Raw genomic sequence first — 262,653 nt, 5'->3', positions numbered from 1 at the left:
AGACAAGGGGGCAGAAAACTTATTTGAAGAAATAATAGCTAAAAACTTCTACAATTTGGAGAAACAGACAAGATCCAGTACACACAGAGATCCCCAAATAAGATAAACCCAATTATTATGTGTCCTCACCAAGACACATAATAATCAAAATGGCAAAAATTAAAGATAGACAAATCTTTAAAGCAACAAAAGGAACATATAAAGGAAATCCTACAGGGCTATCAGTTAATCTATCAGCAGAAACTTTTCAGGCCAGAATGGAGTGGCATGATCTATTCAAAATGTTGGGAGGAAAAAACATAAAATCAAGAATACTTTACCTGGCAAGGTCATCATCCACAATTGAAGGAGACATCAAGAGCTTCTCAGACAAGCAAAAGATAAAGGGGTTTATCAATACTAAACCAGTCTTGCAAGAAATATTAAAGGGACTCCTTTTTTTTTAAGTTTATTTACTTATTTTGAGAGAGAGAGCACATGAGCAAGTGGGGAAGGGACAGAGATAGAGGGAGAGAGAGAGAATCCCAAGTAGGCTCCACACTGTCAGCACAGAACTCAACGTGAGGCTTGATCTCACAACTATGAGATCATGACCTGAGCCAAAATAGTCAGACACTTAACCAAATGAGTTACCCAGGTGCCCCAAAGGGACTTCTTTAAGTAGAAAAAGAACAGGCTGTAACTGGAAGAAAATTATAAAGGGAAAAAATTTCACTGGTAAAAGCAAAGACACAGGAAAAGTAGATCAGCTACTTATAAAGCTAACATAAAGGTTAAAACACCAGAGTATTATACACAAAAAGATGTGAAATGTGACATTATACACATAAAACAGAGGTGGGAAAACAGTGCTTTCAGAATGGGTTCAAACTTAAGCAACCATCAACTTAATACAGACTACTGTGTACATAAGACACTACAGATGAATCTCATGGCAACTACAAACCAAAAACTTACAATCCATATAGAAAAAAATAAAGAGAAAGCAATCCAAACTAACACCAGAGAAAGTCATCAAATAACAATGGAAGACAGCCACAGAAGAAGAGAGGAACAGAGAAGAACTACAAAAACAACCAGAAAGCAATAAACATAAAATGGCAATAAGTACATACCTATCAATAATTACTTTAAAATGAACTAAATGCTCCCATCAAAAGACATAGGATGACTGAGTGGGTAAAAGAACAAAGACCCATCTATATGCTGCCTCCAGTAGACTCAGTTCAGACCTAAAGACACATACAGACTCAAAGTGAAGGTATGGAAAAAAATATTGCATACAAATGAAGAGTGGGGGCAGGGGGGGAAACAACCTGGGTAGCAATACTTACAGCAGACAAAATAGACTTTAAAACAAAAAGTGTAACAAGAGTTTTAAAAATGCAGTGCATAATGATAAAAGGATTAATCCAACAATAGGACATAACAATTGTGAATATCTATGCATCCAACATAGGAGCACCTAATTATATAAAGCAAATATTAACAGACATAAAGGGGAAAATTGACATTAATACAATAATAGTAAGGAACCTTAATATCTCACATCAATGGATACATCATCCACACTGAAAGTAAAGAACCAGTAGTTTTGAATGATAGGTCAGATGGACTTAACAGATATATACAGAACATTCTATCCAAAACAGCAGAAAAATATTCTTTTCAAGAGCACATGGAACATTCTCCAGGAAAGATCACACATTATGCCACAAACATGTCTCAATAAATTTAATAAGACTGAAACTATATCAAGCATCTTTTCTAACCATAATAGTATGAAACTAGAAATCAATTTCAAGAACTAAAACAAATGCAAACAAATGGAGGCTAAACAATATGCTACTAAATAACCAACAGTTCAAATAAGACATCAAAGAAAAAAATCAAAAAATATCTAGAGAGAAATTAAAATGTAAACACTACAGGTCAAAATGTTTGGTATGCAGCAAAAGCAGTTCTAAGAGAGAAGTACATACCAATACAGGACTGTGTCTAAAGAAAACAAAAATCTCAAAAAAAGCAAGTCTAAAAAAAAAAAAAGTTTAGTCTTATACTGAAAGGAACTAGAAAAAGAATGAAAGAATAAATCCCTAAATTAGTAGAAGGAAGGAAATAATAAAGATCAGAGCAGAAATAGAACCTAAAAAAATAATAGAAAATATCAATGAAACTATGATCAGATTCTTAGAAATGACAAAAAAAGTCATAAACCTTTAATCATACTACTCAAGATAAATAGAGAAATCAAATAAAATCAGAAGTAAAAGAAAAGTTACAACTGACATGAAAGAATACAAAATATTATAAGAGACTATTATGAAAAATTACCCTCCAACAAATTGGACAACCTAGGATAAGTGGAAAAATTCCTACAAATGCACAAACTTCCAAGACTGAATCAAGAAAAAACAGAAAATCTAAATAGACTACTAGTAACGAAGCTAAATCAGAAAGAAAGGAAAGGAGAAAGGAAAGAAAGAAGGGAGGGAGGGAGGGAGGGAGGAAGGAAGGAAGGAAGGAAGAAAGAAAGAAAGAAAAAGAAAGAAGAAAAGAGAAAGAAAGAAAGAAAGAAAAAGAAGAAGGAAGGAAGAAGGAAGGGAGGAAGGAAGGGAGAAAGAAAGAAAAAGAAAGAAAGAAAGAAAGAAAGAAGAAAGAAAGAAAGAAAGAAAGAAAGAAAGAAAGAAAGAAAGAAAAGAAAAGAAAAGAAAAGAAAGAAAGAAAAGAGAAGAAGAAGAAGGAAGGAAGGAAGGGAAATTTCCCCGCAAAGTGCAGGACCAGATGACTTCACTGGTGAGTTCTACCATACATTTACAGAAGATTTAATACCTGTGCTTCTCAAACTATTCCAAAAAGAGTTAATTCCTGTGCTTCTCAAAAGTATTCCAAAAAAAAAATGCCAGAGTAAGAAATGCTTCCAATCAATCTGTGAAGCCAGGATTATCCTGATACCGCAGACAAAGACATTACAAAAGAAGAAAATTACAGACCAATATTCCTGATGAACATGGATGCAAAAGTCCTCAGCAAAATATTGCAAATCAAATTCAAAAATACATTAAAAGGATCATTCATCACAACCAAATGAAATTGATTCCAGTGATTCAGTATTTGCAAATTAAACAAGATAAGTCATGTTGAGAAAATGAAGGATAAAAATCATAGGATCATCTCAATAGATGCAGAAAAAGCTTTTGACAAATTTCAACATCTATTCATTATAGAAATTTTCAACAAAGTAGGCACAGGAGAAACATACCCCAACATAATAAAGGCCATATATGACAGGCCCATAGCTTATGTTATACTCAATGGTGAAAAGCTAAAAGCTTTTCCTCTAAGATTAGCCGCAAGACAAGGATGTCCACTCTCTCCACTTTTATTCAACATAGTACTGGAAGTTCTAGCCACCGCAATCAGACAAGAAAAAGAAACAAAAGTCATCCAAACTGGTAGGGAAGAAGTAAAACTCATTATTTGCAGATGACATGATACTTTAAGTAGAAAACCCTAAAGACTCTACCAAAAACTATTAGAACTGATAAAAACAAATCACAGCCCCAAAATGGTATGACTTAGATTAAGACCCAATAAACTGGAGCTTAATGCCTAATCTAACTGCAGTTTTTACCCCCTCCAGAAACGTTCTCTTAACTGGTAAGTGAGGACTTTTCTGATCATTATCAATGTGTTGATAGGTCACATGGGCCCTCTCCATCCCCAAAGGAAGATGAAATGGTATGCATAATAAGATCTCCTGACTTACCCCATAAGGGAAGTTGATCTTGCCTGAAACAATCCTTCCTTTTATTTTACTAATAACTTTCTTGGCTCACCATCCTTTCTATAAAAACCTTCCAATTTATACAACTCCTCAGTCCCCCTCTGTGTACTAGATGGGATGCTGCCTGATTCATAAGTCATTTAATAAAGACAATTAGATCTTTAAAATTTACTTGGTTGAATTTTTGTTCTTTAACAGATTTGGTGGCAGCAACGGGATCTGAAGTGAACTCCAGCAGCATTCAGGGACTACAAGAAACACAGACATGATACCTGAGAAGCTTTTCAGTTCACTTTCTTGCCATTTTTGAGGGCTGTGGGAAAGCGCCTCTCAATTGCGAGCTCCAGTCACTTTTGCACTTTGACCTCCCAAAGGAGTTGGATTTCCTTTACAGGACAGGTCAGCTTGAGAGGGCAGATGGTAATGCCTGGAGCCCACATGAACTGGCAGTTTTGCACAGAGCCCAACTGAACCATCAGAAGGGTCTGCTAGAGCTAAGCCTCTAGCCTTTCGGACCACATTCCCCAGGTGGAAAACCTCAGTAAGTTTCGATGGGAACTGGTGGGTACACAAAGGGCCTTGTGTCCTGGACACAGTAGTATCTCTCGATTACTTTTGACACATTAAGGTGCCCACATTCATTTGCCTTGTTTCATGTAGATAAAAGCTATGGCTAACAGGGATCTTGGAGACCAAAAAGCTGCAAAAATTGGTGGGCACAGGTCAAATACCTAAAGGACAGGAGGAGGGTGCTCACGACCTCAAGAAAACTCCCATAATGGAAAAATCTGGCAACAGCATGAGTTAGATTGACACTCTGTCTCCCACCAACTTCAAGAAACTTCTGTGTAATGAAGTACACTGTAAATCATGCACAGTCTCCACCCCTAAGGCACATCCCTTCTTCTAGGTATTAGTTTGGTTCTGAGAAACCCAAAGTCTTAGTTAATGGGATCCTTAAATTCTCAAGAGTCAAAAGCACTGCTTTCCAGTACACCTAAGAACTTCAGTCCCGGAAATTGCAGATACCTAGCAAAAATGGCAGTATCTTACTACGCTTATTTCATGTCCTGAGGAACTTGGCTTGGTGACCATCAGGAGGGGGGCCCAAAATTAGGCCAGACAGAAATGTGGGTTAACTCCATTTGAAGCTAGGGTCCTACCAAACTGCAGCTAGCCCTCAGGGGAATTACAACCTAGAAATACAATGGCCATTATGAGAATCGTTCTAATTAGATAATATCACTTAAGAAGTGCACTTGAAAACAAGGGTTCCCTAGTGGAATGGGATACCTATTCAATTGGCATGCAGAAGCCTCCTGAAGGTTTCAAATTTCCCAAGTAGTTTCACTGAAATTCATTCCAAAAAAGCTGATGAAAAAGAGTTGAAAAGATACCTACACCAAAGGACTACAAGACTGATGTAACTCCTACTGTTTCCCTCTATCATTTAGTTGAGTACTCATCCTAGTAATCCTCTGTCTGAACGGCCTTTCCCCTCTGAAGAGACTAGTAAACAGTTACTTTTTAAAAATAAATTTACAAAATAATCAAATGGGAAAAAAATAAAAAATAAAAAAATAATAAAAAATAAAAATTTAAAAAAATTTACCCAAGGCTATAGGTGATCCTGTATCTTTCAGGTATCTTTTACTCCTTAGTCAAAGGCTAAAGCTAAAAGCCACAGTTAAAGTATTTTTTAAACACAGGGAGAATCCTTAAGAGTTTTTGTATATAGGTTACCTGCTAAGCCCAGCAAAGGGGGGCGGGGAATAAAATTTCACATCGTCTCTTCCTTTCCAAATCCAGACCTATTGGTTATTGATCCTTTCTCCCTGCCAAAAATCTATTGCCTTCTTGCTTGTCTTGTTTTACATCCTAAGAACATGGCTTGGCTTTCTGCCTGCCTGATACATGAAGGTTGTTGGCTCATTCACCACCATCAAGTGGGATTTATTCCCAAGATCCAAGTGTAGTTCAATATTTGCAAATCAATCAATGTGATATATCACATCAATAAGAGAAAGGACAAAAACCACACGATTATTTCAATAGATGCAGAAAAAGCATTTGACCCAAAGTGCAACATTCATTCATGATAAAAGCCCTCAAAAAAAGGAGATTTAGAGGAATCATACCTCAACATTAAAAAGGCCATATAGGGGCACCTGGGTGGCCCAGTCGGTTGAGCACCGGCTTCAGCTCAGGTTACAATCTCACGGTCCGTGAGTTCGAGCCCCACGTCGGGCTCTGTGCTGACAGCTCACAGCCTGGAGCCTGTTTCGGATTCTGTGTCTCCCTCTCTCTCTGACCCTCCCCCATTCATGCTCTGTCTCTCTCTGTCTCAAAAATAAATAAACGTTAAAAAAAATTTAAAAAGGCCATATATACAAAGAACTCATAGTAAACATCATACTCAATGAGGAAAAACTGAGAGCTTTCCCCCTAAGTTCAAGAAAAAGACAAGGATGTCCACTCTCAGCACTTTTATTCAACATAGTACTGAAAGTCCTAGGCACAGCCATTAGACAGTAAAAAGAAATAAAAGGCATCCAAATTGGTAAGGAAGAAGTAAAATTTTCACTATTCGCAGATGACATCATACTAAATAGAAAATCCTAAAGATGCCATGAAAAAACTACTAGAACTGATAAATTCCGTACAGGTGCAGGACATAAAATCAGTGTACAGAAACCTGTTGTATTTCTATACACTAATAATGAAGCTGCAGAAAGAGAAATTAGTTAATCCTATTTGCAACTGCACCAAAAATAGTAAGATATCTAGGAATAAACCTAGTAGCCAAAGAGTTGAAAGACCTGTGCCCTGATAACTATAAAGCATTGAAAGAATGTGACGATGACACAAAGAAATGGAAAGACATGCTCATGGAGTGGCAGAAAAATACTGTTAAAATGTCTATGCTACCCAAAGCAATATACATATTTAATGCAATCCCTATCAAAACACCAACAGCACTTTTCACAGAACTAGAACAAAAAAAATCCTAAAATTTTTATGGAACCACAAAAGATCCCAAATAGCCAAAGCAATTTTGGAAAAGCAAAGCAAAGCTGGAGGTATCATAATTCCAGACTTCCAAGTTATATTACAAAGCTGTAGTGACTAAAACATTATGGTACTGGCACAAAAAGAGACACATAAATCAACAGGACAGAATAGAAGATGCAGAAATAAACCCACAATTATATGGACAATTAACCTTTGATAAAGAAGGAAAGAACATCCAATGGGAAACAGCACAGTCACTTCAACAAATGATGTTGGGAAAACTGGTCAGCTACATGCAAATGAAGGAAATTGGACCACTTTCTTTCACCATACACAAAAACAAATTCAAAATGGATTAAAGACTTACATGTGAGACTTGAATCCATAAAATTTCTAGAGGAGAGAACAGGGAATAACTTTTCTGACATCAGACATAGCAACAGTTTCCTCGACATTTGTCCTGAGTCACAGGAAATAAAAACAAAAATAAACTAATGAGATTACATCAAAATAAAAAGCTTCTGCACAGCAAAGGAAATAATTAAATTGCAAAAAGCAATCTACTGAATGGGGAAAGATATTTGCAAATAACATTTATGATGTAGGATTAATATCCAAAATATACAGAGAACTTATACAACTCAATACCCAAAACACAAATAATGCAATTTAAAGTGGGCAGAAGACCCGAACAGACATTTCTCCAAATAAAGACATCTAGATGGCCAATAGATACATGAAAAGATGCTCATAATCACTCATAATCAGGGAAATGCAAATCAAAATTACAATGAGATACCACCTCACACCTGTCAAAATGGCTAAAATCAAAAACACAAAAAACAAGTGGTGGTGACTATAAAAGACACTATTGGTGGTAAAGCAAATTGGTGCAGTCACCAGTGGAAAACAGTATGGAGGTTCCTTAAAAGTTAAAAATAGGACTACCCTTTGATCCAGTAACCATACTACTAGGTATTTACCCCCAAAATACAGAAACACTAATTCAAAGGGATACATGCACCTCTAAGTTTATTGCAGTATTATTTACAATCGCCAAATTATGAAAGCAGCCCATGTGTCCATTGATAGATGAATGGATAAAGAAAATGTGGCATATATATGCAATGGAGTATTACTCAACCATAAAAGAATAAAACCTGCCATTTGCAACAACATGGATGGAACAAGAGAGTATAATGGTTAGCAAACTATGTCAGAGACAGAAATACATATGATCTCACTCATATGTGGAATTTAAGAAACAAATGAGCAAAGGAAAAAAAGAGAGAGAGACAACAAGAAAAAGACTCATAATTATACAGAAAACAACTGATGGTTACCAGAGTAGAGGTGGGGGAGGGGAATTGAAGGAAATTGGGGATGGGGTTTAAGGAGCTCATTTGTTGTGATGAGTACTGGGTGATGTATAGACTTGTTGACTCGCTTTATTGTACACCTGGAACTACATAACACTATGTCAACTATACTGAAATTAAAATAAAATGAAGTTTCAAAAGATTATAAAAATGAAGAAGCAGCCTACTAAAAGGAAATTATTTGCAAATGATACATCCAATAAGGGGCTAGTAGCCAAAATACATAAATACAACCCAACACCAAAAACCATAAATAATCTGATTTAGAAATGAACAAATGATCTCAATAGACATTTTTCCAAAGAAGACGTACAGATGGCCAATAGACACATGAAAAACTGCCCAACATCACCAATTAGGGAAATGCAAATCAAAACCACAATGAGATATCACCTCCCACCAGTCAGGAGAGTATCAAAATGCCAAGAAATAACAAGTGTTGACAACACTTGTTGTTGTGCACTCTAGTGCACTGTTAGTGGAAATGTAAATTGGTGCAGCTGCTGTGGAAAACAGCATGGAGCTTCCTCAAAAAGACTAAACACACAAGTACCATATGATCCAGTTACTCTACTTCTGGGTATTGACCCCAAAACATGGAAAACATTGACTTGGAAAGATATATGCACCCCTATGTTTATTACAACAGTATTTACAATAGCCAACATATGGAAGCAACCTAAGAGTCCATCAGTAGAAGAATGGATAAAGAAGGTGTAGTATACACACATGCAATGTGATATTACTCGGTCATGAAAACGAGTAAACTCTTGCCATTTATGACAACATGGACGGACATAGAGTATACTATGCTAATTGAAGGAAGTCAGACGGAGAAAGACAAATACCATGTGATTCACTTATATATGAAATCTAAAAAAAACAGACAGACAAAAGAACAAAAATAGAAATGGACTAATAAATATAAAGAACTGGTAGTTGCCAGAGTGGAGGACAGTAGGGAGGTAAGTGAAATAGGTAAAGGGGATTAAAAGGTACAAAATTCTAGTTATAAATAATTCACAGGGATGAAAAGTACAGCAAAGGGAATACAGTCAATAACACTGTAATAATTTTGTTAGGTGACGGATGGTAGCTACACTTATCATGGTGTAGTTACTTTCATAATGTGTGTAACTGTTACTTTCATAAAGTATGTAATTGTTGAATCACTATGTTGTACACCTGAAACTAATGTATGTCAACTACAATTAAAAGTAAAATTAAATTAATAAAAACTAAAAATCTCAGTCAACTTAGAAATGAAGTTTTAAATATAAGGGATGTTTACAAAAGACATTCTTAATGGTGAAATGTTAACCACTTTCTCCACCAAATTTAGGAGAATCACTACTTTCCATTATGTGTCTTCTGTATAGCATTGCCCTGTCTAGGTCCTAGCCAGGACAGTAAGACAACAAAAAGAAATAACATGTACGACCATTGGAAAGTATTATGATTAATAATACACAAAAGAATCTATGCAAACATTTAGAATTCATAAGTTAATTCAGCCACTTGCTGAGTTTAAAGTCAATATACAAAAACAATTATATTTTTATAGACATGATACGGCAATTGGAAAATATCATTATCCTTTCCAGTGACATTAAAAGAAATCAAATATCTAGGAAGAAATCCAAAGAACAACATGAAAGTCTCTACACCGAAAACTGGGAAGCACTGCTAAGAGACAAAGGCATAAATAAATACAGGAATATATCATAATCATAGATTTGTATACATAATATTGTTAAGAGTTGATTCCTCTAAAACTGAGATTTAAGTTCAATGAAATCATAAGTGTGAATCAATAAATGTAAAATATCATATTAACAGAATGAAAGAAAAACTCAAATGATTATCCAATAGACACAGAAAAATCATTGAACAAAATTCAATATCCATTCACAATGAAAATTCTTGACAAATGAAATAAAGAAGGGACAGAACTCAACACAATAAAGACCTTTATGACAAACTCACCTCATGCCTGTTAGAATGAATAGCAGTAAATGTCAAGATATAAATACTGATGATGATATAGAGAAAAAAAGAACAATTCCGCACTGTTCGTGGGATTGTCAATTGGTGCAGCCACTATGGGAGAATATGGAGAGTTCTCAAGAAATTAAAAACAGGTCTACCATATGACCCGGCAACTCCACTTTTGGGAATATATCTGAAGGAAATGTAAATACTATGTCAAAAACATACATGTACCCTCACATTAACAGCAGTTTGATTCACAATAACCAAGATACAGAAGCAACCTAAGGATCCATCAATGGATGAACGGATAAAGAAAAGTGGCATATATACATTAGAATATTATTCAGCCATAAAAATAAGGACGTCCTGCCATTTGCAACAACATGGATGGACCTTGACGACACTATGCTAAGTGAAACGTCAGACATGGGGCACCTGGGTAGTCAGTTGGTTAAGCGTCCAACTCTTGATTTTGGCTTAGGTCTAAGTGGTCATGGGTTCAAGCCCCACATTGGACTCTGCACTGACAGAGCAGAGCCTGCTTGGGATTCTATCTCTCACCTCTCTCTCTGCCCCTCCCCCCACTTGTGTGTGCTCTCTCTCAAAATGAATTAATTTTTTTAAATGTCAGAGAAATATAAATACTATATAATCTCATTTATATGTGGACTCTCAAACACACACACACACCCACACACTCATAGAAAAAGTGATCAGATCTGTGGTTACCAGAGTTGGGGCGGGGGGGTAGAATTGGAGGAAGGTGGTCAAAAGGTATAAACTTCCACGTATAAGTATGGAAGATGTAATGGACATCATAATGACTCTAGCTAACACTACTGATGGTATATGTCAGTATATGTGAAAACTTAACTGAGAATTCTCTTTACAACAGGAAAAAAAAAGGTTTTTTTTTCTTTTTGTATATTTATATGAGATGGATGTCAACTAAACTCATTGTGTTATTCACTTAAAAATATATGTAAGTCAAGTCATTATTCTGTACAACTGAACTTCTACAGTACAGTATGTCAATAATAGCCCAATAAAACTGGGGGAGTGGGGAATAAGCAAAACTGATCTATGATGACAGAAATCAGAAGAGTGGTTACTTTTTCAGTTGGCATTGACAAGGAAAGGGAATGAGGGAAACTATCAGGGTACAGAAGTATTCTATCTTTATGTGGGCAAAGATTATCGGTGTATATTCATGTGCATAAGACCACAGCACTCCATGTTGAAGGTTGAGGTACTTTTCTGCACGGAAGTTACACCTCATCTAAAACTAAAAATGAAAATATGGCTGGTAAAAATCTTGCAACCTTGAATAGGGAAAGGTGACATATATTAGACACGTTAAGACAGGGCAGGTGCAGTTGACTTTGACTTTTTCCATTATGACTTCACGATCGACAGTAAATTCTCCTGTTAGTGGGTCCCTGCTCCTACCATTTTTGCTTTCTAGTGTACCTATTTACAGCTTCACAGTTGCTTGTCAATTTTTGTTCTTCGAACACGGATTTTCTTTATGTATTATTTCCTTCAGTAGATCTTTACTGAGCAATTACTATGTACCAGGCATTTCCTTAAGTACCTGGCATACCTCAGTAAATAAAAATTCCTGTCATTGCAGATCTTATTTTCTATCAGGGAGACAACTAACAACATACATAGTAAGTCAGTTATACGGACTGTTATGTGATGAACTGATGGGAAAAAAATTGACCAAGATGAAGTAGATTGGATGTGGGAGTGTGAGGGATGGGATGTAGTAGAAAGAGAATTAAACATCGAGGAGGTGGACTCATGTATACCACTCCAGTCATAAAATGCTCCAAGACTCATTAATTCAGTATTTTAGCAGTGTCACCAAGGAGCCAAGTTCTTCTATACTTCTCTGTCTCCTAATACCTGCTTTGCACTCAGGTTGGCAATCATCACAGTTGCCAGTTGTCTGCCATAGCTCCAAGCCACATGTCCATTTGTGGCAACTTCCATCAAAGAAAGACAAAGAGTTGGGGTGCCTGGGGGGCTCAGTCGGTTAAGCGTCCAGTTCGGCTCAGGTTATGATCTCACAGTTTGTGGGTTCGAGCCCCACATTGGGCTCTGTGCTGACAGCTCAGAGCCCGGAGCCTGCTTCAGATTCTGTGTCTCCCTCTCTATCTCTCTGCCCCTCCCCCACTCATGCTGTCTCTATTAGAAATAAATAAACATTTTAAAAATTTTTAAAAAAGAGAGAGGAGAGAGAATGTTTCTCCTCCTAGGAAATGGAAGGCTTTCCTAGAAACCTCCCAGTTGATTTCCTTTTATGTTTCATTGGCCAGAACTGGGCAATATGCTCAAACCTAAATCAATCACACAAGGAGAATTGAGACCTGTCAAAGGTCTAGACTAATCAGGATTTACACTAAACTGTCACTTAGGTCATCAATTCTGAGGAATGGGCACCTGAAGCAAATAGAATTCAGTTAGCAAAGAAGAAACAGGGAATTGGGATGGAGAATGGAATTGAAGTAAGCAATCTATATAGTGATACCCTCTGCTAGATTCCCTAAGCAAAATGTGTTCTCCTGCTTGGAGACTGATATTTGAGATACTCTCAGAAATATAATTTTCATCAGGTTATGTTGATGGCTTTAAAAATACATATGAATACTTACTGGGTACAGAGTTTCTGTTTAGAGTGACAAAAACTTTTGGAAATAGTGGTACTGATTGCACAGCATCGTTAAAGTAATTAATGCCACTAAACTGTACACTTAAAATTGATTGAAATACCTAATTTTATGTTATGTATACATTTTGTCACAAGAAAGAATTCACATGCAAATTTAGCCTAGCTTTCAGGGCTGAAATGTGGCTAGTGGGAATCAACACATTAAATTGTATCCTTACACAATAATTGACAGCACTTTTTGATAAGAGAAATGTGAAAGGACTAAAACATAAATATGTGGAGAGAGGATAATCAGGAGAAACAGGAAAACACACACACAAATAGCAAAAAAAGAAAAAGAAAAGAAGGTGATTAAGGGAGTTCAGTTCTAGATGGTGACCCAGGAGACTCCTTCACTCACCCCCTCCCAAGGACACACATCATGTACCACTACATATAGAAATCCGGAAACTAGCTGAGCAACTCCAACCCTTCAAGTGAACAACACCGCTGAAAAAAACAATGAAACAAATAGGAGATGAGACACAGTCTTGCCATAAGCCCCAACCCCAGTAGAGCAACATGCAATCAACTGGGAATTCACAACTCCTAACTTCAACTGAGGACTGAAGAGACCGAACCCCATCTGGTACCCCAGCTTTCAAGACTTCCATCTGAGAGATGGGCTCCCAAAACATCTAGCTTTGTAGATTAATAGGGCTTTGGTTCATGAGACCCATAAGGCTATAATGAATTAAGAGACAGTTTTCAAAGGGCTCACAAAATCAGAATCACAAAAATGGCAATAATAAGTCTATACCTATCAATAATTACTTAAATGTAAATGAAATTAACAATCTAATCAAGAGACAGAGTGGCTGAATGGATAAAAACAAAGCAAAGCCCAACTATATGCTGTCTACAAGAGACTCATCTCAGCTTTGAGGACACACACAGATTGACGGGGAAAGAATGGAAAGAGATATTCCATGCAAATGAAATCAAAATAAAGAGATATTATACATTTATCAGACACAATAGACTTTCAGTCAAAGACTATAATAAGAGACATAAAAAGGTCAATATATAAAAAGAGGGGTAATCCAACAAGAGGATGTAACATTTATAAATATGTATGCACCAACGTATGAGGAGAACCTAAATATATTAAGAAAAAATACTAACAAATATGAAATGGGAAATGTACAGCAACACAATAATAGTAGGAACTTCAGTACTCTATCTTCAACAGTGGATAGATTACCTAGATAAAAATCAGTAAGAAAACATTGGACTGAATCTACACGTTAGACCAGATGGACTTACACAACATTTCCAGAACATTCCACCCCAAAGCAACAGAATGCACATTCCTCTGAAACACAATGGAACATAGTCCAGCATAGATCATGTGTTAGATCACAAAACAAGTGTTAATAAATTTATGAGGATTAAAATCATATAGGGGCACCTGGGTGGCTCAGATGGTTAAGTGTCCAACTTTGGCTCAGATCATGATCTCGTGGTTCATAGGTTCAAGTCCCCCATCAGGCTCCGTGCTGACAGCTCAGAGCCTGAAGCCTGCTTCGGATTCTGTTTCTCTCGCTCTCTGCCCCTCCCCCACTCATGCTTTGCCTCTCTCTCTCTCTCAAAAATAAAACATTAGAAAAACATTTTTCACATAAAAAAATAAAACCCTGTAAAGCATCTTTTGTGACCACAATGGCATGAAGCTAGAAAGCAATTACAAGGAGAAAATTGGAAAATTTAAGAAATACATGGAGATTAAACAACATGCTACTTACTGAACAGGCCAAAGAAGAAATCAAAGGAGAATTCAGAAAATATCTGCAGACAAATGAAAATGGAAATACAACATTCAAAAACTTATGGGATGAGGGAATTTTATACCAATCAACACTTAACATTAAGAAACAAGAACAGTCTCAAATAAACGACCTAACTTTATACCTCAAGAAAGTGAAAAAAGAAGAACTAAGCCCAAATTTAGAAAAAGGAAGAAAAGAACAAAGGTCAGGTGGGAAATAAATGAAATAGACACAAACAGAAAACAGAAAAGATTGGTGAAACTAACAGCTGAGTTTTTTTAAATATTTTTTAAGTGACAATTAGACTCACCAAGACAAAAAGAGAGAGGACTCATGAAATCAGAAATGAACATGAAGTTACAGTGGATGCCACAGAAATATAAAGGATCACAAGAGATTATTATGAACAATTATGTGAAAACACGTATAAGAAATGGGTAAATTCCTGGAGACACACAACCTATCAAAATTGAATCATGAATAAAAAATATATTCAGATTCACTACTGTAAGGAGATTGAACTGGTAACTAGAAACCTCCCAAGAAAGAAAAGTCCAGGACCAGATGGCTTCACTGGTGAATTTGGCCACATGTTTAAAAAAGTAACACCAATCCATCCCATACTGTTCCAAAATCAGAAGAGACAGAAAACCTTGCAAACTCATTTTACAAGGCCAGTATTACTTTGATACCAAAGCCAGATAAGGACACTCAAAAAAAAAAAAAAAGAAAAAAAAAGAAAAGCAAACTATAGACCAAAATCCCAGATGAACAAAGAGGCAAAAATGCTCAACACAATGTTAGCAAACCAAAGTCAAGAATTTACTGTAAGGATCACATACCATGACCATGTGGGATTTATCCCTAGGATGCAAGAATGATTCATCAAATACAAATCAATAAACGTGATACACTATATTAACAGAATGAAAGAAAAAATTAATATTAAATTATCCATGATACCCAAAGCACTATATAGATTCAATACAATACTTATCAGAATTCTAATGACATTTCTCACAGAAATAGTGCAAACAATCTCAAAATGTGTAATGAACCACAAAAGACCCCAAAAAGCCAAAGAAATCATGAGAAATCAGAAAAAAAAGACAGAGGCATCACATTTCCTGATTTCAAACTAGTATCACGGCAGGTGGTTCTGGAATGAAAATAGACACAAAGACCAATGGAACAGAATAGAGACAGAAACCCCCACCTATATAATCAACTAATATTTGATAAGGGACATCTGGAAGGGAAAGGATAGTCTTTTCAACAAATGATCATGGGAAAATTGGATAAATACATGCAGAAAAATTAAATCGGACCCCTGTATTACTCCACCAACAAAAATTAACTCAAAACTGATTAAAAACTTAAACATAACATTCCAAAATCATGAAACTCCTAGAAGAAAACATAGGGAAGAAGTTCCTTGACATTGGTCTTAGTAATGATTTTTTTGGATACTTCTCCAAAAGCACAAACAAAAAATAAAATCTACATATGGGACTCTATTAAACTTAAAACCTTCTGCATTGCAAGAGGAACCATCATCATATGAAAAGACAACCTACAGAATGGGAGAGAATATTGGCAAGCCCAACAGATAATGATTGAATATCCAAAATTTACTTTAAAAGAAAACCTCCTACAAGTCAATAAAAAACCCAAACAATTGGATTTAAAAATGGGCACAGAAACTGAATAGACATTTTTCCAAAGAAGACATCCAAATGGTCAACAGGTCCATGAAAAGGAACTCAACATCAGTAATCATTAGTGAAATGCAAGTTAAAACCACAGTATCACCCCACACCTATATGAATGGTTATCATCCAGACGATGAGGGATAATAAAATTGGCAAAGGTGCAGAAGAGGGAATCCTTGTGCACTGTTGGTGGGATTGTGTCCCAATTCAGCCACTATGGAGAACAGTACGGAGGTTCCTCAAAACCTTAAAAACAGAAATGCCAGAAATCCTACTTCAGGGTGCATCTCCAAAGGAAATGAAAACATGTTATCGAAGAGATGTGTGTACCCCTATGTTCACTGTAGCATTATTCACAACAGCCAAGATATGTAAACAGCCTAAAAGTCCATGATTGGATGAATGGATAAAGATGTGGTATACATTTACAATGGAATACTATTCATCCAGGAGAAAAAGGAAAACCTTGCTATTTGTGACAACATGGATGGACCTAGAGGGTATTATGCTGAGTGAAATAAGTCAGACACAAAGGTTGTATTATCTCACTTATATGTGCATCAAAAAGAAACGAACTCATAGACTCGGAGAACATACTGGTGGTTGCCAGAGGCAGGGATGGGGGTGGGGTGAGAGGTGCTTGAAGTGGATGAAGATGGTCAAAAGGTACAAACTCCTAGTTACAAGGTAATTAAGTCCTGGGGATCTAATGTTCAGCATGGTGAATATAACCAACAATACTGTACTATATATTTCAATGTTGCCAAGAAGGTAGATCTTCAACGTTCTCATCATAAGAATAAAACTCTGTAACTATGTTTGGTGATGGATGCTCCAGCAAACTTACCGTGATAATCGCTTTGCAATACGGTATACGTATATCAAATCATTAAATTTTACGGCTTGGACTAATACAATGTTATAGATCAACTCTATCTCAAATGAAAAAGGATGTTAGTGATAGGGACGTATAATACTCATAGACAAACTAAACAAAAGAGACAGGTAAAGGCTAAGGAAACCAACATATTCCTCTTCTCTCAAAATCAACCACTGGGGCGCCTGGGTGGCTCAGTCTGTTGAGCGTCCGACTTTGGCTCAGGTCATGATCTCATAGCCCGTGAGTTCGAGCCCCGTGTCGGGCTCTGTGCTGACAGCTCGGAGCCTGGAGCCTGCTTCGGATTCTGTGTCTCCCTCTCTCTCTGCCCCTAACCCACTCGCATTCTGTCTCTGTCTCCCTCAAAAATAAACAAACATTAAAAAACTTCTTTTTTTAAATCAAACACTAGGGGCGCCTGGGTGGCGCAGTCGGTTAAGCGTCCCACTTCAGCCAGGTCATGATCTCGCGGTCCGTGAGTTCGAGCCCCGCGTCGGGCTCTGGGCTGATGGCTCGGAGCCTGGAGCCTGTTTCCGATTCTGTGTCTCCCTCTCTCTCCGCCCCTCCCCCGTTCATGCTCTGTCTCTCTCTGTCCCAAAAATAAATAAATGTTGAAAAAAAAATTAAAAAAAATAATAAATCAAACACTAATTGCTAAATAAGTAACACGAGATACCATTGATATTTTAGGCTCATCCCAGTCCATTCCAGGAAGATGGACAATAGAGCAGAAAGAACACTGGACTTGAGATCGTAAAATCTAGCTGCTAGACCAGGCAGCGTGCTGGCTACTTAACGGTTGAATTCTAATTCCTCTGCTGTAAAATGGGAATAATTACGCCCGCCTCACACATTTGTTAACAAAGTTAAAGGAATTAAGCTGTGATTGTTCTCCACTCTAATTTACACTCAATAGTAGCCAGTTGAAAACATCTTCTCTTGTTTTATTCCTTAGCATAAAGATTCTTGGTAAGCATCAGAAAAAAGAGGCCAACTAGAGAAAAAAGCCACACCGTGGGTCAAGTTCAGCATTAGTTCCTACAGTGTGTCAAGTATGACCTTCTCAAAGTCTTTCAGTTATAATTACAGATACCACTGTTATGGTGTCCCTGCGTCAGCCACTGGACTTGTCCTAAGACTTTTCAACAACACTAGAAGTTTTCCCATCTTAAAGCGTACTACCTAAAGTTAAGACATGAAGTTACTGCCCATAATCACATGATCAGAACATAGCAAGGTTCAGACGCTAGGCTGGTCTTGTCTCTCCCTCGTACCCTTCCCCTGAATGCCAGTAAGCCATGGTGGCCCTAAGTCCAGAGAACAGTCAATGTCACCCATGCTTTCAAAGACAGGACGACTTTGCACAGCTCAGTACAATGAGATACAAAAAAGCCTGGTCTCATCTCTGAATATTTGCCCCTAGGGTGGATTTGGGCAACCGAAATACTTCTATACATATATCATATGTAAAATGAGGTTGAAAAGGATCTTCATCTCATTCACAAGAACTTGGTGAATACTACACTGCACATACTAAGTAAGATATCAAAGATATCTTCACATACTAGATGATCAATGGATGTTTTTTTTCTTTTCTGCTCACCTCTTCCTCATGAAGAAGATGGAATGTGAAAATCTCAGAATTGCCAGAGAGACCTGGGAAACACTTTGTACTGCACACCAAATTTACACCAGTCCCGAATCTGTAAAAATGACTAATTGGAGAAAAAAAAATGCATCCCATGATTAACTGGCATATAAACACAGTATGTATCCTATCAGCGTATGTAATTTCAAACAATTTTCTAAGCATGAAAAGAAATGTTTGGCTAGGAAAGTATTTTGAGTAGAAGACTCACAGCACAAGTATTTTTTCACCAAGCTCCAAATCAGCATTAATGCTAAACATCTCTACTGAAGAACACTAACTCATTCTATCAACACAGTGGTTATATTATGCAATAATATTTTCCTCCCTGTCAATGCACTTCTTTTCGTGTTCGCACTAACTGGTGTTCCATATTAAACCAAGTGACTAATGCCAAACAAATATTCTGAGCGAGAAAGCAATTGCGAGCAATTGCTAGCTGTCTTGCAGAATTAAATTAAAACATTTTGTCACATAAATGCACATATGATTATGTAAAAATTTAATAGGAGAAATATGCCATGTCAAAATCACACTGCCCCAGAAAAACAAACAAACAAACAAAACATGGTGAGTTTTTTTCATGTGCCAAATTTCCTATGAGGGCACACTTCTCATCTCCTCATTTTTATAATTTCAAGGAGATTGGTACCATTTTTGCCCATGTGGCAGAGCCCCAGAATCCTAACTGAAATACACAATCTTGCCAGATGTTGAAGCCAGAGGTTAAACTAGTGGACATTTCTGAGGTCGGAGTGGACCCCTGGCACAGGTCCTACTACTCAGTAGCTCTGCATCCTTGAATAAGTTGCTTTGTTTCTTTTCTTGTTTTCCTTACCTGGGAAATGGGTTGTCATGGGAATTCTAAATATTTGGCATGAATTTTCTGGCTCAAGGTAAAGTCTCAGTAATGGTGGGTATTGTAATCTTTACTACTGATGTTGAGGTTATTCATTTGCCCACTAATGATTCTGTACCCTGACCAACCAAAAATACTCTTTTTCTAACAACGATGGTGCACACATCTGCTGGGACTACACAGAAAAACTAGAACTACGTTTAAAATATTCAAGGTCCCAAACAATCCAACTTCTTGTGGGACAGGGTCACAGTTGTCATACATTCCCCAATGTGGGTCTGTGACCTCACTTACAATGTTAATAATCACTGCAATAAGTTTTGGGCTTCTAAGACGTAGCAACCAAATCTCACTTACATCTGTAGTTCTAATAACACCTTAATGAACAAACTCAACCGTGGTGTGTTAAATCCTTATTCAATACAATCCCCATTTGTAATCCATTCTAATAATCACCTACCCACTTGAGTAAGGGAAATCTCATGAGCCGAGTTTTCACCCCAAGGTGAAATCCAAGATGGAATTCTTTTCCAACAGCAGGCAGGAAGGCTCTCCAGACAGACAGACAGAAGGTAACCTGGTAGAGTTCATGTTACACCCCTACTACACAGGTGAGAAAGCAAAAACTCAGAGACTGAGGCCCGAGGTCACCGAGCAGGGGCTCAAATGGAGGTCTCTTACTATCAGGACTGTCCCCAGGCCAGAGGCACAGCGAGACTGACAAGCAGGGAGTCTGGTCTCCAGGGGCAGGAGGCCAAACCAATGAGCACCCTTCCTTCTGTAATAAATTCTCTGCCATCTTGACCCCAAAGAGTCTGATACTGGTTTTCCCACGTCAGCAGTGCTGCACGGCTTCACTGGCCACTCTCCCACCACCAACCTCCTTCCTTTGTGCGAGAAAGCAAGAGGAAGGGGAGGAGCAGAGAGGGTCTCTGGGGCGGTCATCCTTGCGGGAGTTCAATATTCAGAGGGCATTTCCTCCTCAGATCAGGTTTGGGAGTGGGTAGGGAGGCTCCCCTCCCTGAAACCAAATGAAAGGCATCAGGAGAAACATGTTTTGTAACAGGGGGTGCATAGGACGATGAAAGACCTCCTCTGACAGCGGTCCCGGGAGCAGGTTCTTAAGCTGTCCTGAACAGGAGGGAAGGGAAGCTGCGACCCGACACTGGAACCACTTTCATTCCTACTGATTCGGGGCACTAGGGGGAGAAGTTGGGCTGGAATTATTTCCAGGTGGCCTCGCTGGGACGGCAGCCCAGGGAGCAGAGCATCTCACACATCAGAGAACTGCGGAAGGGGGCCCCTCAGAGCGCTGTCAACAGCTCATCCGTGCCCCCCTCCCCTTGAGACAACACCACTGGGCACCCCTGAGTGGGAGAATCGATGGCAGGTTAGGGTTACCCAGGAAAGGAATAGCGTCAGCCAAGAGGGGGCTGCAGGACCTTCGGGTTCCGTCCCTTCCCCTCTCTTCCCTGCTTGCCCGGCACATAGGAGGATCACCCCCAGCACCCCCTTCACCCCTCGTCCAAGTAGGCAGAGTCCCAGTAAGGGTGGGGAATGGAGGGAGGGGAGACTGACACTGAGTTTGAAATTCAAGCTTTAGACTAGATTCATTTTAAGTGAGCTGCAAGTTAAAGACTCTTAAAATTATTCTTAACCTCCACCACCACCACCCCCCCACCACACACACAATCAAACCAACAAAGGAGCCTGTCAGTTTTACCTTCAAAATATGTCCATAATCCAACTACTTCTCACCACCACACCGTTTTCATTCTGGGTGCAAGCCAGCATGCTCTGTTGCTGGATTATTCCAAAAAGCCTTCCTCCCCACTTATATCGCGGCTCCCAGTCTTGCCCCCACGACATCTTATTTTTAACACAGCAGGCAGAACAATCTTATTAAAATGCAGTTCAGATCATGTCAGTTTCCTGTTCACAACCCTCCAAGGGTCACCTTTCTTCTTCAGAATCAAAGCTTAAGTCCTTACACCGGCTAATACTGCCAGATATGATCTGTACCCATAACCCCCCATTTCCTCTTTGATCTTACTCCTATGACCACCCTACAGAGACCCTCAGATGTTCCCGCCACAACTGGCCTCTTTGCTGTTTTCAAACTACCATGCACATTCCTGCCTCAGGACCTTTGCACTTGCTTTCCCTTTTCTTGAAATTCTCTTTATCCATATATCCCAAGCCTCACAGAAACAGCAGCCAGCCTGTGAAGGCCATATAATATAAATGTCATCATTGTTTTTGAACGTTGTTACCACCACATAACTAACTCTAAGGCCAACTGATACACTTACCTATATTTCCCCAACAGAATGTAGGCTCAATGAGAACAAGGATGTTTGCTTGTTTTGTTCACGACTGTATCACCAGGGTTTAACACATAGTGGGAAATCAGTAAGCATTTGCCGAATTAATTACTCTAGCGAAGAATTTGTTGAAGGATAGGAAAGGAACATTTGGCAAACTATGGTTTAAGCCAGTGATTCGGGGTGTGGCAGGGTTGGGGGGAGTTAAAACCTTTTGACATTTGGGGTGCTTGGGTGGCTCAGTCAGTTAAGCGACCGACTCCTGATTTCAGCTCAGGTCACGATCTCGCAATTCATGAGTTCGAGCCCCATGCCAGGCTCTGAGCCTGTTTGGGATTCTCTCTCTCTCTCTCCCTCTCTCTCTGCTCCCTCCCCGATCACTTGCTCGCTCCTGAGCGCCCTCTGTCTCTCTCTCAAGATAAATCAACTTAAAAAAAAAAAAAAAAACTTTTGAGATTTATACTACCCCAGAATTATTATCACACATCATAAACCAGTGATCTTTGTGCTTGGTGCATAGCAAATGCTGCATAAAGGCTGTATTATGCTTATTATTATTTGTATGTCAAGGACATGCAATTGAAACTAGGGTAGAAAGGCCAAAGGTGTTTCAAGAAAGGAAAACTATGTCTCAGGACGGGGACCCTGGGATGGGGGGAAATTCCCAATGGCCTTGCTTGTGTGGCTGAGCTGCTGTAGGCTGGCCACCCGGCAGGTCTCCACTCACGTTTCATTAGCTGCTGTTGCAACAGCCAAGGTTAGACACATGGCCAAGTGCAGAGACGGTGAGCAAGGGGACTACATCAGGACGTGAGTGTCGGGGATGTGGGCCATTGGGAGCAGCCAAAGGAACAGCTTCTCACAACCATCTGAGGGAGTGTCTGGACCAAATACAGACTGAACATCCAGCCTTGCAAACTGATCACTTAAGCCAGGTGTGAACTCCTGTGAGATCACTTCACCCAAGCCAACTTCACAAGAGCTTGATTTATAAATGACAATGTCAATTCCCTAACTTTTCTTGGGAAATCTACCTGCACTGAAACTCAGTACCATTCAGGTACAGCCAACAGGTCCTTGTGAGAGATCTGAATGGGAGACCAAATTTCTGATCCCTTGGGGAGCAAGCAACCAGTAAAAAAATAAAAAATAAAAAATAAATAAAAACTCTGCCTTGCCAAAAGGACATTATAGCAAGCTAATAACACCTACGGCTATCATTCTCCAAGCCAAAGAATTTTTTCATCTTAATCACTGGAACTGGTCAATTAGAGTCAAAGCAATGAGTCCCACGGACAATGCTAGACAGGGAAACCAGATTTCACTGTTTAAAAATTTCTACTTTAGGAGCGCCTGGGTGGCTCAGTCGGTTAAGTGTCGGACTTCAGCTCAGGTCATGATCTCCCCGTTCGTGGGTTCGAGCCCCACATTGGGCTCTGTGCTGACAGCTCGGAGCCTGGAACCTGCTTCGGATTCTGGGTCTCCCTCTCTCTCTGCCCCTCCCCTGCTCACGCTCTGTCTCTGTCTCAAAAATAAATAAACATTAAAAAAAAATTAAAAAATTAAAAAATTTCTACTTTAAAGACTTAATAATATTGGCTTGTGCAATTATTAGTTCAGAATTAAAAACCACCAGATTACCAAGGACACATCTACTAGTTTAAATTTAAATGGGTAGTTTCTGGATACAATTCAAGGATACCAGTTTCAACAGCAAAATACATACATAAGATCTCCCGGTTGATCAGTGACTCTAATAGCTAATCACATACACTTCTTTATGCTTCTACTTAGCAACAACTGTACAGAGTGATATTTTTGTACTTGCCTCCAACTCCTAAAAGGAATGTACCCTATTTGGGCATAACATTTGAAAACAAATTTTTAGAAACATGTCTGGCCTAACTCTCCAGAATGTTGGGAAAATATAGAAAGACCAAAGATGGAAAAACAGATCGATGATATGGGCCATGACTAGGGAAGGGAAGGAGGAATCTGAAAAAAAAAAAAAAAAAATCACAGGAAAGAAAGATCGACAGGAATTGCTTTGAGGGTTGTATGGAACACGGGGAACAAATAAAAAGGAAGCAATGGGGAAGACTCCAAAATTTTTACGTAGAGGATTGGGAAAATGCAGAAGGAAGAAAATCACTTGGAATCAGATGGAAAAAAATTGGATGAGGAGTTACTGGAGGGAAGTGGTGCGTTTCAAATATATCTGTTCAGCAGATATGTTTTGATCTCCCACAATGTGCCAAAGGCTGGTCTAAGCTCCAGCCCCAGTGGGGGTTAAAACAAGAATGCTGTCTTCGGGGAGCTTACACTCTGCTGCAGAGAGGCAGACTGCAGACACGTAGGCACATAAGATAATTACCCATAGTAATTTATAAATGTCATATAGGAAATAAAACTAGGAAATGCGGTAGAGTGTGGATGGGACTGATGGGTGGTAACCCCATCACCTTGGAAGATCAGGGAAACCTGAGAGCTGGATGACAAGGATGAGCTAGTGAAGGAAGCATTTGGGAAGGCATTCTAGGCAGAGGGAACAGCAACTGCAAAGGCCCTGTGGTGGGAACTAGCTTTGCGTGTTGGAACGTTGGCACTGAGAGGGATAAGGGTAGGGGATCAGTTTAGGGAAGGTGGGCAGAGGGGAGATAACACAGAGTTTCGGGTCACGGTGAAAAGTTGGAACTTCACTCTGACAGCGATGGGGTACTGGAAAACGTGAGGCAAGGACGTGACAGGATTGAATTTAAAAGATCACTCATTCATGGGGTGCCTGGCTGGCTCAGTCGGTTGAGTGGCTCACTCTTGGTTTTGGCTCAGGTCACGATCCCAGGGTCGTGGAATCAAGCCCTGCCTTGGGCTCTGTGCTGACGGTGTGGAGTCTGCTTAGGATTCTCTCTCTTTCTCCCTCTGCCCCTCTCCCCTGTTCACACTCTACAAATAATAATAATAATAACAACAACAACAACAACAACAGACACATAGATAAAATGAAAAAGACCATTCATTCTGTTGTCAAATCAACATGTTGTACACCTTAAACTGATACAATATGTCAGTTACCTCCGAAGAAAGCTGGGGAAAATAGGTCACTCTGGCTGCTCTATGGGGATGTATCATAAAGGAGCAACAGTGAGGGTGAGGGACCAGGTGGGGAGCAACCGCAGGACTCTGGGTAGCTCCTCATCTGGATTAGGGTGCAAGTAGCCGGGATGAGGACTGTCCTATCAGTGGATACACTCTGATGGGGGAAGACCCATGGATGCGCTTAAGGGGGGAAGTGAGGAAAAGAGATGAACACACAAGACTATCACTCGCACACCCCAGAGAGATACAACGTCAGAGACCCCGAGAGGGACATAGAGAGAGAGACACACGTGAGGGGGATATTCTCTAGGTACCTAGAAACACAGAGCTAGAATTTAGGTGAGAAGTTAGGCTAGAATTTAGGGTTGCAGGTGCAAATTTGAGACTTAGTAGCCTCAGTATGACGGCTGAAATGTTGATGCACTCTGACAGACTATGCAGAGAGAGGGTACAGCAAGTCATGGCAAAGGGAATGATCTGATTTAGAAACTCACATAGAAAAAAAAAAGAGAGGGAGGGAGGGAGGCAAACCACAAGAGACTCTTAAAAACTGAGAATAGGGGAGCCTGGGTGGCGCAGTCGGTTAAGCGTCCGACTTCAGCCAGGTCACGATCTCGCGGTCCGTGAGTTCGAGCCCCGCGTCGGGCTCTGGGCTGATGGCTCGGAGCCTGGAGCCTGTTTCCGATTCTGTGTCTCCCTCTCTCTCTGCCCCTCCCCCGTTCATGCTCTGTCTCTGTCTGTCCCAAAAATAAATAAATGTTGAAAAAAAAAATTTAAAAAAAAAAAAAAAAAAAAAACAACTGAGAATAAACTGAGGGTTGATGGGGGGTGGGAGGGAGGGGAAAGGGGGGTGATGGGCACGAGCACTGGGTGTTGTATGGAAACCAATTTGACGATAAATTTCATATAAAAAAAAAGAAACTAACAGAGTCCCAGGGCCATTCACAGACACCAACGGCCACAAAGAGAGCCAAGTGTATGGAAGCTATGACCGGTAGGCTCTGGGTCTCAGATGATTTTGGCCACTAGCAACGCCCGATACAGAGCCTTGTTTCTTGGTTCGTCTGATCTGAGACCCAAGCAGCTGTTTCTAAAATCTGAGAGGAAGTCCAAAAGGCCTCAGTGATCCAGGAGGATCAGGTCTTTGGGAAAGGCCGGTTTATGTTTTAGAAACAGACTTTTGGCAACCGTTGACAAAAGAAACAGAGCAACAATGAGATCCTGCTGAACACCTACTAGAATGGGCAAAAGCCAACCCACAGACAACACCAAACGCTGGCGGGGATGTGGAACATCACAAACTCACCCACTGTGAGCAAGAACACAAAATGGTACAGTCAGCTTGGAAGACAGTTTGGCCGGTTTCTTACACAACTAAACAACATCTCACTATGTGATCTAGGAATCACACTTTTTGGTATTTGCCCAAAAAAGTCAAAAAGCTGTGTCTACCCCAAAACCTGCACAGGGATGTTTATAGCAGCTTTATTCATAATTGCCAAAACTTGGGAGGAACCCACATAACCTCTAGTAGGTGAATGAATAAATTTATTGTGGGACATCCAGACTAAAGAATATTTTTTTAATATGAAATTTATTGTCAAATTGGTTTCCATACAACACCCAGTGCTCATCCCGACAGGTGCCCTCCTCGATGCCCATCACCCACCTTCCCCTCTTCCCCACCCTCCATCAGCCCTCAGTTTGTTCACAGTATCCAAGAGTCTCTTATGGTTTGCCTCCCTCCCTCTCTGTAATGTTTTTTTCCTTCCCCTCCCCCATGGTCTTCTGTTAAGTTTCTCAAGATCCACATATGAATGCAAACATAGGATATGTGTCTTTCTCTGCCTGACTTATTTCACTTAGCACAATACCCTCCAGTTCCATCCACGTTGCTACAAAAGGCCATATTTCATTTTTTCTCATTGCCAAGTAGTACTCCAGTGTATATATAAACCACAACTTCTTTATCCATTTATCAACTGATGGACAATTAGGTTCTTTCCAGAATTTGGCTATTGTTGAAAGTGCTGCTATAACCATTGGGGTACAAGTGCTCCTATGCATCAGCACTCCTGTATCCCTTGGGGAAATTCCTAGCAGTGCTATTGCTGGGTCGTAGGGTAACAGTCCATAGAATATTCTAATAGCCCAAAAAAGGGAGTGAATTATCAAGCCATGAAAAGACATGGAGGAAATGTAAACGCCTGTTGCTCAGTGTAAGAAACCAATCTGAAAAACGTACCTAGTTTGGGATTCCAACTATGGGACATTTTGGAAAAGGCAAAACTGGAAACAATAAAAAGATCAATGGTTGCCAGGCGTTCACAGGCAGGGAACAATAGGCAGAACACAGAGGATTTTCAGGGCAGTGAAACTATTCTGCAGGATATTGCAATGGTGGATACGTTTGTCAAGACCCACAGAATATACAACACCAAGAGTGAACCCCTAACGGAAACTATGGACTTCGGGTGATTCTGATGTGTCAGTGTAAGTTCATCAATCCTAACAAATGTCCCACTCTGGGGGCGGGGGCATGTTGATAGTGGGGGACACAGCGCATGATGGGGAGCAGAGGGCACATGGGAAATCTCTGTGCTTTCTGCTGAATTATTCTGTTAACCTAAAACTGCTCTTTCAGTTTTTTAATTAAAAAGAAAACAAAATGGAATCAGTAGAGTGGTGCGGCCCAAAGTAAAAGAAACCCAGAGACGTAGCCAGAGCCATCAGTGAGATAAGCATGGTTGCTGTTTGTTAGCTAAACTCCCTTCTTTCAGCTGTTCAGCCCAACACCCTTCCCACTGTCTTCATTCCTCTCCTCCAGCTCATGAGCAAACACTGTTGGCTGTGCCTTAAAAATATATCCAGAAGGTAATCGCTTCTTTGTATCTCCATGACCTTCTTCCTAGATTATTGCAAAAACCTCCAAATGGGACCTCTGCATCCCCTACCTTGACTCATCAGGATCTATTTTCTTTTAAAAAAAAAAAAATTATTTTGAGAGGGGCAGGGGGAGACAGAGAGAGACTCCCAAGCAGGTTCCGCACTCTCAGCACGGAGCCCGACATGGGGCTCGATCTCACCATCATGAGATCATGACCTAAGATCAAGGGTTGGACACTCAACCAACAGAGCCACCCAGGCGCTCCTAGGATCTATTTTCAATACAGGAGCCGAGGCATCCTGTTAAGGTCAGAGCCAACAGTCATGCCTCCACTCAAAATCCCCCAAAGACTTCCCATCTCACTCACGTGGAAACCAACACCCTTCCACGGCCTGGAAGTCCCCTACGCTGCACAGCCCCTCATCCCCTCCTGTCAGTCCCACCTCACCTCCGGGCCTCTCCTCCCAAACTCCATCCACACTGCTTCCCTGTGCTCCAGATCCACTGGGCATGGCCTGTGGGCCCCCCACTCTCTCTCCTGGGAACGCTCTTCCCCAAGATACCCACACGGCTCACTCTCTCAATTCCTCCAATTCTTCACACGCTATCTTATCCGTGAGGCCCTCCTATCAGCTCTAAATCAATTATCGACACCCCCCTACCAACTGCTGACCAGGCATTTGCTATCTCCCTTCCCTCGTGTTCCTTTTCTCCACACCACTTTTTACCATTTGGTATGCGAGGTCTTTCCTGGTTTTATGATTTTTATGGTCTGTCTTTCCTTTCTAGAAAGTAAGCCTTGTGACTTGAAGGACCTTCTACCTACTTTTGTTCTATGCGTCCACCTCGTGTCCGGCACACCTCGGGCACTTGAGAAACATTTGCTAAGTGAATTGATAAATGACATCACAGAAGAAATTCCCAACTTTTAAAAAGGGCATGTGACAAAGATATTGCCAAGTCGGAGGCTGACGTGTCTGTCTGGGTCCATGTGGGCTGCCATAACTAAGCACCAGAGTTGAGCGGCTTATAAACAATGAGAATTCATTTGTCACAGTTTTGGAGGCCGGCAAACCCAAGATCAAGGTGTTGGCAGACTCAGTGTCTGTAAGAGCTCGCTTCCTGGCTCACAGACAGCCTTCGTTCTGCTGTGTTCTCACCTGGTGGAAAGGGCAGGGCAGTTCTGTGGGGTCTCTTTGATGAGGGCGCTCATCCCACTCATGAGGGCGCTGCCCTCACGACCAAAACACCTCCCAAAGGCCCCACTTCCCAATATCATTTCCTTGGAGAGTTGGATTCAACATACAAATTTCGGAGGGATAGAAACATTCAGTCTGGGGCATTCTCGTAGCAGAGTTTTGCCATATAATCTGAGAACCAATGGTGTATTGCAGATTTCTACTGATTATGGAAGATCTGCCCTTTTGATTATTCTGCACTGATGGAACAACCTGATACAGGTCTTATATCTTTCACTTACGTTGGACTTTGAAAGCTGGTTTGCTCACTGCAATCTTTATGAACTAAATTAAGTTCTCAGGATGCATGGAGTGGATTACAAACCCCAAGAAAGCCTGAATTTAGAAGGTCTTTGTCTGGCAGTTGGCTATTTTTGAGGCCTTTGCTTGAACACTGTAACACTGTAACTAAAGGGGGGGGGAATGGTGTACATTCTCAAGGACTAGACCACAGAACAATTGTCCTGTTGATTAAAACCTGATAAGCCTTTCCAACTATGTTTATCATTTGTTTACAGACAAAGCAAATTGCAAACAGGCCAAGCATGTTTTTGTTGACAAATGAATTTGTGGCCACTAAAAAATTATAGCAAAAGGAGGGGTAACTTGTCTTTTTTCTCAGTGCTTTAAACTATATGTAACGAGCCAACCGATAAAACCAGTTGAGGTATTTAACAGCATCACTAACTGAGGAAAAACATTTATCATTACAGTTAAGTAGTGTCCCTGATATTTCCTTTTTTATCTTTACTGTTAATATCATAAAGACAAAAAGGAAAACGTGAATGACTCCACTGAGCCACTTGAAAATGGGACCAAAATGCAACATTTTGTGAGACCCTTACAATTACAGCTGTTTCTTTCCCACAGTTTTCTTGTTGCTGTTCTGTCCTTTCCATCCCTTCAAACTTCCTTATTTAACCAGAAAAGACATGGAACTTAATTAGAAAGAGTGAAGTATGGGGCATCTGGGTGGCTCAGTGGGTTAAGAGTCTGACTCTTGATCTCAGGTCTTTTTTTTTTTTTATTTATGTTTATTTATTTTTGAGAGACAGAGCATGAGCAGGGGAGGGGCAGAGAGAGAGAGAGACAGACAGAGAATCCAAAACAGGCTCCAGGCTCTGAGCTGTCCGCACAGAGCCCAATGCAGGGCTCAAACCCACGAACTGTGAGATCATGACCTGAGCCCAAGTCAGATGCTGCCTGAGCCACCCAGGTGCCCCTCAGTTCAGGTCTTGGTATCAGCGTTGTGAGTTCAAGCCCCGTGTTGGGCTCTGTGGTGGGCATAAAGACTGCTTACAGAAGGAGGGGGGGCTGGGGAAGAGGAGGAGAGAAGGAAGAAGAAAGAGAAGAAAGAAGAGGGAACTGTCTCAGCATGCTCATTGTGAGAGAACACCAGCAGATCAGACAGTGCTGTGCAGCAATAAAACAGACATGAGACTGAAAGTTGTCTGTTACTTCTTTTAAGAACTTTGCAAGGTAAAACCCCATTGTGGGTCTCCGCAGTCTGTCTCTATGGGAACTTTAAAACATCAACACATCTCTTGAAATACACAGTGTTCCTCCTACTGAAACCAACAAACCAGGCTGCATTGGAAACATTCTTCCATGGCTCACTTGTTATCTATTGATCCATATTTACTCTCATATTTCCTACATTAGGGTTGGGATCAATTAACACTTCTGCCCAGCTGTCCTCATAATAGAAACATGATAATGAGGGGCACCTGGGTGGCTCCATTGGTTAAGCATCCGACTCTTGATTTCAGCTCAGATCATGATTTCACGATTCGGGAGATTGAGCCCCACGTCGGGCTCCCCGCTGAGCATGGAGTCTGCTTGAGATTCTCTCTCTCTCTCCCCACCTTGCCCCTCTCACTCTCACTCTCTCCCTCAAAATGAATATATAAACATCAAAAAAAACCCAACTATGATAATTAACAGTGTGATACAGACCCAGCAGCAGAGAGATGAATGTAGTCAAACAGAGCTTGCAGAAATGAGTTCATGAGGGCACAAACACGCATACGTATGTGTGTGGTGAAGATGCGGTGTTTCAGACATGGGAGAAGGGTGGATGATTTATGTGTCAACATGTATCCATGTGAGGGGGAAAAAAGTAGTTGTGTTCCTACCTCACACCTAGTAATAAAATATATTCAAATGCACGTGACAGGAGAGTCCTCGTAAGGGATCCACTTCAAGATGGAGAGACAGGAGCCTTCTCCTTCCATGAACACAACCTATCTGCCATGATATGAATCAACTCTCTCTCAAGGAAATCCAGAAACCAGCTGAGTAACTCCTACCCCTTGGTACAGTAACATGCAATTGGGAAGGAACTCACAAATCCCAGCTTCTCTCTTAGGAGTGAAAGGTTGGACCGAACAACTAGTGCCCCAATTTTTAAGACTTCCGCCAGAGAGAAGGGCCCCCAAGACACCCGGCTCTGAGAACCGGTGGTGCTGGGTCCACAAGACCCACGAGGCTATATATAGCCAATGAGCAGGATCACAAGGAGTCACTGTGGCTGTCCTCCCAGGGCACAGGTGGCTCAGCACAGAGGCAGTAGGCCGAAATGCCTATCTCCCAGTCTTGCCACCAAAGAGGCCTACCTGCTCCTCTTAAAAGCTTCATCCTGAGGTTCAGACTTCTAAATTAATACAAAGCTAGGCATTGACTGCAAACTTCTGCAGAGACTGGGGCGGTCGGTGGACACCATCTTTTTGGGCCCTTGATGGCAATCTTCTCCAGAAACGGGGAGGTCGGTGGACACCATCTGTGGGCCCTGCTTCAGCCAGTTTTAGCAGCTGCCACCCACAGGGCATAGCGCTTGATTCCAAAGGACTGTAACAAACAAAAAAACTGGCTATCCCCCCACCCCAGCGCTCAACGCAGAGGGGGCAGACAGAAACACCTATCTCCCAGTCCTTCCCTGAAAGAGCTCTACTTGTGAACTTTGAAAGTTGCTGCCTATTGCTATCTGTTCCCCTCTTAGAACTGCTTTTGTTGTGTCCCAGAGACTGGGGACCACTGTGTTTTCATTTTCATCTGTCTCCGTGTGTTTGGTTTTTTATGTCTTCTTTGATTGCTTTGTTACCCATTGGCTGTTCAGCACCATGTTGTGGAGACGCCACATGTTTGTATTTTTTTCAGTTTTTCCTTGTGATCTACTTCTAGTTTCATACCTTTGTGGTCAGAAAAGACGCATGGCATGATTTCCATCAATAGACAAATGGATAAGGAAGATGTGCGTATGTACAATGGAATATGACGCAGCCATAAGAAAGGATGAGATTGTGCCATTTGTGACAACGTGGATGGACCCGGAGGATATTATGCTAAGTGAAATAAGACTGAGAAAGACAAGTCCCCGTGATTCCACTCCTACGTGTAATCTAAAAAAACAAATGAATAAACAAAAAGCAGAATCACACCTCTGAATACAGAAGACAAACTGATGGTCGCTGGAAGGGAAGACGTGTGGTGGGATGGGCGAAATGAGTGAGGAGGAGTGGGAAATACAGGCTTCCAGTTATGGAATGGACAGTTCATGGGAATAAAAGGCACAGCGTAGAAAGTATAGTCAAGGATATTGTAACAGTGCGACACAGTGACAGACGGTATCTACACTTGTGAGCATAGCATAACGTGTAAACTTGTCAAATCACTATGTTGTACACCTAAAACTAATGTAACATTGTGTGTCAACTATACATGAATTTAAAAAAAAAAACTTTATTAAAGGAAATGCCGCCTACAGCCCAGCGTCTCATCAGCTTGCATCTAGGTGTTCAGACCCTTCCCTTTTGGACGCTGAAAAGTCTTGTCACACCCTCGACTACTGTCACACCCTCGACTAAGAACAAAGGCAACTTGGGCAATCACAATGTTCAGAGGAAAACCCAAGAGCTAGGGAGCTAGGGAGCTAGGGCAGGGCTGCATGGTAAGGTTCATCTCCTATAGGAGAACACTCTCTCAAGGCTGGGGGTGGTGACCATTTTATCTAATACACAGAAACCACAATGAAAGTCAAGGAAAAATAAAGAAACAGAGGAGTATGTTGCAAACAAAAGAAAAAGATAAAACTCAAGAAACAGACCTTAATGAAATGGAGACAGGTGACTTGCTTGAGAAAGAGTTCAAAATAATGGTCATAAAGATTCTCAGTAACCTTGGGAGAATAATGCATGAATAGGGTGAGAATGTCCACAAAGAGATATAAGCAAGTACCAAACAAAATAGCTGAACTGAAAACTCAACAAATGGGGTCCACCAGCAGAATAGATGAAATGGAACAAAGGGATCTTTTAATTCATACATGGGGCAATGGAATTCACCCAGTGGAAGAGCTAAAAGAAAAAAGAATGAAAAAGATGTAGATTAAGGGACTCACAGAACAACATCAAGCAGACCAGTGTTTGCATTATAGGAGTCACAGAATAAGAAGAGGCAAAATGCTGAAACATCCCTAACCAGGGGAAAGAAACATACATCCATAACCAAGAAGCCTGAGTGTTCCAGTTAAGATGAATACAGAGAGACACATGTAATGAACTTGCAGAAATTAAAGACAAGGAGAGAATCTTTAAGGTAGTAAGACAAAAACAACTTGTTACATCTAAGGGAACCCCCATAAGCTGAAGGGTGTAGCAGAATTCAAAGTGCTGAAAGAAAAAAATTCCAACCAAGAATACTCTACCAAGAAAAGATGTCCTTCATGATTTAAGGAAAGATAAGGTTTTTCAGACAAATGCAACAAGTTAATCACCACTAGGCTGGCCTTACAAGAGAGGGTAAAGGGACTTCTTCAAGTGGAAACAAAAGGATGTTAATTAGTAACAAGAAAACCCATGAAAGTATAAATCACATTGGTAAAGGTCAATATAAATTTGGAATACTCTAACGTCATCTTGGTGGGTAATTAGCATATCAACCTGGCATGAAGGTTAAAAAATAAAACTATTACCTACATCCTTTGCGACAGGGCACACAACATAAAGTGATTTATAATTTATACTGTGACGTCAAAACATATAACATGGAGGAGGGCAAAAATGTAAAGCCTCAATGTGCATTCTAAATAAAGGTGTTATCAGCTTAAAATAAGATGTTTTATAGAAGCTTCATGGTAATCGCCAAGCAAAAACCTGTAACAGATACACAAAAGGTAAAGAGAAAGGAATCTAAGCATACCACTACAGAAAAGTCATCCAGTACCAAAGGAAGAGAGCAAGAGAAGGAGGAACAGACGAATTGTACAACAGCCAGAAAATAACTACAAAATAGTAACAGTAGCTATACTTCCACCAGATAAAATAGACTTTCAAAGACTAACCAGAGACAAACAGGGTCATTATATAATGATAAAGGGGTCAATCCAACGAGGATTAACATCCAATGAGGATATAACATTTGTAAATATTTATATTATATATATTATATATATGTATATAATTGTATATATACATACGTCATATGTAATTATATATTTAGATATGTATTTTTGTATATAATTATATACATTTTTATTTACACTGTATTTGCATATTTATACATTATACACTTGTATTTGTAAATATTTATTCATGCAACATAGGAGCACCTAAATATATAAGGCAGATATAACAAACCTGAAAAGAAAATTAGGCAGTAATACAGTAATAGTTGTGGACTTCAATACCTTACTTTCAACAATCATCAAGATGGAAAATCAATAAGGAAACACTGGACTGAATCCACACATTAGACCAGACGGACACATACATTTCCAGAACATTTCATCCAAAAGCAACAAAATGCACATTCTTCTCAAGCACAATGGGAAATAATGCAACATAGGTCGTGCGTTAGGCCACAAAACAAGTCTTAATACATTTAGGAAGACTGAAATCCTATCAAGTATCTTTTCTGACCACAATGGTATGAAACTAGAAATCAAATACAAGAAAATACTAGAAAACTAACAAATGTGTGGAGGTTATATAACACGCTTCTGAACAACCAATGGGTCCAAAAAGAAATCAGAAGAGAAATGTTAAAATATGTACAGACAGGTGCACCTGGGCAGCTCAGTTAAGTGCCCAACTTGTGATTTTGGGTCAGGTCACATCTCACAGTTGTGGGATTGAGCCCCACATTTGGCTCTGCCCTATGTGTGGACTCTGCTTGGGATCTTCTCTCTCTCCCTGTCCCTCTGCCCCTCCACATCTCATGTGCGCTCACTCTCAAAAAAAAAAAAAACTGTCTACAAATTAAAGTGGAAATACAACATACCAATGCTTATGGGATACAACAAAAGCAGTTCTCAAAGGGAAGCTGATTGCAGTAAGTGTCTACGTTAAGAAACAAAAAAGATCTCAAAGAAACAACTGAACTTTACACCTCAAGAAACTAGAAAAAGAAGAGCAAACTAAACCTCACAGTTAGGTGATATGAAGGGAAACAATAAAGATCAGAGCAGAAGTAAATGAAATAGAGACTAAAAAATTCAAAAGAAGAGCTGAACCTAAGAGTTGTTTCTTTTGAAAAGGTAAAATTAACAAGCCTTTAGTTAGAGTCATCAAGGTAGAAAAAGAAAACAGGGTTCAAAATCAGAAACCCAAGAGATTATAGGTAAAACCACATAAATACAAAAGATCGTAAGAGACTACTATGAACAATTATGCCAACAAATTAGACAATCTAGAAGAAATGGAAAAATGTATAGAAACGTAGAAACTTCTTATAAAATCTGAACACACTGATTACTATTAATGAGATGGAATCAGTAAACAAAAATCTCCCAACGAACAAAAATTTAAGACCATATGGCTTCACTGGTGAATTCTATCAAACCTTTAAAGAATACCAATGCTTCTCAAACTCGTCCACAAAATAGAAGAGGAGAGAATATTTCCAAAGTCATTTTACAAGACCAGTATTATTCTGACATCAAAACCAGACAAGGACACTGTAAGAAAAGAAAATTACAGGCCAATGTCCCTGATGAATATGGATGCAAAATCTTCAACAAATGTTCAAGTGGGATTTATCCCTGGAATTCAAGGATGGTTCAACATCTGCAGATCAGTGTGATACACCCTTCTAACAACACAAAGGATAAAAATTAGATGACTGTCTCAGTAGATGCAGAAAAAAGCATTTAACAACCTCAGTGTCCATTCATGATAAAAACTCTGTGGGTGTACAGGGAACATTCCTCAACATGAAAAAAAGAAAAAAGCCATACGTGACAAGCCGACAGCCAACATTCTACTCGATGAAAACCTGAAAGGGTTTCCTCAGAGATCAGGAATAAGACCGGGACGTCTACCCTCACCACTCTTATTCAACAGAACACTGTGACTCCTAGGCAGAGCAACTAGGCAAGAAAAATAAGTAAAGGATACTCATATCAGAAAGGGAGAAATAACACCATCTCAAGTTGCGGATGATAGGATATTATCTTAAAAAAAACCCAAAAAACAAAAAAAGCCTGTTAGAACCAGTAAGTGAATTCAGCAAATTTTTCAGGTTACAAAATCAACTTAAAAAAATCTGTTGGGCTTCATATACTAATAATGATTCATCAGAAAGAGAAATTTTTAAAAATTCCATTTACAGTTGCATCAAAAAGATTAAAATATCTAGGAAAAAAATTCAGCCAAGGGGGTAATGATCTGTCCACTGAAAATGTAAGACATTGATAAAAGACGACACAAATAAATGCTCACAGATTGAAAGAATAAGTATTGCCCAAAGCAACCAACAGATTCAATGCATATCAAAATTCCAAAGGTATTTTTCACAGAAATAAAACAAACTTAAAATTCATATGCAACTACAAAAGACTCTGAAAAGCCAAAGTGGTCTTGGCTAAGAAGAACAAAGCAGGAGACATCACACTTTCTGATTTTAAACTATCCTACGAAGCTATTATCATCAAACATATCATATTGGCATAAAAATAGATACATAGATCAGAACAGAATAGAGAGCCCAGAAATAAATCATATATGTATGGTCAATTTATGACAAAGGAGCCAAAAACAGCGAGGGGGGAGAAGTTAGTTTCTTTACTAAATAGTGATGGTAAGACTGGACAGTCACATGCATAAGAATGAAACTGGACCTCCATTTTACATCATACACAACAATCAACCCCAAATGGATTAGACTTGGACATAAGACCTGAAATCATAAAACTCCTAGAAGGAAACATAAGGAATAAGCTTATTGACATTGGTCTTAGCAATGATTTTTTTTAATTTCACACCAAAAGCAAAGGCAATAATAAATACAAAAATAAACAAGTGGGACTACATCAAACCATAAACCTTCTGTATAGCAAAAGAAATCAACAAATGAAAAGCCAACCAACTGAATGGGATAAAATATTTGCAAATCATGTAACTAAGGGATTAATATCCCTTATATATCCCTTATATATAAAGGTTTCATACACTTTAATAGTCAAAAGAAACAACAATTTGATTAAACTATGGGCAGAAGATCTGAAGAGACATTTTTCCAAAGAAGACACACAGATGGCCAACAGGTAAATGAGAATGTGCTCAACATCGTTAACCCAGGAAATGCAAATAAAAGCACAATGAGATATTACCTCACACCTGTTAGAAGGGCCATTATCAAAAAGACAATAACAAGTGTGGTGGGCGTGAGGAGGAAAGTGAACCCACATGCATTACTGGTGACGATGTAAATTGGGGCTGCCACTATGCAAAAACAGTATGGAGGTTGCTCAAAACGTGAAAAATAGAACAATTTTTCTATTGTTAGATAGATAATTGTTAGGACAATTATCTAACAATTCCACTACTGGTTGTTCACCTGAAGGAAATTAAATCACGACCTCAAAAAGGTATCTATGCCTCAGGTTCACTGCAGCATTATTTGCAATAGCCAAGATATGGAAACAACGTAAGTGTCCATCGACCAATGAATGGATAATGTGGTTTATATACACCATAGAGTATTATTCAGCTATAAAAAAAGAATGAAATCATGCCATTTGTGACAACATGGATCGGATCCTGAGAGCGCTATGCTAAATGAATTGTGTCAGACAGAGAAAAAAAAATAATGTATTATCTCACTCCTATGTGGAGTCTTAAAATAAAAACAAATTGAACTCACAGAACAGATTGAGTTTGTCAGAGGCAGGGGGTGGGGGGGAGGGCAAAATTTGTGAAAGTGGTCAAAAGGCACAAACTTCCAGTTATAAGATAATTAAGTCCTGGAGATGTTATGTACAGCATAGTGACCACAATTAACAATACTATAATGGATATTTGAAAGTTCCTAAGAAAGTAGATCTTAAAAGTGCTCGCCACAAGAAAAAACTTGTAACCATTGATATGTCGGATGTTAACTAACCTTATAACCATTTTGCAATATATACATATATCACATCATGCTGTTCACCCAGAAATAATACATTATAGATCAACTATACTTCGATAAAACTGGAGAAAATTCTAAATACAACCAGTAAATATTCTAAGTGACTTTATATGGGCTTAGGATAGAAAAAGACTTTCTAAGCATGACATAAAGAGGGAAAATGATAGCACGGACACATAAAATTTTATAATTTCTGTCTATAGAAAGCCAGAAGTAAAATTAGAACAGGAATGACAAGCTAGAAAAAAGTACACAGGTGGCTGACCAAGAGTTGACATTACTATACCCCGTCCCAAAGGGAAAACGCCTTTAGGATGGAACAGGACACTCATATATGACCCAACCGCTCTCCTAGTTTCAGTTTCTCTCTTGAAAATTAACGATAATGATAACACATGTAAAGAACTTAGTGTTGACCTTGCATTCACAGTTTCTAATAAAAGCGGTGTTATTTATTACTGCGTATGTGTGCGTGTGCACGGAGGCACCTGCACAGACCAACTCTACCAGTTTGCCCAGGATTGATCCGTGGTAAAACTGAAAGCCCAATATCCCAGGAAACTCTTCAGTTGGCAAATTGGGATGACTGGTCACCTGACTTCACACATACATACAAACATAGCAAAAGACCTGAGAGAATGTGCACCAAGGTTTTAACAGGGCTTAACTCTGGGAAGGAATTAAGCTTAAATTAAGTAAGATTCCTTTTATTTTCTGTTATGCTTAGTTGGGTATTCTAATTTTTCCTATAAACGTGGGTGTATAATAAAAAAATTATAATTTTTTCATTGAATTTAGACCCCAGAAGTTTAAAAAAAATTTTTCTTTAATGTTTATTTTTTGAGAGACAGAGTGTGAGCAGGCAGAGAGGGGCAGAGAGAGAGAGAGGGGGTCACAGAATCCGAAACAGGCTCCAGGCTCTGAGCTGTCAGCACAGAGCCCGATGCGGGACTTGAACCCACGAACTGTGAGATCATGACCCGAGCCAAAGTGGGACGCTTAACCAACTGAGCCACCCAGGCGCCCCACCCTAGAACTCTTAATAACGGTGGAATGATTTCCAAAATATAGATTGAGTCAGATATGAATACTTCTTGCAATGGGAGAAAAATATTTTGGCCCTGAGACATGATGTGTATCAATTTGCTGGTACTAAAGCAATGTTCCCTGTGCCTGGTTTCTGCCCTTCAATGTCTTGACAATTAGTGTGGGAAACACAATAAAAATGGTTTAGTAAAAGGCAAGGTATGCAGTTAAATTAGCGCACAATGTTTTTAGTGCTGTCAGTAAAAACTGAAGAAGCTCCATGGTTCTGTTGCATTTAATACATTGGCCTTTGTGATGTCATCATTTCAATGACTGGGATTTAAATGCTGAAATTTCACCCATTGGTTGCTAGGATTATGTCATTATATAATGAACTTGATGGCACAATGATAGATTTTGTGATCTATACTTGAGGGGTTTTATTTGTATTTAATTTCCTTAAAAATTTGAAGCGTTCCTAACTTAGATACATGCTTTGAAGCGTCTTTCTTGAGGGGAGAGGGGCAAAGGAGGAGGGCAGACGTGGGTCCCAGAACCTTGATGAGAAAAAGAAAAGATACTTTCATTATTCTTTTAGTACGCACGGAGCTGTAAATTCACAGAAGACAGATGTGGCAGGGAAGGACCACCGGGTGGCCGCCTCTTCCTGTGACCAGGAAAAGTTTAGCAATCCACACAAAGGTTCATCAGTACCAGTGGGATCGTCTCGCATTTCCTTATTTAGTGCCAGCAAGCTGTTAATGGCTTGACTAAAGTCTTTCCAGTTATTGTATTTCTGAATACTTCCACATGAGATTTAGAATGTCTGAGTTGTTAAGAGAAAAAAAATTTGGAACACTGGAAGCCCACAAGAGAGCCTCTGATTCCCTAGCTCTACTTCTTAGAGCTAAATTCAAAACACAGACACACACACACACACACACACACACACACACACAGCTCTTGGCCAGGACCTCATGAAAACAGAGATGTAACCCCATAACTCGGCCCTATTCAGAAACCCGGGCTCTCTGATGGAAACGGCTCACCTATATTCCCAGAGCCCCCTTAGCCATCATTCCAGATGCCTTCAAAACCCTGTCTTCTGAATCCAGCCTGATTCTCAGCCCTATACACTTACGGCATCAGTCCCCTCTACAGAGAGCCGTCTGCACCTATCACGGCTGGCCTTAACTACAGACCCTCAATCAAGTATCTGGGATTGCATTACTGCTCTATACATTCCTCCCTGGCTTTGCCCAAGACAAAGGGTCTCTTTGCAGCAATTGCAACTAATCAAAAACAAATTGAGCTTTGGGCTTTACCGCTCTCGGAAACAAAACAAAACCAAGAGCCAAACCACACCAGAAAATCCTCCTATAGCACCTCAGCAGTGTTCTAGGGACCTTAGGGTTTGCCCTGGGTAGTGCCACCCCTCGCTTCCTGGTGGGAAAGAGAGCAGGTGGGAGGTGGCATCTAAGTGACTCATCCCACTAAAACTCAAGGGGGCAGTTGCTTTTAATAAAAGCTATTGCAACCACTTTCTTTGGCTTAGGGGGCGTTCCCAGACCCTTTGCCCACCCCCTGGTGGCAACTACCTCAACTACCCCAACTACCTCTTTGACCCAGACTCTTCCCAGGGGCTGATGTTAATGCCACCGGATGCCCAGAACGTCTTCTAACACACATTTGGAGATCCAAGGTGGAAAAGGGAATCTTGAGTTTTGGTGATCAAGATGAACATGAGTAGAATGTATGGGGCAGGAAGACCTTGAAGATAGCTTCTCGTTACCTTGGAGATTCAGAAGTCGGGGTCTTCCAGCAGCTGGTGCAGGCAGAATGTACATTGTGTTTGGAGGTAAGCCCAGACTCACAAATCTCCCTGACTCCCTCCCCCAGGGGCCCAGCATTAGCTATGGAACTCCTCATATGTGTATAGGGATAGCTTCCTTAATACCGACCAGCTGTTAGGTTAACAGTGGTGCCAGGGATGGCAGGGGACCAGCAGGAATGGAACAATGATTGATACAAAAGGGAGTGTTCTGGCTAGTGAGCTGTGGTGAGTCATTACAACTGAATTCTGTTAGGAATATGTAGCGCATGTGTCTTTTAGTAAGGGGCTCTACTCTAGAGTTAATATTAGAGTATCAATTGATAGAATCCACATGGCTGATCATCTGTATACAGTGGACAGATGGAACCAGACTTGGAAGGTCTAGAACAGTCAGCTGTTCGGTCCGACAACAGAATCACCTAGGATATTATGACTATACATCAATGGGCCTCCTCCTCTGCCTACTGAATCATAATATTCAGAGGTGGAACTTTAGCACAAAGCTTGAAAACAATACTTTTTGAAACCTCACAAGAGGCACAGCCAAGGTGATGAACTACTGTTGAAGATCAATGCTCTCCAAAAGTGGGAGACAAAATGGGGACTAAGTTCTGATATTACGTGGCCAGGTAATCTATGACATATGGGACCAGGTAACCTATGGAGCGGTTATATGCTTAGCTAATCTGTGAACGTGTTTAAAGTTAGAAATCGATCATCTTCAAAGGTTTTAAAATAGATACTCAACCATATAACCTTGTTCTGGTCAGCTTAGTCCAGCCAGATAGAAAACACTTATTCCTGAGCAGTTCACTTAGGAAGTTAAATAAAGTTGAATCAATAGGATTGGAGTCACTGTTTTTCTTTTTTTAATGTTTATTCATTTTTTGAGAGACACAGAGAGACAGAGCATGAGCGGGGAAGGGGCAGAGAGAGAGGGAGACACAGAATCTGAAACACGAACTGCGAGATCCTGACCCGAGCCAAAGTCGGACGCCCAACCGACTGAGCCACCCAGGCGCCCCTAGAGTCACTGTTTTTCTGACCACACTTGAGTAAACAGACCAATGGTTTGTAAACACTCGCTATCAGAACAAGAGCAACCAGTGGCAACAAGGCTCTGTTCTGATAGTAATGACAAGGGAAGGACAGTGGAATGGTGGGCACTCTAAGAAAGCTGAGTCCTTGAAAAAAAAAAATGTGACCACTACAGGTAACACGTCAATGAACAGAGTCAACTTTCTCTGGATGATTTCCACAGAGAAAGCAAGGAAAAAGATGGTATCTGAGTGAAATCAATCCAGGGTATAAGATTATGAACATCAGCTCTTTTGCCAGCCACATACATCCCCATCCATGAACATGGGAGCTTGGGTAGACGAACAGACTATCTAGTCTACATTACCACCACTTCCTTCTTTGAGCACAATTTCCAACAATTAGGTCACATTTCATTTTAAAGTTCCTGGTATTAAGTGCTCAGTTTGATCGAGAGGAGAATGGGTTCTGACGGTCCAAATTCTTCTGAATAAATCAGTGAGTCAATCAATGGACATGTCCAGTAGTTGGCAACATAGTGTAATGTCATGGCAGACTTAAGGCCACTAAAAGTCTTGTTGGATAACAAGTTTAAGTATCTTCTTTTCAAGTTTATTTGAGAGAGAGAGAGAACACACATGTGCAGGGTGTGGGCAGAGAGAATCCCAAGCAGGCTCCGCACTGCCTGCACAGAGCCCGATGCAGGGCTCGAACTCGTGAACCATGAGATCATAACCAGATGATCTCATCCAAAAACACCCTCACAGACACGCTGAGAAGCCTTGACCAAATACATGAGCATAGAGCCTAGATGAGTTGCCATGTAAAATTAACCACCACAGTGCCAAGTGGGCACCCTAATGAACTTAGAAGGCCACAGATCCTCAAGTGTCAGATATAGGGGTGTTCTTCTTTCCCTCAGGTTATAGATGGGTGGCTGAATGAAGCAGGCATCGATGGGCCCCCAACCAAAAAAACACACCAACCTAACCAGGATGGTATTCATTCCCTCTGGAAATCACAGTGTGGGGAATAATGAGAAAACCTGATGGTGCTAGTTGAAGAAAGTCCTTGTTTCCAGTGCATGTTAGCATAGGGTCCTGAATGAGAATAGAGGGACACACGTCATGTTCTCAATGCATTAAAGCAAGGTGTAGGCAGTGTTAGGACGAAGGAGGAGGGGAATCTCACACGGTTAAACCCCCTTCTGCTGGATTATTTGCCCTTAAAGGCTTTGAAGGCTGTATCCCAGGCTTTGGCTTACCATTTGTTTTCCCAAAAATCAAACTAAAATACCTCTGGAAAAACTCTTACTCCTATTATGGATCACGTCCACCTTTATGAGTTTCACAGGAGCACACACAATTGGCAGACCGTCTATCTTGTACAAGAACTTGGCAAAACAACACTATTGTGACTCCATTCAGAGTCGTTAAGGTTACCACGGTCTCTCTACTGAAAAGTGATCCTCGCAGAGCCAGTAAAATCAACCACGGTAGCAGAGAAGCCACTGTTACTACCACTGAGTGAGCTACGGTCAGGGGCCTTGTCACACACTGGGGGCTTTCAAGTTAAGGAGTTCCAAGTTTGGCTCTTCCAAGCAAACCAAACCGGCTAGGGATAGCACCCATAGGACTTAAAGGAAACTAGAGCAGGCCTAAGAGAAATGAAGCAGGGGACAACGTAATGGATCCTCATCTGCACCCCCTCCAATAGATCACAAACTCCTAAACGTGGGGGCTTTGTCTTGTTCTCAGCCGAATGCCTGGAATCTGACACATAACAATCTGTGCTCGCCGAACACGTTAACTGGCTGAGCGATGGACTGATTAAAGTCCAAAGCAGTTTTCCTCAAAGTATGACACATGATCATAGTGGTCAATAAAGAATGGGACTGGTTTTTTGTTTTTTTTTTTGTAGGAAAACTGGAATGTTCTCAGAGTGATTAATTTTGAAAGGAACGTATGCATAAAACGGCCACCATCTTGGCATGTCTGCTTGTCTCTCTGTCAAGTGCGACTGGCCTGGCATGTTTGCTTAGCGCCCAGACAATGCTCGGGGACATATCTGATAGGTAAATATGGCAGGCTAGGTGGCCCCCAACTTATTCATTCCAACAGCCCTTTCTCTTCCTAGCAAAGGACAGAAGCTCCTGGAACATCTTAACCAGGTTGCTCAATCTGCCTGGATGTTAACTTCTCGAGGGCAGAGACCATGTATCTCATCCCCAGCACATAGCATATTGCCTGACATCCACGGGAATGTGCTCAGGCGATAGTTATCCGATGCTTATGTTCTTGGTTCTTTCCTGCCAAGCGAGGAGATTGGAGCATAGTGGAATTTCAGGAAGCCCGTGATAACAGAAAGCTGGTGAAGCGAGCAAAGATCATTACAGTGGAATACCAGAAAGAATTAAGAGTAGCAGAGGACATTGGCAGAGACATTAACACTTGAAGAGAGTAACTAGAATATTGAATAGCTGGGGGTAATCAGAAAACAAAAGGGAAGAAAGAGAGACTACCCGTGAGTAGTTATTCTGCCCAAGTATAAAATGTACTATTATGACCTCCATAAAAAGATGGAGAGCAAGAGACTGGATCTTTAGAGAATTTCAAAGAATATGGAAGGTAGAGGTGCCAATCCTGAAGAGCTTACACAGTATATTTTTTCGTTAATAACAACCTGGACCAAGTGTCATAATAAGAAATATTAATTTCATCATCTGGGATTATCATTAGCTTGGGTAACTTACATGCATATTTCCCTTCAATAATGCCTAAAATATAAATATTATAATATTCTGTGTTAGGTATAAATGTTATATATTTACAACATTTCTCTTTTGTAAACTGCTAAGATATACATAAAACCCCCACAAGTATATTGAAGTTTCTTGTCATCTGCAAACAAGAATTATCATTTTAAAAAAAGGAGTTTAGTCCTTGCAAATGAATAAGTCTCAAGGTCACCATTTTGAACGCTGCTGAAAAATCTCCAGTTCCTCTCCAAACTTACAACTCTGAGCAGACCAAAAGGTGTATGTAATTTATTTTATTTTACTGAAAAAGGGTTTTTGTTCACAGTGACTAAATATATAGAAATGTACTTAGGTTTTTCATAGAAAAGTTAATGTGTACTTCCTAAAATTGAAATTAAAATTCACAAATAATACATAAAATTTTAACTCTGCTCACATTTCAAAGAGAAATTGAATTTTGTTTGCCTTGAAAAGGAAAATAAGATGATGACAAGGCCTTTGTTACAGTGAAGTTCGTGTCAGGTTAATATTTGACATCTATTCGATTTTGACTTCTCTTTAGGTGCTGAAAATTCTAATATACACAACTTAGAGGTGTTGGGCAAAATCAGAAAAGACTAGGCTTGTGTCCAGATTCACTGAAACCTCCTAGTTCTTTGAATTGAATTATGCCCTATGATTTCCTATGTCTATGAAATGACCTTAGGCAAAATCTATATCCTGATATCCTCAAAGAATTTTTTTAAGTGTATTTATTAATCTGAGAGAGAAAGAGACAGCATGAGTGGGGGAGGGGTAGAGAGAGGGAGAAAGAGAGAATCCCAAGCAAGCTCTGAGCTGCCCACGCAGAGCCTGACGCAGGTCTCAAACCCAGGAAACTGTGAGATCATGACCTGAGCCCAAACCAAGAACCGGATGCTTAACCGACTGAGCCACCCAGGTGCCCCGAAGATAAGAACTTTTAAAAAGGAGAGGAGCCACAGGGCACCTGGGTGGCTCAGTTGGTTGAGCACACAACTCCTGATGTTGGCTCAGGTCATGAACTCATGGTTCGTGAGATCGAGCCCTGAGTCGAGCTCCATACTGACAGTGTGGAGCCTGTTTGGGACGCACTTACTTACTTACTTTCTTACTTTCTTTGTTTCTTTCTCTCTCTCTCTTTCTTTCTCTCTCTCTTTCTCTCTTTCTCTTTCTCTCTTTCCTTTCTTTCTTTCCTTTCTTTCTTTCTCTTTCTTTTCTTTTTCTCTCTCTCTCTCTTTCTCTCTCTCTCTTTCTCTCTCTGTCCCTCCCCTGCTTGTGCTCTCTCTCAAAAATATACTTTTTTTTTTTTTTAAAGGAGAGGCGTCATAAGCAGAGACCTTTGGACTTGCCTATTCCTACCCATCAAGGACTTTCTCCACACTACTCTGCTATGTCCCTATGGAATAGCCAAGAAGGACCTCAGTCCCGCTGCATCCAGGGAGAGGGACAGCAACCTAGTGTGGTCTGAAGCATTTCACCCCAGAAGCACCATTAACATCATGGTTGCGTTTTGTGGCATACTGTTCCATTACAAGGCCATTGTGAACAAACTAGGTGGGCTGGTTTTTTGACAATCACATTCGTTCCCATCAAAAACTATGTTCCAAGTTCCATCCAACTCAAAAAAACTGGCTTTGAGGGCACAGTCTGTCCAGAGCCTAGGCACTGCTTGTATGTCAAGTTATACTTGCACTAGACATGAATTTCACCCTCATTAGTTTTAATAGAACAGGGCAGAGATTCAGATATATTTTCTTCCCATGGGAATAAATATATGATTTATGCCCATCTATGTCCCACTTGTCAGAGACAGTGGTTAATATTTTTTAAAAAATGGAAGGTAAAATCTTCTAACCACTTCTGTTTTTACCACTGGAGCCAGACCTCTATTTTCTTAATATTTTGTTCTAAGAGGAGAGCGGAAGGCTGCCGTTTTCACTATTATTCCACAGGCATCTTGGGCCAACAAAGCTAATAGGGAAACTAAAAACTACGCGGTTACTTCCTAACAGAGCGCTCAATTCTCTCCAGACTGTGTCTTCCCTATTTGGTAAAAGTCTGTGCTACATCTCAGCTGATTGTTGATTAGCTTTGGTCTTGAATCCTCAGAGGGTGATAGCTGCATGGAACATGAAATTGGACATGGAGGGAACGTCCTTGGATGTGTGCTCACCCTTAGATAGAATGCAGTTTCCGGTACATTTTCAAGTCCTAATCACATCACTATTACCTTCACTCGTAGCTACTGGTTACTGAGAATGAAGCTGGGCTTTTGCATTTACCGGGTAGGAGGTGATTAATTGAAGGCATACAGACTCATGTCTTGCCTCTCACATTATTATAATCTAGTGGTGTCTCGTGGTCCCACCGAAAGGACAAACTTTCATCACAGCAAGCTCTCTGTTTGTGGTGGCAGGCCTCCAAAAGAGTGTTGTTTGGCAAAAACAGGAGTGTTTTTAGCAACAAAATCCAACACAACTGTAGGCTACAATCTGAAACCAGCATACTGTGGGCCAATTAACTAAGCATCTGTTACATCTGACCCCAAACTCTTACCCCACAGTCTTATCTTCACGTGTGGAACCGAGCAATCCCTGGGCTAGGTGGATTTTATCTTTTTTTTTTTTTTTTTCACCTAAGTCAGAGATTCAAGTTTGTCTGCAAATGTTCTCCGAATGTTCAAAGCTTTCTAGATCAGTTAGTGGCGGGGCGGGGAAAGGCAGGGGGGGTCTCCTAGTTTCTAGCGAAATTTGTTTTGAAAAACGTCCGTATTGAGAATTTATACGCCTAATATAAAAATTATTTTGTATCGGATGGCACGCGTTCCGATGAAACTAAAAGAAACTCCAGCTCAAAGTGACTTAAACAATAAAGAGTATTTACGACTCACATCACAGAAAAGCTGAGGAGCCAGGCAGATGCAAGGCGCGGTTCGGCCAGAACTCTGGCTCCATTTACCTCTGCTTCTCTTGGTGCCTCCTCCATGACGCCGGCCAGCAGCAATCAGGACAGGTGCGTGCTTCCTCCTTCCTAATCTGGAGGAAAAGACGCGCGATTGGTTGACACCTGAGCACTAACCTCACCCCTACCAATCATGTGGCCAGAAAGATGTTACAGGCTATCTGGCTAGCGCCAATCAGAACCTATCCTGACGTCCATCCCACCTGAAATGCCTGAATGTTCTGTAAGGCGGGGGAGAGGGTCAGAAGGTAGAGGGGGTGCGAGGCCCCCCATGGAAATGGGAAAGACAAGGGACGGATGCCATGCCACATAAGCAACTATTGAATGCCAACTGCATCATTTTCCTTAGAAGAGAACTGCTTTTTCTTTTCAGAATTATAATAGACATTACAGATACATACATAGTCTAAGGAGCATGTACTTTTTTTAGATTACAGAAAGAACCAGGACAGTATTTATCTACCCCCAAAGAACAATTTTTACCAATGTTTATAACGGTTAGGGATCCAAGCGTTGTGGAAACTGAGCCCTTGGATTTAAATTGCGTCCCCATCACTGACTAGCTGCATGACGTTGGGTAAGTCAGTCAGCATCTGTGTGTCAGTAAACGAGGATAACAATAGCGGCCACATCATCAGGACTAAGTGGGATCACACAGGCAAATAACGCTTGTAGCAGTAATAAGTGCTTCGTGGTTGTCGCCCACCCGTTAGACAGCAGCTTCTACCTGGGCAGGGACCCCCCTCCCCCGCCTTATCTCCTGCTGTAATCTCAGCGGCCAGTGTAGCCGCGTGTTGATAGACATTTTGGGGTAGAAGGAGGTAATCCCTCTCCTCTCTCTCCAAACGTAAAGAAGAGGAAAGGGTTAAGAGAATGAGAAGCCGGTACAGCTGGAGCAAGTTTTTGGTTGAAAGCCAGCACTAAACTCCAGGAGGAATGGGGTTTGGAGTCGTAGATTTGCTGTGAGTGCTATTGGAACAGCGCAGCTGACGGCGTCTGGAAGGGAAGAGGTCGAAGTGTTTGTTGAATCCCACGGCATGGGCTTCTTCCTTTTTTGTTTTTTTCCTTTGGAGCCCGAGAAGCCAAGGATGAAGTTGGCTCATCTGGTTCAGTAACATAATCTTAAAATGAAAAATCTGGGAGTCTCTCTGTGGGAAAAGGGAGAACAAGAGGATTCAAAGGAAAAAAGACAATAGAGGATTTAATCCAAAACATCTAAAAGCAAATATTGTTTTCAGGAGTTTTCAGGGATTGTCTACAAAGGGAGAAAGAAATTGATGACTAAGGGAGAGAAGGACGAAGCTGTGGAGACCTCAAATACAGGGACGGCACAGGCATCTTTTAAGTATACCTGCAGGAGTGCCTGGGGGGCTCAGTCCCTAAAGCAACGGACTCTTTGATCTCAGCTCAGGCCATGATCTGTCGGTTCTGAGTTCGAGCCCCGCCTCGGGCTCTGAACCTGCTTGGGATTGTGTCTCTGCCTTTCCCCTGCTCGTGCACTCTCTCAATCTCTCGGTAAGAAACAAACTTGAAAAAAGCAAAAAGCAAAAGGTATACCTGCGGGGATTCCTCATTAATACACATAAACCTGCTTCATTTTGAGCCCTCCCCCCACCCCCAACCTTCCTTACCTCCTGGGCTTCTGCCAAGACGTGGCATAATATGAACTGCGAACATGGGTGCATGAGAAGAAACTAAACTCTCCTCCCAAGATAAATAAAAAAAAAAATCCACTTTGCGGGCGGAGGGGGTGCCTAGGTGGCTCAGTTGGGTGGTCTCTCTCTCTCTCCAAAATTAAATGAATAAAACACATTTTTAAAAAATTCACTTGGGAATATTCAGAGACACAACGTAAGATAGAAGCTATAGGGAAGATATAAAAAAATACGTAATTTTGCATGTTTGTTTTAAATAGACTTAAAAATTTAGGATAGTTTTCGATTTACAGAAAATTCGCCAAACAAAATAGTACAGAGAGTCTCTGTAGAATGCTCTGTGCCCAGTGTCCCCCATTGGTAAGAGCTTACATTAGGTACCATCCATTTGTCAGACTTACCAAACAAATTGATACATTACTAACCGAATCGCGTACCTTATTCCGATGTCTTTCATTTTTACCCAGTTCTTTCTCTGTTCCAGGCCACCCAGGGTACCACATCACACTCAGTAGTCATGTCTGAGGCTCCTCTAAGGGGTGACCTTTTTTAGGCTGCTTCTTTTAGCCGACCTTGACACTTTGGAGGAATACTGGCCAGATATTTTGTAGAGTGTCCCTCAATTTGGGTTTGTCTGATGGTTTTCTCTTGATTACACTAATCCCAGTGGAATTATAGTTTTGGGGAAGAAGACCACAGAGGTAACTATGGTCATGAAATGACTCATCACATCATGTCAAAGGTACATACATTATCAACATGAATTTCCACTGATGATGTTAATCTTCTGACCATTTACCCCCTTTCCATACTGGGTAGAAGGTCACTGCATACAGTCCACACCTTAAGTGGAGAGGAAGTTATGCTTCACCTTCTTAAGGGGACAGTGTCTATATATATATATATATATATATATATATATATATGTATGTATATAATTTTTTTTAATTCTATATGGGAATTTGTCTCTTCTCCCCACTTCTTTACTTATTCAATCATTTATTTATATCACTATGGACTTGTAGGAGTCTGCTGGGGCTGCCATTACAAAATACCACAGACTGGATGACTTAAAAAGAAATTTATTTTCTTACAGTTTTGGAGGCTGGAAGTCTAAGATCAAGGGAACGGTAGGGCTGGTTTCTGATGAGACCTCTCTTCTTGGTTTGCAGATGGCCATCTTTCACTGTATCTTTACTTTCCTGTGTGCACATGCAGAGAGAGAGAAAGAGAGCGAGGGAGAGAGATTGAGATCTCGTGTCTCTTCCTCTTCTTATTGGGTTAAAGTCCTATGGAGTTAAAGTCCCGCCCATATGAGCCATAATTTACCATCTTAGAGGCCCTATTTCCAAATATGTACCCCCTGGGGGACAGGGCTTCAACATATGAATTTGGTGGGGTTTGGGGAGGGCACAATTCAGTCCATAACAGGGATTATGATGATTTCTTTTATACTTTGGGTTGTAATCCAGCACTATATTATTTATTTCGTTGTCCAAGTGGCCTTTGGGAGCTCTTTAAGTTGACTCTCGTGTCCCCTTGACACGCCCCCATCTGTTTGTTTGTTGAGTCCTCCCTTAGTTTCTACACTACAAGACGTTCCAGTTTGGTCTTACATATTGCCTCCCCCAGCCCTAGAACAGCCACTTCTCCAAGGGGCCCTGACTCCTTTTATTGGAGAATGATGTCGGACATACAGGCTGGTCCCTGGGTCTGCTCGTGGCTACTAGGTGTTGTCTCGAGGCCCACACGGTGCTAGCACTTGTTTGAACGTCCCTTATGTTGATTTTTCAAGGAGTCTGATGATAGTTTCCTACCCCACATCTAGAAAATAGAAATGAAGTAGTAGAAAAAACTAAGTTACTGAGAATCAGAGAGACATTCTGTGATTTATCCTCAAGTTTTACCACTTTGCAGACATGTGACCTCCTGTAAGTTACTTAAGCCCATATTCCTCATTTTTAAAATGGAATATTTAAAAATATGTTAAAGAGATTATATATATATATACATATATATAGAGAGAGAGAGAGAAAGGGAGAGAGAGAGGGAGATAGAGACAGAGAGACAGAAAGAGAGACAGAGACAGAGACAGAGAGACTACATATACATATATACACACACACACACACACACACACACACACACGGTAAAGCGAAGCATCAAGTTCATGACCAATAAACATTAGTAACCCCTTAGGATGCAAGTCATCTAATATTTCTGCAATTTGGACCTTTGAGCAAGAGATAAATGCTTTGGTAAATATTCTTCTCCACTGGCAAAATCTAATGCAAGAATCAGTTGACTTATTTATCAAGATTCTCTCCTGTATTTCAAAACAACTATTGGACAACTCTATATGTGTGTATAAATATTGTCTCAAATTCAAAATATCTGAAGCTAAATCATTTTCCCTAAACTAAGTCCCACATTAGAATTTTACATTTCTAAAAGGAGCCACATAATTCACCCAAATTATCTAGACTCAGACTCTGGTAATGCCAGAGTAGATATTTCAACTAACCCTCCTGCTAAGTATAATTTTAAAAACTTGACAAAGTATTTTTTTCCCTTAGTCTTAAAGACATTGGAGCATTTATAAGTCACTAAGGAATTGTCGAGCCAATGTCCAGAGGAGTTGGTAGCCAATATCGATGGCCATGTTTCCCCAAAAGAATCTTCTATTTTTCTTTTTTTTAATGTTTTTATTTATTTTTGAAGGGGAGAGAGAGACAGAGCATGAGTGGGGGAGGAATAGAGAGAGAGGGAGACACAGAATCTGAAGCAGGATCCAGGCTCCGAGCTGTCAGTACAGAGCCCAATGCGGGGCTCGAATCCATGAACTGTGAGATCATGACCTGAGCTGAAGTCGGACGCTTAACTGACTGAGCCACCCAGGCACCCCGAATCTTCTATTTTTCTAAAGGACTATACTATGAGAAGGTCAAACATACCCTAATTGGAGTCTCAAAACGAGACAACAGTGGGGGCACCCGGGTGGCTCAGTCAGTTGAGCTCCTGACTGCAGCTCAGGTCATGATCTCATGGTTCGTGAGTTCAAGCCCTGCATCAGGCTCTGTGCTGTCAGCACAGAACCCAACTTGGATCCTCCGTTCCCCTCTCTCCCTGCTCCCCCCCCCACCTACCCTCCCTGTCTCCAAAACTAAAATAAAAATATTATTTGAAAAAAGGAGGTAAGAATGGAAAAGAAACAACACTTGAAAACATAATAGCCAAGAGGTTTTTTTTAAGACATTAAACCAGAGATTCAAAGTTAAAACTCAAAAGTATAGAAGCATAAATTTTTAAAAATCACAACTACACACATCACACTAAAAACAGAACTTTTGACTAGCGACAGCCATTGCCTTGTACCACCTTACTTCTTTTGTATTTTTTTAATATAATTTTTTAATGTTTATTTATTTTTGAGAGAGACAGGGACAGGGCATGAGTGGGGGAGGGGCAGAGAGAGAGGAAGACACAGAATGCGAAGCAGGCTCCAGGCTCTGAGCTGTCAGCACAGAGCCTGACGCGGGGCTCGAACTCACAAACCGTGAGATCGTGACCTGAGCCAAAATCAAAAGTCAGACGCTGAACGGACTGAGCCAGCCAGGTGCCCCTGTACCACCTTAATTCTAATCTTTATTTTTTCACATGTAGACTAATTATGTACCAACTATCCTCTGTTTTTCCCTCCTTTACATAACTTTTAAATTAATATGCCTAAAACATCATTTGTTACCCAAAAACACCTCAAGATTTTTTTGATAACCTCTCTCCAAACTGCTTTTGCCCAAAGGAGTATTAATTAAGAAAGCTCAACCACGACAGAAGGGCACAGTGCTTAAGAGTATGATCATCTCCAGGGGTCCCTGGGTGGCTCAGTCAGTTGAGCCTCCGACTTCGACTCAGGTCATGATCTCATAGTTGACGAGTTTGAGCCCCGTGCCGGGCTCTGTGCTGACAGCTCGGAACCTGGAGCCTGCTTCGGATTCTGTGTCTCCCTCTCTCTCTGCCCCTGCCCTGCCCCTGCCCTGCTCCTGCTCTGTCTCTCTCTGTCTCAAAAATAAATAAACATTAAAAAAAAAAAGGTATGATCATCTCCAGGTTAGGGTCCGGCCCACAGTGAGTGCCTGAGTACTCCTTGGTGAAGGGTAGGCACGTGCGGATAATTGAGAGGAAATGATGTCATTCTATAACCAATTAGAAGTGTAAGTAATAATAGTGACTAACACTTACATTGCTTTTCTTTTTTTAATTGCTTATTTGTTTATTTTTGAGAGAGAGGGAGAGAGAGAGAATCCCAAGCAGGTTCTGTGTTGTCAGCACAGAGCCTGACATGGGGCTCAATCTCACGAACCCGTGAGATGGTGACCTGAGCCAAAATCGAGAGTCGGATGCTTCACTAGCTGAGTCACTCAGGGACCCCTTATTTCTTTTCATATGGGCTCTCCTATAGGTTTATACATTTCGGCTCTTTGAATCCCCATAAATCTTTGTGATATACTGTTAGAATCTTCATTTAGCAGTTGGGGAAACTGAGGCATAGAAGTGGTAAGTAACTTGCCCAAAGTCTTGCAGGTAAGTGGCAAATTTAGGCTCTGGACCCAGATATCTGGCTCTGGAATTCATGCTCTTCATGCCCATGTTATGCACGGCCTCAACACGTATGAACTGGTTTTCAAAGAGAATCATACCATGACTGAGCTCACGGCAGAAATTTAGGGTTCAAGACAGAAATGTTCACTATGTTTAGGGTTAATCTGTCACCTTGCAAGAGTGAGATGAAATGTGTGAGATCACACAGGGACTAAGGGCTGGACACCAATCCCAACATTATTATTAAAAGAATCACAATTTAGGGGCGCCTGGGTGGCGCAGTTAAACGTCCGACTTCAGCCAGGTCACGATCTCGCGGTCCGTGAGTTCGAGCCCCGCGTCAGGCTCTGGGCTGATGGCTCGGAGCCTGGAGCCTGTTTCCGATTCTGTGTCTCCCTCTCTCTCTGCCCCTCCCCCGTTCATGCTCTGTCTCTCTCTGTCCCAAAAATAAATAAACGTTGGAAAAAAAAAAAAGATTTAAAAAAAAAAAAAGAATCACAATTTAGAACACATCTCTTTCTGGGACTACCGTTATTTCCCTGATTTTGTATGATAATAAGCAGTGACAAAAGTTTTTCAAGGATTTTACAGGAAGTTACTCTACGACCTACCTCGAACAAGTCCTCCTTGCAAAGCAGCTGAAAACTGGGCTAAGCGTAATCCATTTGGTTTACTTTTCTCCTTCCAGTAACGCTATTTGGCATCTTTCTTTTCCCTTTATGAGGGTATTTGAGCTTTCATCTGCTGGTTTTAATTTAACTTGTCATATTTCTATTTTTTTGTGCATGTGCCCAGAGGCCTTTGGGAAAAGGACATATTTTTTAATAATTCAAAACAATAAAAACCAGAAAGGTCAACTTAAGTCAATTAGTCACGTTTTAAGCAATCTAAGTAGAAGACAAGAAATTCACTTCCAACCTTCAAGTTGTTCTCTTGAAGGCTGCTAACACTGGAAATAGACAAGGGCATTCCTGAACAGAGGGAATTGAAATGATCAAGGCCATGGGCACGGGTAACTCACTGTTGTGGTAAGGAGGAGGCTTTTATGTAATGCACAGATGACAAAATACACTGGAATTCTAGGAGCGCTGAATGCCCTAACTTGATTCTGTGTACACCAGTGAATTCTACTAAAACTGACCTTTTCTTTTTTTCAAGCTTCTTTATTTTGAGAGAGAGGGAGACAGAACCTGGGAGGAGCAGAGGGAGAGGGAGGCACAGAACCCGAAACAGGCTCCAGGCTCCGAGCTGTCAGCACAGAGCCCGACGCGGGGCTCGAACCCACAGACTGCGAGATCATGACCTGAGCAGAAGTCGGACGCTTAACCCGACTGAGCCACCCAGGCGCCCTGACCGTATGTGTTTCTTCAAGTCGTGGCCTGAAGAGTCCGTTTCGTTCTCTGGCTTGTCACATGGCTGTATTCTTTGAGGAAACATATCTCATAAGAGCTTAACCACCTTATATTTTAGAATATAAAATATTCACCCCCATTATCCTCTAAGCACACCTTCTTAGTTTTGCTCCTGACGCTTATCAGTTTAAAAATCCATTAATTATATTGTTACCAGGTTGCTACCTTGTCTGCCACCTACCTCGTCACTAGATCACGGGCTCCATGAAGGGAGAAACTATCTCAGCTCACGACTCTATCTCCAGCACCGACACAGCACCAGAGACATAGCCCCAGCTCATACTTGGTGAACGGTTGACCTTCCTTCCATCCTTATCTCTCTTCTTTTTTTCTTTCTTGCCTAATGATTTGCAAAGCTGTAATAAGGGGGGGGGAAAAAGATGGTGATGACTGTAGGAGAGATCAACGCAGTTTGGGGAAACACTTTAATGAAAAAAAAGTCATCTAAATGGTTGTGAGATGAAACCACTTTTCCTGAGAAAATTCCATAGGATCCCAGACACTAGAGGGCAGTCCTAGGCACCCTTGTGGTGTCTTCCAAAGGGAATACACACAGCAATCTAGCCTGGGGTTTTAAATACACTCATACTAATAAACCAGATGCCCCAGCATTCCCCTCCCCCTGAAACTGGAGGACTTCCTCCATGGCTTCCCACCGACTTTAGGAGAGCGTCGATGCCTCCCCTGAGTCCTTCAGCCTTCCCCACGGGCTATATGAAGGAGGTGTCTGGCTGTTTCGGGCCATAGCTGCTGTCTCTGGCCCACACCATTGCTCCTTTGTCTTATCCTGGGTCCACGGGAAAGCCTCTGCCTTCCAGTCCTGGTGCAATGACCTACATGTTTGTGTCCTCCCCCCGCCCCCCAAATTCATATGGTGCTAGCTCCCAGTGTGATGGTGTTAGGAGGTTACCTTTGGGAGGTAATTGGGGCCTCAAGGAGGATCCAAGTCCTCTAGAAGGAACCCCAGGGACCTCCCTCACCCACGTTTGGCCATGTGGCCATGACAGAAAACAAGAAAAAGGCTGTCCACGGCCTGCTAAAGGGCTCTCACCAGAACCCAGCCATGCTGGCAAACCAATTTCGGACTTTCAGCCTCCAGAACTGTGAGAAATAAATTTCTGTTTGTGATAAGCCACCCAGTCTGCGGTATTTTGTTTTGGTAGCCCAAAGGGACGAAGTCATCGGGCATGTGCACAGGTGGGGAAATTGCCTCGTTCCCCATTTTAAGTGACCCACTTTCCCCAAGACTAGCGGGGTACGTGCCCTGAACCACGTTACGGTGTTAACCTTATTGAAATTTAATAATAATCACAAGCCCCCTGGATATATCCCGACAGCCTTACTTGGCACTGGGGACGTGGGTGGCAAACATAAGCTCTGGGAGAACTGGATTCCCAGTTGCCATACTCCAAGTTTACAGCTAAGATGTGAAGTTCCCCCCAGAAGTTTGCTTTAGTCACTGCGGCCAGTAGTAAGCTAAAAAGGCCCACCTCACCAACCCATCAGACAAGCGTAGGTTGGATTCAGGAGCCAAGGGTGTCCCTGGGACTTTGCCTCTTAGGAAGATTTCTTTAGGCCCAAACCTCTAGGATTTGAACGAGCACTATTTTCCCTAGTTACCTTTAGAGGAAGACGCGTTTTATTTATTTTTATTTTTGTTTAAAGCAGAGCCGTATTTAAAAAGGCTCATTCTAAAAAGAGATCAAGTCAGAGTCTGTTTTTGACTAGTGGGAATTTTCCTTCAGCTAAACTATTGGCTGTGCTTGAAAATATGCCAACACGGGGACCATGTCTGCAGAGCTTTGAACTTAAAAGCGGCTAGTAAAGTGGTGAAGGGAGATCACAAAAGAGAGCTGCCAACAAAATTACCAAAAAGATAATTACCGTAGGGAGAATCGCCCTCCAGGTACCAGAACAGAAAAGTTTCAGACATAAGCTTATGTTAGCAGAGACACGACAGATTTCAAAGTTTGCCCTCAGTAAGTTTAACTGACCAGTTTCTAGTAACAGTTGTTTCTAATAATGCAGAAAAACTGAGCATCGTGGAGCAAATGAAAAACCCAAGATCGGGTGCCTGGGTGGCTCAGTCGGTTAAGCAACCGACTTTGGCTCAGGTCATGATCTCTCAGTTTATGAGTTCCAGCCCCACGTCGGGCTCTGTGCTGACAGAGCTTCTGATTCTGTGTCTCCCTCTCTCCGCCCCTCCCCTGCTTGCTCTCTCTCTCTCCCTCTCTCCCTCTCAAAACTAATAAACATTAAAAAAATTAAAAAACAACAACAAAAAACCCAAGATCACCTCCATTACCCAAGATACAAGATGAGATTGAAAAACTACCATTTGTTTTGGGTGCATTCATTTTTAAGGCTGATGGAAACTTCAAGAGCACACTGTTGTTACGTCGCTTTATTTTGTAAATGGTTTAATTAACATATTGAAAACATGGTTGTATGAATGAAATAGTCCTGTGGGGACTCTCCTACCCCCTGATTTGAAGGCAGGATCGCAACTGATCCTTTAAAGAAATAGATTTAAGGGGCGCCTGGGTGGCGCAGTCGGTTAAGCGTCCGACTTCAGCCAGGTCACGATCTCGCGGTCCGTGAGTTCGAGCCCCGCGTCAGGCTCTGGGCTGATGGCTCGGAGCCTGGAGCCTGTTTCCGATTCTGTGTCTCCCTCTCTCTCTGCCCCTCCCCCGTTCATGCTCTGTCTCTCTCTGTCCCAAAAATAAAAAAATAAACATTGAAAAAAAAAAGAAAAAAAAATTAAAAAAAAAAAGAAATAGATTTAAACATGGTAGGAATAACACTTGGTTATTAAGTTACAAACGTATTTGGTCTTCTGTTAAAAAATATGTATGCACTAATGGTCAAATGTTTTGGCATCTCTATTTTTAAGTACTCAGTGCATGGCTACAACCCAGAGATCATTTTTTTCCTGTGGTGCTTTTTCCTTATTTATTTTTGGAGAGTTGGGGCCAAATCCTTTCCATCTTTGACCTTTGGGTTCTTTTCTTTTTCAGGAAAACAACAATGTATACCTTTCCCAGGATTAAACATACACACGTACTCACATGCCTGATAAACAGTTCCCAGACTTGCTCTTCTGACAAATAAATCACTGCTGGTAGATCTTTAAAACGTCAAACTTCTCATTCAGCCTGAGACCTGTCACTGTTCATGTGTTTCTTAGACAGCACCCCAGGCCTTACTGATTGGCATGGTTCCACGTGTCAGAGTCGTGAAATGTACAAGACACCTACGCAGACTTACCCTGTCCCTGCGATTGTTACAGGGTTTTGTTTGTTTTGTTTGTTTTTTGGCTTTTTTCTCCCCCTGTCTTCTTGGGGGATTTACTGCTCTCCCAGGCTTCTGGCCTCCCAGGGAGGTCACAGGGCTTCCAGTCTTTGGACACCGAGGTGCCACCAAACCTTGTTCCAGGACCTCCTGGAGAAGTATTCATCTGCTTTATGCCACCTCTCCACCACTACTCACAGGCAGGCCCAAAAGGTTAGCCCAGAAGAGCTTACTAAATCTAGAAAGGTGACTCCTCATTATTATCCTAACTTTAAAAAAAATTCTTACAGACCTAATAATAGCATGGGGAACTGGTTTTGATATCTGACCTTGCTCTGCAAATATGTATATTGTTGCAATTCCCCAAACCTTAATGGGCAAATATGTATATTGCTCTGTAAATATGTATATTGTTACAATTCCCCAAACCTCTCTATAGAGTGCAAACTGACACTATTAAAAATGTAGGCATGTTGTGTAATTTAAGAACAAGTGTGTATTAGAAAAGACGAACAGTACATACCCAATTGTATGGCAATGAGTAGAATTTTCCTTCCCTACCTACTCTATCTTGAATAAAAAGATAAAGAATACACTGGAAATACTGCAAAGCAAGGGGATACCTTGGTGATAGGCTGCCATATAGAAATCAAAGCATTTTATAATATATAGCTACTTCTGTCTACGAAGTCAGTATGGGGGCCAAGAGCTCGTCTGATATAACATTAGTTCTTTCTACCAATTTAGGTATTGTTTTCCTACCAAAGACTTGCCTACAGTATGAGGAATTTCCAAATTTCATCATGTCAGCGTCAGCAAATAAGGAGTTGAGGTTATTACCCCCTAGTCTCAGTGTTAGCCACAGCTCTGAATGTGCCCCTGTGTATGTTGCATATGAATTACTCATTGAGATTTACTACAGAGAACATCACTTTTATTAACATTGTAACCTGACCTGAGTTGCAGACTCCCTGTCCAACACAAAAGGACTCCTGGCCCGAGAAAAACGTTGTCTACCATTTACTCTTAAGTCCTTGTCTGGGAAAGGACCATCCAGTTAGGAAATCATCAAGATGTGATGATATTGCCAGGTAATCAGATAGCCTATTAATTTTTACTATTGTTACAGGGATAAGACAAGAAGGATAATGACATAAAATTCAAATCAGTCCACCAAGTGAGGTCTGATGCGACAGAAATGAGAAAGTCCAGCTTTCCAGTGGGCTCAGAGTGTTTCTGTGGATAGCCTCCCAGACCTGCACTGCCAGACTGACTACTGCCTGGGATGTACGCTTCCAGAGCCTCTGGGGGCTCCCACGCCTGTAACTCAGATTCAACAAAGGCAGCCTCTGACTCACCACGTGACCCCCATCCTCTCCTTGCCCATTGCTACAGTTTGTAGTCTTCTCTTCTAAGTGGACACTTTCGGACTCACCTTCGACTCTCCTTCACTTTCATTCTGCCATTAATCTCTGACCTTTTCCCTTCTCATTAGCATGGTGGCCTTCCTTCCCTTCTTTCTTTAATCAGGTCCAGGTCCTCGTCCCCTGTTAACATCTGGGCAAGAGCTTCTTGGCTTTCCTTGCCTTCTAACAACGGCCACGCCCCTCCGCCCCCGTCCCGCCCCCTCCCCCACACCTCCCTGCCAGGAAATGTTTTGAATCCCTGTGGGTATGTCATGCCTCTGCTCTAGAACTGGCTCTCTTAGGCTCAGTAAATGTTCTTGTTTCTAAGATCCTCTGTCTCCGGAGATCCATCCTTATTTCCTGACACTCCCCACTCCTCTCTTTTATTCTATCCCTTACACAACAGTTTCCTCCCAGCCTGGTGTTGCTAACACTTTTCCTCAAGGTCTCAGCCCACGCTGCCTAAATCCCAGCCTCCTATTCCAATTGCAGCCCAAGTCTACATCTGCCACCAAATCACCTTCAAATTCTTTGGAAACTGCTCACCTCTCCTTGCTGTCTAGCCCCAGCCCCACCCAGGTTGACGCTTACTCGCTCTGTTGGCGCATTAGCCCTGTGGGTCTATACCACGTTTCTCTCTTCTCCCTCTTCACCTACGCATTCTTCATTCCCTCCTCCAGACCGAGGGCACAGAAAGAGATCAATAATGTCCCTGCTTTGGAACCGAAGTTTGAATTCCTGCAGTTTCCAGTCTATTACCTTTTATCCTCCTCCACCCCAGGGTATATTTTAAATTCGAACATTTCTGACTTTGTTACTCTTGATCACAATTACACCGGGTCACCGAAGGAAGATTTAGCACCAAGTCATTTACATGCCCTAAGACCTAAATAAAGCCTCGAGGTTTTGTTTTCTAGCTAACCTCTGCGGGGGGGGGGGGGGGGGGTGGATAGGGTGGAGGTGGAGGAGAGTATTGCTGGATTTAAACCCTCAGCCACAGATGAACACGCATGGACCCTGAGGGGTCATCAGGCTGCAAAGGTGGTGCAGAGACTCGCCTGGCTTTATCTCGCTGCCGGGGCGGGGGCGGGGGGGAGGCTTTCACATTATTCCATTTGGGAGAAGCTGGAGCATCCTCTCGTCCTATGCGCGTGTGGTTGGGGGGGGCGGCGCGTAGCTTCCAAAAGCAATGGCCCGAATTGGTATGTGCGAGATTCAGGGCTTCCTTGAGATGCGACTGCGGGGGGACGGCCGGGCGGCCGAAGCAGGCGCCTGGCGCCGGCCTCCAGCAGGGGCGCGGGCGGCCGGGAGTCACCCGCTCCGGCCCCCGCAGCCCGCGGAGCCGCCGCTAGGAGGCGCCGCGAGCGCGCCGGGCCCCCCGCCCGCTGCCAGAGGAGGGCCGGCATCCCCTGTCGGCCGGCCCCCGAGCCGGCCGGGGAGCAGGCGGGGAGCAGACCGCGGAGGACGCGCGGCGGAGCGCCCGGGGCTGTCACCGCGGACGCGCCGCGCGCACCGACCCGGGACGCGAGCATCGGGGGAGCGCCGCCCGCCGCCGCCCGCCAAGGAGCCGCGCCGGCCGCCTGGGCTCCCGCTCCCCGGGTGAGCATCCGCCGGGGCGGAGGGCGATGTCTGCCCGGGCCCGCCGCGGTCCCCGGGACGGCCGGGCGCAGTGGCTCGCGCCCCTCTGGTGCCTCTCGGCCGCGCTGGGCGTGCTGCGGACCCCCGCCTCGCAGGCGTTCAACTTGGACGTGGACAAGCTCACCGTGTACAGCGGCCCCGAGGGCAGCTACTTCGGCTACGCGGTGGACTTCCACATACCTGCCGCTCGCACGTAAGTCGCCCCGCGCGGGGAGTTTTGCGCAAAGGGGGCGAGCCCGGCCACAGGTTGGGTCCCTGCCCCTCTGCCCCGGGGGACCCGCGCCTGTGCCCGCAGCCCGATGGAGGGAGGTTCCTGAGATTCCGTCCCGCTGCGCACTTGGGGTCCCCTCGGGCTCCCCGCCGCTTGTCCCCCCCCCTTCCATGCTAGATGTGCCTTGTGAACTTTGAATTAATGATGTGCCACTTTAAATTAATGATGTGCCACTTGTGTAGAACTCGCAAGTCCGGGGCGGGGGGGAGGGGGGTGGCTCCCAGGACTCGAGCAAAGACCCGAGCCTCGTACAAAGGGGAAAACGGGACCGAACAGATCCAAGTCTGTTTATGCGTAGCCTGTAACAATTAAGCGTCTGGGCGCAAGTGCGGTCTGCTGCAAGCGGCTGGGCTCTGCCCTTTGCTATTTTTTCCCCTTCTCTCATCTCGCTGCATACACAGCTCCACCTAGAGAAGAATTGGGACTATTTGCACCCTCTTCAAAACCAGGTTTCCGGCGCCCGTAGGTTTCCAACGGGAAATCAAGTTTGACAGTCGGTCTCCATCAGAGATACGTTTCTACCCCCGATTCCCCGCCCCCGCCCCTAGTCTCGGCGAGCACGCGGCTACGGAGACTGCATCAGACGCGCACGCTCTCATGATTCCCAAGGAGTGATTTTCTCCAACCCTTTCGCAGAGCGAGTGTCTTGGTGGGGGCGCCCAAAGCCAACACCAGCCAGCCAGACATCGTGGAAGGGGGAGCGGTCTATTACTGTCCCTGGCCCGCCGAGGGGTCTGCACAGTGCAAGCAGATCCCGTTTGACAACACCAGTAAGTGATCTTTGTCCTTCTCAACGTGGGTCCTCGTTTCAAAGAACCAGAGCCATCGTGGAGTTAACTCCCCCACTTTGTTTCTCCTCATGCGGCCCGTCTGATGAGTTTGTGTTGTGGGCTGTCCAGGTCCCTCCACTCGAGCCTGAGTGAAGGGGAGGAAAATGAACGGTGAACCCCAGACAGGGAACCTTGGTATTTTGACCTTGAGTATTTGGATATGTCCTAGTAACTTCTGTTTCCTTACTGCCCCAAGATGAGCAGTTTCAGGGTGAGCGGATGCTTTGAAGACATACAAGCGTTCCACCCTAATCTTGATTATGGAGAGAATTTGGTTGCTTCCCAAGGACAGATCTGGGAAAAGACAGATCCTTAGCGTTTCCAGTGCCCAGACTCCGGAGGCAAGACTCAGCTGCTATAGACCCAGACATCGCTCCATGTTGCTGTTTAATTCTTTACAGAAAGAAAGAATTTTCTTTCAAAATATTGGACATTGGATGCAAACTAGTACAGGCAGAGTGTGGATGGATTACATTCATTTCCAAAATCCCTAGACAGATGTTTCTTATTTAATTAAAGGGCAAATACATTTTAAACAATTCAGGCTGGTTCTGTTTCCTCTGGTGTTTTCTCTTTGGGTCCTGAGAAAATAATTTAAACGTAATGCTTTCAAAAGCATTAACACTGGATGTTTTCATTTGTACCTCTAAAACTCTATGAATTCAAAAGGAATACATTATCACAAACCAAATATCTCTTTTCAGAAAAATGTGGACTCAAATAATGGTCTTGGATGATCAACCACTTAAAATACCTTTTGCTATAAAATACCACACAACTATTTTATGACCTCATTTTTCGTTATTGTTACATTAGAGTGCATTTAGAATGTATGTAGAAAATTCATCTTCACAGCATTTAATGAAATTGGATGGATGGTATTTACCTGTTTTTAACCGATTTGCATTTTTTTAAAAGAGAAAATAATTTCAATTCTTTCAATATGGAAATCATTTCAAAGAAAAAATTGTATGCAAGGCTTACCTTGAATTATGACCAAATAAGGAAAATATTTTATAAAAGCATTTTCAAATTATGTCTTTCATATGTATCTATATATAGTCACAATAGCTCAGTTACCATAACTCAGTTATTTCATCCCAATTTTTACAAGCTTTAACTTTTAAATTTATTAGAAATTAGAAAAATTAAGCCACTTGATGTTAATTTGTAATTATAAAACAATTAGTTGTTTGATTGGGATTTTAGATGCTTCTGATTACTGACCTCCAGCTTGAGAATAAATTTCCTCATTTGGAAGAATTAAGCATCAAATTAATGGCATTTTTAATAATCCATATCAAAATCATTTGTATTTTTCAAAGTCTTTAAAACTTAAGCCTTGATAAATAAAGACATAAAGCATTCGTATTATTTGAATTTAAGTTAAGGGAAATAAATATTTATACTTTAAGATATGTTAATGCCTTTTTACCGAGAAGCAATCTATAGTCATGGACATGAATTTTGTAACCTTCTAGAACATTCCCATAACATACCAAACCAGGATCTGGTTAGTATATTTTTCCTTTGATAAAAGAAGAACCGATGTCTGCCCGGATAAGTCACATCTGAATACCTTTCTAAGTGCTAATCCCAGTAGATGTCATGGTTCAATAGATGAAAACCAGAGAATACAGACATCAGTATGAATTTTTAAAAACTGAACACTCCCAGCCCAAAATTTCCAGTGTTGAATTACAAAAGGTAGATTTTCCAAAAGTTCCTCCTCAAGCAACTGCTTGGAGATTTGAATTCACTTTCCCATAGAGAACTAATGCTGAAAGACTGTGCTTTGGTTTCCAGAATAGCCCACAGGAATGCACTTAACCCTTATTGGAGCCGAATTGTGTTTGCAGTGAAACAGTAGGGGACAAACTAGTACAATTTTAGCAATTAAGTAAATAGAAAAATGGTAAGGATGCCGAGCAAAGATCAGTGTTACTTGGAGAAAGGGCCAGGGGTGAATGGCATCTTCTGTGCAAGTTCTGAGGAAGTCTTCTGGATATCTCAAAGGGCTTTAGAGATTAACGCTTGTGGTTCTCCGCTATGTCGTAGTTTACTTCTAAATGAATGGAGGTTTCTTAGGGTGGTTTTTTTTTTTTTTGACAGACAGATGTCCTTATCCTACAATTACACTTAGCAACCCTAACCGCAATGATCTGGGGACTCATAAAAGGAGTAAGATAAGGGGTAAAAAGCAAGGAGGGAGATAGACGTTTCTGAAATCACTGAGCAAAAAGTGAAGAACAAAAACAGCTTAGGCAACCACACGTTTGTGAGAAATGAATGGTCTGTGATGGAATGAGCAAAGCAGTGGTCTGTGAAAGCTTGGGCGAGTCGCCCTGAGAGAAGAGCCTTTGAGTAAAGAAAGTTCCCCGTGTTAGCCATCAGGGGGTACTGTGGGCCCAGGAACCTTGGTTGCTGTTGGGAATGGCCTGGGAACGGTGGGGCGAAAGGAATCTGGGAACCCCAGCCCGGCTTGACCTTGGCTACTGAGTGGGTGCTGGCAAGCACAGGACACCTCATTTCTACCGGTTTCTTATCCAGGTGCCCCAGACGACGGAAGTGCCAGTGGCTGCCATTTGCCGGAAAGCAGGGAAAGAGAGGAGGGGCGCCGGGCGTCAGTGTAGCGATTTCCAGTTCAAGCCTCTGTTCTCTGTGCAGAGTGTGATCTTGGAAGCAAGGATGAAAGGCAGAAACAAAGGGGTTGCTGACTCGGGCGTCTGGCTGTCCGTGTTCCCACATGCTTTACATGTTTTGATCACCTACTGTATACCACTTATTTCTAATCCATAACATGCGTTTTATGAATAAGGAAATTGACATCAAACGTGTTGAAAAAAGATACACACAAGGCCACACCGTGATAAACGGTCGGTGCACGGTTGGAAAAGAGGTCTGCCTGCTATAGAGCCTGCCTCTTCACCCTGCCTTCCTTCCAGGAAAGGGAGAAGCCTGGTCCTGATAGGGTGCAAATTCAGGGTCCAACCCTGTGGAGCTGAGACATGGCTTGCCCCCCCCCCGCCCCGTTCCATTCCCTCGCCCCCCAGTTACCTTCACAAATTGCAATTAAAATGATCTTCTAGAGAGGATCTGGAAGGGAAAAGCGGTTTGGGTCAGGGGTTGCGGAAAGCGGAGGTCAGAGGAGTCTTTGTCTCCATGGGAATGACAGGTCGTACATGCCCCTGGTTTGCCAGAGCTCCCCACAGCGGGCTGTGTCGCCTCACTGTCCCCAGTCACCTGCCTCCTGTCTTACTCTCTGCCCATTGACGGCAATGTAGTTTTCCTCTGCTTGACCTAGTAGTGGCTCTGAGTGCTGAAGCTGCCGTTCGCGGACTAGTGTGATGTCTCAGGCAGAAATACAGATTATATTGCAAATATTCCTCTGAAAAGATAGTCCTGACTCCCCCTGTGTGTTAGCTCTGGGTCTGCTTTTACTATTACATCTGAATTCAAGGTGTTCTAAGTGAATTTGACCTTTTAATGACATTGCTTCAACGTGTGCAGGCCCCTGGGGTGTCTACAATTTCGTGTTCACAGTGGTAACCAACTAAACTCGGCTTAGTCGTTGAAGGAGACTGGCCTATAATTCAGTCCCTGGATCTGGTTGTGATCTTGAACTTCAGTTTATGTAAGGTCAACTGCCTTTTTTCTTTTTTCAACTTCCATTTAGTTCATGTTATTATTTTTTTTTCATTAAATAATCGTTTATTTTATTTTTACCTCATCATATAAAGACTGGATATTACCATATCTTATTGGATTTTAAAAATTCCTCCTCACCATAAATTCAAAAACAGGAAGCCAGGAATAGCCTCACACTTCAAATGCATGAATACTATTAAAATCTGTGGTCCTTTCAAGTACGGAGAAAGGAAACCTTAGGGAAGCATATGGCAGTGGGGGAGGGGCAAAGTGCAAAGAGTAGATAATTTTCCTGCTCTGTATAAAATCACGGAGCTGCAGAAAAGCACTTCTCTCATCTCCCTTCTGTCTTTCCCTCTTACTTCACTGGAGTAAAATTCCCCCATCACCAAATTGATCTCTTTCACTTCTGCCTCAGAAACTCCCTAACCTGTGCCCCATGCCTCAAACAATTTAAAACATCGCATCTGCCAAATTCGTGTTTCATCCTTTCTAAATCGACTCCCAGGTTCGTTAGTTCTCTTTCCGGCGGTTTCTAAGCCCATGTGTGCGGTAAATAAAGCTGCTACGTTTCAGCCTTCCTGCCCCCAAAAGGGGGGAAAAGTGACATAGAGTCAGTGAAGCCTCATCTTTGGAATGATGGGCAAATTGCAACAATAGTAGCACAGGCACGGTGTGCAAATATCTAATTAAATACACAAGTGAGACATTTTGAGCAGAAAGATAATGGCATGAGCTAATTACCCATCAGAGTCATCGTATCGCTAAGAATAACGGGGAGGCAATGCAGCTGGGAACCACTGGCAATTAGGGACCCACCGAAAGAAGGAACAGGAAGAGGTGGGGGGTGCCACTGAGACTCATGGAACGCTCTGAGAAAAAGTACCAGAATTTGCCTGGCCTTTATCTAGTATCTTTGTGTTTAAACAACAACAACAAAACAAAACCTTGAAATGGAAGACGGTTTGGTTAGGATTATCTCAAACTCTGAAATGGTACGACTTTTCGTGGGAGTTGTGTTTTAGCTTGGGGACCGGAAGGAAGCCTTTGTGTTGGGGTCTGTTTTATTTTGTGTTAAGTGAGCCCGCAATAAGAAGGCAGCTTCAAGCATCTGGCGCTGTGACTGGTACAGGGGTTGCTTTTTGATAATATTGGGTGTGCCCTCTCTCATGGGAGGGGTTGGGAAACATATTGGTCGCATAAGTCTTGCTTTTCCCAGCTCCCTCAGAAAGAAATCAGGTTTTGTTCAGGAACAAAGAGAAGAAAAACGGAGGTCGGAGCTATCAAGTAAATGACAGAGGAAATAACACCAATGTGACAGAACTCACGGGCGGCAGAAATCTGGGCTTTGGGAAGTTCAACTGCAAGTGGAAAAGGGGAGGAGGCAGCCTCAACGTGACCTCCATTAAGAATTAATCATGCCATGATTAGTATAAGTTTTGCTAACCAGAAACATACATGTACATATACATGGAGTGTGGATCCCACGGAATCGATGAGGGTGGTTTTGCTGGATGGTTTACTTATTCTGGGAGCAGCTCGTGATGGCTACCATGCCTGACACACGGCCCTTGACAGATGCAACCACCTTCCCTAAGCTTGTCCCGATTGGCTCAGACTCTCAGACGACAGAACGCACCCGAGTCCTGATACGAGAAGGCAGGAGGCCGTGGTCCCTACAGCACATAGCAACCGAGGAAGCAATTAGAAAAAGGAAGTCCTTGAAACTCCAACTAGAAATGGGAAACAGATCTGCTCCACGGCTAGTTGAGTCGTATGAACATTAGGCGCCTGTTGTTGCCTGATCTGCAAAATTCTTTTCAAGAAGCTAGAAGTCTGCGTGATGGAACAGGCTTCCAGGCTTTTGGCAGGAATAGCCTGTGTAGCGGCTGCAGCGTTCTGGGAGAAAGGTAGGAAATTGTCTTAAAATTATTCTGAAAGCGGACAAAAGCACCTGGACCCTTAGGGTGACTGCTTGAGATGTGTGCCTTCAGACTTTAGCTGTTGTGTATAGAGAGCCCGGTAGCTATGCAAGTGCGAATAAAGAGCGTCGCCGATATTCCGAGAAAAGCTCAGATCAGATGTGCCCTGACTGACGCCAATAGGGATGACACAAATAAGGGATACACAAATGGGGATTTTCGAGGAAGATAGATAGGAGACTTATCATTGATCCCACTAAAAGCACTCACTTAGAGAATAATATTTAATTTTCAAAATTTGGTTTAAGTATATCCTTAGCAAAAACACATTGAAGGCATCAAGCAAGGTGCACCTATATAATGAAATCCAAAAATAGATTAAACATAATTTGAATTCTGTTATGGGTAGTTAAGGTACGTAAGAAAATCGCAATTCACCAATAGGTGATTTACACTAGAAATATTCTACCTAATACACTGGTGTTATTTTGTTGGACGTGAGCCAGGCACTTCCCACACCAGTTTGGAAGAAACGGAGCTGAATCTCAGTTCTGCAGAGTCCAGTTGCTGAACCATTGGTATTTAGTATATGGCCCCAAAGGTCTGCCAAATTTTCTAGATCCATAAACATTGGTAAAAGTGATCATCTCGCCTTTTAATTGTTTTCCGTAGAAACAAGGTATAGATTACAAAACAAAGTCTTTGTAAAAATGCCAGGCATTGGGGTTGGAAAGGAGGTGTTGACTCCCCAGAGGCGCAGAACAAGCGAGTTTGGTGGGTAGGGGGGTCGACGCACGGTGGAACTTTCTATGCCTTGATTGTGGCAGTGGGTACGTGGCTAATGTGTTTTTGTCAAAACCCAGAGAATGATCCATTACCAAGAGTGGATCTGACTGTTTGGAAACGAAAAAGAAAATCTTTATGGAGAATGCCAGAGAGTTGTATATTCGATGTGGAGATGCAGTGTGGTTTTGTGACCATTGCTATGAGCATGTGGTCTTTAAGTTCCTGGACCATTGGAACTAATAACTGGCAGTATAAGGACACACGTTATCGTTGAAGAGCTTAGGCCACTGCCTCCAAATAAGGGGGGACCATTGGTCCAAACAACTTGTAGGACCTTCTTTAGTATTCTTTAAGTAAAGGATTATATATTCAGGGGCACTTGGGTGGCTCAGTCAGTTAAACATGTATGTGACGCTGGCTCAGGTCATGATCTCATGGTTTGTGGGTTCAAGCGCCACGTTGGGCTCTGTGCTGACAGCTCAGAGCCTGGGGCCTGCTGTGTCCCCCTCCCTCTCTCTCTCCCCCTGCCCAGCTCGTGCTCTGTCTCTGTCTCTAAAAAATAAATAAATGTTAAAAGCAATTTAAAGGATTACATGTTCGGAGTATGTTTGGTAAGAGCACTGTCAATGAAAACATGCTGAGTAAGAAGAAATCTTTGCAATGAAGCATCATACTTGTGTAATTTTCTTATCCTTACTGAAAGTCAGCATGGGACCCCTCACTGGTTTCATTAGGCTAAGGAGACCCCACCTCAAACATTTCCTGTAGTTTTCACAGTCAGCGTTAAGTACCCTGCCGGGCATATACATAAGAATATTCAGTTTTATTCTTTACCTTAGATATCTGACATAAGGACGCAGATTTGTGTATGATGTTGCAGAAGCCTCTGTATCCGTCTGCCCTGGTTTCCAGGATGTGTGGAGATTGGAAAGGCACACACCATTGCTACAGGAATAGGTTTATGCAGGAACCTCGCATAGCCCACCTTCATGCAGAGCACTGGCCCCAGGTGTAGCCGGGTGAACCCGCTCCCACTGGTCAGGTTATGGCTCCATTCACAATACAGCACAGGACAGGGTGTCTCTCAAACGTGTGTTACATACACACCCATGTCCCTACTCACCCTGGACCCACACCCTGGTGTCCCTGACCATCCAGAGCACCTTCTCTCCCCGTAATGACTTTCTGGTACTTTTGGCTTCTCCCTTCCTACCATTCCCAGTGGGAAATAGACTTTAGACATTAATTGCGAAGTTGCTGCCAATTGTTTTTTAGGAGAACGGAGGTATAAACACTAAAATATAATGTCTTCAAACATCCCCGATCTGGGTGGTCAAGTAAATTGTGGCATAATCGTACAATTAAGTATTATAATCATAAAACATGAAGCCTACCGAGAATCGGTATTAATATGGGAAAATGGTTTTGTTTTAATGTCAGGTGAAAAGCATAAAATTCAAAATTGTATCTAGACATGTCGAAGAGAAGAAAAATGGATATACGTTGAGAGGTTGTCCTCGGAAAGTGGGATTGAAACCAAAGTTTTTTCTTCCTTTGTAATTTTTTTAAGTTTATTTATTTATTTTGAGAGAGAGGGAGAGCACGAGTAGGGGAGGGAGGGAGAGAAAGAGAGAATCCCAAGCAGGCTCCATACTCTTAGCACAGAGCCCAACACAGGGCTCCATCCCACAAACCATAAGATCATGACCTGCACTGAAATCAAGAGCCGGATGCTTAACCAACTGAGCCACCCAGGTGCCCCTTTTTTCCTTCTTCTTTTTTAAATGCATTTTTACCTCATTTTCAAAACTATGAACAGGTATTTATGATCAGGAAAACTAGTAAAATTAAGCACGCAAAAATTTCTAAGTGAAATTGTTGAGTTCACTGAAGTATTTTGAAGACTGAGTGTAGATGGTAGAGTAGATTAAAAATGTACTATTTCTATCGGTGTTGACATTTAAAAAAATTTTTTTAACGTTTTTTTTATTTTTGAGACAGAAAGAGACAGAGCATGAACGGGGGAGGGTCAGAGAGAGAGAGGGAGACACAGAATCCGAAGCAGGCTCCAGGCTCTGAGCTGTCAGCACAGAGCCCGACACGGGGCTCAAACTCCCTGACCGCGAGATCGTGACCTGAGCCGAGGTCAGACACCCAACCGACAGAGCCACCCAGGCGCCCCTGTGGGTGTTTCCATTTACAAATACTGAAGACTAAGGATGTGTTCAGTAACCCTTATATGTGTAAAAATAAGAAGATGGAGTTGTATCGCCTGTTTTCATTTTCAAGTTGTCCCTGAATCATCAGGATAGTGGACTTGATGGTCTGACACATAGAAGGGGCTGCACCCTTCTATGGTGGGTGCACCATTGTACAGAACCTACCAATTCAAATGCTAATTTCATGTGGAAACACCCTCACAGACATATCCAGAAATAATGTTTAGTGAAATATCTGGACACCCCCTGAGCTGGGCAAGTTGACACGTAAAATCGAAGCCTCTGTGAGACTGTCAGTGCACGTTCTCCTAGGAATGGCACTGAGAATTCATGAACTAAGGAAACCCACGGGATTCATAGGTAGAACATTTATTGGTTGGTCACTATTGATCTTCACGTGTCTTAGGCCAAAGCATACCCAGGAATTACTGTAGTAACGAATGACTCCCAAATCTCTGGCTTCAGACAGCCCAGGTGCATCGCTTGCTCACACTGTGTGTTTATTTTTTAAAGTTTATTTATTTATTTTGAGAGAGACAGAGACAACATGAGTAGGGGAGGGGCAGAGAGAAAGGGGGAGAGAGAATCCCAAGCAGGTTCCGCACCGGAAACTCACAGCCAGGTGCGGGACTCAAACTCAGGAAACTGTGAAGTCGTGACCTGAGCCGAAACCAAGAGTGGGGCGCTTAAGAGACTGAGCCACCCAGGCGCCCTTGTATGTTTAATGTAAGGTGGTAAGGAGGTTCTTACGAAGGATGCAGGCTAATGGAGGTGCCTCATTGATGAGCGCTTTCAAGATCACTCCAGCTATAAAGGCAGGTAGAGCGTTGCACACTGTTTGTTAAAGCTTCTGCCCGGAATGGACATTCACCACTTCTCCTCACATTTGGTAGGCCAAAGCATGCTCTGGAGGTTGGCCATGCCAACTTACTTCACACTTTTTTTTTTTATCCGCACCTAACAAAATTGTATCTACAACCTGTAGAAGAATACCAGGTAGGATAGGAAATGTAGTAAAAGAGGTTGGCTTTGAAAACTGTGATTAAAACTGATTTTTCTTCTATCCCTAATGGACATATTTTGTAGGACATATTTTTGGGGGGGGACTGAAATGGCATAGCTCTTCGGGGCTGCAGTCCCAACCCTCACACTTCCGGTAGAGAGCACATAAATGGCAAGGACATGAAGGTGTTTCTGTCAGCAGGGATTTGAGTGAAACTTTCTACCAAAAATCAGTCCTTAACCTGATCTGCCTGGACTCCATTCTCTACCACAAATGTTGTCCGGGAAGACCGAATGCCCTTCATCCTTTCAGTCAGCCTTCTTGGGATACGTGCTGTAAAATCAATGTCTTTTCCCCCCTCAAAGCACATTTCAGTTCACTTTTTAATATCAATTTATTTTTGAGAGAGAGAGAGCACGTGAGAGCGTACCTGCATCCAAGTGGGCGAGGGGCAGGGAGAGAGAGGGAGACATGGAATCTGAAGCAAGCACCAGGCTCTGAGCTGATTAGCTCAGAGCCTGACCTGGGGCTTGAACTCTCCAGCTGTGAGATCGTGACCTGAGCTGAAGTTGGATGCTTAACCAAGTGAGCCACCCAGGTGCCCTGCGGTTCATTTTAACCCACCTTTACTTCTAAAAATATTATCTTAAGACAACAGTGGAAGCGAAAGTGAAGCTTCATGTTAGCAGGCAATAAAATCAAATTTCAGTGACTAGAACAGGGTTAGTAGCTTTCCGTAAGCAGACACCAGTCTAAAGAGTCGAAGTGTGGTCATGAACAGAGCCCAAGGCCTTCCTTACTTTTGTGGGGTTTATGGTGCACAGCCAGTGACAGAAAAAGAAAGGTAAGGCCAAGGTGACAGAGAGCGGTGTGTCCCCACCCGTGTATCTATTTTTGATTGGGCGGGTATTAGTTTCCTGGTGCCGCTGTAACAAATTACCATACACTTGGTGGCTTCAAACAACACAAACTGATTATCTTATGGTTTTGGAGGCCAAAGTGGAAACTAGATCCCACTGGGCTCAAATCAACGCGCTGGCAGGGCTGTGTTCCTGAGGGACGCTCTGTGGGCAGAACCTATTTCCGGTTTCCAGAGACTGCCCACGTTCCTTGGTTCAGAGCCCTCGTTGGTTTTCAAAACCAGCAATGTCAGGCTGAATCATTGTGCTCTCAAGTCTCTGGTTCTCCTTTCCTGCTTCCCTCTTCCACTCTCAAGTACCCTTTATATGACATCGGTCTAGATAATCCACGATAATCTCTCTATCTCAAATTCAGCTCCCTAGCAACCTTAATTCCACCTGCAGCCTTAATTCCCTTTGCCAGGCAACCTAAAATATTCATAGGTTTGGGGGCAGGGGGGAAGGTTTAAGGTATAGACATTTTGGGCGTCTATTATTTTGCTTACCACAGGTGTTTAGACTTTTATTGAGGAGGTGGAATATCAGAACAAGGACCTAAAGTAATTAAGTGAGGGAGGGAACCAAGTATGGAGGGTCGGGTGGTGTTCCAGCCTACAGTAAAGTCATTGCTGAAGTCTGGAGATGAGAGTATCCTTGGGAGATAGATAAAGGGCACTGAGCTGGACCCAAGTCAGGGGAAAGAGTGACAGAAAATGAAGCCAGAGAGCCCAGTAGAGGAAAGATTACATAATAACTGAAAGGCCAGGGTCAAGGCTTTGGATTTTATTCAAGGAGTGATGGGCAGCCCCTGGTGGTTTTGAGTAGACAAGTAAGATAATTTGAATTACGTTTCCCCAAGGATCGGGTTAACAGACAGTAGGCAAGCAAGAGCGGAAGGAGACTGGGGTTTGGTGACAGCAGCTGGGGTTGAAAAATGGTTGGGTCTGGGATTCATTTGAAAGTGCAGGCGGTAGAATTTCATTATGGATCGGAAGCAAGGCGTGGAAGAAAGAGAGAATTTTGACCTGAGTCATAGGGGAACAGGACAGAGACAGGGAACAGTGGGGGAAGGAGCAAGTCTTGGGGAAAAATAATCAGGAGTCGAATCCAGACAGGTGACATGTGAGCTGCTTATTGGACATCCGGGTGAGGTCACGTGGGAGGGCAAATGAAGAAAGCTGGAGCTCAAGCACAAGGCTTGGAGACTGAGATTGGGAAGCCACGAGTGTGCGGACGGTATTGGGACCGTGCCTTGGGGCGTGAGTGCGTGAGTGTGGCCGGAGAAGCGGGAAGCAAAGGACAACCAAGAGAGAAGGGAAGGGAACAGAAGGGGGGAGATCAAGGTTGAGATAGAGTCGTGGGGCACCTTGACATTTGGGGAAATATTGGAGGGATTGACAAGGAGAGCCACGGAGGCAGAAGAAGTCATGAAGCCAGTGAAGCAAGTTCTGTGAGGTGGAGTAAAGGGAGAATGGGAAGTTATTGCTGTGGAACAAAAGGGGTTGCCGTGGAGGTGGGGAGAGATAAGAGGAGAGGACCCACCCGGATAGCGGGGGCCCGGGACCTTCACTATAAACGGGCTCAGGGAAATGGAGTTGTTGAGAAGATACTAGTGCGTGTTTGCAGTCTAATAGGAATCATCCTGTTGAGAGGGAAGCAGCAGCGACTGAAAGACGCTGGAAGGGGACCTGTAGGAACAAAATCCGGAAAGGATGTAAAGGGGTGGGTGGGGACTCTTAGACGGAGGGGACAGGGGCAGCTGTTCCTCGGGGACAGGACAGCAGCACAACAAGGGCACCACTGAGAGGAGCTTGGTGGGTCTGGAGACAGGATGAAGACAATGACCTTTTCTCACGTCTTGCATTTTCTCCGTGAACCGGGAAGCAAGGTTATGGGCTGATGAGAAGGGAGCAGGAGCAGGTTAGCAGAAGGAGGAAGGGTGAAGAGTAGTCCCGGGGCAGAATGAATCGAGCAGCGAAGTCACAGGATTGAATCGCAGGCAGTGCGCAGGGACCGTGCAGATTTATCAATCTGAATTTACTGGTGGCAGGAATAAATTTTTTTTTTTTTTTTTTTTTTGCCTCTGCTCACCTTATTTTATGGTTCTACTCTTCTGGGATAGGATTTAAGATCTCCCAGGGAACAAGTCCATCCCGAGTGTTAATCTCCCGCGAGAATACACTGCAGACACAGAAGGTTTGAGTTCTTTCTGAAATGCCTATTTTAGGTAACATTAGGAATGGTGATTCTTTTTTTTTTTTTTTTTTTTTTTTTTTTTTTTTTAACCAGAGAGTGAACCATTTTGTTAGATGAATGGTTGGGATCCTTTTTACTACATCTTCTGGCCACAAAGATGAGATCCCAAGGAAAAGGGAAGCATATGACAGGAGTTAGCATAAATACATTTTCAAACTCTATTGGGAGGCCAGTTTATGCAGTCTTCATCCTGAAACCCAATCATATCCTGTATTTAAAAGCATTGCTTTGAGGTCATATTGAAGAGATTTATGTCATTTAATCTGCTTCCTGAGATTCCCCTGCCGAGAGGTTTTCATTACTTCTTGAAGCAAATAAATTGTTGGGCGCTAAACAGAAGCATGCTGTGTTCCTGCCAATCCGAAGGTGACATATAAGCCATATTGAGACTTGTCAGCTCCCCAGCTGTTTCTTGGCCAAGACATTTGAGACCAGGGAATTATTCCGAGTGTGAGAAAATCTAGAGCCGAGAGAAAGCCTCAGGCATTCAAGGAGCTCAAAGAAAATCACTGTGGTTGGAAATGAAGGGATGACTCTGGAAGGTAAGGGTGGCATGAGATCTCCGGCTTCAGGATAGAGAATGAATTTAAAAGTGTCAAGCCTTGGGACGCCCGGGTGGCTCAGTCAGTTAAGCGTCTGACATTGGCTCAGGTCACGATCTCACCATTCGTGGGTTCGAGCGAGCCCCGCCTTGGGCTCTGTGCTCACAGCTCAGAGCCTGGAGCCTGCTTCGGATTCTGTGTCTCCCTCTTTCCCTGCCCCTCCCCCACTCACACTCTGTCTCTCTCTCAAAAATGAATAAACATAAAGGAAAAAAATCATAAAACTGGCAAGCCTGGAGGAAGAGAAACCAGTAGGAAGCTGTTGCAGAAACGGAGCCAAAAGAAAGGGCGGTCACAATTAGGGAAGTAGCAAGAGGGATAGAAAGAAATGGATGGACTTGAGAGAGGGCTTCGGAAGGAAGAGTGGACAGGAACTGACTAGCGAATGGAATTTGGGAGGATTGCTGATTGCCAAGGATGCACTCCAAGCTCCCGGCTTGGTTCATGGGGCTACCATTTTATTAGGTATAAATGGCGAACAAGACAGACATAGTCTCTGACCTTGCGATATTCAAGTCCAGTGGATGAGAGCCTCAACGCCTGGCAGCGGTAGTCTATGGTCATGTGACGTGACAGCAAAAAGTAAAGGCTTTAAGTGTGCAGAAGAGGGCTTCTTTCCCTGCCTGGAGGGGGACTTGTGGGTATCAGGAGAGGGCATCATTAACGGCCAGAGCTGAAGAGAGGTGTGTGCATGCGTGGGTGTGCCTGTGTGACCTGTGTGTCCCAGGGGGCCGGCGAGCTTCGAGAGAAGACTCTTCCAGCTGGGGCACACCAGTGGAGTGTGTGGGAGCAGATGAGGTCAGAGGTGATGGCTCTCTACAATTGCTCTGTCCATCCCTGCCTTTCAGACTTTCATTTCCTACCAGGGAAGTTTTCTTTTCTCTCGTTTTTAATCTGGTCTACCAGATTAAAGAGATGGCCTACCATGTCCCTTTGGAGAGATGTTCCCCTAGCTGCATCATGAATTAGCAGAATATCCCTCCCAAAATCACTTGCATCGTACCACCAAAATTCCATATGTATTTCCAGAACAAACCTTACATGTGACCTGGGTTAACTTGCATACGAAAAGCATTTCAAACGATATTATATGATGTAGAAGACTCATTCAGATTATTACGAAACAAAAGTCTAAAGAACGCTGGCTAGGCACTATTGGCTGTGAAAAACATGAACTTGGAAATGCGACCTTTATTCTTGGCAAGACAATATAGATGTGGAAATAATTGTAGCAGAAGATGTATATTCCCATCTAGATCAGGAAAACTGTATAATATGTATGAAACAAAGCATTTGAATAGTGATATGAAAAAAATAATTTAAAATAAAACTTCCATGGGGCGGCTGGGCAGCTCAGTCGTTCAAGCGTCTGATTTCTGCTCAGGTCATGATCTCATGGTTTGTGGGTTCGAGCCCCATGCCAGGCTCTGTGCTGACAGCTCAGAGCCTGGAGCCTGCTTCGGATTCTGTGTCTCCCTCTCTCTCTGCCCCTCCCCTGCTCGTGCTCTCTTTGTCTCTGTGTCTCTGTCTCTGTCTCTCTCTCTCTCTCAAAAATAAACATTAAAAAGATTTTTTAAATAAAACTCTCATGATTGCCAGTAAAGAAATGGCTTAGACTAGAGGAATGAGCCAGAAGCCTCTCAAATTCTAAAAGGTTGGAGGGGTTTACCAAACTTAACAGCTACTATGTCCAAGGGGTAAGATTCCAGTGACCTTCCTCTAAGTACCTTATGTAATTCTTTTTTTTTTTTTTTTACTAACTTTGAAGCCCTTTATGTAATTCTTTATACAAGTTTTGTTACTTTATATTGTTTGACTTTTTAAGAACAAAAATCTGAAAAAATTTCAATTTGAGAAGAAAGAGTTTTTGAAGCTGCATTTTAAAGCATTTTTTTTATGACAGATACATTTGACTTAATAGTTTGGTTTATATCGTTTCACTATTTATTTATTTATTTATTTTAGTTTCATTTTTTATTTTGTTTTTGTTTTTTAATATGAAATTTATTGTCAAATTGGTTTCCATACAACACCCAGTGCTCATCCCAACAGGTGCCCTCCTCCATGCCCATCACCCCCTTTCCCCTCGCTCCCACCCCCCATCAACCCTCAGTTTATTCTCAGTTTTTAAGACTCTCTTATGGTTTGCCTCCCTCCCTCTCTAACTTCTCTTTTTTCCTTCCCCTCCCCCATGGTCTTCTGTTAAGTTTCTCAGAATCCACTTAAGAGCATCATTTCACTATTTAGACGTAATGCATGGGGTCCATTTGTATTCACTTCATTATTTTATTTAGTTGCTTATTTACCTATTTATATTTGATAAATTTGACATGATAAAATTCATAAACTTAAAACATGTTATTTTATGCGTTTATATGTTGTAATATGGTTGCCACTGAAGCATATATATCGCATTACATCATTATAGAAAAGTCATATTAATCATATTCATTCCACCATGCACTAGATCTCTGTGGCCTGTTTACTACTCAGTACAAGTGTGTGCTGTTAAACACCATCATTCTTTTCCTCCGTCCCGCCGTCACCTGGTAACCACCGCTTTACTCTCGGTAAAGCAGGTTTTTAAGGAAGTGATTTCGATTAGTTGGCAAACAAGGAAGAACACGATTTTGCAAGAGAAACATCATGTATGAAGTCTAGGAGTGAGACTCGACAGGGAGCAGAGAGGACGTTACCTGGATGGAAGGAAATGCCATACCGGGAGATCAGGTGTGGTTCCAGAACTATGCTGTGGAGGGCAGGGCATTTAGATTCGATCTACTCGATAAAGACAGGAAAACTGTTCAGCGCATGTCTGTGTGCATAGACACCTATTTGTATGTTGTATACATATATGGTATACGTCTATAAATAAATGTATAGAATATTCATTTAATCAGGATAATGCATTTCTGTCTGTCAACGGATGAATGGAGAAAGATGCGGTATATATACGCATTGAAATATTATTCAACCATTAAAAAGGGGAAAGCCTTGCCATTTGTGTCCAACGTGGCTAGAACTGGAGGGCGTTATGCCAGGTGAATTAAGACACAGAAAGACGAATGCTGTATAATCTCACTTCCACGTGAACTCTAAAAGAAAACAAGATTAGAAAAAGAGAGCAGGTTTGTGGTTACCAGGGGTGGGGGAAATTGGACGAAGGTCGTCAGAAGGTACAAACTTCTAGTCGTAAGATAAACAAGGCCTGGGAATGGAATGTTCTAAGCGATGACTAAGGCTCACGCTGCTGTATAGCATATATGAAAGGTGTTAAGAGAGTAGATCCTAAGACTTCTCACCATCAGGGGAAAAAAAATTTTTTTTTTCTTTTTTGTATCTGTGTAGGAGATGGTGGATGTTCCCTAAATGTGTTATTGTAATCATTTCACAATATCACATAAAATCACGAGGCTGTACACCTTAAACTTCTCCAGTGCTGCATGGCAATTCTATCTCAATAAAACTGGGTGGAAAAAAGAATGACACATGTCTTGAACATGACATGGAAAAATGAATGTGGTATTTCCTCAAACACTTAAAAAACCACAATAAAATGAGCAAGAGTATGAAAGCTACAGAGCTGTTCTTTAATGGTTTAAAAAAAAAAAAAACATGCTTAAAAACACGTCTATTTGTTTTTTTGTGGCGGCAGGGGGTGGGGGAAGCAGAGAGAGTTGTCAGCCCAGAGCCTGGGGCTCAAATTTTCAAACCGTGAGGTCGTGACCTGAACCAGAGAGACACCTAACTGACTGAGCCACCCAGGCACCCCTTTAATGTTTTTTTTATTTTTTTATTTTTTAAAAATTTTTTTTTTTCAACGTTTATTTATTTTTGGGACAGAGAGAGACAGAGCATGAACGGGGGAGGGGCAGAGAGAGAGGGAGACACAGAATCGGAAACAGGCTCCAGGCTCTGAGCCATCAGGCCAGAGCCCGACGCGGGGCTCGAACTCACGGACCGCGAGATCGTGACCTGGCTGAAGTCGGACGCTTAACCGACTGCGCCACCCAGGCGCCCCTAATGTTTTTTTTAATAGTGGTTTTAGGGTATCGGGAATCATACATTGGGAAGTTTACTTTTCCGGGACATAAAAATCAACCCAGGTTTTTTTCTTGGACTTGTTTCTTTTCGACAAGGGGTGCTCCTGCCACAGCTATATTATTTTGAATCCTACAAAGGAGTAGTCCCTGTTCTCAGATACGTAGTTTCAGTTTGAAGGAAACTGTTACAGCACACGCTGATTATGGGAAAGATTACAGACAAACGTTTAAAGATTTCTTTTTCCCTCTTCCTGATTAGAAATGTCTGGACAGCTCCTGCAACAGCTTTAAGAAAATCCCTAAGGCTGTGCACTCCAAGTGGTGACTGAAGGCATAAGGAAGCTTACTGTCTTCCAGCACGAGGTCGAGGACTTATCTATAAATAGTTTTCAAAAATCCCCTCATCTACCAGAATGTTCCGCGGCACCTCTGTCGGTTTCAGCTCCTGTCTCCCCCTGGGTGATCTATCTTCACTTTTTATAATTCCTCCCATTTGACTAAGCCAAAAGATTAGAAAAACCTGCTTGGAGCCCACATGTGCACCATATTCTACACTCTCTCACTCCTGCTCTGAAATGAATACTCCCGTGAAAAAGGAACCAAAACCTAGTAGGCTTGCCACCCACTGGGATTTGTACCCAGATTGCCCAGAGACTGAAGCTACTGATTGACGAAAGTCGGCTTCAAAGCCCAGAAATGGAAGACAGGCCAAATCAACTTGGTTACTACCACCCATCTAAGTGTTCCAGGTTGGCCTACAAATCTGGTTTTTGGTGGTGGTGTTTTTTTTTTAATGTTTATTCATTTTTTGAGAGAGATGGGGTGGGGCAGAGAGAGAAGGAGACACAGAATCTGAAGCAGGCTCCGGGCTCTGAGCTGTCAGCACAGAGCCTGAGACGGACCTGGAACCCATGAGCTGTGAGATCATGACCTGAGCCAAAGTCGGACGCTTAACCGACTGAGCCACCCAGGCTTTATGTTTCTTGTTTCTGTTTTTTTTTCCAGATCACATTTTATCTTATTTCTTAAAGATTTTATTTTTCAAAGTAATCTCTACACCCAACATGGGACTCGAACTCACAACCCCAAGAGCAAGAGTTGCATTGCTCTACCCACTGAGCCAACCAGGGGCACCACCCAGATCATATTTTATGCGATCTGAAGAGAAACCAGAGTATCACCCAGATCATGTTTTAAATGAAAGGGAGATCATAGTAAACAATATGTTAGACAGACTTCTGAACGAATACATGGGGGCTTTGGTCATTCATTCAGCAAACACTCATGCAGGGAATACTGTGTGTCAGGCACTGTCCTAAAAGTGGGCAATACAGACTTGAAGCAGAGAACGTTCTACTCATGGGATTTACATATATTCTGAAGGAGACAGACAGGAAGCATGCCAACCAACAAATCCGATCATCTCAGATCGTGCTCAGCCCTGTGGAAAACTGTGGCAGTGAGAACAGTAAACGCAACGAAGACACAGCAAAAGCTGAGCATGTTCAAGGGACAGAAAGTCGATGTGTCTGCGACTCACGGAGCCTGGGCAGTTGGAGGACCTGGGAAAGGATGGGAACCTGGGAAAGGAGGATGCTGGAAAGGCAGGCAGGGGCCAGATCATGTCAGGAGTTTAGCACCGCAATATGGAATTACAACTCTCCAAGAAAAAAAGATGGATTGTTCTATAGCTGGTGTGGTGACGACTGGCCTTACTGAAAATAAGTAAGAGGGGCAGCGCCTGGGTGGCTGTGTTGGTTGAGGGTCCAACATCGGCTCAGGTCATGATCCCGTGGTTCATGGGTTTGAGCCCCACACTGGGCTCTGTGCTAACAGCTCAGAACCTGGAGCCTGCTTTGGATTCTATGTCTCTCTCCCTCTGTCCCTCCTCTGCTCACACTGTCTCACTCTCAAAATAAATAAATAAACGTTGCAAAAAAAAAAATCATACTTTGCCATGTCATATTAAAAAAACAAATTCCAGACGGACAACAGCCCCATAAGCACAGTTAAAAGACTAGTAAAAATTGGGAGAAGATATTTGCAACATATACGTAAGCAAAAGAATCAATCCTCAGAATATATGTCAACTTCTTACAAATCGATAAAATAAATCAGACAAGAAAGTGAACAAAGGATGTGAACTGGAAAGTCACAGAGGTAAAAAGTATGGGGGCCATAAACAGAAAAAGATGATCAACTTGCTAATGATCAGGGAAACGCCAGTGAAAACAGAATTGGCAAAAACTTTAAAATCCTACAATGACAGGAGCTGATGGCCCTACTCCTGTGTGCCGCTGCTGTGTTTGTGGGTTGTAGCTACTCTGGGAAAGCTGGTAAAGAGGATGTGGTGACTCTCTATGACCCAGCAATGTCATCTCTAGGCTGGTGCCGGAAAGGTACTCTTCCATGATCTCGTGGCTCATGGGATCAAGCTTGGGATTCTCTCTGTCCCTCTTTCTGCCCCTTCTCTGCTCTCTCTCTTAGAATAGAATAGAATAGAATAGAATAGAATAGAATAGAATAGAATAAAATAGAATAAAATACATAAAATAAAAAATAAAAATAAAATAGGCATCTGGGTGGCTCAGTCGGTTAAGCGTCCACCTTCAGCTTAGGTCATGATCTCGTGGTCTGTGAGTCGGAGCCCCGTGTCAGGCTGGAGCCTGCTTCGGATTCTGTGTCTCCCCCTCTGTCTGCCCCTCCCATGCTTATGCTCTCTCTCTCTCTCTCTGTCAATAATAAATAAACCTTAAAAAGTAAAATAAAATTAAGTTAATAAAATTAAAAACCTAACCTAACCTAAACTAAAAAAATAGAGCTGGGTATGGAGCGGGATACAATACCAAGCAAGAATTTAAAAGAATGAGCTAAATGTATCTACCTACCTAGCTATCCACCAACCTACTACCTATTTTCTAGCTATCTATCTACCCACGGATCATGCAGCCAGCACAGAACCATTTTTTTTTCCAGTTTCAAGGAACGCACAAACTACTCAATAACAAACCGTTGTCAGACTACAACTAAATCTGACCCCATTATCTGTTTTTGTGTGGCCAGTAAGTAAGCTAAGAGAAGCTTTTACATTTTGTAGTGGTTTGGGAAGATCTTGTGAAAGAGTAACATTTAATGACACATGAAAGGTCTGTACCTTTCCAAATTTCTGTGTCTGCCCGTCAAGTTTAATGGGGACGTAGCCAAGCCCATTCTTTTACACACTGTCTATGGTTGTTGCTGCTACAGGGGCAGAGAGAGTGAAAAACCTGAAGTATTTTATTTTATCCCCTTTAAGAAAAACAAATTGCAGACCGCTGTCCTATAGGATTCATGGGCATTCTTTTTTAAACGGCCAGGAGTACACACATCAATTTCATGATGGTGGACGCCTCTGGAGAAGAAAAAGAGGGCAATGGAACTAGGGATAGATGTTAAAGAATACTGTAATGTTTGTAAATGTGAAAGACCCGAGTTGTCAATTCTGCCTAGTGGGAATGGAAGTGTTTGTTATATTAAGAAAGTAGACAAAGGTACAAGGACTTAAGGCCTTGGGAGAGCTCACAAAAAAATGTATATATATTTTGTAGACATTATTCTGTATCAGTGCATACAAATCTGTCACATATACTTTAACAGTAGGGTAGTGGTCTGTTTTATAGATGACAGAAATTTCAGTTTGAATCCCTTGTGTATAAATATTTAAGTTCCAGTTTTCTATCACAACCAGGATGGCAACTATCTTCACTTTTGCATCTTAAAGCATCTATGTAATTATTCCCTTCGAACCAAATCCTGGAAGTTGAATTCTTTCATTAAAAAAATGTGTATTTAAGGGGCGCCTGGGTGGCTCAGTCGGTTGAGCGTCCGACTTCGGCTCAGGTCATGATCTCACAGCTCGTGAGTTCGAGCCCCGCATCGGGCTCTGGGCTGATGGCTCAGAGCCTGGAGCCTGCTTCCGATTCTGTGTCTCCCTGTGTCTCTGCCCCTGACCCACTCGCATTCTGTCTCTGTCTCTCTCAAAAAATAAACATGAAAAAAAAGGTTTTTTTTTTAAATGTACATTTAAAACTTTGGTATGTGTTGCCAAATGGCCCTTCCAAAATGCTGTGTCGAGTTACTGTCTTGCAAACAGAGTGAATATTAATATTTTTTGCCCAACTGGTAGGTGACAAGTGTTAAGCCATTATTGTTTTAATTTGCGGCTCAGGACCTCTCTAGGAATTTACAGGCTTTTAAATTTCTTCTTTATTATGTAATGCCCATTCAAGCCCTTAGAGCTTTTTCCTGTAGAATGTTAATCTTTTATTTTATTGATTTGGGAGCTTTTTACAAGTTAAATCTACTGACCTTTTCTTTGAAAAAAACTTTCACCTCGATTTTCATTTATTTACTAATTTTAATAGTCTTTTTTAAAATGTTTACCTTTGAGAGAGAGAGAGAAAAAAAAAGTGTGAGCAGGGGAGGGGTAGAGATGGGGGGAGACACAGAATCCAAAACAGGCTACAGACTCTGAGCTGTGAGCACAGAGCCCGACTCGGGGCTCGAACTCACAAACCGCAAGATCATGACCTGAGGTGAACTTGGACGCTTCACTGACTGAGCCACCCAGGCGCCCCATTACTCTTTTACTGCTTAGAAAGACTTAAATCACATGCATTCACTATGAATTTTTTCCCCTAGCTTTTGACTTTGTTTTCTCCATAGTTTGCGATATGCCAAGGAGAGAATTGCTTCTTAGGTGACTATCAGTCTCCACCATCTCCCATGATCACAGGCCCTTCCAAGAGTTCTCTGGGGTTGACAGTGCATGTAGGGTAACCAGTGCCTTTCTTCTGCTATAGATCTACGTGTCTCTATCCTAACTGTTTACCCCTTGTCATCAGTGTATCAGCGGGAGTTTGGTCAGAAAAACAAAAACCACTTTGAGTAGTACAGCTGGGAAGGGATCGCATCCAGAGATGAAGGGGCTCGCCTGGCCCCTGGAAACACTGGGGGTGTGGGGAGGTCAGGAAGGTCACTGCCTGCAGATGAAGCAATATGGAAGTTCAGGACTTGATCTCCGCTGACTGACGCACCAAGAGGGGATTATTATCAAGGGATACTTTAAAGAGCTGCGGGAAGAACATCACAGCTGTCACAGCTGATGCCCACGTGTGTGCCTGCACCTGCCACCAGAAAGTAATGGCTTCTCCATCTTCTCTTTCCTGAGCCTCTCATTCCAGAAGGGTCCTACTCATAAGAGTGTCTAGAAAATGTATGTTCCAGGCTTTCAGCCCTTGGCCCTATAGAGGAGGGCTCAGCAGGGCTGAAATCATGCTGAGTGTTTACAGTTATTACCTGGAGGGTGTTTTCAGTAAAGATCAGATTGAATCAAATCGAAAACATTGTCCATGCATGGGAGGTTTCTTGAGCACCAGTGGGCAAGAGATAACACAGTGCCTTGTGTTGGGGTATTTGGCATGAAAGACTCTTGCTCAGAAAAGGAGGGTGAGAAATTGACTTTCATAGTCCATCTGAATAGATTCTATTCGTTTGAAATTTTATGACATTCTGACACGAGATTTAAAATCAGACAACTTGTAAAAATAGTGAAGCAGAAGTTTGAAAAGGTGATTTGCCCTCCTCACAGATCAAGGAGTGGCTGGTCCGTCTAGACTAAAGCTCATCTCAGTAAGTAGACCCAGGACAGTGGAATTCTCTGTTGTAATCCTTGGGTATGGAATCCTTGGGATTGGGTATGGAATTAGTGGAATTAGTGAAGCCAATTCATTTGTATTCTTGGTCCAGAAGAAATTTGTTGCTGGACAGTAACCCACAGTTGACAGTTTTAATCTAGTTATTACACAGTTCAACCTCTGAACAGCAGAAAGGACGTCTCAGGAGTCACAAAGGTAAAGTCACATCATTTTCTCTAGCAGAATGAGGCCAATTTAGAACTGGCTTCTCTCTTTCCCCAGGATCCATTTCCTTCCTCCCGGCAGGCTGTTTTTCTAAGTTCTTTTGGGATCTCCTTTAAAGATTTTTGAAATATTTGAGGTGCTGGTCTTTTCATGGCTTTTTAGCAGGTTGGACATTCCAAAGCCACTGTGTAGCCTTTTCTCTCCGTAATGAATCAGAGCCACATGGACAGTCTTGAGAGGTGTCACTAATTTCGCTGCTGAGTACCAAAAATCACTAATAATAACATCATACGTGTGTGTCAGCAAGGTCCTTTCCAGTTCTTGGACTTGGGTTGAGTTTCCAGGTTTCGAATTAAGAGATATTTGCAAAGGGTTTGGATTTTCAGTTAGATGGCTACATGATTTCTGAGCGTACAGCTTCTCAGCTTATAAAGAAGGCACTTTCGAGTTTGTGTAGCTCACGTCATCTTTATGACTTTGAACACCTGTGAAAGAGGAAAGGGAGAAGGTGTTCTCAGCCTCATTTTCTAGAAGAAACCCAAATTCCAAAGACTGAGTGAATTGCCCCCATCACCCAGTTCATGGTGATAAGATTCATTGTCTCTGAGGTCTATAATCTTCCACAGTGCCTAGATGTAAATATAAATGTTTATTTTTTCAAGTTTATGCTGTAATCTGTAAAATGCTCCGTTCATTGCCAGTTGTATGCATTTTGGGTAAGGATTTATAGAACCTTTTTTAATTTTTTTTAAATTTTTTAAAAAATGTTTATTTATTTTTGAGAGAGAGAGGCAGAGCATGAGCAGGGGAAGGGCAGAGAGAGGGAGACACAGAACAAGAAGCAGGCTCCACGCTCTGAGCTGTCAGCACAGAGCCTGACGTGGGGCTCGAACTCACGGACCGCGAGATCATGACCTGAGCTGAAGCCGGACGCTCAACCGACTGAGCCACCCAGGCGCCCCTAGAACCTCTTTTTTTAAAAACAAAACAAAACAAAACTCAGAAACAACAAAAGCATAAGATTTTTAAGAAGGAAATTCATGATTTTCAACTAACATGTAAAAGTCAATTTTAGGTTAAGATTGACTATATATAATTTTTAAAAGTCTGTAATCATATGGAAACTCAACTTCATGTTAATTACATGTGTATTTTGGCCTCACTTAAGAGGCGTTAAAAGTTCGTTTTGTAATGCCTTTATTATAGAGTCAATGAAGAAAAATGAAACGCATACCAAAGGAAACACATATAAATAAGATTCCCTGGTGCAAATGTCTTTTGAAACCCATTAGCTATTACCCACGAAGCTCCAGTGACAGCCATGTGGTTAAAGCCACGTGGGAAATACGCTGAGTGGGAATCAAGAGTGAAAAGAAAGATATCTGCTTTTTATTAAAACCCGAAGAGTGTTATAATTGGGTTGAGTTTCTACCCAGATGGCCCCCCTTCTTATGACATCTGCAAAGTGTGCCTAAAACTACGTTGAGGTGTTATTTTCTGCGGCTGCGTGGACACATGTTAACTTTGTCAAAAACCAAGACCTTGGAGTCCTTCACGATCTTTCTTGCTAACTCATGCCAACTCAAGGGAGGAGCTAACTCATGTGCTTCTCCCCTCAGGGAGATTCCTATGGGTTTCCCTATTGGGAAAGATTTGAAATTCCTTGAGGCACTTGTAAGTATCTGGTCTTCGATCTTTTGCAAATCAATGACAGTTGCATAGATTTGAGGCTATTAGAGTTCATGTCAACTTGACAATACAGTTATCTCTGAAAATATTAAGTGGTAACAATAAAAAATGCTTCCTGTAAGTGAAGTTGTGAAATGTCATGTTCAAATGCGATTTTCATTTGGTATTTTCCTAAATGAAAAGGCTTGGTGAGAACTCCCCACCCCGTGTCTGAACATTGTTTTTTTTTTTTCAAAGAGTTTTAACGGACGTGTTCATTGTTACATATTATATTTGGCTGCTACGGTTTACGGGTTCTTAACAGTTCCATGTCCTCCTTGTCAGACAACAGAAAGATCAGAGTTAATGGAACCAAGGAACCTATAGAATTTAAATCGAATCAGTGGTTTGGGGCAACAGTGAAAGCTCACCGAGGCGAAGTTGTGGTAAGTATGAGTCGTGGCGATGCTGTGCAATATTATGTTCTCAGTTTTTCAAAACTGCTTTCATGTAAGGACTTCTATTGAGAGGGAGAGAGAGAGAGTGTGCGCGGGGTGGGGGGAGGGGCAGAGAGAGGGAGCCGGAAGCAGGGCTTGATCCCACCAGTGCCCCAGGACATGTCAGATTTTTAAAGACAAACTTACCAGCATTCTAAAAAAATAAATTTAGTAGCCCTTAAAATGAAAGAATTTATTCTAGTGTTTAAAGTTATAGGAGATAAAGCTTGTTTTCCATATCAGTTAGAGATTTTTAAATATTGCAACACTTGGACGCATGAGTGGCTGTCGGTTAAACATCCGACTTCAGCTCAGGTCGTGATCTCTCAGTTCGGGAGTTTGAGCCCCACGTCAGGCTCCTCGGTGACAGTGCAGAGGCTCCTTGATATTCCCTCTCTCTGCCCCTCCACCCCCAAATAAATAAACTTTAAATATTTTAAAATATATAACTGCTAATTACATAGTTCTCTGAGTACATTAATAATTTTTTAAAGTAAAAAAAACCCCTCACTTTCAAGTAGATATCGTTCAGCTTTAAAGCGCTATGGCTTCATGATTCTCTTATTTCAATCATCTACGTGTCTAAGCTATTGAGAAATAAGTGACTATATTAAGCTGATCTGGAAATTTTTTTCTTGGGGGAATTTTTTAAACCATTGGCTTTAATTTCCTTACAACAATAAAGCAATAACTTTGGCTTTTAGGATTTGTTTAAAGCTTCTTGAATTATGTTTTAATAAGTATTTAAAGGAAATACCTTGCTTTATTTGGTCTGTGGTTAACCCCCCCATGGAGATTTTGACATAAGCAGGTAATGTATAAGATACAGACAGCCCTCTCCAGTTGCAAATCCAGAATTTACAGTTTGGTCTCTATAGAACTGTACTTGCATTAATATGGTTTTCATATTCCACAGTTGGTAAAAACTTTTTTAGCCTTTAGTGGCATATGACATGTGAATTGCTTTGGAAAGCTAATTCTATCTAATGACTATGTGGGATTAAAAAAAATCTTCTGGGTACTGTATTGATATTTTTAAGTCTTGAAAACTTATCTGTAACACATTATGCATCTCTGAAAATCGTATGCCACGTTCATAATAAAAATAGTTAATTTGGGGGCATGTTTCCATTTTCAAAATTATGTAAAAGGAAATCCGAGAATATTAAATATATTTCAAGTTAATTTTTTCCTTTGAGCACTGAAATTTAGGGTATCACATATGCCCTACGTGATAATTATTAGGACTTCGAAATGCTGAAGTATCTTTTTGACTATCCACATGTCATGTGTGTATGTATTAAGTTGGGTCAAAGTCCAAATTTATCTTATCAGTGTATTTCACATCAGTGTGAAACTGAACAGATATAAATAGGATAACTTTCTAGGCAAGAACTGGGAAGAATTTTCTTGGCATCTAAGTGTGGGGGTGGGGTGGAGGGGTGAGATCCGGCAGGTGAGGCCGGTTTTCAGAATACCTCACTGCATAGGTGAGCGCCCACACTGCCCACGCTACTGCCTTTCACCGTTGGAACCTTACGTTAAACATATCAGCACATAGTTTGTTAGTTTATTAAGAGGTCCCTAAGATGAAAGAATGTGGATGAGATCGATGGTTTTTAGGTTATCAGCCAAGACCTCACAATACCAAAAGAGTCAAGTTGTGGAAACACTCTTCTTACTTGAGAATAGAAATAAAATATTTTCACTAAAAGTAGTTGCGCATTGGGCGGATTACCAAGCACACATTTGGAATCATGAAAGGACTTTATTTTTTTTCAATGTCTATTTTTTTTTTTTTTTTTTTTTTTTGAGAGAGAGAGACAGAGACAGATCGTGAGCAGGGAAGGGGCAGAGAGAGAGGGAGACAGAATCTGAAGCAGGCTCCAGGCTCTGCACTGAGAGCACAGAGCCCGATGCAGGGCTCAAACCCACAAAGAGATCATGACCTGAGCCGAAGTCAGATGCTCAACTGACTGAGCCACCCAGGCACCCCATGAAAGACTTCAAAATCAGTGTCTGTCTTCATATTCCTGGCATTTTTAAATTTTAAGAGTGATATCATCAAAATCGGAGGTAGGCCCGATTCCATATTCCAGGCATCTGTAATTCTGTGTCCTTGGAAATGAGTGCTTGAATAATCAGGTAAAACACACTTGTGGCGGATTCATGCTAGCAAACAAGTCAAAAAGATGCCTATAATTTTCTACACATTTATTTTATTGCCTCTCTCATTTGTAACAAAATTAATGTTTGTAACAAAATTAATTTACTTAAAGAGGACTTCATATATTCTCTTTTGTATTTGATATCCTTCCAAATATCATGCTTTTGTTAAGAATCCAAGCTTATGAAGAAGCAACCAGAGTATTTCATGCAAGAATCATATTTCCTTTCTGTTGCTTAAATTAATTTTTGTTTTGTCATGAATAAAAACCATTAACTAAAAAATAAAGTCAGGAACACTGCGATAAGGGAGTAGCATGTCCAAATGAAAGTCATTGTTTAAAAAGTCATAAGATATGCCATCAGCGATAAGCCAGGGAAATCCATAAAACAGAGGTTTACAAACTTGTCTGCATCTTTGAATTCGAAAATAATTTCTTAAAGCAACAAGCAGACCAAAAAAGGAGCTCTCAGTTTAATACATCACACTGATTTACTGACTGAAATGATCGTTTGAGTCTAAGTAGGTCCAACTGTTTTAAAAAAGACAAGAAGATGTGAGTTCTTTGCTGTTAGGAAATAATTACTTTTGCCAGGTTATACATATTTAACTTTAAGTCCTGTGGGGGGAGAGCTCATTCCTTTCTATATGTTTAATTTATTCTGATGCTATTGTGGATTAATGTTGGGGGGAAAAGAACGGTTTTGGAAGTTTCATTAACTCTGCCTACTGAGGTACTTACCAGCATGCTGGAGGCCACTTAAATCGCCACTAATTTAACATAGTTTGTGATGAATGTAGACACATTAGTCAACAGGTTCAATCATATCATAGCATGAGGAACTGATGCCACGAAAATATGTTTTGTCTTCGATGCATCACAGGCCTGCGCCCCCTTATACCACTGGAGAACTCTTAAACCAACACCGGAGAAGGACCCGGTCGGCACCTGCTACGTAGCAATTCAGAATTTCAGCGCGTATGCGGAGTATTCGCCTTGTCGGAACAGTAAGTGACTTTATTCTTTGAAAGGGCACTTTAGCTCCAGAGCCCTTCTATGGTAGGCAGGGCAGGCAAGATCAGAACCTCACTGACAAGGAAAAAGAGATGGGGTGAAGATTATGGGCGGCCTTTCAGGACGTCTTGCTGCGACACGAGGGCCAAGACCCAGAATTCTGTGGGTCCTTTTCCGTGTTGTAGACATTTCTTTAGTAGAATTGATTGGTTCCTTAGTTGAGGCCTTAAACTCTCAGCGGCTATTCAGAATTCACACCGCAATCTAAAGAACGGTGACCACCCACTTGACTCGTTCACGGCAGGAGTGGTGTTTGCGAGTGTGCTTGGAACTGGGGACCCTCTCACATCAGCTTTGTGTCCAGCCTGTGTTCCTGCCGGCTGTTGCTCTCTTTGGCAGCTGTGTGCTCGGGTTATCTGCATGGTGGGCTTTTCTCCCTTAAATGTTTAATCCCTATTTCTCAAAAGGGCTCCGCACGCTTAGAGTATAAGTCTTATCTGGCCGTTCTCGGGATCTTCCAGCAAAGCATCTTTGAAAGCAAGCCTGGCGAGTTCCAACTTTGGGACACTGCTGTTTTAATCACTTCTTGCTGGAACACCACGGATTTGGGACAGCAGTTCTGACTGCTTGGATCTACTCAGTCCTTTTGTGAACTCTTCCAGTTTTCCGTGTGTCGTTGGAGATCAGTGGGATTTGTCAGGGAGCAACCACGGGATTTTCCTCCTTATTCTCGATAGTTCGCAAAATCACAATGAGGAGAGAAAGGTCATTAGAAGGAACATTCTAGCAACTGATTTCGGGAAATTGATTTTTCAAAAACCCAATCCCAAATTAGATTTCCAAAACCATAAGTAATATTTCCCCATTTTGCATGAATATTTTTTATAAATTTTTTTTAAAATTTACTCATTTTTGAGAGACAGAGAGCATTGAGCAGGGGATGGGCAGAGAGAGAGGGAGACACAGAATCCGAAGCAGGCTCCAGGCTCTGAGCTGTCAGCACAGAGCCCGACACGAGGCTCAAACTCGTGAACAGCGAGATTATGACCTGAGCCGAAGTCGGACGCTCAACCAACTGAGCCACCCAGGTGCCCCCCGCATGAATATTTTTTAAGTCCAAGATTAATTTAGGCAAGATAATGAGCAAATATCAGAAATAAAACAACGCAGATAAAGAATGGATCAGTGATATTAGAGGGTTAATAAAGACGCCGCTGAGATTTCCTCTAAATAACAAAGTGGAACAGCTAACTCAGATGGGGGTAGGATTTTGGCAAGGGGCAGATGATGGCTTCTGTTTTAAAATATTGACATAAATTACCCACTTCCTCACATTACGACAAGTGTTGGCCGAATGAATAATCTGTGAAATTAAGATTTTATTTTAAAGGCTTGAAAACAGAGGTTCCTTGTTGATAATGAGACTCGATTATGTATCCATTCAACACGCTAAGCACTAATTATTCTGTGTTTAGGGAATAAAGCACAGAACAAGAGAAAATAAAACAGTCTTTAAGAAACTTACATTCTAAGTAGGGGAGACAGACAACAAACATGTAGATGTTCAGATCCAGCAATTCCACATCTGGGTGTAGGTCCAGAGGAAGTGAAACCAATATCTCAAAAAGATATCTGCACCCCCACGTTCATAGCAACATTATGCACTTTAGGCAAGACATGGAAACAACCGTAGCATCCATTGATGGGTGAATGAATAAAGAAGATGTTGTGTGTGTGTACAATGGAATGTTATTCAGCCATAAAAAGAAGGAAATCCTGCCATTTTCAACCACGTGGATGGACCTTGAGAGCGTTATGCTAAGTGAAATAAGCCGGACAGAGAAAGACAAATACCAAAGAAGAACGCCACTTACACGCAGAACGTAATGAAAAATAAAACAAAAAACAAAAACTCCAAACTCAGGGATACGGAAAATAGATCAGTGGTTGTCAGAGGCGCAGGGTGAGGAGATGAGTGAAGTTGGTGAAGAGGGTCAAAGGTGCAAATTCCCGTTTACAAGATAAATAAGTCCAGGGGAAGTAATGTCCAGCAAGGTGACTATGGTTAACAATACTGTATTGTGAGGGTGCCTGGGTGGCTCAGTTTGTTGAGTTTCTGACTCTTGATTTTGGCTCAGATCCTGATCTCATGCTTCGTGGGATCGAGCCCCGCGTTGGGCTCTGTGCTGAGCTTGAAGCCTGCTTGGGATTCTCTCCCTCACCCTCTGCCCCTCTCCCCCACTCACACACTGTCTCTCTGAAATAAACAAAGCAAAACAAACAAAAAAAACCCCACAATACCATATTGTGTATTTTTTATTTGAGAGACACAGAGAGCACACGTGGGGGAGGGGCAGAGAGAGAGAAGGAGAGAGAGAATCTAAGCAGGCTCCACGGTGTCAGCACAGAGCCTGACATGGGGCTTGATCTCAGGAAGTGTGAGATCATGACCTGAGCCAAAATCAAGAGTCTGACGTTTAGCCAACTGACCCACCCAGGCACCTGCTGTGTTGTATATTTGAAAGTTACTAAGAGAGTAGATCTTAAAAGCTTATCACAAGAAAAGAAACTATAATTGTATGTAGTGCTGGGTCTGGCTGTTAACTAGAATTACTGTAGTGATCATTTTGTAGTATATACATGTATCAAATCATTCTGTTATATTCCTTGGACTAGTAATAACATGTTATACGCCAATTATATACCAACGAAAAGAAAACTTCTAAAAAAGAATACATTCACAATACAAAGGCAGCGAAAAGTGCAACAATGAAAAACATAACAAAGCGAGAGAGTAGGGAGTGACCTGGCCCCCGGTGGGGAGAGGAGCTTTGGGAAAGGACCATGGGAAGGGCTCTCTTAGCAAATGGCTATTGGAGCAGGGCAGGGGGACTGTCCCGTGCACGGGCAACAGCCCAGAGAGGCATATTTGGAGTCGTGTTCCGCTCAGGGTGTTGTGTTTTTTGGTTCCATGAGAGGCCATTACTATTACACGAAAGATAAAAGTCAGGTAGAGGGATAAAGAAAATCCCAACTTAAATCAGAAAACTAATGGGATGGCTGAGGTTTAACAGAGAATGTATTTCATCAATCCTGTTCATATCCTACTTCTCCCGATGTGCTAAAGATGCTTCCCCATCTCAGTAAACTATGAGAGCTGAAACGATGAGTTCATCCTTCACAGTCCTCTTGCCTGGGTGATCTACCGTACTCTTCCAGCTAATGTGGAGGGTGATCGTTTATAAGACCCGTCACTGCCTTTTGTTCTGCCTTTTAGACTGAGTGCCTCTGTAACGAGAGAACTCAGGTTAAAATACAGTACGTGGCACCAAACCATGAGTCTGAACCTTTATCTGAAAATAACAATCGTGGTCGGCTTGTGTCTTGGGTGACCCGGGCACATTATGATGCCAATTGACTCACTGTTTATTTTCCTAAATAAACGAATAGCTTGACACAGGTAAAAATGGAGTCGAATTGCAGAATTGCTAAGTCAATTCCCAAGAATCCTTTTCCACTCTGGTTCACATCAATAGTTCTCACTTTCCTCGTGGCCGCTCTCTTACTACAAAACTTTTTCCTCCAGAAATTCACCCAAGGAGCTGACTTCCTGTCTTTCCCCCAGGAGTTTACAGTTCATTAACACAAAGCCAGCTTGTTCATGAGCATATGGTCAGTATCACAGAACAGGAACATCAGCAATATTATTTTCAAAAGAGAATTTAAGGAGCCTTCTCCTGCTCATTCCGTACCACAAACATACCCCACTGATACGCTGAGCAATACGGGAACTAATCTGTTCATTCATATTCATGACATGCCTCCTACTCTTATTATCATTCATAATTCAGGTGGGGATGATTTACACACCGCCTTCCCTTCTACTTTGAAAACCAACAAATAGTAGTGGATGGTCAGCAAGATTCCCTGGATCCTGGGACATAATTGTAAAGTTTCTAAATGCTCTGAAATTCCAGGAAGATAGATTCCTTCAGCTCTCATCAACTATAACCCTAAGAGAAAAAAAGCTACCTCACATTCGGTTACAATCACTGCTTCAAATAAACATTTGAAGTTGGTTGTTTCCTCAGTGAGTTTCATGAAAAGTATTAGTATTTTCTTTTAATTTTTTGTTTCCTGTTTTGGAGCAAAATAATTTCAAAGGATGGTCATATTTCTTCTTTGAATAATTTACAATATTAAAAATGAAAAGGAAGACTTGATTTAAAAAGGATTTCTAAAGAGGTTTGTACATTAGAAAAATACGTTTCTTAAATATACTCAAGATTGCAGATATAGGCTTACATAATCATATATCAGGTATTCGTATATATCTCTGGATGCATGTAAGTATTTACACACATGAACTTCCAGAAAACTGGTAACCAGACATTTGAGGTTATACAGATGAACCTTTAGGAAACTTTATAGCATTCAGAACTACAAACCACAAAACATAGTTTAAAATAAGGAGTAAATTTTATAAAAATACAGTGTAAGATGTTGTGCACTTAAAAATTGCAGGGCCTGGATGGCTCGGTCGGTTAAGCGTCCGACTTAGGCTCAGGTCATGATCTCACAGTTTGTGAAATCAAGCCCCCCCCTCCCCGCCCCCCATCGGGCTCTGTGCTGACAGCTCTGAGCCTGGAGCCTGCTTCGGATTCTGGGTCTCCCTCTTTCTGCCCTTAACCCACTTGTACTCTGTCCCTCTCTCTCGCTCTCAAAAATAATAAACATTAAAAAAATTGTTTTTAAAAATTGCAGAGAGTAAACCTCATGTTAAATGTTTTTACCACAAACAAACAAACAAACAGAGGGACACAAGAAATTTTTTGTAGGTGGTAGAAATTCTTATTACTTTGATTTTGGTGATGGTTTTGTGGGTGTATGCATATGTCCACACTCATGAAAATGTATCCGTTAAGATGTACAGCTTTTTGTATATTAAGTATATCCCAATAAAGCTGAAAAAAAAAAAACTAAGCTTAAAAAACACACGAGAGGGGCGCCTGGGTGGCGCAGTCGGTTAAGCGTCCGACTTCAGCCAGGTCACGATCTCGCGGTCCGTGAGTTCGAGCCCCGCGTCGGGCTCTGGGCTGATGGCTCGGAGCCTGGAGCCTGTTTCCGATTCTGTGTCTCCCTCTCTCTCTGCCCCTCCCCCGTTCATGCTCTGTCTCTCTCTGTCCCAAAAATAAATAAACGTTGAAAAAAAAAAAATTTGAAAAAAAAAAAAAAACAAACACACGAGAGATTAACGGACATTTCAATTAAAAAGAGGTATTGCCATTAAAAAATACAGTGTATGTGATAGAACAGTGTATTAAAATATACAGGGAGCATCTAGAGAAGAACGGATGATGACAATGCTAAAATTAGTTAAGTACTAATCAAAGGGAAGCAAAAAACAAAAGACATTCCAGTCGGTTAAGCGTCCGACTTCGGCTCAGGTCATGATCTCACAGTTTGTGAGTTCCAGCCCCGCGTCTGGCTCTATGCTGACAGCTTGGAACCTGGAGCCTGCTTTGGGTTCTGTGTCTCCCTCTCTCTCCGCCCCTCCCCTGCTCGCACTCAGTCTGTCTCTCTCTCTCTCTGAAATAAATAAATGTTAAAAAAAAAAAAAGAAATGCAATTTGCAAAGGTACCTAACTAATAATAGAATAATTTAGAATTACTTTCCTCTTGGAGATCATTAAAATTGGAATCCTTGTGGGTGCCCTCAGCAGAAAGCCTCCGCCCAGGTGACCATGTTGACCCCTCTCTTTCTCAAGGCATTTCTTTAGGAATGACCTATGTGGCTTCATGCAGAACACACAGGCAACTCAGAATCCCGTTACTGCCACTTGCAGAATTCAGAACATAGGTGACAGGAGAGTTTACTTCTTTAGACAAACACGACTTGTAAAACCCAATGTAGTAACTCCAAGGGATGTTATTCCTAGTGGTCTTACTACAAAATCATGATGATATTTGGGACAAAAAAAATAAATTATGTTTCATAAATTATGAACATATATTTCATAAATTGTTCATGATGAATTTAAAAGTAAATATAAAGTGGGGCATCTGGGTGGCTCAGTTGGTTAAGCCTCTGACTTCGGCTCAGGTCATGATCTCGCAGTTTGTGGGTTTGAATCCCGTATCCGGCTCTATGCTGACAGCTCAGAGCCTGGAGCCTGCTTTGCATTCTGTGTCTCCCTCTCTTTCTGCCCCTCCCTCGCTCATGCTCTCCCTCTCTGCCCCTCCTTGCTCATGCTCTCTCTCTCAAAAAATAAACATTAAAATTTTTTGTGATGTTAAAAAAATAAATATAAAGCACATATTGATCATTAAAATTAAAAAAAAATTTTTTAATATTTATTTTTGAAGGAGAGAGAGAGACAGAACATGAGGGGGGGCGGGGGGTGGCCAGAGAGAGAGGGAGACACAGAATCAAGCAGGCTCCAGGCTCTGAGCTGTCAGCATAGACCCCGACGCAGGGCTCAAACTCACAAACTGCAAGATCATGACCTGAGTCAAAGCTGGAAGCTTAATAGACTGAGCCACCCAGGCACCCTGATCATTTTAAGTTGGGAAATCAATAGGGAAAACGACAAAATATCCTAGTTGTTATTAAAATATATATCGGGAATGATGATGTGATAACATTTCTATATTTTGGTCACTCTAGGTAATGCTGATCCCGAAGGCCAGGGTTACTGCCAAGCAGGATTTAGTCTGGATTTTTACAAGGTGAATTAGTTTGGGCTTGTAGCTTCTAGCAGTTGTATTATCTGTTTGATTTTTTCTTTTTTCTTTTTGTTTACTCTCTGCCTCTGGCTCTCATCCCCACCCCCAATAACTACCACCAACAAAAGAACCTTTAGGTATGTATCCAGCCTGTTTTGACAACTTCCTTAAATGTTTTTGCTCGTTCTTATTAAAGCAATCGATGCAGATGACAAACTTATTAAAATAGCACAGAAATACATATGATGAAAAACAACAGTCTTTCTCCCCACCTCAGTGATAATCCTTTACATGGAAAATCTGAACAACTCAGTGAGAGAAATGTGTTTCTAAAAAAAAAAAAAAAAAAAGATAGAAAAAAATTGCTTTATCTCTTAGCTGTAATTGACTGATTAGATTTAACACGAGTGTTAAAATTCACAACATCCTTTCACAAAGTTACAGAGATGATAAGGGACCAAGATTTTGTGGGTTTGAAAACAGTGTAGAAAAAAATTCATCAGCATACAAATTTTGCTCTTTCGTGGCCTTTTTTTTTTTATTATTATTGCCTTTTTTTTTTTTCCCCACTGAAAGTTGGAAGGAGGATGGAAGGAGGTGGTAAGGAGAAGGGAAAATCTATATTTGCTAGTCTGGGGTGTTTGCTCTCTCTTCTGAGAGGGGGGAGGGGGTGGTTGCAGATGTATGGAAAAAATAGGCATTACTGTGGCCTTGAGATAAATAGAAACCATATTTTCTTTTGTTACCAAAGCTCACAAGACCATGTCTGCTAAATTACACAGCATTAAACATGTACGTTATTTTGCTTACCTGAATCAGTGCCAAAAATCTGAATTTCTGTATCCTCAAGGGAGAGAATTCAACTTAGCTAATTGAGGCAAAAGAAAATTATTTAATATGCTAACACACTAAACAGTGGAAAGCAAAAAAAAAAAAAAAGGCAAATAAAATGCACTGCATGACCCAGATACAAGGGCCTCATTTAAAAATTGCTTTTCTACGTGTAACAAATTGTTAGCCATGCTTGTTACCAATGATTTGTCACCTTGAAAAAGAAAAAAAATACCTGTTTTTTTTTTCCAATTGTTGCTGTTTCTGTTTTGTAGAATGGAGACCTCATAGTGGGAGGACCCGGGAGTTTTTATTGGCAAGGTATGTTTTGTGAGCAGAGAAGAAATGCCTATTTGTGGTTACTAACGAGGAGGGGAAACACCGTTAACACCAAATGTTGACGCTTTGTTACATGAATTGTAGGTCTGGATTCAGAGTTTCTCCAAGGAATAAGGCATCATTTCCAACTGTATATGAATGCTATTTTTAAACACTGTTGCAGCTTAATTCATTTGTTCACCAAGCATTTATGGAGGCTGTGTGAGACTTTGTGCTAGATGCTGGGGATACAGAGATGAGTAGACTAGACGCTGTTCCCACCCTCACAAGGTTAACACCTGGGGGGAGATGTAGACATTAATCCAATATTCACACAAATACCTGATACACTCCACACGTGATGCTCGCTGTGAAGGAAAGGTACGCCATGATGGGGCCATGAGAGTATAGGAGTCTTCTCCAGGGGTGGCTGCGTGCGCGTGTTTTGTCCTCTGAACAACCTGTGCTGTGCTTAGGGAACCCTGGACCAGGTGTAGGACAGCATCTGCCCAGAGGGGATGATGCCTTCTAATTCTTATAAAGGTGCTGCGCAGGCCAGAAGCTGCCCAAAGGTCACTAACTTGGAAACAAGCACCCCTGAACTGAGATCTGAACTTTGCTAGGAGGTAACTAGCAAAGAGAGAAGGGGCTCTATGGAAAGGTTTTGTGGCCTGAATTGAGCAGTCAGGCGAGATGGAGGGAAGCCGGGGTGAACAAGGGGAAATCCTTGGTGGATTGCAGGAGTGTAAATAGATAGCCTTAGCTATAGTAAGTATTCGTTTCTTGTCTCGAGAATCATGGGAAACCAGTGGAGCGTTTTTTGCATGGGATGCTATGATCAGATCTGTGTTTTGAAAAGCTCACTCTGGTTGCCGTATGGAAGATGAATTGGAGGTTGGCCAAAGTGAGGTGTGAGCAAACTACAAGTTTTTAAGGTAAACTAGCTCTAAGGTTCAGATGAAGACGTTTGCTTCTTAGAGTGGGAACAGTGCAGAAATGGAAAGGAGGAGAAATTTGAGAGATGCTTTGGAGGAAAACAGACAGCTTAGTTGTTATGTGTGGGTGAGGAAAGGGAGGAGGCCCAGCATACATTTCTGACTTGCGACTGCATGGTTATAAGTGGGTCCCACTGTCTGAGATGGGGAACCCTGGAAGAGAACAGGTGGGAGTGGGTTGGAGAGGGAAGATCGTGAATTTGCTTTTGGTTATGTTGAATGTGAACATGTGTGAGATATCCAGGGTTTTTCATGTCTGCATATATGGGCTTTCACTCAGAGAAGATATCTAGGCTAACGTACAGACTTCCATCACTTGTATATTGGTGACAATTAAAGCCATGGATGTGGATGGGATGCCTACATAGAGATGACGGAGAATATTCCCTGAATTTTGGCTGCGAAGTTTAGGATAAAGATAGAGTAGACGATGAGAGAGATGAAGAGTGAAGTGAAATTTTTTTTTTTAAACTGGAAGACACCTGATCATATTAATAAGCCAATGGAAGAATACAATTATTGAGAGTCTGGGAAAGATGGGAGCGTAGGACCCTAAGGTCACCTTTTCCCAAGGATACAACTAAATAACATTCACATCAGTGTAAATAACCCAGAAAACAACCCCAAATCTGGCAGAACAAACTCCAGAACTAAATGTAGAGAAGCGGCCACATTGAAGAGGGTAGGAAGGGCGGAGATGTGGTAGGGAGCTAACCAGACCCACGGGGCTGTCCTTGGGAGGGAGGGACACTGCACACACAGAGACGGGAGAGAAACAGACTATCATGTCAGGGATCCCGCAGGGGGAAGATGAGTCCCCATTATGCCTGGCTTTGAAAACCAGAGGGGCTGCCTTTTACAAGTTCTTATAACTAGTGAGACTTAAAAACTGGAACTTTACAAATCAGCAGGCTCAGCTCTGAGAGAGCCAAAAGGGCTTGAGGAAACGGAGTCCCTGCCCCTAAAGAGACAGTACAATAAACAGCCCTGTGGAGATACAGCATAGAAGCAGCATCTTGAAAAATACCTGAAGGGAGAGTTGTTTACTAAACTCAGAGTGTGTGCTGAAGGAGCAGAGATCACTGGGGGACTTGTCCAGAAACCGAAGAGCTGGCAGGCACCATTTCCTCTCCTGACCCCAGCATAAACATGGCCGTCTGCAGGAACCAGCATGGCCGTGCCACTGCTCACTACCTAACTTGCTAATACCGCCACCACCCTATGCACTTCAGCAGATCTGTCCCCTCCAGCCAGACCTACCTCAGTCCCAGTTGCTGCAGGTCCCCTCCCACAAAGGACCAGCAAAGCACTTGCTAACACCTTGCCTCCTGCCCCCTCCATTTTGAGGATCCGCCCCTTTCTCACCCTTGGCCAGAGGACATCCGGAGTGGTGTCACAAGCCTGGCAGTGTGCAAGCAGCCCTAATGGGCCAGCACTACTCCAAAGTGACTCCTGGCCTGGGGAGAGGGAAAGAGAAAAAGAGAACCACACACACCAGTCAGACGGTGGCCCCAGACAGCTGGTCTGACAGAAGGACCTGCCCACCAAAGAAAGCTTTCAGAAAACAATATAGAGAAAGTACTGTTCAGTTCCGTGATAGTAAATCTCTGGCAAATGCCTCGTCTGACTCAACTCAAGCCCAAGGCAGCATCAGACTGGCCCACTAACAGCACAGGGACCAAACACGGCCCACAACAGGCAAAGAGAGCCACTGCAGAAGACTGGACTGAAGGAAAAAGTGGCTCAGCTACAGCAGCAGGGCACATGCAACACACATAGGAGACAACTCTGAAGTAACAGGTTCTTGTGAACAGGGGACACTACACTGTGGGGCACTACGTGACCTCTTCTTCATAAGGCCACTACTTTCAAGAACAAGAGATGTGGTTGACTTTCCTAACACACAGAAACAGACACAGAGAGTTAGACAAAATGAGGAGACAGAGAATATGTCCCAAATGAAATAACAGGACAAAAATCACTGCAAGACACCTAAGCAAACAGAGATAAGTAATATGCCCAATAGAGAATTTAAAGAAAGAATCACAAAGATGCTCACAGACTTCCGAAAAGAGTGGAGGATATCAATGATCCTTATCAAAGAGATATGAAACACAAAATAGAACCAATCAGAGATGTCCTTAATAAATGAAATTTAAAATACATGAGATGAAATAAGTAGTAGACTAGAGGAAGCCCTGGAGAACACAGTTATGGAAAGCAATCAAGCTGAACATGTGAGGGAAAAAAGTAATGCAAAATCAAAGGGCATAGGGAATTCAGTAACACCATCAAGCATAATGACATTTGCATCATAGGGATCCCAGAAAGAGAAGAGAGAGAAAAGGGGGCAGAACATTTATTTGAAGAAATAAGAGCTGAAAACTTCCCAAATCTGGGGAAGAAAACAGAAATCCAGATCCAGGAGGTGCAGAGAGTCCCCAACAGAATAATCCAAGAATGTCCACATCAAGACAAATAGCAATTAAAATGGCAAAAAGTAGTTATAAAGAGAGGATTTTAAAAGCACCAAAAGAAAAGAAAACGGTTACATACAAGGGAAACCCCATAAAGCTATCCACTGACTTTTTAGCAGAAACTTCGTAGTCCAGAGGGAGTGGCATGATATATTCAAAGTGCTGAAAGAGAAAAATCTGCAGCCAAGAATACTCTATTCAGCAAGGCTCTCATTCAGAATAGAGGGAGAGAAAAAGAATTTCCCAGACAAACAAAAGTTAATAGAATTCATGACCTCTAAACCAGCCCTACAAGAAATGTTAAAGAGTAGAAAGGAACAACCTTAAGTAGGAGTAAGAAAAGTAGGAAGCAAAAAGCAGTAAAATTAAGTATATCTATAAAAATCAGTCAAGGGATTCACAAAATAAAAAGAAAGTATGACAGCATATATATCTAAGGCTTGGGAGGGAAAGGAGTTAAGAATGAGTTCAAACTTACAGATATCAATTTAATATAGACAGCTTCATGTATAAGAGGTTATAGATAAACCTAATGATAGCCACAAATCAAAAACTAGTAATAGCTATACAAAAAATAAAGAGAAATGAAATCCAAGTATATCACTAAAGAAAGCTGTCAAACCATGAGAGAACAGAGCAGGAGTAGAAAGGAACAGAGAAGAACTATAAAAACAACCATAAAACAAATATGAGATGGCAGTAGTATAAATCTATCAATCATCACTTTGAATATAAATGGACTAAATGCTCCAATCAGAAGATGTAGGGTGGCAGAATGGATAAAAAGCAAGATTCATCTATATGCTTCCCACAAGAGACTCATTTCAGACCTAAAGACACATGCAGATTGAAAGTGAAGGGATGGAAAAGAATTTATCATACAAATGGATGTGAAAAGAGAGCCAGGATAACAATACTTATAACAGACAAAATAAAAGTTTAAAACAAAGATAGTAACAAAAGACAAAGGAGGACACTATATAATCATAAAGGGAACAATCCCACAAGAAGATGTAACAATTGTAAATATTTATGCATCCAACATAGAAGCACCCAAATACATGAAGCAGCTAATAACAAACATAAAGGAAGTAATTGATATTACAATAATAGTAGGAGACTTTAACATGCCACTTTGGACAGATCATCCAAACAGAAAATGAACAAAGAAACAGTGGCTTTGAATGATATATTCAGAACAGATAGATTCAAAACATTCCATCCTACAAGAGCATAATACATATTCTTTTCAAGTGTTCATGGAACGTTCTCCAGAATAGATCAGTATTAGGCCACAAAACAAGTCTCAACAAATCAAAATGATCAAAGTCATAGCATGCATCTTTTCTGACCATAGTGCTATCAAACTAGAAACCAACAACAAGAAAAAATCTTGTGAAAGAGCTCAAATACATGGAGGTTAAATACCATGCTACTACACAATGAATGGAGCGGCTCAAGCAAGAAATCAAAGAGGAAATAAAAAAAATACATGAAGAAAAATGAAAATGAAAATGAAAACCATGGTCCAAAATCTTTGGGATGCATCAATAGCTATTCTAAGAAGGAAGTTTATCTATCTCAAGAAGCAAGAAAAAAATCTCAAATAAACAACCTAACTTTGTATCCTTTTAAAGGAGCCAGAAAAAGAACAACAAACAAAACCAAAAACCAATAAAATGAAGGAAATAATAACAATCAGAGCAGAAATAAATGAAGGAGAAACTAAAAAAACAAACAAACAATAGAACATATCAATGGAACTAGGAGCTGGTTCTTTGAAAAGATCAACAAAATTGATAAACCTTTAGCCAGCCTCCTCAAAAAAAAAAAAAAAAGAATAAAATAGAGGACTCAAATAAACAAAATCAGAAATAAAGGTGGAGAAATAAACTGAACAACCTAGAAGAAATGGATGAATTCATAGAAACGAATAACCTACCAAACTGAATCAGGAAGAAATAGAAAATTTGAATAGACTGATAACCAGAAACAAAATTGAATCTGTAATAAAAAAAAAACCTCCCAACAAACAAAAGTCCAGAACCAGATGGCTTCACAGATGAATTCTAACAAATATTTAAAGAACAGTGAATACATAGTCTCAAACTATTCCACAAAATAGAAGAGGAAGGAAAGCTTCCAAATTCATTCTGTGAGGACAACAATACCCTGAAACCAAAAGCAGATAAAGACACTACAACAAAAAGAGAAAACAGGCCAATATCTCTGAAGAACATAGATGAAAAAGTCCTCAATAAAAATATTAACAAACTAGATCCAACAATACATTTAAAAAATTATTCACCACAATCAAGCGAGATTATTCCCAGTATGCAAGGGTGATTTAGTATTCACAAATCAATCAACATGATACATCACATTAATAAGAGAAAGGATAAAAACCATATGATAATTTCAATAGATGCAAAAAAAAAGCATTTGATAAAGTACAATGTCTATTCATGTGAAAACCCTATACCAAGTAGTTTTAGAGAGACTATACCTCAACATAATAAAGGCCACACATGAAAAATCCACAGGTAACATCATGCTCAATGGTGAAAAACTGAATTTTTCCCCTAAGCTCAGGAACAAGACAAGGATGGCCACTCTCACCACTTTTATTCAACATAGTGCTGGAAATCCTAGCTGCAGCAATCAGACAAGAAAAAGAAATAAAACCATCCAAATTGGTAAGAAAGAAGTAAAACGGTCATTCCTTGCAGATGACAAGATACTATATATAGAGAATCCTAAAGACTCCACCAAAACACTACTAGTACTGATAAGTGAATTCAGTAAGGTTGCAGGATACAAAATCAATTTACAGAAATTCACTGCATTTCTACACAATAATAATGAGGCAGCAGAAAGAGAAATTAAGAAAACAATCCCATTTACAATTGCACCAGAAATAGTAAAATAACAAGGAATAAACTTAACCAAGGAGATGAAAGGCCTGTTCTCTGAACACTGTAAAACATTGATGAAATAAATTGAAGACAATACAAACAAATGGAAAGATGTTCCATGCTCATGGACTGGAAGAACAAATATTGTTAAAATGCCCATATTACCCAAAGCAATGTAAAGATTTAATGCAATCTCTATCAAAATACCAACAGCATTTTTTTTTTCACAGAACTAGAACAAACAATTCTAAAATTGGTATGGAACCACACAAGACCCTGATTAGCCAAAGCAATCTTGAAAAAGCAAAACAAAATCGGAGGTATCACAATTCCAGATTTCAAGTTATACCACAAATCTGCAGTACTCAAAACAGTATGGTACTGGCACAAAAATAGACATATAGATCAATAGAACAGAATAGAGAGCCCAGAAATAAACCCATGATTATATGGACAGTTAATCTTTGACAAAGGAGGGAGGAATATCCAAAAGGGAAAAGACAGTTTCTTCAACAAATGGTGCTGAGAAAGCTGGACAGGTTACATGAATGAATGAATGCTGGAAAAATGAATGCATTTTTCTTCATGTATTTTTTAGTTCCTCCAGAATGAAGCTGGACATTATCTTACACCATACACAAAAATAACCTCAAAATGGATCCAGGACCTAAATGTGAGACCTGAAGCCATAAAAATCCTAGAAGAGAGCACTGACATCATTTCTCTGACATCAGCCATATCAACATTTTTCTAGATATGTTTCCTAGGCAAGGGAAATAAAAACAAAAATAAACTATTGGGACTACATCAAAATAAAAGGCTTCTGCACAGCAAAAGAAACAATCAACAAAACTAAAAGATAACATACTGAATGGGAGAAGATATTTGCAAGTTATATGTGTAATAAAGTGTTAGTATCCAAAATATATATATATAAACTTCTACAACTCAATACCAAAAAACAAATAATCTAATTAAAAATGGGCAAAAGACCTGAATAGACAGTTCTCCAAAGAAGACATCCAGATAGCCAACAGACACATGAAAAGATGCTCAATGTCACTCATCATCAGGGAAATGCAAATTAAACCACAATAAGATATCACCTCACACCTGTCAAAATAGCTAAAATCAGAAACACAAGAACCAACAAGTGTTGATCCTCAATCCTTTCTTTGGAGAAAAAGGAACCTTCGTGCCCTGTTGATGGGAATGCAAACTGGTGTAGCCACTGTGGAGACTTCCTCTAAAAATTAAAAATAGAATTACCCTAATGATCCCATAATTTCACTACTGGATATTTACCAACGAATACAAAAACACTAATCAAAAAGATGTATGCACCCCTGTGTTTATTACAGCGTTATTTACAAGAGCTGAATTCTGTAAGCAGCCCAGCTGTGTAACAATAGATGAAGGGATAAAGAAGTGGTATATACACAACGAACTATTACTCACCATAAAAAAGAATGAAATCTTGTCATTTACAACTACATGGATAGATCTGTAGGGCATAATCATATTTCACTTAGGCTAAGCGAAATAAGTCAGAGAAAGACAAATGCCATATGATGACACTCATATATGGAATTTAAGAAACAAAACAAGTGAACAAGTTAAAAAAAAGACAAACTAAAACACAGACCCTTAACTATAGAGAGCAAACTGATGGTTACCGGTTGGGAGGTGGGAGGGGGAATGGGTGAAATAGGCGAAGGGGACTAAGAGTACACTTATTTTGACAAGTACTGTGCGACGTATAGAATTGTAGAATCACTGTATCATATACCTGAAACTATATGACACTATATGTTAACTACACAGTAGTGAAAATAAAAAAATATAATAATATAAAACCACAGACACTTTTTAGAAAGCCAAGAAGAGATCCAGGATATGGGTTTATGATAAAATGGTATGTGAAATTACTGTTAAGCTTAATTCATACATGTACAACTATGAATATCAAATAATAAACATTTCAGTCTTAAAAATTATTTTGCAGATTGAAAAACAATATAATTTATGGAGTAGGTGGTTATGAAATAAAAAGTATGTGTTTAAAAGATTTGCTTCTAATTCACTCAGAGAATTCTTTTCTTTCCTTAAGTTAAAAAAAAATATCTGATACAGATGATTTGCTGAAAAGTAGCCATACCAAGGAGATATAGAAGCATTGTCTGTAATAGGTAATGTAAAAATCTTTTTAGGCTTCAGGTTATAATGTTTTTAGAAGCAACTAAAGAAAAAAAGCAAAGACAGTGTGTATGTAGGAGGAGGAAAGGGAGGATTTAGCCTTAACCCAGAGAAAATTGGCAAATTCTACAGACATTGTTCAGAAGTACATGTGTGAATATCGTTGTCTTAATATCAGAACAGTCATTTCAGGCAGAGTCATTGGGAAATATTTATGGCCAGATTTGATAGTTTTATTCCTTTTGGACTTCAAACAGAAAGACTATGAATTATCAGTGAAGTCCCAAAGAATCATTTGGCTTTAAAATTACTATTAAATGTAAGTTTCTTAAAAGCATATCTCCAGTTTTCTCCCCAAAAGAATGAGATCACACTTTTCCCTTAGATATCCATCATAAATATGAGAATGCATGGAAATTGTGGAAAATAGCTGGCTATCTTTTGGATATTTGACCACCCCAGATACAATCATATTTCAAGACTTTTAATAGTGACTTTATTTGGGAGATATTAGCCGAAGTTCTTACCCTATCATTGTTGCCAGCCTTGGATTCCATTTTTTTGTTTTTTTGTTTTGTTTGGTTTTTTTTTTTTTTTTTTTTTGCTAAAATTCTGGATCTCGCGGGACCTCACTGCCTCCTGTTGTCATAATTTTATGCTCTCTGTATACATTTTACCATAAAAAAATAAATGGCTCAAAAACTATGCAATTCCTTCCTTTTTTTTTTTTTTTTACATTTTATTTATTTTTGAGAGAGAGAGAGACAGAGCACAAGTGGAAGAGAGGCAGAGAGAGAGGGAGGCACAGAATCTGAAGCAGGCTCCAGGCTCTGAGTTGTCAGCACAGAGCCCGATGTGGGGCTCACACTCACAAACCGTGAGATCATGACCTGAGCTGAAGTTGGACGCATAACCAACCGAGCCACCCAGGCACCCCTTTCCTTCCTTTAACATAAGTGATAGATTTCATAATCTATTTATTAAGTATCTAGATTTAATCTGTATTTTGTGAGACTACAAAAAGTCTTAATAGAATGCCAAAGGAGACCTTGTTTGTAATGCCAGATACCGTAATAGCAAAACCACATGACCTTAGAGAATGCATTCATGCTCTTTGCGCCTCAGTTTCCCCACCCATATGAGGTTATATCTGGCTAGATGATCTCCAAGTCATATGATGCTTCTTCTATCTGCAATGTTCCAGATTAAAATTTTAATCCATAAGCTTTGCCTACAGGTATCTTTACTCAGATATTTTTATCATTTGGAGGTAGAGGGAGTATGTATTGTGAAGGCACCAGGAAGACAGATAATATTATGTAGTGATCTTTGGTTCTTCTGTCAGAATGGAAGGCTCTACCAGCCATAACCAACTTTACCTGCAGTTCTAGTAGCAGGTGGGAAAATTCATCTTCAAAAACGCAAGCAATTCCATTATTGTTTTCAAGGGAGTATGTGTTTTTCAGATGTTCTGTGTCTGCTCAGAGAGGGCCTGCCTCTTGCATTCATTCAGCTAATGCATCCATTTGTTTGGACACAGGTCAGGTGATCACTGCCAGTATTGCAGATATCATTGCGAATTACTCGTTCAAGGATATCCTAAGGAAATTGGCTCGAGAGAAACAGACAGACGTGGCTCCAGCTTCCTATGATGACAGTTACCTTGGTGAGATTCATTATTTAGCACATTTGTTGTTTCTCAAAAGGCAAACTTATTAAATGTAGGTGCAAACTTTGTTCCTCACTTATCCGCTGTTCTTTGGCAGCTTGTGCAAATTTTCTTTTCTTACTAGCTGAGAATAGACTTTCCTTTTATTCAGCCATGGCATATAAGTCTTCTCTTTTGGTTCAGCCTATTTTATAGGCTCTGTAACAGACTCTCGCTTCAAATTCAGCAACCATTTTTTATTTTAAAAATTTCAATAAATTACTCTAGAAGGATATGACTTTCACACAATAAAACATTGGCCTCAGCCCCAAAGTCAATTTCTTATTTAATGGGGGAATTTTGATGGTTACTTTCAATGTTTTGATTTGGGCTGTAGTATCCAGTTATGCAATCAAACACTAACTGTAAAAGTGTCTTGCACATAAAATATTTTGCCAGTTGTAGAGACTATGAATTAGTGGGGCTGCCCAGTGCTATAGGGGCAACATGTTGGCCGTCCTTTCCAGCTTTTAGAGCAACAACAAAAGACCTTCCAGTTGCTTGAATGTTGTCAAAACGTATTATGCGGAAACCATACAATGTCAATGTGCCGCGGTTGTCTCCCACCTTTAGTATCCTATAGGCATTTTGATTGCTTGATAAATGAAGCAAAATGCAGTTATGTGTTTCACCTCACCTCACTTTAGAGCTAAGTGACATTTGTGGAAAACCATCATTAAAGAAATTAGGAAATATACCTTCTTGGCGATCAGAAATAGCAAATGTTGAGCACAAAAGATACTTTCCGAGTATCATGTCTGATCCTGATGAATCAGTGACCTTCAGGTACAATGGCCACCATTTACTCTTTAAGGGGGATGATGAAGTATTCCTCACAATCTGATTGTGTTGCCATGTTCAGAAGAAGCGGATCGTTTATGCTTCCAGGATTTAGTACGGAAGCGTTCGTTTCACTGTTTTTTCCCATTACAGAACCCTAAGCTTTTATGTGACAATATTTGTTGAAATTTCTGACCAAAGCAGTACTATGGAAGTTCTTTCATTTTTCTAGATAAAGCTCATTTGTAAAGCCTTCAAACATGTGACTAGTTTTCCTTTTCTTAACCCAGGATATTCAGTTGCTGCTGGGGAATTCACTGGAGACTCTGAGCAAGGTGAGAGACATTATTGGATGTAAGTCATTTATAAAGCACGGGGAAAGGTAAAAGGACCTGAAAAGCCCTGTTATAAATGTGATTTTCTTTGCTACACAAATGTATAATAATGGAATCCCAGAATGTGTATGATAATATTATGTAGAAAAACAAACCAAATACACTTCAGCACAGCATTTTAAGTCTTAAATAACTTCATAATACTGAATGTCAATCGTTATAAAATCGAGTTAAGCAATACAAAACAAGTCCAATAATCCCATATTATGCATGAGAAAAATACAGGTGATTAAATGGCCCACAGACGGGCGCCTGGGTGGTTCGGTCAGTTAAGTGTCCAACTCTTTGATTTTGGCTCAGGTCATGATCTCGCAGTTTGAGAGTCTGAGCCCCACATTGGGCTCTGGGCTGACAGTGGGGAGTCTGCTTGGTATTGTCTCCCTCTCTCTCTGCCCCTCCCCCATTTGCTCTCTATAGCTCTCTCAAAATAAATTAAAAAAAAAAAATAAACTTAAAAAAATGGCCTACACAAAAGCCATGGTATTAGTGACAGATCACATTTGAAAAGTCAAGATCCCCCATCTTTAATTTCTGGACATTCACATTGGACATGTCCCTACTAAACTCCCTCCCGGGCTCCAACCCAACACCTCTACATTATTTCCTTTTCCCCTTTGGACATGCTCAAGCTCAAAATAACAGAATGAATTAACTCCTGTTCTCATATAAGCCCCTCACCTCTGTCCTCTATACCTTATAATGGCTGCCATCTCTGGTTTCCGTCCCCTGAATCTGTAGCTACTCTAATTTCGACAGGTTAGATGCTACTTTTTTTTTTTTTAGTACAATTTCAAATGTCATCTCCTTCTTTCACTTCCTTCTGTAAACTCCTGTATGATCTCATTTTTCTCCCTCCTAAGGAATTTGCCATTCATTCATTCTTCCAGTTTTTCTTGAGCACCTGCTATGTGCCAGGCTATGTGTTAAATGTTGAACACACAGAGGCGAAAAGATGGTCCTCAATCTCAGAGTTTATAGTCCCAGTGGGGCTGACGGGCATTAAACGGCGAGCACAAAATACCTGATAAACAATTGTAGTAAGTGGGAGGATAAAGTTCTAAACATAAAACTAATGTAAGCCCCATGACCTCATCACCTCCCAGGGGCCCTGTCTCCTAAGACTATCACATTAAGGGTTAGGTTTCAACATACGAATTTTGGGGGTACACAAACATTCAGTCCCTGGCAATACCTATCCTATACAAGACTGGTAATATTTATTGAATGAATGAATCATCAATCAATCAGTATTTCCATCTTGTTTCATATGAACCTTAACTGCTTTTCACTAGTGTGTTTTAATGAATTCACAAAGAATTAAGAGTAAATGAAATGTGGGCCATCCCTGGAAATCATCAGAGCGTATTGTATTGTATTGTATTGTATTGTATTGTATTGTATTGTAGAGAGAGAATGAGCAGGGAGGAAGGGCAGAGGGAGAGGGAGAGAGAGAGAGAAAGAGAATCCTAAGCAGGCTCCAAGCTCAGCATGGAGCCCGATGTAGGGCTTGATCCCATGATCCTGGGATCTTGATCTGAGCTGAAATCAAGAGTCAGACGCTCAACCAACTGAGCCACCCAGGCGCTCCAGAGCTCTTTTAACTGTTTCATCTCAAAAAGATTTACAAAGCATAAATTCACAGAGAATAAAACATTCTTTATGCCGTGAGGTAGGGATTGAACACAGAGATTTTGTGTTTTTTTTTTCTTTAAAAGAATACTTTTCTTTTAAATACAAGATAGTTTTTTTTTTAATTTTTTTAAACCTTTATTCAGTTTTGAGAGACAGAGCACAAGTGGAGGAGGGGCGGAGAGAGAGGGAGACACAGGATCTGAAGGAGGCTCCAGGCTCTGAGCTGTCAGCACAGAGCCCGACATGGCGTTCAGACTCATGAGCCATGAGACCATGACCTGAGCCAAAGTTGGATGCTGAACCAACTGAGTCACCCAGGCACCCCTAAATACAAGCTAATTCTTAAAGGCTCTCTCTTTCCACACATTTTTTTCTTCAAGATTTTAAAAGACAATCTGTTGTGGTAGTTAAAGCATAGACTTTGGAGCTAAACCACTTGGGTTTCAACCCTGACTTTGCCATCTACCAGGTCTGTGACCTAGTTACCTAACATCTCAGTGCCTCCATTTCTTTATTTCTAAAAGAGAGATAGTGGTGATGGTAATGATGATGATGTTGGTGATGATGATGATGGTAATAATGCTGAGGAGGAGGATGATGGTGTTGATGATGACAACAATGAAGATGATAGTACCATCTATATCATAGGATTCTTAGGATTAAGTGAGCTAATCCTACATTCATAGAACAGTATAATACTGATACGTAACAAATACTATTTAAATATTAGCTATAATGAGAAAGAAATCTTGGGTTAGAGTCCATCAGAGATAAAATTAAATTCCTAGTACCTTAGAAAAGTCAAATCTTCTAATCACTCAGTGATTTAGCAAAGGAAATTGTAAAATATGCCAAATGATTTTAAACATGGCATTAAACTCCTGTTGGAAAGTTCCCCAGGAGAAAATTCAGTCCTGACCCAAGGAAATTATTAGAGGTGCATGACAGCACATCACAGGGAAGCATGGTAGGAAATCATAGTGGTTTTCCATTAGATCAGAGAAATATCTAGAAGACGGATCCAAGTTTTAAATGATATGTAAAGTAAAGGCACTATCAGGGAGTGATCCATTGGTCAGAATGGATCCATTCATCAGACCACACCAAGTCCAAGACTGCCCATGTTCACTACTTACTTAAGCAGACTGGAAAGAGTTGAAGTTCTTTGAAACCTAGTGAGTGACCTGATGTACTGTAGATTAGAAGCCCTTAACGTGGGATCCTTGTATTCCGGGTGGTACAGGGATGGATGGACTTCACAGGGTTTGAACCCCTAGAAATTATATGCAAGGTCTTATATATATATGAATTTTTCCAATGAGAAGATCCATAACTTTCATCTATTTCCCAAGTGTGTTCATGACTCAAAAAAGGTTAAGATCTTTGGTTCTTGTTTTAGAGTCCAACGTGGTGAGCTAAAACCAAAAAAGTGATATGGCCCTCACCAATCCTAGGAAAGTCATTTGGTGTGGTAGAAAAAATGTTGACGTGGCTCTCAGTTCTTGAGTCTTACTGCTCACCAACTATGTACAGTGACCGAACCTTTCTAAGCCTTATTTTCTCCACACGTCCATAGGGGTATGAATGCCTACTTTTTAGAGGTTAAATTATGGAAATATTATAAAGCTTGTGGCACATTGTCTTAGTGGGTGGAAAACATTCGCTAAACACTAGCTTCCTTTTTGCTTCTTGCTGGTGGGGTTGATGCCCAGGTCATGTATTTCAAGGCCAGGGATATTAAGAGATCTTTGAAGGTTTTCCTATGAGTTATTGAAATGGATCTGAGAAAAGTCACTTATTTTCTCTCCCAACTGATTTTTTGTAGTTGAGTGATAGTTCTAACTTGTCTTAAAACTCCAAACCATTCTATTTATTTATTTATTTATTTATTTATTTATTTATTTATTTTTAGCGTTTATTTATTATTGAGAGACAGAGAGAGAGAGAGAGAGCATGAGCAAGGGAGGGGCAGAGAGAGAGGGAGACACAGAATCCGAAGCAGGCTCCAGGCTCTGAGCTGTCAGCACAGAGCCTGATGCAGGGCTCGAACTCACAACCCGTGAGATCATGACCTGAGCCGAAGTCGAACGCTTAACCCACCAAGCCACCCAGACGCCCCCAACATGACCTTTAATAACTTCTAAGTGCTGTGACTACGTGGGGTGACAGACTCCAACGTTACTGAGTGTGATGGTTGATTTCTTTTAAATGAAATTCTGAAGGTTTGCGGAAGGCTTAGTAGTGGTTGTCATGCATCTCAAATGGGATAGTCCCTTCAGACTCCTCTGGTTGACAGGCCTGATCCTGGAATCAGTCAACTCCATTATATTTGATGGTGGTTTGTTGTTAGATGCCAATTTAATTCACGCCAAATAAATATTGTTGAAAACTGAGCAGCGTGCGACCGGTTCTGATAGCTTTCCTGGAAATCTGTCCAGATAGCTTAGTTTTTCTGAAACCAGTTTTATTCTTCAAGGACATGCTTCACCTTCCCTCCCATTGCTGTGGTTGAGCAGTCCATGCCCCTGGGTAAAGTTAACCTCTCCACTTTGCACCACACCCCATTGCCTCTCGTGACTCAGAGAAGGGACTCCAACCATTCCCACATCATGATTTTCTTTGGATCATTCCCACCACTGTACAAACATACTTCTCTGACCTTAAGAAGTAAATTTGTTACTCCACTCCCTCCTCCAGCAAGCACCTATTGACTCTGCTTCAAAAGAGCTGTCACTCTTCTCTGCTGTATCTCTGTCCGCTGTATCTACTGCCTTCTCGTCTTCAACTCACCACTCAGCTGAAATGGCTCCTGTCAAGCAAACCAGTGGCCTCTATGCACCTCCTCTTCCTTGATTATCATGAGCATTGAAAGAATTCATTATTCCCTCCTCATTTCTTCCCTTGGCTGCCCAGACACTTGTAGCTCCCTCTTCCCTCTCCCTCCCCCCTTCCCTCTCTGTTGTTGATTCCCCTTTAATTTCTCTCATATCATTGAGGTGTCCCAGGGTTAAACACTTGGATTCTTTCTTTCCTCTTTGAGTTCTTGGTAACCTCATCCAGTCTCATTGTTTTTCCAGCTTCTACTGAGTTCCAGGTTCCAGGTATTTCTCCAGATGATGCTGAATTCCAGGTTCAGGGATATGTGTTCTAATATCTGGAACCTCAATTCAGTACTCAACATCTCTGTTTGAGTAGTTCTCTCAAACTTAATGTGCTCATGAGCAAACTTCTGACCTTCTCCCCAGAACACGGTCCACCAACCTCTCAATTGCTTGAGCCACATACCTTGGAAGTCAGCCTTGTACTGTGCTCTTTCTCTCACACCCCATCCATACCCAATTTATGAGTAGACCTGCTAACGAAACTCTCAAAATATGACCAGAATCTGACCATTTCTCACCTCCTGCACAGCTTGTACTCAGATTCAAGTCCCCCAACTTTATTGCAGTAGCCTCCTCCCTGGTCTCTCTCTCTCTCCCCCCTTGCCCTCCTGTAGTCTGCTCTAAATTCAGCAACCAAAGTGGTCCTTTAGACACAGAAGTCAGATCACGTAACTTCTTTGATCTAGTGATTTTTCAACTCCTTCAGTCTGAAATCCAAGACTTTATAATGACCTAAAAGTCTCCATTCATAAGATTTTGATCTCATTTCCTACCCCTTTCCTCCTCACTCCCTCCCCTCCAGCCACCCTGGTCTCTTTACTATTCTTTGAATACTCCAGACACACTTCTACCTCAGGACCTTTACAGTTGCCATACCTTCTGACTAGAACATACTTTTCCAATACCTCCATAATATTTACATCTCCACTTTCTTCATTTTTGGCTCCAATGTCTTTTTCTTGCCAAGTCCTCTCCTGCCAGTTGTGCCCTAATAAGGCCTAAGTCCTTTCTCATCCCACCTCCATTTCCCCCTGTACCATTTTACTATTCGGTTTTTCTCCACTCACCATACTCACCCCCTTCAAATATTCCATTTCATCAACTCTGTTTTTTAAATGGACTGTCTCTTCCAACCAGAGCATGAGCTCCGTGAGAGCAGGGTATTTTTGTCCAATGTGCTCACTATTTTTTACTCCATTTGCCTATAAATGTTTGTTGACTGAATGAGTGGATTGACGGCTGAAAAGTCCAACATCTATCCCCAAACGAACCTTCTTTGATTGTTCACGCTAACAGCATGAGCACCCAACTCTGCCAGAGCACAGCACATCCGATGTAGTTGAGGCCAGAACTCGCGCCAGACCTTCCACGGCAGGTGAGGGGAAGGGGAATTTAAATAGAAGGGGATTCTCTTCCAGGCCCTTCCTATTTAAATTAAACTAAAAGGTTAACCCTGATGAATCAAAGGATAGTTTAGATTTGTAGAAACAAGAGCCAAAAGATCTTTGATAACCAGCCAGTCCCAACTCCCACACTATTGCAGGTGACCGGAAAAAGTGGGGGTAAATGATTCATCCCAGGCATATGGCAGACCCAAGAATAGAACCACTGTCTTCTGAATCTAGAGACGGATCACTATGCCCTGAATTATATGGACTTTTCTCCCCACAGTTGCCTCTTCTGTTTGTGTTACCGACGCTTCCTTTCTGGGGGACCCTAAGCTGCCAGGTCACCCACTAATTCTGCTGCCAACAAACACTTGCAAGGGGGCCAGACTCGTATCATTTATGATGGCTTTTCTTTAGGTAACCGAACTTGTTTTGCCATGTGAGGGTGACAGAAGCTGTACTTTTCACACTAGTACAAAAGATGTCACCACAGTGAAAGCCGGAGAAATCGGACTCAGAGGTTTAACTTACAAATCACATGCAGAGCTGAGAAGTCAGGCTTCTGCTACGCAGGCAGAAACACATTGGAGACCGGTGGTGAAGGCTAGGAAATCTCACAGGACGACTTCTGTCCTGTTTTCCGTGGTCTGTAGCAGAAGCAAAATGCAAACCCGTGACCTCACACTTCTAGCTCCTCAAGTGATGGTTACTCACGTAAAAAGCACTCTCTTTAACTCATTTCTTGGGTGGCTTAAAAATATATGTGATTCCCCTTCTAAATGAATATTTTTATCCCCAGAGCTGGTTGCCGGAGTTCCAAGAGGAGCACAGAATTTTGGATATGTGAGTACTAAGAATGCATCATACAATATTTTCTTCTACATGCAAAGAAATGTTCCCTTTTATTTGACTTTTTTAATGTTTATTTACTTTTGAGACAGAGACAGACAGACAGAGCATGAGCAGAGGAAGGTAGAGAGAGAGAGGGAGACACAGAATCCGAAGCAGGCTCCAGGCTCCGAGCTATCAGCACAGAGCCTGACGCGGGGCTCGAACTCACGAGCTGTGAGATCATGACCTGAGCTGAAGTCGGACACCCAACCGACTGAGCCACCCAGGCGCCCCACTCCCATGCAACTTTTAAGTGGCTTACCATGTCTTTTAATCGTGAGCCCCTACAGATCCATGCTTGCTTGCTTGCTTACTAAAAAGGAAGAAAAACAAACGAGGCTAGATTTTTTTTTTCCTGATCTATGTACAGGATGTACTACATAGTTTGTGGGACCCAGTGCAAAATGATAATGCAGGGCCCTTTGTTCAAATTATTAAGAATTTCAGGAGAGCACCAGCTGGGCATTAAACCAAGGGTGGGGCCCATTGGAACATGGGGACCGGAGCACAGGTCCCCACCCACGAAGCCAGCATGATCCTTGTGCATAATCTAGGACAAACTGCAGAAGACACTGTCGCTGACAGGCTGAGCATTTTCATACGGCTCCTACGACAGAAATAAGAAAATCGATCGCTATTGCACTAGTGTGTTAGTTTCCCAAGACTGACACAACAAAAGACCACAAACTGGGTGGCTTGCAACAACACGGATTTATTTTCTCACAGGTCAAGAGACCAGAGTCTGGAATCAAAGCGTCAGGCAGGGTCACGCTTCCTGCAGTGCATCTAGAAGCTCTTTCTTACCTATTCTGGCTTGAGGTGGCCACTACCTGGTTTTGGTGTATGTCAGCACGATTTCAGTCTCCGCCCCTGGCCTCGTACGGCCATCCTCCAGCCGTGTCTGTGTGTCCTCCCCTTTTCTCAAGAGGACATCAGTCACTGCACATAGGGCCTACCCGAAATCTGGGATGACTTCATCTCCATTTCCTGAACCTGTTTCACCTACAAAGACCCTATTTCCAAATAAGGTCACCTTATGAAACTCTGGGTGTTGTGAATTTTGGAGGGACACTATTCAAACCCATTAGAGCTAGTTACCCCAAAGTAGGAAAAGAAAATCAAGACACCTTGTGACCAGAAAAGGTTATATTTTAAATAATGTTTATTATTTTAAAACTCCAGTAAATGTAATATCTGAAGAGAATTAAAAGTAATATTTTTGCTATCTGGGTAGCATTTTTAATTTTAACCTTTTTTTTTTTTTGCAAAGAGCCATAATCATCAATTTTTCATAACATAAACACAGAAGTGAATTTGGATAAAAATCATAATTAGGTGAATTAACTGGCCAGCAGGTTAATTGCTGTGAGCATTCAGTTGAATTCAATTTCTGTTTTCCCTTTTCAGGTTAGTAAGCATGCATTTTATCTGAGAATGTCAGAGACTTAACCATAAATAAAAGTTCAGTTGGATTTTTTAAAGCTCATTCTTATGGGATTGCATTTTTGTTTTACATAGCATTAACTGTTTACCACTCTTCCCCCAAATTTAAAACTGATTTAAGTTATAATTTAAAATGTGGGTTTTTTTCTCCAATTCTGTCAAATGATATAACCTATCTCATTTCTATGATTTCAGGTTTCAATCATTAACTCTACAGATATGACTTTTATTCAGAATTTCACTGGTGAACAGGTGAAGACCTTTTAATATCAAATAATGTCACTCGGTACTCATAGTAAATTGCAATGTTCATACCATTTATTCATTCATAAAAGAAATGTTTACTGAGCACCTACTATGTGCTAGGAACTGTTGCGGGCCCTGGGAATATAACCATGACTTTGACAGACAGGATCCCAGCTCTCCTGTTGTAATGTCGCTAACTGCTAGGATCTGAGAGCAATCCTGTTATGTTCTGGTCCTGTATGGAGCGTGCTTGGTGGTGAGTTCCAGGTATATGCCTTCCCTCTGAGAAGACAAAGGTTTCTCCTAGGTCTCACTGTATCAGTCGGAATCAATGGGCTTGTACTCTGTCTCTCTTCCTCACTGTGACTGGAGCCTCCACCAAAGCAACGTTATGTGGGGGTTCACAAGCTTCCTGATTCTGATCCCTTCCTTCCAGGGGCCAGATATCACTCCTCACCCACTGTTACTGGCCGAGGTCTTATTAAGAAAAGCTTAATTGCCTGCCATTCTCTGAGGTCATACTTCATTCACCACCCTGAGTTTTCCTGGGTACTGTGATCTGTGGAAATTTGGCACATTTCTTTAAACAACGAGTGTGATACGGTTTAGGGAGCCATCATGAGTGAATCAGTTTCTCTGGGCAACCCATAACCAGAAACCCACACTGCTGAATTTCTAGGAAGCCTCACATTAGAGTCTGGCCAAGTTACATTTGGCCTCCTGGATCATGGTTGAAGATCCTTAGATGCTCCCCTCTTAGCTAGAGATACAGATTTGCAGTCATGTCATTGTCAAGCAATTTTGATTGATAAGAGTTTTTTAATGAGCACGGCACATTTTTTGTATTCTCCCCCCAAATTGGGGCTTTAGTCTATCCATTACTCCGCAGTTTTCAACAAAGTGTTTGGCAATGTCTCTCATGCACTGTTACGGTAAATATGGAGACGGAAGGCTGGGACAATAGTGAACCTGAATGAACTTACAACTTTTTAACTATTCTCAAGTGACGGTATTTAATGGTTTATTGAAAATGTGGCAAGACTTCTCTTTTGCCCAGCTCTGTTTCACATTTTTATCATTAGAAGGTCTTTAAATATTATTAAATTTGGCCTGTCTATAACTTCGTGCCCTCCATACCATCTAGCTGTTCAGTCTTGAACTTCAGAATTCAGTGCGTGAGGGATGAAATTCCTCTGAGTGAAGGTCACACAGTGCCACACTAGGAGTAAGAATTTCACTGTAGATGGTTGGAATAGAGAAGTGAGGTGGGAGAACTGAGTTACTGCACAGTTATCTCGTGCATTTGTTCCCTCTGCCAAGAGCCTTTTGCACCTGGTACCTGTATCTTAGTCTTTAGAATACTATTATAAAAATGCCACAGATTGGGTGGCTAAAAAAACCAAATGTTTGTGTCTCACAGTTCTGGAAGACTGGGAAGACTGGGATCAAGGGGTAGGCAGATTCAGTATCTGGTGAGAGCTGGCTTCCTGATTCATATACATGGCCATAGTCTTATGTCCTCAGATGGTGTAAGGAGGGCTTCAGAGCTCTCTGGGGTCTCTTTTATAAGGGCACTAACCCCATCATGAGGGCCCCACCCTCATAATCTCATCACTTCTCAAAGGCCTCACCTCCTAATACCATCATATTGGGGGTTAGGGTCAATATTTGATTTTGGGGGGGGAAGGGAGAGACACAAGCATTCAGTCTCTAGCAACCATGTATGTTTGGAGGGGAGAAAAGAGGTAGGAGACGTTAACTATTGAGTGACTCTTGTTAACCCATGTATTTAGTCCCTCTGCAAAGAGTATCTGGCACCTACTCTGAGCTGGGCCGTGGTCAGGCAGCGCAGACAGAAGAGTGAACAACACAGACCAAAGTCTGCCCTCTGTGGAGCACCCTTTCTCGTGGAACGTAGACTAATTAAATTAGTAGATTATGCGAGACTAAGTCAGCTAAAGCACTCGATGCCGAAATATGGAAACAAAAAAAAATCCTGACAAGGTCAAACGATGGGCCAAATCTGAAAAGACAGTAAATGTTGAAAACATAGCTTAAAAAACAACATCTTAAGAGCTAAAATGTGGAGAGATTGTGGAACACTACTTATACTCAGAAGAGACTTAGAAACCTTAGTGGACAATAAACTCAACGTGAATTGATACTGAGACATGATTTCCCTTGAAATTAAAGTCACTTTTATATTTCAATGATTTAACCCAAAGCAAAGAGTGTAAATCCTACTTAAGGCTTCTCCTGGCTGTGCATTCAAGGGGTATCATCTGTTCTTTGGTATCACATGTGGTAACTCTAAGAAAGAAGCTGGTGCTCCAGCTGCAAATATTTCCATATGAAATTTCTATGGAAGTGGAATTAAACTTACTCTATGAGGTTCAAGATTGCAGAAGTAGATAGGAGTAAGGACTAGAAGTCACAGAGCGGCCAGTTTTGCAAAGAAAATTCTGATAATTGTGTCCACAGATTGAATGAGTGGATTGTTGAACATCTGCAGAGGATGTCCAAGCAGATGTCAGAGGTACTGAGAGGGAAATTATGCGTTGGATCAGACTAAATGACTTTAAGTCTCTGTCCATGTCCAGGACTCTATGAATGCACTGCAAAAGTCTGCCGCAATGAGATTCATCCTTCAGGGAAAATTGAGAGAGGACTATAAAAATTATTTTTGAACATAAACTATGTCATCTTCTGGTTTCCCTTCACAGATGGCATCTTATTTTGGATATACAGTCACAGTGTCAGATGTTAACAATGATGGGTAAGTTTATAAGAACTTCCTCACTCACCATATGTTATATTCATCCACAGAGATGTTGTATTTTTTTTTCCTTCATGAAGTAGATCCTTCCATACTTCCTCAACAGAACAGAGACTCTCTTGTTTTAGTTGTTTTTTGGTTCAGGAGAAGAGGACATAACCCTCCTATTTTATGTCTTTCTGGAGACTTTCAACGTCTATTTTCTTTTTTTTTTTCCCAACATCTATTTTCTAAAAGGACTATTTTACTTAGCTCTATCTTTAATTTAATAAATTGGATAGTCTTTGGCCATTCAAAATCCAAAGCCATTGAAGCATTTGCTCATCTGTCTGTCGTTACCCCTTAGCATGTGATACATTCATAAAACATGTGCACATAAATAAACATTTTTTTCTCCTGACATTGCTTTAACCAACAGACTAGTAACACCCATGGAAAAGATGAAATAATATTAGTTTTTCAGATGATAGCAGTAAATCATGCTTGAGTTTGGACCAAACACCGTAACAAATTATGGTTGTGTTTAAGTCATTACTTCAAAAATAAACTATTATTAAACATCTCTTTGGTTCACTAAAACCACCTACTCGATAGATAAAACAAATGATTAAATAAGAAAGCCAATACGTTGAGATAGAATGATTATCCATCCAATAAATATCGTTGGAACACCTACTGTGTGCCAGGCATTATTCTCGGTGCTCAGAATATAGTGGCAAATGAGGCAAGATAGATCTCTGCTCTCAGAGAGCTCACATTTTTATAGAAATCAAGTACCTGCAGAAGTCTGACTACATCCCAGGGTCTGGATTAAGCAAGCATTTTAGATAACATCTTTGAAAGACATTAGCTATGACCTTCGTGTAGACAGAAACGTACTTTATATATTATGTGGTGTCATATGAATGGAGATACATTTAGTCACTTTTGTACCTTTTGGAAAATATCTTTTTTCTTCCATTCAACATATACTTCTTGAGCATCTAGCATCTAGCATCTAGCACACTAGCACTGTTCGAGGCACTGGGATATGGCAGAGAACAAAATAGAACCCCCCCCCTCATTAGGGCTATACTAGACATGGGGAAGTGGAAATTCCAGACAGAAAACAAATGAGTCAAATAAAATGCATTGAGATGATGATGAGCACTAGATAGGAAGAAAAAAACAAAAACCAGAAGCACTGTTCAGTGCTAAAAAGAAATGAGCTATCAAGCATGAAAAGACAGGGAGGAATCTTAAAGGCATATTCCTGAGTGAAAGAAACTGACCTGAAAGGCTACATAACTGTATCTCTCCAACTAGATGACATCCTGGAAAAGGCAAAACTATGGAGACAGGGAAAAGATTAGTGGTTGCCAGCGGTCAGTGGGGAGAAGAGGGGTGTTCAAAGGCCAGAGACGAGAGGATTTTTAGGGCAGTGAGACAACTCTGTAAGACACTACAGTGTGGGATCCAGGTCATTACACATTTGTCCAAATCCACAGAATGTTCAGGGCACTTGGGTGGCTCAGTCGGTTAAACGTCCAGCTTGGGCTCAGGTCAGGATCTCAATGCTCGTGAGTTTGAGCCCCACGTCAGGCTCTGTGCTGAGAGCTCAGAGCCTGGAACCTGCTTTGGATTCTGTCTCTCCCTCTCTCTGTCTGCCCCTCCCCCGCTTGCCTCTCTCTCTCTCTCAAAAATAAACATTAAAAAGTTTAAAAATCCACAGAATGTTCAGTCCAAGAGTGAGGCCAGTAAACGATAGGGTCTGGGTGATGATGATGGGTCCCTTAGGTTCATGGACAGTAACACACACACCACACGAGTAGGGGACACTGATGGGGGGAAGGCTGTGCGTATGGCAACAGGAATGTACAGGAACTCTCTGTATTTTCTGCTTAAGTTTGCTCTGAACTGAAAACTTCTATAAAAGACAGTCTATTAGGGGAGGTAGGGAATATTGGGAAGGTGGTGATACCAAATGGGGTAGATAGGGAAGACCGTGGTGTTAAGGTTGAGGAAAGATCTGCAGGAGCTGGGGTCAAGGGGAAAGAGTGCTCAGGTTTCTGGAGGTGGGGGCTGCTAGAAGCCAAGGAACGTGAAAGAGGCTTGGAGAGGTGATGAGGGCACAGGATCAGAAAACTTTGTGAGCCACTGCATCTATAAACTGCCTTACCCAGTGCCTCGCAGACTATGCTATGGACAGGATGAGTCTGTTTCCAAGAAAGACACATCTCGTGAGCCACTGGGGGATTCTAAGTAAGGGAATGGCCTCTGACTTGGGTTTCATCAGACACGCTCTGTCTGGTGGGTCTCGGCAGCCGTGAGGCCTTCTGGGGGTCCACTGCCCTAAGCCAGGTGGGGCAGGACAGTGCCTTGGGCCAGAGCAATAGCTGTGGCAGGAAGTAAAAGGGTTGCACTCTGGATGTATTCTGAAAGTATATTTGAATGCCAATCTTACTTTACCCATCAGCCGAGCTGTGAAGAGAAAGTAACGATCAGGACCGCCATTCATAATTTCCAACCTCAATGGACTGGACTTATCAGAGTGATTTAGGGGAAAAAAAAAAAAAAAGGAGAGGTGGGACTGAAAAAGAACGTGAGTCCACGACATGGTGTGATGTCCCAAATAAGGAAGCCCACGCTTTAGTCAAAACAAAACAAAACAAAACAAAATCCCACAGCGGTCATTGGGATATGCGCAGACACGTTTCTTTCAACAGACGGTAACACAACACACACAAGGGCTTTTCCGGCCCGGGAGCCACGTGGTGTTTTATGGGGCCCCGAGTAACTCCGTGTGTGCCCTTCCTTTACTTCACCCTGTCCTGAACCCTTTCGGCTCTCCCTCGGGTCAACACTGTGCCCTGCAGGATACTGCCTCCTTCCTGGAAACACGTTCGTTCCAGTCCATAGCAAAGCTCTGTGACAACACTTAGAGTCCTTTTTTCTTTTTTCTTTTTTTTTTGGCCACGTTAATAAAAAAACCAAGAATACTTGTGAGGAAAGGACCTTTTTGGCCCCCTGCTGATCAAATTTAACATGGTAGTTACAAACACAGGAATAGTCCAGGGATAATTTGTGATTTCTCGATGTTCTTAAAAATTACTATGCACGTTATTTCTTTTTTTATTAGGCAGTATAGTCTTCAGTCTTTAGACTGCATCGAAAAAGTGAGTCCATTATCTTAATATTGCCGTTCTTTTTTTTAAATTTTATTTATTTATTTATTTATTTATTTATTTATTTAGAGAGAGAAAGCACACACGCAAGCCAGGGAAGGGTAGAGAAGGGAGGGAGAGAGAGAATCCCAAACAGCCTCCGCACTATCAATGCAGAGCCCGATGTGGGACTCAATCCCACTAAACGTGAGATCGTGACCTGCACCGAAATTCGGAGTCAGAGGCTCAACTGACTGAGCCACTCAGGTGCCCCAACATTGCCATTCTTTTAAAAAAATTTTTTTTTAGTGTTTATTTATTTTTGAGAGAGAGACTCGAGCCGGGAGAGGAAGAGAGGCAGACAGAATCTGAAGCAGGATCCAGGCTCCAAGCTGTCAGCACAGACCACGACATGGGGCTCGAACCCACGAACTGCGACATCATGACCCGAGCTGAAGTCAGACAGTTAACCAACTGAGCCACCCAGGCGCCCCAACCGATGTTGCCATTCTTAAAGATAAAGTGCCCACAGATTCTCAGTCTGGATGTCATGTGCCATTCTTGGTTACTGTAATGCTATGTAAATTCAAGGCCCTATTATAAATGAGTAAGCTATAGATGCCACTGAGAATCTTTCACCCCAATAAAAGACAGACAATTCACATGAAGTCTGAAATTACAATAACAAAACTACAATTTGCCATCACCTTTGTAGCACCTGTGTTTCTGGAAAAAATCACTTGATACTGTTGACTTTCAAATAGACATCTTATGTGTCTAGCTTTATACTTGATCTGAAGATAGGGGCCTGAAAACCACTACTAAATAGCAACAGCAGCGTCCTCACTGGGTGGGTATTTGTCCCCAGGGAAGGCACAAAACAACCCATCAGGGCAGAGACATAAACTGCTGTCCCTCAGAAATCTTAGCAGAACCAGAAAAGAGAGGCAGTAAATCATGCATGTGTCAGTGACTTTTCTTAAGCTCCATGTGATGGCTCCATGTCAAGAGACATGTGCCCCGATTTTGAGAAAGCATGCTTTTGTCGTTCTGACTTCTGACAGTATTTCTAGCAGAGATCAGAAGGCTGCGTGGGATTTACAGGAAACCCGAATCCCTATCTCAAATAAAGTTTTCCTGGATACGATATATTTGGTGCCCCCAATTTCTTAGCCATTTCAAATGCAAAAATGTCTATTATCCACTGAAACTGTTGAAAAACCCAATATTGCTACAAGCAACAAAATTTTATCATGCATGATTGGCAGACAATGTTTTTTCCCTTCTCAAAGTGTCTTCCTGTGTAATATATGTCTAATAACATAGGACAACCCAAACTACAGTCCAGTGAAGCTATCTAAAATTCACACATGAAGGGAGGGTGTCTGGGTGGCTCGGTCAGTTAAGTGTCTGACTTTGGCTCAGGTCATGACCTCACGGTTCATGAGTTCAAGCCCCATGTCAGGCTCTGTGTTGACAGCTCAGAGCCTGGAGCCTGCTTCAGATTCTGTGTCTCCCTCTCTCTCTCTCAGTTCCTCCCCCTCACTCTCTGTCTCTCTCTCTCAAAAATAAGTAAACATTAAAAAAAAATTTAAAGCTTGGAAATTAGCATATTTGTCCTTGAAACACTCTATAACCATTTTTATTTTTATTTTTTAAAATAAAAATTGTATGTTTCAGGTATACGGCATGTTTAAGGTATACATAGGCACAGTGAAATTAATCACTGTGATCAAGCTAATTAAGACATCCATCTATAGGCTCCATCTATATTCACCCAACTGTGCAATCCATCCATTACAAAGTTACTTCTGTGTGTGTGTGTGTGCGCGCGCGCGTGTGTGCGCCGGCGCGTGGTGATAACACCAGAGATCCACTCTCTTAGCAAACTCCTAGTAACAGTGTTATTAACTGTACTCATCATGCTATACGCTAGATCTCTAGCATACGTCCTACATGACTGCAGCTTTGTATCCTTTGACCAACATCTCCCTTTGCCTCCATCCCCGCCTCTGGTAACCACTGGTCTACTTTCTGCTTCCATGAATTTGACTATTTCAGATTATACATATAGACACACACATATATAGATCTATTTAACTATCTCTATATACATATATGTGTGAAAACATATAGATGCACTCTCTGCACATATATTGATCCAGATTTACATATATGTATAGAATACATATAGATTCCAGTAACCTTAAATAAGGGTTATGGTCGAAGAGTAACATACATATGTGTTTAAATGTTTTACCCTATTTTTTGTAAGAATCTACATTCCTATTTATTAAGTGTACATTTTATTAATTTCCATTATTTTTATAAGGTCTTACTTCCACTTTATGAAAGTATAAAATCCCAATTTCAAAGTTATTTTCCCCTATGAACCTTAAGATTGACTTTAGTGATTCTAAAAACAACTGATTCACGAGAAAAAATTCAGTTATAGTTTTTTGTGGCATGGCATATAAGAAAATTCAGTCTGTATGGTTATATTAAAATGGCCATACTAGTCTGCTGCATTTTACTGAGTCATTAGTAATGATTCATAAATAATTTTACAGTCTATAAGTATATATGTGTGTGTGTATATATATATATATATATATATATATATATATATATATATATGTTGAAATTCACAAAACTCTTTCTAGCTTATCCAGCATTTATCAGTCAGTGATCAAGGAATTATCAGTGAGCATCAATCACCCATCAAAGTTCAATACTAAAACTGAGATGCAATTCCCATTTTTTACCCAAATTTCTAGTTTCCCAGAAGACTTTTTTTTTTTTTTTAAGGCCTGCCTCTTTTAAACCTTGGATCTGAGTAGATGTTATGCAGTGACTCAGAATAGGATATTAAGAAGAACACTTGTCTAGTTGAGTGTTCATGGTTCAGAAGTTAGGACTCCCCATGTTCTGTGATATTAAACCAGACTTTCCCTTCTCCGGCCAAGAGATAATTAAGTACTATTGTGTATCAGACTCCCTCATGAACATTCTCTGACAGGATATATCATCTGTACCCACCATGCAACAAATGCAAGGTCCCTCCAAAACTCGATAGCAGGGGTAAAAAAAGACAGTGTCATTAAGTAATGATGACCAAATTAGTAATTTGGTGGAAATCTTCGCCATTGTTTTTTTTAATTAAAAAAAAAAAATCTCCAGGTATTGTGAGGGCACTCCAAAAGTTTAGACCAAACAGTGGTGTGCATGCTGGTTGGTAGTTGATATTATCAAGCCTGTGACTGTTTTGAAAATATAAACAAGCTGGTGAAATTAACTTTAGTTTAGTTATCTTAAGATAGCCAGAGCTATAAACTCTGCCAATGTAAACTGTTAGGAATTTCTGGACAAACTTAACAAAGGGAGACAGAATATTTCATCTTGAGCCTAAGCAAGCAAATTAGTTTTTTTCTTAGGGCTTTTGAAACTTACAATATTTAAACTATTTCAGAAACTTACAGAATTACAATTTAATCAATTGGGTTGTGTTTTCATCTCTGTGGGGCCTAAAGGAGTTCAATTTAAAGAGGTTTTAGCAGTTCGTTAACTTGAGAACGTTTTAGAGAAAATGTATTGGAAAGGAATCAGCTTTGGGTAACTATGTTTTTGCCGTAGATTTAGTCCAAGTATGTTCTGTCACATGGGTTTTATCATGATGATTGAAATAAGTAGAAAATCTGGAAAACTAAAGCAGAAAGAAGAAAATTGAAATTGATTTCTGTAATGTAAATGATAAGCAATGTTAGTTTTTGCCCACCATAAAACAATTCAATTGATATCAGCTCTAGAATAGTGCCTGCTAATCTGCATTCTGCTAAATGACCACATTCAAAACATTAATCCTGGTAATTAATGTGCAATATCTACTATTGGGAAAAAAGAAACATAAAAAAATTCATATATTAAATCAACACAACACCATCTGACTCTGAAAACTTGAATCTAGATAGAGTGTATTGAATATTCTCATTCGTGGGTCCTCTCTCTGTCTCTCTCTCTGCCTCTCTCTCCTTCTCTCCCTCTCTCTCTCTCTCTCTCTCTAATGTATTTTTGTTTTGCTTTTCAGGAAAATAGTTATAGTGTCTCTGACCCAAACAACATGTGAAGGATGAGAAATTGAGCCTTGCATTGTATTATATTATCAGAGTGGATTTAAACATAAAGAGACACAAATAAAACCTGTGTATGCTACCCAGAGATTTGAAAGAAAATTGTGCTTAAACATTAGACATTTCGGATAAAATAAAATTTAGTGTATATATATATCCTTTCATAAAGCGCCTTTACATAATAATTTAGGTCTCATACAAACCACCAACATGACCCAAACAGAAAGAGTGGATTTTAGTGAAAACTTCATCATTGATATTATTTCCTCATCATTAATTGTTTTAAGATAAAAAAAATACAGGCTGGGTGATATATATATATATCATATCTCTATCTCTATAGCTTAGATATATATATATATATATATATATATATATATATCATATCTCTATCTCTATAGCTTAGATATATATACGTGTATATATACGTGTATATGTATATATATGTGTACATGTATATATATGTATATAGATCTTTAAGAGAATATATATATCTTAGAATGGCACCCAGCCTATTACGTAACTATGTATTAGAAGGTCACTGAAAAATATCTTTACTAATAGATATTTTAAAACTTTAAACTTGAATTGGGGGGCATTTTCAAAACCAGGATTTGACAAAAACCAATTGTGAAATAGTCTAATAGCACACATAGCTTACTGCGATGGTTTTTTTCAGGGTTTTTTTTGCCTTACGGTCCATGATAAGAAATACATTTGACATTGCAGCCCAGCACACTACACAACTGAAACAAAAATTACATGGAACAATATTTATTCTCATGTGTAATGTGTTCACTCTGTTTGCTGTTGTTTTCTGTTTTGTTTTTAAAAATTGATTTTGCAGTCCACTAATGTATTGCCAACCAAGCTTTAAAAACGCCAGCCTAAACGATAATATATATTGTGGCTCTTAAGCAGTATTGCTGTAATAAAATAATACTGACACTAAGTGCAAAGTATTCTATAAAGCACATTGTACCAATTAAATCCAACACAGTTATTGTCTTTCAACCTTATGAGAAACACAATTATAAATGAAAAACAAATGTCTTTCTCTGTTTTTATGGCATTTAGAACATTTTAGAAGACTTATACTTAACTATCTAGGGAATATATTTCTAACAAAATAAATCAAGGTTGTCATAATACTTCCAAGAATCCAAAGGTCCCATGGGTGTGCTAGTCTGTCGCAATGATGCGGTGAATAATTTCCCATTTCTAGAACTTGTGTCGGCAGGGAGAAAGGCACTGCACCAACCGTGCCAGTCCTGCATCATGTTGGCACCCTTGGGGACCAATTTTATGGCTCGTTCCTTCTTTACAGAATGAGAAAATGGCCCCCACTCCATCTCTACAGTAGAGACCAGTGACTTCAGACATTTTTGAACCACAAGGCAGCAACACAATTAGGTGTTTAGCGAATGGCCCTGCCTACTGGCAATAATGATAACAGAAAGAGAAGCAACCACAGACCTGCGGGGGAAGATCAAGGCAATAACCCCAATCCCTGCTCTCCTCTGGTCTTGGAGCACAGCAGGATGGCAAGCAATGGGAATTGTTTTTTTTAAATCAATGTGCTTGTCCTATTTTTAAGAAGATGTTTTGGGGCACCTGCGTGGCTTAGTCGGTTAAGCATCTGACTTCAGCTCAGGTCATGACCTCACGGTTCATGGGTTCGAGCCCCGTGTCGGGCTCTGTGCTGACAGCTCAGAGCCTGGAGCCTTCTTCCGATTCTGTATCTCCCTGGCTCTCTGCCCCTCCCCCACGCATGCTCTAGCTCTCAAAAATAAATAAAAACCAGTTAAAAAAATTTTTTTAATGTTTTACCTAAGTATAGTAATCCAACTTGGGTTTTGGAACGTGAGACCCAAATGAGAGCCATTCCTATTTACCCATCCCCCCACTCACCTCCAGAAGGGCACTTGTGATGAGCACAAGGTGATGTGCATACAGAATGTTGAGTCACTATGTTGTACACCTGAAACTAATATAACAATGTATGTTAACTCTACTGGAATTAAAATACATTTTTTAAAAAACAAAAGAAAAAATAATAGCCATTCCTCAGGTCTATCTGTAACCGTCCTCGCCCCCCTCCACCCCCCCACCCCCACTCCTTCCTTCTTACAAGTCGGCCAAGTAACACTCAAGGTGTTTCTTGCTTTTCCCTGCGATAGGTCTCCTGCTTGGGAGACAAGTAAGAGCCTATTCTTGAAGTAGCTGGGAGCCCCAGACTATCCCAGAGTTACATTTCACCTTGTTTCTGGCTCCTACAAGGTAGGAGAGGGAGAGGGGGGATGCATTGTGCTTTTTTACCAAGAGCTCTTTCTGTTTACATTGCTATAATGTAAAAATATTGTGTATTCCCTCAACACCTAACCCAGTGCCTTCACGATACCTATCATTTATTAAACTACTATAGTATGACCTGTCTGTATACGTGTGTGCGCACATTTGGAAGGAGACATACAGAGAGAGACAGAGACAGAGACCGAGGGAGATCTTCAGTGATGTATCCAATGATGTAGCCTATTTCTACATTCACATTTTTGAGGAAATGTAACTTGTTCAATACGGCACAGCTTGTTACTAAAAGAGCCGGCTTTTAAATCTAGATCAGGAGAACGTTAAAACTCATGCTTTTTCCATATCATCTGATTCAACTTACTTTTTCAATTATCTTTTTTTTTTTTGGTAGGTCTTATTTTTTTTAGAGCAGTTTGGGTTTATGGAAAAATTGAGTAGGAATTAAAGAGAGTTCACATGTATTCTCTCTCCTCTCCACCCTCAGTTTCCACTGTTATTACCCACTTGCATTGGTGTGGTACATTTGTTACAATATTGTTACATTATTAACTGAAGTGCACGGTTTACATTAGGGTTCACTCTTTTGGTTCTATGTTCTGTGAATTTTGCCGAATGCATAATGTCACGTATCCACCTACAGTATCCTACAAAATACTTTCCTAAAAACACCCCGTGCTCTATCTAGTCCTTCCTGTCCCTCCCCTCACTCCTGCCAGCAGCTACTCGTTTTTACTGCCTCTATAGTTTTGTCTTTTCCAGAATGTTATACGCATGGAATCATACAGTATGAAGGCTTTTGAGACTAGCTTCTTTCACTTAGCAAAATGCATTTAAAGTTCCTCCCTGTCATTTTGTGGCTTAATAGTTCATTTCTTTTTATTGATGAGTAATATTCTGTTATATGATGTGCCACAGGTTATTAGTGCAACCAAGAATATCTTGGTTGCTTCCAATTTTTGGCAATTACAAGTTTTTTTTTTTTTCTGGACCTAAGTTTTTTTCAATTCACGTGCGTGACCACCTAGGAGTGTGATTATTGTATCATACGGTAAACCTGTGCTTCGTTTTGTAAAAAGGGCAATACTGCCTTCCAAAGCGGCTGTCCCATTTTTCGTCCTCACCGGCAATGAGTGAGAGTTCCTGTTGCTCCGCACTCTTTTCCAGCATTTGGTGCTGTCAGTATTTTGGATGTTAGTCATTCTAATAGATTCGTAGCAGTATCTCATTTTTGTTTTTATTTCCAATTCTCTAATGATATTTGACATTGGGAATCTTTTTATGTGCTCTTTGCCATCTGTAAATCTTCTTTGATGATGTGTCTGTTCAAATCTTTCGCCCCATTTTTAATTGCGTTGTTTTCTTATTGCTCTATTATATATCATAAACATATAATATTGGTTATATATAACAACATGTATATATTACATGTTATGTAATCTATTGTATATCCCATACATATAATATTGGTTATATATAACAATAACATATGCTATGTAATATATAATGGTATCGTACTGTATATGTTATTGTTATTATTATTACTGTGATTTCATATTATTAAGTTTTAAGAATTCTTTGTATATTTTACTTTTCCCATTACAATTTTGGCACCCCTCTAGCACGGAGCCCACCTGGATCGCTCTCTGTACCCTGACTCCACTCAGAGACACTGCTTTGGGCTCAGGGTACTGTCACCTGGAAAGCCTGCCTCTAGAGCCACCTGTCAGAATCCCACTCAGGTCTAACGCTATCCCCTCCATGAGCATTGCTTAACTCTCTCAAAGTACCAGTCCTCTCTCCTACCCAGGATCTCTAGGATTTAGTTTGGATTACTTGTGTGCTTTTTTCCACCCTGCCTTGTCTGTAGTTAAATGAGCGGCAATTTGATTTCACTTGTAAGTTAATTAGGACCGGGGTTGACCTAATTGTCGCTATATTCCTTGAGTCACTTATCACAATGTCTTAAATACAGTTGTTACACAGAATGTCTCCTGAACCTGGGTACTAGTTGACCACTGCAGGGAAGGCAAGAAGTTGGAGAAAGAGGTGGTCAGGGTGAAGTTGCAATGTCTTACAGATGCCTCCTATCTTAAAGGATGATTTCTTTTTGGTTTTCAGTAACTGATCACCCTCATTCCTGCCTTTTAGATGAATGGTGATATTTTTAGTTTAGTTGGCAAGTTTCTGCATGTTGCCTAATCTATGTCAGCATAAAAACCAAAGGCAGATTTTTCTTGGGATTATTGCCTCTCCCAAGATTGGGGCATCTTCAGAGGTCATTAGTATAGATCACATTTTGAATTTTGGTTGACGTGACTTTTCCTAAGATTTCTAAAATAAAATAATGTATGCATGTGTTCTTAAAAACTGAAATAGTTTAGGTAGCTCTGTTGTACTCTTCTTCATGCCCATTGGCTCTGTGAAGGGAACACTTTTAACCACTTTTGTATTTTGTTCTCTTGGGGGCTATATCTTTATCTCTAGATAATGCGCATAGGTATTTGTTTCTTGAATTTTTTTCAACCTTAAAAATTATGTATTAATTTCCTGCTAGTGTACCTCCATTTACAAAGAATAACTATCAAGTCCTATTTGGGATGAAAATTTGTTTTCTATCTTTTTAGGTAGTACTATAACCCTCTCTGGTCTCTGCTTTATTTATTTTTGAGACAGAGAGAGACAGAGCATGAACGGGGGAGGGTCAGAGAGAGGGAGACACAGAATCTGAAACAGGCTCCAGGCTCTGAGCTGTCAGCACAGAGTCCTACATGGGGCTTGAACTCATGAACCGTGAGATCATGACCTGAGCTGAAGTCAGACGCTTAACCAAGCCACCCAGGCATCCCCCCGCCTTTTTTTTTTTTTAACGTTTATTTATTTTTGAGATACAGATAAAGACAGAGCATGAGTGGAAGTGGGGCACAGAGTGAGGGAAACACAAAATCCAAAGCAGGCTCCAGGCTCTGAGCTGTCAGCACAGAGCCCGACACGGGGCTCAAACTCATGGACCACGAGATCATGACCCGAGCTGAAGTCGGATGCTTAACCGACTGAGCCACCCAGGCACCCCTCTGCTTTATTTAAATGGAAGTAACAAGAGGAAAGAAGAAGGCAACATTTATGTTAAACCTTATTACTGCAAGAAAACTTCATAATTTATGTGAATCATTCTGTTGTTGTAGACAAACACTAATCCACTTTGAGAGAAACCCTTTTTAGGTCCTTTTGATATGTTTTGCTTGTCTAGCTACATTTTCTGGAAATGCACTAAAAATCTTTTGAAAAGGGTGAAGTATCTGGTTTTCTTAAAGTGGTCATTTGTAACACAGTCTAAAAGCTCAGTGTAACAAGTCTTCTTTTTCTATAACATTCTATCCCATAGACATAACAAAGCAATGAAAGAAACACGGTGATTGTAAAATGTACCTGGGGAAAGGAAAAATACCAATGGAAATGTACTAAGCTAGTTGGTTAAAAATGTATCCACTGGCGGGGGGGCGGAGGGGGCAGCACCTGGGTGGCTCAGTTGGTTGGGAGACCTCCCGACTTCAGCTCAGGTCATGATCTCATGGACTGCGGGTTCAAGCCCTGCATCGGGCTCTGTGCTGACAGCTCAGAGCCTGGAGCCCGCTTTGGATTCTGTGTCTCCCTCTCTGTCTTCTCCTCCCCCCACTCCACCCCATGTTCTATCAAAAATAAACATTAAAAAAATATGTCCCCCTGGAATCTCACGTCTGTCGGTGCTCTGACCTCTCTCTTTGTTCCCTGCAGAATGGATGATGTATTGATTGGGGCCCCTCTCTTCATGGAACGTGAATTTGAGACCAGCCCTAGGGAAGTAGGGCAAGTTTATCTGTATTTGCAAGTGAGTGCTCTTGTCTTCAGAGACCCACAGATCCTCGCGGGCACCGAGGTTTTCGGGAGATTCGGTAGTGCTGTGGCACACTTAGGAGACCTGAACCAAGATGGATACAATGGTAATTTTTACCAATACGTGGAATTGTTTATGTGTTGTAATTCATGCTACTGTTACATGAAGGAAGCAATGACGTCTTAAAAGTATTTACAGCAGTGTAAATACAGGGTACAGTTCTTATTGTTGATTTTTTAAATTTTTAAATATTTATTTTTGAGAGAGAGACAGAGCATGAGCGGGCAAGGGGGAGAGGGAGGGGGAGACACAGAATCTGAAGCAGGCTCCAGGCTCCGAGCTATCAGCACAGAGCCTGACGCGGATCTTGAGCCCGTAAACCGTGAGATCATGACATGAGCCAAAGTCAGCCGCTTAACAGACTGAGCCACTCAGTGCCCCTATTATTGATTTTTTATGAACTATTAAAGAAATCTCAAGACAATTTAAAGTTAAGTTGTCATAGATCAGCTCTAAATAAAGGCAGCTGTTATTTTTTAAATTAATATTTGGAGTTAATGACTCAAAGAAAACTAAAGAATCTTCCGTATGTACAGTCAAGACAAAGAAATGCATGCTGATATATGAACAAGAATGATGCCTTGTGATTAACCCATTTGAGTTACATATAGGCTTTGCTGAATTTTAATTGGTCGGTAAATTTCAGCTTAAAGCAACTTCAGTGTTTGCAGTAGTGTTAAATTCTTGGTTTAAGATTATGATTCTTTAAAGTAGGAATTTATGAATCCCTTGCAAGTACCCTTTCCTCAGAAAAACATGCAAGCTCACACAAAGCTTGCTCGAATTTCTCGAACAAAATAGCCTAGGGAGTGTTTGCATCAGATCAGTATTCATTAGTACCTTTGCCAAGGGGTATTGTAAGGTTAAGTTTTCTTTGAGAAAAAAGACATCCCAGAACTGTATGGTTAGTAATTTTTAAAGTGCCATAAAACAAAAATGCATATTACAAGTTCATGTTTCCAGGAAAATAATAAAAAGAGAGACAAGTTTATCTTTAACTGATGAGCTGCTTTCAAAACCTGCCCTATCCCTGGGCACCACGCAAAATATATTTATTTTGCTACATTATCTGTTGAGTCATCCTTATCACCATATTTTCCTCTACGTATCTTTTTTTTTTTCTCAAACCCTTCATGATATTTTTAAAAGGTAAGAGAAGCATTTGTAATGGCAGAAAGTGTGTTCTGCCTCTGATGTCACTGATGTATAAACTGGGTAAAATAGGGGCACCTGGGTGGCTTGGTCAGTTAAGTGACTGACTCTGCACAGGTCATGATCTCACGGTTCGTGAGTTCGAGCCCCGTCTTGGGCTCTGTGGCAACAGCGAGACTTGGGATTCTCTCTCTCCCTCTCTCTGCTCCTTCCCCGCTCATGCTGTGTGTGTGTGTGTGTGTGTGTGTGTGTGTGTGTGTGTGTGTGTGTCTCAAAATAAATAAACTTTTTTAAGTGGGCAAAATAATGCCAGATTGGGATGAAACATGACACCGATGTGGACCGACCTAGAGGAAGTGAAAGAAGGGTCCCTTTGCACCTGCCACGTGATGCGATCTTCATTTTCCACAACAATCTGAGATTTGGGATAGTTTATTCTTACCTGTTAAGTGAAGCTGGAATGATAATCCTTGTTATGTAGTCAAAATCCATTCACGATTTACTTAGTCTTGTCAAACTTAGGAGCAAAGAGAAATAAATGACAAAATGGGGATACATAATTGTCACCCGCTGTGGCGAGCTATTATGTTATTGTGTTATTGGTGCTCTTTTTTTATGTAAAACTAAATATACGAGTGTTTTATGTTTTTTAAATTTATGTATTTATTTTGTGAGAAAGAGAGAGAGAATCCCAAGCAGGCTCCCACTGTCAGCACAAAGCCTGAGGCGGGGCTCGATCCCATGAACCATGGGATCATGACCTGAGCAGAAATAAAGAGTTGGACGCTTAACCGACTGAGCCACCCAGGCACCCCTTGTGTGTATTGTTTAGAACAATTCTGATGGACACAATGTGTGGAAGTTAACTTTCATTCAGTGCCATATTTAAGTGGGAGTCGAGTGGTAGGGTCCTTTCCGGGTTTCTCTGTATCCTCTACTGTAAAATGGGTCCTGCCTACCTCATGGGTTGATGTAATCATTACATTAGATAATCTCTGTGAAAGAGATTGTTTTTTTTCCTTTTAACAAGAAACTCGTAAGTACCCTGCAAAGGTGTCTCGCCTATTCTACTCAGCCTAGTGATGGGACCCAGCCCTCCCTGTGGCTTGTTGCTAAGTTCCCGTGTAGATCATCCTCTGCCTTGCTCCTCCAATGGGCCAAGTGCTTTCCAACCTTGGACCTTTGCACACCAGTTCTTTCTGCCTGGAGCGCTCTCCCCTCTGATTTCACATGGTTGGTTTCATCTTGTCCTTAGATTTCCATTTCAGCGTGAGCCTTAATGACACCTTGCCTGATCCCCTAATCTAAAAATAATAACCTGACAGAGCGCCTGGATGGCTCAGTTGGTTAAGCAACCTACTCTTGATTTCAGCTCAGGCCATGATCTCATAGTTCGTAAGATCAAGCCCTGCGTTGGGCTCTGAGCTGACAGCATGGAGTCTGCTTGGGATTCTCTCTCTCCCTCTTTCTCTCCCCCTCTCACGCTCCCTCATGCTCTCTCTCTCTCTCAAAATAAATATTTTTAAAAAGATATGTAAAAATAACAGCCATTCTCCATCACATTAATATTTTTGGTTCTTCTGCATAGAGTTTGTCACTTTCCATATCTCCTTGATTGCTTCTTTATTCAAATTGTCCACTACCTGCACTAGAGTATGAATGTTCGGAAAGCAGCATCTGATTTGCTGTCACAACTGCTGCGTCCAACACATAGCAGTCGCTCGATAAATATTTGCAGGATGGATAAAAGGCAAACAAATAACTTATGGTTGCTGCAGTATTATGAAATTTTCATGGAAAGCTTAATAAGCCCTTTGGATTTTATGATACGGCTCTTCTACATCTCAAACATTCTTCCTGACTTAAAAAATATGTTTATGTGTGTCCGTTTGTAGACATTGCCATCGGGGCACCCTTTGCAGGCAAGGATCAAAGAGGCAAAGTGCTCATTTACAACGGGAACAAGGATGGCTTACACACCAAGGCGTCCCAGATTCTGCAAGGATTGTGGGCCTCCCAGACCATCCCTTCTGGATTCGGCTTTACTCTCAGAGGAGATTCAGACATAGACAAGAATGATTACCCAGGTAAGGGTTTCTTTCTTTTCCCATGAGAGCCCACTTCCCAGAAGGAAGCCCGTTCTCGGGACAGCGCATCATGTGAAAGTGGTTCCACTCCTGAAGGGGAAGGCCAAGCTTACCCACAGATGGCCCCGGGCTTTTGTCCATGATTCCCAAGTGACAAAACAGGGAAGGCGGACAAAACAAACACTCCCCTTCCCGCCAAGAAACCATGTGAGAAAGGCAAGGTGGCTTTTGAAAACCCGCACTGGATGCAAAACTTGTCAACTTTGCGACAAAAGTTTTTGTTTGAAACCCCTCGGTAAGCTGTTGTCCATTGATGAAGACTTGCCTCAGGGCCAGCTAGAGCAATTTATTTTAACCCTGTAATTCCCTTTTGAGCTCATAGTTCCTGTTAATTAACTCATGAGCCTCAACATTTCTGTCATCAAGCTCATGCTTTTGGAGCATAAGTATTTTCTAGCCGTCTTTTGGGGTTTTTCAAAATAGATTGCGTATTTCAAAGTGAAGCAAAAGGAGCTTGTTGATAAGAAAGATGGTAAACTGTTCTTGGTGACTTCACTCCGACTGAGGGCTCGTGGAAATTATACCACCCAGCGAGATAATTCACGGTTTGTGCGTGCCGGAGGAAGGCACAGTTTGTCTTAAAGGATTGTTTTGGGAATCCCAGGGTTTTCAGCAGAGAGCATCAGACTTCTTGGTTTTATGATGCAATTGTCACTTTTATGTTAGTTATTTTAAAATGGTTTCAACAAATACTTAGAAATTACTACTAGTTAACCAACAGCTTCAACTATTTATTAAAACCTGTCTCATTCCACCACGTTCACGCTAATTGGGTGCTTTCCATATGTCGAGGGTTTTTTTTTTTTTCTGGTTTGGGGCAACATTCCAATACACTGACTGCCTAAACATACATAACTAATTCCATCCTTCCGTTTTCTCTTCCCCTCTGGCATCAGGCAAAAAGGATACTGTATCATCTTCTCATAAATTTGCCAGAAATCTTTCCTGGCACCACCAAAGACGTTCTAATGGGCTCAAAGCAGATTTAGTTTTATATCGTATACGAATACATCCTACCTCAGCAATTTCAAGAGCGTCTAGTTAAGTTTATTTTCTTAGGTTATACTATACTAGTCTAATCAATGAGGTTAGTGGGGTTTTTTTGGGGGGAGGAGGGTGTCATTCATAATCTATTCTATTTTAAATAATCCAAAAATTAGTCCCTTATGTGATTTCTTCCCAAAATATGTCAGGATGATTCATGAAATTCAACTCATAGGCTGTAATCTTAGATGAAGAGTTATTTTTGGAAAGCTGTTGCTATTCATTATGCTTGTCATATACTTACCTTAGTACCAGGGAACTTGACAGACAGGTGGCTGTACCTTCCGCCAGGTAAAGGAAATAAGGGATGTATTGTGCGCCTAGGAAGTTCATCAACTTTCTTTCAAGTCTCCTAAATAAAAGCCAGGAAGGAGAGGATCATGAGACAATTTTTATCTCAAGGAATATGTCTTCTGGGGGTGGGTGGAGGGTTGAGGGAGCGGGGAAAGAGGAGGCAGACAGGGAAGAGAGAAGCTAAAGTAGGTAGATGTTGGCAACTAGTTACCTCTTAATTACGTCTTCTTTTATCCCTTCTTAATCGGAAAAAGGTCATTTGAAGCCATTCGTTAACCGTACCTACTGAGGCTGATTCAATTAATACTAATTAATGAGGTTAATGCAGTCTGTGTATCTGTCTGTAAAGTAAATGTCTTTCACTAAGGCAGGACCATTCGTGCCACTAATTGGATTCTTATCCCTTGAGATCATCTCAAGGCATTCGGTGTGTGACTGTACATCTTCTCAGTAGACTTGGGTTCTGGTCCCGGTTCTGCCTCTCGAATGCAAATGTGGATGTCTTGTGATTCGTGATCCTAGAACATTTCCCTTGATCCCCATCTCTTTACAAAAGAATGACATTCAAAGAATCTTCCTTAGAGTGACGCCAAGTCCCCAGAGATCTGTGCAGAGGCAAAACCCTAATGGGGGGGGTAATAACTACATTCTCTTCCCCACTACGATGGATTTGAAATCCACAGGCATAATTCAGGAATCAGTTGAGCAGATGTTCATTTAGATTCAAGACTTTCTCCTTTCCTGTCTCTGAGGCCACTCTTTCAAGGAAGGGAGTGGCAAAGGGCGTGCCTGTTGTCCAGGGACTAGGAAAGGGACATCCGGCCCAAATGCATCATCTGTTTTTACTAGCTTCTGCCTGAAGGATAATTCAGTCTCTCCTGGCCTTTCAGGCAGTGCTCAAGTTTCTGTGGTTAATCCCATGGCCTCTGTAGTGGCCACTGCTCGAAAGTTCCATGGGTCATGAGTCCTCATTCTATTCTGGCCTCTTCTGGTCCGTTCTTAGCGTGTGCTTCTATGCTATGGTTAGGACCCAGACATTTACAGGTTAGGTTTTCAGGTTTCTGAGATTGTTTATCCACCTGGATTATTCCTTTAGCCATTGCTAAGTTATCACCAAGACACCTTATTACTCCAACCTAATGGAGTTTCAATCTTCTTAGGTTTTGCCTGGGAAATAGCAGTGTTCCCACCTTGAGGCTATTGGGTGGCATGCGTTCCAAATCCTATAGCTCATTTTATAAACTGTATGTCCTGGTCCCCCATGGTCTATCTTGTGATTTTTTCCAAACCAGTTCTACCTGGAACTTACAAAGAAGTAAGTTTTCTTTCTCTTTGGGGTCCTGCTCTCCCAAATCAAAATTAATCTTCTTTCAGATTATGGTGCCTTCCAGGAGTCTCAAAATCCATTTAACAAGTTGACTTTCTTCTAAGATATATCTGGTGGTCTTCAATAAGCAGTGATTCTCAATCTTAGCCGCACATCAGAATCACTTGGGGGAACTTTATTTTTTTTTTTAATGTTTTTATTTATTTTTGAGACACAGAGAGACAGAACATGAGCAGGGGAGCGGCAGAGAGAGAGGGAGACACAGAATCCGAAGCAGGCTCCAGGCTCGGAGCTGTCAGCACAGAGCCCGACGTGGGGCTTCAACTCACGGAGTGTGAGATCATGACCTGAGCCGGAGTCGGACGCTTAACCGACTGAGCCACCCAGGCACCCCATCACTTGGGGGAACTTTAAAAACTCTGTCTGCTCAGGTCACTCTCCAAGCCTAGAGTCAAACTCTCCAAAGTCAGAACCTCTGGGAGGGGGGTAGAGCTCAGACCAGAGTAACATGGGTAAGTCACTTGGGTGATTCCCATGTTCAACCCACCTGAGAACTAATGACATAGAACAAAGTTCCCCCTTTAATGAGTATTGAATCAACGGGCATCTTGTTAGAATACAGATTCTGATTCAGGTCAAAGAAGTGGGAAAGACTCCTCCTTTCTACCGGCTTCCCAAGTTATATCACTGCCTCACGGCTTCATACTACATCCTGAGTAGCAAGCTATTTTGACCTACGGAGTCTGAGATGAGGTTCTTACCCAGGACCTTACTGTGAGAAACAACGCTCTCAAGGCTTTGTGCTCAGTTCCCAAGCCTACGGTAGTTGGATATGCAGTGTTCTCTTTTGGCAAGGACCCGTTCACTAAACTCTGCCATTCCATTTATTCTTTTCAAGTTGCCAAACTAACCCGAGGGTCTTTTCTCCAGGTCGCCTCTGTGTGGTTACGGCCATTGGGATGCATGGCCCTGATACATGCTCTGGCCTCATCTGGAAAAAACTAAGGAAGGTCCATTGAAAATACTCAGGGGTTTTTTTTTGTTGTTTTTTGGGTTTTTTTTTTTTTTTGCATGCACTGCTCTGCATCTCCTGGGAGTTATCTGTGCATTTAAAATGATGCCTCATTGGCTTCCATTTAAAATATAGGATCCATTTGTTAGGGATTGGCCCACCTTAACCTGGTTTAAGCCGTAGAGGGAGCCATTTATATTAAGGCTATAGGAATATCTCAAGGAAACCTAAAGACAGCAACTCTCCTAGGCCTCTGGATGGGACTGACTGAGATCCTGGATGGCCAAGACTTCCTTTATGCCTCTCTCTTACTCTTGCCTCTGCTTTTCTTTGCACATCTGCTTCTCTCTCTTCCCCCCCCCCCCCCCTCACTCCCCTTCTCTCCCTCTCCCTGTCTGGACCACAGTTCTCTGAGCACAAAGTGAAGTGTAGGCTCCAGGCTTTGCATGTTGCAATTTTACTCACTCAAGGAGACTGTCTACAATTCATCTCAGTCCCACATTGTAGGGAAGGGCATCGTATAGACTCCATGGCAAAGGGTGACATCTTCCAAAGAAAGCAGGCGTTGACTTGTGGACTGGGCAAGTATGCCAGGGAATACAGGCCTTGATGCCCCTGTGAAACAAAACGAAACAAAATGGCCCTAGGAAATACGAAGGGAAGAAGATAATTGAAAACAAAAATCTTTCGTTATAAAAATTAAGTAATAAAAGTGGTTGTTAATTGCTCATCGCTCTTTGAATGTTTGTTCCTTTTGTTTCAAGGTCCAGAAGAAAAATACGTAAAGAAATTCCTTCATGCAGTCAAAACATATGTATTAGTGTTTGCTGTGTATTAGACATCGTGCTGGGGGTACAGTGGCAAGGCGTCCACTGTCACTACCTTCCCAGAGCTGACATTCTAGGTGAGAAAGACAGTTACATAATTACAAAAAAGTGTGAGCATCGAAACACTGAAGGCTTTAAACGTTAAACCGGTTTTGGAACACAATAACATCTGAAAAAATTCAAGCATGGCTGCTGAACATTATGCTTATGAATTTTAAGTCTATTATGATAAAAGTATTGTTGGCCTTTGGAACTTCTGTAATGATTTGGTCTTCATTAAACGAATCAGCTGAGGAAGAACTATGAGCTCTGCGGTTCCTCAGATAGGCACCTCCACTCCCCCTGACAAACTTCCAGGAGCCAGGCTAACTCCATGATCAGGGCTACAAATTATGTCCAGGTTGTGTCCAGCCAAGGGGCAGGTGAGGGCAGATTCATATACCAGGGAGTTCCCTTCCTGCAGGATGGGGCAGGGCCACCTTTTTAAAATTTTTTTTTTTTCAACGTTTATTTTATTTTTGGGACAGAGAGAGACAGAGCATGAACGGGGGAGGGGCAGAGAGAGAGGGAGACGCAGAATCGGAAACAGGCTCCAGGCTCTGAGCCATCAGCCCAGAGCCCGACGCGGGGCTCGAACTCACGGACCACGAGATCGTGACCTGGCTGAAGTCGGACGCTTAACCGACTGCGCCACCCAGGCGCCCCAGGGCCACCTTTTTAAATGCACACACAGGCATGGTGGGATCTCAGTGGCCCTCCATTCTAAATAGATCAGAAACAAAAATCCCAAAACTCTTCCCTCTTTCTACTTGGTCACCTGCAGAGTTCAGGTAAAGACAAGTGCCCAAGCAAACGGTAGATTTGACATTCTGCATTGAAATCAGCCAAACCCCTTGGAGTTGCTGTTAAACGGAACACACTTGAAAACCTGGGCTTACCCAAACTGATGGCTTCTGAAGGGGTAATTTATCCCCTTTTTACCTCATTTTAGGCACCAAGTGTTAGCAGCCGTGTCTGCGAGCAGAGCCATGTTGGCTTCCCCTCGTCTTCACTGCCTGCCATCTACCCACTTCCAGGCACACTGATATGAAACCTACCTGTGATAATGGCAGGCACACATGTTGCCCATTCCTTAGATAGCGTGCTCTCTCTCTCTAAAGATAGATACACTTTACATGTTTGTGATACAAGCCAGCTGCCTTTTGCAGGAAGAAAGAGTAAGGTTGATGGTGATGTTTGATGTGCGTTTCTTTGCAAATTACAGCTGTTTCACCTTCCGGACTGACAAAAAATCAGGTCACATAGGACCCGAAATAATCAAAAGCACAGACGTGCAAAAGGTGGCTTGATTTACTACTATGCCATCCACTGCATAGCAGAGAAATACAGTTCATATCCTCTGGAATATTATTTTTGAATATTTCTTTTTTTTTTTCCAACGTTTATTTATTTTTGGGACAGAGAGAGACAGAGCATGAACGGGGGAGGGGCAGAGAGAGAGGGAGACACAGAATCGGAAACAGGCTCCAGGCTCCGAGCCATCAGCCCAGAGCCTGACGCGGGACTCGAACTCACGGACCGTGAGATCGTGACCTGGCTGAAGTCGGACGCTTAACCGACTGCGCCACCCAGGCGCCCCTATTTTTGAATATTTCTTATGCACACACGTACATACACTCACACTTATATGTGCATGTGTATATATGCATGCGTATTTTGTGTGTGTGTGTGTATGTGTACCCCAAGAGAGTTTATAGGGTAAGGTTAGATGATACTCCATATTTTTCTTTTTGGGAAACATCAAACCCGTATAAAAATAACCTATTAATAAAGTTAGCAACGTGTCTGGGAACAGGAGAAGGGAAATCAGACTGGCCAGGTTAAGATTCCCATCCATCATTGATGGGCTGTGTGGCAATGAACAAATTACTTGAGTTCTCTGAGTTTCTATTTCCTTATCTGAAATTACAAGGCTAATAATATTTCCTTCACTTGGTTGTGTGTGTTTGCACTTTCTAAGTCTGGAAAAGGTGTTTACAAAATGTTGTGAAATGGCTTAGAACAAAAAAGGAAATCCATCTGATTGACATGAATACAAACAAAGCTAATTTACTTCACAGACATATTGGGCCACATAAAATGCTAAAAAGCTGCATTCTAGGATTCTGGAGATGGGCGAAATGGGTTTCAAACTTGACCCCACTGTTTCCTAGCTATATAAAAGCATAAGACAATTTCCTAACCTCTCTGAACTTCGATTTTCTTCTCTGTGAAATTGGATATAATAAGTTGGTTTAAAGATAAAATGGCATTATTTATATACTGTGAAATGAGATGATGTGTTTAAGTTAAAATGAGATTACATAGAACATAGTTTAATAAATGGCAGCTCTCCAATCAAGTTTTCTTTCTTTCTTTCTTTTTTTTTTTTTTTTGAGAGAGAGAGAGAGAATGAGCAGAGGGGGGCAGAGGAGAGAGAGAGAGAGAGAGAGAGAGAGAGAGAGAGAGAGAATCTTAACAGGTTCCATGCCCAGTGTGGAGCCTAATGTGGGGTCGATCTCACAATCCTGGGATCATGACCTGAGCCAAAATCAAGAGTCAGTCGCTTAATCTCTGCTTTGTTCTTTTTTTTCTCTCTTTGTTCAGGGTCTCACTGATGTCCTCCACTCTTTTTTTTTTTTAATGTTTATTTATTTTGAGAGAGAGAGAGATTGTGAGAGAGAGTAGAGGAGGGGCAGAGAGAGAGAGAGGAGAGAGAGAGAGAATCCCAAGCAGGCTCCTTAGGGTCAGCACAGAGCCCACCCCTGGGCTCTATCCCATACACCATGAGATCATGACCTGAGCTGAAACCAGGGGTCAGACACTTAACTGATTGGTTGCCCCCCAATTAAGTTTTGAAACAAGACTATATTTTGGAGGCATTATTTTCTTATGCACACTATTGATATTATTTTCTTTTGCTTATTTAATTCCCATAGTCCCCATATATTTTCTTCCCCCACCCAGACAAATAGGAATATGAAAGGAGGAACACTGACATTGAGACTCTGTTGGGTTGGCAATCTCTTGTAAAAGTCCTGTTGCTAGGCCCTCACTAGAATCTTCTGCTAATGTCATGTGGTTACTGCCCTGCTATGATGTAGCCCCACCACTCACCCCATCCTACCTCCCACCCCTACATGGAAGATGGTGCACAAGGGACTTCTCCCATTTCTCACTACTGTGATTTATTGGATGCCAAGAATGGAAAATGTTCTTCCTTCTTAACCTCTTAACCCGTTAAAGGCATTTAATTTCATATAAATTGGGCCTGAACTAGGTGACAATGGAAACTGAAAGGAAGGAATTAAAGAAATCATGTAAATGAAAAATAGTCAAGGCTTGATAATGACTGGCCGTGATAGAAGGTAGAGGAGGTGGGGTTAGTAAGGAAGAGATGTTAAAGATGACTCTGGAATTTTTATCCAGTGTACCCAAGAAAAGAATGGCATAATGGACAGACATGGGGAGATTTAGTTACAGAAATAAAGAGATTCTACTATAGAAATAGTATTTGGAATAATTTTCCTAATATCTAGATTAACCATTCAGTATTTTTTTAGGTTTCTTACAGTAAATAGTATCATCAGTACACATATATAAATAGGAGTCATTAGTATATTGATTCCTGGCACCAAAATTCTTTTTCCTATTCCAAATATGGATGTATTCAGGTTTCTGTTCTGGTGCTGATTAGAAAATGAGGGTTGGGCAGAGGAGTATCTTGTATACATTAATTGAGTGAAAACATTTCAGAGAAGAAACAGCTGTGATGGTCAGAAATCCCTAAAATTCAATGATCTAGCCTAATCCTGTTAAACATGATTGTATAACAAGACCATCTGCTAAATGCATAGCCCAGACTTTGGAGAGCGGAGGAGGGGAAGTACAGATTCTGTTGAGGTGCAGAAATCTTACAGGCAATGAAAACTAGGGGAAAACATGGGCTGAATGCCAAGACTATCATTGTCTTGTTCAAGCCCATAATGCATGATGATTATACCATGAAGCCATCTCAGACAATTATACCAAATGGGAAAAAAAAATGACCCATTATTTGTTTTAATGAGTGCTGTGTGCATGAGTGTGTGTGTGTGTGCAAGCAAACAACCAAGCAAAAGAGAACCTACACATAAGAAATAAAAGGGTGGTTTTAACCAAAGGGAATAATGCATAGTCATACCTTGAACTCCTTGAAATTGATTTGAAGTTTAGTTGAAGTAAGTTCAAATCTATAGTCAAAGTTTATTTCTACTTCTCAAACCCCACTATTCAGGTTTTCCTGAAAAGGAAAACATTATGTTCCTTACTGAGCAAGATTTTCATAATTTCAGTATAAATACATTGTAAATTAGAATATTAACATTTCTTATAAAAAAAAATCTTATGAGTTAGATTAAATGGAATTAATTAAGTCAACCGACAGAGTTCCTGGGCTTTAATTCAGCCGTCCGTAAAGTGGAAGTAAAAGTGAATGCAGAGATAAAACATTTGAGTTCCAGAACCAGTTCTCCCAAGATAATGTTATTTTAGTAACTCAGCTTCTCTGGGCCTGACTTTCCTCCCCTGAACGTGATATGGATGAATAGAAACCTTCTCCAAGCTTTCTGATTCTATAATCAGATTTTATAATCCAAGATCTAGACTTACTGCCTTCCAGATACAGACACTACAAAAAAAAAGAGAGAGAGAGAAAGCGAGAACTGTAGGCCAATATCTCTGATGAACATAGATGCAAAACTCCTCAACAACTGAACCCAACAATACATTTAAAAAATCATACACCAAAATCAAATGGGATTTATTTATGCAAGGGTGGTTCAATAATCCCAAATCAATCAAAGCGATACATCACATCAATAAGAAAAGGGATAAAAACCACGTGATCATTCCAATAAATGCAGAAAAAGTACATTTGATGAAGTACAACATCAATTCATGAAGAAAACCCCAAACCAAGTAATTTTAGACAGAACATACCTCATTATAATAAAGACTGTATGTGGAAAACCTGCAGCTAACATCATACTCAATGGTGAAAAACACAGCTTTCCCCCTAAGCTCAGGAATAAGACAAGGACGGCCAATCTCAGTCCTTTTATTCAACATAGTACTGGAAATCCTAGCCACAGAAATCAGACAAGAAAAAGAAATAAAAGGCATCCAAATTGGTAAGAGAGAAGTGAAACTGTTACTATTTGCAAATGACATGAAATTATATATAGAAAACCCTAAATTTAGACTCCACCAAAAAACTACTAGAACTGATGAATGAATTCAGTAGTGTCTCAGGATACAAAATCAATGTGCAGAAATATGTTGCATTTCTAAATGCTAATAATGAGGCAGCAGAAGGAGAAATTAAGAAAAATTATTTTTACAATTGCACAAATAATAAAATATCTAGGAATAAAGTTGACCAAGGAGGTGAACCAAGGAGGTGAAAGGCCTGTACTCTGAAAACTAAAACATTGATGAAAGAAATTGAAGACAACACAAACAAATGCTTTTTCTGCATCTATTGAGAGAATCATATGGTTTTTAGCCTTTCTTTTATTAATGTGGCACATCACATTGACTGACCTGCAAATATTAAACCAGTCCCACAGCCCGGGGATAAACCCCACTTGATCATGGTGAATAATTCTTCCAATGTACTGTTGAATTCAATTTGTTAGTGTCTTGTTGAGTATTTTTTCATCCAGTTTCATCAGGGATATCAGCCTGTAATTCTTTTCAGTGAGGTCAAGGTAACGCTGACTTCATAGAATCAGTTTTGAAGCTTGCCTTCTGTTTCTGTTTTTTGGAACAGTTTGAGAATAGGTATTAACTCTCCTCTAAATGTCTGGTAGAATTGCTCTGGGAAGCCATCTGGCCCACAACTCTTGTTTGTTGGGAGATTTTTCATTACGGATTCAGTTTCTTTGCTGGTTATGGGTCTATTCAAATTTTCTATTTCTTCCTATTTCAGTTTTGGTAGTTTGTATATTTCTAGGAATTTGTCCATTTCTTCCAGGTTGCCCAATTTGTTGGAATATAATTTTTTCATAGTATTCTCTTATAATTGTTTGTATTTCTGTGGTGTTGGTTGTGATCTCTCCTCTTTCATTCATGATTTTATCTATTTGGGTCCTTTCCCATTCTTTTTGATAAGTCTGGTTAAGGGTTTATCAATTTTGTTAATTTTTTTCAAAGAATCAGCTCTTAGTTTCATTAATCTGTTCTACTGTGTTTTGTCTGTTTTTTCTATATTTATTTCTGCTCTTATCTTTACTATTTCCCTTATTCTGTTGACTTTAAGCTTTATTTGCTGTTCCTTTTATAGTTCCTATAGGTGTAAGGTTAGATTGTGTATTTGGTACCTTTCTTGCTTCTTGAGATAGGCCTGAATTGCAATATACTTTCCTCTTAGGACTGCCTTTGTTGCATCCCAAAGGGTTTGGACTGTCATGTTTTCATTTTCATTGGCTTCCATGTATTTTTTTTTATTTCTTCATTAATTTCCTGTTTAACCCATTCGTTCTTTGTAGGATGCTCTTTAACCTCCATGTATTTGAGGGCTTTCCAAATTTTTTCTTGTGGTTGATTTTGAGTTTCATAGAGTTGTGATCTGAAAATATGCATAGTATGATCTTGATCTTTCTGTACCGGTTGAGGGCTGATTTGTGACAAAGTAGGTGATCTATACTGGAGAATGTTCCGTGTGCACTTGAGAAGAATATGTATTCTGCTGTTTTAGGGTGAAGGTTCTGAATATATCTGTTAAGTCCATCCAGTCCAATGTGTCATTCAAAGCCATTGTTTCCATATTGATTCTCTGCTTAGACAATCTGTCCATTGCTGTCAGTAGGGTATTAAAGTCCCCTACTATTATTACATTATTACCAATGAGTGTCTTCATATTTGTGATTAATTGATTTATATATTTGGGTGTTTCAGGTTGGGGGCATAAATATTTACACTTGTTAGATATTCTTGATGGATAGAACCAAAGGTGTAATCATCAAGACAGCATGGTACTAGCACAAAAACAGACACATAAATCAATGGGACAGAATAGAGAACCCGGAAATGGACCACAAATGTATGGCCAACTAATATTCAACAAAGCAGAAAAGAATATCCAATGGAAAAAAACAATCTCTTCAGCAAATGGTGCTGGGAAAACTGGAAAACAACATGCATCAAGGTGAAACTGGACTACTTTCTTACACTATACACAAGAATAAATTCAAAATGGATGAAAGACCTAAATGTAAGACAGGAAACCATCAAAATCCTAGAGGAGAAAATAGGCAGCAACCTCTTTGACCTTGGTTGCAGCAACTTTGTACTAGACATGTGTCTGGAAGCAAGGGAAACAAAAGCAAAAATGAACTATTGGGACTTCATCGAGATAAAACGTTTCTGCACAGCAAAGGAAACAATCAACAAAACTAAAAGTCAACTGACGGAATGGGAGAAGATATTTGCAAATGACGTATCAGATAAAGGGTTAGTGTCCAAAATCTATAAAGAACTTACCAAACTCAACACCCAAAAAACAATCCAGTAAAGAAATGGGCAGAAGACATGAATAGACACTTTTCCAAAAAAGACATCCAATCATCACTCATTACCAGGGAAATACAAATCAAAACCACACTGAGATACCACCTCACACCTGTCAGAATGGCTATAATTAACAACTGAGGAAACAAAAGATGTTGGCAAGAATGTGGAGAAAGGGAAACACTTTTGTACTGTTTGTGGGAATGCAAACTGGTGTAGCCATTCTGGAAAACAGTATGGAGGTTCCTCAAAAAATTAAAAATGGAACTACTTTATCACCCAGCAATTGTACTACTAGGTATTTATCCAAAGGATACAAAAAGGCTGATTCAGAGGGGCACATGCACCCCAATGTTTATAGCAGCACTATCAACAACACCCAAAAGATGGAAAGAGCCCAAACGTCCATCAACTGATGAATGGATAAAGAAGATATGGTGTATATACACAATGGAATATTACTCAGTGATCAAAAAGAATGAATTCTTGACATTTGCAACAACACGGATGGAACTAGAATGTATTATGCTAAGTGCATTATATTAGAGAAAGACACATATATGATTTCACGCATATGTGGAATTTAAGAAATAAAACAGATGGACATAGGGGAAGGGAAGGAAAAATAAAATAAGATAAAAACAGAGAGGGAGACAAAACATAAGAGACTTTTAACAAACTGAAGGTTGCTGGAGAGGTGTTGAGTGGGGGGATGGCTAAATGGGTGATGGGCATTAAGGAGGTCACTTGCTTTGGTGAGCACTGGTGTTACATGTAAGTGATGAACCACTAAATTCTACTCCTGAAACCAATACTGCATATGTTAACTAACTTAAATTTAAATTAAGAAATAATAATAATAATTTTTTAAAAAAAGAAAAAGAAATTGAAGACAACACAAATAAATGGAAAGATATTCCATGCTCATGGTTTGGGAAAACAAATACTGTTAAAATGTCCATACTACCCAAAGCAATCTGCAGATTTGATGCAATCCCTATCAAAGTACCAACAGCATTTTTCACAGAACTAAAACAAATAATCTTAAAATTTGTGTGGAACCACAAAAGACCCCAAATAGTGAAAACAATCTTGGAAAAGAAGAACAAGACAGGAAGTGCCACAATCCCAGATATCAAGTTATACAAAGCTGTAGCAATCAAAACAGTATGGGACTGGCACAGAAATAGACACAAAGATCAATGGAACAGAGTAGAGAGCCCAGAAATAAACCTGTTATTTACATGGTCAGTTAATCTTCGACAAAGGAGGCAAGAATATCCAAAGGGGAAAAGACAGTCTCTTCAACAAATGGTGTTGAGAAAACTGGACATCTACATGCAAAAGAATGAAATTGGATGACTTTCCTACACCATACACAAAAATAAACTTGAAAGAGATTTAAGGACCAGGGGTGCGTGGGTGGCTCAGTCAGTGAAGCGTCTGACTCGATCTTGGCTCAGGTCATGATCTCATGGTTTGTGAATTCGAGCCCTGAGTCAGGCTTTATGCTGGCAGTGCAGAGCCTGCTTGGTATTCTGTCTCTCCCTCTCTCGGACCCCCTCAAATGAATAAATAAACTTAAAAAAAACTTCACAAAAGGGATTAAGGACCTAAATGTGAGAACTCAAGCCACAAAAATCCTAGGAGAGCACAGGCAGTCATTTCTCTGACATTGGTCATAGCAACATTTTTCTAGATATGTCTCCCAAGGCAAGGGAAACAAAAGCAAAAGTACACTATTGGGACTACATCAAAAGAGAAGTTTTCTGCACAGCAAAGGAAACAATCAACAAAACTAAGAGAACATACTGAATGGGAGAAGATATTTGCAAATGATATATCCAATAAAGGGCTAGTGTCTAAATACATATAAAGAACTATACATAACTCAACATCCAAAAAACACAAATAATCCAATTAAAAATGGGCAGAAGACATGAACAAAGATCTCTCCAAAGAAGACATAGATATGGGCAACAGACACATGACAATATGCTCAGCATCACTGATCATCAGGGAAATGCAAATCAAAACCATAATAAGATATTACCTCACACCCATCAGAATGGCTAAAATCAAAACACAAGAAACAACAAGTGTGGGTGGGGATGTGGAGAAAGAGGAATCCTCATGCATTATTAGTGGGAATGCAAACTGGTACAGCCACTGTGGAGGCTTCCTTTATAGATTAAAAATGGAATTACCGTATGATCCCATAATTTCACTGCTGTTACCCAGATAAATATAAAAACACTAATTCAGGGCGCCTGGGTGGCGCAGTCGGTTAAGCGTCCGACTTCAGCCAGGTCACGATCTCGCGGTCTGTGAGTTCGAGCCCCGCGTCAGGCTCTGGGCTGATGGCTCAGAGCCTGGAGCCTGTTTCCGATTCTGTGTCTCCCTCTCTCTCTGCCCCTCCCCCGTTCATGCTCTGTCTCTCTCTGTCCCAAAAATAAATAAACGTTGGAAAAAAAAATTAAAAAAAATTAAATAAAAACACTAATTCAAAAAAGATAAATGCACCCTTATATTTCTGCAGCATTAATAGCTAAATTGTAGAAGCAGCCCAGTGTCCATCGATAGATGAATGGATAAAGAAGTGGATAAAGAAAGAATATTACTCAGCCATAAAAAAGAATGAAATCTTGTCATTTGCAACAACATGTTTGGATCTAGCGAGTATAATGCTAAGTGAAATAAGTCAGAGAAAGACAAATACCGTATGATTTCACTCATACGTGGAATTTAAGAAACAAAACAACCAAGCAAAAAGAAAAAGAGACGGACCAAAAAAAAAAAAAAAAAGAGTCTTAACTATAGAGAACAAACTGATGGTTACCAGACAAGAGGTGGGAAGGGGGGTGATTGAAATATGTGAAGAGGCTTAAGGGTACACTCATCCATGATGAGCACTGAGTAATGTATAGATAATGTATATTGTACACCTGAAACTAATGTGACATTCTGTGTTAAATATACTGGAATTAAAATAAAAAATAGTTTTTTTAAGAAAAACGATGTTTCATCTACCCATTTAATTTTTTTAAATCTGTATGATTTCATGGATGTTTATTTTGGGGCTATAAACTATTACTACATTTGTTTATATTTGTTGCCTATTGTGTTTGATATTTGGCCATTGGGAATGCTTTCCAGTTCATTCCTGTATTCATTTTATTTTTTTAATTTTCATTTATTTTTGAGAGAGAGACAGAGGGCAAGCGGGGGAGGGGCACAGAGAGAGGGAGACACAGAAACTGAAGCAGGCCCCAGGCTCTGAGCTGTCAGCACAGAGCCTGACATGGGGCTTGAACCCACGAACTGTGAGATCATGACCTGAACCGAAGTGCAGCGCTTAACTGACTAGCCACCCAGGTGCCCCAAATCATGTGTTCTTTTAATATTTCCCATCCTCGTATAAGCATTTCCTCACTGTATAACATCACAGTATGCTCCGAGCTCATCTTGTATTTTCGGTGCTTCAGCCCTGGAATCAACCTTTCTTCAAAACCTACAGTTTCTTTATTGATTAGAAATCAAGATCTGGACACTAGGTTTTATCATGGTAACGAGCATGTCAAGACTTGTAATGCATGGAATTCTGTAGATTACCATGTTGTCATATATTATAGCTCCATTGCAAACCATCAATATTGCTTGAAATCAACAAATCATGTTTTCATTATTCAACCTATGCTTTGTAAGTCAACATTTTTCATTTTAATTGCCAACAACAGGTATTTGGGCAACATTAATATTATTCGGCTAATGTTGAGAACAGCCACCATTTTTCTTCATTTTTAAGGATAAAGGTATTGTAATATTTACTAATTATATGATACTCAAGAAATTGTACTTTTGAAATACAATTCATTAATTTATTCAACAAATACTTACTAAGTGCCATTCACGCGTGCACTCTTCTGGGTTTTGAGGATATAGCACTGAATTAAGCAATGACCCTGTCCTCATGGGCCAGAGTTCAAATTCTAGCTGTTACCATGGCTAACTGTGTAAGCATGACAAGTTACTTTAAAGGGATGTTGTGAAAGTTAAGCTAGATACGTATGTATAATATGTATAAAGCGGTTGACACTGTGAACAAAACCTAGTAGGAATTGCTAAATATTAGTTATAAGTGACCTATTGATACTATTTTGACTTAATCCAAGCCTTTAAGAAACAATCCAATCTTGGAGATAAAGCATCCAACAATTAACTATAGTACAAACGGCATATAAGAAGATTTTTAACAGGTAAAAAAAAAAAATTAATATTGAATGAGTTAAAAATAGAAGCTTCTTGTAGCTAAGTAAAGTGTTCAAAGTAAGCTTCCTGGGGGAAGTAATGGTTAAGCAAGGTCTTCAGATATAGGTATGATTTTAAGTATTATAAGGAGACAGCTTTCCAAAAGAGGAACACGGCCTGAGCAAGGCTCAGAGGTAAGAAAAGGTGATTTTGGAAGTTATTTGGGTCAAACTCATGGGAGCATAAATGGAGGGATGAAAGGTAGATTTGGGGCAGGTAATGAAGGGCCTTGAATAGCATAAATAATTGGTACTTTATTAGGAAAATAATGGGGAAAAGAGATTGTATTTTATATTTCAAAATGACACTTCAAATACTTCAGTCTTCAGCAATGATCGGAACGAGCAGTAATAAAAAAGAAACTTAGGGCAAAAGCCATGAAAATATCTCAGGTAAAGCCGTGCACTGAACCAGGAGAGTCCAGCACTAATACCACTGCAGCCTGGAGGTGTGTTGGGGTCAACAGGCTCAGGGTCACCGTCAACCTTTTGCATTCCCACAAGCAGTGAGTGAGAACTCCTATATTTTCACACCCTCACCAGTGATCTGGATTTGGGTCTTCCTTTTTTTTTTTTTTTTTTTTCAACGTTTATTTATTTTTGGGACAGAGAGAGACAGAGCATGAACGGGGGAGGGGCAGAGAGAGAGGGAGACACAGAATCGGAAACAGGCTCCAGGCTCTGAGCCATCAGCCCAGAGCCCGACGTGGGGCTCGAACTCACAGACCGCGAGATCGTGACCTGGCTGAAGTCGGACGCTTAACCGACTGCGCCACCCAGGCGCCCCTGGATTTGGGTCTTCCTAATAGCTGTGTAGTGATATCTTGTTGCTTTAATTTGCATTTCCCTGGTAACTTATAAGGTGGAGCATGTTTTCATAGGCTCACTGTTACCTGAGGTGTCTGTGAAGGACTTCGGCCCATTTTTATTGGGGTCATTGTCTTACTCTTAAGTCTTAAGAGTTCTTTGTGTATTTTGGATAGCATCCTTTATCAGATGTATCTTTTACAAATATTTTCTCCAGTTGGTGGCTTATCTTCTCATTGTCTTGACGTTGTTTTTCACAGAGCAGAAGTTTTTAATTTTAATGAATTGTATCTTATCAATTCTTCCTTTCATGGATCGTGTCTTTGGTATCGTATCTAAAAAGTCATCACCATACCCGAGGCCATCCATAGGGTTTCTTCTATGTTATCTTATACAAGTTTTACAGTTCTGTGTTTTACATGTATGTCAGTTTTCTGTTCTGAGTTCATTTTTGTTCAGAGTATCAGGTCTGTATCTAGTTTTGTTTTGTTTTGTTTTGTTTTTACATGTGGATGTTTAGTTTTTCCAGCACCATCTGTTGAAGAGACTATCTTTGCTCCATTGTATTTTCTTTGCACCTAGGTCAAAGATCCATTGACCACATTTATATGGGTGTATTTCTGGGTTCTCAGTTCTGTTCCATTGATTTGTTTATTCTTTCACCAATACCATACTGTCTTGATTACACTAGCTTTATAGTAAGTCTTCAAGTAAGGTAGTGTCAGTTCTCCAACTTTGCTCTCCTTCCATATTATATTGGCTATTTTGCATCTTTTGCCTCCCTGTATGCACTTTAGTTTGTTGGGAGCCACAAAATAACTTGCTAAGATCTGGATTGGGATTGCACTGAATCTATAGAGCAATAACATCTTAACAATACCGTAAAACCTTAGATTGTGGGTGATTTGTTGTGCGAGTGTTCTGCAAGATGAGCAAACATTCCTAATAAATTTTAATTGATAAACGAGCGATGTCTTGTAATACGAGTAGTACATGACACTGAATGTCACATGATCATAACTGAGCCAATGGTCCTTGAAATTCGCTTTGATATTTGAGTGCTTTGGATTATGAGCATGTTTCCAGAACAAATTATGCTCACAAAGCAAGGTTTTACCGTATTGAGTTTTCCTATCCGTGAGCATGGGATATTGCTCCATTTATTTAGTTCTTTGATTTTTTTTTTCAACGTTTATTTATTTTTGGGACAGAGAGAGACAGAGCATGAACGGGGCAGGGGCAGAGAGAGAGGGAGACACAGAATCGGAAACAGGCTCCAGGCTCTGAGCCATCAGCCCAGAGCCTGACGCGGGGCTCGAACTCCCGGACCGCGAGATCGTGACCTGGCTGAAGTCGGATGCTTAACCGACTGCGCCACCCAGGCGCCCCTTAGTTCTTTGATGTCTTTAATCAGAGTTATTTAGTTCTCCTCATACAGATCTGTACATATTTTGTTAGATTTGTTCCTAAGTATTTCACTGGGGGGCGGGGGGGATGGTAATGTAAATGGTATTGTGTTTTTAATTTCAAATTTTACTTATTCATATGTAACTGCTATATAGGAAAATGATTGACTTCTGTATATTTGCCTTATATCCTGCAACCTTGCTATAATCACTTATTAGTTTCAGGAGTTTATTTGCTGATTCTTCTGGATTTTGTACTTAGATGATCATGCCATCTGTGAACAAAGATAGTGTTATTCTTCTTTTCCCAATCTATATACCTTTTATTTCCTTGTTCTGTCTCATCGCATTAGCTAGGCCTTCTGTTGTGATCTTGAAAAGCAGTGGTGAGAGGGGATATCTTGTCTTATTTCTAATCTTAATGGGAAAACTTCACGTTTCTTACCACAAAGTATAATGTTAGTTGTTCGGTTTTTGTAGACATTCTTCATAAAGTTGAGGAAGTTCTGTATTCCTAGTTTAGTGAGAGTTTGGGTCTTGAATAACTGTAGGATATTGTCAAATTATTTTTCTGCATCTACTGGTATGATCATGTGATTTTTTCTTCTTTAGCTTTTAGATGTGATGGATTACATTAATTGATTTTCAGATGTTGAACTAACCTTGCTTACCTGAATCACCTTTGGTTGTGATGTATAATTCTTTGTATACATTCTTGGTTTCAATTTGTAAATATTTAGAAGACTTTTGTATCTATGCTTATGAGAGGTACTGGCCTGTAGTTTTCTTTCTTTGTATTGCCTTTGTCTGTTTTTTTTTAAAATTTTTTTAATGTTTATTTATTTTTGAGACAGAGAGAGACAGAGCATGAACGAGGGAGGGTCAGAGAGAGAGGGAGACACAGAATCCAAAGCAGGCTCCAGTATCTGAGCTGTCAGCACAGAGCCCGACACGGGGCTCGAACTCATGGACTGTGAGATCATGACCTGAGCCAAAGTCGGCCGCCCAACCGACTGAGCCACCCAGGTGCCCCGCCTTTGTCTGGTTTTGATATTAGGGTAATGCTGGCCTAGTAGAATGAGTTAGGACATATTCCCTCCACGTGCATCTTCTGGAAAAGAATGTAGATAATTTTATAATTTCTTCCTTAAATCTTTGGTAGAATTCACAGATGAACTCATATTAATTGTTAGTTCAGTTTATTTAATTGATACAGGCCTATTCCAATGCTCTCTTTCTTCTTGTGTTCGTTTTGGCATATTGTTTCTTTCAAGAAATCATTCCACTTCACCTACCATTATCAAATAGGTGTTGAATACTTTAATAGTGGATTAATCTATTTCTCCTTTAATTTCTATTAGTTTTTGCCTTGTGTATTTTGACACTGTGTTGTTAGGCACATACATGTTAAAGATCATTATGTCTTCTTGGAGAATTGACTCCCTTATCATTATGTAATGCCTCTCTTTATTTCTGATAACTTTCCTTACTCTGCAGCTTGCTCTGTCTGAAATTAATATAGCTACCCCTGCTTTCCTTTGATTAATGTTACCATGGATATATTTCTCCATCCATTTACTTTTATTCTATATGCATCTTTATATTTAAAATGTGTGTCTTATCGACAACATATAGTTGGGTCTTATTTTTAAATCCACTATGACAGTCTCTATATTTCAATTGGTATATTAGACCACTGAAGTTTGAAGTGATTATTAATATAATTATATTAAGTTCTACTGTATTCATTCCTACTTTCCATCGTTGCCCTTATTCTTTATTCTTATTTTTGTCTTTCACTCTTTTTATGCCTTTTGTGATTTTAATTGAGCATTTTATGATTCCTTTTTTTTTCTTCTTACTAAGGATATATACTTCCTTTTGACTTTTAAGTGGTTGCCCCAGAGTTTGCAGTATACTTTTACAACTAATCCAAATGCACTTTGAGATAACACTGTAGCACTTTACAGGTAGTATAGGTACTTTATAGTAACAAAATAATCCTAATTCTTCCTTCCCATTCCTTGTATCATGGCTGCCATATATTTATATGACATACACGCATAACGTGTAAATAAAATGTATATACGTGCTAAGTTATATATATGCGCACACACACACACACACACACACACACACACACAAACACAGTCAAATACAGTGTTGCTATTACCATTTTGCTATTACATGTTAGATTCATTTAGGATAATGAAAGTAAGAGTTTTTATTTTACTTTCACTTATTCCTTCTCCAGCTCTTCATTTCTTTATGTGGATCCAAGTTTCTGACTTATATCATTTCCTTCTTTCTAAAGAACTTCTTTTTAGTATTTATTGAAGACAGGATTATTATCAATAAATTCCCTCAATTCCTGTTTCCCTGAAAAGGACTTTTTTTTCTCCTTCACTTTTGAACTGAATTTTGAGGGATAATTTTGCAGGGTGAAGAATTCTAGGTTGGTGGGGGGTTTTCTCTTAAGATTTCAAGTATTTCACTTCATTCTCTTCTGGTTTGCATGGTTTCTGGAGAAAAGTTGGATGCAATGCTATCTTTGCTCCTCTATAAGTAAGGTATTTCCCCCTCTGGCTTCTTTCAGAATTTTTTTCTTTATTTTCTTATTTTTCTTTATTTTTTTTTTTTGTTGTTATTTTCTGTAGTTTGAAAGTGATATGCACAGGTGACCTATTTTGCCATTTATCCTTCTCAGTGTTCTCTGAGCTTCCTGGAACTTTGATTTCAAGAAAATTTTCATCATTATCATTTGAACATTTCTTCTATTCCTTTCTTTCTTCTCTTTCTGGGATTTCCATTATGCATATGTTACACCTTTTATAGTTGTCTCACAGTCCTTGGATATTCTGTTCTGTTCTTTTCCACTCTTTTTTCTCTTTGCTTTTCAGTCTGAGAACCGTCTAGCTCAGATATCTCCCCTGCTGTGTACAGGTTACTAATAAGTCCATCAGAGATATTCTTCATTTCTGTTACAGTGTTACTGATCTCTGTCATTTCGTTTGGTTCTTAGAGTTTCCATCCTTCAGCTTACCTTGAGCAGCTGTTCTGTATGCTGTCTATTTCATCCATCAGAGCCCTTAGCATATTAAACCTAGTTATTTTAAATTCCAAGTCTAATCATTCCAACATCCCTGCCATATCTGAATCTGGTTCTAAGGCTTGCTCTTTCTGTCTCCTCACTGCATTTTTTGCCTTTTGGCTGTGTCTTGTAACATTTTGATTACTGGGCATGATATGCTGAATAAAAGGAACTGCTATAAACAGGCCTTAGCAACGAGATGGTAGGTGTTGGGGGAGGGGAAGTGTTTTATAATCTCGTGATTAGGTCTCAGTCTTTTAGTGAGCCTCTGGACCGTGAACTTTATACATTCTTCTTAGCACCCTCGCCTTTATGTTGAGCAGAATGTCAAGAGTGGGTTGGAGTTAGTATTTCTCTTCCCCCAGCTCAGTTAGGCTCTGATAATACCCCAGCAGGTTCGGCTCTGGTTTAGTTTTTCCTGAGGGCAGACCTTGCTAAGAATGAAGCATATATCCGGGTGCTTGGGTGGCTCAGTCATGATCCAACTTAGGCTCTGGTCATGATCTCCTGGCTCATGAGTTCGAACCCCGTGTCGGGCTCTGTGCTGACAGCTCAGAGCCTGGAGCCTGCTTTGGATTCTGTGTCTCCCTCTCTCTCTGCCCCTCCCTGCTCATGTTCTCTCTCTCTCTCTCTCTCTCTCTCTCTCTCAAAAACAAATAAATATTAAAAAAAATTTTTTAAAGAATGGAGCATGTATCTCCCCTCCCCCTGCCAGAAGCGTAAAGGAATTTTTCCTCTAATATTTATTGTGAGAACCTGGTAGAGACGCAGGAGATAAAACTCACTAAGGTGTACCTCCCCCCACCCCCCAGTGACTGGGTCCCCCCCCAGAGTTTTTAGTCTTCCGAGTCCTCCACACTGGGCCTCCAGCAATTCATCAGCTGCTGGTCAGGTTTCTGCATCCCGGCCCTGGCTCCCAAGGGAGCTGCTGTTCCAGTAGGCGGTTCGCTGTATCCGCCTGTCAGTTTCTCCACTTCTGCACAGCTCTTTGCCCTGTGACGTCACTTCTCTTGTGGATATCAGAAGAGCTGTTGGTTTTTCCAATTTGTTCAGCTTTTTTTTAATTTTTTAATGTGTATTTATTTTTGAGAGACAGACAGAGCGTGAGCCGGGGAGGGGCAGAGAGAGGGGGAGACACAGAATCCGAAGCAGGCTCCAGGCTCCGAGCTGTCAGCACAGAGCCTGACGCGGGGCTCGAACTCAGAACCGTGAAATCATGACCTGGGCCGAAGTCCGACGCCTAACCGACTGAGCCACCCAGGCGCCCCCAGTTTGTTCAGCTTTTGACTTGTTGTTAGGATGGAGTAGTGACTTCCAAGCTTCTTCTGTGCCAGACCAGAAAGGGGAGATGCTGGCTTCTTTATGAAACCCAGGGCACCAGTAAATATGACAGGATATCATGTATACTTGATCTTACTTGTAGAGATATAGCTAATAAAAACTTGATGCCTTGCCACGGTTCCTGTTATGGGCGGGGGGAGGGGGGGCAGGATGTGGAGGAGCAGGAGGAAGCTCTCCCAGACTTAGAACCTCTGCATTACTTCTGACCTCCCACTGCATGTTCTTTCTGCAAGTCATTTTTGATTTATTAATATGTGATTTAAAAGCCATATTTCAGAGTCATTCACTTGAAGCATCCCTTCTGTCTTTATGCACCCTGGACATTTTCCCGGGAGTTCACTTCCCACTTATGAACTCGGTTCAAAAGTCACTTCCTTAAGAAGTCTTCCCTGACTGTTGACTTTCTCTAAGAACACTTATCTCCAATTGGAAGTACACATGTGTGAGATGATTTGATAAATATCTATTTCACCCACTACACTGGACCCTGTATTAGGTGAGGGCGAGCACTGGTTTGGATTTGCTCACTGTGGAGTCTCTTGTGCCCAAGGCAGTGGCTGACACGAAAAGGCACCTAGTAAATATGTGTTCAATGAATGAATGAGTGAATCACTCAATCAATCAATCAGTTTTCTCATAGCCACACACCTTGGCACACACACTATTGCCCTGACCATTACCTTCCAGCTCCACTTAGATCCAGTAAACGATTTTATTCCTGTGCGGAATGAGAATGGAAATGTACACAGAGATGATGAGCCCCTTTAAAATAAACCTTGACATCCTCTCCTGGGATCACGGCAAGCCTGATTCAAGTGGTGCCCTCATTCTTGGCAAGCAGAACCCTTGACCCTAGTTCTGTATTTGCTGGACATTTGACCACCACTTGCTGTTCAAACTGCTAAGCCAGGAGAACCAGTAGCCAGCATGATAGAAACCTCAGCAAACTGGAGTCAGGGTCATTATCACCTCTGTAGCCTGGGACATACCACCTACACGTCTCCTAACCTTGGCTTCACGCCCCGTCGTGAAGACAGTTTGCAAACTGTGAAGGCCTCTACGTAGTCGATTGTTGTTATTTCTTAACACACTCACCAAACAGAGGTGGGAGGGATGGGCATCTAGCTCTCAGGCAGAGATCCAGGCTCTTTGAGCCAGACCTACGCCTTTGCCTTAAGGTGATGACTTAGGTAACTTATGCCTAAAGCCTCCTAACAAGAAAGGGATGAGAAATTTTCAAAATAACTAACACGAGCAAAATCCTTCTCAGTACCTTCTCTTTGCCAACATTGCTCATGTGATGCTCCTCTTTCTATGTGGCCATCATTTTATATTTCCTTACTGACATTTTCCCATGGTGACATTACTAATAGCTGGTTTCCTAAAAACTATCAACCCTGATGGAAATTCACAAGAGCATGAAGGTACAACAGAAAGCTCAGGGTCTGGCCAGCCCTCAAGCTAAATGGTGAAGTAGGTGAAGCTCACTGGGGGGATGTTCAGCCCTTCTCGTCCCCCTCTTCCTTTTCTTTCTGCCCCCAATCACTCCTCCACACCAGCTACAGAAACATACACTCTTTCCTTTCCTCAAATGTGTGGTGGGGGAAGGAGCTAACACTCTCATTCTTATCAGGATATAAGTGACCTGGGGAAGTGGGTCACACCCAGGAACTCTGACTTAGAGGGCACTGGCCTGCCTTTTTAACAAGTCCCCTCAGAGAGATGGCTGACAGACTACAGGTGCCTCACGGGCAGCCAATGTGTCTTCTTGCCCTCTGCTGAATCTTTGGTAGCGAGGACAGGACTGGGCTCATGGCAGGTGTTCAATAGCAAGTCTGAATGAGGGAGCCACTGCATAAATGTTCTCTTCTTCCCCTCCTACTTCCCTTGCAACTCTATAAATGTGTATCTTAGTGTATCAGTTTGCTATGGCGGCCATTACAATGTACTACCCGCTAGGGGACTCAAACTATAGCAATTTATTTCCTCGCGGTTCTGGAGACTACAAGTCCAAGATCAAGGTGTAGGTAGGGTTCATTTCTTCTGAGGCCTCTCTCCTTGGCTTTTAGATGGCCGTCTTCTCTCTGTGTCCTCACATGGTCTGCTCTCTCGGTGTGCCTGTGCCCAAATTTTCTTATAGGACCCCAGACAGATTAGAATAGGGCCCACCCTTGTGACCTCGTATCAATTTAATTACTTCTTTAAAGACCCCAAAAAAGTCACACTCTAAGGTACTGGGGGTTAGGACTACAACATGTAAACTCTAACAATTAGCGACCTTATAAAGCCTCACAAGGTTTGGAACCTAGACTTTTATCTATCAGGCTGCATGTGGGGCAAGTGCCTTGTGAGATACCACACTCTTCTGGAGACTATGAAATCACTCCCAATAGGCAGCCACTTGTAAATGGGACTGGTCCTAAAGAAACAGACTTTTCTCCAAGACTTTGAGCAACTGACTGGACGGCACACATATTGTTAACGTGGCCACACCAGGGATAAAGTGAAACGCCTTTGATTCGGTGACAGAACGCAACAAGTAAAACATCAAGGAACAGCGGAGGGAAAAAGGTGATCCTTGCCGCCCCAAGAAGCCAGTAATGTTTGGAAAACTGTTTTCATAAGACAGACTCATCATTTGATATTTCACTCGTATTTTTTTGTGGGACTCTTTTTTGAAAAAAGGAAAATAAACTCTCCGTAAATTAGAATGTTGCAACCTAATACTGCATTCCAGCTCATAAATGTTTTTGTCCAGAGTTCATTTGGAAGCATTTCAGACAGATTGTTAGGATTATTACTTTCTGGGATAAAACCAAGCAATTTTTTTTTTCAGGCATTTCTTCCTCAACTCATAACCTCCCCTCTCAGTAATATTTTGCATGTTGCAATAAAAAAGCAAGGAAGAAAGGCAGCCTCTGTCTATTTTTAGATTAACACGTTTGCCAAACTCGAGGAGACTTATCTTAATGCCTGCTTCCCGCAGACATGAGCTGTTTCTCTAGTGCTAAACGCTGAAGCCAATTTCATAACCTATTTACAAGTCAACATTGCCATATTTACTCGCCACCTTTGACCCCGTCATTTTATACATCATCTGTAATCCCACCGTTTCTCTGAATGGCGTCCTTGTAGGAAAATGAGGAGAGCCTGGGCGGGGCCGGGTATACAACTCTATTGGACAACCTCCATTCGTCTTGGGGACACTTGCACGCTGTGGGGAGGGCTTAGCAGAGATGGAGCCTGGACAGTGAGGAGAAGGGCCTGGAGGGGATGTCGGGAGCTGTGAGCATCACTTAATGCTACGACAGCAGCCAGAAGTCTTTGAACGAAGAGCTCAGGCAGCTGAGTGACGGAGGTAAGCAAGTCGCAGGCCTGAGTCTGGGTAAGTCAGGAAGAAAGGCAGAAACTGGCCCTCCCAGAGTGAGGGCAAGGGGAGATAGAAACTCTGTAGAAGCAAGGTTGAATGACAGGCAAGGGAGAGGCCTGGACAGTAAAACAGAGCACGGGAGGCACAGTCATGGGACCCCAACCAACTCTACAGAGCTTGTGGCTTTCTCGAACCACGAGAACGTTGAAGATTTTGCCAGACACCCGTCAGAGAACAGTGACTTGCCCAGAGCCATTAGGAAACCAGTGGCAAGATGAAATGGAGTCTAGAATTCCCAATTTTTTACCTTTCACTCAGTGATTTTCCACTTGAATTAAAACACTGCTTTATAAGGGAGATTCAAGGATGTGAGAGAGATTCAACAAGACGATTTACAAATCAAAACCAAAATCCTGTATACGCATGTTTAGAGTGATCTTCCCCACACGGGAAACAACTCAAGTGTCCCCTAGACGGGGATGGCCAAACTCCGGGCCACCCACACGGTGGAATACTGCTCAGCAATAAAAAGGAATGGACTCATGACACAGCATGGTGGGTGTCTCTCGTAGGCACCAAGCTGAGTGAAAGAAGCCACACCCAGAAGGCTACACACTGTACGTTTCCATTTCTCTGACATTCTGGAAAACAGATTAGTGGATGCTGGGGCTGCAGGTGGGGTGGGTGTGATGACAGGCAGCATGGGCGGCATTGTAGGATAATGGAACGGTTCTATGCCTTGATTATGGTGGTGGTTATATGGCTGGATGCATTTATCAAAGCTCTTGGAACACGACTGCTTAGAAAGGAGGCAATTACTCTAGGAAAAATATACCTTAATTTGAAAAAAAATTAAAGAGAGAAAAAATGGCCTGTAGACGTGCTGCTGGGACGCAATACGGTAGAACGGGAAATGGATCGGCTCTGCAGCCAGACTGCCTGTGTTTAAAACTTGACCTTGTCACGTACTGTATTCAGCTTCTCTGTATCTCATTTTCCTCATTTGGAAATGACAATAAGTAAAGGATGCATCTCTTGGAGTTATTGCAGCAAAGGAATTTGTATCTTTAAAGTGTTTATAGGGACGCCTGGATGCTCAGTCAGTTAAGCACCCGACCTCGGCTCAGGTCATGATTTCACGGTTCATGTGTTCAAGCCCCACATCGGGCTCTGTGCTGACGGCTCGGAGCCTGAAGCCTGCTTCGGATTCTGTGTCTCCCTCTCTCTCTCTGCCCCTCCCCTGCTCACAGTCTGTCTCTCTCTCTCTCAGAAATGAACATTAAAAAAATTTTTTTTAAATAATAAATAGTTTATAAAGTTAGCTTATGTCTGACACATCTCTGCACAATTGTCCAATATATCCTCAGGATATATATATATATATATTCCTGGAAGTGCAAATTCTGGGTCAAAAGTTTGCATTGTCACAGCCCTCTGCAAACTACCTCCCAAGAAAATCGTGCCCATTTACCCTCCCTCCCACAGACAGCATGACTTCAGTCCTTTGCTCTCCACCCATCACTGCCTGCTACTAACCTTTCATATCTTCCAATCAAAAGGTCAGAGTGATACCTCATTGTCCCTTTCCTTTGGATGCCTTTGCTGACGAATGAGGCTGAACATCTTTTTATAGATTTGTTGGTTATAGCTGTTTATCTTTATGTGCATTGCCTCTTTACCGTCTTTTTACTAGAATATTTATAGCTTTATTATTAATTTCTATGGGTGTAGTATGAATTGGGGTTAATAATAACTACTATGTATTTTTCACTCCATGCCAGACATTCTTGTAAGCATTGAAAAATACTCATTCACATTTGATCAAGCATATACATTGTAAACATCTTCTCCTGTTTCTTTTGACCCTGCTTCGATTTTTTTTTGCAAAAGAATTTACACTTTCCAATTCCTTTGTGATTCCCACATTGTTTTGGTCACGTTTGAGGAAGCCTTCTCTCTTGAGTAATTGTAATCTTTTTATACAACTATTGGTTGTATGTTCCCATATTTCTCAATTGTCTGGAAGTTATCATTTTTTAAGTTTGTTTATTTGGGGGGGCGGGGACGAGAGAGAAAGAGTAGGGGAGGGGCAGAGAGAGGGAGAGAGAGAATCCCAAGCAGGCTCTGCACTGTGGGCACAGAGCTGGACGCGGGGCTTGAACCCACAAAGTGTGAGATCATGACCTGAGCTGATACCAAGAGTCCGACACTTAACTGACTGAGCCACCCAGGCTCCCCCCCCTCCTTTTTTTTTTAAGTTAATTTATTTATTTTGAGACAGATGGAGAGAAAGTTTGTTTGGAAGCTCTTTATGGCAATTCTCATTGTGCAGAAGTATTCTAAAATAGTAAATGCTTCTTAATTCCAAAACATAAAAAGAGTGGTCTGATGGCATTTTTGTAAGCATTGGTACATTCTTCAACAAGATGAGTGTGGGAAGGAAAAGTGAGAAGGTGGCTGGTAAGAGGCTCACATCTTGTGAAATGGCGGCACTTGGATGGCCAAGAGGACTTCTACTAAAGGATTCTGGGTGATCCTTTAACACAGCAGGGTCACTCCTCTTCCTGCTGTCTGCCCTCCCACAGACTCCCCTCTGTCCCCCCTAGGAAGTTTCCACTCCCTCCTGCCCACCTACATCCATACTCAAAACCAAGCTGATGTTTTCACGTAGAACGTCTTCCACCTCTAAAATTTCCTTCCAAGTACCACTTGAGAAGTTTGGCTCTTTTCTTCTTCCTCATTTAATAATCATAATTGCGGAGAAATAAAATACAAACCGGAGGTGTAATACATCTCCTACGACCTCACATTTTTAGGGTTATTTTTTCTTGCCAACTGATCCTGCATTCATGCTAATGTCCCCCTTCTTGTATCCTTAAAAGTACTCAGCTGTTTCATCAAAAGCCAAAAGGAAAATAAACTATGTTTCTCAGGCAATGTGAGGTGATAACAAAGGACTCCAGCATTTTGGGAACAGTTTTGGATTAAGGGGAAAGAACCAATTTTAGTTGCCAGCTGTTTCTTCAAGAAAAAAAAAATGGCTGTGTCTCTATATAAAGAAAGGCAAAATTTTTAATTTGTTTTCAGAATCTGCCTCTAAGAAGTTTCTAGAAGAAAGGAGAATATCCATCAAATAATAGTATAAGACCTGTTATCTCAAAGGGAGGAGGTTATGAATCCAAGTGTCAGTACTCAAATTACTTTTTCTTCCAATTATCCTTTAAATTCCTAAGCATGATGGGATTACACAAGGTTAAAAAAAATTATGTGTTCACATATATATGCATATATATATATATATATATATATATATATATATATATACATACACACCCACACCCACATGTATATCTGTATGGACATATATGTGTGTATATACATACATGTGTGTACATATATACACAAACATCAATATATGTATGTATATATAAGGATAATATGGGCATGTGTGAGTGTGTGTGTATATATACATATACACATATGTGGAAACTGCATAGTACTTTTTAAAACAAATCCCATATTTTGAAAGGACAAATTGATTAGGAAAAAAATTGGAAGATCAGTTCTTCCCCCTACAGAGATCCCAGAATTTTAAGGTCCTGAGCCTAAATGTTTCCAGCCTTTTCCAGCAGGCACAATACCAAGATGGTGTCTCCAAAGGCAAACATACTTTCCTGGTAGATAACTGCTTTCTTGGTCTCTGAATAACTGTGGCCACATTCTCCTGAAGAAAATTGTGGCCTATTTTGCCAGTTACTTTGTTTTTCCAGAGTAGTAAAATTCCCACCCTGAGGCACAGGAATGAATCAAAGTTCCTAAAGGAAAAGGCCCCTTGTTCATTACTGTCAGGACGGTGTTTCTCACCTTCTTGTCTACAACGATGATCTAGTCATGATGCAGCTTCTGTACCGCTTTCTGGAATTTTCTAGAATCTGGCTGGGGCCTCTGTGTGTGTGTGCGTGTGTGTGCATGCGCACCTATACAAAACTCTAGCAGAACTTAACCATTGTTTTCCATTAGCTAGTCTGTTGCACTTCTTCATCTCTCTTATCTTTAGTATATTATCTCATTATTACTTATTCTCCTAGTTCAAGCATTTATAAAGCCCCCGTTCCAAATCTGGCCCTGTACCTGGTGCTGTGCATCCCAAAATTATTTCTATCTTCATTTATTTCAACCTGTACCATCCCATGAAGTACTTGTCATGTGCAAGCCTGAAGAAAGATTCTTGCCTTGGAAGAGCTTCTAGTCTTATTTTCTTTGCCATTTCTGGACAGTCTGTTCTTAAAACCCATCTTTTATAAAATGTCTAATCTTGGCATATTAATATTTAACCTTATTTGGAGCCAAAAACAAAGCACACAATTCCTCTTGAGTCATTTTTCATAGAACTCTCATCTGGTGTCATTTCAACAAATAGGAATCACCCTGAGGACTGTGTGGCCCACACTTGTCTGAATACTGGAGTCTGTATTTTCAAATCAGTAACTCTTTTTCCTCTGACATAGCAGAAATGCACGGATATGCTAGAAAAGAAGAAGGGAACAGAAAAAATATATGTGAAAATACTTGAAAAAGTTGAAATTCTGATAAAATTTTTAAAATTGGTAGACTCAGAAACTTTGGTTTCTGGCTTTCAAAGACTTGGATCCTTGGAAAAGGCTATTTTATTCCATGAGCCACAGTTGTCAAATGGTCTTTTTTCCTTTAAAATTTTTTTTTCTAATGTCTATTTATTTTTGAGAGAGCGAGGGAGGAGCAGAGAGAGGGGGACACCGAATCTGAAGCAGGCTCCAGGCTCTGAGCCGTCAGCACAGAGCCCGACGCGGGGCTCGAACTCACGGACCGCGAGATCATGACCTGAGCTGAAGTCTGACACCTACCCGACTGAGCCACCCAGGCACCCCCAAATTGTCTTTTTTCTTTTAATCTGTGTCTTTTAATCTCACAAATACAGAATCCTTTAAAACGACCTTCATTCACCTTTCTGAACATTAGCATGCACACTTTTTTAGATGCGGAGCTTTTGGAGTCTTGAGCCTATTATCTGAATCGGATTCTGTGGCTATAAAACACGAGGCATTTTGACTGTGGTTTTAACCTTGAAGATGTCGGAGTCCATTTCTTTCTTTTTTTTTTTTTGAAAAACCAACATTTTTCACAAGAATTATTGTTGTCTTAGGTTGGGTTCTTCCAGCACTGACCTTTAAGACAAGGATTGGAAAGCAAGCAGTTTATGTGAGAAGTGGTTCCAAGAAACGTTGCTAAGGCAGGAGGGAAGAGGGCTGTGGGAAGGGAGAACACCATAAAGATGCTTATGAGCAGGTTGATTCGGTGGACAGCGGGAGCTGGGGACATGTGGGAGACGGGGCAGAAGATGCCTCAGAGTTATCCCACTGGAGGGGTGAGGAAGTGGGCGTCCCCAGTTATCATCGGCATCCATCCATCATTAGCTGAGGGCTCAGGCCAGGGCACTTCCGTCCTCCAAGGGGAATCATCCCTGTTCACAGCCCCATGTTGCTCCTACATCCAGGAAAGGTGAGTGTCTACAAATCATTTTCCTGCAAAGTCCATTAAACCCATTTAATTCCATGATCGGTTTTCCATATGGACCGGCCAGATACGTTCCCCTCCTTTTGTGTGTGTGTGTGTGTGTGTGTGTGTGTGTGTGTGTGTGTGTGTGTGTGTGTTTTCATTTCTGTTCTGCTAGGATTAACCACTTATGGTCTCAACTATTGCAAGTTTCCTTCTGTGGCCATTATTTCTACCAGGTCCAGTTTGCTCACATCTGCATCGAAATTTTGCTCCTCAGATTCAGCCACTGTCATTTTTATTTTTGTTTGGTTGCCGTCTACCAAGGATAACCATGATACATTAGACTTAGAAGCCCAGACTGCTTTACCTGTGTATTAGCCGATCACTGGGATCAGTGTGAACATTACCCCTCAGACCACCTAAGCTTGTTCTATTACTCAGCACGGCCGTAGACCAGCCCCAGTGAATTCATAGTTTCACCTTTTTTTAAAAAAATTTTTTAACGTTTATTTATTTTTGAGAGAGAGAGAGAGACAGAGCATGAACGGGGAGGGGCAGAGAGAGAGGTAGACACAGAACCAGAAGCAGGCTCCAGGCTCTGAGCCATCAGCCCAGAGCCCGACGCGGGGCTCGAACTCCCGAACCGCGAGATCATGACCTGAGCCGAAGTCGGACGCTTAACCGACTGAGCCACCCAGGCGCCCCCATAGTTTCGCCTTCTTAAGCCTCAATGTACTCACCTGCAAAACTGTGCTGATAATTATAGAGACTTCCTAACTTGTCGCAAGGAATCATTAAGGTCAACCCTTCAGAAGAATTCCTGGCCTAGAGGAAGTGTTCAGCACGTGCTATTTATTATTACCAACGTTATTGTCATTTAAGATCGTGATAATGACACATCGGTTACTTCACAAACTACTAATCGCTTTGCCAAGAGGATACTCACCATCCACTCTATTCCTAAAGAGCGAATGGTTGTGTCAACCTGACAGTCAACATGTATCGCTTCATGGGTTATAGTACCTACCTCACAGGTGCTGGAAGGAATGGGAAAACAATGTGTGTCACAAGCCTGGTACATACAGGCACTAAGCACCAGTTTTTTCCCCTTTTGCTTTCCTTCACACGTAGGTCTTAAGTCCAGAGGATGGGAGAAAGGGTGTTATGATGGATTTCTAAAGCACTTTGAGAAAGTTGGCCTTCCTAAGTCCAGAAGGGTACTGGTCTGTGTGTCCTCCTGGGTTACAGTGATGTTCCAGCATCCTTTCCAGAATGTCTTCAGGACGGTGCAGTTTGCCACTCTCATTTGATGAGCTTCACTCTCTACCATCAGCATTTTGGGGTGCTAAATATGCTCTTTATGGTTATGACCTGAGATTGTTTCTGTAAAGTGTGTGCATGTGTTTTGAGTTTTTGTCTTTTTTTAGATTTGATTGTAGGTGCCTTCGGAACAGGAAAAGTAGCTGTTTACAGGTACGTGCTTTGCAGTATGCAAGTGTTCTTTCCATTGTTTCTTTTTGCCTTAGAGAGTACATCCCAACTATTTATTTTGGAGAACATGTAGATGCTCTTTTTAAAGTTTGGAGGAATTTTTGCTCTCAATTGCTTTCCTTCATCTGTCTTTTTTTGTTTGTTTATTTTTGAGAGAAAGAGAGAGAGATAGAGCATGGGAGGAGCAGAGAGAAGGAGGTACAGAATCTGAAGCAGGTTCCAGGCTCTGAACTGTCAGCACAGAGCCTGACGCAGGGCTCGAAATCACGAACCCTGAAATCATGACCTGAGCCCAAGTCGGACACTCACCTGACTGAGCCACCGGGCGCCCCTCATCTCTCTTTTTATTCTCATACCTTATGACCAGACTTCCAGCCCATACTCACATAATGTTAAATTAAGATATGAATCTTAGGGGCGCCTGGGTGGCGCAGTCGGTTGGGCGTCCGACTTCAGCCAGGTCACGATCTCGCAGTCCGTGAGTTCGAGCCCCGCGTCGGGCTCTGGGCTGATGGCTCAGAGCCTGGAGCCTGTTTCCGATTCTGTGTCTCCCTCTCTCTCTGCCCCTTCCCCGTTCATGCTCTGTCTCTCTCTGTCCCAAAAATAAATAAACGTTGGAAAAAAAAAAAAAAAGATATGAATCTTAGGAGAACTTCTAAAACGATACGCTATGTTTGAATTTTTCTCTTTGCTTTGAAAACGCATTGAAAGGTGCTTATAGAGGAGGGCTACCCGTGGGGAAAGATTACTATTTACCTGCCTCGCAGGCTGACGCCTGGCCGCCAGGCTTCTCCCTCCCTCCCTGTCTTTCCTCATAGGTATTTGCCCCAGTGGTTGTCTAACTCCGGGCATGTCTTACTCGGTCTTACTATCTTGCTTTTTCAAGGCCTGGAGCTAACACAATATTAAAAACAAAATTATGTAACAAAGTAGAGGTAAGGAGTGTAGGGTAAACTCCCGGTGGGGCCCATTGTGATAATCATGAACACACACTGTCCCAAGGCACAGCCCTCCCTCCTGTCAAAGGAAAACTTACCCAGCGCGACATCATTTCTTGTTGTCATCTGGGGACTTGGCTCTTAGCTCTTGAATCTCGGAGCCCAGGTTCGAAACTTGCCCTGTCCCCTCCCCTAATGAGTTACTTGCGTCTCTGGTTAGCCTCACCTGGGTGGGTGGAACTCCATTTGCTCTACATTCCTCCCTCTCCTCAAATTTGGCCGAGCATTAGAACCACCTGGAGAGTTTGTTTAACATTCCCGTGACTGGCCCTGACCCCCTGAGGAGTTGATGCACTTCATCTGTGGTGGGGCCTGGACCTATTACTGTTTGGAAACTCCTGGAATGCTTATATTGTGCAGTCAGGATCGACAGCCACTGCTCTGCGTGAAGTCCAGAATGATCTTGTCAACCCACCCTTATGAGTTTAGCTAAATCTGCAAAGCTTGCATAGAACATTATCAATCAAAATAAAACACCATCAGCCCGTAAGATGAGAGAATTTGCAAAACTCAAGTACTTACAGGCACGAGTGAATGCAGAATGACGCATTTGCTCCGATAGGAATAGAGCAGATTCCAGAGAGGCAGTGCATGGCGATAGCACCAAATACCCTGAGCCCCCTCCATAAACAAAGCGAGTCTGTGAACACAGTTTTGCTTGATGGGGCCCATAGCATCCTTCATTTGGAGTCATGAGCGACGACATGTGTTTTAAGGTAATTAGTTAAGTCTGGAGCCCACCTGTTCATGCAGTGAGGCAAATTCTTGGCCTGAAGGCTGGGAACGTTGGCAGTGGTCCCTAGAAGTGCAGTGTTGCTCATGTGGCTCATGGAAACCTCTTGTTTTCTCCCTGCAGAGCAAGGCCAGTCGTGACTGTGGATGCCCAGCTTTTGCTGCACCCGATGATTATCAATCTGGAAAATAAAACATGCCAGATTCCGGAGTCTGTGTCACCTGTGGCCTGGTGAGTTAGTCCGCCGCTTCTCAAACTCCGCTGTGGATTCAAATCACCCGGGCATCTCGGGAAATGCAACTCCTGGGGTGCGGCCTGAGACTTTGCATTTCTGAAAAGCTCCAGTCAGATGTTGATGCCGTGGGTCTGCACACCCAATCTGAGTGGCAAAGAGTTAGTCTTTCTGAATGGACGAAGAAAATGTGATGTGTATACATACATACACATTCCTACTGTATACACATATGTGATATATTGCTACATGTACAAAATTACAATATATTACAATATACGGATATATATATATATATATATATATATATACAATAGAATATTACACAACTGTAAAAAAGGATGAGATCTTGCCATTGGAGACAATATGAATGGGCCTAGAGGGTAATTAAGTCAGGCTGAGAAAGACAAATAGCACATGATTCCACTCGTAAATGGAATCTTTACAAGAGATGAACAAGGAAACAAAAAGCAGAAGCAGAACTATAAATCCAGAGAACGACCCGATGGTCGCCAGAGGGGAAGGGGGTGGGGGTGTTGGACAAAAGGGGTGAAAGGGAGATGGCAATACAAGCCCCCGGTTATGGAACGAGTAAGTCACAGGAATGCAAGCATAGCATAAGGAACGCAGTCAACGATATTGACCATGAGAGCCGTGTAATGGGACACATGGTAGCTCTACCCTGGTGAGCGCAACGTATAAACTTGTCAAATCACGAAATCCTGTACCTGAAACTAATGTAACATTGTGTGGCAGTGATGCTCAAGAAATGTTTTTTTAAGATAACGATATTCAGAGAGATTGGAGATGTAAGTAAGTATGATGAGGAGAATGGTGGCAATATTTCTCAGCATGGGAGAAGAAAGGTACAAACACAGAAAAGGAGGGAATTTAGAATATTTCTTGTGGTGCTAAGCTGGAATGGGAGGCCTGAATGCGAACTCATGTTTTTCAACATATAGAGATAGAAATAAATACAGATAGAGAAAAAAAGAGAAGGATCTATGACATAATGCTGATCTTTTGTTGTTAACCTATCACCTGAAGGCTACTTCCCCAGTCTACAGGCTCCAGGTGAAAGGAGAAACATAAAAACATTTGGGAAAATTCCCAGTGTAACAAATCTTGGTGATCTCTTTTGGATTCTTTGCATGCTGAAATAAATATTAACTGCACTGCAAATAGGAGAAAAGATCTTGACTCTCATATTTGTGTATGCTTATGGAGACCCCTTTCCAGACATATATGTCTCTCTCTTTTAGTCAGGCTTTAGTGAAACTACTCAGTTTCCTGTGCTGAAAACACATGTCAGTTTCGTGATTTAGCACGCACAATTTGACAGGAGGTAAACATTATAAAAATAGTGATTTTCCTGCTCTAAACTCTGTGGTTGTGGCTGTGATCGCATTATCAGGAATAGCAGTAAAATTACGGTTCCTTTGGTGGGCCATAGGAGAACACAACTTATGTGGCTTCTGGAAGTGTTCCTTCTCAATCTTGCCGGGCATCTGAAGGAAGTACAAATGGAATTCAGTTGTAACACGGCTTGGGAACATGTCACTTTGTTTCTCAGTATGTAGACCTCAGTATGGAGGTCTGTCTTCATTGGGTAATGCCAACAGGGCATAGCCTCTGAAAAATCAACAAATACTTGGGAGTGTTTGAGATTTGCCCTCATTTTCCAGAAGGTGTGGTCGAACTCAGTATGTTCAGTTCCTGAGAATTGTTAGAGGCACAACAAACCAGTGTTGACTCAGAGAACTTCTTTCCAGCCAGTTTCAGCATGTTGTTGATGGCCTTTTGACAGGAGTTCATACCAGAGTCAAAGCCATCGTGGGTGGAGGGTGGGGAGTGAGGGGGACCCTGAACAAGTCTTTGAAGAATGTCCTTTGCTGGGCAAAGGACTCTGCGAGGCATGCCCTCTCCTTTGCCAGTTTTTGGACAGAGCAGGGAAGTGCCCTGAGCACATTTTCAAAGGGTTTAAAACCATAAAATATTATAATGAAAACCTGATCTGAGAAAATATGTGAAAGAGTCAGCATCTATCCTTACCCTGGCGTGATTAACTGAAATGTTCTGTGGGAGCTACTTGGGCAAGAGTGTTAAGTCTTCAGTTCCCCAAAGAGTCTGGTGTTCCCCGGTTCATGGCTGAATGGACCCTAGGCTGGATTCTTTGAAGTATCTGTGTGTGGCACACTTTGATATAAAGTGTTGTTTTGAACTACATCATTTTTTTAAAGGATTTTTAGGTGTTTTGTTTTGTTTTGTTTTGTTTTGTTTTAAATAAGAGACGTGTGGGTGGCTCAGTCAGTCCAACTCTTGGTTTCCTGGCTCAGGTCATGATCTCAGCGTTTGTAGGTTCGAGCCCCTGCATCAGGTTCCACGTGGTACCTGCTTGGGATTCTTTCTTTTCCCCTCTTCCTTTACCCTGTTCATGCTGGCGTGTGCCCTCTCTCTCTCTCTCTCTCTCTCTCTCTCTCTCAAAATCAAGAAATAAACTTAAAAATAAATAAACAAATAAATAAAATATAAGTATTTTTAACAGAGATGGGGTCTGTTTGGTTTTATGGAAAGGGTATTACTTTATTATATTTATTATATATTTATTATACATATATGCTTATATATATTATTTATTATGTAAAAGAACATATTTCTTTTCATGAGCCATTTTCCTTATTGCACTACATCATATTAAGGTAAAATGCAATTTGTTATGTGGGAAAATGCATAGTATATGTCTTTATAATTATTTATTTCATCCTATTGCATGCATTCTCTGCAAAACATTTCATTTTCACATGCAAAAATTTGGAATTAATGGTGCCTCAGAGTACTAGAAGATGCAAGTTAACAGCTGGCTCAGTCTAGAATGTGTTTCTCTGACACTTTGTAAGTTTATTTTAGGAATTTCGGTCAGTATTTCCAAAATAATTGACAGGCATTTGTTGATGTGCTTTCCTGTAGTTTTGTCTGTAGGTAATCGAACTTTGTATTCTACATCTGAAAACTATTTGAGTGAACCCGGACTGGGAAATAGTTCTTCATGTCTGCCAATGTAAATTTCTTTGTCTTTCAAACAGCTGTGTCCTTTTATAAACGATCTGCTACTGGTATTTCTAAATTAGAAAAAAAATGGCACAACAAATATTAACAGTGTTACTAATCAATTAGAAAAATAAAAAGCGGGGCGCCTGGGTGGCGCAGTCGGTTAAGCGTCCGACTTCAGCCAGGTCACGATCTCGCGGTCCATGAGTTCGAGCCCCGTGTCAGGCTCTGGGCTGATGGCTCAGAGCCTGGAGCCTGTTTCCGATTCTGTGTCTCCCTCTCTCTCTGCCCCTCCCCCGTTCATGCTCTGTCTCTCTCTGTCCCAAAAATAAATAAACGTTGAAAAAAAAATTTTAAAAAGAAAAATAAAAAGCATTTAGTAAGATACTTCATTTGATAAATGTAAAAGATCATCCCTATCCACTTTTCAAATCTGAGGAAACCTTTTCCAGTATGCCTACCTTTATGCAAAATCTGATATTTGCTGTCACTGAAATCGAATTAAATTGCATAGGCTGAAAACTGAACTGCTTTGTACTTTTAAATCCTGTTTCACATCCGCCTCATTCTTTTTCCATCAAGCATGGCTACGCTCACCATTATACCACAGCATCATTATTCTAACTGTACATCGCGTTGGGGCTGGTGTCAGAGGATTTATAACGTATTGTCCTGCTTTCTGATATGTTAGAAGCACTACAGACGTCAGTTTCCTTTAGAACTTATGTGATGAGGGATCTGGGTTGATTTGTTGTCTTTGCTCCAATCAGACCTATTCAGACTAATGTACCATATTGAATGTGACCATAAATTCAAGTTTGCAGTTTTAACTCTAATTAATTATAGGTCACAGCTTTCCCTGAAAATGCAAGAGTACTTTATAATTAGGTGTAGACCGTGAGTGGACCAAATGTTTTGGCAGATAAAACACATAGCGAATATATGTGTATGTTTACATACAATATATAGTTTGCTAAATTCAGAGTGAATGCTTCAACAGAAACACTAATTCGAAATGATATATGGATTTCTATGTTTATTGCAGCACTATTTACAATAGCCAAGCTACCCAAGTGTCCATAGATGAATGGATAAGGAAGATGGGGTATAGATACACGGTGGAAATTGCTCAGCCCTAAAAGAATGAGATTCTGCCATTTGCAACAACATGGATGGACCTAGAGTGAAATAAGTCAGACAGAGAAACACAAATAACATATGATTTCAGTCATACGGGGAACCTAAAAAACAAAGCAAATGCATAAACAAACAAAAAAAAAACCCAGAAACAGATTCATACAGAGGACAAACAAGTGGTCGGCAGAGAGGAGGGAGGGACGGAGAGATAGGCAAAATAGATGAAGAGGAAGAGTAAGAGGTACAGACTTCTAGTTAACAAAATAAGTAAGTCACAGCGATGAAAAGGACAGCAGAGGGAACAGAGTCAATCATTTTGTTGTAAGTTTGGTGGCAGATGGTAACTACACTTATCACAGTGACCACTGAGTAATGTATAGAGCTGTTGAATCACTGGGTCCTTCACCTGAAACAAATAGAACACTGTATGTGATATTACTATATTACTGTATTACTGAAATATTACTATATTTCAGTAATAAAAATTTTCTAAATGTTTTATTTATCGTAACTGGATGACATTTTCTGACTCCTGATAAAACTAGGTCTTTTTAAAATTTTTTTAAGTAAGTTCCACACCCAGTGTGGGGCTTGAACTCAGACCTGAGATCAAGCGTCTCATGCTCTAGGGACTAAGCCATCCGGGTGCCTGATAATAAAAATTTTCTTTAAAACAATGAATATTTTTGTCCACGACTATAAAATTTTGAGGTTTTCCTTTTAGATCAGAACCAGGGGGCTTGGAACGTTTTGATTTGGTAACTTTTCTGTGAAAGACATCTACAAACTAGCACATTTAGGTTGAGGTGCTACTAACAATAACTCGATCAGTTGTACCAGTCATTTTAAACCTGTATAAAGATAGTTACAGGGGCGCCTGGGTGGCTCAGTCGGTTGAGCATCCGACTTCGGCTCAGGTCATGATCTCACGGTCTGTGAGTTCGAGCCCGGCGTCGGGCTCTGGGCTGATGGCTCAGAGCCTGGAGCCTGCTTCCGATTCTGTGTCTCCCTCTCTCTCTGACTCTCCCCCGTTCATGCTCTGTCTCTCTCTCTCTCTCAAAAATGAATAAAACGTTAAAAAAAATTAAAAAAAAAAGAAAGTTACAGTCATCCAGTTAATGATTTGAAGGTAACAGAAAGGGGGAGTTAAGAATAACACTGACAGGTAACTGATACAATTCATAACTCAGCTGCTAACATCATTTGTCGATCAAATACCTCCACGCAAAGAGACAATCATGTTCACATTCATAGTTTCATTTATTACTTTTTCAAAAACTCCATTGCTTTTGAAATCTTCATGTCAAACAAAATCCTATCTATAAAATTACTTTAACGTAGCTAAGTTGACAATCTCATTATAAATAGGAATTTATCTTGTAAAAGTTAATGAACTTTGTCTATGATTTTAACACACAGCCAAGTACTTCCCAAAAAAAAGTTGGACACAGAAAATATTTCAGTTTTGAAAGCCATACCTGCTGCAGAATTTAAAGATATGGTTAACTACTCATCTTTCTTAAATAATTCTAATTAAAGTCGAAGTGGGCTGGAATTTGTGATTTCTCTGGGGAAGGGGTACAAACACTTGTAATAGCAGAGACATCTCAGGAAACTATTGGCTTAATGGCATGTGGCAAATTATTTACCCTGAAGGGAGACATTGACTGAGGTCACGGTAGATAGATGAGTCCCAGATGTGACACATTTTCATTATATTTGACACAGGAAGCTGATACATAATTAAAGTATGATTGGGGATTATTTACAGCTTTTGGATGCTGTAGAAATATTCAAATTGTACTATAGTATTTTATTAATGAAAACATCAAGAGTGTCCTTAAATCATTGTTAAGTAGTCTCTTCTATTTTTACTTTCTTAGAAATGTGAAAAAGCCCCATTCCAAATGCTGGCTGTTAGGGCTTACCATTGTTCAGGAGGGACGTGAGCACATTGTGCAAAGCCAGGCAGAGACAACTGGCCATTTCTCATTCCCTCTTTGGCCACAGAACAGGTCCGAGTGCCGGTCATCCTACAAACCATGGCAGACATCTCTTTGGAGTTTAGGTCAATTTCCCAGCAAAACTATAAGGTGTTTCTTACGCACATCTACCCTCTTTTTATAGTCTCTCTACACCGTATCATTGTGCCTACCCAGCTTGAGACAGCCACGCTCAGCTCCTTGTTCCTTCTCTCTCCCTGCCCTCTTGGAATGTCTCTGCCTCAAATTATACCCACACCCAGCAAGTTACCACCAGGTCCCCATCTCCTCCTAAGCTGGGTGGGGATGCGGGTTAATCATCCCATAGGGCTCCGTGCCTCTTAGGATTAACATGACCTTCAAAGCCCTGTTCCCCACAGATCAACCCAACCAGCCTCCCCTCCTCTAGCTTCCGGCCTTGCTCGAATGCACCAACCATACTGAATTTCCTCAGGTTCCTCAAATGGAGTCATGTTCTTGCTTATCTCCAGGCTCTATGACTGGCTGTTCCCCAGCTGCATTGCCTAATTCTTCCCTCCCTGGCACATGGACGATATTCATTTGTATTTGTTGAATCAAAGCAGCCAGTAATTAACTAATCCAATGATTAAATCAGTTAGCTGCTAGTAATGCCCTAAAGTATTACCTTCCTATGTATTAATGTTAGTTGTCTTAATTGTATTATGGTCAACTGGTGAGATATGTATATATATATATATATATATATATGTGTGTGTGTGTATGTATATATGTATATGTATGCATATATATGTATATGTATGTATGTATATATGTATGTATGTATTTTTTTACAAATATGTATATTTAGTTAGTTGTGTGTGTGTATACTGAGAAGTATAAAGGAAAAATGATGTATACATTTGACCTGGGGTGAGGTGAAGTAAGATTTCTATTTCAGATTCAAAATGTTATTAACCAATACATTGTTGACTATTATTTTCCGTAGCTTTTCTTTAAAAGTATGTGCTTCAGTAGCGGGCCAGAGCATTTCAAATACAATAGGTGAGCATGTTTTCATTTTTACACTCCTATGCTCCACTGAGAAAAGTTAACAATAAATGTTCCTCTGCAGACCCTATAAAACTTTCAATGAGCCCGTTTCTAATATTAAGATTTCTACTGTATATATGGAAACCTCTCTGTAAATATTCCTTGAATAATTGGTGTTAATATTATCTATAAAAACAGATATCATCATGGGGGAGGGGGAAGTGACTGTGTCAAACCATTACAAAACAAGTTTCATAGCTTGGGGAGTATTTTATAAAACTTTTGCAGCTCGTGTATTTGTTTTTGATCCCAACTATGAAAACAATGTTTTCTGAATAAGCAAGTGGAAATAGAAATTCATTCGAGCACTGCATTCACTGAATACTTTGCCTTTCCTGATTATATTTGCTCTATTTCTGTCCCTTAGGCCTGACCGCCGAGGTATACTTGGATACTCTGAAACAAAAAGGGGCCGTCAAACGCACGCTTTTCCTTGACAACAATCAGTCACATTTCATTTTCCCTCTCACCATCAAGCGGCAGAAATCCCTCCAATGCCAGGACTTTGTCGTTTACCTCCGAGTGAGTGTTCCAGAATCACCCTTCTGGCCTCCTAACGTTCAGACTCCAATTCCAACCTTTTTTCTCTACCGGACCATCCTTCGGGTCCACAGAGATCCACATCTATTTTCATTTTACAGGAGGAAACTTTCTTCTGAGGGCCACAGCCTCCATTTTTGAGCTTTTCTTCAGCTGACCGAACAGCATGTGGCTATTAATTCCCAAAGCTTCTTTCTGTCCTGCACACTAGCCTGATAATAGTACTCGCTCAGGTGGTTTTTATATCTCACTGCCTCCCTCCCAAAAAACCATAAACATTAAACGCAATTTATTCGAATTTTTCTCCTGCGTGAGGATGCTTGGCCAGATGTTATCGATGTGCATTTCAGAGCCAAGTTGGGAAAACGTTCAGGCATTCAGTGCCTTTATTGAAAGTAATTTATAATTCTGTTTTTAAAGAAATGTATATTTACAGTAACTCCAAGACCTACCGTGGAATAAAAGAGCCGAAATATATAACACTATTATCCCAGCTTTTTTACCAGTCGTGGGGTTATCCTCTTTCTTATTTTGTCTCCGCCCTTCGGGCCTTTGGGGGTACGACCCTCTCCCCCTGGAGGGTTTCTGTTTGTTTTTTCCGAGGGTGCTGAAGGTGTTTTGCAGTTCATGCAAGCTGAAAGAGATAATAAGAGAGGAAAAGAATCAAGATGTTTTCTTCTCCTGAGCCCAAGAGGACTCCTAAATGCGGCCAACCTCATGAAAATAAAAATTCACGAAACTTTCCATGACATTTATTGCGTATATGAGTATGTTTTTTTCCTTTGCAATTTAACCAATTTGTGTGAGTCACTGAGATCTGCAGAACCTGAAAATTGCCTCCAGAAGCATCTATTTCAACGAAGCCACAACTCTAAACGGTTTCGTTCCCGAGCGTGTGTTAATTAATCCTATATACCACCTCAGTCAGCGTGTACCTAAGCCCGCTGCCGTGATAATTACCTCCTTGTTCACGTCCACTGACTGAGGTCACATGTTGCCTGCTTCTCGCAGACTAACATCATGTAGCTATTTCACAGAGCCTTCCTTGCGTTTGTGATTATTTTCCCTAGGATGAAACCGAATTCCGAGATAAATTATCTCCAATCAACATTAGTTTGAATTACAGTTTGGATGAATCCACCTTTAAAGAAGGCCTGGACGTGAAACCAATATTGAATTACTACAAGGAAAACACTGTCACCGAGCAGGTAGGTCCCCGACGGTCTTTGATGGTTGATTCTCAGTCAGGCCCTGGGCAGCGCTCCTGTGACCTTAACACCAAATCCAGCCTCTTTTGTTTTTGTTCCTGCACACAAACTTGAAACGTTTGGGAGATTTTCCTAACGTGTTTCCTGAAACGCTGCATCACTGTGTTTTCGGAAGCCCTTCCCCTTGTGCAACCAAGACTTAATTTGTTCAAAATGTGGCTGTAATGGAATCAATACAGCCTCTGATCCTCAAAGTGCTGCCCGAGTACCTTCTTTATGGACATTTCCGAATGAATGGGGATCAGGCTATTATGTAAACGAAGTTATACCGGAAGATCACTGCCTTGCTTCGGGTTTTTAGCTGGGCAGAATTCACGCAGAGAGAAACGAAAGCCTTGGTTTAATTTGTGGAATCGTTCATAGTTGTCAAGAAAAAAGGATGTGATTCAGGTTTTCCGAGATTATTCCTGATGCCTGTTTGCACAACACAGGCTCACATCCTGGTGGACTGTGGAGAAGACAACATGTGCATTCCTGACCTGAAGCTGTCAGCTAGACCGTAAGTTTAAATAAATAAACTTGTGCGTTTTATCTAATGGAATACAGGTGTTTATTTAAAGCTTCTCTGGAGAAAGTATACACTTCCAACGACTACAAAAAAAAAAAAAAATACCCTGTGTGAAATTCTTGAGCTTGGCAACACTTCGGGTCAGCCTGTGGTTTGGGTCAGTCCTTTGTCACCGGTGTGAAATGAACACACCCTAAGATTTCGCTTGGGCTGTTTTCATCTTTCAGCAAAAGCGGGAAAAAAAATGTTTTTGTTCAAAGTAAACTCATCTGGGGGGTGATTCAAGTTGTACGTACTTGCCTGAGTCCCGCGTGCAAGAGACTCGGGCCGGTTCTGTTTCCGCCTTAGCCCGAACCAGCTTGTGCGGGGCTCAAAAGCATCCTTAAAGTTGTCAAACCGTAATCGCTTTTACTTTGCTGAAACAACTATTTTAATGGCACTCTGTGGAGTCAGGCAGAAGGTGTCCCCAAGTCAAATTAAGAATCAAAAGTCTTTCCGGTTGCCTGTAATGGAGAGTCACCAGTCTAGCACTGGTAACTACATTGCATCTTGTGAGGGCAAGAAACAAGAGTCAGATGTACAACATCCTACGTCGGGAAAAGCAGATTCAGGCTTCTCATCCCCAACACACACCCACCCAAGGCCCATCTCGCCGCCAGTGTTTGGAATCCGCTTGGCAGTCTTTTTAGGGGATGTTCTTCCCAAACTTCACGATTGAGCCAGTGTCCGAAACAACAGCTGTGATTGATTAAGGGTTAAAAGTGGCAAAATCGGCTCAGTTTGAGGTTTGGAGAGAAGGAAAATTCCTCAAAATACCTCAGAATCCTCCACCGGCTGAGATTTTATTGTATCTGCCTCTTTCCTTCCCTCTTACGGTTCTCTTGGCATCCACACCTCCCCCTGTCCGTTTCTAAAACGACTCTGCCTTTTCACCCACTGCTCATCGTCTTCCTGTCGGGTGTGTTGAGTGATACGCCAGGGCTGCCTTATTCTGGCTTGGGAACCAATCATCCGATTTCCTGGATTTCTTTCTGGCAGATTAAGTATGTCAGTAGCCTGAAATTGACCACAGTGGGAGGATTTATGCCGCTGGAATCAGCAAATGCTACACATTGGTACTCTTTTTTTTTTTTTTTTTTTTTTGGTAATGTTCAGCGTTACCAGCACACCACTGGAGGTCCTCCTGCTCTGCCCATACGGATGCGGTTCTCTTACTTCTTCTCACCACCCCCTCATGATGATCCATCCATCTTCTTGTCCAAGTCTCATATTTCCCCATCTTCCTTCTTTCCTTCCAAGTCCTTAGATAAAATATCTGTGAATCCAGAGAAGTATGGTGACTAATATTCCTTTTAAACTACGTTTTTAGAGATAAGTATCAGGTCATCATTGGAGATGAAAATCATCTTATGCTCGTAATCAATGCAAGAAATGAAGGAGAAGGTGCCTACGAAGCTGAACTCTTCGTGATGATACCAGAAGAGGCAGATTATGTTGGGATTGAACGCAGCAACAAGGTAATGCCTTGCCCAGTATTTGAAGTCGGAAAGAACTCAGGTATATATTTGAAGTCAAAGCGACATGAAGTAGAGCCATCTTAGCTGAGACTTTCTTCCCAAATGAAGGAGAACAAAATGGCACCCGGCTTTGCTAATCATAATAGCAGTGAGCCAGGAAGGGGAGGTGGTCTTAAGCAATATTAATATCTTTCTTGGCCATAGTACAAAGATCAGTTGGCCAAAGATGGAGAGCTGAAGCAAGGAAGAGAATACAGCCGGCTGAGAGAAGAATCTCACTAATGCGATCTATCAGCTAGACTCCCCTGTTAACTCCCACCCTCGCTGGCTGTTTTCAGGCCTTTGTTTTTAGTTCCCTTCATTTCAAGCAGGTCCCTGGAGCTCTGGTTTTCATTATTGCTTATAGAGGAAGGTCTGACCAATCCCAGCTGAGCACTGATAACAGCAGAGACAGGCACTGGAAAGGAAACACGTTCATTTTTCTTTCTTCGTGGCCCACCTTTTGGGGACCAGGACCGAGAAAAGCCAGGTCTTTGTCATTATTTGCTGGTCGGGCAATGCCACCATTTATTAAACTGACAATGCTTTTTACGATCTTTCCTCTCCTTTATCAGAACATGAATCTTCCCACTCAGGGTATCCTCAGGTTCTGCTGTGTTTTTAATCACTTGGTCTAAAAACACATTAAAAATACATTGCAGGACAGTGGGGAAAGTCCCTCATTTTCAGAAATGTATGGACTCACAATCAAGGACAGAGACCCACTTTAACATTCCCTCATGGCCACCTCTGTGCTTCACATAGAACGAGGCACAACGGGAACTCCTTTGAGACACGCCGATGGATTTGTTCATTGAACTACTATTTGTTAAATGTCTTTTAATTTCCAAATACCACATACTTTGAGGCGTATGAACATTCTAATGACTAAATAATTTTTTTTTAATTTTAAGTTTATTTATTTATTTTGAGGGTGTGGGGGAGAGACAGCAAACGGGGGAAGGGCAGAGAGCAAGACAGAGAGAATCCCAAACAGGCTCAGCGCGGTCAGCATAGAGCCCAACATGGGGCTCAAACTCATGAACCACAAGATCATGACCTGAGCTGAAATCAAAAGTCAGTTGCATACCCAACTAAGCCACCCAGGTGCCCCATAAAGACTAAATAATATAATGAAAAACAATTTCTCTCAAGAGATGTTAGCAGGGGTACCTGGCTAGCTCAGTCAGAAGAGCATGTGACTCTTGATCTCAGGGTCATGAGTTCGAGCCCCATGTTGGGTGTAGAGATTACTTTAAAAATTTTTTTTAATGTTTTTTATTTATTCTTAAGAGACAGAGAGACAGAGCATGAGCGGGTGAGGGGCAGAGCAAGAGAGGGACACAGAATCCGAAGCAGGCTCCAGGCTCTGAGCTGTCAGCACAGAGCCCCACGAGGGGCTCAAACCCACAAGCTGTTGAGATCATGACCTGAGCCAGAGTCAGACGCCCAACCAACTGAGCCACCCAGGCACCCCTAGAAATTATTTAAAAAAAAAAAAGTAGACAATAACTTAAAAAAAATTAATGTCAGCAAACTGTTGCAATGTTGATACTTCATAGGCATTTATAGATGCAGAGATTATTAAATTCTCTACTCACCCCTCTAGGCTTGCGGTTTCTGTGTTGGTTAAATTATCTTCTTAGTGAAAAATAGATAAATAAATCCAGGTGAGTGATCATCACATATCTTTGACAGTCACAGAATCATTACGAGTTTCTGTTGGAGAAATTTATGGAAAAATATCACCTGTACACACTTACATGCAAATACTATGTAAACAAACAAAGAAATGAGGCTCAAGTATGTTATTTTTAAAACTGTTCCGTGGCTTCACTCATGTTTTCATTTCAGTTCCTTCGTGTCATTCCACCCCCGACTTCGTTAAACAAAGCGTCTTTTCTAAAATGTTCTTTTAGCAAAACATCCAGTTTACCGTGGACTTGGTTGCATGGAAAATACGGGAGAACGCTTATCGTTTCCATCTCTGGCTGTAAACATTACAACGGACATCGTCCACAGTCTCAAATAAGCCCCTTAACTTTTTTTCTTCCATCAGCTTCCCTTGGGCAGAGACTTAGCTCAGTCTTTGAATCTTGCATGACTGAAGCCACATTCTAATTTGTTCTTTCTCTCTAAGCAGTTTGAGGTTTGCGTACCTTTGTTTTTGAACTCAGCTCAAGGGTTTTTTTTAGACAATCTTCTCTCAGGGGAAAACGTATTAGGATTATCTGATTGTAAGTTTTGTTATTCTTTTGTTGAACACATTCATCATTTCAAAAATATAAATGCTGACCATCTCCTTCTCTGGAAACCTTCACCGAGCCAGACTTCATACTTCCCTTTGCTGACTTTTTCTAAAATGTTCTAGGAATAAGGGCTTGTGTGCTTTATGTGATGATTATGATTGGCATTATTATTATGGCAAAAAATATGTAATATATTTTAGCATTTTAACCATTTCTAAGTGTGTCATTCAATGGGATTAAGTGCATTCACATGATTGCGCAACCTTTACGTAAAACCATCCAGCAAAGAACTTTTTCATCTTCCCAGATGGAAACCCTGTACTCACTCAACGCTAACACATGTTCCCCCAGCCCCTGGTAACCACAGGTCGGCTTTCTGTCTCTGTGCATTTGGTATCCAGGGGACCTCACGGACCACCTCCCCTGCCTCCTGGCCACCTCACATCCAGCGTGTCCAGAACTAGATTTGTCAACCTCCCAGACTCATGCTTCTCCCGCCTCCATGGCCTGGGTCAGAGAAAGGCACCAGGAGCCATCTTGTTTCTCCAGCCCACCTCTGTCCCCAGTTCATCTCTTCTCTCCACCTGCTGCCCCTGACACCGCCCCTGACACCTGCCTTCATCAGAGCTGGCCTGATCTTCTGCCGAGATCACAAATGTCTCCTAACTAATCTCCCCATCTCCCTGCCTCCCCTCCCCTCTCTACAAGGGGTCGTCCTCTCCCTAAAATGTAAATCTGACCACAGCACCCTCTTGCTGCAACCCCTCATTAAGTCCCCATTGCTTTTAGGATAAAGCCCAAAGCCCCTCAGTAACTACCGAGGCCCTTGCTTCTGTCACCCCTGTTCACCTCTTTAGCCTCTCGTCCCTGGGCTTGGATCCTTTCCCTCCCCCCGCACCCTACATGCCAGCAGGACTGAATTTCTTTCCAGTTCCTGGAGTACACGTGTGCTCTGTTGCCACAAGAGTTTGTGGCTGCTGCTCATTCTCTCGGACGCACCAACTCCACTCCCTCCTCCCCTTTATCCAGCTCACTTCTTTCTCTTTATCCTTCAAGTCTCAGCTCGGTCATGATTGAGGCTGCAAACGTGTATTGAAGAATCGGGCTGGGCACTGCTCTGAGATCTTATATGGGTTTAATTTACTTAATCTTCGTAGCGGACTTGTAGCAAAACAGCAAGGCTATCGGTATCCCCCACTTACAGAGGAGGAGAGATTTACTAACATGCCTAACACAGCTGTTGCCTAGCATACACTTCACTGGTGGGTCCAATCCCGTGCTCTTAACCATCGGTCTGCACTGCCCCCCAGCAGCCTTCAATCTGCTACTTACATCTAAGTGCATAACCTTCTCTATCACTATGAATCTCTCCTATCGTAAAACTGAAACTGCAGTGATTATGTTTCCATTGCTTTTCACAATGCTTGTGATTACTTATTACGGTTGTTACAGTAATTGGAAATGCGGTGAGGACGAGGAGTTTTTATCAGTTCCTGGTAAATAGCAGGTACACAGTACATATTTTTAGTGAATGAATAATGTGTTAAGAGCTATAAATGGATTACAGCAAGAGTGTCCCTGGAACAGCTAAGGAAAATAATCTAGAAATATCTAGAAAAACAATCATTGTTCCTCTCACTCAGAGAAAGGAAGTAAAGGTTAAAAAAAGAAAAAGGGTGGGAGGGACTGGGGAAAGAAAAGATCTTTGATTGATGTGAAAAAGCTATTTCTAGAAAGCTGGGGAAAATGTACATATAACTTTTAACCTTTAGATAAGATAAAAATATTTACTATAGAAACTAACTTTGAATTATATATTCAAAGGGCTCGTGGACATTTTAAAAAACGTTTTTGCTGGGTTCTTTTTTTCTGTTTTCAGGATTGACTTAATAATTTGAACACAAACATCTCTGTACAATTAGGGTTAGTTATAGATCCTTAAGAATTTAAAGGGGTGCCTGGGTGGCTTGGTCGATTAAGCGTCCGACTTTGGCTCAGGTCATGATCTCACGGTCCATGAGTTCAAGCCCCGCGTCAGGCTCTGTGCTGACAGCTCAGAGGCTGAAGCCTGTTTCAGATTCTGTGTCTCCCTCTCTCTCTGCTCCTCCCTTGTTCATGCTCTGTCTCTCTCTGTCTCAAAAATAAATAAACGTTAAAAAAAAGTTAAAAAAAAGAATTTAAATACATGCTAATGCTATCTTTCAGAGGAGAGAGCATTACCAGCTTTTTGAAAATATATTTCTTAGCTGCCTAGATACTAATGTGTCATGCAAGTTATTTAGAGAGAGCATATATTAAGGTGCCTCCAGATATCAGTCAGTTGCTCCTTTCTGATCATTCTGAACAGATTTTCAGTGGGTGTTCCTACCTGGTTGACTGCAGGAGGGAGGATGTGTGTGTGTGTGTGTGTGTGTGTGTGTGTGTGTGTGTGTGTGTGTGGTTTTTAATTTATTTTTGAGAGAGAGTGTGAGCAGGGGACAGAAAGAGAGGGAGACACAGAATCTGTAGCAGGCTCCAGGCTCTGAGCTGTCAGCACAGAGCTGGACGTGGGGCTCCAACTCATAGACTACAAGATCATGACCTGAGCTTGAAGTCAGACGCTTAACTAACTGAGCCCCCCAGGCACCCCCAGGAGGGAGGATTTTATAGTTAGTTGTGTTTCCATTCATTTCAGCCCCGTATTAGCAAAGCGTGTGATCCGCTTCTGCAGTCTTCTGACACCATTTACTGCTCTGTGCCCAACACGGCTCCAGGCACTGGGAATAAAAGAGATACAAAAACCCCTGTCCCCCTGAGGTTAATTTTCTCGAAGCAAAATTAACAAAATTTTTCACCTTGATGTCTGGTTGTTTGTCTAGCTTCTCATTGTTTTGGTGTTGGATCTTGGTTTTTCTCAATGAAGTGGGAAGAATGGGATAGAGGGTGATTTCTGAAACTTTTACATGAGAATTCACATTACTTCCTTAAATGAAATTTCAGCAGAGCTGACAGATGGACAGACGGTCCTCATATTCAGAACGCTCTTCCTTCCACGGACCTCTCCTGGGGCGGAAATTCCCAAAAGGTTGCTCCTTTTGAAGGTCCTCCTGTTGTCAGCTTATCTCTTGGTATGAGGATGATGGGTCATGTTAGTGGCACTTCGTAAGTTAGAGGGAAATAAGGGGTGAACGTTTGTAGCTATCACCGGAGGTGGAGCAGGGCCACAGGGACATCAGGTTTTGAAAAATGGAAAGGGACTAAGGGTGGACAGCAAGGTGTGGATTTCGAGGCAGCTGGGAGTAGCATCAAGACACGAGAGAGACCTGACGCAGAGGGAAGAAGTTCAAAGACAAAGCTCCCTCACTTCTCCCTTTCGTTTGCTGTAACCTTGAGAACTTGTCCCGCACAGAGCTCTAAACGCCTCTTCAAACTTGAGTTTTTATACTTTCTGATGAGAACAGGCTATAAGGAGAAGAAGGGAGACGGGAAGCACTGGGGAAACACGAAAGCGTTCTCTTCCCCTCTTGAGTATTTAGAGGAACGAACAAAGATCGTTGTGTCACCTCAAAATTAGGATCATGGTGTGTAGGAATCTGTGTTCAGAGCAGTTCTCTTGCACATGCTCACCGAGGCATACGATACCCTCTGCTAATAGCCGCCATTTCATCTTGGCAAGAATAAATTTGTTCCATGGTGGTTACTCATCTGTGATCCTCCTGGCCCAAATTTAACATTAGCAATAGTGCAAATAATTTCTAAAACGTTCCTTGTTGCACGTGGTAAGCATTTTGCTCCTCCGTGAAACACATCGCGCTTACCGCTCCAACCTCCTTCTAAAATTAAACTCTGATCTTTTTGTCTCCCAAGCTTCTCTTCCGAGTTAATGGTCACCCGTGAACTCCTGGGCACGGTGGCCCACACAGGTGTTTGAAATCAAGGGAAGCTTGCCGCCCACACCGAGTTGCCTTTGTGACAGGATGTAACTTATTTGCCACCCCCCACCCCCACCCCGAGCTCCATGCTGGTGTTCTTTCCCACTGCAGGGGCTACGTCCACTGAGCTGTGAGTACAAGATGGAAAATACAAGCCGGATGGTGGTGTGTGACCTTGGCAACCCTATGGTGGCTGGAACAAATGTAAGAGAAACCCAGAAGCCCTTCCTAAGTTCTAATTGCATTTTAAAGACAGCTCGTGGAAAGCGCCCCCACTGGCACTCAGTTGTTTAGCACCTGGTGATGAAAACAAATTAGGCAGGAAATGACCAGGGTGGTGGTGGGGGGGGGGGGGGGGATTATATCCTATACAGGGTGGGAACCCTGAGGTTAAACACACGAAAAGATGGATACTTTTATATGCTTTCTCTTTTGATTTTACTCTTAACATGTCTTTTAGATGGTACACATCTATGAAGACTTTTTTTTTTCTTTTTTACTACAGATCTTTTCTTGGGATATTTGTTTCTTTGAGTCTCACAGCAGTTCAATTATTTCTTGGTATTCCGTAAATGACTTAAGAAATAACATAAGATTTTAGCAAACGTGATTAAACTTGGATTTTTGACATACGTCCCGTATGGGTATCATTCACAGGATTTTCGTATTAAAAATGTTACCATGATCTAGGTTTTGAGTCATCTTTGCCAGGTCTATATTTTCCATGCATTTGAACTTGAGAATAATACCGACATGTGTTTGTAGCAAGAAAAAGAGTTAATAATGATCTGTAATGTGAATTTGGAAGAATAAAGACATGTTTTTGTTCTTCTTTCCTTGTTTCCAGATTTAGGAACTTCTCATTCGGGTTTTCTTGTGGACAATAAAATAAGTTAATTTTATGCAATTGCCATTTAAGTACACATAGTAACTCGTTGTAATTAATATCCCAGTGGACATACTTATTATGAAGTCATAAATCAGAAAAAAATTCTGAAACCTGCAAATACTGAATATTTAAATGTTTCATAAACTAAACATATGTATTCCTCTGTTTTAAATTAGATATTTATGATTATCAATGAAGTGGCCTATTTGAAAAAAATTTCATAAAAATTCATAATTGCATAGGTTTGTATTAGAATAGCTTCCCAAAGTATATTCCAAAGAGTGTTGATCCCTTGAGATACGGCTTTAAAAGGGAGTTCTGTGGTCACTGCTGGGTATCATATTCTCCTCTGGAACATTTAGGTGCACATTCGCATTTTAAAGGTGCTTAGAAGTCCTGCAGTAAATAAACCTTTTAGCCCAAGATCTCTCACATTTATTTGAGCATTTGAAAGTATCAAGTAATTCCTATTCCCAATTTTTACTTTAGGGTATTCTGCTACAATATTTTTGTTTTTTAACACTCTAAAAGTAAATAATATTTTTGCTTTTTTACACACTTTTTACACTCTTTATTTAAACTCCCAGTTATTTATAAAGTGTGCCAAGCTATAGTCTGGTAAATTCACTTGTTAGGCCAAAAGAAGTAACTATTTAAATGAAAGATAAAATTTTATAACAGTTTTTTATTAGCTAACATATAGTGATTGCTCTCTGTGTTATAAATGCATCACTAAGTACTTTTTTTATGTTACCTCGTTAAATTTTCACAACCAACAATCCCATTAGTTGAGTATTTCTCCTATGTTATAGATGAGGAGATTGAGACTGAGAGATATCAAATAAATTTCCCCATATCACACAGATAATGAACAACGAAACCAAGATTCGAACCAGGACCTCACACAAGGTCCATGTTCTGTCTGGTCTGCAAAATTGGGAAAAGTATTTGGATAAAAACTAATGAATAACAGACAAGATGAGATTTTTAAACGAAGCCATGAAAGACAGAATGGGATTTCTCAGCTGCGAAATTGGGACATTTTCCATTAGAATCCTTTTGTCCAGAAACTAATAAATCCTTTTGCTGGTTATCAAGAAAAATCCAATCACCTAAGTTAGCATGAAGAAGAGGTATACCTAACACTAAAGAGGAACAGATTGACATGGGAACCGTGGCATTTGCATAAAAATTTATAAAAATGACCAGGCACTCATTCCTTTTTCAGTATTACAAGTGTTCAATCTCAACCAGAGATCATCCAAGATCATTAATAACAAATAATAATCTTGGAGCAAAACTGGCCACTGGTGTCATTCAAAGTGGAGGGTAAAAATGCAGTGTGGTCTTGACCATGGATGTGTTTATGTGAAATGATGTCTGCCCATTTTACCAGCAAATAATTTTTGGAAGTCAAGGAGGTAAATTGTTTGTATTCATTTATCTGTGAGGTCTCTAGTGGAAGAAACCTAATAGCTTTCTTATCTCACCCTTTAATGCCCTTAAACACATCAAATTTTATTGCATTCTGTTTTCTTTTAAAACACTTTGATTTATTTACTTCTTCATTTCATACTTAAAAAAAAATACTCTCAGTGGATCGTAGTAAAATTCCAAATATAAAAGCAGCCCTAAATATTAAAAAGCATCATAAATCACCAGAAACATTTAGTTAAGTCCCACCCAATATTTAAAAAAAAAAAAGTTTTCGAGTGACATTTTATTTTAATTTAACAAAACATTCAAGGTAGTATTCAGAAGTATCACTCCTGACTTGTAAGTAGTAATGTCATTTTCATATAATAGCTATAGTCATATAAAATAGGTGCCAATAGGATTTATAAAAACTTGGAAAATCTCTCAAGCAGGAAGACGAGTAAGTGGTGGTTCAGCAAAGTTCCTTTAGAATCAACGCCCAGATATTTGGTGTTTGGTTCTAGCTGAGAACACATGTGTCTCTTACAATATGAAATTGTCATATCTTTATTGTATCTTTGTCCCAGGCTGAATTGTTCTGTAATGAGGACCGACATTAGCCAGGCTTCATCCCAATAGAGTAAGATCCCCACCACTGGAACTGTTGTAGTGCATCCCTTCTGTATGCCTGGTTCCAAGCTAGAGTCTGACAATATCAAGATGAAAATATACAACGCCCATTCAATAAGAAACTCAACATTAACACTATCGGAGGTTGCAAAGAAGGAGATGGGGGAATAAAGAGAAAATTTCTGCCTGACTGGGCCTGTGGGATCAGATAGTATGTTGCAGGAGGATCTCTCCTCCTGAGCTTTGAAGCATGAGTAGAATGTCTTCAAGTAGAAGAAAGCAGAAAAGTTTTAAGGTTTTCAAAGAAGGGGGGAGTGTATGTGCAAAGTCCCAGGGGTCTGACCAAAAATTGCACATTTGATATCATAAAAGAATTCATCATGGCTGGGGCATAAGGATGCATAGGCTTAATAGATACACATGGGTTTAAATCCCAGCTTTGCTGCTCATCAGTTGTGATTCCTTGGACGAGTCACATTGAAATGGGAGAATCACCACATTTAGGAAAGTTTGGAGCAGTGCACTGACATGATATATATAAAGCCAATGGGGCAGTGCCTGGCTTGTAACGCATTCAGTAAGGGCTAGGGAAATGATGACGATTTATGATTAGAATGATGATTTATTATTAGTTCATATTACTACTGGTTCATATTAACACGAGTTTTTAATCAATGATCTGAGTCTCAGGGTGTAGTGGCCTTGAGTGCAGGTTCCAGAGTCAGCTTGCGAGAATTTCAATTCCAGCTCTACAGCTCATTTGCTGTGCACCTGGAGGAAGGCACTTGATCTCCCTAATCCTCAGATTACTGCTCAGAGTGTAAAATGTCACCAATCAGAGTACCCACCTCATGCGGTGGTTGTCATGATTATGTGAGACAAGGCATGTAAGGCTTTAGCACAGTACATAGGAGAGTAAGTGATAGAATTATTGGCTCTTATTTTTACTTCCTTATTAATATTATCATTGGACTAATTTTCCCCAAAGTTTTAAAAACCTGTCCTCAGATTAAAAAAATAAGAGCAGGTTTAAAACTTCGGGAAATCAAGAAAGGTAGAAAAACAATCCCTATGCTCATAACCTTAATATTATTACCATAGCATAGTATTCTGGTATATTTTTTTTTTTTTACAATACACCCTCACTCCTGTACAGTCATTTTTCCACCAACAAACTTTTAAAACAATACCTGAAACACACTGCATGTACAACTTTGTAACCTTTGTCTTTATCGGTCATCGTTCCATAAGAAGCATTTTCCACGTATGTGCGTAGGCGTCCCACCAAATGACCCAATTCGCAGTCAGTTTCAATGACGCCGTAAATGTGCATCAAACACAAGCATTACAGTTTTCCAAATCAATTGCCTCTTGTATATTTAGGTTGTTTTTAATTTAGCACATGGGAAGGTGGCAGGAGAATTCGTACAGGACTAAATGAAGAGAATGAACCACAATGTAGAGGGACTTGAATGTCTGGCCTCTGCAGTCTTAGTTCCGTGACTTCCTCTAGGCAACCCCCGGGATGGAAGCAGGGAAAAGGGCAGCAATATGAGATAGGGATTTGCAGGGATGATTTTTATTTTTTTATTTTTTTGAGAGAGAGAGGGCACAAGTGAGCGAGGGGCAGAGAGAGAATCCCACCAGGGGCAGAGAGAGAGAGGGAGAAGTGCAGGGATGATTTAGAAAGATTTTTATGCTGTGTATATGGTCCCTCCCTGTAATAACCTTAGTGTCTTGTGATTTTTTTTCTTTTAGTACTCTCTGGGCCTCCGATTTGCAGTTCCACGTCTTGAGAAAACAAACATGAGCATTAACTTCGATCTCCAAATCAGAAGGTTAGATCTTTAAATGCCTAAAATCATGGTCAGCATCCACTATTAGAGAGATCCATAGTGAGATGAATGGCCACGAATCAAACTCCTTAACCTGAAATTAGAATCCAGACTTTTCACAGATCATTTTTTGTGTCGGTTTTTTTCAGTGTTGTAAGTTTTTGTTTGTTTGTTTTTGGTTTTTGTTTGTTTGCTTTTGAAAAGAGATCCATTCTGTAAGCCAAGTTATTTTAGTAAAATTTTGTCCTGGGTACCCTCGCACCCTGGTTTACCTCCATTTTTCCTGATTCTGATTTACATCCTTTCTCCCACCCTCACCAACACCCCAACAATATCTCTGCCAGGCTCTGAGCTGGGGGTCATTAAATCCCTGAGAATAAAATCTCTGCAAGAAAGCATAGATTATGCGTTTGCAAACTTGAAATCTAACTTGTCAGGAATGAATGGGTCTCTGACGGTTTCACTGTGAGCCCCATGGCAGGAAGCAGGTGAGATTCAGAGGACAGAGCCTTTTTTGGTAAGTGTAAGACAAAGCATATAGGTAGCTGCCCCTTTTTTCTAAGACTGACACTTTTCAGAGACTCAAGTGTGACTTATCTTTTCACTGTCTATTCTGTTTGTTCCTTCATGGCCAAAAACAGTATTTAATGAGTGGAAAGACTTGGAGGTAGCAGTGTGCATAAAAGCCCAAGTGTGGACTTAAACCCATTAGCCAGTGATGGGATAAATGTAATGACTCCAGGCCACTATTAAAAGAAAAGGAAAGTGAATGGAATACAATATATCACAGTCTTCTTCATGAAATGATCCAATTAAAGAAATGTAAATGTGCACAGTAAGACACCCTGTGAAATACAATAATTTTCTGTGGTCTGCGATTTTAAAAGTTTGAACAACATTAAAAAAAAAAAAAGTTTAAACAGCATTGATGTCGACAGCACATACTCAGCTGGGTGAACCCTTGTTCTATAACACAACTCTGAAGTCAGTATCTACAATTTGGTCCTCAAATACTAGTGTGCAATATGGATAAATCTCTACACTTATCTTCTATCCTGTAAGAAGTGATTAGAGAGTGATGATTTTGTGCAATGGATTACTTTTTAATAGCTACTTGGATTAAAGGTTTCTATTTTTTTTTTTTTTAATATATAAACTTGGGGGCACCTGGGTGGCTCAGTCAGTTAAGCGTCCGACTTTGGCTTAGGTCATGGTCTCATCGTTTGTGGGTTCCAACCCCATGTTGGGCTTAGAGCCTAGAGCCTGTTTTGGATTCTGTGTCCCCCTCTCTCTCTCTGCCCCATCCCCGCTCATGCTTTGTCTCTCAACAATAAATAAAACGTTAAAAAAAATTAAAAATAGTAATAAAATAAAATATATAAACTGTATAAGAACACAGCAGATTTTTAAAATCTGCAACCTGCGGGACGCCTGGGTGGCTCAGTCGGTTAAGTGTCCAACTTCGGCTCAGGTCATGATCTCATGGTTCGTGAGTTGGAGCCGCGTGTCGGGCTCTGTGCTAACAGCATAGAGCCTGGAGTCTGCTTCAGATTCTGTGTCTCCCTCTCTCTCTGCTCCTTGTCTCTGTCTCTCAAAAATAAATAAACATTAAAAAGAAATCTGCAACCTGTATCACAAACCACATCCCCTAAATTTTGTGATAGATTTCTAAGAAGGAAGGTTTTTCTCACCTACCTTACGTCCTTTCCTGACCTTAATTAAGTCTTTTTAAAAATTTAACTTAATATTTTCTGCTGATTCTTAAGAGATTTAAAAAATTTTTACCCATATTAGTGATGAGACGCTGACACAATGATTTCTGTAATACCATTTTACCAAAAGCATATTAAATCACTTCTTTATGTCTACATAAATGTATATTTTCCAAAAGGTTTAGGTAGTCCTAAATATTTTTACTTGGGGAATCTTTTGCTTATATTTTTAACTTTTTCAGAAAAAAAAAGTAAAGGCACCCTATACTGAGAACCATCACTCCAGACAGCAGCTTAAAGTTTCTGTTTCTTACCATTACTGTCTGTGATGTCAGTCCCACAAATGGTATGAAGATACATCCTCACAAAATAGAAATCATTTATTTAGAAATAAAATCTGTTACAAAGATGCAAAGCAAATTCCTTGACACATCCTTCTTACTTTTGATTGCAGCTACAGATAACAGAATAAATGAAACTAGTAGTTCACTCTGGGGACAAAGGACAACAACTGATATTCCAAATGCCTTCCCCAGACCCATCCTGGAGATCATCCTCCAACCAGTGAATTTAGCAACAAAGTGCTAAATTTGATGGAAGATAGAAACGGTCACACTTCTAACATCTCGCTTCATCTAAAAGAGTGGACCATGATGATATTCCATCCTTACGTGCTATAGAAACTCATGACTATTTTTAACATTATTCTGAAAAAAACATAAAAATGTGGAAATGAAGGAAGAACCAGAGAGGCTACAGGAACATACATAAAGCATCAAATTCCAAAAACAGACATTTCCAAGATAAAAATGTTTGAGAATACTTAACACTCAAATAGTGAAGTATTCACGAGTGAGCATTTATCTCCATGCCTCGTTGGCAGACTCCAAAAGCATAAATAAATATTTATGGATGGTGTGCGTTCAATTTAGATGTGTTAAAAACAAAAGTAAATTAAACCAAATATTCTGAAATCTAAGTTCTTAAGCTTTTGACCATATTGATCGCCATTACCCACTTTTAATGCCCCTTTCCACAAACAGAACCCAAAGAGAAACGGGCTTTATGTATTAATCAACTTAAAATATTTCATGTTACCAAATGTTTTCATTAAATGGTCTCTTCATGCCGCAGCTCTATGTGACATGTAAACATTCTCCTCCCTGTGTAGAGCGGGTCTCAGATAGCAGTTCCCACATACAAACAGGTCTTTTGTGATATCAGTGAAACTGCTTCCTCGGCAGTGGTGAAATGAACATCGTATTGTATTTGCTAACATTCCAAAGACCACAGAGAGTACAGAGGGAATGTTAGAAAAGAGGGAACAGTAAAGAAAAGGAAAATAGCATCAGAGTGATAAATGAAAAACGTGTTTATCCTTGGTGCATGACATGGGGCGTAGTTGTGGAGAGGAAATCCATTATTCCCATGCAGAATTAGCACCGACAGTATAAATAGCTCAGCATCCCGGACGGTGATGGATTGCTTGTTTGGATGTAGCAGTGGTGTTAGTGAAGGAGGTTTCCTTCCAGGAAAAGAGGTCAAGGAAGCATCTAAGTTGTATATCAAGCCTGGTGCCTTTCTTACCGGGAGATTTTGTTGACACCACTGGCTGATGGCAGTACCTAGTGTCGTGACAAGGCTGTGTGACAGAAGATGATTTTGATTAGCCAACCAGGTTTCGTCTCCACATCTGCCATTGCTTTCATTACATGGTAAAATAGCCTCCGTAAGCTTCATGTTAGACTCCTGTCCAAAGATGATTTCAGGGCTTGACATCTGCTGGCTTTTTTTGTGAGTAAAGACAATTGTGTCATTTAAACCACGTGGAAACAAAACACAATGAAGTTACAGGATCGCTTAAATGAAACGACTTTTTTTTCATCATTTTTACATTCACTGCTGCAAAGCAGTGTGAACTAGAAAATAGAACCAAGTCTGGGTAACGTGTGCAACAATGAGACCTAAATTTCCAAACTGAAGAGTTTCCCATAATGCATTCAGAGCCATGCAATGTACAACAAGTACACTTAATGACTTCTTGCTGGTAACTAAGAATTCTGCCTTTAAAAAAAACCCCAAAAACCTTTTTAGTTAACTGATTTTCCCCAGATGTGATAATAATAAAGTGGCCTGGAAACTGGGGTTCAAACTTTGGTGAACAAGTCCCCCTAGGCTCATCACTAGCTTAGTAGTGATGCCCTATTGCAGGAAATGAGCCTGACATTGGCCTGTTTATATCTTTTATGTGTGTTTGTGGTTTAAGTGGCCTTATCAGTATATACAATCAGACAAGACTTTTCAAAAGCATTGTGGGGATGATTCTGTCTCCTCCTCCTCCTTTGAAAGCTGACTTTTACATCTCCTTTCCAGCTCCCACATTTGGGAAGCTTCAAAAGCTAGTCAGAACATACCCTATTACCACTCCTGCAGTGTTAAAGCATTATCCATTGAATCTGTGTGAAAGTCGATGATGAAAAGCGGACGCTTTCTCTTCTTAATGAGACCTGGATATAAACATGACCTGTCAGTGGTGGTGTGGCCACATCTGTTTGCTGAAAGCTGCATAATCTTGGGGATATGAGGGTGACTTCAGTGAAAGCACAAGAGAGTAATAAAGGCAAATGACATCTGCATTCAAAGCTCAGCTACTGGTCAAGCCTCTCATGAGACCGTGTTTCATTTTCTTTACTGCCCGCTTAACACGGGCATCTTTTTTTAATTTTTAAAATATTTTTATTATTTATTTTGGAGAGAGAGAGAGAGAGACAGAATGCGAATGGGGAAGGAGCAGAGACAGAAGGAGACACAGAATCTGAAGCAGGCTCCAGGCTCTGAGCTGTCAGCACAGGGCCTGACGCGGGGCTCGAACTTGAGAACTGCGAGATCATGACCTGAGCCGGGGGCATAACCAACTGAGCCACCCAGGTGCCCCAACACATGTATTTTTCAAAAGCTAAATTTCATACGTGATTATATTTGCTTGAGAGGAAAAAAAAAAGCAGACTTAAAAATAATTTTGCCACTGTTCTAAGAAACATCATTAAACATTCACCTTCTATCTTGAGATTCTTGATGCCCTGGAAAGCATCGATGGCCTCTCCTAATTGCGTCAGTCTGAGCTGCCAGACTTCCTGGGGTCTTGCTTCTTCCTGCCATCGTCATTGGCTATGCTTCCAATTCAGTCCCTGCCCCCCACCCTAGTCAGCCAGTGAGCTTATTTTAATATTACTTCAGAAATAAACCATAAGGAAGATAAATTTGCTGCCAAAACAATGTATGGTATGACGCATTCCAGAGCCAAATGCAAACGCTTTTTCCATTATGTGTGCTCTTGGATTATTCTTGCCAGTTCTCTTCTTTATTAGCATGGAGAATCAGGAGTTCACTGTGCCGTCCTTTCCCATTTGATGGGCAATAAACATGATGCACAGAGAAGTTAAGGAATGTGTCCAAGGCAGAAGGTGGAAAATGAATTCAGCTCACTGCCTTTTTGGTTTAGCCATTGAAACAAAAAAGCATTAGCTTTCCTAGATGTCTGTTGTGTTTTCAGATAAGATGCCGCCTCATGGAAAGTTACATTATTTTTACCCATAGAAAATCTTAGCATTTCCACTTTCAGATGGTTGTGATTTCGTAGAATGGATACGCCATTGTTTTCTGAATGACTGTATTAGTAATGTTTGTTATTCTTTTTATATATGGAATGTTTTTTATGATCATATGTTGTAACATGGCTGAGAAAATATACTGAAATCATATTGTCGCTGTGTTTTAGTTCCAACAAGGACAACCCAGACAGCAATTTTGTGAGCCTGCAAATCAACATCACTGCTGTAGCTCAAGTAGAAATAAGAGGGTAAGTAATAATCAAGATATTGTAGTAGTTATACTATAATAATGGCTTCCTGTATGTGAGAGTTATGAAAAACACTAGGAAAAACTATATGGAATTTTCCTAATGCATTAGCAATCACAATTCACTCTGGTTATAAATTTCATGCTTTTCTACCCTTCATTAGCCTTCCATTAAAAACTAGAGTAAACCCTGTATGGTAATTGACTCGAAGGATATCAAAACAAGAGATCACTTTACTCCCCAAACTGACAGTTCAGTAATCAGACTATAAAAACTAGTGGTAAGATGCCAGATAAAATAGACAGACAGGTGATACCCTGAGAGTCTCACTTCTCCAAAAATTATTCTGGAAATATAATGAAAACCTAGCCTCACCATACCACATCTTGAGTTTAACAAATGGCCAGCTCGTAGATGTGAGGGTTGATGAGATCTCCGTCTTATATCTTTTTCCTTTTGTCCTATTCCTTGAAAAATGTACCAATAAGCAATCAGTTGAGAGATGAGAGGAAAGTGGTCAAGTAAAAGGCTTAGAAGAACTACTATCTTGGGAAATCCATGCCTGGGGGATGAAAAGACATTAGAAATGGAGGGCATAGAGTTCTTACCTTACACAAATGTGGACCTCATTGATTTTATTGTAATTCTTATTCCTTCAGGACAATCTAGGACTTGGTATTCTGGGCCTGTCTTTGGGGCTCCGGCAATCCCAGTTCCCTTATCCTTTTCATAGTCCTGAGTGGTTCCCACTTCTCCATGTTGGCAGCTAGGGCCACTGCATTCAGAGCCCTTGTCTCCAGGATACTGCAGCCTCTGGCTGCCCTCTGTGAGGGTGGGGGAGGTCGGGAGGTGGGGCCCTGCCTGTCCTCCTGGGACCAGTGAGGTGCCACTTAGTGGATTAGAAAAGAATAATACCTAACATGGATTGATCCTTCCATGTGCTACCCCAACCCATTGGCACCTCTTAATGTGGACCAGTATCCTTGCTGTACAGGTGAGGGAATTTGGGGGTTGAAGGCTACCCAGCTAGGAAGTAGGGAGGTACCATGGAAGTACAGGCAGCCTGCCTCCAGGTGCATATTTATAAATGATCATGCCGTGCAGCCTGTGAGAGAGTTCTTTGAACCTTAGCTACTACGCAAAATCTTGTTTGTTTATGCTTCTGTGATTTTTTTCATTCAAATGAGTGTTTTTTTTTTTTTAATTTTTTTTTTTCAACTTTTATTTATTTTTGGGACAGAGAGAGACAGAGCACGAATGGGGGAGGGGCAGAGAGAGAGGGAGACACAGAACCGGAAACAGGCTCCAGGCTCTGAGCCATCAGCCCAGAGCCCGACGCGGGGCTCGAACTCACGGACCGCGAGATCGTGACCTGGCTGAAGTCAGACGCTTAACCGACTGCGCCACCCAGGCGCCCCTCAAATAAGTGTTTTTGACATTCACCCACTCTAGGGAAGGTGCCTATAGTTCATTCATTTTAATTGCAGTAGGGTTTAACATTGTAAAGCAACACGATACTTGCTCATCCATTCCACTCTTGATGAACACTGGGGCTTTTCTTTTTCCTTTGTTACAGACTTTCTTGTGCATACCTCATGGTACACATGTGGAAGAAGGTGGGAAGGGTACCTGCTTAGAGGTAGAATTTCAGGATCAGACAATGTACACTAACTTTACTAAATAGTACCAAACTTGGGGCGCCTGGGTGGCTCAGTCGGTCGAGCGTCCAAATTCGGCTCAGGTCATGATCTTGCGGTCTGTGAGTTCGAGCCCGGCGTCGGGCTCTGTGCTGACGGCTCAGAGCCTGGAGCCTGCTTCGGATTCTGTGTCTCCCTCTCTCTCTGCCCCTCCCCCCCATGATCTGTCTCTCTCTCTCTGTCAAAAATAAATAAACATTTAAAAAAATTTTTTAAAATAGTACCAAACTTTTTCAAAATAATTATATCACGTTATCATTCAAAGAACTCTCCACTTTGTTAACTAAACTCACAGAATGGTCGAGTTTTTCATTTTGATGGATAAGAAATACTATCTAACTGAAGGTTCAATTTGCTGTTCCCCGGTTCCTAAATGAGACCAAGTAGCTTTTTCATGCATTTGCTGACTCCATTCTTCCCAAATTGGGTAATTTCTGTTCATTTTTAAAGACACATTTCTACTAAGAGACTTTTTTTCATATTCATAGGAACTCTTTTCTATTTTTTTTAATTTTTATTTTTAATATTCATTTATTTTTGAGAGACAGAGAACGTGAGCGGTGGAGTTGCAGAGAGCGAGAAGGGGACAGAAGATCCGAAGCGGGCTCTGTGCCGACAGGCTCCGAGCCCGAAGCAGGCTCTGAGCTGATGCAGGGCTCAGACTCACAAGCTGTGATATTACGACCTGACCTGAAATCAGATGCTTAACCAACTGAGCCACCAGGCGCCCCTCTTTCCTATTCTAGAGTTGAGACACTAATCCTTTATCCGCTACGGAGGTTGCAAATATCTTTTCAGTTTATGGGGTTCATCTTTTTTTAAGTCAGGTTTATTGAGGTATAAATTATATAAAGTAAAACTCACCCTTTTTTTTTTAGATGTTCAGTTTGAAGCGTTAAGACACCACAAGGACGTTCAATGTAAAACAGTTCTGTCACCCCACATAGCTTCTCATGCACCTTTGTAGTTGACCCAGCCCTCACTCCCAGGCTCTGGAAACCTTGATCTATCTTCTGTCACTGTCTTTCCAGAAAAATAATATAAATCTACTCCTACAGAATGTAGCCTTTTGAATCTGGCTTCTTTCACTTAGCATAATGCATTTGAAAAAAACACCCATGTTCGTACATGTATCAGTGGTCTGTTTCTTTTTATTGCTGAGAAGTATTCCACTATACAGAAGTCCCGTGAAATGTTCATCCATCCACAGGTTGGTGAACATTTGGGTTGTTTCCAAGTTTGGGGCTATAAATAATAAGCCTGCTAGAGGCATTCACATATAGGTCTTTGTTGGGGTATTTGTTTTCACAAATGGAGTGGAGTTGTATGGCAAAGGTATGGTTAACTTTACAAGAAACTGCCAACCTGTGTTTCAAAGTGGCTGTGCCATTTTCATTTGACGTTCCCACCCCCCCCGCCCCCCCCACCCCCGGCAGATGAGAGTTCCAGCTGTGCCGTGGGATTGTAGGCATGTGCTTGAGGTTTGGTTTTTGTTGTTGTTCATTTTTATCCATTGTAATAAGTATGTGAGAAGAATCTCATGGAGTTTTAATTAGCATTTTCTAATGACTGGTGATATTGAGCATCTGTTCACAACTCATTTGCCATTAGGGTTCTCTTTGAAGTGCCTTTTACGATTCTGCCCGGGGTGCCTGGGTGATTCAGTCAGTTGAGCATGTGGCTCTTGATTTTGGCTCAGGTCATGATCTCACAGGCTCTCTGGCAACACAGAGCCTGCTTGGGATTCTCTCTCTCTCTCCCCCACTCTCTGTCCCTTCCCCCAGTCACATTCTCGCTCTCTCAAAATAAATATAAATTTATAAATAAATAAACATTAAGAAAACCAACCTTATAATTTAAAAAATAATAATTTTTAAAAATAAATAAAATTTTGCCCATTTATTATTGTCTATCTTATTATCAAGCTGTAAAAGTTCCTTATATATTCTGGATGCAAAATCATCTATCAGATATGTGTCCTGCAAATATTTTCTTACTGAAATATTCTTTCAGTTTATGGTTTGGCTTGTTATTTTCTTAACAGTTATGTTCAAAAAGCAAAAATTTTTAGTTGTATGAAATTCGACTTTAAATATTTTATAGTTTGCACTCTTTTTGTCCTTTGTAAAAAAAAAAAATCTTTGCTTTCTGCAGAGTCGCAGGATTTTCTATTGTTTTCTTCTACAAGTTTTGCAATTTTACATTTTGGTCTATGATTAAATTATTTTTTAATCTGATCTGAGGTAAGGTCCAAGGCTCACTTTGGTATAAGAATATCCAATTGTTGCTATGCTATTGGTTGTCAGACCATCCTTCCCCCATTGAATTGCTTGACACCTTTGTCTATCTGTGAAGCTGTTTCCAGACCTCCCATTCTGTTCCATTGATCTACATGTATAATAAGTCTTGAAATGCAAGCAATGTATCCTGAGATCTCATAAAGTCACTTACAAATTCTAGTAGCTTTATTGTTTGTTGATTTCCTAGAATTTTCTATAACATTCCTATGTCATCTGTGAATACAAAGTTTTATTTTTTATCCTGACTAATCTCATCTGTATGTGCAAAAGTTTAGCCAACTCCAAAGTTCAAGGGAATAGTACCCACAAGAGATTACCCTTACTTCTTTTAAAAAAAATTTTTTTAATGTTTATTTTTGAGAGAGAGAGAGAGAGAGAGACTAAGTGCAAGTGGGGGAGGGGCAGAGAGGGAGACACAGAATCTGAAGCAGGCTCCAGGCTCTGAGCTGTCAGCACAGAGCCCGACGCAGGGCTCGAACCCACGAACTGTGAGATCACGACCTGAGCCGAAGTCGGCGCTCAACCGACTGAGCCACACAGGTGCCCCAAGAGATTACCCTTACGTCTGACACCAATTGCAGATTTGAGTGGTTCCCCAAACCCCCCTCAGGTTTGGTAATCCACATAGAAGAACTCACAGAACTCACTGAAAGCTCTTATACTCATGGGCTCAGTTCATTACAGGGAAAAGATAAAAATTAAAATTAGCCAAGGGAAGACGTGTATAAGTTGGAGCCTGGGGACAGTACCACCAGACACAAGGCTTCTGTTGTTATCCTCCATGGAGTCAGCACATGTTAATTTCCTCGTATATAATAGTATATATGGAGTATCCCCAACCCAGGATCCAACTGTGATCCCCAATCACAGTTTTTATTGCCTACATAGGCATGACCGATTCATTGACCGCTTAATTGATCTCAGTCTCCAGGTTGTCTGATATGATGTGATCAAGCTCCCACCCTGAATCACACTGTTGGTCTTTCTGATGTGGGCAACTCTCACTCTAAATCATAGTTAGAATATCCAGTGGGACCCAAGACCCCCAAGAAAACAAAGATACTTCTTCCTCTCAGGCATAAAATTTCTAGAGCTTAGATTTTACCTCTCAGAAGCTGAGGCCAAAGGCCAGACCAGTTTGGGGGAAAGGTTAAGTTGTTTACTATGTAGTTATGCCTTTTATTTCTTTTTCTTCTCATACTGCACAGTCCAGGAGTATCAAGGCAGGATCAAATAGACATGGTGCAAAAAGACATCTCTGCCTTGTTTTTAGATCCTACCTTGATCTTAAGGGGAAACATTCGGTTTGTCTTTCAAGGAAGTTGTCTGTTTCAGCTAAGTTGTTACATGCATGGCTCATGATAATCTCTCATTTGCCCTTTAATGTATGTAGGACCTCATCATTCCCCATATTGGCAATTTGTATCTTTTACTCCCCCGCTGCCCCCCCTGCCGCCAGTCACTCTAACGAGAGTTTAAAGACCTTTCCAAAGAGCCAGATTTTTGGTTTCATTTTGGTTTCATATTTTTTCTTTCGTTTTTTTTTACCCTCTCTTTTTAATTTGTTTGTTTGTTTGTTTTCTATTCCATTGGCCCTTGCTTTTGTTATTATTACTTCCTTCCTTCTGCTCACTTTGGGTTCAATTTTCTCTTTTTTTCTGGTTCCTCTATGTAGAAATTAAATCATTGACTGGAGACCTCTCTTCTTTTCTTACATAAGCATTTAGTGCTGTAAATTTTCCTCTAAGAATTGCTGGAGCACATACCAAAATGTGAATATGTTGGGTTTTCAGTCACAGCGTTTGTAATTTCCTTTGTGATTTCTTCCTCAATTCATGAGTTGACTCACAGGAAGTGAGTTTGATTTATAGATAATTGGAGCTAATCCAGATGTTTCATTTTTGTGCATTTCTTATTTAACTCCCCTGTCTGAGAAAATCACTAAAGAAAATCAGAGAAGAAATAAGCATTTTTGTACTATCTTATTTTGACATATTTTTAACATTTATACCTTAGAATACATGAAATGTTGTCTACTTCATTAAGCTTAGTTTTTCTTTGTTTTGCTAGCCAAAAATAAATTGAAACTTTTTAAATTCCAAAACAAATTTTAAATTGGGATCTATTTTTATTCCATAAGACATAACTCAGTCCAAGGTGGCACAGTGTGTAAAATAACTGTATTTATTCTTATATATCCAATTTGTAAGACAAATATTTACAAGTGCATTTCTGCCATCATTTATGATGACACCAATGTTTCTAAGTTTAAAAAGAAAGACATTTTCTATTCATTTTACCAATATTCAAAGCAGGTCATTAAAATTGGATTTCTCATCTGGGTGCAGGTTTTTTAATCGCTAGATAAATGTCCAACATTTGACCACAGTTTATTCTCTAACATAGTGTTAAAGTTCTTTTTAACCATTTTGCAAAATAAAACTCTTTATTCCAAATACTCAGCAAAAATATTAGTTCCAATGTTTAATTCTTCAAGGAACAAACAGCTGCTGTGTTGAAAATCTTCCACACTCAGTCTCCAGAAAAATCTTTTTTTTGTTGCCAGTTGGTTTATTCCAATATATTTTATCATCCACCATCTCTAGGAGTTCTTATTTCATTTTTATAATTTTAAAAATAAACTCAAACGGGTTGATTTCTTTTAATGGGGAAAAATACTGAGAATTGTTCTAGTGATTTTATTTATTTTTTTTATAATTTGTTTTAATGTTTATTTATTTTTGAGAGAGAGAGAGAGAGAGAGAGACAGAGCATGAGCAGGGGAGGAGCAGAGAGAGAGGGAGACACAGAATCCCAAACAGGCTCCAGTCTCTGAGCTGTCAGCACAGAGCCTGACGCAGGGCTCAAACCCACAAACCGTGAGATCATGACCTGAGCCGAAGAAGCCGGATGCTCAACCAACTGAGCCACCCAGGCGCCCCATGTTCTACTGATTTTAAAGCCAGATGGTGTCAACACTGTCTTTCAGCAGATTTACATGTCATTTGTTGGGACAAAGGATTAATTTAGCATTGAGGTCTGTAAGAAGTAAATTGGCCACAAGAGGCAGCACCACATGTACTGAGCTCACAACAAGTAATAAAATCATGTCCTTTGTAATATAATCAGGATTGAGTGGGTTTGATTAAGGGACACTGCCATCATGAACAACCATGGTCTGTATGGACACTGGCCATTGCGGTCAGAGCCACTGTTGCTCCACACAATAAATAGTAGTCTGCTATTTAGGACTAATAGTGTTTGAAAATAGGATTACGAAAATAGGGTCCCTACCATACTACCGCAGCATCAGATTTGAACATCCAATAGCATATAGACTTTAACTGATCAAAAACCTAATTCCTTGCTTCCCCAATCCCTTCCTAATGTCTAGTATTACCATTGGTGCCCCACTCTTCATATTACTGGTGCATCTCCATGGAACAATGGTCTGTCCTCCATCTTAGAATGTGAGCACTATTCAGTAAGGGCTGTTTGGGCTGTTTATCCTAGGCGAATAGTTGATTACACTCTTTCTTCCTTCTTAAAAAAAAATAATAATTTTGGAAACCAGGAATAACCTTTCACTTATTTATTTGGAATCTTTAGAGAGTCATTGTTTTTGCCACGGCTTCCCCAGATTTGAAAAAGTCTTAGGGGCACCTGGGTGGCTCAGTCAGTTAAATGTCTGACTTCAGCTCAGCTCATGATATAATGGCTCGTAGGTTCAAGCCCCACATCGGGCTCTGTGCTGACTGCTCAGAGCGTGGAGCCTGCTTTGGATTCCGTGTCTTTGTCTGTCTCTGCCCCTCCCCTGCTCATGCTGTGTCTGTGTCTCTCTCTGTCTCTCAAAAATAAATAAACATTAAAAAAAATTTTTTTTAAAGAAAAGAAAAAGTCTTAGAGGGTAGATAACTGAATTTTGTGAGCCATACCTTTTGAATGATTCTGCCATGCCCTATAATAGACTATTTGTTTCCTTACAGATTTCTATTTGATTTTGTTACAGAAATGGGGCAGGAAGTTTAAGTTGTCCTTGCTAAAATCACTGCTGCTTAGTGGCCCCTGTTGGTGCATTAACACAGTTGACCTCTTAACAACACAAGAGTTAGAACCACCAACCCCCTGCCCATGTAACTTTTGATTCCCCCAAAACTGAACTACTGTTGACAGTAAGCCTTACCGATAACTTAAGCAGTTGATTAACACATATTTTGTATATGCGTTATATACTGTATGTTAATAATAAAGTAGACTAGAGGGAAAAAAAGTCACCAAGAAAATCATAAGGAAGAGAAAAAAAAACATTTACAGTACTGTATCTTATATATGGAAAAAATCTGCATATGAATGGACCCTCACAGTCCAAATCTGTGTTTTTCAAGGGTCAACCATATATTGGAAGTAAAACGGAGGGTACTGAGTAAACCTGAGCTCTGGTCTTCACCTGCAACTAACCTCTACTTTTCTGAACACCAGTTTTCCTTTCATGTATAAAATGAGGGGTTTTGAACACATCACCTCCATAGCACCTGTCAAGTTCCAAGTATTTATGGTTCTGTGATACTGGAGCATTTATGACCAGTCTTACAGGATTGATGACCATAAGAACACACTTTTTCAGAAAAAAATTTTCATACTTGTTCTATACGTGTCCTATACTTGTTCTCTATGCCAAAAACAAAAACAAAACAAAACAAACAAAAGTTTTCCCTAGAGCCTCACAATGGATGTGGAGCATGGAGTCAGCTCTCTGTGGCCTTTGCTAAGAGCAAAGAAAAGTTTTGGGTGGTTAGGTTGTGAAAACTCCATGGGAAAGCAAGCCCAAACTCTCTGGGCTTCACTCAAATGAAAGTAACCTTCTGTGTTCTGTACTCTTCTCCTCGCCAAGTTCCCAGAGTTTGGTCTGAACATGGATTAATCAAATCAAGTCAGAAGGGGGAGTATCACATACCAACAAAGCAATACAAGGGTAGGCAACATTGAGGTACCAGCCCCGCAAGGCTGTGCCCTGCACTTTTTGTTGAACAGTTGCCCATTAAGGATGAAAGCAAAGCGTTTTATAATTTAGTAGAATTTCTGTGGGTTGTCAGTTGAAAAAATATACTTACTTCTACCACTCACCCCCAGAAGACAATGCAGCCAAATTAACTTGGACCAAGAGCATTTGAGTTGTTTTCCAATCATTTGTGGTATACAACCCGAAGAGTTTATCATAATTTTCCAGATGAGGAAATAGGGACACACAGAAATTAAGTTACTTGCCCTTGGTATTTAGCCCAGTAAATTTTGCTTTCTGCTTTAGAAAGAGATTAGTCAGAGGGGAAAATAAAGATAGCTGTTTGAAGTTGCTAGAGGCTGTGTTAAGTACTAATGCCTTTGAAAGGGCATTTAAGACATCTGATTGCCAAAAGAGGGATTTTCTGTTCGAGTTGCTTTTAACAGTTCTGTTCAAGGTCTAGGAATTCTTTTAAACATACCTTACCTAAAAATTGCTAAAAAAAAATGTTCTTTTGGGAATTCACCTTTTTAAGCTTATATAAAAATAACAATTTGGTTTGTAACCAGCTTTTACTGTAGAATAATGCCAGATACTGTACTGTATTCACCCAGTGCTTTCTAAGTGTATATGGCAGGCAAGAAATATCCATGTATCAAGTTAATATCCTACTTACATGATTAAATCATGTGATTCTCTCTTACCCTTAACTTATCTAGAAGACAACTCTAGAACTCCATCAGGCTTTATTTTGGCTCTGGGCCTAGCTTTGGGGAAAGCCCAAGAAATCTCAGAAGGAGGAGTATACAAGTGGCTGCTTTTCTCCTCTGAAGTATTTAATTAAAAACTACATTTCTTCACAACTCATTATTTAACACACCACACGGTATTCTAGACTTTTATCCACAAAAAAAAGTCCCAGTTCTTGGTATGGCTTGAAGCAGGGATTTATATCCTGTACACACACACACACACACTCATACACTTGCACAGGACCTATAGGTAGTTTTATACATTTATATGTGTATATGTTTAATTATCCATCTCAACTCAGGAATGCTCTCCACTCTGCCCCCTAGTGCCCAAGAGATGAGATACTATAAAATAGTCCACCTCTGAGCTAGAGACTAGGAATTAAGAGCCTTCGGAAGATGTTTTAGATCCTTTACTGTTCCTTTAGCTGTTTTGCTAGACGTCACTTTCCATACTTTTTTTCCTTATAGACAAATAAGTCTATAGTTCAAACAGTCTATAAGTCTATATAGACTATAAGTCTATAGTTCAATAGTTCAAATAAATTGAGGGCCACTTTGTCCAGTTGCTGTTCGTATACCGTCCACTAGTGAAGCCTTCTTCACCTGTGTCATCAGCAGCAATTAACAAAACGCTCCATGTTTCAGAGTGTCGCACCCTCCGCAGATCGTTCTGCCCGTTCCTAACTGGGAACCAGAAGAGGAGCTCCACAAAGAGGAGGGAGTTGGACCAGTGGTGGAACATATTTATGAGGTAGCTTTCGTCTGTCTTAAAGCTGTGTTGGGAGTGTTCTCTTACACTCTTTACCAATAAACTCTTAGTAACATTTTGAAAGACACCGATCCAAGATCTGAGCTTTATATGCTGCTATCATATTGGAGCGGGGGACTGTATGAGTTGCTTGCTTTTTAGTGGTAAGAGCCGTTATGTAGTGAGACTATTTTATCTTGTTTCTATTCTCTTTTTATTATAGATTTTTTTTAATGTTTTTATTTTTGAGAGAGAGAGAGAGAGAGAATGAGCAGGGGAGGGCACAGAGAAAGGGAGACACAATCTGAGGTAGACTCCAGGCGCTGAGCCTGATGTGGGGCTTGAACCCAAGCACCACCAGATCATGACCTGAGCCAAAGCCAGATGCTTAACCGACAGAGCCACCCAGGCGCCCCTACTGTTCTCTTTTAAATGTTCCTTAATTCCTCTTCTTTTAACGTTTGGACAGCCTAAGCATCAAAATGATTAGCTTCCTAAACTGTGTTTTGCCTCTTCCTACATTTTCAAATGTAGAAACATTTAAAACCTACCCACCTCTTAAACTGAAAGTCACCAACCAGAAGGTACCAGACAGAGAAAATTTTATGGATTATTCACTATTGTACAAAAAAAAAAAATATATATATATATATATGTATGTATATATACACACATATATATATACACACATATATACATACATGTATATATATATTAAAACCCATATATATAACTTATAACCATATATATATATATATATAACTTATTCTGAGATTTGAAGTAGTCCTCAATTAGAAAAATATTTTCCAGAAGGAAACCAGCAGCTCATGAAAAAGCCCTGATGATCTTTTTCTACTTCAAGTGTTAAATTGTGAATAGGGAGTAACTTTGTTGACACATCATCTGAAACATAAATTTCTTAGGGGAGTCTGGGTGGCTCAGTCAGTTAAGCAACCTGACTTCAGCTCAGGTCATGATCTTCCAGTCTGTGAGTTCGAGCCCCATGTCGGGCTCTGTGCTGACACCTCAGAACCTGGAGTCTGCTTCAGATTGTGTGTCTCCCTCTCTCTCTGCCCCTTGCCTGCTCACGATCTGTCTGTCTCTGTCTCTCAAAAATAAATAAACATTACAAAAATTACTGAAACATTTAAATTTCTTAGAGTTAGAAACTAATATGTAGTAAAGGGCTAGTTCAGTAGTTGTTCTTTTTTTTTTTTTAATAAAATAAATACCATTAGTGGAGAGTAGTTATTCCTGTTCATTGTCAAAGGATCAGGAATAGAATTTTGGTAAAAATGATGCTCCAAGCCGTCTTCTGTTTGAGGTCCCTTTTTATTTAATGCTGTCTGTTTCCTGTATAACTCATTCCACTGACCTAATAATCCTGACTGTGACTTTCATCTCAAGCTACAAGGGACATGAATAGCATTCTCTAAGGTTAACAATGAGGCCATTTCAAAACTGATGAGCTGTTTACATATGTGGGAAAGAAGCATCAACTCCTGCACAGCGTCAACACGAAAACCTCTGTCATCTGCCCAACCTGAGGTTCAGAATCAGCCCTGTCCAAAGCTGGATCAAAGCTTTGCCCTAAACTGTCTTGATAGCAAAAGGATAACATAGTCCCCAAGGCCACTCGGATTAAGAACCTCGCTGGAAAAGAAAAAAAAAAAAAATGTCAAATAATTGATTAAACTTGTGTGCACCAGTTTCTGCTTAAGAAGGGTGAAACTTTAAAGTCTGCCACAATATTCAAGCTCAGTGATTCTCAGGGAAGCCCTGCTTCTAATCTTAGAAGAAACGGATCATAAGATTTTAGGGTAATAATCCGTGGTGACAAAGCAATTGTCACATGTTTCTTCCATGCTATTCTCATGTCTCAAAATATACTGTTATCAGTGGATGTCATGTTGCTCTGATAATGTGAACTAAGTGAGCCGTCTAATAAGCAAAACCAATTATAAATTGTTTCATTGATCAGTATAATGATCAGAACTGTGAAAAAAAAAGGGGGGCAAAAGTTTCCTGCTAACTTTGAAGTGAATTTTCAAAACCACAAGAAATTTAAATACATTTAGTGAACTTCTCAAGCTGTTTTTTGTGTCCTGTGAGTATAGGATTCATGTGTTTAAAATGCTCATCTCTTTATGAGATGTGGCCTTTCTTTGAGATTCACTGATTAAAACAGAAGAAGCCCAGCTTTGAAATGCACACTTGCAGTGAACTGTGGTGAGGCTGGACGGTCTTCAGCATTTGATGGATAACCATTTTTCCAGAGGGTGAAAGACAGTGCACCACAGATGGTTACAATTGACAAGTCGGTAGTCAGGAAAACGGCAGATTTCAATGTAAAGAAAGAGTAACTAGGTTTTGAAAGCGCATAATTAAAATTGCATTTCTAGCACTGTGATTAAATTAATATAAATTTAAGGTAAACATCATCATCGGACCTGGTCTTTGCATGGTCTTTGCTAAGGAAATCTGCCCTGAGAGCTTCATAAAATGGAAGATTCTTGTCTGAGCACCAGCACCTGTTTTCGGAGCATCTCTGGCCAATAAAGATTCTGTTTTCGTATAGCCACTATCGTAGCCCAGATGCATTAAAGCCAAAAATACGTGCTTCTTTAGGCTGGGCATGAAGTATGTGGCGTTTGGTTTCATCTTTCTGTTTTGTGCTGTACCATCATTTGATGTGTTCCTTGTTTGTAGCTGCACAATATTGGACCGAGTACCATCAGTGACACTCTCCTGGAGGTGGGCTGGCCATTCTCTGCCCGGGATGAATTTCTCCTCTACGTTTTTCATATTCAAACTCTCGGACCTCTGCAGTGTCAAACAAATCCTGACATCAACCCACTAGATATAAAGGTAGGAGCCTGGTCCAACTAAGCTGTTCTGCTTGTTTATTAGGGTAAGGAAAAAAAAAATGAAAACTGTAGCTTTTATTTTTTAAGGCAAAATAATTACAAGAGTAAGTTCTTTCAGTGATAATCTGTCCAGCCTTTTCTTTTCGTTTTATGGCTAAAATGCCAGACCTAACTTAAACTGTCACTCCTAGAAAACTTACATTTCTCTTGGTTCTGTTGCTCATGGCGACCTGTCATTTATTTAGTCTATTTGAATGTGTACCTTTTGCATATGGTTTGACTTGCAGCACAACCAAACCAAAATCATAAGTAGACATGTCGTGTTTTGGAGAATTCATACCAAATGCTATTTTTGGAGTCCTTTTGGTACATTGCCAAAAGATATAAGGATCTTTGCCAACATGGGCTTCTCCAGATGTTGCCAATAGCAAGTAGTAAAATGCGATAATTTGCCAAAGGCCATCTCAGTGCCCTGAGAACCCCCAGACTGGAAATTTCTGGACCCCATTCTTCAGTGCAGTTTATAGAGAAGCCTAGAGCAGTGTTTTTCCAATTCTTAAGCATAGCCAATCACCTGGAGGTCTGTTTAGAGGCAGGGCCTGAGGGGGGCCTGAAACTGCCCCTCTGCAACCCCCACCTGACATCCATGCTGGGAGCTCAAATGTCCAAGGAGCTCATCTCATTCAGATTAAGATCCAAATCTGGCTTTAAGTTTCTTCTGGGAAGAAAAGAACATAATTAGCATCAACGCTGGAGAATATCACATTTGAATGGAGGGGGAAAAAAAAAAGGTTTGTAACCCGATGTTATCCTCAAAAGAGAACTTCGTGTTAAGAATGAACATTGTCTAGCAGCTCAGGGAGACAGTGTCTCTGTTAGAAATGGCGCTTCATGAAATACTAACTCAACGATTTGGAACGCGGGTCTGCCTCTCCTCGAACAGGTGGCGCTGAGACGTGGCCAGTTATGAAAGGCTTTCTTCTTCAACCCAACGTGCCTTCTATTCCAAGAGAGGAAGAGTAAAAGGGGTTCAGTATTAAAGGATTTATAGGGCAAAAAGTCTCCTTCTTCAAGGGGAAATAATAAATAAGGCCACTTGTATTCCACAAAATTATTTAAAATACTGCCTCCCTGATTTTTTTTTTTTTCCATTTCCTCTCTCTTGGCTCTTCATTGAGATGATTTTAATGTCTTCAAGGACAGTGGCTTACTATAAAGTAACATCTTCAAATGTTAATAATGTGTAACATCTAAGCAATTAAAGCTTTCACATTTCATGTGCTGTAGTTACTGGGTTCTCTACTTCAGTCGTGGATTCCTGGAGCACGTGATCATGGGGAAGGTTTCTAAACTCCCGAGTGTAATGTTTGGTTTATATATGACACTATTTATATATGTTTGTATATTTTATGTAACCTGTGTGATATGACCCATGTTGGTTATGAATTCTTTTTTCTTGTGATTTAACAATTATTCGCAGTGACTGGAACAATACCAATAGATAGTTTGCCTTCAGTGTTGACAGATTCGTGCACCTGCATTCCCTGCCACACAGATTTTCTTTAAAGTATAGCCTTTGATTAAAACTTTAAGGCTAGGGGGTGCCTGCGTGGCTCAGTCAGTTAAGCGTCTGACTCTTGATGTTGGCTCAGGTCATGATGTCACGCTTCGTGAGATCGAGCCCCGATTGGGGCTCGGGATCTTGGGGTTCTCTCTCTCTCTCCGTCTCTCTCTCTCCGTCTCTCTCTCTGCTCCTTGCCCACTCAAGCATGCTCTCTCTCTCTCAAAATAAATAAATAAACATCTTTTAAAAACCTAAGGCTAGTAATTTTTTAAATGCAACCTAATTATGCTTTTATAAAACTCTCAATTTGTGGAAATTGAATATAAGAAGATTTGATTACAGGGTGAAGGAATAGCTCCCCAAAATAACAAATGATAACAATTCATGAATTCTTGAAATTCAGAATAATGAAAAACTTGAAGTGTTTTTAATTTCAGTTACTTCAAGTACCTTTACTTATATGTAGCATGTATAACGCGGACAGTCTAAAAGGGATTTTATCAGTGAATAGATTTTAAAAATTAATTATCAGTAAATTTTATATCAGCAGCTATCAAAAACTGAGAGTACCTGAAAGTTATTTTCTGCTTAAGATATTAAATAATTTCTTGGTGAAGTTGCTATAAACTTACTTGGCAATTTATTTCTTCCTAGATAATACAGAGCTAAACATTCTTTTCTCTGTCTTAAATATGAATTGAAATTAGCAAAGAACAAATTATTTATTAGATCTAGAATAGGTGTGGGAAACTTTTTTAACTTAGGTATCAATTTCAGATCCTTACATCAAAGTTAATTGCTATATTTTTAATATAGATATTTTAAAATAAATATACTTTTTTTAACTTAGTTCTTTAGGAAGCAGAGAAAGAGTGGGTGTAGCAAAAGGTAAAGGCAGTCAAAATACATTCATCTAGGCAAAAATTAAATCCTAGTAATCAATAATCAATCTCATTTGCCCACCAAGGTAAAATTCCTTATGATTCGGTTCTATAATTTCTTTTTTTTTTTTTAAGTTTATTTATTTATTTTGAAAGAGACAGAGAGAGAGAGAGAGAGAGAGCTTGAGCAGGGGAAGGGCAAAGACAGAGGGAGAGAGAGAATGCCAGGCAGGCTCCATGCTCAGTGCTGTGCCCAACTTGGGGCTCAATCTCAGGAACCGTGAGATCATGGCCTGAGCTAGAATCAAGAATAGGATGCTTGGGGCACCTGGGTAGCTCAGTCGGTTGAGCATCCGACTTTGGCTCAGATCATGATCTCACGGCTCAAGAGTTCAAGCCCCACATGGGGCTCTGGGCTGTCAGCTCAGAGCCTGGAGCCTGCTTCGGATTCTGTGTCTCCCTCCCTCTCTGCCCCTCCCCTACTCGTGTTCTGTCTCTATCTCTCAAAAATAAACAAACATTAAAAAAAAAAAAAAGGACTAGGATGCTTAACTGACTGAGCCACCCAGGTGCTCCTACAATGTCTTTATAAATAGAGCAATAATTAGTGAGTGCCTCCTAAAACATCTGCATCTACAAGCAGTTCATTTTCTCTAAGTTCTTCCTGAGGATACTGCAGTCCCCACTGGATAAGCCACCACAATATCCCAGGCCAGCCACGGGTCTGTCAGAGGGAAAGCTCCCACAGCAACTTTCTCAAGTATCCTCTGGACGATTTTCAAGTTCCCCACCATGTTTGCCTCTCCAACCATTCAACTGATTTCCCCGCAGCAAAATCCCTTTCTCTCAGGGTCACAAACACCTTTTTGTCCACTTCCCCCTTCTGTATGTATTCTCATTTTTCCAACTTAACTACTGAAGGTAGCTCCCTTCTTCATTGCTTCTTTGCAGCTCCCACAAATGTCTCAGGAAATGTGCTGATAATAAAGAAACTGTCCAGATTTCCTTAGAAGCATTTTCTAGGCCATCCGCTCCAAGTACCTACCACCACCAACTCTAAAACCTTTGCAATTCCCCAGATATCCCCTGCAGACGCTCTACAACATTTCAAAATAATTTCTCCTTTCTGCCTAATTAAATCTAATAGCATTTAATATAACTAATGTATTTAACACAATATGGCTTCTTTCTGCTTTTTTTAAAAAAATTACTCCTATAGCAACCTCCTGGCTTTGTTTTTTATTGAAAATACATAGTTTTACTCATCAAAGCCATATTGTAGATAAAGTAAGGGTTTTTTTGTGGGCTGGCCTGAAAACTGAACCACCATTTAAAAGATTGCTTCTAAAGAGAAATGCATTCGGAGTGCCAAACACCTAGTCTAAAATCATCTGAAATATAACCCATCTGTAAATTGAACATGCATTCCAAATGTGAGTCTCCTCACATAAACCTCAAAGTCTGATAAGGTCTGAACAGAATTCAGTCTTCCAAACAGTGACCGGTACAGTTTCATTATCCCACCAAGTGGCCCAAATGTCCCCAAAGTTTGAAGAGCAGTCTGCCTTTGAAAGTCACCACCACGATCATGGGAGACAAGGGGCAGAAGTTCTCACCCGCACTCATTGCCCAAATACAGAGCATCAGTGACTTAATTTGGGGGGTGTGGGGTGCAGGCAAGGACACACTCAAATGCCTCTAGAAGTTGTGAGTTGTTTTTTAAATACTTGCCTCATATCAGGCTTTGTGGGGATTTGCTTAGCCTGCTTTGCTGATGCTGTTGAAACACCCAAGTGTGAAGGTAAATGGGAGCGTGTGCAGGTGATGGGGTTCAGGAAAAGTGAGTGAGCCACACAACCCAGCACAGGGGGACCAGAGGGTGGGGCAGCACCTGGGGTACATTCACTCCTGTTTTCACTTCTGCCACCCAGTGAAATGGTTGCTGTGTTTTGTTTTCTGTTCTTCCCATGATGGTTTCACTTCATCAAGTTCATCTCTCTGTCTTCTAAGAACTTAGGGGCATGAGCAGATGGCCATGAAGGTTCTGCCTCCAGGCTTCAGAGACAGGATTTTTTTTTTTAATTTTGTTTTAATGTTTATTTATTTATTTTTGAGAGAGAGAGCACGAGCAGGGGAGGAGCAGAGAGAGAGGGAGACAGAATCCGAAACAGGCTCCAGGCTCCAAGCAGTCAGCACAGAGCCCGATGCGGGGCTCGAGTTCATGGACCGTGAGATCATGACCCAAGCTGAAGTCGGACGCTTAACCGACTGAGCCACCCAGGCGCCCCCAGAGACAGGATTTTAACGCGGCAATCTCTTCACGTTGCACCATCTAAAACATTATGAAACATTCGACTGTCTGCAGCATTCCCAACCAATCCATTACATCTAATTCATTCCAGATCCTTCTTGAAATAAATTTTTACAGTTGGATACAGCATTTCTCAACCATTCTAAAGGCAGTCAAAGAATGATTTCAAACTATCCGTTATCTTATTTTGGTGAACTTTATCCTGGGGTTTGAGGAGTCCTCCAGACAAGCTATGATCTCTCGATAAGATGGAGCTGAAAAAGCAAACGTTATTTAGGAACCAAAGTTGCATAAAGAGTAAAGGATGTTTTTTGAAGTTGGCAAGGTTTCGTCACCAACAGCCAAGTATGAGAACTGGACAAAAGGGCTGCGCAATATCAGACTGTACCCCGGGGAGGCGGGGGACAAGCGAGGTGCCGGAATTCAACCTGCACGGAGATCAGGGCACCACGTTCTGGGCCCCAGCTCAAGAAAGAAGCCGGAGGCACAAACGATCGGACAGAGGCTGGGCTAGGGTGATGGCAAGAAGAGAGAAAGCCACTGTTGCCCAAAGAACAGACCTTGGAGCCTGGAAGGCAGAAGGTTACAACTGTCTGGAACCAGACCATTCTCACAGAAAGCCCGAATTACAACCAGATAGTACAAACGTGGACACAGAAACACAGAGGCCGTTTGCCAAGGATTAGAGCTCTACAACTAGTTGTTGGTTTTTCTATTTCTTTTTTTTTTTAATCGGTGAGCACACAGACTGTGGCTTGGCTTGGCAAATTTGCAGTTGTGTCTTACACTTAAGAGAATTTTTTCCTTCATTACTGCCTCCATTTACTTACTGCTTCTTATTAATTCAGAATGCAGGAACACTGGTTATAGCTCCCAACCCACTTGTGTTCTCTCCTCTCTCTCTCATGTTCCCCTTGATAGAATTATTTCATTCACTTTAAAAAATTTTTTTAATGTTTATTTTTTGAGAGAGAGAGAGATTGAGCAGGGCAGGAGCAGAGGAGAAAGGGAGACAGAGGATCAGAAGTGGGCTCTGAGCTGTCAGCACAGAGCCCGATGTGAGGTTCAAATTCACAAATATGAGATCATGACCTGAGCCAAAGTCGGACACTTAACCAACTGAGCCACCCAGGTGCCCCACCTTTTATTTTTAACAGTGCCTATAGGTCCGATTTTCAGCCACCAAAGGGAATACACTCTCCAGGGTCAATTTCTCTTTGCCTTATCTTCTCTCTCTCTTTTTCAAATGCTTACTTACTTTTGAGAGAGCACAAGTGGGGGAGGGACAGAGAGAGGGGGACAGAGGATCCAAAACGGGCTCTGCGCTAACAGGCTGACAGCAGTGAGCCTGACGCAGGGCTGGAACTCAGGAACGGCAAGATCAAGACGTGAGCCGAGGTCAGATGCTCAACCGACCAAGCCACCCAGGTGCCCCTGCCTTATCTTCTCTTTAAGATGGTCTTCAGGTCCTCCTGTAAATTTTAAAATGCAAAAACATGTCCCACAACTAAGAAAAGCTTCAAAATCGCCAATGGAGTGAATGGATTCTTTTAGTCATTCTTCGCATGAACTTTTCAGAATGTTTTAAAAAAAAAGTGGATTTTTTTTCCTCTCCTGACAAATCCTTAACATTTATGTCTTAAGGAAAATTACATGGTAGACTGACCTCCATGGTCTGTCCCTACTTCGACTTAATTGTAGACGAAGAGTTATATGAAAGAAAGTCCACCATCTTTTGTGAACTAGGACTACCTGAGGTGCAAAGACAAATCACAAACAAGAAGACGAGAGCACGCGTTGTGTTTGTTTGGGTTCAAAGAGCCCTTAATCTTATCTCACCCAACTGTGTTCTTCAAAAGCTGCATTTCCAGCTGTCTTGCGCAATCCAACCATCCAGTATCCCTTTAATTCATAAATTTAAACGTAGCCCAGAGTGAAGAGCTTGGTGAAGAGTCATGAAAATAGAAAACTCCTGTTGGAGTCAAAATCTGAGTAGCAGCTGGGGGGAAAGAACCGTATTTACTAACAATTGTTTCCTTATTACAGAAAGGAGCAATTTTCACATTTGTTCTGAAGAAGATACTTGAGTGTTTGCCACCAGCTGCTCAGAGCACTTAGCAAATTGTATTCTGCACCGAACGTCTGCCTAACAGGGGTGCTAAGAGGCCCTCACCGCTAAGGATTTCAGATTAAGGAAACACATGACCTGTGGCTTCACAATCGATTGTGAAACAGGCTCCAAAAGTTCACCTAGAAAATAGGCTGTACCTGTTGTTTACATTTCTTGGATAACTTCTCCCTTGTTTTTTTTTGTTTTTTTTTTTGTTTTTTTTTTGGTTTTGGTTCGTTTTGTGTTTTGGGTTTTTGTTTTGTATCTTGAAACAATTTCTGGAATGCCACTTCAGAGCACTGGTTTGGAAGTCACTGGAAGATATTCTCAGTGTGGTGTTTAGGAGGGACATTCCTCTATCTGTAAAACAATATCGCTAAAAGAAGGAAGCATGTTTTACCAGCCCCGGCTGTGGGTCTCGTTCATTCTCTGGCTCAGAGTAAGTCCTGTGTTTTGCTGAGAGACCACTCCTAAGTATTTGTAAGTGCTGACGCACCAGGGGCCACCACAAACGTGTTATTTATCTGTGCACAAGCTGCATCTGATGCAACCACACAGGAAGCTGAAGAGTTTTCTTCTCTATGGGCTATTATTTTACTGCTACTGCGACCGCTACAGGAATAATACACAGCGCGATATTAATTGTAGTCACTATGCTCTACATTCCACCCCTAGGACTTGTTTATTTTATAACTGCGAGTTTGTACTTTTTGACCACTTTCACCCATTTCACCCCCCTCCCCAGTCCCCCAACTGTGCAATCACCAACCTGTTCTCTGTATCTATGAGTTAGAGGTTTAGTTTGGGTTTGGGGGGATTTGGGGTGGTCTTTTTTTTTTTTTTTTTTTTTAGATTCCACATGATATTTACCTTTCTTTGTCTTAGTTCACTTAACATAATGCCCGTGAGGTCATCCATGTTTTCGCAAATGGCAAGATTTTCTTCTTTTTCTTAATGTTTGGATAATATTTGTGTGTGTGTGTGTGTGTGTGTGTGTGTACCCCACATCTTTATTCATTCATCTGCCAATGGACACTTAGGTTGCTTCCGTATCTTGGCTACTATAAGTAGTGCTTCGGTGCATAGATCTTTTCAAGCTCGTGTTTTCCCTTTCTTCGGATGAATACCCAGAGGGGAACTGCTAGATGATGTGTCCATAATTTCTTATGTGACAAACTTAATGACTCCTTTTAGTCCTAATTCTTTACTTGGCTGCAGGATTGGACATCCTCAGTCACTCTTTATTTTTGCAGCTTCCTTTTCCTTGGGCTTCCCTAGATCCATACTTTCTTCGATTGTCTCTTACATCCAATTTCCCCCATCTTACTTTTCCTCCCTGGATCTTCTTCCTCTCCCTGTTTCCTGATATTTCCTTCGATGTTATATGGAACCCTATCCTTATTATTTTACATCTTCTCATTGGGCAACTCATCAGCAGTTACTATACAGCTTGATGGGTACTGATGGGGGAGTGGAGCCATCATGTGGGATATCAAACAGGGGCTCGGGAATCAGCCTGGTGCACATCAGGAGTGGACGGAGGTTCTGTGCATCCTGTGCAAAGCAGGACGTGAAGGGCTCTTGGTTAAGAAATGAGGCTGGAGAAGTAGGCTATGCATGGCATACTAAGGAGTCTGGACTCTACCTGTTTATCCACTAGATTTTTCTAGGTTCTTACGACACACTGAGCACTCTCATTTCATCTTTTGTGGTGCATCCTACATCTGCAATAGAAGAATATCTTTTTTCATCCCATAGAAATAAGCATACTATTATTTTTCCTGGGACTAGAAAGGAAAACATGTGTTTGGGGAGCCTAGGGAGACAGAAAATTAAGGTTCTATATTCAGTTGGTTTAAAATGAAGAGTTTTAATAGGATATTGTGTGAGATTTATTGGAACTTTAAAAATATTTATTCAGCTATCAGATGTACCCAGCATGGAGCCTCAGATAAAAATCATAAGTTCTAGAACACTCACAAAACAAACACAGGGCTAAAAACAAGCTCCCTCACAGCACAGTGTTCATGTGGCATGCTTTGGAAAAGTCGTTTTTATTAGAACACGATTCACTCCTGAGGGAGAATGTTTTACAACTGTAGGAGTGTGGGGCTCAGACATGCCAAAGTTGGGTCCCTGACCGCATCACACTGTTTCCCTATGGCCATCGCCTCACTTTCCTGCCACCTCAGGATCCGTCTCACCACACAGAAGGTTCCTGAGTTTCACCAGCCCCAATATACAACGAGAGTAAAGTAACAAGTAAATGACTCCTGCTTGAAAAGTCACTCCCTTATGGGGAAATCACTTCTGCTAAAATTGGACCCTTACGAGATAAATTTTCCAGGAATGCATTCCCCATCCTTCAGGAGTTCCTATCGTTGGAGAATGGGAAGCCTTGGTCCTTGTCAGAGCAGTTCATTTTGCTGTTGAACATGCTGCTGGTAAATCAGGACAGGTCTGACTTCTCATGTGACTCATGGCCAGTTGAGGGGGAAAAATGCCTCAAGTTCAAGGCTGATGGAAAGGAGGCAAGCATTTATGAGACTGACATGCCATCTCTTGCTTTCTCTTTGCAGCCCGCCACCCCCCCAGAGGACACCCCCGAGCTGAGCGCCTTTCTGCGGAACTCGACCATCCCTCATCTTGTCAGGAAGAGAGACGTGCGTGTGCCAGAGCCCCATAGACAGAGCCCCGCAAAAATCCTCGTGAGTTGTCTCAGTGTGCGCACATGGGAGAGGAAAGGGTGGATAGGACAGAACTCCCAAACACAGATGGTTTTAACTTCAACTATAGTTTCTCCTTGTCAGTCAGTGCTCAGATAGGCCCACCATGTCTTGGCCCTACACGAAGTGAGCCACGAAAGCGACGTTTCCATGGGGACAAAGGAGTATTTGCATTATAGTGTTTTCACTCTTCTCCACCTGCCATGCAGACCATGTTAGAGAAATAATGATGAGAACGTAAACCATGGCGGGGAATGCATTTGCAGAACACAAAGCTCTCTCTGTGAGCCTGTCCCCAGACATTGAGCACAAGAGTGCGAAAGAAGCTGTGGCCAGCGGGTCCTGGGAGGTCAGACGTGCCCCTACATCTCACACTCCTCTGCTCGTCCAGAAGAGATGAGAAGGGGGCCTTCTGATTTCCTGGGCCAAAATCCTACAGAGTCTTAGCACTGGGGGACGTCAGAGATCCGTCCTGAGTTAGTCAGCCCTTTGCAAAACTGAAAGAGTGCTCAAGAGTCAGTTTCTGTTCAGTTCTCTCACTCCTTCCAAGGTCAATGTTAATACCACCAACCTCTACACTTAAAAGAGGCTAAAATGTGGGATACCTGGGTGGCTCAGTCAGTTCAGCGTCTGACTCTTGATTTTGGCTCAGGTCATGATCTCGCAGTTTTAAGTTCGAGCCCTGTGTCAGGCTCTGTGCTGACAGCACAGAGCCTACTTGGGGTTCTCTCTCTCCCCTCTCTCTTTGCCCCTCCCCTGCCCTTGTGCTCTCTCTCTCTCTCTCTCACTCTCTTTCTCTCTCAAAATAAATAAAAACATTTTTTTAAAAGGCTAAAAAATTTTTAATGTTTGTCTTGAACATGTTCTAACATTCATAAAAAGTTTCAAACGCGGAAATGGACAGAAAAATACAGCAAGCAAGTCTGACTTATTCAGTTAAACTGAAATCAAGGGAAGAATGTTTATTATAATAGAAGTACCTGAGGTAACCTGGCCAAAAGTCATTGGCAGATTTTTTTTCAAGTCTTTAAAATTTTTAAGTCATGTATACACACACACACACACACACATATATATACAGTGTGTGTGTATATATATATATATATATATATATATATATATATATATTGAGCAACAGAGAGAGAAAACACAAGTGGGGGAGGTGCAGGGAGAGAGGGGAACAGAGGATCCGAAGCGTGCTCCCCTCTGACAGGCTGACAACAGAGAGCCCGACGTGGGGCTCAAACTCAGGAACCACGAGGTCATGACCTGAGCTGAGGTCAGATGCTCAACTGACTGAGCCACCCAGGTGCCCCCGAGTCCCTATAAATTTTTATGGCATGGTCATGTTTTTCAAAACCCAAGAGTAGGGAAATTGATACGCTCTTCAGCTTAGGATAAAATAATACAATTTTGCATATTATTATTTTAGGGAAGCTTCCAGGAGGGACAAAAGAACAGAAAACAATGATTTAAGTCCTGGGGATGTGACATACAGAATGGTGGCTACAGCTAATAATATTGCACTGCATACTGGACACTTGCTAAGAGAGGCAATCTTACAAGTTATCATTAAAAAAACTGTTAACTATCTGTGAGGATGGATATTAACTAGACTTATTGTGGCAATCATTTCACAATATATACAAATACCAAATCATTTTGTTGTATGCCTGAAACTAATACGTTATGTGTATTATACCTCAATAAAATTAATCAATTATACCTCAATAAAAAAATTTATAATTTAATTTTTTTTTTATTTAAAAAAAATTTTTTTTAAACATTTATTTATTTTTGAGACAGAGAGAGACAGAGCATGAACGGGGGAGGGGCAGAGAGAGAGGGAGACACAGAATTGGAAGCAGGCTCCAGGCTCTGAGCCATCAGCCCAGAGCCCGACGCGGGGCTCGAACTCACGGACTGTGAGATCGTGACCTGAGCTGAAGTCGGATGCTTAACCGACTGAGCCACCCAGGCGCCCCTATAATTTAATTTTTAAAAAAGAAAAACAACGATTGGCATCTACAGAGTTCTAATTTGCAGTACCAATGCGAACGCCCTCTGGAGAACCAGTGCCCAGACCTATATGGGAACCAACAATTTAGAAAAATCAACTTCCATTATAGTGTATGTCTCATGAGTTCACAGAGGCAGTAGGGATCAGTAACTAAAATTCTCTTGAAAATTATATGCACTTCTGTTGTAGGGTTAGGTTTTCTTCCCCCCCCTCCTGTTCTTTCTCATTAAGGATTTTTAAGGCAAGATGATTTTTAATTTCTGAATATCATAGAAACTTATTACTTGCAGATGACAGCAAGGCAGTTTTTGATTTCCATGTCTGACCTTATGAACTCATGCTTTATTCTCTTTCTCTCTTATTGGTTTGAAAATTGCAAATCCTCTGCCTCCCCATGTCCTCAAGTCAAAACAGTCCTGGATAGAAAGTGATTATACAAAGTTTATTCTAAAATCAAAAGTTAAATAAGACCTCCTATGGTTTTTGTTTAGTTAAAAACAACTTACTGAATCCCATTTCTGATTAGGAATTTGAAAGTGCAAAATGCCAACATCCTGTGTTGGGATCATAATTTCCACTTTGCATAGGAAAAATCTGTATCCGTTAGCACTGAAATATAATTTCTCCTCCGCCTAAGAATGTCCTTGCCTTTCTCATCCTGGGCCCCTGCTGCTCTTGTAGTGACCACCCCATCTCCTCATCTCCAGGCTTTCTTCTTGTCCTTTCCCTACTCAGCTTACAGAAACCTTATCTTTCAAACCTTCTTCTGCGTAGGACACTATTAACTGCTTCCTGCAACAGTTGCATCCCTTGGCCTCCCCCAAAAACCTTCTCCCCTGGTTCTCTTCTAGCCTGTTGGCCTGCGTCGTCTTAGAATTGTTCTTGGGCTTCTTATCCGCCCCTGTACCTCTGCATTCCATCCTTGGGCCCCACCCCTCCTCCACCAACTTCACTCTTTAAGAGAAATGTTTTGCAAGATCATAACTCCAGCCATACCCACGTGCCTCCTGCCATCTTAGCCATCCCTGCTGCGCTCTGGACCCGAGGGGTGCAGCGTGTATGTTCATCTGGATGTCTAATAGCCACGCCAGTCCCAACATGTCCAAAAACCTGTCTCCATGATCCCCAGAATGTGCTTCTCTAGAATTCCCAATCTCAGTAATGCCGGTGCCCATCCACTCAGTTCCCCAAGCCAAAAGGGCTCCCCCGCAATCCTCCCTCTTCTTCATCAAGATCTCCAATTTGTCACCAACCATCCCATTCTGCTTCCTGAGCTGCCCTTAACTTTGTCTTCCTCTCTCCATCCCCATAGCATTGGTTCAGAGCCTCCTTGCCTCCCACTTGGACTCTTGCAACAAGCCCTTATCACCCTCCTTGCTTCCTGCTCTCCTCCCGCCATTCTTGCCTCACGTACCACCTGCCCCTAAAACACACACCCAATCATAACTCTTGCTTAAATGGGATCTTCTGAATACAATTCCTTGGCTCAAATAGGAAAATTCTTTACCACCTAGACTTTCTCTCATTCCTATCTCATTTCCACCTGTCCACCCTGCCCCAAATACCCTTCTCTCCTCTTTTCTGAACGCGCACTGGTCTTGTCCTCATCTGCCTAGCTCACTCTTTCTCACCCTTCAAGGTTCATTCTGAGCACCACCGTCTCCAGAATCCTCCAACAGAGCTAGCTCACCAGGATCAACAGCTCCAGGGATTTATAAGAATCACCTCCTTCCCACTCCCCTCCTCTGCCTCCAGAGGGTGGGACTGGAGATACACAGCTTGTCAGTAATGGAGCGCAGGTAAACATGCAGGTCCTCACAGGTGACAGGGACTGCAGGGACTGCAGGACTCCTGCTCCTGCTGGAGGCACAAAACCCCAAACACCTCAGCACCCAGCCCAAGTAGAACAAAAATCCCAGCCACCTCAATTTGGAAATACCATGTAGAAATCTGGCCTTCCCAGAATTTACCAGATACACATTACTGACTGCTTTGCTTTTAGAGAATTCTGAGATTCTTGAAAAAGATTTTCATGGCAACATGTACCTCTGTGGCTTACCCATTACTTAAAGTGAAATGCCTCCATTAAATCCTGCACATAATGTCCAATAAACTGATGTTTACTGAGCATCTAGAGGCCAGTGCCCAGTGCCTGAGACATGAGAAATAGAGTATAGCCTATGCATTAAATTAAAATCAGCAAGGGAGTACAATTCAAGAAGTACCATCCTACACATGGGTACACAGAAAATGGAGGTGAGTTGTCCATTTATTTCCATACTGGATCCAATCAGAAAATATGATTTGACAGGTAGAATGTCATCAGTTTAATGAATACTTCCCAGAAAGATGCATCTCATATAGGAAAAGTTACCCATTATAAATTGGCAAACCTAGGAACTAGTTTAAAAACAGCTTAATGGATGGAATCTGCAAGATTCTGCTTTATAAGCAGGAAGTAATTTAGGGAGAAGAATGTTATAGAGATATGCTTGTCCATGAGTTGCTAACACTGGGTCTTTGAGATAATCTAGACACAGGGAGCTTTGTCTGAAGCCATTTCAGGGCTTGCTCAGTTTAGGGTCAGGTGTTGTAAATGTCTATAAGAAATGTCTTCCCAAGTTCTGAGAAAATGAAACAAAACAGTCTAATCACTGCTGCAGGAAGACTGTTTTAAGTTCTTAGGGGGAAAAAAAAAGCTTAAATTTGATTACCAGTAAAATTGATGCATCATTACTACCAAGCTGTTTCACTGTAGTTGTTTGTTATTGAAATGAATAATTTATGGATTAGGTGGTGACTTCTGAGAAAATGCAATGTAGATAAACTGACTTCAATGCTGATTTTCTACCACAATTTAAAGACATCGCTGTTGTGTTTTTTGCAGAATTGTACAAATATCGAGTGCTTACAAATCTCCTGCGTGGTGGGGCGACTAGAAGGAGGAGAAAGCGCCGTCCTAAAAGTCAGATCACGGTTATGGGCCAAGACCTTCCTCCAGGTAACAACACTGACTCATATGCACACACCCTGCAGGGAACCTCTTCTCAAAAGCTCAGCAGGAAGCTCTTCTAGAAAGGATTTTTAAATGTTGTCATTTTAAAATTTAAAACAGATTGAATTTTTTTCATTTGAAAATTTTGATTTGTTTAATTTTTAACTTAAAATTTTTATGAATATTTTTAAGGGTTTCAATTTTAGAACATTTTTAAGAGAAGTGTCTATGAAGGAGTTGAGCCGGTCGTCTTTCCCATCAGCTGAAGACATTATTTTTTCCAGCTTTATTGAGATATTGTTGACATACAATGAATGTAAATTTCAGGTGTACAAGGTGATGATTTGATACACGTATACATTTTGGAATGACTACGACACTGAAGTTAGTTAATACCTCCAACCCCTCACGTAATTACCTTGGCATGTTTGTGGAGGGCAGGTGGTTAACTTTTAAGATCTACTCTCTTAACAGCTCTCAAGAACACAAGACCGTATTGTTAATTATACATCAGATCCTCAGAACTTATTCATCTTATAGCTGGTAGTTTGTACCGTTTGACCAACTTGTCCCCAATTACCCCACCCAGCCCCTGGCGACCACCAATCTGATCTACTCTATTTCTGAGTTCTGCTTTTTTAGGTTTCACATGGAAGTGATTTCACACAGTATTTGCCTTTCTTTGTCTACCTTATTTCACTTAGCATAATGGCCTCCAAGTCCAGCCACATTGTCACAAAAGACAGGACTTCCTTTTTATGGCTCAGTAATATTCCTTCACCAGCTTTGAGGTGAAGACCATTTAAATACCCTGTGTCCCTAAGACCTTTAGACAGTAACTTAGATTCAAATAAATCTCTTTAGCTCACCTCTTTATACCCAGTGCCCAGCACACAGTAGTTCTTCAATAAATATTAGCCAGTGGGATGATGGTGAGTGTAAGAGCACAGTGCAAGCCACAGGCCCAGGAGGGTCAAAATAGAACCCAATTAAGAAGGGAGAAGGGAGACTGCCCTAGAAAGTTGCAGTTGTTTAGTGTTCCTACAGTCTGGGTTCCAGCCAGGAGGCATCTCGGTGAAGAGACACCTATGTGTGATTCATAGATTCTTCTTCACTGCTTCGGCCTCTCTGTACTGTGGCATCCCACACTGCTGCAGATAATTCTGCTGGTTGTGTGCATTGTCAAGGTTTTAAATCTCTTTTATACTAAGCAGATTAATTTCTCCGTTTGGAAAGAGCTGTTTATTTAAATGACACTACTTTGTTTGTGACCTTGTTGTTTGGAAAGGATTTAGAAAGGGGGAAATGAGCTAAAATAAAAACCCCACCAAGTCTATACGTTCTTGCTCATATTTTAACTACTAAAAAATTCATTTGGTTCATTGTGCATAGAAAATCAAATGGTAGAATCCTGTTGAGTGTAGCTATTAAAATATAGAATTTCATACCTCGGGATTTTCACGTTTTCTGTGATTGAAAATACCTCCATGGTCTCATAAATCTTATTTAATTTAAATAAAAAGAAGATAAATAGAAAGTTAAAGATATTTTTTAAAAGGTCGTGAAGTTTTTGTTTTTTAACTTAAGGCAGGATTTCTTTTTTTTTTTTAATGTTTATTTATTTTTGAGAGAGAGAGAGAGACAGACCACTGGTTGGGGAGGGATAGAGAGAGAGGGAGACAGAATCCGAAGCAGGCTCCAGGCTCCGAGCTGTCAGCACAGAGCCCGACACGGGGCTCGAACTCCCAAACGGTGAGATCATGACCTGAGCTGAAGTTGGACGCTCAACCGACTGAGCCACCGAGGCGCCCCCCTAAGGCAGGATTTCTTAATCTCAGCATTAATATCTTGGATAATTCATTGTTGTGGGGGGCCCTGGCCTGTGCATTATAGGATGCTTAGAAGCATCCCTGGCCCCTGCCCACTAGATGCCAATAGCAACTCACACCCCAGTTGTGGCCACCAACAATGTCTCCAGACATTGCCAATAGCCCCTGGGGGCAAAATCACCCCAGTTTTGAATGCCTAAACCAAGGAGAAGTGCAGTACCCAATTCATTTGATTTTTTTTAAGCTAAACCATTATTTATCCATTCACTCAACAAATATCCATGGAGTACCAACTATGCACCAGGCACTGCTTTCTAGTAGCATGTATTTTCCATCAATTTGCTCATGGTCCCTGTACTTTGGGGCTGTTACTTCTGATCTCAGCGTTGAGGAGTTGAGAGGAGGAGTCTTGCTGAATTCCCAAGCCCATATGCTCTCAATGATGACCATCCATCCCTTCTATTACTTTGGGTATCATCACATCCTACTGAAATAAGGGAGAATAACTTCGGTGGAGCAGGACTAAAATCATTACAACACCACAGTCAAGGGAAACATGATTGTTTTTGATGTCATGTGTCAGTTCTGTGATGTTAATCTATTCCAGCAGGAGGACTTCAGAGGGAAAGTTGCATCTTGGGGCTGGGCTCCCAGGTAGGTCAGTAGGTTAAGTGTCCAACTTTGGCTCAGGTCACAATCTCACAGTTCATGGGTTTGAGCCCCACATCAGGCTCTGTGCTGACAGCTCAGAACCTGGAACCTGCTTAGGATTCTGTGTCTCCCTCTCTCTCTCTGACCCTCCCCTGCTCACACACACACACACACACACACACACACACACACACACACTCTCTCTCTCTCTTTCAAAAATAAACATTAAAAAAAAAAAGAAAATTCCATCTTCATTTTCCTGTTAAGGATGACCCAGTAAGTCTGGAAGAAGTCAATACCAATTGAGGAAGTTTGCAAACTATAAATATTTAGCACAAGCAGAGTCAAAAACCAGAACAATCTGCAGGGACGTTCTTAAGTCCTATCGGAACAAAGTACCACTTTGATACCAGATACCAGAGAGAGTGGCCCAAGTCACCAGCATTTACCCTCAGCCATAGCCCAAATTTCGGTACCCCCCCCCCCAGTTTCTGCTTATTCCTGTCTTGGAATGTGACTGCCAAAGAGGAGTGTTTTATTGCAATCTCTCTCTCCCTCCCTTCCTCCCTCCCTCCCCACCCTCCCAAAGAATATACTATATACTGGAGGTCATGCAATCCAGAAGGAGGTAAACATTTTCTGCCTTCCTAATCCAAACTAGAAAGTTTACAACTCTTGCATGACATGATTTGCTGCATTGTGTTTGTTTCTGTCCACTTGGTGAACGTGCAAACTGGTCAGAAAAAGATTTTATTTAGGTTAATCCTAAATGACACCCTGTCCTGTGACTGTGGCTTAAAACAATCCTTCACAGTGTAAGATTTTACCAGTAAAATCTTTGTCGTCTCACAAGGCTTTGTTTCTGGTAAACGTTGAGAACTTACACATGGGCTGTGTGGTCAAAAACAATTCTTGAGAAGGAATTAAGCAGTGGGAAGGTGGGAAGGAAAGAACTCATGATGTTACTAGCCACACTCTGTATTTAACCAGTTCAAAAGCCTCACTCTCCGTTTGTTACCAACTAGAGGACTTTTATTAGTACCAAGACCATAAGCAAATCATTGTGCACAAGTGAATAACAGAGGCAGCTAGTGAGCTGAAAACCAGGGTATAAATGATGCAGCCATAACAGGAATAGGGCATTTTCTGAGGATTAACTGCTAGCTGGGGCAGGTTGAAGGTCTGAGATATTGTCGAGGGATATTAACTCCAGCTGCTTTTTCAATCCTATTGCAGTTACATGAATAGATTGCTATATGGAAGAAGAGCTTTTTTGTTTTGTTTTGTTTTTTGAGAGCGATAGCAGGGGAGAGGGGGAAGGAGAGGCAGGGGGAAGAGAGAGAGAGAGAGAGAGAGAGAGAGAGATTGATTGTGCAGAGCCCGATGTGGGGCTCCATCCCATGACTGTGAGATAGTGACCTGAGCTGAAATCAAGAGTCAGACGCTTAAGCAAGAGCCACCCAGATGCCCTATGATTTATTTTAATAATAAGAATAATGGGGGCGCCTGGGTGGCTCAGTTGGTTGAGCCACTGACTTCGGCTCAGGTCATGATCTCACAGACCGTGAGTTCGAGCCCCGTGTCGGGCTCTGTGCTGACAGCTCAGAGCCTGGAGCCTGCTTCTGATTCTGTGTCTCCTCCCTCTCTCGCTGCCCATCCCGCACTCGTGCTCTCTGTCTCAGAAATAAATAAACATTAAAAAAATTTTTAATAACAAGAACAATGTAGTTATGTAAAGACCATGGCTGAAAGCATTCACCTTTAAACATGGAATGAATCTGCTCCCAACTATTGTTCACGAATTAAATACTTAACCTGCACCATGCCTTTGACCTACATCCACAAGAGGAGCGAATCTTTGATGTGCCTAGCTGATCGTAGCCTAATAGCTGACGTTTCTCATTCCTTAGTGCTCCAGAGCATCTTAGAAAAATGGGCAAAAATACATTTTCCTACTGAAAAGAGTGGAAGAAACGTTGTTTTGGAGAATAAAGAGTAGATCAGGGGCGCCTGGGTGGCTCAGTCAGTTGAGTGTCCAACTCTTGATTTCAGCTCAGGTCATGATCCCAGAGTTGTGGAATCCAGCCCCACACTGGGCTCCACGCTGAGTGTGGAGCCTGCCTAAGGTTCTCTCTCTGTCTCTCCCTGTGCCCCTCTTCCCTGCTCACAATCTCTCTCACAAAAAGAAAGATAAAAAATTAAAAAATCACCAAGTGCACACAAAATTTTATTAGCCAGGTTTTCCACATTAAAAAAATTTTTTTAACTTTTATTTATTTTTAAGACAGAGACAGAGCACAAGCAGGGAGGGACAGAGAGAGAGGGAGTCACAGAATCTGAAGAAGCCTCCAGGCTCTGAGCTGTCAGCACAGAGCAGGAAGCAGGGCTCCAACTCACAGGCTGCGAGATCATGACCTGAGCCGAAGTCAGACACTCAACCAACTGAGCCACCCAGGTGCCCCAAGGTTTTCCACGTTTTAAAAGACACTTCTCACATAAACAAACAAAAAATCCAGCTTTCGGGTAAAATGGAAAAGCCAGGAGACAGCAGCCACCAAAAAAAGAATTTTTTCCAAATGAATAAAGTTACTTATCCTGGAATGTTAGGGTAGAAACAAAGAAAAAGTCAAAGATAGAGTGACTTTAAGTATTTAAAAGTTTCGCATGGTCTAGCCTATGCTAGAGGAAATGGGGTTTATTGAAGGGAGGGAAAAAATTCAGCCACAGGGGGAAAAAAAAAGAACTTTGTAAAAAAAATGTAAACAAAATTATTACAATCCAACCTGATGGACTGGCCGCAAGCAACCCAACATTGGATTATAGGTGGGGAAGTGCTCGTGAATGTTTAATAAACTGCTCTGGGGGAGCGGGAGAAAAGCTCCAATATGTAGCATTTGCTGATTCCCATGGTGTAAATATCCCCCCACCATGGCCGATTTCAAGCTGCCAACACAATGTCACCAAATACGGAATTGGGAGGTGAGGCTCCTGTACACCATAACGTAGTATTTCCACTCCCAGGTCCAATAGACCTAAATAATATCCAGAGCACAGATACCAGTAAAATATAATAAAATAATTAAGAAATAGTGAGCTTTGAGTGTGTATTACCTTTTTAAAAATATAATTTTCTGAAGGTTATGTATATTTAAACTTTAATAATGGTTCTGTTTAACGACTGATACTCAAAACTGCTGAAATTTTAACACTCTGCTCTCAAGAGCCTTGCGAGCCAATTACAGCCCAAGACTGGATAGCTGTAATCACTGTCTCAAGTTAAATGGAGGAGAACCACAGAGGCTTACATTCTCAAAACGGCTCTCCTTGACTTGCTCTTAAATATTTTCCTTTGGCTTTAATCAACAGTTAATGTGAGAACCAATTAAACAAACAGACAAAAACTTATGCTGAAAAGTTCTCTCAAAAACGCTATGGCTCTAAGTCTGTGGTTCTTAACCAAAGGGATTTTGCTTCCCAAGGGACATTGGCAATAATTACAGATATTTTTGGTTATCACACCTGGGGTTGAGGTGCTACTGGCATCTAGTGGGTAAAGACCACAGCTGCTGCTATACATCCTGCAGTGTTCAGGACAGTCCCGCATTCAACCCAAATCCTAACAGTACGGAGACTGAGAGAGCCTTCCCGGGTCTTCTGATAAGATGAAATGTGATAAATTCCTTTATAATTTAGTACCAGTCTCTCTCCTAAAACGGTTCCCTCTATCATATAGTAAGAGTTTTGTAACTCACTATACCTGCCTTTTGTTCTTCACTCGCAGCAACTGTAGTAATCCTTGTGCTGACTCCTTTTAGGGACTCTGATGTTCTGCTTTTATTCTAACATCATTGTACCAAGTCTTTTGTTAATAAGACAAATTCTTTTCAGAACGAAGAAGAGGATGGATTGTTGGGGGGACGGTTAGATGGACAGTTGCATGGATATCTACAAAGATATCGGGATGGATGGATGGACGGATGGATCATTGGATGGGGAAAAATTTATTTAAAGAGAGAAAAAGAAGAAAGAAAGAAAGAAGGTGGAATTTTGCTTTGGAAATGGGAGACACTGAAAACAGTTGGCTGCCATTGTAACTTCTAAAAGATTTACCTGGAATATATTTAAATATATATTTTTAATTTCAGAGAAAAAATGATCCCTATTCTCTTGCATCCCTGGTGTCCTTCAAAGTTAAGAAGATGCCTTATCAAGATCAGCCGGCAAAACTCCCAGAGGGGAGCATAGGAGTAAGTATCTGAAAAATATAGACGCACAATAATTTCACTGAACTAGTCATTTTTTAAATCACTATTCAACTTGTGCTACATTTAAGTGCTCATTACATTAACTTGAGAAACTTGAGAGTGCAGGACTAATACCACTTTTCTTTAAGTTTATTTATTTATTTTGAGAGAGAGAGAAAGCAGGGGAGGGGCAGAGAGAGAGGGAGACAGAATCTCAAGCGTGCTCAACGCCGTCAGGGAAGAGCCTGAGGCGGGGCTTGAACTTCACGAACCATGAGATCATGACCTGAGCCGAGATCAAGAGTTGGATCCTTTTTTTTTTTTTTTAATTTTTTTTTTTTCAACGTTTATTTATTTTTGGGACAGAGAGAGACAGAGCATGAACGGGGGAGGGGCAGAGAGAGAGGGAGACACAGAATCGGAAACAGGCTCCAGGCTCTGAGCCATCAGCCCAGAGCCCGACGCGGGGCTCGAACTCACGGACCGTGAGATCGTGACCTGGCTGAAGTCGGACGCTCAACCGACTGCGCCACCCAGGCGCCCCAAGAGTTGGATCCTTTATCACCTAAGCCACCCAGGTGCCCCAGACTAATATCACTTTTTAATCAAGCCATTTTGTTTGAAAGGAGTTCAGATGGCAATGATCATTATAATGAAATTGCCCCGATTATTTAATTCTGTTTATTTATTTACTTATTTTCTGATTGTTTAACTTTAAGGACAGCATGGTGAGTGAGGTGGGGAGGAAGGAGTCTCTTCCTTAGGGACAGCTGGATGACCTTAGACAGTCATCTTTCCTTTCTAGGCAAAGAACTATAATTTTCACCTGAAAAGAAAAGTACACTATGAGCTTCATTTGAATGAAATGTTATTTTCAAATTGAGGCTATTAAACATTACTGACACCCAACTCAGACCTGCTGAGTTAGAATCTTCATTTTCTCAAAATCATCAGGGCATTGTGTACCCACAACAATCTGAGAAGCACTGCTGTGGATGGTATATAAGTTGATACTATCATAATGTGTCTTATCAGCCTAGCTCTTAAATGTAATTACAAAATTTAATCTTTCTATAGCCTGATCTACTTTTAGTCATTTATTTTTTTTTTTTTTAAATTTTTTTTTTTTCAACGTTTATTTTATTTTTGGGACAGAGAGAGACAGAGCATGAACGGGGGAGGGGCAGAGAGAGAGGGAGACACAGAATCGGAAACAGGCCCCAGGCTCTGAGCCATCAGCCCAGAGCCTGACGCGGGGCTCGAACTCACGGACCTCGAGATCGTGACCTGGCTGAAGTCGGACGCTTAACCGACTGCGCCACCCAGGCGCCCCTACTTTTAGTCATTTAAACTAGATGAATCCATTGATTAGTGATTTGCAACTCCTGAGTATGCAGAGAAGCATCACTCATGTGACTTTAAAGATAAAAACATGCTAAGACCTCACCCCAAACATCAGGATTCAGTAGGTCTGGCACTGTGCTTTAAAAGCGCCTGGGTGGCTCAGACAGTTAAGCATCCAACTTGTAATTTCGGCTCAGGTCGTAATCTCGCAGTGGGTAAGACTGAGCCCCACGGTGGGCTCTGTGTTGATGGTGTAGAGCCTGCTGGGATTCTCTCTCTCTCTCTCTCTCTCTCTCTCTCTCTCTCTCTCTCTCTGCCCCTGCCCTGTGCTCACTCTTTCTCTCAAAAAAAAACAAAACAAAAAACCCCCAAAACATTGAACGCACTGAGAATCTCTAGCATCTAGTCTGGCAGCACGGAGCAAGACCCACATTCTCCGGGGGGCGCCTGGGTGGCTCAGTCGGTTGAGCGGCCAGCTTCGGCTCCGGTCACGATCTCGCGGTCTGTGAGTTCGAGCCCCGCGTCAGGCTCTGTGCTGGCAGCTCAGAGCCTGGAGCCTGTTTCCGATTCTGTGTCTCCCTCTCTCTCTGACCCTCCCCTGTTCATGCTCTGTCTCTCCCTGTCTCAAAAATAAATAAAACGTTTATAAAAAAAATTGAAAAAACAGTTTAAAGAAAAAAAAAAACAACACACATTCTCTGGGCTTCACCCTGGCTCTGCCCACTCTAATTAAGAAACTTTCAGGAAATCACTCTGCTTCGCTGGGGCTGTTAACCATATTCACCTGAAAGCATTGTCGAGAAGGTTAATAAAATGATGTCTGAGGAGCCCAAGCATTACACCTAGAACAAGGTATTCAAATCAGTAATAGCAACCCTCCCAAAATGCCTTACCCTCTCCCCCTAGGTTGAGGAAGCCCAAACTGGAAATGTCAAAGTATTTGAGTAAACTTTGGTGGCATTTGAAAGTAAGCACTGCCACATCTTTCTTTATGTGGCTCATCTCTCTTTCCTTAGCAAGATGTCTACCATAGTTTGGATTTATGTTCAACCTAGAAGGCAGAGGCTTTGGGTTTTTAATGTAGGATGTTCTTCCGAAGAGGTTCAAAGGCTTGTTGCTCTAAGGGAGATAAATCTGGGTCCCTTTGTTTTCTCCGAGCATGTGTTTCATAAAAGAAACATATGTTACAGTCAGTCCCATCAACAGTATTGTGTCTTTCTGCACTGGCCACAGGTGACAGCCTGCTGTTCTCAACCCATCTCAAAAGATCCACAAAATCATCAGATACATGTGCTTCCCCCATCCCCACCACTCCTGTCATTGCATTTTTCAAAAGCCTTGTTATCTGGGGTGAATGATTTACCACATCATGGATATGAAGGTTATTGGGAAAACATTTCGGAATGAAGGTTCTCTGAGGTCTCGCAGATCTGCCCCACCCCACGCTCAAGGGAAATGATTTTCCTGTGGCTTGCTTTGAGAGGACTGGGCTTTGGGCTGGCTGATGTTTTCTTCTAGCAAGTTCTTCTCAAAGGTCCTTCTTATATGGAAAAGAAAGCAGCAGAAGAGAATTGCTTTAAGGCGCTAAATCAGTTGGAATGGGTAGTTGGGAATCATAATTATGAACCCCAATCCCTACTCTGCCATTGGGTAAACCTTCTTGGATACTTTTTTTGTGACGAGACTAGAGACTGGTGGCTTGTTTTCCTAGGCCCTTGTGCAGGTTGATTAGTTTGTTTGTACTTCCTTGGCAACAAGGTCATGATTCAGCCATTTTTTAGAGCCCGGTGCGAGCTTCTTTGAAGAAGAGAGCAGTCCCCATTTGCTACCTGCAGCATGTCTGTTTGTGACAAATGAACTCATGAAGCATGACTCTTGCCGTGTTCAGAGGTGAGGGAAAGGTTGCATGAGGCAAGGAATAGACTGAACACAGAGTCATTACAGTGCAGCAGAGAAAAAAACAGGATTCAGTTATTTGAACACTTTGCTTAATAATCATCTTTGGCATTTGTATGTGGTGCCACTAAAGCCAAATTCTATAATTTACATCCAGAAAGGGAATATTATTGTCTAGTAACTCCAACTGTAGTTATTAGAAACTAGTTAATGAAAATCTTTCCTTAAACCTCATACAGGGGTGCCTGGGTGGCTCAGGTCACTATCTTGCGGTTTGAGTTCAAGCCCCGCATCGGCCTCTGTGCTGACAGCTCAGAGCCTGGAGCTGGCTTTGGATTCTTTGTCTCCCTCTCGCCCTCTCCCCCGTCCATGCTCTGTCTCTCTCTCTCTCAAAAATAAACATTAGGGGCGCCTGGGTGGCGCAGTCGGTTAAGCGTCCGACTTCAGCCAGGTCACGATCTCGCGGTCCGTGAGTTCGAGCCCCGCGTCAGGCTCTGGGCGGATGGCTCGGAGCCTGTAGCCTGTTTCCGATTCTGTGTCTCCCTCTCTCTCTGCCCCTCCCCCGTTCATGCTCTGTCTCTCTCTGTCCCAAAAATAAATAAAAACGTTGAAAAAAAAAATTAAAAAAAAAAAAATAAACATTAAAAAATATTTTTAAAGAAAAAACCTCATACAGAAACTGTAAATCCATTTCATTGCTAGCACAGCTTTAGAACCTTAAAATAGAGTTATTATATTCAACAATTATTTGTGGAGTTCAAACTGCTTATCTCATAGGGGCCATTGAAATGTTAAAATGTGTGTTCAGCTGGTCCACTTTATGTTATTATTTAATTCTAAATGGCACCGTAGGTAGGGTATCTTGGTACATTTAAACCATTCTTGCGACCCCTATGAAGTATGTTTACACAAGATTTTGTGAGACATAAATACAGATGTCAACATTAATTACAGTTGCAAATGCAAGGGAGCTTTTTCCTTCTACCTTGGTATTTTGTCAAATATACAAAAACATATCATAAATGTCAATGATAAAATGTAGGCATATTAAAAAGTTATATATGGTCCTTCAACCGTAATAAAGAACAACGAGATTTATGACATGATGAACGTAAGATTAAATGTTCCCTACTTAGCATCACTTTAAGAAAGTTTAAACTCCATTTATAATTTATGGATCTCACTTCCTAAGATTGCAGATAATTATACTAAGTGAATTGTTAAAATTTTATACTATTTCTTTAAATAGCTACAGGTTCTTGATAAAGATGAATTGAAACAGTTTGTTGATTGGTTGGCACACACTTAAGTTTTTTTCACCCTAAATTTTAAGTACTTCAGTTAGTCAACATTACCCTTCTTTCTTTTATTTTTTAATGTTTTTTTTTAATTGATATTTGAGAGAGAGAGAGAGAGAGAGAGAGAGACAGAGCACGAGTGGGGGAGAGGCAGGGAGATGGAGAATCTGAAATAGGCTCCAGGCTCCAGGCTACGAGCTATCAGCACAGATCCCGACACAGGGCTCAAGCTCACGAGCAGTGAGACCATGACCTGAGCCAAAGTCAGACGCTTAACCGCTTACCCGACTGAGCCACCCAGGTGCCCCTACCCTTCTTTTGAAAGCAGCTGAAATATATAATCACTTGCATTTTTAAAGGAAACCTTTAGTCCTCAATACACCCTTTCTGCCATCGGACCACCTTCTAGATGAATGATTCTTACAAGGAGGGGCTTAGGTAATCGGGCAAATCACACCTTTGTGTGAGACTATACAGAATGTTCTAGAGCTGTGTAGTCCAGTATGGTAGCCATCAGCCACAGGTGGATAGTGAGTACCTGAGATGTAGCCACTGTGACTGAAGAAGTAAACTAGAAGTTTGACTTCATTTTAACTCATTTAAATGTAAACCTAAAAACTGTAGCAGTCTAAGATTTTTTTGTCCATTAAATGCAGCTATATTTTTTTGGTGAGACTACATTTTGCTTTTACCACTGAAAATCTGGTTTGTTGTTATATGCTGCAAATATCAAATACACACTGGATTTTGGAGACTTCGTTAAAAAAAAAAAGAAGAATTTAAAATGTCTTGTGGAGGGGCGCCTGGGTGGCTCAGTAGGTTAAGCATCTGACTTGAGCTGAGGTCATGATCTCACGGTTTGTGGGTTCGAGCCCCACGTCAAGCTCTGTGCTGACAGCTCAGAGCCAGGAGCCTGCTTCACATTCTGTGTCTCCCTCTCTCTTTGCTTGGGCTCTGTCTCTCAAAAATGAATAACGTTAAAAAAAATAAAAAATAAAAATAAATAAAATGTCTTGTGGATATTTTTATATCAACTACATGTTGACATAATAGTTTGGATATTTAGGGTTAAATAAATTATTAAAATTAATGTCTCATCTTTCTTTTTCCTTTTTCAAAAAATTCCTAAGTTACACATGTGGCTTGCATTATATTTCTGTTGGACAGCACTGATCTATTGCAGGGTTATACAAGGTTCCAGTTTGGAGCTGGTGATAATAGCTACAGAGCTCCAGAGAACATTGGGGTGTTAAATAAGTCTTATTTGAAATGAGTGAAAAATTATTACAGTAAATTAGTGTTTAGTCATGACAAACTCTGACAATTAAGACCTATTTTTCTTACTATTTATTTTCCAATGGATAATGTAAGCTTCTTGTGGGCTTATCAAAATGAGCTGCAAGATGAACATAAACAATGAGTAACAAAGCTTCAGTATTTTCCAACATTTTATTTTGTGCCAAGCTTTCCCAAACCATTCTGAAATTTCCATAGCACTGATACAGATTTAAATAAGCTTTGGTCATATAAAAGTAGTCAATTAAGTCTTTCCCTAGTAAGTTTGCCTGTGCAGTTCAAGTTTCTAATTTATACAAAGCATTGAGTTTCACGAAAGGCTGGGCTTTACCTATTTCCACCCACGGATGAAATGCCCCCATTGCCATTTATAGACATGAATATGTCACATGACTCCCTGATCAATGTGTTTTCAGAAAGACTTCTCTTTCCAAGACATGTGTGACTCTTCCAATGACGTGTTACACTTGACTCTTCATCCACCTCTTTCCAGCAACAACCGATGAGCTCTCCTGCCCTGGAAATCTGGAGAGATGCTCTGGGGCAGTGTTGTTGATTTTCCATATTTCCACTGGCCTTGGTGTAGTGACTTCTTGACTAGGCAGCGAAAAGCCTAGATAAGTTTAGGAAAACACCAGGGGCCAAGGAAGGTCTTTGCAGCTGCTCCCATTTTAGATTGAGAAGATTGGGCAGCCTCAGTGCCACATGGATGTCCTAAAGGCAGCTGGCAAGCAAAGCAGAATGCAGGCACTGGAGGAAAGTTTTTGAGTTTGTGTTCTTTTAGAACTCTTTGTCCTTTCCTCCTGGTTAATTACATATGATGATTTACAGGAAATGTACATGACATGTGTAATCTTAACGTTTAAAATACCCAGAGAAGGGGAATGGAGTGGTATTATTTTTTTAATTTTTTTTTTTAACGTTTATTTATTTTTGAGACAGAGAGAGAAAGAGCATGAATGGGGGAGGGTCAGAGAGACAGGGAGACACAGAATCTGAAACAGGCTCCAGGCTCTGAGCTGTCAGCACAGAGCCCGACGCGGGGCTCAAACTCACGGACCGTGAGATCATGACCTGAGCCAAAGTCAGACGCTTAACCAACTGGGCCACCCAGGCGCCCCATGGAGTGGTATTTTTTAAGTGAGCATAATGTTACTGGGAGAAGACTGATGACAGTTTGGGTGATGAGAATTTCAGAATTTTGGAACTGAAAAGGACAGTAGCAATCATCTGGTCTCAGACATTTTTAAGACACTACTGTCAGCATCTTTGGAAGTGAATGCAAACAAAAAGCCAATAGATTTTGTAATTGTACCTATATGCTGTTCTCTGCTTCAAGAGACTCTAGTAAGCATATCCTGTTCAATTTAATATTTTATTCATATTTTTCCATCATTGCTGCAAAAAAAAGTCTTCATATGTAGCATTATTCTTCGTAAGTGACCTCCCTACCTGTTTCTACAAAATGAGAAGTTTATTTTTTTTAATGTTTATTTATTTTTGGCAGAGAGAGAGACACAGAGCACGAGCAGGGAGCAGCAGAGAGAGAGAGGGAAACACAGAATCCAAAGCAGGCTCCAGGCTCTGAGCTGTTAGCACAGAGCCCGATTCGGGGCTTGAACTCACAGACCGCGAGATCATGACCTGAGCTGAAGTCAGTCGCTCAACTGACTGACCCATCCAGGTGCCCCAAGAATGAGAAGTTTTTTAAATAATAACATCAAAGCCTACAGTAGCCAAGAAACCCAGCAAAGTTGTTAGTAGCTCTTCTCCCAATCCATTGCTTTTTATTAAGCTAACAATATGAACAGAATAGTCTATGGACTTTCTTTCAACCCTTTCAGCTGTATTACTGTAAAGTACCTACTAGTAAATTTTGGCAATCTCTAACACATGCACCAAATATAGCCTGAAACTATGTTGTTTTCTCAGTGAAATTAGAGCTCGGGGGGAAGAAACATTTATAAGAAACCCCAGAATTGGCCGTGGCTCCAGATTTTCTCTTTCCTGGGCCACCCTAACTGGCCAGTGAATACATACATGATCCATACCATCCCTGGTAGTTTCAAAATTCTGAAATTCTCATTACCAAAACTGTTTGAGTCTGCTTCCAGTAATGTTATTTCATTTTGAAAGATCACCTCATGTCCTTCCTCCAAACACTTTAAGAGGAGGATTGAGCACTGACTTCATAGGTATTAGATGTAATTTACTAAGGGAAAAGAATATAAAGGGAAGTGATTCAGAAGTCATCAGTCCCTATCTTGCTCATGTAGCCATATACATGCAAAGGATTGTTTTAGAGTAAGTCACTTAGGCTGCAGAATCCAGGTGGCATTGTGACTGCTTTCAGTCCTTCAGTGCATCATTTCTTCACATGCCGTGTGTCCTGTCCTTAGACTGCAACAAGCAGGGCGAGGGTAATCCCATCATGGTCATGGAATTGTTGCACTTCCTGCTGATGTGCTGGATGAAATAGGGACTGTGCTGGCAATGGGCATTAACGGGCGAAGGAGGAAGGTATAAATGGTGAGGAGGTTATGGCCAGCCTTTTCCTCACTGAGAGCAGGGAGCAAGTCCCTGGCACTAGTGTGCATGTGGAATGACTAGCAGTCTCACTACTGTTGATGCCTTTGTTTGGTCTGGATATCAATGATACTTGGGACCGGAGAATTGAGAGAATTAAGTCATCAGTATGTCCGCTGCATAGGGGAAATGGACCAAGATGAAAGAGCAGTGAAAAGCCTAATAAGCTGAGAAAACCAGAGGCAGGATGCTCCAATCTAGTTAAGAAGGCAGAGGAAAGAGGTGATCATGGTCAGGGCCCAATACTTGGGTACAGGCTATGAAAACACCCATACATTTCCAGCCAAGACACATTCCAGAGCCACCAACCTTTGCTATGAGTCCATCATCTCTTGACTGGTGGGTTACAGAATTGTGACCTAGAGGTCCCAAACATGTATCAGAACTGGACCTATGATCCTTCCAAGCAACACAGTTAAAACGAGGAGCACTCTGCCTGGTTTAACTGAGGCAGTACTTACTTCTCTCTAAAACCAGATAGACCTGCCTGGATGAATAACATTTCAGATCCAAGAACATTTTCTTTTCTATTTTCTTTGGCAGAGGTGTTAGCAGCGTGACTGGGTCTCTTGGTTTTGTCTGGGGGTCTACAGCTTCTTTGCCGTCGGGGTCTCCAAAGACACATTTCCCCAGCACATGGGCAATAGGGGAGCTGCTTCTGCTCATGGGGGGAGGGGAGGGGTGGTTCACGGACACTGAGCATGCAGTCCTGCTGGGAAGGTCTCCTTTTCCTCCAAATTCCCTTGCAACAGTGGGGAATGAAATGAGTTCTAACAGCAACCGAAAACTGGATCTAGGATTGAAGGCAACCCCAATGCATCCAGACAATTAGCACTCACTTTGCTTACTTCCATAAACTCCAAGATGGCTAGTGAGGCTGTGGGCCATCATAAACACAGAAGCTAGAGATAAAGAGGTGGTGGCATTAATTAGTTGTGTGACTCACTTAGCTCCTCTGGGACTCAATCTTCTCATCAATAAAATGGCGGGGGGGGGGGGGAGTGGTGGTTATATTAGGTGATTTCTAATCTTCTTGCACATTCAACAGTCCAGTGGATCCAATTCAACTCACTTCTCAGTGAGGTTAGCCCAGTTCTGTAGAGGAATGTGTGTGGACAGACTTGGCCTTTCATAGGGTCAATGGCAGTCATTACTGCCACAAAAGGTCCAGCCCAATTTAAGGTCATTCCTTTTCACCTTGTTGGTTCTCAGTCTTGATCCACTTCAATTCCATTCCAGGGTTTCTGGGCTGTTCTAAGCCAAACACCCACCAAGTGTCTGTAATTAGATCTTCCATTCAACCTAGGAGACCTCAGAATGTGCTGTTTTTTAAGAGTTTATGTTTGAGTTCTGTAGACATTCAGATTTCCCCTAGGATGATTTCAACTATTATATGGATCTTTTCAGAACTACTCCCAGTATTGTATGGTAATTACTACTTTATTTCACCCAACAGTTTTCAAATTTGAGGTCATTTGCTTTATTTTCCATTTCAGATTAAGACATCAGTTATCTGGGCAACCCCAAATGTTTCCTTCTCAATCCCATTATGGGTAATAATACTAGCAATACTTCTTGGATTATTGGTTCTGGCCATCTTAACCTTAGCTTTATGGAAGGTAAGTTTATTTATTTTGTTTTTCTTTTTGAGTAGAGAGGCCACTGAGGGGATTTACAAGGATACACCTAGTGATTTGAAAAGACAATGCCAGAGGCACGATTTGGGGATTTTTAACAGACATAAAGGGAAAATTGTGTCTTGTTTGTCTTGGCAAATTTACCATGCCTGTGTAGCTGACATTTAAGAAGACCAAGAGTGTTTAATGCTGCTTTTATCTGGAGATTTCTTGTAAATAAATACAGAGAAAGTTAGACTTTCTTAGCTAAGACCTGTGATCTTCTTTCCAATATACTTGTGGTTAAAATGTTACTGTGAAGCCTTCTTTTTCTTGTTTAATTAATCAACATCTCAAGCTTTTTGCTGACATGGTCCCATCAGCAATTGTTTGAGATGTTTCTTTTTAAGCACCACAAATGCAATTAATATAGTAGTTAACTGATACTTGGACTCTTGGGCCAAATAGATCATGCATGTTATATGCTTGGAATTTTTTTTTTTTTTTTGATCTTGCCAATAAGTCCATCTCCATTAGGAAGGCTTAATGAATTCTTTCATGTGTTTCTGGCCTGAAAACCAACACGACTGCCAAGTTTCACAGACCTTTCCATTCCAAAAAAGAAACAGTGGCACAATTACATGACTGTAAGAGTAATTAATCTAGTCACATCTTAGTTAACCACTATTGTTGGGGTTCCCCAAAATCATAGTGTATTTTTATTTTAAAACAATATGTGGCATGCTTAAAAACTGGAGAAAACCTTGCCATGTGAGTTAAGTAACGGCTTTCCTGATCATTATCAATTGTTTGGTGCCATCCTGAGCCTACACGGTCTACTGAATTTTTTACCTTTTGAAATAGACCTTTGTGTTATTCTGTTATTTATACCATCTTTGTTTCCATAAATGACAGTGTGGCAATTGACAGAATATGGTCCTAGTCTTGCAGAAAAAAAAAAAAAAAAAAGACAACTCAATAGTTATCAACAAAACCCAATGCATTTGGCTTCTGGTGTAAGAAGCAATAAATAAGGATTGAGGTCAAGATTTCTAGGGAAAGTTAGATTCTCCTAGACCAAATACTAATTTGAAATTCAGGAGGATTAAGATTCTAGAATCACTTCTTCCCCACGTTGTTGGTTGATCTTTAGAAAGTTGCTTAGATGTTCTGGGATTTAAAGGAATGACCTTTCTAGACAAAGAATGACAATCTACTTTTCCTGTATATGCTCTGTGTTCCACAAGTACAGAGGGATGTGCAAGTTTCTCCTCTCTTTTTCCTAAATTCCACCCTGAGATAGCCTATGACACACTTCAGGAGAGAGTCCCCCTTCCCTGGCCAGCAGCAGTTAGGACTTCTGCTGGCTCCAAAAAACATGCAGAAAAGCAGAGAGGAAATCTTTGGGCCTTGTTGCTATAATCTCAGGAAAAATATACGAGGTCCCTAAGTGGATTATATAACACAGGGAAATTCTCCCACTAGCACGAACACTCTGCCTTATGCAATAAATTCATCACCGCAGGTAAAGGATCCTCGGCTTTCCCCTCCGAATTCAGAGAATTGGCCAGATAATATCCACAGAGCTTCAGTTTCTTATAGAAAATACAATAAAGTGAAAATTCTTAGAACAAGGAGTTTCACACATTCCCAGAACACCTTGATTGTATAGCCCGTTTCTCTTTTTCACAGTGCGGATTCTTTGACAGAGCAAGACCACCCCAGGATGACATGAATGACAGGGAACAACTCACAGATGAGAAAACCATTGAGACATGAAAAGCAAAAGCAAAGTTCAAGACACTCGAACACTGGTCCTGTTCAAAGCAAAGAAGGAACATAAAGGTTAAACAAAGGTTTCCCTGTACCCGCCAGCGACCTAGGAAATGGAAGGGCCCCAGAAAGATCACCTCATCTGTGCCGCACTTTGGAGAAGACGCCACGGAGCCCAGAGACCCTTCTGGGAGAGGTAACGTCCTCAACACTGTGGAAACCATTAGCCATCACGGAAGACATCTTTTGCTTTAGTCATTCTGCCTTTGGCAGACACTCTGAAATGGGCATGGGAACTCAAGTTGCTTTCCAGGTAAATCCAACTCAAGTCGCAGAGATGAACTATCGGAATTACGGTCAACTTCAGAAGGTGAACTAGGACTGAACCTTCCAACACTACTGTATCCAGCGGAATATTTGACACCTCCCTATGGAAAAGAAGAATTTCTAATGAAGTTATGGCTCAGGGAGACAAGCATATGTTGTTGGTACTGTGAAAGTACTTTTGAAACGACAAAGATAATCTTGTAACTGAGGATAACAATTTATTTATTTATTTTCCATGTCTCTGGGCAGATATCCTGGTCATCTAGAAGATTTGGACATTAAGATTTGGTTAGCTGGTTCTCAAAATCACTCACTAAATTTCCTTCTAAGGTAACCATCTGGTGCAGATAAATTCACAGAACATCTTTAGACAGCGCTAAGAAAAAGCAGACAGTTTCCCTTAATACTTAGCTGCCTGCCACCTGAAATCACTTGGATTCACACTTTCCGAGGACTCACATCTGCTTGATTTAGCTTGGCAAAAAGTTGTATTTATATTTCCTTTCATACAAAAAAAAAATGCTTTCTATTGACTTAATTAGCAATACACAGATTTCAAGGTCCTCTCACACCTGTGTGGTGTTTAAAAGTAAGGGTAAAATTTCTGAGTCCATTGATACAAAAACAGTTTTACAATATGGGTAAACATTATTTTTAATATCTATAAGGAAAAACAGAAATACTTAGCTTGCGATTAAATAACCTATTTCTCTACTATTCCTCAAATCTATATACACAGAGAAGACACATCAAGCATACATGGGAAAGAAATACAAAGTTATGCAGATGTGAGATGAACCCAGAAAATGGATTCCTAAGAATTTTATTTAGAATTTCCTATTCTAACCTTACTACTCATTTTTACCGCTAATCTTTATAATACTCAACTTCGGAAAATAACCTTTATTTAAGCTATTCTCCCATCACCTAAAATTTAACCACCACAGAAAGTTGATGTTTAAAACTCTTGTAAATAATCCATAGTCGTGTGTAATGTCATCGTTTCTGAAGTAAACTTGACCAGCCAAAGTTATATAATCTGCACAGTTTTGTAGCCTTTTTATGATCATGAAAAATTACCATGAAGAAATGCTGAACAAATTTTATATTTATGTGCAATATTTTATAGACCTACGTATCTAAAGCATGTATGTTTACACTGGCATTAGTTATTTTTTTAATTAATATCCTATTACATATAATCGAGCAAGTGGACCAAAATCCTTAGGTTTACAAAGCAGTTGGAAAAGTTGTATTCCCAGCGTCAGCAATCACACTTTATTTGAAAGATGAGCCAAACTCACAGACACTAAATTTTCTGTTGTGCCTTAGCCTGGAGGCCAGCCATTTGGCTACAGTTGCAGATCTTCCTTGGAAACCAAATGCAAGGCTCATGGAAGGATACTCTGACGCAGTTCATATTTTTCCCAGTTGTGAATTAAATCCTGTCACGGTAGCAGTTTCAAGTCTGTAAGGACAGAAGTCTGGCTCCCAGGGCATATGGCCGACTGTGGGTGAGAACCGCAGGTGCCTCAGAGAGTTTGAGGGTCCCACACCAGCCTCTGCAGGTCTTCTGTGTTAGTCCTCCAGGTAGAATTGGTTTGGCAAGGAGGTGGCTGTCTATATGTGATTGGAGGAGTGCCAAACACGTTTCTCCGCCCCCACATAACACCCTAACTCTTGTCATTATGCCTGACTTTGGGCCAACAGAGGTTAGCGCCTAAGGATTTGGGGTTCTAGAAGGACCCTGAGAAAACCCACCCATTGCCTTTTAAGTTAACATTCGTGAAGAAACTCAGAACCCCTAGGGCTACATAAATGTAGGACCCCATGAGCTGGGTCACACAGACACCCGGAGGAAAGGACAGATGCCAGGAACAAGACTAGGACCCGGAACGGAGCGAGATCTGAGGTTTCCTCACAGTCTCAGCCAAGAGTGGTCCTCTCTGCAGAGACGGACATTTGACAGAGGACCATCACACACACAGTGGCCCCCTCTGCCACCTCAGATGTGGAAGCAAATGGAGGAAAGGGGGCACCTGAGGTCAGGTGAACCCACCGGTCATCAGTTCCCGAGCAGCACCGCCGCTTAAGGAACACTCTGTCGATGCACTGAGAGTATCTGCTTCTCGCCATAACACTGCCGATCACTTTCATAATTCATGTTGTACCATGCTTCTGTTAGAGTCTATGTATATCTTAGGTATCCCTTTTGAAATTCTTACAGCTGGCTTAGAAGACGTGGAAAAAAGGGGCAAATCAAGTTTTATACACTTGGAGATTTTTATACAGTAAATAAACATGGACTCGTCACCACTGAAACCCCCACTTTTTCAACTCCTTTTTTTTCTTCTTTTATTTAAATACATGTGTAGATATCTGTGAAGATTTTCACATGCCTATTAACCTTGTCACTAATAAAATGAAAAATTAAAGACACGATGACGTACTTGTGGTCTGTTTTGCACACAATGTACAGCTTTCCCACAATAGCACAGATCAAACGTTTCTGTTTTTATGCTTTGATTTTTCATTATTATAAAGACATTTAATGTTGGAAGAAATCTGGAAGAGTGAGAATACAACATTTCTTTGGGATGATGAGAATGTTCTAAACTTAGATTGTGGTGATGTTTGCATAACTCCATGAATACGCCAAAAAATACTGAATTGTACACTTTAAATGGGTAAGTTTTATAATATGTGACTTAAATCCCAATAAAGGTATTTAAAAAACATTTTTAAGTTACTTCTAATAACTCTACCCTTATACAACTGATTACTTTTCTCTACGTTGCCTTTCAAATTTTGCCCATATAAAAATCTTGGCACCTTTTTTAAGTTTATTTATTTATTTTTGAGAGGGAGAGAAAGTGCACACAAGCTGGGGAGGGGCAGAGAGAGATGGAGAAGGAGAATCCCGAGCAGGCTCCAGACTATCAGCATGGAGCCCAATGTGGGGCTTGAACTCGTGAACCGTGAGATCATGACCTGAACCAAAATCACGAGGCAGACACTTAGCCGACTGAGCCACACAGGCTCCCCAAAATCTTAGCTGCTTTATGAAGCTCTCTTCTGTGTCCTCAGCTGCCTAATGGCATTTTACGAATCACTACCCTTTTCCTTTTGTTGGCATGACTATCCCAACTGCACTGACCCTTAATGAGAGCAGGAAACATAATCTTTTTTTTTTTTTTCAACGTTTTTATTTATTTTTGGGACAGAGAGAGACAGAGCATGAACGGGGGAGGGGCAGAGAGAGAGGGAGACACAGAATCGGAAACAGGCTCCAGGCTCTGAGCCATCAGCCCAGAGCCCGACGCGGGGCTCGAACTCACGGACCGCGAGATCGTGACCTGGCTGAAGTCGGACGCTTAACCGACTGCGCCACCCAGGCGCCCCGCAGGAAACATAATCTTTTCACCTTTGTGTCTCCAGGACCTAGGACCAACCTCTGCTATATAGTCAGTGCTCACAAACATTTCTAGAATAAATAAATAAATATACCTATGCGTATAATAATAATCACAGGGAACATGTACTTTTGTAATCTACTTCCATTACAAAGCCCCAGGGTGCACACATTATTCATAGTGTTCATACAATGTTATTTTAATAGTTACCCCAAGTTCTTTTCAATTAGTAGGCCATCTTTTGTTTAAACATCCCCCCTCTCATCAGAAATAGTTCTTCACAGATTCATTTATTAAGAATAACATTAAATTGAGGGGCACCTGGGTGGCTCAGTCGGTTAAGCGTCCAACCTCAGATCAGGTCATGATCTCACGGTTTGTGGGTTCGAACCCCACATCCGGCTCTGTGCTGACAGCTCAGCCTGCTTTGGATTCTTGGTCTCCCTCCCTCCATCCCTCCCCCACTCATGATCTGTCTCTGTCTCTCTCAAAAATAAATAAACATAAAGGCGCCTGGGTGGCTCAGTTGGTTGAGCGTCCAACTTTGGCTCAGGTCATGATCTTGCGGTTTGTGGGTTCAAGCCCCACGTCGGGCTCTGTACTGACAGCTTGGAGCCTGGAGCCTATTTTGGATTCTGTGTCTCCCTCTCTCTGCCCCTCCCCTGCTCATGCTCTGTCTCTCCCTCTCTCTCAAAAATAAATAAACATAAAAAAAGTTTAAAAAATAAAAATAAAAATAAACATTAAAAAATTTTAAGAATACCATTAAGAATAATTTTAAGAATAATTTTAATAATTAACTTTAATAATTTTAAGAATAATAAGAATAATTTTAAGAATAACTTTCATCCATGAGGCTTCTCTTGGTTACTTCAATGAATGAACTTCACATGTCTTTACTTGGTCAAAGTATAGAAGCTTTTTGTGGTTCTTGAACAGATTGCTTCTTAAGAGCACTAGATCAATTTGCATTAACCTAAATACACTGTTTCCTTCATAATTCTGTCAGTATTCTAAAATATTTTGGTAATTGTTTCCAAGAAATACTTTAATTGTATTTCACTAGAATTCAGTTATTTGATATACACATTTAATTTTGAGTTCTAATATTTATCAACCATTCAATATAGACCAATGTGCTGGCCATACCCTGTAAGACATTTAAAGACCTGCCATTTGTCTGGCCAGTATCCATGAATCCCAACAAGAAGAACCCTGCGTTCCCATGCCTTCCTTATAGCCTAAAGCAAGCTATCAGATGAATCTCTCACTTCATATTATATATCACTCACACTTCAAAGCCTACATATATATATCTAAAGGCTTATGGTGGTTTTCAAGGATGCCTGTGTATCCCAGATAAAAAAATGCAAAACCAAATCTGAGATTTGGTAATATCGGAGCTGACCATCAAAGCACCATCCCAGTACCAACTTGCCTGAGTGGGGGAAGACTTCCCGTGACACACACAGAAGGGTCTATTCTAGGCCAACTGCACCGGTTAAAGCCTACACATGTTCATAGTGAGGGAAAAAACCATCTTACCATGTCTTTTACAGAAGTAAAAGGCTTTGTAGTTGGATGTGTGCAGTGAGAACTCGCTCTTCTCAACAAATTCTGTTGATATCTTTGTCCCTTCCAGCCATTTTATATGTAGACACTTAAATGCATCAATACCTTCTCTTTTCTTAAGTTTATTTATTTATTTTGAGAGAGAAAGAGAGAGTGAACAGGGGAGAGGCAGAGAGAGAGAGAAAGAGAATCCCAAGTAAGCTCTGCACCTTGGTGAAGAGCCTGACGTGGGGCTCGAATTCACAAACCAGGAGATCATGACCTGAGCGGAAATCAAGAGTCAGATGCTTACCCAACTGAGCCACCAGGAACCCCTGCATCAGTATTTTCAAATCAGAATGTAAGGTTCTGTGACAAAGTGAAATTCCCTTCCAAGTTGCACACTTGCTCTGTGAAGTTTGCGCAGATCCTTACAGGTTATGCCTATAGAACACAGCACCCTGGCACCCCCAAGGAGATCAAAACTGTGAAAACCTAGGGGCGTGTGGGTGGCTCAGTGGGTTAAGCATCCGACTTCAGCCTAGGTCATGATCTCGCTGTTCTGAGTCTGAGCCCCACATCAGGCTCTGTGCTGATAGCTCAAAGCCCAGGGCCTGCTTCAGATTGTGTCTTCCTCCCTCTCTCTCTCTCTCTCTCTCTCTCTCGGTCCCTCCCCCATTCGTGCTCTGCCTCTGTCTCTCAAAAATTAATAAACATTGGGGCGCCTGGGTGGCGCAGTCGGTTAAGCGTCCGACTTCAGCCAGGTCACGATCTCGCGGTCCGTGAGTTCGAGCCCCGCGTCGGGCTCTGGGCTGATGGCTCAGAGCCTGGAGCCTGTTTCAGATTCTGTGTCTCCCTCTCTCTCTGCGCCTCCCCCGTTCATGCTCTGTCTCTCTCTGTCCCAAAAATAAATAAACGTTGAAAAAAAAAATTTTTTTTTAAAAATTAATAAACATTAAAAAAAAATTTTAAAAACGTGAAAACCTTTGCTTGATATCCATGAATGCTAAGATACTACCTCCCTAGGGTGTGATGTTCTTCTCCCCAAATGTAGCAGATTTTCTCCTTCAGAACTCTGATGACATTAAAAGGTTGATTTCTTTAGCATGAAAAGTTTAAAGCATTGCAACTTTAGACTCAGTTGGGAGCTGAGCAAAACCATAACCCCCCAGTGCTGCTGAAGTCAATGGCACGTTCAGAATGGCCAGCACACACATAAAGCACAACTCTGCTTGCCATGTTAAACTCTCCCCGACCCCACCCCCAAAATGCCATCTGCCTGACACACTGCCTTTTGGGATTGTTCATGAGCAAGTTCTCTGTTATTTATGATTGTTAGCCAAAACCCATATGGAAATGTAGCTTGATACGAGCGCCTCTTGACAATAAAAAGTCTTGAATTTAACTTCTTTCAGCACCATGATAGGACGCAGTGTGAATGTTCTTAGTATCTGTCTGCTGTTGCATATCTTGATTGGGCACTGTGTTGTAGAAAGAACCGAGTTATCAGCAAATTGCCCTGCTACCCAACCTGTCTTTGGATGATCTTTTAAGCAGTAACAGGGGGCCCCCTGGTTTAAAAATTTCAGATTTAACTTTCATTCACTTAATTGATTGTAGGGTCAGAGCATATGCAAGCATTTTTATTTTTCTGAGAATGTTTAATTTTTTAAAAACTCCCTATTTCTTTTCTGTGTTAGCTTCCTGAAAGGGCTGCCATAACAAAGTACCACAAACTGGGTGGCTTAAAACATCAGGAAGTTATTGTCACATATTTTTTGAAGCCAGAAATCTGAAATGAAGGTGTTTAGGGTCCATCCCAATGATCTCATTTGAGAGACCCTATCTCCAAATCCAGGCACATTCTGAGATATTGGGGGGGGGGGCTTCAACACGATGTTTTGGGAAAACACAATTCAAGTCATAATACCCTCTTGCAAAAATATCAAGACAGATAGATGACAAGGTGATAAAGCACATAGGAATTAATGATAGGCTGACGAGTTTAAAGAGGGTATCTTTGTACCTGTCTTTTGATTTCTACTCACACAGGTAATATACTAGTGTTGCCAAGTACCTAATAGATGCATAAATATTCGTTGCCCCTCCCCCCTGCCACCTACTGCTTCACACACATATTAGAAGATTAAGATGGTTGCATTTGTCATATGATTGACTCTTCTGCTCAGCGGTTTTCTGCTGCCACCCCCGACTTTCTCATTCCCCACTCTCCTTCTCTTTAGAAAAAAACCATCTTATTCTCAAGACTCAATGGATAGATGTGAGCTTTGTGATACGAGAGACTAGATTCCCTCCTGGTTAGAAACCAACGGTGCTGGTACTGTGTAAGGGAATCCCAAGAAAAGCTTCTATTTGGGGACATAGGGCTTGAACCCTAGCCCCACTGGTCAACACAGTTCTTAAACGTGCAATAACCAGAGCGGAGAGAAATAGCTACCGTGATGGACGGCTGAAAACAGACAAGAGACAAGAAAACAAAGCAAAGATAACCAGCACTCCCTGGGCACGCGTTGTGTGTGGCAGGGGAGTTTACCCAAAAAGAAAAAAAGAAAGAAAGAAGATGAGGCCCTCGGTGCCTAACAACAGACATAAGTCTGGTCTCACCGTTTGCCCAACAGGTCAGAGTCAGAGCCCACTGAGCGGCCCTGTCTCTGGCTTCTGCTGCACCTGTCTGCTCTTCCCACCACTTTCTTCCAGATCCTCAACAGAAGTCTCCATCAGTGTACACGTGGGGTGGGCGGGGTGGCTCCCGCTCCAGGGGGAGAGCCCTGCACACTTCCCTTTGGCCACTGGCCTCTTACCCCACACTCAGCCTCAGGCTTCTGTGCAAGCCGGCAAGCTTCAGGCATCAGCTGCCCTGGTGGGATATCATTGCTGAGAAAAGCTGCAAAGATAGGACAAGCCTCAAGCACACAATGTGAAGAGGATGGCTAATACAGAGAAAAGAACATCTAGGGGATATTATCTGACAGGAAGTCCCTGAAGGACTATAGAAGGAGTAGGAGACAGAAGTAGGAAGGAGTTGGGATGGAATAGTAAAGGTAATAACAGCAACAAAATGGAAATTCATTAAGCTTGCACTCTGGGTCAAGCCCTCTGCTAAGTGCCTCCTGTGCATTTTTCATCCCAGCCACCATAGGAGGCAGATACTAGGATTATCCCTGTTTTCCAGAAGACTGAGGTCTAGAAAGAGTAAATAGCTTGATGGTCTACAACATAGCTGGTGGAAGAACTGAGATTCAAATCTGGGTCTGCCTACCTCCAGAGGCCAAGACCAAAAAAAAGAGCACCTACTATATTCTATGTGGAGACTAGAGAAGGAACCATTTAAGGGGCGCCTGGGTGGCTCAGGTGGTTAAGTGTCCAACTCTAGGTTTTGGCTCAGGTCACAATCTCAAGGTTCATGAGTTTGAGCCCCACATTGGGCTCCATGCTGAAGTGTGGAGCCTGCTTGGTATTCTCTCTCTCTCTCTCTCTCTCTCTCTCTCTCTCTCTCTGTCCCTCCCAATCTCTCTCTAAGTAAATAAACAAAAGAGACAGAATCACTTAAGAAAATGGAGTTAAATGGTTTTTCATGACCTCGATGATCTCTTTTAAATTCTCCCAGAACTTATTTTAAATTCTAAATTTTAGTTTAATTTTAAATTCTTCCTCAATTTATTATTACTAAAAATAATAACAGCTTCTCAGTATGAAAGCACAGAGCTGGGTCCTTCAAGTTACAGAGTCTGGATTAGAACAAGAGAATTCCTGTCCTCTCTTACTTTCCAAACTCTCTTTAGATTCATGCATATGGTGATATATTCTCAACACTTGTGAACACCTTACAAGTTAGGTATACATTACTTTATTTGAAGAATATATGGATTGAGAAACTCATTCTTTAGGTCATTCATGAAGATTGACACTGACTCCCAAAGCCACAGGGATATCAGAGTTGGAAAATGGTGTACTTTAAATAGTTTTCCTCATACTAAAAAGCTACTGGTTAGAAGCCCTCAAGCTGGAATAAACTTAGTGTGTCAGATCAAAATATCTAGACTTTTCCAGTTTCATTTTAGCAAACCGTGATCTCATATAATGTCCTGCCAAGGCCTAAAACAATTGCTGTCTACTGACCTAGTTATTTAGAGGACTAATCTGATGTTTTGTTCCTATCTTTTGGAAACCAGAGGTAATAAAGGATTAACCCCTGACAAATAGAATTCCAGTTTAATCCTACACCTAGGAGGTCTGCTAAACTGCATCAGCATCGATGTCTGTTCATATGTAATTCAGGATCTGTGATGCTGAAATATTAAACTTTATTTTTAAATCAAGATGCTATGTGTACACTTAGAAGAATGAATCTCTCCTAACTTGCTCTCCTGTTGGACAGACAGTGAGGAAGACCATGGGTCAAGGAAAAGTAGTGATGTGTGGCTTTGCCTGATGCCTCATGGGGCAGGCATTTCATTTGGCATTTCATTTGGGCTGGGTAGGAAGACAGGGAAATACAGAAGACATTGTACTTTCTCTTCAGGGGTTTGGACCACACTGTGTTCAAGAACTAGTTTTTATCCATAGGTGTTGGAAGGGATGTAAATGAGATGTGTGTGTTGGGGGGGGGAGGGAGAGAGAGGGAGAATATGTGTGTAAAGAGAATGTGCAATGCACACTGGTGGAAAAACCTTGAAGGGAGGCTCACTGGAAAAGCAGACTGTACTGTAAAGCCTCCAAGGAAAGAAAGGAAGCTGGTGGCTTAGGAGGACATTGGGCTTACCTCATCCTGCTGATCGCTTAGATTCCACCCACATCTGCCTAAATAACCCAGAAAACCGCTGGAAGACTAGCTGAATAGACTCTCCGGAGCCAAGCGTAGACAAGAGGCCCACGGAAGAGGGTAGGAAGGGCAGAGAGGCAGTGCACGCTACACGGACTGGTGGGAGGGAGCTGGGGCGGTGGAGGGGCAGCCCGCCCGGCAAGACAGAGCCCCCAAGTCTGGCTTGCAAAAGCGGAGGGGCCAGACGGAGTGTGTTCTCACAGCCAGCGGGACTTAACATCCGGAATGTTATAAGTCAACAGCTCTGCTCGGAAAGCGGGAGGGCGAGAGGACGCTGGGAGGGAGAGGTGTTGAGCCCCGGAAGACAGAGCTCAGCTCGGCGGGGAACAAATGTGCTGGCCAGCGCCATTGCCCTCTCCCACCCCCCCACGCCCCCCAGCCAAAATTCCAAAGGGAACCAACTCCCGGCACTGCGCAAACGCCCAACATTGTGCTTCTGTGGATCCATCCCTCCGACGGGCCTGCCTCCCTCCTGGTGCTGCAGGGCCTCTCCCACAGGGGACCACCGACAGCAAAGCTGGCTAAGCTTGCCCCTCCCGCCCCTGTGCACCTTGCGGATCCACCCCATCTGATACGCCCTTGGCCAGATCCCATCAAAGCAGCTCCACAAGCCTGGCAGTGTGCGAGCAGCCCAGACAGGGGCCACACCACTCCACAGTGAGTCCTGCCCCTAGGAGAGGGGAAGATAAGGTACACACCAGTCTGACTGTGGCCCCAGCGGTGGGCTGAGAGCAGACAATGGGCCTGACTGCGGCCCGCCCAGCTACCGCAGGGACTACCCAAAATGACAAAACAGAAGAATTCTCCTCAAAAGAAACTCCAGGAAGTAGCGACAGCTAACGAACTGATCAAAACTGATTTAAGCAAAATAATGGAACAAGAATTTAGAATAATAGTCATAAAATTACTCGCTGGGCTTGAAAAAAGCATAGAGGACAGCAGAGAATCTACTGCTACAGAGATCAAGGGACTAAAAAATAGTCATGAGGAACTAAAAAATGCTATAAACGAGGTGCAAAATAAAATGGAGGCTGCTTCAGCCTCTCACAGACTGAAGGGGCAGAGGGGAGAATAGGTGAATTAGAAGATAAAATTATGGAAAAAGAGGAAGCTGGGAAAAAGGAAGATAAAAAAATCCAGGATCACAAAGGGGATAGAGAACTAAGTGATTCAATCAAACAGAACAATATCCATATGACAGGAATTTCAAAAGAAGAAGAGAGAGAAAGGGGCTGAAGATATACTTGAACAAATCATAGCTGAGAACTTCCCTGATCTGGTGAAGGAAACAGGGATTGAAATCCAAGAGGCACAGAGAACTCCCTTCAGACATAACTTGAATCAATCTTCTGCATGACATATCATAGTGAAACTGGCAAAATATAAGGATAAAGAGAGAATTCTGAAAGCAGCTAGGGATAAACAGGCCCTAACTTCCAAAGGTAGACACATAAGGGTAGTAGCAGACCTATCTACTGAAACTTGGCAGACCAGAAAGGAATGGCAGAAAATCTTCAATGTGATCAACAGAAAAAATATGCAGCCAAGAATCCTTTATCCAGCAAGCCTGTCATTCAGAATAGAAGGAGAGATAAAGGTCTTCCCAAACAAACAAAAACTGAAGGAATTCATCACCACTAAATCAGCGCTACAAGAGATCCTAAGGGGGACTCTGTGAGTGAAATGTTGCAAGGACCACAAAGTACCAGAGACATCACTACAAGCATGAAACCTACAGACATCACAATGACTCTGAACCCATATCTTTCAATAATAACACTGAATGTAAATGGACTAAATGCTCCAATCAAAAGACATAGGGTATCAGAATGGATAAAAAAAACAAGACCCATCTATTTGCTGTCTACAAGAGATGCATTTTAGACCTGAGGACACCTTCAGATTGAAAGTGAGGGGATGGAGAACTATCTATCATGCTACTGGAAGTCAAAAGAAAGCTGGAGTAGCCATACTTATATCAGACAAACTAGACTTTAAATTAAAGGCTGTAACAAGAGATGAAGAAGGGCATCATATAATAATTACAGGGTCTATCCATAAGGAAGAGCTAACAATTATAAATGTCTATGCACCGAATATGGGAGCCCCCAAATATATAAACAATTAATCACAAACATAAGCAACCTTATTGATAAGAATGTGGTAATTGCAGGGGTCTTTAATATCCCACTTACAACAATGGATAGATCATGTAGACACACAGGATCAATAAAGAAACAAGGGCCCTGAATGATACATTGGATCAGATGGACTTGACAGATATATTTAGAACTCTGCATCCCAAAGCAACAGAATGTACTTTCTTCTCGAGTGCACATGGAACATTCTCCAAGATAGATCACATACTAGGTCACACAACAGCCCTTCATAAGTATAAAAGAATTGAGATCATACCATGCACACTTTCAGACCACAATGCTATGACACTTGAAATGAACCACAGGAAAAACCCTGGAAAACCTCCCAAAGCATGGAGGTTAAAGAACACCCTACTAAAGAATGAATGGGTCAACCAGGCAATTAGGGAAGAGATTAAGAAATATATGGAAACAAACGAAAATGAAAATACAACAATCCAAATGCTTTGGGATGCAGCGAAGGCAGTCCTGAGAGGAAAATACATTGCAATCCAGGCCTATCTCAAGAAACAAGAAACATCCCAAATACAAAATCTAACAGCACACCTAAAGGAAATAGAAGCAGAACAGCAAAGACACCCAAAACCCAGCAGAAGAAGAGAAAAAATAAAGATCAGAGCAGAAATAAACAATATAGAGTCCCCCCCAAAAAACAGTAGAACAGATCAATGAAACAAAGAGTTGCTTTTTTGAAAAAATAAACAAAATCGAGAAACCTCTGGCCAAGTTTCTCAAAAAGAAAAGAGAGAGGACCCAAATAGATAAAATCATGAATGAAAATGGACTTATTATAACCAATCCCTCAGAAACACAAGCAATTATCAGGGAATACTATGAAAAATGATATGCCAACAAACTGGACAACCTGGAAGAAATGGACAAATTACTAAGCACCCACACACTTCCAAAACTCAAACAGGAAGAAATAGAAAATTTGAACAGGCCCATAACCAGCAAAGAAATTGAATCAGTTATCAAAAATCTCCCAAGAAATAAGAGTCCAGGACCAGATGGCTTCCCTGGGGAATTCTACCAGAGGTTTAAAGCAGATATAATACCTATCCTTCTCAAGCTGTTCCAAAAAATAGAAAGGGAAGGAAAACTTCCAAACCCGTTCTATGAAGCCAGCATTACTTTGATTCCCAAACCAGACAGAGACCCAGCAAAAAAAGAGAACTACAGGCCAATATCCCTGATGAATACGGATGCAAAGATTCTCAACAAGATACGAGCAAATTGAATTCAACAGCATATAAAAAGAATTATTCACCACGCTCAAGTGGGATTCATTCCTGGGCTGCAGGGCTGATTCAATATTCGCAAATCAATCAATGTGATACATCACATTAATAAAAGAAAA

At 41.1% G+C, this 262,653-nt stretch overlaps 1 protein-coding gene across 1 annotated transcript; it reads left to right on the top strand.

Annotated features, from left to right (window-relative positions):
* The first annotated feature begins 62,330 nt into the window (after positions 1–62,330).
* On the top strand, positions 62,331–249,470 carry ITGA8 (integrin subunit alpha 8). Its single transcript, XM_047067331.1, has 30 exons — positions 62,331–62,536; positions 63,251–63,384; positions 88,736–88,836; positions 91,939–92,062; positions 98,737–98,798; positions 99,902–99,947; positions 110,068–110,193; positions 111,306–111,350; positions 118,112–118,155; positions 119,842–119,898; positions 122,616–122,668; positions 136,020–136,225; positions 139,227–139,418; positions 172,857–172,902; positions 174,775–174,882; positions 182,018–182,073; positions 182,489–182,643; positions 183,732–183,869; positions 184,361–184,428; positions 185,807–185,954; positions 192,265–192,357; positions 196,847–196,926; positions 202,414–202,494; positions 212,891–212,996; positions 215,703–215,861; positions 225,306–225,434; positions 230,360–230,473; positions 237,093–237,194; positions 247,108–247,230; positions 248,920–249,470. Exons 1-30 carry the CDS (start codon positions 62,331–62,333, stop codon positions 249,004–249,006), a joined length of 3,189 nt encoding a protein of 1,062 aa, XP_046923287.1. The 3' UTR covers positions 249,007–249,470.
* The last annotated feature ends 13,183 nt before the right edge of the window (positions 249,471–262,653 follow it).

The sequence above is a fragment of the Lynx rufus genome, unplaced genomic scaffold (genome assembly GCF_022079265.1).
Source record: "Lynx rufus isolate CCGP_SWC_20201006 ecotype Redwood Valley unplaced genomic scaffold, mLynRuf1.p SCAF_7, whole genome shotgun sequence".
Classification (NCBI taxonomy): Eukaryota; Metazoa; Chordata; class Mammalia; order Carnivora; family Felidae; genus Lynx; species Lynx rufus.
This window is presented reverse-complemented; position numbering and strand designations above follow the sequence as displayed.

Bases quoted from the DNA above. Each gene is read 5' to 3' on its own strand.
- ITGA8 (XM_047067331.1), top strand. From the start codon at position 62,331: ATGTCTGCCCGGGCCCGCCGCGGTCCCCGGGACGGCCGGGCGCAGTGG. The intron at 92,063-98,736 runs GTAAGTGACTTT...TGGTCACTCTAG, and splicing joins GTATTCGCCTTGTCGGAACA to GTAATGCTGATCCCGAAGGC. The intron at 192,358-196,846 runs GTAAGAGAAACC...TTTTTCTTTTAG, and splicing joins CTATGGTGGCTGGAACAAAT to TACTCTCTGGGCCTCCGATT.